Source organism: Pan paniscus, chromosome 20 (assembly GCF_029289425.2).
Source record: "Pan paniscus chromosome 20, NHGRI_mPanPan1-v2.0_pri, whole genome shotgun sequence".
Lineage (NCBI taxonomy): Eukaryota > Metazoa > Chordata > Mammalia > Primates > Hominidae > Pan > Pan paniscus.
The window spans coordinates 9588107-9873283 of NC_073269.2; the positions used below are offsets into that span (position 1 = coordinate 9588107).

General features: G+C 51.9%; 2 protein-coding genes, 2 long non-coding RNA genes and 1 pseudogene across 15 annotated transcripts; 4 read left to right on the top strand and 1 right to left on the bottom strand.

Moving 5' to 3' along the window:
• Positions 1–18154: 18154 nt before the first annotated feature.
• On the bottom strand, positions 18155–153174 carry PTPRS (protein tyrosine phosphatase receptor type S). 12 transcript variants are annotated; one of them, XM_034945935.3, is made up of 35 exons: positions 152951–153174; positions 98580–98764; positions 86727–86872; positions 85970–86111; positions 77582–77770; positions 70636–70746; positions 58379–58648; positions 56496–57077; positions 52807–52940; positions 51541–51685; positions 43959–44264; positions 42134–42327; positions 41959–41985; positions 38396–38513; positions 35360–35968; positions 34807–34904; positions 33680–33933; positions 32939–33032; positions 32620–32835; positions 31992–32149; positions 31473–31484; positions 31107–31219; positions 29403–29450; positions 28185–28282; positions 27976–28099; positions 27253–27428; positions 27053–27172; positions 24992–25146; positions 24620–24905; positions 24245–24423; positions 23334–23460; positions 23124–23249; positions 20879–21033; positions 20564–20699; positions 18155–19482 (listed from the first exon to the last, which is right to left on the bottom strand). In XM_034945935.3, the coding sequence occupies exons 2-35, from the start codon at positions 98668–98670 to the stop codon at positions 19414–19416; spliced, it is 5808 nt and encodes a 1935-aa protein (XP_034801826.2). In that variant the 5' UTR covers positions 98671–98764; positions 152951–153174; the 3' UTR covers positions 18155–19413. The 12 variants fall into 12 exon arrangements, with proteins under 12 accessions (XP_034801826.2, XP_054960012.2, XP_034801828.2 ...); XM_055104037.2 differs by lacking the exon at positions 152951–153174 and adding an exon at positions 105592–105740; XM_034945937.3 differs by lacking the exon at positions 41959–41985.
• Positions 89046–90970, top strand: LOC134729590 (large ribosomal subunit protein eL32-like; annotated as a pseudogene).
• On the top strand, positions 105827–107133 carry LOC134729593 (uncharacterized). Its single transcript, XR_010110814.1, has 2 exons — positions 105827–106098; positions 106599–107133. It is a non-coding gene; the product is annotated as an uncharacterized LOC134729593 (long non-coding RNA).
• A 30497-nt stretch (positions 153175–183671) lies between the features above and the next one.
• On the top strand, positions 183672–189185 carry LOC129394776 (uncharacterized). Its single transcript, XR_008622142.2, has 4 exons — positions 183672–184261; positions 185478–185737; positions 187135–187312; positions 188774–189185. It is a non-coding gene; the product is annotated as an uncharacterized LOC129394776 (long non-coding RNA).
• Positions 189186–264949: 75764 nt separating this feature from the next.
• Positions 264950–266613, top strand: ZNRF4 (zinc and ring finger 4). The gene has a single exon (XM_008972643.4). It carries the CDS (start codon positions 265276–265278, stop codon positions 266536–266538), a length of 1263 nt encoding a protein of 420 aa, XP_008970891.2. The 5' UTR covers positions 264950–265275; the 3' UTR covers positions 266539–266613.
• The last annotated feature ends 18564 nt before the right edge of the window (positions 266614–285177 follow it).

Below are 285177 nucleotides of genomic sequence, written 5' to 3' on the forward strand. Positions count from 1 at the left end.
CAGTCACCCAGGCTGGAGTGCAGTGGTGCAATCATAGCTCACTGCAACCTCCACCTCCTGGGCTCAAGCAATCCTTCCACCTCAGTCTCTGAAGTAGCTGGGACTACAAGGGTGCAACACTATGCCTGGCTAATTTTGTTTGTTATAGAGACAGGGGTCTCACTCTGTTGTCCAGGCTGATTTTGAATTCCTGGGTTCAAGCGATCCTCCCCTAGTGCTGGGATTACAGATGTGAGCCACCATACCCAGCCTCCAATGCACATCCTGATGAATTTTTACATTCATATTGTGAGGGGTGAGTGAACGGTGGGCTTTGGGTGGGGGGTCAGAAACTCCCCAGCACCCCTAGTTCACCCTCACAGGGCTGAGCTTACTTCTGCAGGCAGAGAAAATCCCCCAGGCGGACTTTGCTGTTTGCAATCAGCAGTCATTAATTAGTGCGTTTAGGTGAACACACGTGTTGTGATCAGGGCCTCTGCAGTATCCACTAATTTATTTTTATTTTATATTTTTTTGAGATGGAGTCTCGGTCTTGTTGCCCAGGCTGGAGTGCAAAGGCGCCATCTCAGCTCACTGCAACCTCCACCTCCTGAGTTCAAGCAATTCTCCTGCCTCAACCTCCCGAGTAGCTGGGATTACAGGCACTCTCCACCACGTCCAGCTAATTTTTGTATTTTTAGTGGAGATGGGGTTTCACCATGTTGGCCAGGCTAGTCTCGAACTCCTGACCTCAGGTGATCTGCCTACTTCAGCCTTCCAAAGTGTTGAGATTACAGGCGTGAGCCATGGCGCCCGGCCGTATCCACTAATTTAACAGTGACTGACTTATTTTCCAGGACGTCCCACTGTTCTCAGGACACGCCCCTCAATGTGGCCCTCACAGCTCATGCTGAGGTTTGAAGGTGCCCGTTCCAAAATTCACATGTTGGGACTTAATGGCCAATGTGATGGGTATTAACAGGTGGAGTGGGTAGGAGGTGATTGGGGCCTGAGGACACCTTCCTGGTGAATGAGATTAAGGCCCTCATAAAAGAAGCACCGAGAACGTTCGGTTCTTTTTGCCCTTCCACCCTGTGAGGACAAAGCGTTCTTCCTCTCCAGAGGACGCGGCAACCAGGTCCCGTCCTGAAGCAGACCGCAGCCGTCACGAGCGACTCACCTGCCGGCACCTTGATCTTGGACTACCTGACATGCAGAGCCGTAAGGAAATCAATTTCTGTTCTTTATAAATGACCCAGCCTGACACATTTTATTAGAGCCATGAAAATGGATTGAGACAATCCTCCATCTCTTGCCTCTGCCTCTCCGAATTTGTTTCATGCAATATTCCCCACCCCCAAATTCCTCAAATGTACCAAGCCCCCATCCATCTTGCCAGCCTTTCTCTGGGCTGCTTCCCAGAACCACTTTCATCCTTCCTTCAGGCCAGCTCCTTCCTATTCATCCTTTTGAATCTTGGCTTAAACGCCACCTCCTCCAGGAAGCCTCCTCTGCTTGCTACCTTCCGGTCCGAGCCCCTGTTCCAGATCCTCACATCTCCCTGGGCTCGCCTTTGGAGAACTTCTCATGGCCATATTTATAACCATGATTTGCAGGCAATTTAGGGCTTCTCTTATCTGCCTTGATTTGCTTAAGGCCAGGGGTTTGAGACCGGCCTAGGTAACATGGCAAGACCCTCCCCCGCAACCCACCCACCACCCCATCTCTTCCCACGGGGCAGAAAATCCAGCCTTGTATCCGAGACACTCAGGCTGGAGCCTGGTATACAGTAGGTGCTCAAGCAGAGAAACTCAGGAGGGGAGTGAAGCGGGGCCTAAATCACGTGGCTCAGCCCATTGCATATTTCCTGCTGTTTTCCACCTCCCCCGGGGGACCCACTGGCCCTCTACTCAGGACGCCAGGAATTGAAAGTAAGTGTTCCCTCCACAAGTTTCCCCCATCTACGTTCATCTTCCGCACGGGCTAATTTTATTAAAGTTCCCCAAAGAGAGAATTGTAAATTCATTAGCACGCATGTTAGACCAGACCCTCCTTGACACCGGGTAGAAAAAGATTAGGAGTCAGCTGGGCCCGATGATAATGAAACAGAAGATGCTAAAACATCATTCTTAATTAAACTGTAATGAGATAAGAAGTTGTCGCCGGCTTGTGGGCCTGGCTTGAGTCGCTCATGTTCCCATCGTAAATCTATGATTTATGGTTCTCCTCCCTCACAGATGTAATTAGTTTTTTCACCCTCTAAACAAAAAATCCTAAACATTACCTATATATGTGTATAAAAAGCCTGGACCACAATTGGAGGTTGTTTTTATCTAGCTGGAATAATTTCAATTAGGAAAAAAATAAATGCTGGAGGTTGAAAGAGGGAGAATTCAAGAGGAGGAGATGAAGGAAAGTTGGGGGGAAGTGCCCAGTTCCATCCTGGCCCAGACTCTTGGACTCTGCCCAGGTGGTGCTTCTGCCAGGATAGCCCTTGGTCATTTTAGGGATCTGTGGACATTTTTCACTGTGGAAACCTTCCCCAGATCCCTGCATCTCCCTGAGCCTCATAGCTGGTTTGTGGCAGGTTTTGTATCATGGTAGATCTCGCAGCTGCATGCTTCAAGAATATTTGGGGTCTAGGCTGGGTATGGTGGCTCACGCCTGTTATTCCAACACTTTGAGAGGCCAAAGCAGGAAATTTGCTTAAGGCCATGGGTTCGAGACCAGCCTGGTTAACATAGCGAGACCTCCATCTTAAAAAAAAAAAAAAAAAGGCCAGGCGCAGAGGCTCACACCCGTAATCCCAGCACTTTGGGAGGCCGAGGCGGGTGGATCACGACGTCAGGAGATCGAGACCATCCTGGCTAACACGGTGAAACCCCGTCTCTACTAAAAATACCAAAAATTAGCCGGGTGTGGTGGTGGGCACCTGTAGTCCCAGCTATTCAGAAGGCTGAGGCAGGAGAATGGCGTGAACCCGGCGGGTGGAGCCTGCAGTGAGCCGAGATTGCACCACTGCACTCCAGCCTGGGCGACAGAGTGAAACTCCGTCTCAAAAAAAAAAAAAACAAAAACAGCCAGTTGTGGTGGTGCATGCCTGTAGTCCCAGCTACTAGGGAGGCTGAGCTGGCAGAACTGCTTGAGCCTGGAAGTTCGAGGTTGCAGTGAGCTATGATGGCACCACGCACTCCAGCCTGGGCAACCGAGCAAGACCCTGTCTGCCTTCCTGGTGTCTACCTCTCTTCCCCAAGAGGAACCAGGTGACTGACTTTGGGGACTCCACAATCTCCGGGAGGGAAGCTGATGTTCATCAGATAACCACACACCAAAATGAGAGCTATGGTAGCTGGACAGGGTGGGAGGAGAGCTTTGGACGAAGGCCCAGAGGTGGGACAGCAAGGATGGGATGATGGGAAGCTGGGGAGTGAGGAGTTGGCCTTGGGAGGTCCTGGGAGGTTTAAAAGTCTGTTTTAAATTGAGATCATTTACATAGCATCAAAAGCACCGCTTTAAAGTGGACAATTCAGTGTTGTTTTAGCACAGAGCGTGCAACCATCACACTATGTAATTCCACAACGTTCCAGCACCCCAAAAAGAAGCCCTGGCTGGGCACGGTGGCTCACACCTGTAATCCCAGCACTTTGGGAGGCTGAGGCGGGTGGATCACCTGAGGTAAGGAGTTCCAGACCAGCCTGGCCCACATGGTAAAAGCCCATCTCTACTAAAGATGCAAAAAATTAGCTGGGCGTGGTGGGGGGTGCCTGTAATCCCAGCTACTCGGGAGGCTGAGGCAGGAGAATGGCTTGAACTCAGGAGGTGGAGGTTGCAGTGAGCCAAGATTGCACTATTGCACTCCAGTCTGGGTGACAGGCTGAGACTCTGTCTCAAAAAAAAAAAAAAAAAAAAAAGCCCATCCCTATCAACAGTCACTCTCCCTCCCCTCCCCAACCCTGTGGTCACCCACAAATCCCCTTCCTGTCTCTGTGGACTGGCCTGTCCCGGACATTTCATGGAAGTGAGATCATACACTGTGTGGCCTTTTGTGTCTGGTGCCACTCACTGAGTGTGAGGTCCTCAAGGTGCATCTGTGCTGTTTCCTGTGTCAGAGCCTCATTCCTTTTCATGGCTGAATAATATTCCATTTTATAGATAGACCCTGTTTTCTTTACCTATTCTTGTGTTGGATGTTCGGATTGGTTTCACATCGTGGCTGTTAAAAATCACGCTGCTATAAACATTCAAGTAGAAATTTTGGTGCCAACGTGGCCAGGCGTGGTGACTCACTTCTGTAATCCCAGCACTTTGGGAGGCTGAGGCAGGTGGATCACTTGAGGTCAGGAGTTTGAGACCAGCCTGGCCAACATGGTGAAACCTCATCTCTACTAAATACAAAAAAAATTAGCCAGGCATGGTGGCAGGTGCCTGTAATCCCAGCTACTTGGGAGGCTGAGGCAGGAGAATTGCTTGAACCCGGGAGGCAGAGGTTGCAGTCAGTTGAGATCACGCCACTGCACTCCAGCCTGGGTGACAGAGCGAGATTCCACATTCTACCACAGTGTAGCCGCATCATTTTACCTTCCGCCGGCTGTGGACAAGGACTCCCATATCTGCACACCCTTACCAGCGCTTGTGAGTACACGTTTTTCTGTTTGTGTTTGCTTTTCGCTTGGATTCTAGCTCTCACAGTGGGTGGGAAGGGTGGGGTCGTGCAACAGTTTGTTCACCGAAAGGGATCGCGCTTGCGGGCGGCTCAAACTGGAGTGATGGTGCCAGGGAGACCCGGGGACGGGATGCAATTTGCAAGTCCCCGTAGCTCTCTGTCATCTTCCTGCCCAGGGTCCTATTTGAGGGCTCCCATAGTGGGAGTGTTTCAGGAATGGGGTTCCGATCCAGACCCTGAGAGAGAGGGTTCTTGGATCTCACACAAGAAAGAAGTCAGGGCAATTCCATAAAGTGAAAGCAAGTTTATTAAGAAGTTAAAGGAGGCTGGGCGCAGTGGCTCACGCCTGTAATTCCAGCACTTTGGGAGGTCGAGGCGGGCGGATCACCTGAGGTCAGGAGTTCGAGACCAGCCTGGCCAACATGGCGAAACCCCTTTTCTACTAAAAATACGAAAATTAGCCGGGCATGTTGGCGCTCGTCTGTAATCCCAGCTACTCAGGAGGCTGAGGTGGGAGAATCGCTTAAACCCAGGAGGCAGAGCTGATAGTGAGCCAAGATCGTGCCACTGCACTCCAACCTGGGCGACAGACTGAGACTGTGTCTCAAAAGACAGTAAAGGAATGAAGAATGGCTACTCCATAGACAGAGCAGCCTTGAGGGCTGCTGATTGCCCATTTTTATGTTTTTTCTTGATGATATGCTAAACAAGGGGTGGATTATTCGTGCCTCCCCTTTTTAGACCATGTGGGTAACTTCCTGGCGTTGCCATGGCATCTGTAAACTGTCATGGTGCCGGAGGGAGTGTAGCAGTGAGGACACCCAGAGGTCACTCTCGTGGCCATCTTGGTTTTGGTGGGATTTGACCAGCTTCTTTACTGCCACCTGTTTTGTCAGCAAGGTCTTAGTGACCTGTATCTTATGCCAACCTCTTATCTCAATCTGTAAGTTAGAACATCTAACCTTTGGCCGGGTGCAGTGGCTGATGCCTGTAATCCCAGCCCTTTGGGGGGCCGAAGCAGGCGGATCACCTGAGGTCAGGAGTTCGAGACCAGCCTGACCAACATGGAAAAACCTTGTCTCTACTGAAAATACAAAACATTAGCTGGGCATGGTGGCGCATGCCTGTAATCCCAGATACTTAGGAGGCTGAGGCAGGACAATCGCTTGAACCTGGGAGTGGAGGTTGCAGTGAGCCGAGATGGCGCCATTGCACTCCAGCCTGGGTGACAAGAGTGAAACTCTATCTCAAAAAAAAAAAAAAAAAAAAAGAATGTCTAACCGTCTGGGAATGTCACCCAGTGGGTCTCAGCCTCATTTTACCCAACTCCTATTCAAGATGGAGTTGCTCTGGTTCACACGCCACTGACAGGAGGGAGGAGGGGTTTAAGCCGGCCCAGACATCTCAGAGCTGGGAAGCTTCAGCTGGGCCCCCAAACACAGCGAGGCTGCCTATTCAGGAGAGCCATTCAGCCGTTGCCCTGTTTGAAAAGGCCAAGCCTCTGTGTGCAAAGCCTCAAGGCAAAGTGGCTTCATGCCTTCCTTTGTGAGGTCCAGCTGCTGGCTCTTTGTCTGGGGGGCTGCGGGGGTAGGGACAGGCCTGCCCTGGCCTCTCCTGAAACCCTCCCAGCTGCAGCCACCCCTTTGTCTGCCCTGATTGAAATGCGAAGAGAAAATTAGAATTCCCTGGCCTTCTCTCCTCCTCTTTCTTCTGGACTTTAATGAATTCAGCCCTTACAGGCTGCGCAGGTGAAGAAAATGGCTTTGGAGATTTTTTGTTGTTGTTGAATTATTTTCATTTCCAGGACGATGTTCGCGTTCAACTTCATTCTGCAGAATGTTCCCCTAAAGTGGTCTGGGCTGCTGCTTCCTAATTTCTGGCTGGTCGGCCAGAGTTCCAATCAGACTTTTTGTTTTGAATCCACAAAGAGAGTTTCTAGAGCTTTATCTGTTCTAGGAGGCAGATAACCATAAAATTAAATATGAAAGAAACAAAATTATGGTAATAAAAGTTTGCCTGCCCAAGGACTTGAACTTTAAGCCAATTGTCCTAATCACAGTGGTTTATGCCTGTCATCCCAGCCCTTTGGGAGGCTGAGGCAGGAGGATCACTTGAGCCCAGGAGGTGGAGGCTGCAGTGAGGCGTGTTTGTGCCACTGTACTCCAGCCTGGGAAACAGAGTGAGATTCTGTCTCTAAAATAAGTTTTTTTTTTTTTTTTTTTTTGAGAGGGAGTTTCGCTCTTGTCACCCTGGCTGGAGTGCAATGGCACGACATCAGCTCACTGCAACCTCCACCTCCCGGGTTCAAGCGATTCTCCTGCCTCAGTCTCCCAAGTAGCTGGGATTACAGGCACCCACCATCATGCCTGGCTAATTTTTGTATTTTTAGTACAGACAGGGTTTCACCATGTTGGCCAGGCTGGTCTTGAACTCCTGACCTCAGTTGATCTGCCTGCCTCGGCTTCCCAAAGTGCTGGGATTATAGGCATGAGCCACCACGCCCGGGCTTTAAAATAAGTTTTAAAAATATAAACCGTTGGCCAAGCATGGTGGCTCATGCCTGTAATCTCAGCACTTTGGAAGGGCCGAGGCGGGAATATTGCTTGAGCCCAGGAGTTTGAGACCAGCCTGGGCAACACAGCAAGACCGCGTCTCTTTAAAAAATAAAATAAAATAAAAATTATATAAACTAACCTTCAGAGGAGATGGCGCCTTATCAACCTGTCTGGGCTTCCCACCACATTAATAAAACTGGGGTGGATGGTGGGACCAGTGAGTTTGTAGCCATCTACACTGTCTTCAAATGGCACACTCTTGTCGCTGGTCCTCACGTGAGCTGTGGCTTCCTCTAGACACAGCCTTGCCCTGCACTCCCCCTCCCCTAGGAAGATCTTGGAATCTTATTCACTGTGCACCTTGAGAAAGCCGTTCCTGATGCCCTCCCACCGATGTACCCACAACCACTCATGCCCCACCTGGTAGAGCTCTTGGCACCAAGAATTGAAATTGCTGAAGTTGTCTTCCCTGAGTCTCACTCAGCAACAAAACCCATGTAAGCAGGAAGTATGTCTGGTTCACTTTTTTTTTTTCCAAGACAAGGTCTCACTCTGTTGCCCAGTCTGGAGTGCAGTGGCACAATCTTGGCTCACTGCAGCCTCTGCCTCCTGGGTTCAAGTGATTCTGCTGCTTCAGCCTCCCGAGTAGCTGGGACTACAGGCGCCTGGCCTCATGCCTGGCTAATTTTTGTATTTTTTAGTAGAGATGGGGTTTCACCATGTTGGCCAGGGTGGCCTCAAACTACTGACCTCAGGTGATCCACCCACCTCGGCCTCCCAAAGTGCTCGGATTATAGGCGTGAGCCACTGTGCCTAGCCTCTTGTTCACTATTGAATTTCCATGGCCTTGTGGCTTGTTCAGGGTAGGGAAGACTCTAGGGCCAGGAGGTCCAGGTTCACATCCTGGCTCTGGTATTTCCTGGCTGTGTGACCTTGGGCAAGTTATTTAACCTCTCTGTGCCAGTTTACTAATCTACAAACTGGGGATGATATTATATCAGAGGGCTGTGAAGTACTACGGGCAGTCACTCAATAAATGGAAGCTGTTTTTCGTAAGATAGTGGCAGGACCCCGGGAAACAGCATAGTTAGCAAGATATAGCTCTGTCTCAGTCTTTCGTTTGTTTTTTGGGACCCAGGCTGGAGTGCAGTGGTGCAGTCATAGCTCACTGCAGCCTCGACCTCCTGGGCTCAGGAGATTCTCCTACTTCCCCAAATAGCTGGGACCACAGGCACATGCCACCACACCTGGCTAATTTTTTACAGAGACAGGGTCTTGCTATGTTGCCCAGGCTGGTCTCCAACTCCTGGGCTCAAGTGATCCTCCCACCTTGGCCTCCCAAAGTGCTGGGATTCCAGGCATGAGCCACCATGTCCGGCCTCTGTCTCATTCTTGTGGCTGCTTCTCTCTGCCCGTGGTAAGCTGAGTCTGTAACAGCAGAGATGGATGGAAGCATGTTCCTTTACGTTTTGTTTTATTTTTATTTATTTATTTTTTTGAGATGGAGTCTTGTTCTGTCGTCAGGCTGGAGTGCGGTGGCACTATCTCGGCTCACTGCAATCTCCGCCTCCTGGGTTCAAGTGATTCCCCTGCCTCAGCCTCCCAAGTAGCTGGGATTACAGGTGTGCACCACCAGGCCTGGCTAATTTTTGTATTTTTAGAAACGAGGTTTTGCCATGTTGGCCAGGCTGGTCTCTAGCTCCTGACCTCAAATGATCTGCCCATCTTGGCCTCCCAAAGTGCTGGGATTACAGGCCTGAGCCACTGTGCCTGGCTATGTTCCTTTATTTATTTTATTTATTTATTTATTTTCCGAGATGGAGTCTTACTCTGTCACCCAGGCTGGAGTGCAGAGGCGTAATCTCAGCTCACTGCAACTTCTGTCTCCTGGGTTCAAGTGATTCTCCTGTCTCAGCCTCCCGAGTAGCTGGGATTATAGGCGTCTGCCACCACGCCTGGCTGATTTTTGTATTCTTAGTAGAGACGGGGTTTCACCACGTTGGCCAGGCTGGCCTCGAACTCTTGACCTCGTGATCCACCTGCCTCGGCCTCTCAAAGTGTTGGGATTACAGGCATGAGCCACAGCACCCGGCCCTGTTCCTTTATTTTTTAAATTTGTTTTTAATGACACAATTACGATATAAAAGCATTTTCCATAATAGAAATGGTGCCGTAAAAACTGAAGTTTCGTTCACTCCTCTTTAATCCTATCTCACTGTGGCCTTCTGTGCTAATTTTATTTTATTCATTTTTTAAGAGACAGTGTTTTGCTATGTTGCTCAGGCTGTCCTTGAACTCCTGGGCTCAAGCGATCCTCTTGCCTCAGCCTCTCGAGTAGCTGGGACCACAAGTGTGCACCACCAAACCTGGCTAATTTTTAGATTTTTTTGTAGAGATGGGGCCCCGCATGTTTCCCCAGGCCGATCTGAAACTCCTGGGCTCAAGCAATACTCCCACCTCGGCCTCCCAAAGTACTAGGATTGCAGGCGTGAGCCACTACGCCCTGCCCCTTGCCTCAGTATTGAATTTAGTGGCCATGGTCTGAGTAAATCCAGCCCACCACTGGTTTTGTAAATAAAGTTTTATTGAAACACAGCCATGCCCATTCACTTTGTCTATGGCTTTTATACTTTACTGGCACAGGTGACCAGATGCAACAGAGACTTTTTGGCCTGCAGAGCTTAAAATATTTACCATCTGGTTCTTTACAGAAAAAGTTTGCCAACTTCTGTTCAAAAGCTTCAGCATTATCAAGTTAATGTCTCAAGTTGAGAAAATTCATTTCCTAGTTTGCTGAGTGTTTATTTTAAACATGCTTTTAAAAAAAATCAAATGCTGGCCTGGCACGGTGGTTCATGCCTGTAATCCCAGCACTTTTGGAGGCCGAGGCAGGAGGATCACTTGAGGCCAGGAGTTCGAGACCAGTCTGCCCAACATGGTGAAACCCTGTCTCTACTAAAAATACAAAAGTTAGCCAGGCATGTTGGCAGGCACCTTATAATCCCAGCTGCTTGGGAGGCTGAGGCAGGAGAATCTCTCGAATCTGGGAGGTGGAGGTTGCAGTGAGCTGAGATCACGCCACTGTACTCCAGCCTGGGGGACAGAGTGAAACTCTGTCTCAAAATAAATAAATAAAAAGAAATGTTGCCCCAAAGCATTTTAAAAATTGATTTATGGTATTTTTATTATGGAAAAATATTTCCAAATATTTGTTAGAATTTGTTACATTTTTATTATTTATTTTAATAAGTGATATAATGGGCTTGGCATGGTGGCTCACATCTGTAATCCCAGCATTCTGGGAGGCCGAGGCAGGGAGATCACTTGAGGTCAGGAGTTCAAGACCAGCATGGCAAATGTGGTGAAACTCCGTCTCTACTAAAAATACAAAAATTAGCTGGGAGTGGTGGTAAATGCCTGTAGTCCCAGCTACTTGGGAGGCCAAAGCGGGAGAATTGCTTGAACCCAGGAGGTGGAGGTTGCAGTGAGCCGAGATTGTGCCTCTCTGCACTCTGGCCTGAGCGACAGAGTGAGACTCCATCTAGGGGGGAAAAAAAAAAGATAAAATGAACACCATATACTTAACACCCAACCAAAAAAATCAAACACTACACTTTTTTTTTGTTTTTTGAGACGGAGTCTCGCTCTGTCACCCAGGCTGGAGTGCAGTGGCACGATCTTGGCTCACTCACTGCAAGCTCCGCCTCCTGGGTTCACGCCATTCTCCTGCCTCAGCCTCCCTAGTAGCTGGGACTACAGGCGCCCGCCACCATGCCCGCCAAATTTTTTTTGTATTTTTAGTAGAGACAGGGTTTCACTGTGTTAGCCAGGATGGTCTTGATCTCCTGACTTCGTGATCTGCCGGTCTCGGCCTCCCAAAGTGCAGGGATTACAGGCGTGAGCCACCGCATCCAGCCAACAATACACATTTTATTGCATTTACCTATGTACCGTTTGCTGAATACATTTTCCTTCCTCCTGCACAGAAGGAACAATTACCCTGAATTTGTTTAAAGGTGAGCTTTTCTCTTTTTTTTTTTTTTTTTTTTTTTGTTTTTTGGACACAGCATCTTGCATTGTCTCCCAGGCTGGAGTGCAGCGGCGTGATCTCAGCTCACCGCAACCTCTGCCTCCCCAGTTCAATCGCTTCTTGTGTCTCCCAAGTAGCTGGGATTACAGGCATGTACCCGCACACCCAGCTAATTTTTGTATTTTTAGTAGAGATGGGTTTTTACCATGTTGCCCAGGCTGGTATTGAACTCCTGAGCTCAGGTCATCTGCCTGCCTCGGCTCACCAAAGTGCTGGGATTACAGGCGTGAGCCACCACGCCCAGCCTCCTAAGACTTTTTAGCTTTTAGATTTTACATGTATTTTGAGTTACTATTTTGAGTTATTTTGATCTATTTTGAGTTACTTTTTGTATATGGTATGAAGTATATAGTTTCATACTTCGCATATAGATACCTAGTTGGTCCAGCAACATTTGTTGAAGAAGTTATTCTTTCCTTATTAAATGGTCTTGGTACCCTTGTCAAAAATCAGCTGGCCAAGACTGGGATCACACCTGCAATCCCAGCACTTTGGGAGGCCAAGGCAGGAGGATCACTTGAGGCCAGGAGTTCGAGACCAGACTTGGCAACATAGCAAGATCCTGTCTCTACAAAAAAAAATTAAAAACTAGCTGGGTGCTGCTGGGTGCGGTGGCTCATGCTTGTAATCCCAGCATTTTGGGAGGTTGAGGCAGGCAGATCATGAGGTCAGGAGTTCGAGACCAGCCTGACTAACATGGCGAAACCCCGTCTGTAGTAAAACTACAAACATCGGCCAGGTGTGGTGGTGCACAGCTGTAATCCTAGCTACTCAGGAGGCTGGAGCAGGAGAACTGCTTGAACCCAGGAGGCAGAGGTTGCAGAGAGCCCAGATCACATCCCTGCACTCCAGCCTGGGCGACAGAGTGAGACTCTGTCTCAAAATAATAATAATAAAAAAATAATAAAATAAATTAGCTGGGTATTAATTGGTGGTGGTGCATATAGCTACTAGGGAGGCTGATGTGGGAGGATTACTTGAGCTTAGGATTTGGCAGCTGCAGTGAACTCTGATTGCACCATTACACTCCAGCCTGGGCAACAGAGTGAGACCCTCCTTTTTTAAAAATGTCCATTAGCCATAGATGTGTGGGTTTATTTCTGGATTCTCAATTTTATTCCATTGATCTGTGTGTCTGTCCTTACCCCAGTACCACAGTGTTTTAATCATTGTAGCTTTGTAGTCAGTTCTGAAATGGAGAAATTTGGGTTTTCTAATGGTATTTTTTTCCTGCAAAATGATTTTGACTATTTGGATTCTCTTGCAATTCATTATGAATTTGTGGAGTGGCTTTTCCATTTTTGCAAAAAAGTCATTGGGATTTTGATGGGGATTGCATTGAATCATAGAGTACTTTAGGTAGTATTGCCATCTAGATGAGTTTTTATATCTTTGGGGCTTATAATGTTTCCCCCTAACTAATACGTGTTTGCTTTGTATGTTTTAAAATGTTCTGTGATGAAATTGCACTGTAACTTTTCTTCCTGAAATCTGCTTGTTTTGCTCAGAATATTTCTGAGATTTGTTCAGGTCATGGTGTATAGTTGTAATGGCTTCATATTCATTGCTGTATAGTATTCCATCGTGTGCCTGTATCATAATTTTTTTCTTTTTCTGAGATGAAGTCTCACTCTGTTGCCCAGGCTGGAGTGCAGTGGCACGATCTCAGCTCACTGCAACCTCCACCTCCCGGGTTCAAGCAATTCTCCTGCCTCAGCTTCCTGAGTAGCTGGCTTTACAGGCATCTGCCGCCATGCCCAGCTAATTTTTTGTATTTTTGGTAGAGACGGGGTTTCACCATGTTGGCCAGGCTGGTCTCGAACTCCTGACCTCAGGTGATCCGCCCACCTGGGCCTCCCAAATTGCTGGGATTATGGCGTGAGCCACCATGCCTGGCCTTTTTTTTTTTTTTTTCTTGAGACAGGGTCTCACTCTGTTGCCCAGGCTGGAGTACAGTGGCACAATCTTGGCTCACTACAACATCTGCCTCCTGGGCTCAAGCGATCCTCCTACCTCAGCCTCCTGAGTAGCTGAGATTACAGGCAGATACCACCACATTCAACTAATTTTAAAACATTTTTTGTAGTGATGAGTTCTCACTATATGCCCAGGCTGCTCTCCAACTATTGGGCTCAAGTAATCCGCCAGCCTCAGCCGCCGAAAGCACTGGGATTACAGGCATGAGCCACTGTGCCCAGACTTTCATAATTCTTTATACATTTTCCTGATGGCTATTTAGTTTGGTTCCAATATTTTAATGACAAATAATGCCACTCTCGACATATCTGTACATGTCCCCTTGGACATATCTGCAAGAGTCTCTGTCAGATGTATATCTAGGAATGGAATCGTTGACTGAAAAAGTTAGGTGCATCCTTAATTTACCAGATACTCTCAACTTGTCCTCCAAAAGCACCAATCTGTTCTCACTCAGAGTTTCTAAAGTCAAACTATCCTCGCATTCCATAAATCTGTCTGAGTCATAACATTGTATTCTTTTAATGAGATGTTAGATTTCCATTGCTGAAATTTTCTTGGCCTTTTTGCATCTAGGCACATAAGTGGAATGTGCTTTTTTCCTCCTTAGTTTTTCTTCGTACAGTTTAGGTACCATCTCTTTTTTCACCTCATAAGCTGACAGTTGACAAAATGTGCAAATCATCTCTTCCTTGCAGATTTGGCAAAACTCACTTGGAAAACTATCTGGGAAGGTGCCTTGTATGGGGCATAGATCTTTACTATCACTTCACTATTTTCTTTCTCTCTCTCTCTTTTTTTTTTTTTGAGAAAGGTCTCTCCATCACCCAGGCTAGAGTACAGTGGAATGATCACAGTTCACTGCAGCCTTGATTTCCTGGGCTCAGGTGATTTTTCCACTTCAGCCTGCAGAGTAGCTGGGACTACAGGTGTGTGCTACCATGCCTGGCTAATTTTTTGTATTTTTGGTAGAGATGGGGCTTTGCCATGTTGCCCAGGCTGATCTTGAACTCCTGGGCTCAAGTGATCTGCCCACCTCAGCCCCCAAAGTGCTGGGATTACAGGCATGCACCACCACACCCTGCTAATGTTTGTATTTTTGGTAGAGATGGGATTTCACAATGTTGGCCAGGCTGGTCTTGAACCCCTGACCTCAGGTGATCCACCTGCCCCAACCTCCCAAAGTGCTCGGATTATAGGTGTGAGCCACTGCACTCAGCTTCCCCATCTTTTTCTCTCTTCACTGTCTGTTCTTACAACTATCCTATGGAGGGAGAGAAGGGGATTTTTTGCATACCAGTTCTGCTACCGGTAGCCTCCACTGCCCCTGTCTGTTTCCTCCTTGGCTCTCCCAATACTCATCTTACCAAAAAAAAGAAAAGAAAAAAAGGCTTCATCTCTAAAGTGTTCTATCCCCACTTTTCTGATATTATTTGTACTTTCTCTTTTTTATTATCTTTGCCTAAGGTTTTTGGAGTTTTCAAAGAAAAGGTTTTTGATCTTGTCAATGCAAAAGAGCCATATCAAAATGCCCAATTAAGAGTTATTTCCAGGCTGGGTGCAGGGGCGCACGCCTGTAATCCCAGCACTTTGGGAGGCCAAGGCGGGTGGATTACCTGAGGTCAGGAGTTCACCACCAGTCTGACTAACATGGTGAAACCCCATCTCTACTAAATACAAAAAAAATAGCCGGGCATGGTGATGGGTGCCTGTAATCCAAACTACCTGGGAGGCTGAGACAGGAGAATCACTCTTACCTGGCAGGTAGAGGTTGCAGTGAGCCGAGATCCACCATTGCACCCCAGCCTGGGCAACAAGAGTGAAACTCTTGTCTCAAAAAAAAAAAAAAAAAGTTATTTCCATCTTTATCTTCATTTTTTTTTTATTTGGGTTTTTTTTTCTATTTGAGTTTATTTTCTAGTGATTTGATTGAAAACTTGGTTCATGAACTTTTTAAAGTTGACTTATTTTCAAAATTTCTTTTCTTATAAGTGTGTTAAAGAGGCCAGGCACAGTGGCTGGTGCCGGTAATCCCAGCACTTTGGGAGGCTGAGGTAGTAAGATTGTTTAAAGCCAGGAGTTCAAGACCAGCCTAAGCAACAAAGTGAGACCCTCCTACCTCAAAATAAAAAAAGGGTAAATGTGTTCAAGGCTATGAATTTTTCTCTGAGCACACCATTGGCTGCATCCCGCAGGTTATGCATCTCATGATGTACTATCTGAATTGTTCAATTTGAAAAACTTTGTAACTTTCACATTGATTTTTTTTTTTTTCCAGAGGCAGTGTTTCCCTATCTTCACCCCAAAGTGCTGGGATTATAGGCATGAGTCACTGCACCCGGATTACATTGATTTAACACATACCTTATTTAGAAATGTGTTTTAAGGCTGGGCACGGTGGCTAACACCTGTAATCCCAACACTTTGGTGGGAGGCCGAGGTGGGCAAATCACTTGAGGTCAGGAGTCCGAGACCAGCCTGGCCAACATGGTGAAACCCTGTAACCCTGTCTCTACTAAAAATACAAAAAAAAAAAAAAAATTAGCTGGGTGTGGTGGTGGGCGCCTGTAGTGCTACATACTCAGGAGGCTGAGGCAGGAGAATCGCTTGAACCTGGGAGATGGAGGTTGCAGTGAGCCGAGACTGAGCCACTCCAGCCTGGGCAACAGAGCGAGACTCTGTCCCCCACCTACCTCCCCGCCAAAAAAAAGTGTTTTAAAATTTCCCTCCCCCTTCCAGGGGAGGCTAATTACTCTTCAGAGCCAAGATCAGGATACCTTATCTAATATTTGTTTCTTGGAATTTGTGAAGATCTCTGTTAATTTTTTTTTTTTTTTTGAGATGAAGTCTTGCTCTGTCACCCGGGCTGGAGTGTAGAGGCGCGATCTCAGCTCATCGCAACCTCCTTCCTCCTGGGTTCAAGCGATTCTCCTGCCTCAGCCTACTGAGTAGCTGGGATTACAAGCGTGTGCCACCATACCCAGCTAATGTTTTGTATTTTTAGTAGAGACGGGGGGTTTCACCATGTTGGCCAAGCTGGTCTTGAACTCCTGACTTCAGGTAATCCTCCTGCCTTGGCCTCCCAAAGTGCTAAGATTACGGGCGTGAGCCACTGCACCCAGCCGATCTCTGTTAATTTTTACAAATGTTCCATGTGTGTTTGAGAATGTTAAGAGTAGGAGGGGATAATAGGGTTTGTTAAATATTTTTGGCCAAGCTTATTAATGATGTTAGTCACATCTATATTTTTTTGACTACTTGATCTGTTGCTTTTTTTTTTTTTGAGACGGAGTCTTGCTCTGTCCCCCAGGCTGGAGTACAGTGGTATGGTCTTGGCTCACTGCAACCTCTGCCTCCCAGGTTCAAGGGATTCTCCTGCCTCAGCCTCCCAAGTAGCTGAGAATACAGGCTCCTGCCACCATGCCCGGCTAATTTTTTGTATTTTTAGTAGAGACGGGGTTTCACCATGTTGGCCAGGATGGTCTCCATCTCCTGACCTCGTGATCTGCCCGCCTCAGCCTCCCAAAGTGCTGGGATTATAGGCGTGAGCCACCGCGCCCGGCCTTGATCTGTTGGTTTCTAAGAGACATAGTCCTATTCTTCCCTGAGCTGGGTCCCTGGTGTCACTAAGATCACCCCTTCTCATTCCTGGAACTTCCCTGAGGTCATAGGGGGCTCTTTCATCCTATCTCTGGCTCCTGTGGGTGGCTTCTATGCCCAAGCAAGTGACTCAGGCAAGGGTATAGATACAAAATGGCTCACTCTCCATCCCCAGGGATGTGATTCTGGCTCAGTGCATGGGTCTGCTCATTGAGTGGCCTAGGGGTGGAGAAGAAAGAGTGTCCCCAACCTGTTGCTTCCCTCCACGGACTCAGTTCTTCCCCAGGGCACTTCGAGAAGGCAGCATAGTGTGATGCTCAGGGCTGCGGGTGAGATGGGCTGGGGTACGAATCCCAGCTCCACCTCAAACTCATTGTGTGCCCCTCCCTGAGCCTCAGTTTCCTAATATGCAAATGGGGATTTTTTTTTTTTTTTTTTTTTTGGAGATGGGAGTCTCATTCTGTCGCCCAGGCTGGAGTGCAGTGGCCTGATCTCAGCTCACTGCAACCTCCGCCTCCTGGGTTCAAGTGATTCTCCTGCTCCAGCCTCCTGAGTAGCTCGGATTACAGGCACGTGCCACCATGCTTGGCTAATTTTTGTGTTTTTAGCAGAGACAGGGTTTTGCCATGTCGGCCAGGCTGGTCTCGAACTCCCGATCTCAGGTGATCCATCTGCCTCGGCCTCCCAACGTGTTGGGATTACAGGCGTGAGCCACCGCGCCTGGCCAAGGGGCTGGTAACTTCTATCTCAGAGTGTCTGGCCCATCGTGAATTCTCAGTCATGGTCACTTATTAGAATGAGAACACGAGGCAGCCCCTACAGGACCAGGGCTTGGGTTCAAATCTTGGCCTGGCCACTTCATCGGTGTTTTGAGTGAGTTTTTTTTTTTTTTTTTTTTTTGAGACAGTCTTACTCTGTCACCCAGGTTGGAGTGCAATGGCATGATCTCAGCTCACTGCAACCTCTAACTCCTGGGTTCAAGCGATTCTCCTGCCTCAGCCTCCTGAGTAACTGGGATTACAGGCGCCCGCCACTGCGCCTGGCTAATTTTTGTATTTTTAGTAGAGTTTCACCATGTTGGCCAGGCTGGTCTCAAACTCCTGACCTTGTGATCCACCCGCCTCCGCGGTGTGTGGTCTTGGACAAGCACCACCACCTCTCTGGGCCAACTCCTCCTCTGACTGTTCACACAAGGAAACGAGATCAGCTCTCCAGGACCCCACCGACCTCCACCCCAGGGATGAAACTGGACAGGCAGGGGCGCAACAAAGACTCCACAATGGGCCGGGGTCAGACGATCTTCCTTTAATACAAAGTCGATATATCTACATACACGGGGGTGGGAAAACCACCCGGCTGCTTCCGCTGGAATAAACAGTGTTGAAAGTAACCGCAGACCTGCCCTTGTACAAAGAGGAACAACTCGCTTGCTCAGGGTAGGCGGGTAGAGGGGGTCCTGTCCTTCTGGTTTTGCTCCCAAATTGCCCCATAGTCCCAGGGGGAAAGGGTCCCTGATGTGGGGCAGCACAGCCATACAGCCACTGTCCCCAAAGAAGTAGGATCCTCTCTGTCTCCTTGGGGGTGGGAGACGGGGAGACAGCTCAGGCTCTCAGAGGAGGCCCACTGTCATCTCTCTCCTTACAGCAGCGTCCCCCTCAACCGCACCCAACGCCACTGGGTCCGAGCTCCCCCATGACCTTACCCTCAGAACTGTATTTGATATGTCTGAAAATTTAATTTATAAAAATGAAACAAAAAGGGGGAAAAAAAAAGCCAAGAAAGAAAAAAGGACATCCCCTTCTTCTGTGAGCAAAGCACACTTTCTGATGGTAGGAAAAATTAAAAAAAAAAAAGCAAGCCACGGTACAGCCATGGGCCCGGCGTGCGCGTTTGCGAACGTAACTATCACACAAGGACGCTTTCTACAGTGAAAAAATAGACTGTCTTTGAACAGAATATGAATAAGCCAAAGTTAGTTGTTCTCTTTGAAAGTCATTGACTGGCGAGTCTTTTGTTTGTTTTTCTTAAAAAAAAAAAATGGAAAAAAAAATACACTATTTAAAAAAAACGAAATGTCACGGGATACAGTTACACTGAGAGTTTTAAAAGAAAGCTGGATTCTGGTCCCAGCCCAGTGTCCCCAGGCTGCAGAGCGGGGAGGAGCCCCCCGGGTCCCCCTACCACCGCTGGAGGAGGACGAGGGGTCCGTCTAGGGTCTGTGCCCCACCCTCCTCTGGTTCTGGGGAGCACTCCTATTTGCTCACCATCCCCCCACCCCCCACCCCGGAATCTGGTTTTGGAATTGGAAGGAAAGGAGGAATGTGCCAAGTATTTGAAGGCGGCGGCCGGTGCCAGGGAGGTCGCTGGGGCGGCCGGGGCCGGTGGGGGGCTCGAGGGGCTGCGTCGTCCTCGGAAATGGTGCAGAAACACAGCTGCTGCCGCTGCCACCTCCTGCCCTGCCCACTGGGGGTCCAGGCCTCAGGAGGTCCGCCCGGGAGGGGCAGAGGCATCCGGGGCCGGTGGTGTCGGGCCTGGGGGGGACCATGGCTTTAGGTTGCATAGTGGTCAAAGCTTCCGAGGTACTCCAGTGCCGCCTGGTAACAGAACTGGTACTCATCCTGGGGGAGCAGAGGTGACCTGTTAGTACCTCCCCTGCTCTAACGCCTCCCAGGGCTCCCTATCGCCCTCAGGAGCAGGCCAAGCTCCTCAGCCTTGTGCGTGTCTCTTGCAGAAGGTCTCTTTGGCCCCCACGGCCCTCCCACAATGAAGTGAGCTATGCCACACCTCTCTGCCTAACACAGCCAGGCTCTTCACCCGGAATGCCCTCTCCTCCCCTGTCTGCCTGGAGGCCCTATTCATCTTTTCTTTTTTATTTATTTTGAGACGGAGTCTCGCTGTGTTGCCCAGGCTGGAGTGCAGTGGTGCCATCTTGGCTCCCTGCAACCTCCGCCTCCCGGGTTCAAGTGATTCTCCTGCCTGAGCCTCCCAAGTAGCTGGGATGACAGGCGTGTACCACCATGCCCGGCTAATTGTGGTATTTTTAGTAGAGACAGGGTTTCGCCATGTTGGCCAGGCTGGTCTCAAACTCCTGACCTCAGGTGATCTGCCTGCCTTGGCCTCCCAAAGTGCTGGGATTACAGGCATGAGCCACCACACCCAGCCTCATTTCTATTTTTTTTGTAGAGATGGGGTCTTTCTGTGTTGCCCAGGATGGGCTCAAGCAATCCTCCCACCTCAGCCTCCCAAAGTGCTGGGATTACAGGTGTGAGCTGCCACGCCGGGTCCCCTCTACTCATCTTTTAAGACATGGCTGCTGTTCAGAACCCCCTCCACTGGAACATTCCCCTTGGAGCTAGGAGTCTGGGCCTCAGTTTCCCCATCTGTACATTGGTTGGACTTGAGGGTCAGTGGTTCTTGGCAGGGTCCAGGCTGAGCCACAGACTTGCTGTGACTTGGGGACTGCAATGAGCCCATCTCTGTCCACTCCAAGGGCCACTTCTCGGCTTTGACCTTCAGCTGACTGTTGTGTTAAAAGGGTTACTGGTCCCCTTCCAGTGCGGGAGGGGTCTGTGGACCATCTACCCACAGTGACCCAGAGAGTCCCAGGTGGCTGTACCCATCTCCCAGAGGAGGAAACTGGGGCTTAGGGGCAGTCGGGGCGTGAGGCCAGGCTGCCTCCCCTCCCTGTCCCATCTTTACCTCTGTCTGCACCATGGCCGGCCGCTGGGTTCGTAGCATCTTCACCGTCTGAAAGATGTCCACCACGCCTTCGTACCGCATCCGCTCCAGCACGATGCTAAGCGTGATGAAGACGCCCGTCCTGCCCACGCCGGCACTGGTGGCAGTAAAGTGAGCACAGCTATTCAGGGGCAGGTGCTGGACAGCCCTGATCTGACCACCCGATTCCCCGAGGACTCTAACAGCCCAGATGGGATAGCCTAAGCTTGGGGCTGTCCCCATCAGGCCTCAGTTTCCCCAGCAGGGCCAAAAGCTGGGACCCTTGAGGGAGCTCACCTGCAGTGGACAGAGATGGGGCCGTCCTGGCCAAACTGCTCCTTAGTCTTATGCACTTGGCCAATGAAGTCGATGAAGCCCTCCCCCGACTTTGGCACACCCTGTTCCGGCCAGTCTGTGAACTGGAACTGCCGGACAGTCCGGGACTGGCCATCCTAGAGTGCAGAGAGCCCAATCTTGTTATCAGTGTTATCAGCAGCGGCCATGGGGGTTTTTCTCCATCCTCCCTATCTTCATCCCCATTTTTTTGTTTGTTTGTTTGTTTGTTTGTTTTTGAGATGGAGTTTCACTCTTGTCGCCCAGGTTGGAGTGCAATGGCGTGATCTCGGCTCACTGCAACCTCCGCCTCCAGTGATTCAAGTAATTCTCCTGCCTCAGCCTCCCGATTAGCTGGGATTACAGGCATGAGGCACCAGGCCCGGCCCTCACCCCCATTTTGTACACTCTCTGCCATTCATTCACCCTGACAACTTACCGTCCTTCACAATGCAGTGGTACTGCTTTCCACAAGAGATGCTCCAACCTCATCCTCACCACTTCTTGCCACCCAGCTGTTCCTCTCCCCACATTTCCTGTATGACATCCAGCACCTCCATCCTCCATCCTTCGCCATCCCATAGTGCAACCAGCTCTGCCCTTCCCAGCTCCTATTCACCATGATCCTCTGTCATCTTCCACTCTGTGCCATTTCGGGGCCCTACAGCACAAGTCAACTCCATCACTGTCCATAGCTCATCAATGATGACTCATCTTCTACAACCCAATAGTGCCATCATCTTTCATCGTCCACCATCCAACACCATCATCTTCCATCATCCAATAACAGTGCCATTGCTACCACCCGCTGCTGGTAACTCATTACCTTCTGCCATCCCGAGTTCCACCCAACACCATCATCTTCCATCATCCACCACCATCCCCTCTTGGTAACTCATCCTTAACCATTCAGTGATGGCATCTTCCACTGACTGTCTTCATTCCCCACTACTCAACCATTCCTCTTTGCAGTCTCCTTTCCTACCACCCAGTGGTGCCATCCAACCACATCATTCTCTGCCATCTTCCATCCTTCACAACTCAATGGTGCCATTTTCCACCATCCATCACTAACAATTCATCACTCTCCACCATCCAAGGGTACCATCTTCCACTGACATTCTCCATTCCCCATCATCTGCCTTGTTCTAATCCCATCCTCCACCATCAAAATGGTGACATCCAAAATTGTTATCCTCTGCCACCATTTGCCATCCAGTGTACCATCTTTCCCTGATGTTTTACGTTTTCTAAAATCTCCTTTCCCAACCCCATCTTCCTCAATCTTGTACCACCCATTGGTTTATACCATTGACTACTGTTTACTGTCCTTTCTTAGTCATTGTATTTCCCATTGATTTTCTCCACCCCCTGCTGGCCAAACATTTGCCCTTCTCCAATTCTATCTTCCTCCATCCACCACTGATAAAGCATCACCCTTCACCGACCCAAACTACCACATTCCACTGACATTCTCCATCCTGTTATGCGAATGTTCTTCTCTCCAATTCCAGATTCCACCCCTCCAAGGGCACCATCTTGCACTGCTCACAGCACAATGCCCGGTGATTGCTGTTCATTCAGCAGCCTTCACCATCCTTTGGCATCATCTTGGCCAACATTCCCCATCCTCTATCATCCCCTCACTGCATTCTCTACCATCATCGATCTTCCACCACTAACTTTGATCCTTTGTCACCCAACAGGGCCACCTTCCACTATGAGTCTTCATCTGTTGCCACCTAATACCTGGCCTTTCTCCCTCCACCTGACACTGCAGTCCTTCATTGAGCCAACACCATCCATACTCATCTCTCCTCACCCAACGGTGCCAGTCCCCACCATCTGACTCTCCTTGTCCACGGTCTACCACCCATCACCCTCAACCCCTCAAGTCCCTTTCAGCCCTTTATCATCATCCTCCACAGGTGGCTGCTTCCGGAGGAAAGCCCCATTCACTTCCTTGAATATCATCCCCTGGGGCCATGTTCCCTAGTGAGTGGAGACACTACAGGATCAGCACAGAGATAAGACCCTCTCTTCCACCTCTGTGGCAGTAGAAGCAAGTGGCCAACTGGTCAGCTGACATTTCTCCTGATTCCCAATGCTTATCCCTAACCCTCGGCCTTTGTATCCATCACCAACCAGGGCAGCCCTTTCCAGACCACTAAGGCTCCAGCCCCTCCCGCCAATCTGTCTCTTCACTCACCCGGGCATCTGTGACCTTGAACTCTCGCAGAATATACTGAGGCATGTTGTATTCTGCCATCGGATCTACCACAAAGTACTGGTAGCGGGCAGAGCGCTCGGCCGGCCAGTACTGGTGACACTTCTCCTGTGGAGGAGATGGCGGCCGTGGTCAGCGCTGTCTGAGCCACAGTCTGGCCCTCGCCCTTCCCCGCTGTGGCCCCTAGCTCACCCGGCCCATCTCCCGCAGCTTGGTCAGCATCACCACGATCGTCGAATTGTTCTCCCACAGCATGCGCCAGAAGTCTTCCGTGGTCTCCGCCAGCGGCCCCTGTGTCGCGATGTAGGCCTTCTGCTGCCTGCAGGAGTTGGGGGTATGAGCCCAGGGCCGGCAGGGAGACCTGGTGTGGTACTCACCTGATGCTGCCCGGGAGGGTCAGGACCAAGCCAGTGACAGCTACACCTACCACCCCACTGCCTGCCAGGAATGGCTGCTGGGTGCACCACTTCCCCTCCTGGTGATCCCATTTTGCATGTCGGGAAACCACCAGTCTCATGACAAATTCAAATCCCTTGACAAAGCTGCGGGACTATCCACTAACCTCTCCTGATTTCTTCCCTCCATCTCCTTCAAGGGCCACTGCCCTACTTTCAGTTGCTTGCGTGGGCCAAGCTCTCAGCCCCGGGCCTTTGCACATGTGGCACCCTCTGCCAAGAACACCCTCCCCTCCTTTGCCAGGATTTCTCAATCTCAGTGCTATTGACATTTGGCGCTGGATTGTTCTCTGAGACAAGCTGTTCTGTGTACTGTAGGATGCTGAGCAGCATGCCTGGTCCCCACCCAGTCAGTACCAGTAGTAGTCATGAAAATAAGAAATATCCTCAGGGTGTCAGAATTACCCCAATTGAGAACCACTGATAGAACAGATGGAATCACATTATGGACAGCAGCCATCGGTTAAACACACACCCAAAGATTCACGGACAGCAGCCATCAGTTAAATATACATCTAAAGATGTGTATTTAAACAGCTCAGGGCTACCAGTATCTCCCCAGCTCTGTCTCCCACAAGACTGGAGGCCTCTTGAGAGCAGAGATGGGCTCCTTCTGGGGCCCTGAGGTGGGAAAGGCATGGCACCTACCTGTAGCCATCAATGAAGCTGGCGTTGATGTAGTCAGAGCCCTCCACACCCCGGATGGGTTGCAGACAGACCCGTGTGCTCTCATAGGGCATGATGTTCACCAGGCGGTTCTTGAACTTGTTACAAGGCAGATTGGCACTGATGAAGCGTGACGTGTGGGCCTTGGAGTTAGCCAGCCGCTGTGGGGAGGAGGAAGCCAGAGGCCACCATTAGGATGAGGAAGGCTATGCTTTCAGCCGGAGCACCAATGGTGGATAGGTAGGTAGGGGCACCCCGCCACCACCTTCTAGTCCCCATTGCTCGAGGCGGGCCTGATTTTCGGCTCTTTGGGCCTCCTCTCCACCCCGCCCACGGCAGCCTCCACCCCGCTGGCACCTTGAACTCGAGTTCCATGCCAGTGACGTGTTCACCAGGCTCCACCTGGGCCAGCTTCTGGATGTAGGCATAGAGGCTGCGTGCGGGCACTTCTGTGTTGCCACAGCCCACGGCCTCCAGCAGGGCCTCGTGGATGAAGCTGTACTGGTCCTCCGTCTGCACCATGTAGTTGCGCTGGGACCTCATGAGCGTCACGTGGCCATAGACATCGACTGTCTTCTCTGGCTTGATCCGCTCAAGCATGGCATCGATGACGATAAAGCAGCCTGTGCGGCCCACACCGGCACTGCGGGGACAGCCACGTGGCGTTCAGGGGCTGCTGGGCTGCGGGGACCGGGGGGAAGCGGATGGGGCAGAGTGGGGTGGACGTACCTGCAGTGAACCACGATGGGGCCGGCATCTGGCGGGTTGCAGGTCTTGACTCTCCGCAGGAAAGCCAGGAAGGGCGTTGGGTATTCGGGCACGCCATGGTCCGGCCACGCCGTAAACTGGAACTGGCGGACCTCGCGTTTCTCACTGGAGCCATTCTGGGGACCACAAGGATGTCACCTGTCACTCTGGCTCACCCTGCCACCCATGTGCTGAAGATGCCCAAGTGGCCGGGTGCGGTGGCTCACGCCTGTTATCCCAGCACTTTGGGAGGCCGAGGTGGGCGGATCACCTGAGGTCAGGAGTTCGAGACCAGCCTGACCAACATGGAGAAACCTCGTCTCGACTAAAAATACAAAATTAGCTGGGCATGGTGGCGCATGCCTGTAATCCCAGCTACTTGGGAGGCTGAGGCAGAAGAATTGCTTGAACTCGGGAGGTGGAGGTTGCAATGAGCTGAGATCGCGCCACTGTACTCCAGCCTGGGCGACAGAGTGAAACTCCATCTCAAAAAAAAAAACACCCATGTCTGCGCCTCCCAGTCACCATGTCCCTAAGTGCCTGACTTGGGCTCTAGCCGCCCCTGGACGTTTCCAAGTAGAGAGTCTTGCAGACGCCTCACACACAACGTGGCCAACTGTATCTGGCCTTCTCCCCAAACCTGCTCCCCCGTCTTAGCTGAAGGTGGCTGCAACCTTCTGGGCACTCTGGCCAAAGCTTGGGAGTCATCCTTAACTCTCCCCCCTCTCACATCCAACACCTCACCCAGGGCTGTTGGCTCTGTCTCCAAAGTCTATCCCAATCCACCTGCTCCAGGTTCTCCATGGAGGCCAACCTGGTCTAGACCTATCACCACCCTCTTTGCCCCAGACCTTGGCTCCCACCCAATCCCCCCAATCTATCTTCCCTGCAGCAGCCAGAGGGCACCTGAGTGCCTAAGTCAGATCTGGTCCCTCCTCTGCCCACAGTCTTCCATGGTTCCTGCCTCCCACAGGGTCAAAGCCAAAGTCTTCCCCAAGGCCCACAGGATCCTGCATGACCTGCCCTGTCCCCTCCCTGCCCTCCCCTCTGTTCCTGTAACACGCCAGGCACGGTCCTGCCCCAGGGCCTCTGCCCAGGCTGCACCCTCTTACCTGAAATGCTGTTCCCCCAAATCTCCCCATCATACCCTCTTCCAGGTCCCTGACACTGTTTTTCTCCTCCACTTTATTTTTCTCCTTTGACATGTAAGCTTTCTTGACATTTCATAGTTGTGGTCTGTGTCTTGTCTACTAGACTGTTAAATCCCCCAAGGGCAGAACGTTTTGTCTGTTTAGGTCCCTGTTGTGTGCTTGTGTCCAGGTTAGGGAGTGAGATATAACATGTGCTTAATGTGTGTGATTGAACCAAGAATTCTCACTCTTGTCCATGTACTTAGTTTTCTGGCACTTAAGTCAAGCAGGTGCCTGACGGTGAGATGACCTGGCTGGGTGTTGGGGATACATCATGGTGCCAGTAGCACCTCCCCTCCCCATCATGACAATAACAAATGTCTCCTGGATAGCAGAATTGTCCTAATTCAGAACTACAGATGGAGAAAAACAGATGGAACCGCACTATGGACAGCAGCCATCAGTTAAATACATATCTAAAAGATCTTCTCCATCCCAGTCCTGACTTTGCAGGGCTGCCAATATCTGTCCATCTCTGTCTGGAGACTCCTTGAAGGCAGGGCTGGGGCCCTGCTGAGGCCCCCATCATAGGCTCAAGCTGGGTGAGGCCAGAGGACAAGTGGGCAAAGAGGACCTGGGGCATGAGTAAAGGCAAGAGGAAATCAGGCTCATTGCTGAGTTGGGCTCTGCCGGCTTTGTCCTCCTGCCATGGGTGGAAACAAGCAGTGTCCTCTCTGAGCCTCAGTTTCCCCCTCCATGGAAGTGGGTTTCATGAGAATGTAGTCAGCCTGGGTAGACACGCTCCGCTTTCTCTCTGTCCCATGGGGAGCTCCCTGGGTAGAAGCTGGGGCCCTCTGCCTCCCTTCCAACACATTCCTCCACCCTCAGCCCCCAGCCCCAGCCTGGGCCCCACCTTGTGCAGAGAGAATGTCCTGACGCAGAATGTGGCCAGCTCGATGGTGTCTAGCAACGTGACCTGGATGAAGCCGTAGGTCTCCGTGCCTCTGTTGGGCCAATACTGATCACACTTGATCTGTATTGGGCAAGAGAACAGGTGTCAGCAGGGACAGGCTGGCTGGCAGGGGCTTGAGGGCCGTGGGGTCCAAGGCTCACCCGTGACTTCTCCTCCAGCCGCGTCATCATGACGATGGTCGCCGACCGCTGCTCCCACACCATACGCCAGAAGTCCCCAAAGGTCTCAGGCAGCGGCCCCTGCGTGGCAATGTACGCGTTCTGACGCCGGTAGCCGTCCACATAGTTGGCATTGATGTAATCACTGCCCACGATGCCTGCAGCCAGGGCGAGAGGCCAGGGATCTGTGGGGGCTGTCTTGCTAGTTTGGCTCTGTCTGGCCAACCACTTCCTGGAAGTTCACTCTGACTGCTCCCAGATTGTCCCCAAGGTGACCATGGGACGTGTACTTCACAGTTTCTCCCCCTCAGCGCTATCACCATTTGGGGCCAGATTGCCCTCTGTGGTGGGGCCATTCTGGGCAATGCAGGGTGCTGAGCAGCATCCCTGGCCTCCACTCACTCCATGCCAGCAACATTTCTTCAAGTTGTGACAACCAAAGATGTCCCTGGACATTGCCAAATGTCCCCTGGGCAGCAAAACTGCTCTGATTGGTCACAACTGATGCAGAAGGACAGATGAAGCCATGTTAGAGAGAGCAGCCATCAGTTAAATACATATCTAAAGATGCCCAGTGGCCTCCAGTTGGAGCTGGACCAGGTCTATGACCAGAATCAGGCCTCAGTGGCCCAAGGGGAGACATGGGATCTAGCACTTTCCATGCAGTGGGGAAGGGCAGGTTAAGACCGGGGATCTCCGAACTACCTTCAATGGGCTGGAGGATGACACGGGAGTGGTCATAGGCGATGACGTTGGCATAGCGGTTCTTCGGCTTGTTCACTTCCAGGTTGGAATGTTCCCATGTGAACTGCTGTCCAGGGTCGATGGACTACAGAGGAAGGGGAGGGCGCGGGTGTCAGGGTAGGTGCCTGTGAGGCCGAGGTGATGAGGGTGGGAGGCGGGGGCGGGCTCACCTCATACTCCTGGGAGAGCTTGAGGCTGTCGTTGGCCTTGAGCCGCTCCGTGTGCTCCGCCATGTCTGCGATGGGGATTGGCGGGTGGCTAAGCATGCCTACAGGGTGGAGCAGACCCCGCCGGGGTTGGTCACTTGGGGGGCCAGCCGGGGACTCGGGGGAGGGGGGTGATCTACGTGTGAGTCTGCGATGGGTGAGCTGTGGTTAGAAGGGCATGGCCGGGGTGGGGCTTGGCAGGAGGGGAAGACTCAGGGTGGCTCATGAAGGGGCTGGGACTCCAGGCCTAGGGGACTCTAAAGGCAGCAGGTTTGAGGCCCGCTGCTCCGTGCAGAGGCTGACACCCCTGGAGGGGCCTGGATCACAGCATTGGCCCATCCTGTTTCCTTCCAACCAAGCTGGGGGTGCAGGGGCTGGCAGAAGGGTCACCCCGGAGGATGTCAAGCTCCCAGTGCCTCGAGCCAAGAAGCAAGTGTGTTGGACAGAAATTAAATTGCAGACGCAGCCGGCTGTGCTTTGGAAATACTGTCCTTGGGTGGGCGACTGACACCCCTTTCTGTCCCTCTGGGATCAGAGGCACGAAATCCGCTTCCAGGTAGAGGCGACAGACTAGGGAGGGGAAACAGTATGTGTGCGTGTACGTGAGAGGAGTGAGGGGTCCCCATCTGTCCCTGCGCTTGCTTAGGGCAGGAGCAGGTGCAAGAAGGCCCTGGCCTGAGAGCTCCTATCCTTTCAAGCCCCCCAGGATGGCTGCCGAAGGTGCTGGGTGTGGGCTCGGTTCTCCCTTCCCGATATCTGGGTCTGCGGAACCCTGACCTCTCCTGGGACCTGTGCACCGGATGTTCAGCTCTCAGGTGGTTTCCAGACCAGCTGGTAACATTTAATGTTCTGAGCCTTCCATGTGTCCCTAGCTGCCCTGGGTGCCCCCCAAGAGCTCACATCTAAGGGGCCTGCCTGTCCCGTGGGCACGTCCTGGGTACATACGTGCCTCACCCACGTCCCTGACACACACATACACACCACACACACAGCAGTCACACACAGCCACCTGAGGGCCCAATGGACCAACCCCCTGCCCTCTTCCAGGAGCCAGCACAGGACAGGTGGGCAAAGGCCGGTGACGGGTGGGCGCGTGGACAGAGACAGGAGACAGGATGGAGAAACCAAAGAGGAAATGAACGGGGGGGCGAAAGGAAGCCAAAAACAGACACAGGAACTAACTTTCAAAGTGAAACCCCGGCTCCCTGAGGGGGCTCCTGAGGCCTGAATCTGCAAACAGCAAACAATAAATAAATGAAAACATGCAGGGGGTAGGGGGGGGTCCCACCTCTGCCTCCCCCACCCCTCACTGGCTGGTGGATGCAAAGGGCAGAGCAACGTGGACAACGGGGGGGTACGTACAGCCACCTGGGCCCCCACCTGAGGACTCACGATAGCTGCTAATTGTGTACCCCTCTGGCTGGACACCAGTCAATCCTGGTCTTGACCCGTCACTCTGGAAGGACTCCAAAGTGCTAGGTTCTTCTGTCTACAGATCCCCTCCCCCAGACCAGCCTGGCCTTGGGTCCCCTCTGTTGAGGTCAGCAGAGGGCATTCTGAGGAAGGAGGATGCAGGATGGTGAAGGAGAAGCTGGGGGAGCAGGGAAAGGACATATGGGCCCATGCCATGAGCTTCAAGGAGGACAGCAACCATCAGTTAAATGCACATGTTGAAAATCCTTATTTGGATGGAAACAGAACAGACATAAGCTAGTCCAGAGACAGAAATGAGATGGGAGCACATCAGCGGTGAATTGTGAGACTCTGCATGATCCCTTCAGGAGACTGCAGCCATCAGTTACATGCACATTTAAAATTCTCATTTGACTGAAAAACCAAAGCAACACAAATCAGTACAGAGGAAAGAAAGGGAAGAGAATACACGAGGGGTGATACATGAGGCCCTGCATGATCCCTTTATGAGGACAGCAGCCATCAGTTAAATACTAATGGTCAAACTCCTCATTTGGATGAAAACAGAAGTGACACAAGCCAGTCCAGAGACAAAAAAAAAGAAAGTACATCAGGAATGGCACGTGAGGCTGTGCATGAGGCTTTAAGGAGGACTAAAGACATCAGTGAAATACAAATGTTTAAAATCTTCATTTGGTTGGAAAATAGAGTTGATATGAACCAGTTCAGAGATACGAAGTGGAGACCGGGTACAGTTGGAAGGACAGATGTAACTAGGCTGTGAACCCATAAGGAGAATAGCAGCCATGAGTAAAATGAAAAATTCCTTATTTGGTTAGAAGCAGCTGGCATGAGCCCATGAAGAGGGAGGAGATGGTGGAGTTTGTGAATCATACATGAAAATGATCAAGGATAAGGCCTTGATTCAGTTCTCCTGGACTGTCAGGTGACTTTAATCTACAGGGAACTATAAAGAGGCATGAACCCTGGCAGCCATGGTGGGAAGAGGTACAGGGCATTGGGCAAGTATAATTTCTGTACCTTGCTAGGGATATATCCCAAGGGAGCGTGGAAAATGGCTGACGGCAAACCTCAACTCCCACCACCGAGGAACATTAAAACCAGAGACATAAACAGAAGAATAGCTCTTTCTGCCCAAAGAAATGAGGGGTTTATTTGTGTTTTCTCCATTTTTTATTTTTAAACATCGTCTTTAGGCTCCTGAAGAGGACAGCAGCCATTGGTTAAATGTTAACTTAAAAAAAAAAGTCTCACTTGGTTGTAAGCAGAACCAACCTATGAGTTCCAAGCCCAGATCCATGTAGGGTTGGAGGTATTTGGGAATCAAGAATGTGGCTGCACCAAGCATAGTTCAGAGGGGGCCAATGAGGGGCCCCCAGGGTGGCAACTACTGCTTCTCCCCAGCTATCTCCCCTGTTGGTGGTATCCCTGGTAGCAGGGATAAGTACATACCTGGAGTCTGGAAGTTAATGCGTCTCATTTCCACAGGGTCCTTGGGGTGGTGAGGGGCGAGGTCGGCATTGTTCAGGAGGCATTTGGTGCGGGGTTCTGAGTCCTTGCGTTTACTTTAGGAGAAGCAAGCGGAACAGTCCAGTTAGTAGTGGCACATGTTCATGTGTGAACACAATTCAGGCCCCAGGAATGCATGGTAGGAAAAGGACCATGGACCCGTATGACTAGGGTTTCCAGGACCAAGTACAGATACGTGTACAAGCTGTGGGGGCAACCGGGCATCCCCTCTCCTGTGGGCACACTATCAGCCCATTCCCTGTCCTCTCCCTCTTGCCTGAAGCCTCCGGGGGGAGGGCTGGTTCTTACCTGTCGGGTTTGCTGTTCCCGAAAGCAGACACAGGTGAGAAGGGGGAAAAAAAAGAAGAAAGGTGAGGGTGTGCCGGCCATCAAGGGCTTGTTCTGTGACTCTCAGTGGCTTCCTTAACCTCTGTGAGCTTTGGTCTCCTCTGGAAAATGGCGCTCATATTTCCTGTTTGTCCCCCTGCCTATCGACACCACAAGGAGGCTTATCTCAGCCCTGGGATGTGCCCCATGGGGCCACTACAATTGCTATCCTCATTGAACTGGACACAGGCAGCCTCTACCCCAAATCTTGCTGAGTTGAAGATAGGGGTTAAGAGGAGAAGCCAAGCCACTGGCCTGCTTTGAGCCCTAGCTCTGCCATTCCCATGCTGTGTGACCTTGATCAAGTGGCTTAACCTCTCTGAACTTCGGTTTCCCCATGTGTACAACAGAGACCTTTAGTGATGATTCTCTGAGACAACTCCTCCCTCCTTTTCCAGGAAGCCCTCCCTGCTGTCAAGTCGGGGAGGACATGGGGCTTACTTCTTGTAGAGCAGGATAGCAATGACAATGCAGATTATGAAGACCACGGCCAGCACAGGCCCGATCACCCAGATAAGCCCCTCCTCGCCATCCACGATGGGCTGGGGGTCCGGGTTATCCAGCTGGAAGGGGTCTGAGAAGGGACTGGCTGCAAAGGTCTGCAGGGAAAGGGGGGGGTCTCCATCAGTGTCCACCCTCCTTGTAGTGGCCAGATGGGTCTTTCTCAAACATGAACCTATGTTTCTCCCCTGCTCTAGATCCTCCTATATTCCTAGAACCTTGACCCTGGTGGCCTATATGACCTGGTCCCTGCCAATCTTTGCTCTCCCCATTCCCTTCTCTGCTCCAGCCACTCTCCTTTCTGTACCTCCAGACCTTTGCACATGCAAATCCTGGGATGCTTTTTCTTTGTTGAACTCCTACTCACCCCTCAACGCCCCAGCTCCAAGGTCTCTTCCTCTAAGAAACCTTCGTTTCAGGATCCCTCCACTCCCAAGTCTTCCCCTCTGCCCAGCTCTGACCACAGGGAGCTGCCTGTGACTGACCGCAGAGGTCAGGGCCCTGGGGAATGGGGTCTGCCTCATTCAGAGGTGTGTCTGGATGTGGGCAGACACCATTCAGGACTTACAGGCTCGCTCTTCTGAAGCACGGCAAGCACGAAGAGAACATAGCGGTGGCCGGGCTCCAGGCCCCGGTTATCGAAGCCGCCATACTGCTTTTGGTCGCCGGGATGGAACGTGGGCGGCAGCACAGAGAAGCGAGCTGCGATATAGGGCCGGGGCACCTCCAGCTGACGCGAGTGCCGCAGGCTGCGCCTCTGTAGCCGTGAGATGTCCTGGATGAGCTGCGGGAACAGTCATGGGTGGCTCAGAGCTCAGCTGGGAGCAACAGAGCACGTGAAAGCTGGAATGTATCTGGGCCCTGCGGGTTGGGCCCCAGGCCCTCACCTCTTCCAGATCCATGTCCTCTGGGCTACCCAGCGGGGTCAGGAATTGGCCTCCACGAGACTTGCGCAGTGGCACCATCACAATGAAATAGCTCCTGTAGGGAGATGGGAAAGAGTCAGAGGGGCTGTCGATAGGGATGACCAAGCGATGCTACATGGGGGCAAATGGGGGAGGCCGTTTCTCTGAGTCTTCCCTTCTGTTCATACAATGAGACTATTCCCCCTATGCCCCATCCACAAACGCCACAGTTGCTGACTCAGGCCTCCAGGCCTTGGATCATGCTGTACTTTCTGCGTAGAAGGCTTACTTCATGTAATGCTCATTGTTAAACTCCTATACATCCTTCAAAGCTCCAGCTTCAATGCCCACATAACCTTGTAGCCCTTAAATCTTCTCTGCCTCTGAGGCAGAGTGCTCCTCTCCCCACTGGGGACTCTCAGCTTTGCCTCCCCACTAGTTGGGAAGCCCAGAACCAAATCCTTTCAGGGGCCCTAGTAATACCCAGTGGAGGGTCAGGCATATGGGGTATCAGGAAATGCTAGAAGAGCAGACACAGGACACATTTAGTGACAATGGCCCATGAGAAGCATTGAATCTTGGATGACCCCATGAACTAGGGCTGATAGGGTCCGTGTTTCATAGGCAAGGAAATTGAGGCACAGAGAGGGCACGTGGCTTGCCCCAGCCATATAGTAGGCTGATGGGGGTGACAAGGAACCCGGAGCATGGGGGTGAGCATACTGGACAGGCACGGGGCTCTGGCCGTCAGGAAGATACACCATGATGAAGCCGTCAGCATCAGGCTTGGGGGCGACGCTGGGCTTGCCGTTGAGCAGGTTGAAGGCAGTCCAGGCGGTGACCGTCTGCTGGAGGCCGCCCAGGCTGCTGCCACGATTGGTCAGCACAAAGTTGTAGAAGGTGTGGGGCTTGAGGTGCGTGATGAGCTTCTTGGTGGTACGGCCATCCACATCCAGTGTGAGCCCATTGTACTGGATCTGCGGACCAGGGCTAGCTCAGCAGGGCCTGGTGGGCTCATGCCCATGGATTGAGCCCCGGCTCCAGGATGAGTCCCCCACCCTGACTGAGCCCTGATCCCACTGAATCCTGCCCTAGGCAGAAATCTAACACTGACTGATCCCTGATCCCAGGCTGAGTCCCCACCTCTGACTGAGCCCCAACCTCACTGAACCCTGACCCCAGACTGTGCCTAAATTCCAGCTGAGCCCTGATCCTAGGTAGAAGCCCACTTTGACTGAGCCCTGATCCCATGCTGAATTCCCAGTCCTGACTGAGCCCCAATCCCACTGAACCCTGAACCCAGACTGATCCTGAATTCCAGCTGAGCGCTGACCCTAGGTGGAAACCCACCTCTGAGACCTGATCCTAGACTGATTCCTGATCTCAGACTGAACCTCAATCCCAGGCTGACCCCCGATCCCAGACTTGGCACCAACTCCAGACTAAACTCTGACCTCAGGCTAAGTACCAACTCTGAGTCCCAATCCTGACTATGCCTTAGTCCCAGCTAAGCCATGATCTAAGGCTGAGCCCCAACTCTGATTTCCAATATGGACTAAATCTTAATCCCAGACTGAACCTCAATCCCAGCTAAGCCACAATCCAAGGCTGAGCCCAACATTGATCCCCAATATTGACTGAACCTCAGTTCCAGCTGATCTCCAATCCTAGGCTGGGCCCCAAGTCTGATTCCCAGTATTGACTAAGCCTCAATCCTAGCTGAGACCCATCTCTGACTGAGCCCTGATCCCTCACTTCACACCAACTCCAAACTGAGCCTTAACCCCTGCTGAACTATGACCCCTGACCCTGCCTGCCTGCCTGCCTGCCTGCTGGCTGGGCAGTCGCACCTTGTAGGGTGTGGGTGAGTTGTAGTTGTCAGGAAACTCCCAGCTGAGCAGAACTGATGTCTTCATGATCATTTTCACCTTGAAGTTCTTGGGCGAGACTGCCGGGGAGGCAGCCGAGCAGGGAGAGAGAAGAGAGGCCCCATGAGTGCCTGGCACTGGGTGGCGTGAAGCGGGGTGGGGTGGGGCGGCCCAGGCACTCCCTGTTGTCCGCTGTGCCCATGCCCACGGCCTTCCTGCCTGGCCCTGGCCCGGCCCTGCCCTGTCCTGTCCCAAGTCCCTGCTTCGGGAGACGGCGCGGCTGCAGAGGCTGCAGAGAGAAGGTGGAGGAGGAGGAAGAGGGGGGAGGGGAGCAAGGGGAGGGGGCGGCGGTGGTGCCACCGAGGCACATCCCACCTTTGCCAACGCCGGAGCCTCGGGGTCCGGACTTGCCTTGAGTGACCACAAGGAAGCAGAAAAGTGACCACTTACCTGGGCAGGGGAGAGGGAGGGGGCTGGGGTGGGGGTGGGCGCGAGGCCCGGTCCGGCTCTGGTGCAGGGGTCGCCGCGCGCCTACCTTGGTCCCGCAGGAACGTCCGGTAGCGGACGGGGGGGCTGAAGGGGCCAGGGCCCCGGCGCGTGTGGGCTCGCACTTGGAGGTCATAGGCCGTGTCGGGCTTCAGGCCCTGCAGCGTGAGCACGTTCTCCGCGCCCGGCTCAGCCGCTGCCGGCAGCTCAGTCTCTCGGGCAGGGCCCAGGGCACCAGCCTCCCGCACGGCCACCGTGTATTTGACGATGGCCCCGTTGCGCTCGGCGGGCACAGGTGGCAGCCAGCGGAGAAGGACGGTCCCGGCCGAGGCGTTGCCGGCCGCCTCCAGAATCTGCGGGTGGCCACGGGGCGTGTCCTCCGGGATGCTCAGGACCTCGGCTGCCTCCTCGCCCAGGCCGCCGCGGCTCCGGGCCGCAAGCCGGAACACATACGTGGCCCCCTTATGCACGCCTGATGCCGTGTAGCGGTCCTCGGAGGGCGGGAACTCCAGGGTGGCCAGGGGCGTCGAGTCCTCGCGGCCAAACTGCAGGCGGTAGCCCAGCACCTGGTCCTCCACGGTGCCGGCCGGGGGCTCCCAGCGTGCCAGCAGGCTGCCCTCAGGGGTCTGCTGCACCGACAGGGTTGGGCGGCCCAGCACTGCGGGGATACGGGGCAGGTGTCAGGGTCCCAGCGCCATCCGCCGGCCCAGAGGCACAAGGTGGGGTTGTATTTTTAATTCTTTTCCTTCAATATAACATTTTTTTGAGTTGGGGGGTCTTACTCTGTTGCCCAGCCTGGAGTGCAATGGTGAGATCACGGCTCACTGCAGCCTTGAACTCCTGGGCTCAAGTGAGCTTCCTGCCTCGGCCTCCCAAAGTGCTAGGATTATAAGGCCACTGCACCCAGCTGCGGTTGTGATTTTTTTTTTTTTTTTGAGACAGAATCTTGCTCTGTTGCCCAGGCTGAAGTGCAGTAATCCCATCTCAGCTCACTACAAGCTCTGCCTCCCGGGCTCAAGGGATTCTCCTGCCTCAGCCACCCGAGCAGCTGGGATTACAGGTACACACCACCACGCCTGGGTAATTTTGTATTTTTAGTAGAGATGGGGTTTCGCCATATTGGCCAGGCTGGTCTTGAACTCCTGACCTCAGGTGATCCACCCGCCTCAGCCTCCCAAAGTGCTGGGATTACAGGCGTGAGCCACCGCGCCCAGCCTGGGGTTGTGATTTTTAAAAGTGGATCTCAAGGATGGGTGTGGTGGCTCACATCTGTAAGTAATCCCAGCACTTTGGGAGGCTGAGATGGGCAGATCATTTCAGGTCAGGAGTTCGAGACCAGCCTGGCCAACATGGTGAAACCCTGTCTCTACTAAAAATATAAAAATTAGCCGGGGGTGGTGGTGCACGCCTGTAATCCCAGCTACTCAGGAGGCTGTGGCAGGAAAATCACTTGAACCCAGGAGGCGGAGGTTGCAGGGAGCCGAGATTGTGCCACTGCACTCCAGCCTGGGCGACAGAGCAAGACTCCGTCTTAAAAATAAAAATAAAAGTAGGTCTCAAGAAAGCCTCACTTAAGAAGCAAAGACTTGAAGGAAGAAAGAGAGGGAACCACGAGAAGATCTGGGGGAATCGTGCTCCAAGAAGAGGGAACAGCCCATGCAAAGGTGTAGAGCCGGCACTGGGCTAGGGGCGCATAAAGCACAGCAAGGAAGTGAGGACTCAGAGAACCCCTCCTCCTTCCATTAATAAGGCAACCATCTCCTGCCTTGTTGATTTGGCCCTTGCTCAATGCAGGCACCTGACCAATACCCATGGGACATAAAGAAATCCAAAATCCGCCCCTGCTCTTTGTTTCGCACAGCCTGGGTAGTAATCAATGTGCCGAGAGAGGTTCTGGGATCAGGCAAAGAAGGGGGAAAGCTGGGCTGTATACATGAAAATGGACTTCTCTACTGCAGGACTTATCAGGGCCTTGAATGGACTGCTATGAATACCCAGGGTGGTGGGGAGAGCAGCGTATGCAGTGGTTTCTGCTTAGCAAACACAGCTCTAATACAATGTCCCTGAGAGAGGAGGGAAGTGCCCTGCTGGCTAGAAGAAGGGAGGGAGAGATCACAGGAGGCTGCTTGGAGGAGGTGGCGTTAGAGCTGGATGCTGGAGGACGCAGACAAGGTGCGTGAAGGGAATAGTGTGGACAAGGGCAGGGGCTGTGTCCAGCTGGGAGGCCTGAAAGGTGGGATACACAGTGGTGTGGATACAAGGGTCCCCGAGGAGAGGGTGGGTGTGGGGACTGGGATGAAGGCCACAGAAGTCGGTCGATTGTTCCTGAAACACCCGAGCTTGTTCCGCCCACCACCACCACCCCCCCGCCCCACCCCCCGAGTCTTTTTCTGGGCTGTGCCCTCCGCCCGGTGTACCCTCCCCTTACATCTTCACGGCAGCCTCTTTTTCTTAATTCAGCTCCATTTTGGCTGGAAAAAAAAGCCAGCCCCTTGGGGATGATGGAAGGGACAATGGAGGGGCTAGAAGGGGAAACTGAGGCAGGGCCACCAAGAGAAAGGTGGCTTCCTGGTGCAGTAGGGGAAGACAGGTGCACCACCCTGAAATAACAACCTAGCCGGGGCGATCAGAGCCTGGATGGGGGAAGCACAGGAGACTAGGGGGCCCAGAAGGATCAAGATTATGGGATGAGGCAATCAGGGAAGGCTTTCCAGGGCAGGTGTACCTTGAGCTGAGACCTAAAGGCAGAGGAGGAGCCAGCCAGCAGGGGAAGGGGTATCCTGGCAGAGGGCACAGCCCAAGTAAAGGTTGAGAGGGCAAAGGGGTCAGAGGTGGCTGTTAACTGTTTCTGTCTGGTGGGAGCCGGGGGGACAGGAAGTGAGTGACAAAGGAGGAGGCAGGGGCGGGGGGGCCAAGCTGGGCCCTGGACACCCACCTGAGCAGCCCTCACACCTTTGTCTCACTGTTCCGGCTGCCTGGTGCACCCTCTGCCTGCCCTTGTGAGCTCAAGGACTCTGGAGTCACGCTCTGGTGCCAGTGGGGGCAAAGGGGCTGTTGGTGGGTGGGGGGAGGGCGGGTTGCATACCTGCTCCCTTGGTCACAACCACCTTGGGTTTGCTGCGAGCGCCATCGCCCTTCATGGTGTAGGCGGCTACCGTGATGGAGTACGCGGTCTCAGGCTGCAGGTTTGTGATGACCATCTCCTGTGGGCACGGCTGGGGGTCAGCACCACGGCTGGGGCTGGGAGCAGCCCCACCCACCCCCACTCCCCGTGCTGAGATCAAGCAAGGAGGATGCAGGGCCCGGATCATGGGCGGAGACGTGCACACGAGCTCATGCAGAGACCACGACACGTGGCGTGGCCATGCTCAGAGGGTACATGCAACAACCCAGCCGGACGAGCCCACTGTCGCTTGCCAGGACCAACTCGGTCCTCTCTGCTCCGCTCCCCTCACTCCTGCCATCACCCCCGACAGTCTGTCCTCCCCACAGCAGCCAGAGGGCGCCTGTGAGCACTGGAGTCAGGGTCTGTCCCCACTCTCCCCACAGCCCTCCATGGCTCCCACCTCTCTTGGGGTCAAAGCCCAAGTCTTCCCTGTGGCTCACAAAGGGCTCTCCTTGCTGTTCCTCCAATGCACCAGGCACAGCCTGCCGCAGGCCCTTTGGCACTGGCCTTCCCCCCTGCCTCTACACCCACTGGTATGCTAGAGGTGCCCTGTACCAACTCATGAGAGCCGCTGGTTAAATTTTCAGGAATTTTGTGAGCCACTTATGAAACAGAGCTGTTATTAAAAATTAAACTGTATGAGGCTGGGCGCAGTGGCTGACGCCTGTAATCCCAACACTTTGGGAGGCCAAGGCGGGAGGATCACTTAAGGTCAGGAGTTCGAGACCAGCCTGGCCAACATGGTGAAACTTCGTCTCTACTAAAAAAAAAAAAAAAAGCAAAAAAGCCAGGCGTGGTGGCACATGCCTGTAGTCCCAGCTACTGGGGTGGCTGAGGCAGGAGGATCATTTGAACCCAGGAGGCGGAGGTTGCAGTGAGCCGACATCGTGGCACTGTACTCCAGCCTGGGTGACAGAGCAAGAGTGTCTCAAAAATAAATAAACTGTATAAACTTATAATCAACTAAGTTATATTGAAAGCAAAGGCAATAAATACAGCAAACCCACCCTTTCTAGTTATTTCACTAGGGTTACTGTTATCTCTATGGGTATCTGTATGGTTACTGCTTTGAGATCATCTTGTCTATTGCATCTGTAGAGTAGAAATACATGATTATGGGCTACTGGGCACCTCCCCGGTAGCTTGAAATTGACATGGTGGGAAGTATTTACACCATGGAAACGGTCAAATGCTACAAAACAGGACTGCCCCCCTCCTGCCCACCCAGAGAGCTGATTTTTACTTTTTTATCTTATTGAGACAGGGTCGCACCCTGTCGCCCAGGCTGGAGTGCAGGGTGTAATGATAGCTCACTGCAGCCTTGACCTCCTGAGCTCAAGTGATCCTCCCGCCTCAGCCTCCCAAGTAGCCGGGAATACAGACGTGCACCACCACATGCCTGGCTAATGATGTTTATATTTTTTGTAGAGATGGGATCTTGCCATGTTGCCCAGGCTGGTCTTAAACTTTGGGTTCAAGTGATCTGCCTGCCTCTGCCTCCCAAAGTGCTGGGATTACAGGCGTGAGCCACTGTGCCTGGCTGAGAGCTGATTTTTAAATGTTTATTTCACTGTCTAAACCCCATCCCCACCACAGCTGTAACAATTTTTTTTTTTTTGACATAGAGTTTTGCTCTTGTTGCCCAGGCTAGAGTGCAATGGCATGGTCTCAGCTCACTGCAACCTCTGCCTCCCCAGTTCAAGCAATTCTCCTGCCTCAGCCTCCCGAGTAGCTAGGATTACAGGCATGCGCCACCACGCCTGGTTTTGTATTTTTAGTAGAGACAGGGTTTCACCATGTCGGTCAGGTTGGTCTCGAACTCCTGACTTCAGCTGATCCACCCGTCTCGGCCTCCCAAAGTGCTGGGATTACAGGCGCGAGCCACCATGCCCTGCCGATGTGTGTTTTGTTCTGATTAACATCCCTCTCACGGAGTATTACTGTTAGGGAGGAGGGGCTCTTGTCACCACCTCATCCTCAGCATCTAGCACATAGTAGGTGCTCAATAAGTGAGTGCTCCTCCAATGAATGACAGCACAGAACACTCCCGGGCACGCGGACTTGAACAACACCTGTGCACACAATCACAGCATCATGTGCGCCCATGTCTGCAAGCACACACCCCCTCCCCCCCCCCCCACAAGCACAGGCCGGCATGCCTGGGAACTGTGGGGCAGACCCAGGCCAAGGGGATAAGGAGGGGTGACGGGGATGCACAAACAGGGTCTCCTGCCCCTGAGCCTCACAGTCCATCCCTCCCAGGGTCTCTGCGAGAAGAGCAGAGTTGAAGCCCAGATGGGAACATTCCCTCTAGATCCAGTGTGGGTGAGAGACGGGAGGCATCAGAGCATGTGGGACCAGTGCCTGTTTGTTTGTTTATTAGAGACAGGATCAGCCAGGACCAGTGGCTCATGCCTGTAATCCCAGCCACTCGGGAGGCTGAGACAGGAGAATTGTTTGAACCCAGGAGGTGGAGGTTGCAGTGAGCCGAGGTGGCGCCACTGTACTCCAGCCCAGGCAATAGAGTGAGACTCCGTCTGGAAAAAAAAAAAAAAAGACAGGGTCTCCCTCTGCTGACCAGGCTGGACTGCAGTGGTGCCATTTCGGCTCACTGCAACCTCCGCCTCCCAGGTTCAAACAATTCTCCTGCCTCAGCCTCCCGAGTAGCTGGAATTACAGGCGCCTGCCACCATACCAGGCTGTTTTGTATTATTAGTAGAGATGGGGTTTTGCCCTGTTGGCCAGGCTGGTCTTGAACTCCTGACTTCAGGTGATCCACCTGCCTCAACCTCCCAAAGTGCTGGGACTACAGGCATGAGCCACCACGCCCAGCCAAGGGACCAGTGCCAATTTAATGTCAGACCTGGGGTTCTCAGCAGAGGCTGGTACTCCCGTTTTAGGGGCAGAGAGGTAGTCCAGAGAGAGGTAGCAACTTGCCCCAAGTCACACAGCAATTCCTCTCTGGTTTAAAGCATTGTGGGGTTGTAACCAGGCTATCACAGACATCCTTCCCCACTCTGGCCCCGCTGACACCTCTCATCACTGGGGGGCCAGAATGAAGACGACAGCATATCCAGAGAGAGGCATTTCTAGGCCAGACAGGGCTGAATTGAGTGACATTAAAGGGTGAGGCTGGGTCTAACAGGAGAGGAGACATACTCAGAGGAGGAATGACTAAGGGCAGGAGAAGGACCCAGGAGGCTTAAGCCCCACCAATGGCAGGAGCCATCAGGGTGAGAGGATTCAGGGATGACCCTCAGCTCTGCCCCCTGGGGCGCACAGTGGTCGGAGTATCCCATTTCCCTGGTGCAAACACCGAGGCTGGGCGCTCCAAGAGGTAATGGGAGAGCGAGGGGCGCATGGCAGGGCCCAGAGGAGGAGACCGTTTTACTACTGATGATAAGGGGCGTGCAGGAGTCACAGCACAGCACGGCCCGCGGGAAGCGCACAGCAGTAGGTGGGTGGCCAGGGGCGCTACTTACATATTCGGCCGTGTCATCCGTCTCCCACTGAGCGCGGGAGGAGGCGGCAGGGGAGAGAGGAGGGAGGTGAGCGGGGAAGGCCAGAGATGGAGAAAGAGAAGCAGAGGTGGGGGGAGCGCAAGGGCCCGTCCCCGCCCGGAGCCCGTCCCCGGCCCCGCCCCGGCCCCCCGCCCACCTGGGCATCGGCCAGCATGACGTCCTTGATGCGCGGCGGCCCGCGGGCCTCGGCGCCCTCCATGCGCACGTAGTGGACCTGGTAGCCGCGGATCTGGCCGTGCTGCCGGCCGGGCGCGGGCGAGCGCCACAGCACGCGGATGGCCGTGGCGTTGAGCGCCTCCGCCTCCACCTTCCGCGGCGGCGCGCTGGGCACTGGCGGGCGGGAGGGGAGGGGAGGGGCGGGCGGAGCCGTTACCAGGGCGCCCGGCCCTGCCCCGGGCAGTGCCACTGTCCGATTCCAGGATGCCGAGTGGCTGCCGGTGAATAACTGGGCGCTCTTAGCGCTCACCACCGGGCGGGAGGACATGGCCTCCTTCACACCCCCCACAGCCCTGGGAGGGGACCCTGAAGGTGCGCCCCATGGATCCAGGCTGCCCCCCCCCCCCCGAGTCTAAACCACCTTCCCAGGGCCTCCAGACACCCTCTTCTTCACCCTACACTGCTTCCATCCTCATCATAACCCTGCAAGATAGGGTCTCCTGTCATTCTCATTTTACATTTGGGGAAATTGAATCCCAGAGAGTTGATTCTGTGATCACAGCCTTAGCAAGAGGCAAAGCCAGGATTTGCACCAGGCAGTCCAGCTGTATGTTCCTAAATACCCAAGCAGGCAGGTGGCCCACTTGGCACTCAGGATCTTTTTCACCCACCCCAGGGTTTGGCATAAAGAAGAGCTGCTTCATTTCTTCTCTGGGCTTAGGACATAATGGGGCTGTCCAACGAAACTTTCAGGCAAATGGCTCAGAAAACGAATCAGGCTCCCAGGACCAAGAGGCTGAAATATTTTTGAGACAGGTTCTCTTACTCTGTCACCTAGGCTGGAATGCAGTGGCAGGATCACGGCTCACTGCAGCTTTGAACTCCTGGGCTTAAGCGATCCTCCCACCTCAGCCTCCCAAGTAGCTGCAACTACAGGCCTGTGCCACCATGCTCAGCTAATATGTTTTTGTAGAGATGGGGTCTCACTCTGTCACCCAGGCTGGAGTGCAGGGGTATGATCACAGCTCACTGCAGCCTCGAACTGCTATGCCCAGCAATCCCCGCACCTCAGCGTCTTGAGTAGCTGAGACTACATGTGCATGCCACCATGCTTGGCTATGTTTTAAAAATGTTTTTGGAGGAATGGGGTCTCACTATGTTGCCTAGGCTGGTCTCAAACTCCGAGACTCATATGATCCTCCTGCCTTGGCCTCTCAGAGTGCTGGGATTACAGGCATGAGTCACTGTGCTTGGCCAAGAAGTTGCAATTTTATTGGGAAAGGTGTCTGTCATTTCTCTCCATGATCTAGGCTTCGACCACGTGACTCCAAGCTAGGACCACTGCCTTGCTTTCCACCTTCAAACGTGCTGCTAACTTGAAATGGGTGAGGACGGGAACATTTACACCATGGAAATTGGCCAATGCTACACAAACTGGTCTCCATCCACCCGGGGAGCTGGTTAACCATGATCAGCACATTGTTGTTGCAGGTGCTATTTGCCACTTCCTCCACCCCATTTCCAAAGGTTTCCACTGTTCCACCAAAATAGAGGGCAGCCAGCGAAACTGTCCAGGCACGAGGCTCTGGGAGCAGATGCTGCAGAGCTAAGCCTGCCCATGTCTAGAATCGCCAGTTCCAAAGTCAAGGAGCCCCGGATTTCTCGGGGAGGCTGCTTGCTTCCCGACTTCCTCCGAGTGAGGCTTCCGCCCTTTGACCACCAGCCCAGGTTTCCAGATGGAAGGCTTCGAGGCGGGGGCCGGGCTGGGGCCTGCGGGGGGTCCCGGGCCTGGGGCAGGTACTTACCATCCTCGTCGGTGCGGACGACCACGGGCGAGCTCTCGGGCCCTGGTCCCACCTCTGTGTGAGCGACAGTCGTGATGCGGTACTGGGTCCACTTCTCCAAGGCCTCCAGCAGGATCTGAGTGGTGGTCGGGGGGATGCCGTTCACCTCCTTGGGTTCCGGGTCCTCTGAGCCCAGCGGTCGGTAGCGGACGCTGTAGCCCACCAGGGCCCCGTTGTGCGTTTCCGGCGGCGGCGGGCGCCAACTTACCAAAATGGCCGTGGAGCGCACGCTGACACATTTAACGTCTTGAGGGGGGGCTGACGGTTCTATTGGAGGGGGGGAGAACGTGGGCGGGGTGGGGAAGGGAGGTGGGATGGGTGGGGAGGGGGGCGGGGAAACAAAAGATGGGAAAGAGAAAATAAAAAAGAAGATGATAACAAACAAAACAGAACCAAACCAAAGAGAAGTCGAACCCAAAAGAAGTGGGTGTCAACCAAAGGTGGGATGGGCGGGTGGATGGGCGGGCAGGTGGGATGGGGCTGGGAGGGCTGGCCAAGAACCCTGTGCTCACCAGGCTGCACCTACGTGGTGCACAGTAGGTCTTAGGCATTGGACAGCTACGGTCCCCATGCCAGAAACTGGGTGGGGGAATAGCAAGAGAAGCCCTTCTTATTAGGCACCTACTATGTGCTTGGCATCGTGCCAAGGGGAATAGCAACAGGAGCTCCATTTATTAGGCACCTACTTTGTGCCAGCACCAAGGGCTTCACAAAATAGTAAAAGCATCTATTTGTTGAACATCTACTATGTGCCAGGCACCATGCCAAAGGGAACGGCAACAGAAGCTCCATTTATTAGGTACCTACTATGTGCCAGCACCAAGGGCTTCACAAAATAATAGTAAAATATCTATTTACTGAACACCTACTATGTGCCAGGCACCATGCCAAGGGGAACAGCAATAGAAGCTCCATTTATTAAAGGCTTATGTGCCAGGTACTGTGCCAAGGGAAACAGCAACAGAAGCTCCATTTATTAGGCACCTATTATGTGCCAGGCACCATACCAAGGGGAATGGCAGCAGAAGCTCTGTTTATTAGGCACCTCCTATGTGCCAGCAACAAGGGCTTCACAAATAGTAAAGCATCTATTTACTCAACACCTACTATGTACCAGGCACCATGCCAAGGGGAACAGCAATAGAAGCTCCATTAAGCACTTATTATGCGCCAGGTACCGTGCCAAGGGGAAAAGCAACAGAAGCTCCATTTATTAGGCACCTACTATGTGCCACCATACCAAGGGGAATGGCAACAGAAGCTCCATTCATTAAGCACCTACTATGTGCCAGGCATCATGCCAAGGGGAATGGCAACAGAAGCTCCATTAGGCACCTACTATGTGCCAGGCACCATGCCAAGGGGAATAGCCATAGAAGCTCCAATTATTAGGCACCTACTAATAATTGTGGTAAGGCATTGTGCTAAGGACTCCATAGAATGATAGCAAAATAATCTATATGTCAAACACCTACTATGTGCCAGGCACTGTGGCAAGGGGAACAGCAACAGAGCTCTATTAAGCACCTACGATGTGCCAGCGCCAAGGGCTTCACAAAATAATAGTAAAAGCATCCATTTATTGAACACCTAGTATGTGCCTGGCGCCATGCCAAGGGGAGCGGCAACAGAAGCTCCATTTATTAAGCACCTACTATGTGCCAGGCACCATGCCAAGGGAAGCAGCAACAAAAGCTCCAATTATTAGGTACCTAGTATGTGCCAGGAACCATGCCAAGGGGAATGGCAACAGAAGCTCCAATTTTCAGGCACCTACTACGTGTCAAGCATTGTGCTAAGGCTTCATAGAATGGTAACAAAATAATCTATGTCGAACACCTATGTGCCAGGCACCGTGGCAAGGGGAACAGCAACAGAGCTCTATTAGACACCTACTATGTGCCAGCGCCAAGCACTTCACGAAATAATAGTAAAAGCATCTATTTATTGAACACCTACTATGTGCCAGGTACTATGCCAAGGGGAACGGCAACAGAAGCTCCATTAAGCACCTACTACGTGCCAGGTCCCATGCCAAAGGGAACAGCAATAGAAGCTCCATTTATTAACTACCTACTATGTGCCAGGCACTGTGCCAAGGGGAATGGCAACAGAAGCTCCATTAGGCACCTACTATGTGCCAGCACCAAAGGCTTCACAAAATAATAGAGCATCTATTTACTGAATATCTAGTATGTGCCACGCATCATGCTAAGGGGAACAGCAATAGAAGCTCCACTTATCAGGCACCTACTGTGTGTCAAGCATTGTGCCAAGGGCTTCATAGAATAATAGCATAAGAATCTCAGCCGGGCGCAGTGGCTCACGCCTGTAATCCCAGCACTTTGGGAGGCCGAGGTGGGTGGATCACGAGGTCAGGAGTTAGAGAGACCAGCCTAGCCAACATGGTGAAACTCCGTCTCTACTAAAAGATACAAAAAACTAGCCGGGCATGGCGTCGGGAGCCTGTAATCCCAGCTACTCGGGAGGCTGAGGCAGGAGAATCACTTGAACCTGGGAGGCGGAAGTTGCAGTGAGCCAAGATCGTGCCACTGTACTCCAGCCTGGGTAACAGGGCAAGACTCCATCTCCAAAAAAAAAAAAAAATCTATATGTCACACACTATGTGCCAAGCAACAGCAATAGAAGCCCCAATTATTAGCTACCTACCATGTGCCAGGCATCATGCCAAGGGCTTCATACAATAACAGCAAATGCACTTATTTACTGGCCACCTACTGTAGGTCAGGCATGGTGCCAAGGGCTTCATAATAATTTACGGAAAATATGGTAAAATTTTTCTTGTAGTAAAAGCATTTATTTACTGAACACTTGTGCTACCAGGGACCCAAAGCCCATCCCAAAAGCTTACTTCAACTAGGACCATCCAATTGGCCTCACTTGAAAATAATGCCCATGTCTTGAGCACCTACTGTGTGCCAGATAGAATGTCAAGGGCTTTATCAAGTAATAATAAAAGTGCCTGTTTATTGGACACCTACTGGTGTCAGGTACCAGGCTCAGGACTTCATAGCTCATATTGAGCACCTACTGTGTGCCAAAATCTTTAAAGATCACAGCACTTCTGTGTTCAGTCCCAACTATGCATCTGGCACCACACTACCTCTACTACTAACCTATCAACAGCAAGTCTCATTTATTGAACATCTACTATGGACTGGGTATGGTAATAGGTCTCTGAAGAGAAAAACAGCAGTTGTCATTTAAGCAGCACCTACTATGTGCCAGGCACTTTGCTAAAGGCTCTCTCAGAAAACAGTAGTAGTCCCTGCATATTAAGCCCCTACTGCGTGCCAGGCACTGTGCTAAGGGCTTTATCAGAAAACAGTTAATAGTCCCCATGTATTAAGCCCCTACTGTGCACCAGGCACTGTGTTAAAGGCTTCATCAGAAAACAGTAGTCACCACATATTAAGCACCTATTGTGTGCCAGGTGCTGTGCTGGGGCTTACTGAAAAACAGTAAGTTTCCACATATTAAGCACCTACTATGTGTCAGGCAACTCTACTAAGGGCCTTACGGAATGTTAATAGTTTTCATTTCTTTTTTTTTTTTTTTTTTTTTTTTGAGACAGTCTTGCTCTGTCGCCCAGGCTAGAATGCAGTGGCGCGATCTCGGCTCACTGCAAGCTCTGCTGCTCGGGTTCACGCCATTCTCCTGCCTCAGCCTCCCGAGTAGCTGGGACTACAGGCGCCCGCCACCACGCTCAGCTAATTTTTTGTATTTTTAGGGGAGACGGATTTTCACCATGTTGGCCAGGATAGTCTCGAACTCCTGACCTCGTGATCCGCCCACCTCGACCTCCCAAAGTGCTGGGATTACAGGCATGAGCCGCCGCGCCCGGCCAATAGTTTTCATTTCTTAAGCACCTACTGTGTGCCAAGCATCGTGCTAAGGGCTTTATTGGATAACTGTAACAGCACCTGGCACCGTGTGCCAAGCATTGCACTCAATACCTTATATAAAAATAGTAATAGTTCTTATTGAGCACCTACTGTTTGCACACACTGTGCCAAGGGCTTTGCAGATAATAAGTGAATGTTTTCAGTAAAAACTGTGTAACCAGCCCTATCCCACACCCTTTCAAACTGATAATGGTGCCCATCTGAGCACCTACTATGTGCCTCACACTTAGGCCACCTCTTTATAGCAAGTGCCACTTATTGAGCACTTACTGTATGTCAGCCATTGTGCCAAGAGGTTTGCAGAACAATAATTGTTGCCACCCATGTTTTGAGTACCTACTGTGCGCCTGGCACTAGGCTAAGCTTGTTATAAACTGCTAATAGCTTCCATTTACTGAGTGCCAACTAGGTGCCCAGCACTGTGCCAATCCGTATGTAGATTTAAAACAGTGGCTGCATTAGTGGGGCACCTACTGTGTGCCAGGCAGTATGTTAAGATCTTTGCTGAATAACACTGAGAGTTCCCGCATATTACAGGGAACTGTCTGGGTGTTAAAGGCTTATGAATCAGTAAGTCTCTGTGTGTTGCGTGCCTACTATGGCCAGACGCTGTGCTGAGGGCATTAGTGATAATAAGCTTCATTTTCTGCACGCCTACTGCAGGTGCAGCACCCTCAGCCCATGTTTCATGTATTATCTCATTTAACGCATGTATCATCTCATTTAATGCATGCATTATCTCATTTAATTCTCACAACCCCTCAGGTAGTCAGAACTGTCACTCCCCACCCGCCACCCCGCGTCAACGGTGGGGAAACCAGATTCCAAAGTCTGCCTGTTGGGCTTTCTACAGTCATTGGTTGTGTACCGACTGTGGCCAGACCCCACCCTGGAAGCTTTTCATTATTTTGTATAACGCCTCTCAATCTTGCCGAAAAACCAGAAGTGCAGCCCATTTTACAGGTGAGGAAACTGAGGCTCAGAAACAGCAAGCTACCTGTCCAGGGGCATGCAGTGATGAGGTGGCAGAGCCAGGATTGGAACCCAGACTTGGCCGTGATTCACAGGCTGGCTTGGTTTGAGGTTGGGAGCTCAGATCTCAGCCTTGTGCCGGTTGGGTATGGCGGAAGCCAGACTCTCCCAAGTGCCCACGATTTTAGAATCTACGTCCCCTGGAGGGAGGCCCAGAGAGATTACTGGCCTTGCTCGTGGCAAGAGCATTAGAAACCCTCACCATCAGAGCAGCTTGCTTGGTGGCTGAGCACATGTTTACTGAGTACTTACTATGGACACTATCCTGCTAGCATCTGGAACCCAGAGACGAATCCCGTCCTCAGAGACACTGGGCTACCAGAGACTGCAGAGGCCACCCCAACAGCTTACTTCAACTAGAGAGACCATCCGGCCTCACTTAAAGCAAAACATTAGAGGCCCCTCCTCCAAAACTAGACAAAGGGAACCCTTCCCCATTTCTTGACCAGCCACACCAACCAAAGGTGCCCGGGGGGTGCGGGGAATCAGGCAGGGAGCAGGGGAAAAAAAAAAAACAACAAAAAAAAACAACAATCAAGGAATGTGTCGGAAGGAATGGATTTGCTGAGAAAGGGGGAGAAAAAATAAAACCGAAACCATAATAAAATAAGAAACAACAGTGATGGTGATGATGATGAGAAAAACCATAATAAAAGAAAGAAAGACTCCTTCCAGAAAACGCCCAGTCTGGTTACCTACCTTCCACTCTTCAACTGCTAACTTAAAAGACTTTCTTACGAGAGAGGGAACGGCCGAGCGCTGAGCTACAAGGCCAGACCGAACTCTTGGTGGGTCTCAGGATGCCAGTGGCCCCGCAGCCCTGCTCCAGCCCCCAGCGTGCGCACGCTGAGGTTCCAGGCTGGAGGCAGGAAGGTGGCACAGTGTCTGGGGAGACCCACGGCTGAGTGGTCTGACCTGCACCTACCCTGTGTTCAGCCTAAGGAGCCCGCAGTCCCCAGGGGGATGGATACGCCTGGCCCTGAGTCTTTGCTGTCGGTTCTCCTTTGTTGCCCACCCGTCTCGGGGCAAGAAGCGGGGAGTCCCTTCTCCCCAACTCCCTGTCCTGGGCCGCCCCGGAGGTTCGCGTGGCTGGGCCGAAGCCGCTTTCTAGGTGACCATGTAGGTCACGTCCTTCACAATCCGGCCCAACCTGCATGACATCTCAGGAAGGGATGTGTGCAAAGACGTGGATGTGCGTGCGTGGGCAGCGTGGCATGGTGGTGGCACGTGGTTTGGGAGAGTTTCTGGGGCCGAATTCGGGCCGTGGACTGTCCGTTCAGCCCAGAGCGGCTGGGGCAGGCGGGGGGGGGCACGCGGGGTGGGCCGTTTTTGTGAACCTGCTCGAGACCAGCGTGTACTCACCTTCAGGACACCTCAGCCAGTCTCTCAGGTGGCTGCCCAAGCCACAGGCCACCCTCACTGACTCCACCTCACACAGACGCGCCCAGACGCCTTGGAGCCGCCAGGTGCTCGCTCGGCTTGGTTTGTGGGGAGCAGGAAAGAGGGAAGGGGGCCGGCGGGGGCAGGGGGGTTGTGTCTCCGAGGCGCCCCACCCCCCCGATCCCAGCGGCTCAGATGCCCCGGCTGGAGTTGATGTTAACCCTTCGACTGATCCGAGATGCCCCTGTGTACACACACCCAGGGCGGGCCTTGAAGGTTTGACCATCATGACTGATTCCGGAAGAAAGCCTGGGGTGGCTACGCCGTGACTGACTGGGTGAAGGGAGGGAAGAGGGGGAAGCAGGGGGAGGCCACGACAGAGAGACCACGCCGGTAGAGGCCACACCAGGGAAGGCCACGCTGGGCTGAGCGGAGCCAGGGAGGCAGGTGAGGTGGGGAGACGGCAGAAGGGGCCTGTCCAGCTCCGAGTTTAGAGAAGTCAGGGAGAGAGGGTGGCGGTGACCCACAGCCAACTGCCAGGTGAAGGGTGACTCGCTCCAAACAGGGACGCCGGGCCGGCACAGCAGAGAACTCCAGAGATTTGAGCCCCGAGTGGGGACCTGCATGCCCCCACGAAACCTGGCATCGGCTCCGATTCCACCCCCTCCCCACCCTCGGGAACTGGGACCTCGTCCTGGGGTCTTGAGAGCCAAGGCTCCCTGCCCGGGGGAGGAAGACCGACGGGGAAGGTGGGTTCGTCTCTGTGTCCTTTGCTCTGAGAATGATGGGGTGCGAGCCGTGACCACAACCTCACGGTACCCTCAAAATGCCTGGGAAATGGGCACAACGTGGCCTTTCAATCAGCCCCCACTCCAGGATGGAAAGAGGAGAAAGAAGGCGTGGTCCCAGAACCTCTCCTACACCAGGGCCAAGATCAGCCACTTCTCCTTGACCCCAAGTCTCAACCCGGGTCACCAGGCCCAGGGGCACAGACAACCCCATGCTGAGACCCTCGCTGTGCTGATGGGGATACTGAGGCACAGCGCGGGTAGATGGATCCGAGGTCGGGGAACAAAGCGGAGACAGGCCGGGAGGCGCCCCCCACCCACTGCAGCAGGCCCTGCCTGGGTCCGTCTGCCGAGGGGCTGTCTGCGGCCAGGCCGTGGTCCCCCCCGCAGAGAAGGGCGGCCCCGCGAGACACCTACTGGACTGCAGCGTGCGCTGCCGCACCACGGGGGTGAAGGCGCCCAGGCCCTGCGGCGAGCGGGCCGCCAGGCGGAAGGCGTACTCCGTGTTGGGCTTCAGGTCCTCCACCACGTAGGAAGTCGTCGGGTCGAAGGTCCTTCCCACCTGGGGTCAAGGCAGAGAGGGACAGAGAGGGATGGGGGAGAGAGAGAGAGAAACAGAGGGGAGAGAGAGAGAGAGACAGAAACAGAGGGGAGAGAGAGAGAGACAGAAACAGAGGGGGGAGAGAGAGAGACACACACAGAGAAATAGAGACAGGGGTGCGGCAGAGAGGGACAGAGGGATGGGGGAGAGAGAGGTAGAGACAGAGATACAGACAGAAAAAGAGGGTACAGAGAGAGACAGAGACGGAGAGAGACGGAGACAGAGAGAAACAGGGGAGAGAGTCAGAGGCAGAGGGACACAGAGACAGAGATAGAGACAGAGGGACACAGTGACAGAGATAGAGACAGAAACAAAGGAGAGAGACAGACACAGGGACAGAGATAAATGGGAGAGACAGAGATAGAGAGAGATACAGAGACAGACAGAAACAGGAGAGAGATACAGAGACAGAGGAATAGAGAAATTGAGTAGACAGATACAGAGATAGACACAGAGAGACAGAGAAATACAGACAGAGACAGAAACAGACAGAGATAGAGAAACAGGGGAGAGAGACAGAAACAGAGGAGAGAGAGATTGAGACAGGGACAGAGAAAGAGAGGAGAGAGAGACAGAAATAGAGATAGAGACAGAAATAGAGAGAGAGGAGAAAGAAACAGATACAGAGACAGAGAGACAGAAAGAGGCAGAGAGATAGAAACACAGAGACAGATGGAGACAGAAAAAAAAACACACAGAAAACAGAGACAGAAAGAGAAACAGAGACAGAGACATAAACAGACAGAAACAGACCCGGAGGGATGGAGAGTGAGCGTCAGAGGCACCGGTGAAGATAAGACACAGAGAGAAGCACAGATCAAGAGAGACGGGGACGCCGATGCATATGGAACCAGAGAGAGGCCGCCAGCAGCAGAGGAGAAAGACAAAGGAGATAAGACAGAGGAGAAAAAAGTAGGGGAAAGGCACAAAGGGACAGAGACGCAGGAGAACCGGAAGGGGTGAGGAAGAGCAGAATCCGCAGCACACATAGGGACAAAGAGGGGGAAGAGACAAGGCGGGCAGCGTCAGAGAGCGCCGGGGAGGAGCCCAGGGCAGGCCAGCCCGTCCCCGCGCTGCCTCACCTCCCGGCCATGGTCGCCTTCCCGGAAGAGGAGCTCGTACTTGATGATACTCTCCTGCCGCGGGGGGCTCCAGGACAGCGTGATGCCGGTCTCCGACCTGGCCTCGGCCCGCAGGTTCATGGGCTGGCCGGGCACTGTGGGGGTGCAGGGAGACAACTAGGAGTCGGGGAGCGTCCACCCCACAAAGGGGGCCCCACCTGCTGAGCGTCCCCACTAAAAGATGCCAGCTCTGGGTGCTTCTAGAATGTTCTTTTATTTTCCTGGGGACCTCGTCCCCATCCCATTGTCACCTGTCCACCTCTGTTCCTCCATCCTCTCTTCTTCCAAAGGAAAAGAACCCATTTAAAAATCCCCCTTTCGGCTGGGCGTGGTGGCTCACGCCTGTAATCCCAGCACTTTAGGAGGCCGAGGCAGGCTGATCATGAGGTCAGGAGATCGAGACCATCCTGGCTAACACGGTGAAACCTCGTCTCTACTAAAAATACAAAAAATTAGCCGAGCGCGGTGGCGGGCGCCTGTAGTCCCAGCTACTCGAGAGGCTGAGGCAGGAGAATGGTGCGAACCCAGGAGGCGGAGCTTGCAGTGAGCGGAGATCGCGCCACTGCACTCCAGCCTGGGCGACAGAGTGAGACTCTGTCTCAAAAATAAATTAAAAAAAAAAAAAATCCCCCTTTCATTTTTTTTTTTTTGAGATGGAGTCTCACTCTGTCACCCAGGCTGGAGTGCACTGGCACGATCTCGGCTCACTGCAACCTCCGCCTCCAGGGTTCAAGTGATTCACCTGCCTTAGCCTCCCAAGTAGCTGGGATTACAGGCACCCGCCACCACGCCCGGCTAACTTTTGTATTTTTAGTAGAGACGGGATTTCACCAATTGGCCAGGCTGGTCTCAAACTCCTGACCTCAACTGATCCTCCTGCCTCGGCCTCCCAAAGTGCTGGAATTACAGGCGCGAACCACCACACCTGGCCTAAAAATCTCACTTTCAAATCACCCCAGTGCCCTCGCTGGCTGCGAATTAGATGACAGAGAAATTAGCAGGGAGATATGTGTGCCTATTTTATTTCATTTTATTTTAGTTTTTGAAACGGGGTCTCACTGTGTCACCTAGGCTGGAGTGTAGTGGCGCGATCATAGCTCACTACAGCCTCCAACTCCTGGGCTCAGGTGATCCTCTCGCCTCAGCCTCCTAAGTAGCTGGGACCACAGGCACACACCACCACGCTCAGCTAATTTTAAAATTTTTTGTACACATGAGGTCTTGCTATGTTGCTCAGGCTGGTCTTGAACTCCTGGCTTCAGGCAAACCTCCTGCCTCAGCCTCCCAAAGTGTCAGGATTACAGGTGTGAGCCACAGTGCCTGGCAAAGGGTGCCTATTTTAACATTTGGATCTCCATTCTGTATCCGCTCACAGACACGGACAGAGTGCCAACCGTCCCGGCCCTTTGCTTCAGTGGGTGCCTGAGTCTGCCCAGACTTTAGGTTTTGAAAGCCTGAGCCCCAAAGGAAAGGGTCAAACACTCCCAGAGAGCTGGGGTCCCCCATGCCTAAATGCCTCTTCCAAGTCCTGCCACCTGAGCAGGGAGGGAGACTGGCCCATTGCCTTAGGGGTGAGGCAGTTTTCTTTTATTTTTGAGACAGAGTTTCGCTCTTGTTGCCCAGACTGGAGTGCAGTGGCACGATCTCAGCTCACCACAACCTCCGCTTCCTGGGTTCAAGTGATTCACCTGCCTCAGCCTCTTGAGTAGTTGGGATTATAGACACACGCTATCATGCCCGGCTAATTTTGTATTTTTGGTAGAGATGGGGTTTCACCATTATTGGCCAGGCTGGTCTTGAACTCCTGACCTCGTGATCCGCCTGCCTCTGCCTCCCAACGTGCTGGGATTACAGGCGTGGGCCACCACGCTGAGCCAGCAGTTTTCATTATTTCAGAAGCAGTGGCGCTGGTCCCTCTAATGAGAACAGATGAGGGAGGTTCTTAAACTCAAATGCCAACAGGGGCGAGGAGTTAACAGAGAAGAGGGAAGGAAGCACACATAGCCCCCCTTGTCTCCCACACAGCCACTGGGATCTACCTGGGTGTTTGATCTTAGCCCTATGGGCTTGTCAAATCAGATTTTTTTAAGGGAAGCCAAAAATTTGGCTAGGATAACTGTCCAATTTTATTTTTTTTGAGCAGGGTCTCGCTCTGTTGCCCAGGCTGGAGGGCAGTGGCGACATTTTGGCTCACCGCCTCCCGAGTTCAAGTGATTCTCCTGCCTCAGCCTCCTGAGTAGCTGGAACTATAGGCGTGTGCCACCACCACTGGCTAATTTTTGTATATATATATTTTTTTTAGTAGAGATGAGGTTTTGTCATGTTGGCCAGGCTGTTCTCAAACTCCTGACCTCAGGTGATCCACCCGCCTCAGCCTCCTAAAGTGCTGGGATCACAGGCATGAGCCACCACACCCAGCCCTCTCCGATTTTATTTTAATGTTTGTTTTTGTTTTAGAGACAAGGTCTTGCTTTGTTGCCCAGGCTGGAGTGTAGTGGTGCTATCATAGCTCACTGCAGCCTTAAACTCCTGGGCTCCAGTGATCCTCTCATCTCAGCCTTGAGTAGCTGGGACTACAGGTGTGCACCATCAAGCCTAGCTAATTTTTAATTTTTTTGTGTGTAGAGATGGGGTCTAGCTACATTGTCCAGGCTGGCCTCAATAAATCCTCCTATCTTGGCCTCCCAAAGTGCTGAGATTACAGTCATGAGCCACTACACTGGGTCCTATATATGTTTCTTAAGAAATGGGGTATTGCTATATTGTCCAGGCTGGACTGAAACTCCTGGGCTTAAGCCATCCTCCTGCGTCTGCCTCTTGAGTAGCTGGGACTACAGGCACATGCCACCAAGCCTGGCTAGCTCTCTGATTTTATTTTTTTTTTAATTTAATTTTTTTGAGATGGCGTTTCACTTGTCGCCCAGGCTGGATGCAATGGTGCGATCTTGGCTCATTGCAAACTCTGCCCAAGTTCAAGTGATTCTCCTGCCTCAGCCTCCAGAGTAGCTGGGATTACAGGCACCCGCCACCACGGCCGGCTATTTTTTTTTTTTTTTTGTAGTATTAACAGAAATGGGGTTTCACGGTGTTGGCCAGGCTGGTCTCAAACTCCTGACCTCAGGTAATCCACTCGCCTCTGACTCCCAAAATGCTGGGGTTACAGGTGTGAGCCACCGCCTCCGTCCTAGCTCCCCGATTTTAAATGCTAGCATGAAAATATATACATATATTTTTAAATTTTTTTTTTGAGGTGGAGTCTCACTCTCTCGCCCAGGCTGGAGTGCCGTGGCATGATCTCAGCTCACTGCAACCTCCACCTCCTGGGTTCAAGTGATTCTCCTGCCTCAGCCTCCTGAGTAGCTGGGATTACAAGCACAGGCCACCACGCCTGGCTAATTTTTAGTAGAGACGGGGTTTCACCATGTTGGCCATGCTGGTCTCGAACTCCTGACCTCAGGTGATCCGCCCGCCTTGGCCTCCCAAAGTGCTGAGATTACAGGCTTAAACCACCACACCCGGCCTAAATGCTAGCATGAAAATATCTTAAAGCACCGTGCATAACCCACAACCCGCTCTGCGGCTTCCAGGGAGCATGCAAAGAACCAAGCCGCACGGCCGGGGCCCCGAGTCCTGCCGACCCCACGCCTCACCTCCCTGCTGCGTCTTGACCTGGATGGGGTCCGAGAGGGGCCCGTCGCCGACGGAGGTGAAGGCGAGCACCCGCACGGTGTAGGTCTCGTCCTCCAGCAGGCTGCCCACGGTGGTCAGCAGGCTGTCGTCCACGTTGTGCTTCTGCCAGTTGCCCACGGGGTGCTCCGGTTCCATGGTGTAGTAGACGCGGTAGCCGCGGATCAGGCCGTTGGGCTCCACCGGCTCCTCCCACTGCACAATCATGGTGGTGGCGCTGAGCATCCGGGCTTGCACGTTTCGCGGCGCGCTGGCCGGGGCCTGCTCGCCTGTGCGGGTGACCACTGACTCGCTGGGGGGCCCCTGGCCGATGGAGTTGACAGCCGACACCCAGATCTCGTACTCCGAGTTGGGGCTCAGGCCGCCGATGCTGTAACGCGTGGTGGTGATGTCCTCTTTAATCTGATACGGCCCGTCTTGGCTCTTGGATTTATATTCGATGACGTAATAGGACACAGGATCTGGGTTGCCCGAGTCCCACGTGATGGTGATGCTGGTGGCTGTGTTCTCAGTCACCATGGGAGTCCCGGGAGCTTTGGGGAGAGCTGTGGGCAGGAGGCAGCTGTGTCACGCATTGGGCACACTGGTTGAGGACCTTGAAGGCTGTGTGACTTTTCACCATTCAGTCGCCTTCTCTGAGCCTTGATTTGCCCAGCAGTAATCATGGGCCTCATGACTCCTGTCATCATCTACAGCAAGGGGTAACAAACTATGGCCCAGGGTCCACCCAGTACCCATTTTCTTTTTTTTCTTTTTTCTTTGAGATGGAGTCTCACTCTGTCACCCACAGTGGCACGATCTCGGCTCACTGCAAGCTCCGTCTCCCGGGTTCATACCATTCTCCTGCCTCAGCCTCCCGAGTAGCTGGGACGACAGGTGCCTGCCACCACACTCAGCTAATTTTTTGTATTTTCAGTTGAAACGGGCTTTCACTGTGTTAGCCAGGATGGTCTCGATCTCCTGACCTCTGACCTCGTGATCCGCCCGCCTCGGCCTCCCGAAGTGCTGGGATTACAGGCGTGTGAGCCACCGCACCCGGGCTTTTTTTTCTTTTTTCTTTTTTTTTTTTTTAGACGGAGCCTTGCTCTGTCACCCAGGCTGGAGTGCAATGGCTCGATCTTGGCTCACTGCTACCTCCACCTCCCGGGTTCAAGTGATTCTCCTGCCTCAGCCTCCCGAGTAGCTGGGATTACAGATGTGCGCCACCACACCCAGCTAATTTTTTTTTTTTTGTATTTTCAGTAGAGACAGGGTTTCACCATGTTGGCCAGGCTGGTCTCAAACTCCTGACCTCAGGTGATCTGCCCGCCTAGGCCTCCCAAAGTGCTGGGATTACAGGTGTGAGCCACCGTGCCTGGCCCATTTTATTTATTTTTAAAGACAGGGTCTGGCTCTGTTGCCCAGGCTGGATTGCAGTAGTGCGATCATAGCTCACTGCAGCCTTGAACTCCTGGGCTCAAGCAGTCCTCCTGCCTCAGCCTCCTGAGTAGCTGGGACTAAAGGCATGCACCACTGCACTTGGCTAAATGTTTCATTTTTTTGTGGTAGAGAAGGGGCCTGGCTATGTTGCCCAGGCTGGTCTCAAAGTCCTGGGCTCAAGCAAACCTCCTGCCTTGGCCTCCCAAAGTGCTGGGATTACAGGAGTGAGTCACTGCGCCCGGCCAGGATCATTTATAACCAATAAATAATACCTGTTCAAAGAACAACCGTCCCCTTCCTAGCCATGAATGACTGAAGCCAAGAGGGTAACTCGGAGGTGCTCCCACGCTGCCTCCCACCTGTGCCTGAAGTCGGGGATCGACTCCAGCCTGCCCCTCCACCTACAAGCCCCATGGGCCCTGCTCACATTTCACCGTGATCTGAGCAACCGCCTCGATGACGCCCAGGCTGGACATGGCCACGCAGGTGTAGTTGGCCGAGTCCTTGACGTCTGTGAGTTCCAGCACGTTCCGACCCACGGGCATGTCATCCTCGGGGGTCAGGTCCTCGGCCCCCTGCATCCACTTCACGTATGGCATGGGCGAGCCCACGGCCACGCAGGTGATGTTCACGTTGCCCCCTGGCATGATCTCGTGGCTCATGGGCAGGATGGAGAAGCGCGGGGCCACGCGGCGGACTGGGGAGGGGGCGGCAGTGGCGGCGGGAGGGAGATGCGAGGGGTGAGGTGGGGTGAGGTTGGGAGGGGAAGACAGGATGCGGAGGAGAAAAAGAAAAGCAGAAAGGAAGAAAGAAAGAAGGAAAGAAAGAAAAAAAAGAAAAAAAAAGGAAAACCATTTAAATATAAACAGGGCTGGTTCTTTTCCCTCTGTTGATTTTTTTCCCCCCAAATGAAAAGAAAACAAAAGAACCAAATTAAAAAACCAAATTCCAACACAAAGAAACCAAAACTTCAAAGGAAGGTACTTCACAAACAATATATAGAGAGATATATCAATATATAATAGACATGAAGCATTATCTCATAGCAACAGGGTTTCATAGACCAGGGTGGCTGGTCACAGCACAGATACGAACACAAAAATTTATCAGCGGTTTCTCATCTTTGCAGACAGCAGTGGCTTCAGGGAGCAGGTGGCCTCCGATCACTCCTGAATGGGGGCATCCCCTTCGGGGAGCGCTGGAAGATTCTGGCTGCCAAGTTTCAGGATGTGGGTGGGTTAGGAGAGGGGGCAACTTCCAACCCTCCCTGGTTCTCTGGGGATGTGGCGGTCATAGGACAGTTGTTGAGGCCAGGAGACAGAGGGAGCCTGAGATGTCAGTCCCCCACTCCCCAGTGACTCGGGGCCCTGCCCACTTACCCGCCCCCTCCGACCGGGCCCTCCAGGAAAAGATGAGAAACTCTAATGAAATTTTTGTGGTTTTTGGGTATAGAAACCCTTCTAAAAGCTTCTGTCAGATCTGACAAGTTTCCATCAATAGATGCAGCTCTGAGTCACAAACATCATGCAAAATAGACTGAGAGAGAGAGAGAGAGAAAGAGAGAGCGAGCGAGAGACAGAGAGAGAAAGGAGGGAGGAACTGCAGGGGGAAGATCTGGATTTTGGGGATCTCTAGTGCACACTTATGTGACACCAGAGAGAGGAGATGAATGAATGGGGAGAAAGAGAGAAGAATAGAAAATAGGGACAGAGAGCGGGAGGGGCAGAGAAAGAAAGAAAGAAGGGGGAGGGCCCACTTCAATGCTGCATATTAATTCTAGCAGATGTGATCCAATGTGACATGCCACATTGTCACATCACAGCCCTGGCGGAATAATAGGATATTAATAATAATAATAATACTTAATAATAATAAACAAGGGAATGAACTTGAACGTTGAGAGAACAGGGACATGTTCTGTGCGTTTCTTAGCGGGGAAGTGGATGCAACCTTCTCTCAAAGACCGTGAAGGCAGCAGGATGCATTTCGGGGGCTCCGTTTTCGGAAGTCAGATGGGTTCCAGGACAGGGGGAAGGGGAGGAGGCTAGTGGGCACCTGAACTTGCAAAGAGCACTGCTGGCCCACAGGGGCTGTTTAACTGCTGTGGGAAGGACTCGGGTGAACCTAATAAATCCTTCTAGCGGGAAAAGGGTTTGTCCCTGGGTGACAGTCTCAGGTCCTAAAGAAGACACATGGGTGCATCCCCAGCTTTGGATGGGTGAAGGAGTCTTGTTTCAACTGCACAGATGACGGACTGGAGGCTCAGTTAGGATCCCCATCAACACCTGCCTCTGATTTTCATACAGGATTGGGGGGTGCAGCCTCAGGGGGTGGTCTCAGGGGGTCTGGTCTACGATGCTGAGGAGGTTCAAGGGGATAAAGGGAGGTGGCCCCAACTCCCTCCCTTCCAGCCTCGGTTCCTAGCTGGAAATCCCAACCCCTGCCTTCCTGAATCCGGGCGGGAGGCAAAGAGAAGGGGGGACGTCGGCAGGCGTGGGAGTGGGGTCTGGAAGCTGGCAGCCCTTCGGAAAAAGAAGCCCCACGAAAAGTCCGGAAGTCGCACTGGAGACAGGATGGAGGGAGTGGAGGGTACTGCTCCGGGGGAGGAGTCGGGGCATGGGGAGACAGAAGGGCCATGCACACAGAGTGGAGGTGAGGGGCGAGGTGCCGTGAGATGGGGGGGGGCGGGTGGCTTTCTGGTAGGGCTGGGTGGAGGGCGGGGGTGTGGGGGGAGAATGGGGTCCGGCCAGCCAGCGGACGCGGTCCAGGCCAGCCGCCGGCACCCACAGCGAGGCACAGGTAAGATGCCAAGGCTGAGTTGTCATGGAAACAGAACACAATGGGGAAATGAGCGTGGGGGGAGCTAATTATTCAAGGACAGAAAAACGGTATCGACGTCCAAAACAAAACCAGGAAGAACAAATGAAATAACAAAGCAAAAGCAATTTAAAAAAAGAAAGAGAGAATCTAAAAAACAAACAAACAAAAAAACTCCCTCCGAAACAAAACACAACACCCAAAAGCAAGAAGAAAAAAAAAAAAAAAATCATGGAATGGGTGTGGGGCTGAAAATCGGGGTCTGAAAGGAGGAGGACTGTGGCTTCCCCAGGGAGACGCCCTCCCCCTGGCAGAACACAGGATCCGGCCTCCCCATCCAGCACCCAAGAGCCTTGGCCACGGGTTTGGGGCGGCCACAGGGGTGGGAGCCTCGTGAACAAAAATCCTTCGGAACGAACCAACCCAGCCCGACTCAAATCTCTCACTCTAAAGCCCCTCTCAGTCCACTTCTCGACACCCTGCCTCTCTTAGGGCTGAGCAAGTTGGAGGTCCCAAAGCTGAAATCCCATAGCAAGGTGAACTCCTCAAGGTCTCTGAATCCCATAGTAAACCTCTCCAGGCAGACGTGGAGGAGCTGATGTGGCTGAATGAGCCCAGTGGCCTTGGGAAGGTCCCCCGTCCTCCTGGAGCCTCAGTTTCCTCATCTGTAAAATGGAGGGAATTGGGTATCCTGCCGAGAAAGGCATTAACCTGACTCCGGCAGTGCCTGGCACAGCAGGTGCTAAACTCAGGCATGGAGCTGGTGAAGTTACCTTTCAGCCTCCCAGGGGCTGGGACGATCAAACAGCTTCTCTACCTTAAGGGAGTTCAGGGGTGAATTATAAAAAGGAAATGGAGGCAGGCGCGGTGGCTCATGCCTGTAATCCCAGCACTTTGGGAGGCTGCGGCAGGTGGATCACCTGAGATCAAGAGTTGGAGACCAGCCTGGCCAACATGGCAAAATCCCATCTCTACTAAAAATACAAAAATTAGCCAGGTGTGGTGGCGGGCGCCTGTAATGCCAGTTACTCTGGAGGCCGAGGCAGAAGAACTGCTGGAACCCGGGAGGCAGAGGTTGCAGTGAACCGAGATCGTGCCACCACACTCCAGCCTGGGTGACAGAGCGAGACTCCATCTCCAAATAAATAAATAAATAAATAAACAAACAAACGAACAAAATGGAGACAGTAAGAATTTCTACTGAATTCCCATCTTACTTTCTTCCTTCTAACAATTTTGAGAGGCAAACGTCCTTATGCTCATTTTGCAGATGAGGGAACAGAGACTCAGAGAGGTGACAAGACTAGATGGAACTCACAGAAAGGAAGAAGTGTAGCCAGAGCTCAAAGCCAGGCCAGCCTGGTTCCTGCCTCTCAGAGAAAACAAGGCTTTTCTCACCATAGTGAGTAACGAGGACTACGGCCAAGTATCAATCCTTGGCATCTAGCTCTTTCAAACTTGTGTGTCCTGACCCACTGGGGACACCAAAGAGGAAAAAAGTACCCATCACCTATACCAAACTCCATGTAATGGCCAGTTGCCACTGGTTGAATAATATTCAGTAGCCATCATAATAAATGTCCAGAAGCCATCAGTAAAAGGCTTATACTCAAAGGAATTGTTGGAACGTCAAAGGGAGTAAGATCTAGCTTTAGGATCTAAAGGTTAAGTGCCAGGCCAATTTATCTATTCTGTAAGGGTCAACATCTTATCCAAAAGACCCTGTTCCTGTTTGATCTTATCTTAAAATATCTCTCCATAGGGATGTCATAATTTGCAAGGTACCTTTAACTTTTTTAAGAAGTAGAGACAAGGGGATACCTGTTGAATATGTAAAAGACTTGCAGTACGGGGTTAACTATAAATCAGTTAAATGTGGGAGGGCATTTATCAACAGCAGTAATTTTAGGGTTCACAATCCCCAACATGGCCGGCAACCATCAGTTAAATGGACCTGCCAATAAATTATAATGGCTCCTCTGACACCTAAGAAACTTGCCCACTTGCTTTCTCACCCGCCTCATTTGTTTCAAAGGGTGTGCTCTAGGAAGAGGGCTTGTTTGCCACGAGTTTAAGGGAGGATCATGCCCATTGGCACTAGGTGGCTCAGATCTCCCCCTCCCTGGGGGCCTTGTAAGGCCTCTGGGCATCCTCCCAGCTGGCAAGGGCGGGTGACTGACGCTGTGTTCTGCCCGGTTTGGTGCTGGCACCCACCCACGTCATCTTTCCACCCCCGGCTGCAAGCTTGAGGTGCAGGTTAGAGAGTAAGGTGGGCACGGTGCCCACGGGACGGAGAGGCTCCGCGGGACCCCCGCCCCCAATTACCGACCTGAATGGAGGGTCCAGGCAGGTTATAAGGGGACCACACCAGCCTTGGTCCTCAGCACGCTCCAGCTGGCTCTGGTTTCCAGCTCTTCTCGTCACCGAGTAGCCGGGGGGTCCCAGCGGGGGGGACCCGCTTGGGCGAGGGGGTCGGGAGGGTGGGCGGTGGGGTGGGGGGGTGGCAGGTTGTGGGGGGTGTCGCTTCAAACCCCGATTCACATGGAAAAACAACTCAAAAACCGTCAAAGCAACCAGGAGACGACCCCTCCCCCAGGCAGGAAGAGGCAGAAACACAAAAACCAAAAAAGGGGGTTGGGAGTGGGGGCGAGGGTAAAGGGGAGGAAGGAAACTCAAAAGTGAGGTGATCTGGTTGAAGCACTAGGTAGGGAACCCCGACAGTGTCAGACATCTCAACGATTCAGCAAGCCGCAGCTCCAAGGGGTGTGGGGGCGGGGGGGGGGGGGGGCTCTGCTGGGCATTTTGGGGTGGGAGAAGATTCTAGATACTTCTCCAAACTCCAAAATGAATATGCGGATGGAGAGGGCAGGGGAGAGATGCCAAGAAATTGTGCAGCCTCCGGGGGGTTTATTTAAGCTTAGATTACACCTGTCGGGGGGCAAGGGAGGGGTTGGAAACATTCCTAATTCCATAGCCCACTTCTTGTCCTTTCCTTTGAACTCCAGCCTGTAGCCCAAGGAGGGTGGGCACCGCCCCTCAGCCCACCTGCGTATTTTCTGCTACCCTTCTCCATCATTTTGCTGTGCCTCCTTCCCTCCCTCCCGCCTCTCCCCCCACCGCCAGCTCCCTCCGCCACTGAGGTAGCGTGCAAGGCCTGGAGGGACCTGGCTGGCTCCCTGGCCCACGGGCTGACCAGCGGCCTTGGCAAGTCATTGGTATTTTGAGCTGGACATTTGGATGCGCTCTAGATACTTTTTACTTTTTTTTTTTTTTTTTTTTTTTGGTACCCGCTCTCTCTTTCTCTCATTTCTTTTTGTTTTTCCCCCAGTTCTGGCCAATCCATGGACTTCCCTCACCACCCCCCCCCCCACCTCGCTGTGGCCGCCGGAGACACGGGGCTTTCCAAATGACAAGGTGTAATCTAATATTCCCCTCACAAATCCCCTCCCCCAACAGAGGAAACAGCGAATGCAGAGGGTGTGAGGCAGGCAGCAGGCGAGAGGTGTTCAGAGCTCAGTGTTCCTGCAGAGTGACCCCCTCCTCGCCGCCCACCCTGGCCAAATGGAGGGACGCCTGCCTTCCCACCCCTGGAGTCCCCTCTCCCCCATGTGATGAGGGTGGGATGAGAAGGTCTGGGATGAGAAGATCTGACACTGCCTGCCCCTAGGGTTAAGCCAGTGGCCTTAGGTAGGGAGGCGTGGCCAGGTATAGTAAGCACAAACTAGGGAGCTGGCCAACACACCTCAACGCGAGCCTTTCTGGGAATACAGGAGGTGAGGGGTGTTCCAGCCCACCATCTATGTCTGTCCCTGTTTTGGGGGGCCAAGAGGTAAGGGGAACACCTGGGGGTCACATCCATCAATTTCAGGGCTTGGGTATTGGAAATTTAATTTAAAAAACAATTTTTCCCCATAAATTTGCATACATGGATTGATCTGAAAAGGCCTGGGGACAGGTCACAAGTACTGAAAAAGAAGACCTGGGAATCGGGCAATCCAGGCCTTGCTGGTGTCACGCAGCAGGTACTGGTTTCTTAGCTTAGCACTTGAGACTCTGCGTTAAATTATGCCAGTCCCATCGGCCTCTTCCAAAACCTTGAAGATATCCTCAGTCCCTTCAAGGTAGAACACTGCTCAACTGGCAGGGCACGGCGGCTCACGCCTGCAATCCCAGCACTTTGGGAGGCTGAGGTGGGTGAATCACCTGAGGTCAGGAGTTTGAGACCAGCCTGGCCAACATGGTGAAACCCTGTCTCTACCAGAAATACAAAAATTATCCGAGCGTGGTGCCAGGTGCCTGTAATCCCAGCTACTCAGGGGACTGAGGCAGGAGAATCACTTGAACCCAGGAGGCGGACGTTGCAGTGAACCGAGATTGCGCCACTGTACTTCAGCCTGGGCAACAGAGTGAGACTCTGTCAAAAAAAAAAAAAAAAAAAAAAAAGGCTGAGTGTGGTGGCTCACACCTGTAATCCCAGCACTTTTGGAGGCCGAGGCAGGTAGATTACCTGAGGTCAGGAGACCAGCCTGGCCAACGTGGCAAAACCCTGTCTCTAATAAAAATACAAAAATTAGCCAGGCGTGGTGGAGGACAACTGTAATCCCAGCTACTTGGGAGGCTGAGACAGGAGAATCATTGAACCCAGGAGGAGGAGGTTGCAGTGAGCCGAGATCACGTCAATGCACTCCAGCCTGAGTGACAAGAGTGAAACTCCATCTCAAAAAAAAAAAAAAGTAAAAGAAAAAAAGAAAAAGAAAATTCCTCCTGATGTCTCCAGCTTTTTCCAAGTTCCCCTGGCATCAGAGGGTGGCAAACCATTTACATGGGTCCTGTGCACTATGTTTCAATAATGCTATGTTGCTAGACCAGGTAGTAAAGACACTACCTTTAGCCACTAACTCATACTCTAAAGGCTTAGAGTTTTAAAGAACCAGAAAAGAACATTCACAGTCAGGGAGAATATAATCTGATCATCTTCCCACCTTGTCAAAAGCCGGAGGAGGGAGAATTCAACTACAGCTGGGAGTGGAGCTGCCAGCTGTATTTTTAAAAATGGACACAATTTTGACTTAAGCCCTTTGGATCCCCGAGATAAATTTCAGGAGGAGAAGGGCAAGCCTGAATATTTTACCCCCTGTACCACCCAGAGTCAGCCAAAGCTGGAGATCTGTCAGTTTAGCAAATAAATAAGAGTGAGATTAGGGGTTGCATTTTTTCCCCTTTTTGCAATTAATTCCTGTGACTGGCTGCTCTGGCAACAATGTAAATACTTGTAGCTTTCAGAACATGCCAGGTGGCCCATCTCTTCTGGTGGGCTGGTACTTATCTGCAAGGGTAGCCTTGTACTTAATATGGGCCTTTGTTGTCCCTTTCTGTGGCCACAGAACTTCCTAGGAAATGACAGTGGGGAAAATGAGAGCTATGGCTCTGGGGAGTCCGCTGATCTCATGGGGATGGGGTTGGAGCCAGGAGAAAATGAGATCATGAGATGAGCTCAGGAAAGCACTAGCGAAAAATGAGGTCTGAGCAAATGAATTAGCTTCTGCCGTACAATTATTTTTAAAAGTTTCCCATATGCCATCTTATTCAAACAGTGGACATGTGAAGTACATAACAGGGAAACTAAGACCCACAAAGAAGGGAAGTGACTTGCCCAGATCATTTGCTTGAATCCTTTATTTACAACAATCCTACTGGGAATGCTTGTTACACAGAGCACTTAGTTCAATGAAATCCTTTCACCTACCCTGTGATCAAGGTTCATTTATGATCTCTACTGTTCAGATGAGGAAGTGGGGACTCCAAGTGGTCAAATGACTAGTTCAAGGTCACGTAGCCAGGGAGGGGCACAGACAAAACTGGAATCCAGGTCTGCCAGAGTCCAGAGCCTATGCTCTCATCACTTTCTGGGCTGTACTGCCCAGAAAGTCCAAGTGGTCTTCAGAGACCCTCTGTTCACAAAGTTCCAATGCACCAGCACCTAGCTTTGGTGGAGGGGCTGGGAGACCCCTTTCTGCCATCTTTTGGCACTGCTCTGAGGGTCAGCCTGGCAGCTCGCATGCTGGGTTAATAAGCAAATCTTACTGCATCTAAAGTCCTCTTGCCAACTTGGTCCAGGATTTAATAATTGGCAAGTTTGGAGAAGGTGAGTGAGGGACAAGAGGGGGAAAAGGTGATTCCAAAGTCTGGCTTCTGTCCTCAACATCGTCTAAACTGGGTAGTCAGCTGGGGTTGGTGGTTAAAAATCTACATGGATATTTTATTGGGGGGTGTTTTTTATTGGGGGTTGGAGTAAGACTCTCAAGGGTGTGCCTTTTCTTGGGGAGGGGAGCAGAAGATGGGGGTGTGCATCTCTGAAGATTTGCAAGAGTGAGAGACACACAGAGAGAAAGAGAGCTGAAAAAGAGAAAGAGAAGCAGAGGGAGAGTTGGGGAGGCAGAGAGAGCAGGGGAGAGGCTGTGTCCAAGGTTCCCCTGGGCTTTTTCCAGAATTCCACAGCTCTGATGCTCAGGTACTCAGAAAGTGACCATGCTGTGTTGCTGGACAAAAGACACCTGTGACCGGGCTCAGAGTCTGAGAGGGGATGGGGGAAGCAGCCAGTGCTGCCTGGGAGGCAGAGGCATAGTGTTCCAGGTCAGATAATTGGCCAAGTCTTTCTTCCAAAGTCTGTCAGGCTACATTTCCTAATGGGCACTTCTGGATTGGTACCCAGCCAGAATGCATACAGTCATCACAGCAGCTGCCATTTTGAGTGCCAATTACACACCGAGTATGCATGGTCCTGTGAAAATGGTGCTGTTATTGCCCTCTCCCCTCATTTAAAACTGACCATAATCCATGTTTGGATATGTCACTAAAATGAATAAGAACTCAAAATGCTAGTGCACATTCAGCAGTACTTCAAATGCCTGGGTTTGGGCTTATTTGGGAGCGCAGGAGGCAGTCTCATTCTGAGGTAGAAGGATGGGAACACGCCTGCTTAAGCTTCCTTCCAACATGGCTGCCTGGAGGCAGGGAGCTGAGTTACTACCTCTGGGGAAAGAGGAGCTGGCCAGTGAGGTCAGGAAAATTGGGCTGCTCTCTCCACACACCCCACCCATGTTCTGACCTCCTGCCATCTGTCTGTGCCACCTCCCTTGTGCCCTTGTGCCTAAGTGGTCACTTTCTGCCCTGGCATCCCAGCTGTGGGACCCCTTCTGCCCTCCTGGATGATAGCTGGGACAGGAACACTGGCTTTTAAATCACAATGCGTTTGGAGAACAACCACAGAACAGCTCAACCCAAGAAACCAAAACCAAATAGCACAGACACAAGACAGAACCAAAGACGAGTCACTTTGGGGGAGAAGAGGACCAGGTGAAGGGAATGGGAGGGGAAAAAAGAACCATTTGATTTTTTCCCCCCAAAACGAAACAAAACCAAAGAAAAAAAGAAAAAAGAAAAAAAAAAAAAGAAAAAGGAAAAAAGAAAACCAAAAGAGAAAAACGGAACAGAAGACGAGAAACACTCCAACAGAAGGCGTTGGGAATCACCAAACCAAACCAACAAGAGAGGCATGCAGAGAAATTTTTACATTCTCCCAGCATGCATCAGGCCCAAGTTACCATGACGACGAGGAGTGCAAAAAACTTAGCAACAACATTACCAACGGATGCAGAGGCGACCATAATGCAAGCATCGCATGTGTGCGGCCGGCCCTAGGCCGGGCTGGGCGCGGCTGAGATTTTCGTGTCTTTCTGGGTTTTGCTCTCGCTTGGCGGTTTTTTTTTTTTGTTTAGTTTGCTTTGTGCTTATGATTCATATTCCATCTTTTAAAATTGTTGTTCATTTTTCTATTTTTTTTCCGTGTGCGTGTCAGCGTGTGTCTGTGTGGTGTCTACATGTGTTTTGTGTGTGTGCGTGTCATTTTCAGAATGTAAAAATGTGGGTAAAGAAAGTAAAAAAGAAAAAAACACACCAACCTTCTCGAAGCTCTGAGGGATGTAAAGGGGGTTTGATGCGGAACACAATGACATGGGAAGAAGAGAAAAAATAGGGGAGATACAGAGAGTAAAAAGAGGACTTCCCAAGGCTAAAAGCTGCAATAGTTTGTTGTTTTTTCTTTAAACCAAAAAAAAAAAAATTAAAATTAAAAAATAAAAAGAACAGCAATGACCTTTTTGTCTTCTCTCCACTCTGCCCTCAACATACAAGATCTACTACATTTGCCTTTCTCCATTCTTTTCTAAGCTTGATTCTGGAGCATCTAAGACCCAGGCAAAGATGGGGAAACGGAACCTCACCCCCTCAACTGTCCCCAAGAGGATGGAGGCTCATGCTGGGGACCCCACCTCTGGGGGATGAGGACACAGAAGCCCCCCTCCCTTCTTGCACCCTCACTAAAGGCCCCACCCGGCTCCCTGCCCCACACCCGCTGTCCACACTCTTTTGAGCCCTGCTGGATTTACAAACCCCCATCCCAGGTGTTGGCAGAGAAATAAGCAGGTTAGGTGAAGACCAGTCAGTTGGAGTCACGAACGTATTACAACTCACCAGAGGTGCCGTGACAGCGGATCAGACGTGCCCCTACCCACCACCCGTCCATACACCCACATCCCCATCCCCTCCCCCTCCATGCGACCTCCTCCTCAGAGACAAAATGCAAAACCCCAGGTCCAGGACCAAGGAATCACTTCAGGGCCAGCGGGTGCTGTGGATGGTAGGGACGAAGGTGGTGAGTGAGGGTCTGTGGGTAAGGGATGAGCCACACGGCCTCCTGGATGGAGAACGACTAGGGCTTGGTACTTCGCATGGGGGAAACTGAGGCCCAGAGAAGGATGTGATTGAGTCAATTACACAGCGCTAACTGGGGCAGCCCTAGGGATTGAAGGGCGCCCTGGCATCCTGGCAGAAGCTGTTTCTACCACAAATCTGATCAGAAACAGCTACTAGGAGGTGAAAGGGAGGAGAGGAGGAAGGCTACAACTTCTGAAAACACCCAAGAGCCAACACGCGAGATAAGAGGAGGCCAACGGAGGCATCTGGGGGCAAGGGAGCCCCCTGGCACCTTTGAGGCAGCACCAAGGGACCCACAAGGAAGGAAGCTTCCTTGGGGCAGGGGAGCGGGGAGGTGCTGGGGCGAGGCCCCCACGCTGCTGGGCATGACTGAGTGGGAATTGGAAACTGAGAGTAACAAGCTTCGCTGGGTGCCGTGCCTGCCCCAGCTCGGTGCAACTACCGAGCCCCCCGGGTGCCTGTGCCCGCTGTGGCCCCAGCCTCCCATCGGCCTGGACTGCCCTTCTCCGAGAGTCATTAGGAAGAGGCAGAAGGCGCCGGGCTCTGGACCAGCTGGTGGGGGGTGGGAGGGGCAGCCTCGAAGACCCCTCCTCAACTTCTAGATTGAGGGCCCTGGATTAGGGGGGGCAGTGAAGCGGGGAGCTACGAGGCCACAAAGTTGGGAGAAGCAAAGCCAGCACACAGCACGGGAAGGCACGACACACCACAGAAGCCAACTCGGGTGGGCAGGCGGGTGGGGTGGGGCGGGGCAGAGGCCTGCAGGCTCCCCTGGCCCTGTAGGCCCAAGACTGACCCCCTCACCCTGCCCCACGCCTTCCTACCCCACCATCACTGCCTCCCCAGAGCCTGCTGCCCACGGGGCATCTCTCGCAAGGCACGAGGAAGGGAATTTAAGCTGCCCCCATTCTACAGGCAAGGAAACTAAGGCCCAGAGAGGGACGCCACCTCGGCCAAGGTCCCACCGCGACCGGGGAGGGGCCTTCCTGCTTGGGTGTGCAGGGGACGGGGGAGCCCGGAGGCGGTGAGCCCGAGGAGGGAGGGGGATGGGACGGGGCGGGTCCCTGCCTTTGACCTGGACACGGCGTTCCCTACCTCGCACGTAGAGGTTGGCAGGTGAGGAGTAGCGCACGCCGGCGCTGTTGGTGGCCACACACTCATATTTGCCCTGGTCGGTTTCCTCACTGCTTTCAATCTGCAGGGCTCCTGTGGGAAGACGGGAGAAAGCTCGGTCTGTTAGAGGGGGGCCCAGGAGTGAACAGGGAAAGCTCCCCCACCAGAGTGCTCTCTGGCCTGTCTCCTGTGCTGGCTGGGCCAGAGAGGCAGATAAGAGGTGAGAAAACCTGGAAGCCCTAGCTTGGCCAGGCCTTGTATAACCTCCACCCCTACATCTAGCCCCACCAGGGCCTGGACACACCAGATTCCCCAGCAAATTCTCCACTCACAGTGGAAAAGCAGCTGGTCATGAGACTGCTGCTTCATGACTGCCAAGTTGAATTACAAAGATGGAGAAGAGTGTGTTTGAGAAAGCACTAAGTGATGCTCTCCTGGCCAGAAGGAAAGAGTGGGTTGGCATTCACAACTCATAACCATCATTTGATAGATCCAGGGACCTGAGGGGGCCCACCACAAATCATGTGAAAATTCAGGGAGCTGGTGGTTGCTTTGTTTCATTAAGTGCCCGTGAGTAAATGAACATGGGTCTGGGTTCCTCAGTTGTGTTCGGAATCCTAGTCCTCAAAGTCCTCAACGCCCCTAAGTAAATGGAGACAGGGTTGTACTTCTTCAGGTGTGTTTGAAATTTCAGGATTAGGTTATACCCTGAGGCAGCTAAAGTAAAAAACGTTGACGCTGGTGTGTATCAAGTATGTTTGAAATCAAAGCCATGGATCCAAGCCTTCTGGCCTGAAACTGATTGAAGAGAAGTCAGAATTTCCCCAAGTATTTTAAGTCATCTAAATAAAAGTCTGAATTTACCTGCTTGTATTTAAAACCACAAGCCTGAAGTCAACATCCTGGTGCTCACGAGTAACTGAATGGACTTCTTCAAGTGTGTTTGAAATTATGGTCCTAGACCCAATTCTATGATGCTCATAGGTACACAGGATTAGATTAAATTTTCAAAAGTATTTGAAATCAGGGGTCTGATTGAAAGCCTCTTATACTCACAAGTAAAGTTGAGGCTAAAATGCCCCAAGCCTGGATCAAAGAATTTGTTGGTCATGAGTAAATAAAGATATAAAGAAGAGGGCAATTTTTCAAGCATATTTAAAATCACAGGCCCAAATCCAAGGTCTTGGTACTCATGAGTAGATGAAAATAGGACTGATTTCCCCTCAATACATTTGAAATCACAGACCCAAATCAAAGACTTCACTTTCCATGAACATATAAAAATGAATGAACCTTCTCAAGAATATCTGAAATCACAGGCCTTGATCAAACACTACTGTGCCCATGAGAAAATGAAAATGAGGCCAAGATTTCCCCAAAGATATCTGAAACCACATGCCTGAAACAAGTCCCTCATTTTCACAAGTAAATGAAGCTGAGTATATCTGAAATTATAGGCCTTGATAAAAACTTGAGTGCCCACAAATAAAAAATAAGGCAAAAGTTTCCACACGTATGTTTGAATCACAGGCCTGGACCCAAGTGCCTGTCGACCATGAGTAAATGAAGATGAGCGAATATCCCCAAATGTGTTTGAATCACAGGCTTCAATCAGAGCCTATGGCACCAGGGGTCCAAAAATCCAGACTGAGCTTTCCAGCCTTGTTTGTGACTATCCCACAGAAATGACACGGACCCACAGATTGGGGGATTCTCTCTGGAGGTCATGGATAAAGACTCCGCCCCCATAGAGCACTGCCTATTCTCCCTTGACCTCGAGGTTCTGGGAAGCAGGCAGTATCTCCATCGCTAAGGAGGCCCAGAGAGGGTCAGGAGACTGCTCTAGGTCACACAGCATTTGTAGCAAAGGTAGGGCTGGACACTGATTCTTCCCCAGGTTCCCACTCAGGCCTTCTCTTGGCTCTTCTCTGAGGCAGCAGTTGGGTGGGGGGTAAGGGATGGAGCAGACCGACCTGAGAGCACATGTCTCTATGTGTCCTTGGGTTAGAACCTCCAGATCAGAAAGGACTGTGGAGCTGGAAGGCCCACTTTGCATGTTCGTTTTGTTTCTTTTTTTTTTTTGAGGAGTCTCACTCTGTCACCCAGGCTGGAGTGCAGTGGCATGATCTTAGTGGCTCACTGCAACCTCTGCCTCCCAGGTTCAAGTGATTCTCCTGCCTCAGCCTCCTGAGTAGCTGGGATTACAGGCACCCACCACCATGCCCAGCTAATTTTTGTGTTTTTAGTAGAGATGGGGTTTGACCATGCTGCCCAGGCTGGTCTTGAACTCCTGACCTCAGGTGACTGACCTGCCTCGGCCTCCCACAGTGCTGGGATTACAGGCGTGAACCACCGCGCCCGGCCTACATGCTCATTTTAGAGGTGGCTAAACCACATGGGGCTCCCAGCACTCTGGGGGTCTTGCCAGGTAGGGTCCTTCCCAGAGGGGGAGAGAGCCCCCCCGCCTTCCACAGCCAGGTGACCTGAGGAGTCACCTCGGCCACATTCAGCCCCCTGGCCACAGACACAGACACAGACGCAGAGACCGGACTAACACTGGGTGGAACAAAGGTGGTGGCAGGGTGGACACGCATGGAAGGGGGCCTGGGGGCAGGCCCTGTGGAACCTGAGGGGCTGAGTGGGCAGCAAGAGCGAGCGTGAGTGGGTGGGTGAGTGAGGAGCCTCTTACCTCGAATCGGAGTGCTTTCTGTAAGGGAAGCAGAGAGAACCAGGTGAATGTCACAAGGCGGTCGTGGGGGGCCGGGGGGCCCCAGGGAAGCTGGGCTGGGCCGTAAGCCAGGCCTCTGCACTCTGCCCCAGGGAGGGGATCGAGCCAGCCCTGGGCATACGGACCCTGCGGGCTTTGCTGAGGAAGCTAGGAGAGGCCTCCTAGGAGCAGGGTGAGGTCTGAGGGCTTGTCAAAGCAGGAGGGTTTCCTGTAGAAGGCGGGAATCTCTGGGGGTGGAGGGATGGAGTCTAGAAGCCTCTCTGGATGGGTGAGGGGCGTCTCTATGCCCAGGGAAGGTCTGTCAGCCTGGCCCTTTGGTGGCCTTCCCTCTGGGCTGAGGGAGGGAGGTTCATCACCCCCCCTTCCTTCTTTCCTTCTTAGGGAGCCCAGCAAGAGACTGCTTTCAAGTCCAGACTAGGAGGGGACAAGGAGCAACAGGAATTATCTTGTTAGAGACAGGGAGGTGGGTGGGGTTAGTGCCCCAGTGCCGGGCATTAATACAGCCAAGGAAGGGTGTCACAGACAGGCCGAGTAGGAGGGACAGGGAGAGCCTGGCAGCCTTCTTACCAAGAGGAAAAGAGGAAAGACCTGTTTTATCTGGGCCTTGGAGGCAGGGATGGTTAACTGCAAAGCAGGAAAAGGCGGCTCGGGGCTGGAACGTTACCCCCTCTGCTCATGATCCAGGGAGAAGTTTTGGGCCCCCTTCTCTCTGCTGCTGATGGCCGATAACTTGATAACTCGGCTGGCTGGGGCCAAGAAGATCTCAAGACCTCGATCTGCCAGGAGTGGCCAGACACGTGAAAAAGCAGCTCCTTCTGCGTGGCCCAAACCTATTTTGCAGACGGGCCAACTGAGGCTCAGAGGGGAATCTCTGAGGTCCCATCATGCGGCAGGGGTGGGCACTGAGCCTAGCTCTCCAGCCTCCTGGGATGAGGAGCTTCTGGCCTGAACTTTTCGAAGTCCCTGAATTATCTTTCGAGGTGTTCTCGTGAGGCCACTCTGCACCCTTTAGAGGGGAGCAAACAGAAGTTTGCCTAAAGTTACACCCTGGAGAACTGGAATCCGAGTCAGCGGAAATCCAGGCTGGCCTTTGCTAGGACACTGGGATGACGATGGTGGAAGTCAGGGTTAAATAAAGTCTTTTCAGGCCGGGCGTGGTGGCTCACGCCTGTAATCCTAGCACTTTGGGAAGCCGAGGCAGGTGGATCACCTGAGGTCAGGAGTTTGGGGTACCAGCCTGGCCAACATGGTGAAACCCCGTCTCTACTAAAAATACAAAAATTAGCCGGGTGTGGTGGTGGGTGCCTGTAATCCCTGCTACTCAGGAGACTGAGGCAGGAGAATTGCTTGAATCGGGGACATGGAGGCTTTAGTGAGCCGAGATGGTGCCACTGCACTCCAGCCTGGGTGACAGATTAAGACTGTCTCAAAAAAAAGAAGTCTTTTCAAGTTGGCCAAATCACTCAGGGCTATTCTATCAAGTGGAAACAATGTATCCCTTAGCCATTAAAAGGTGTTCCGCCTCCCACCCTGAGAGAGATGAAGGGACTGATATCATAGGCTGATAGCAGTCACTCTCACTTTAGTATGAATTAGTCCCACAACTGATTTCAGGAGATTCAGGCTGAATGCTGAGAAAAGTGGATGAGAAGTGCCCAGTAGCAGCTAGGCTGGAAAAATCTCCACTCCACGCCCAGCCCCAGCCCCCAAACTTCTGTAATTAAATCCTTTTCCAGCAGGGCTAAGGCCAAGAAAAAAGTGCGGGAGGAAATGTTGTTAGGTGCGAAGTTCCATGAGCCCGAGGATGCCTCTGAACCCCCCTCAGCCTCCATTTTGAGGTCTGCCTGGCCTTGTCTCTTTTCCTCTTTTCCTTTGGGTGGACTTGTCTCTTTTCCTCTTTTCCTTTGGGTTTCTTTCTCTGCCGCACACTAGTGCCAGCTGGGGAGGGCTGAGGGGCCGGTCGCGGGGAGGAGGGAGAGGGCGTTAGTAAACATACCAGGCAGAGTGGGTCACAGTTACCATCACGGTGGCTGTTAGTTTGGTGAGAAGGGGGCAGAAGGGGCACAAAGGGGATGGGGCGTTAGTTGTTGACGTGGTGATGAAATCAGACTTACCAAAGGTTTCTGAACGTTTACAACAGGAGGATAAGAAAAGAGAACAGGAACGTTAACGGGTGGTTATGAAGAATCCTATGTCTTCATCGAGGAGGGGAGGGCGGGGGAGGGGAGGGTGGGGGAGGGGAGGGGGACGCTCAGAATAATAATAATAACATTTCTTATGGTTCCTAAAGTGGCTTATGTTCACTGAGCACCCAGCAGGCGCTAGACATTCCATCCTGGAGACGTCACCAGAACACAAGGAAATAGGCATGTTTTATGGGGAAACTGAGGCCACCGCTCCCCCGGCTTGCAGAGGCCTATGAGCTGCAAACATCCTCAGCCAGGCTGGGAGATAGGAGGCGATTTGTCCCCCCAGTGTGAGGTCTGAGTCTCTCCAAGGAAGACATTCTGGGCTCCACATCTGATCTTTTTGGGGCTTGGTTTTCACTAAGGAGGAGGAGCAGAAAGCGGAGAACAGGTAGGTAGGCTCTTTGGTGGGGGGCAAGGATGGGCAGTGAGTGAGGGGCGCTGGGGATGATTCAGGGAGGGACTGCTGCAAAGGGGGCTCCGTGGCGGGATCCTCGGAGGAAGGGGAGAGAGAAAGCAAAAAGAGGGGTGTGTGGAGGTGCAGGGTGATCTCAACAGTGACCTGAACGAAGGCAGGGCGTCAAGCCCAGCACAACTGAAAACAGTAAATCCGTGACACAGACAAACACGCATGTGCAGCCACACGTGTGCTCCCAATGTATGGAGACACATCCCCACCATGTGTGTCCCCACGCACGAGCACTAGGGAGGTGCAGGCTGAGAGGCGCGTGCGCGGATCACTGCCCTGTGTGCACAGGCACGGGAGTGACTGCAATGTGGGTGCATGTGTGGCCGAGATGCAGGCGGACGCTTTGCTCCGGGCGGGGGAAGGGAGGCCCGTGTGTGACAGCAGCCAGGCCTGCACACCTGTGCCCACACGCGGGAGGCAGGCCAGGCCGGCACAGGGAGCCCAGACATGCACACGTGGACATGTCGTGAAGCGGGGGGACAACACACACGCAGACACAGCCCCCCAGACAGATGGACCCGCAGATGGGCCATGTGGGTGCTTTGTGGAGACACAATGGTGGAACCACCCGTCTCCAAGGCTCTGTCCCAAGGTCTCCCTAGCCCAGCCAGGGCCTGAACAGACAGGCTGGACTGCCCGTCTGTGCCCCCTTACAGACCTGAAGCCCCGCCATCACCTCTCTTGTCTTTGTCCCATGATGTTCTTACTGCTCAGCCTTGGAGAGACTCTCTCCCTGTAGTTTTCTATGGCTCCCCATCACCTTACTTGTCACCTCTGGACACCTGCCATTGCCTTACACAGCTTCCACTACTCCTGCCTGTCTGGGCCCCACTGTATTCTCACTGGATGTGCCTAATGCTTCTGTAGAGGATGCTCTCTCTCTGCCACCTTCCATAGCTCCCTATTACATACCCATTGAAGCTGGTCTCCCCTTGTCACCCTCCATGGCTCACCGACACTTCTGCCTGTCTGTCTCCCATTGCTTGGGCACTGCCGATACCCACCATCCTTGGCGGCTTTCTTTCTTTTCAGAGATGAGCGTCTTGCTACATTGCCCATGCTGGTCTCAAACTCCTGTCCTCAAGCAAGCCTTCTGCCTTGGCCTCCCAAAGAGCTCGGATTACAGGCATAAGCCACTGTGCCCAGCCCCCTCAGTGGCTTCCTATCACCCACAACTGTCTGTGGGTGACAGATGTGATCTCACTGCCTGAGCATGGGAGACACTCTCCCCGCCCATGGCCCTACATAACTCCCCATCCTTGTGCATGTCTGCATCCATTATATCTTCATTGGCCAGGTGTTGAAGCACTATTGTTCTACCACCCTCTATAGCTCTCCAGTACTCATGCCCATCTGTGCCCCCTAATATCCTCAGTGTGCGGCTTTGAAGACATTTGCCCCCACTCCCCCAGAGCCAATGCCTGCCACGGCCACACACTGTCTCTGTCTGTCCTCCAGCAGTCCCCAGAACTTGGGGCCTGGAGATGCTCCCCGCCCCCTGCTGCCCTCCAAGGCTCCCACGTCCTGTCAGCCACCCTCACTCACCTGATCGCAGCTGTTTGATGCGTCCATTGCTGGCACTAGGATCCACAGGCAGGAAGTCCTTGAACCAGGTGATCTCAGGGTCAGGGTTGCCGCTGGCTGCACAGAGCATGGTGGCTGTCCGTGTCCGCTCCACCACCTTCAACTGTGGGCCCATGTCGATGTTGGGGAAGCCAGAGGGCAGCTGGTCCTCTGAGGGCAGAGACGTGAGAGAAATGGGCATGGTTCTGAGCACTGCACAGCCACTCCTGAGCCTGGGGCTCAGGGACTGCCTGGCCACGGGTCCAGCTCCTCCCTGGCTGCGTGACCTCAGCCCTGGGTGCCATCCTTTACAGCCAGTTCTCTCTCTTTTTTTGAGACAGGGTCTTGCTCTGTTGCCCAGGCTGGAGTACAGTGGCACGATCATAGCTCACTGCAGTCTCAACAACCTGGGCTCAAGTGATCCTCCTGCCTCAGCCTCCTGAGTAGCCGGGACTACAAGCATGCGCCACCACGCCTGGCTAATTTTTAAAATTTTTGTAGAGAGGGGGTCTCGCTGTGTTGTCCAGGCGGGTCTCAAACTCCTGGCCCCAAGCAATCCTCCCACTTCTGCCTCCCAAAGCACTGGGATTGCAGGCATGAGCCACTGCACCTGGTTGGGTCCCTCTTCTGTACAAGGGGGAGGCTCGTGTCAGGGAGCTGAGCCAGCTAGAATGATATTTCTCACTGTGGGGTGACTCTGCTGCCCTGGGAGACACTGGGCGATGTCTGGGGATATCTGAGGTTGTCACAACTTGGGGGTCAGGACTTGGGGGCGAGTGCTCCTGGAATGGACTGGGTGGGGCTGAGAGATGCTCTACACCCTGCTACATATAAGCACAAACCTGGTCCCAGGGTCCACAGTGCTGAGTGGGTTCATTTACAGCAGCCTGAGGACGCCTTTCTTTTTATCTTTTAAAAAATTTTTAAACAGAGAGATATATACATATAAATCAGCTGGACGCGGTGGCTCATGCCTATAATCCCAGCACTTTGGGAGGCCGAGACAGGTGGATCACTTAAGGCTAGGAGTTTAAGACCCAGCCTGGCCCACATGGTGAAACACTGTCTCTATTAAAAACAAAAATTAGCCGGGCATGATGGTGCATGCTTGTAATCCCAGCTACCTGGGAGACTGAGGCAGAAAAATCACTTGAACCCGGGAGACGGAGGTTGTGGTGAGCCAAGATCACGCCACTGCACTCTAGCCTGGGCGACAGAGTGAGACTCGGTCTCAAAAAAATCAAACTAAAAATAAAAATAAAATAAATAAAATATAGAGATAGGGTCTCACCATGTTGCCCAGATTGGTCTTGACCTCCTGGGCTCAAGGAATCCTCTCACCTTGACCTCCCAAAGCACTGGGATTACAGGCATTTTGCAGGTATGAGCCACTGTGCCTGGCCCAGAGGACACCGTTTTAATTTTTTTATTTTATTTTTTTTTTTGAGATGGAGTCTCACTTGTCGGCCAGGCTGGAAGGCAGTGGCATGCACTCCATGCCCGGCTAATTTTTGTACTTTTAGTAGAGAAGGGGTTTTGCCATGTTGGCCAGGCTGGTCTCGAACTCCTGACCTCATCATCCACCTGCCGTGGCCTCCCAAAGTGCCTGGATTACAGGTGTGAGCCACCGTGCCCACCTGCCTTTCTAAACATAAACCACACTGCTCCCCCGCTGTACGCCCTTCTGTGGTCCGGCCACCCTCAGAAGGAACCCCGCCTGCTTGCCCGCTGCTGGCCCCTGCCACCTTCCCTCCTCTTTTTCTCTCTGGCCCAGTCACCCTGCCCTCCACGGCTCTCAAAGTCATCAAGCCCCCTCCCTCGGGTCACCTGTTCTGTTCCCTCAGCCTGGAATCCCCGTTCCCACATCTGTCTACTGATCGGAACACCACCTGGGACTAGCTCCAACTCCCTTGCTCTAAATGCCCCCCACACTCCTCACTGTCCTCTCTGCAGCAGGGAACTCTATCGGTAACGGTGCATCTGCGTCACCACAGCGTCCGGAGCACCCAGCGCAGAACCGGGCATACAGTAGGAGCTCAATCAATGAACAAACAACTCAATCCTGGTTGAGCACTCAATCCTCCAGCACCAGGTGAGTGAGTGGCACCAGGTCTCCAGCACTCGGTATCCCTCTTGGGTGGTGAGGTTCTAGCTCCCCTCCATGGTAAATGGAGACCGGTGGTGATGTGGGGGCGGGGGGGGGAGCGGGGACAAGGAGGAGAAACTCAGGTCCCTGGAATCTCCTGGTCCCAGAGCACCGAGCGGTGGGAACATGCTTCTGGGCTGAGGTGATGAGGTGAGCCAGCTAAGTGACGGGCTGCCTGGCATCCAGGGTGCTCTACAAACCAAGATGGGCCGGCCGTGGGGGCTCACACCTGTAATCCCAGCACTTTGGGAGGCCGAGGCAGGTGGATCACCTGAGGTCAGGAGTTGGAGACCAGCCTGGCCAACATGGTGAAACCCCGTCTCTACTAAAAATACAGAAATTAGCCAGGCGTGGTGGCGGGCGCCTGTAATCCCAGTTCCTTGGGAGGCTGAGGCAGAAGAATCGCTTAAACCCAGGAGGTGGAGGTTGCAGTGAGCTGAGATCGTGCTACTGCACTCCAGCCTGGGCGACAGAGCAAGACTGTTTCAAAAAAAAAAAAAAAAGAGATTAGGAAACAGCCACGTAGGGCAGACTAACAACCGTGCCCCCCCCCCCGCCCCCCCCAACTCCACTCCAATGGACAAGTGACAAAAAAGTGACAAATCGCAGTGCTGTTAAGACCAAGAAATAGGCAGCTCCTCTGCATCTGGTAGGAATGCTGGAGTGGAGGGGGTAAAGGGCCGCAAAAACAGCCCTGTAGCTGTTTTTGTTAATAAAGTTTTATCAGCCGGGCACGGTGGGTCACGCCTATAATCCCAGCACTTTCAGAGGCCGAGGCAGGTGGATCACGAGGTCAGGAGATCGAGACCATCCTGGTGAACATGGTGAAACTCCGTCTCTACTAAACTACAAAAAAGATTAGCCGGGCTTGGTGGCGGGCACCTGTAGTCCCAGCTACTCGGGAGGCTGAGGCAGGAGAATGGCGTGAAGCCGGGAGGCGGACTTTGCGGTGAGCAGAGATCGCGCCACTGCACTCCAGCCTGGGCGACAGAGCAAGACTCCATCTCTAAATAAATAAATAAATAAATAGAATAAAGTTTTATTGGCACAGAGCCACGCCCATTCGTTTCTCAGCTTTTCCAACACAATGGCAGAGTTTGGGTTGTTGCTGCGACAGAGACCGTCCAGCCTGTAGAGCCAAAAATATTTACTTCCTGGTGCTCTGGAGAAAAAGTGTGCTGCTTCCTGGTGTAGACAATGTTTCTGTTTGTTTAAAGAATACACATGTATTTGCCTACAAAGGCCCAGATGTGACATGGGGCACAGGAGTGGGTGGCTGTGGACAGAGGTGGGCAGGAGGCCACCATCTTGGGAGGAAACTGAGCCCCAGGCAAGCAGCAGGAGGGCAGGAGGCCAAGATGGGGCAAGGGAGAGGTGGGCAGGATCCAGGGAGGGGAAGCCAGAATCAATCCCTGCCTCCCCAGGGTTACGAGAGAGCGGCAGTTCCAGCTCGGGGGTCACTGCTTGGATGGGAAAAGCCCCAGTGGAAAGCCCTGAGCACTAACAGCATCCCAGGCGCAGCGCAGGCAACGGAACCTGTGATCTCCTCCAAGCCTTTTCCATAGAGGGGGAAACGGAGGCACAGGCAGTCACACACTTGTCCCAGGTCATACAGCCAGCATGTAGCAAGGATTTGAACCCAGGCCTGGCTGAGCTCAGAAGAAGCTGAGCGGGACCGGCTGCAAAAGCCCTCCACTCAACCAGGTCTGAACCCATCGGGGCCCTGAAGGGGGCATGGCTGGATGCTGAGGCGGTTCAGGCCTCTTGTCCATCCTTCCTGGGCCAGGGACCTGGACGACCTTGAAAGTGGCTCTGATTGGCTACTGATGACATCATCGGAGATAAGGGCCAAAATGACTGGGCCTCACTCAATTGGTCTTGGTGCCCACAGCTGGGTCTGTCGGCATCCCCCTGTGTGTCTATGCATGCCCGTGTGCCTATGAGGGAACCCTGTATTTCATTCATGCGTGGGTACATGTGTGCCGCATGTATGTGCTCACGCTTGCCCCTGTGCCCACGTGTCCACGCGTGAGCAATTCCCGTGTGTATGTGGCCCCGCAGGGGTCCCCATAAGCGTGTGTGGACAGCAGCCAGCCAGGGTGCAGGGGGAGGTCTCTCTCGGCCGCCTGACGCTACCGAGAACACCTAATTAAACAAAAATGTACATCGCGAACCACACTCTGCCCAGTTCCTCGGAGTTTAATTAAAACAACAGTGCAGGAGGCGTGTGTGGGGTCCACAATCAGATGGCAGAGGAGGAAGGCAGGGAGTGGCCCTGGCAGTCCAGATGGTCCCCCACCAACTGCCAGGGACTGGCCGGAGGTGCCCGGAGCTCAGGGCTGGTGGCAAGGTGGGTGGGGTCGGGTCAGGGTATCCGAGGCCCCGGGCCCCAGCAGGAAGGATGAGCTCCCAGCCCAAGCAGGCCCTTCCAGGCAGCCGGAGAGGAGAGAGAAAAAGGGTGTGGGCTCGGCACGGTGGCTGACGCCTATAATCCCAGCACTTTGGGAGGCTGAGGAGGTGGATCACCTGAGGTCAGGAGTTCGAGACCAGTCTGACCAACATGGCGAAACACTGTGTCTACTAAAAATACAAAAATTAGCTGGGCGTGCTAGTGGGTGCCTGTAGTCCCAGCTACTCAGGAGGCTGAGCCAGGAGAATTGCCTGAACCCAGGAGGCGGAGGTTGCAGTGAGCCAAGATCACGCCATTGCACTCCAGCCTGGGCAACAAGAGCAAAACTCCGTCTCAAAAAAAAAAAGTGTGGATGGGCGCAGGGGGCATTTTTTTTCCCAGACTCCGGGGGACCGGGCAGTTGATGGCTTCACAGCTTGTCCTTTCAATACCCTGTGCTCAGAGTGCAGGCTGGCTTGGGGCAAGAGGAGGCAGGTTGCTCTGTCCGAGCCTGGGAAAGGTCAGGGCAAAATTATCTGCTAGGAAGAGCAGGGCGGGCCACGGTGGGCCTGACTCCGCCCCCGCTCCTTCCTCCATCCCCCAGCAGGATGGGCTCCAGGACCCACTCAAATGAAATTGTGGGGTCTCTTGTTAGAAAAGTATTAAGACTTTCCAGACCACAATAGCAGAGCTTTTATCTTTTCTTCCCCCTCCCCCCGCCCCCCTTTTAGAGACAGGGTCTTGCTCTGTCCCCCAGACTGGGGTGCAGTAGCATGATCATAGTCCACTGTAGCCTTGAACTCCGAGGCTCAGGCGATCCTTCTGCCTCAGCCTCCTAAGTACTTGGGACTATAGGCAGGCACCATTACGCCAGGCTAAGTTTTACATTTTTCTTTTTGTAGAGACTTGGACAGTGAGGCATGGGGTCTCTATGTTGCCCAGACTAGTCTCAAACTCCTGGGCTCAAGTGATCCTCTTGCCTTGGCCTCCCGAAGTGTTGGGATTACAGGTGTGAGCCACGGCACGTGGCCAGCAGCAGAGCTTTAAAAAGCACGGGGCCTTTCTTTTTTTTTCTTTTGAGATGGAGTCTCCCTCTCTCACCCAGGCTGGAGTACAGTGGTGCAATCTCAGCTCACTGCAGCCTCCACCTCCCGGGTTCAAGCAATCCTCCTACCTCAGCCTCCCAAGAATCCGGGAGCTAGGATGACAGGTGCACACCACCATGCCTGGCTAATTTTTGTATTTTTAGTAGATCTGGGGTTTCACCATGTTGGCCAGGCTGGTCTCAAACTCCTGACCTCAAGTCGTCCACTTGCCTTGGCCTCCCAAAGTGCTGGGATTACAGGCCAAAGCACAGGGCCTTTCTGAGGGAGGGATCCTGGATGACTGTACAGGTCACTCGCCTGTGATGCCAGTCCCAGTTTCATGGGACCAGAGTCTGAAATCGAGTACCCCTAGGGCCGCTGTGATAACCCCTCCCAGGGCTCCAAGCTGGTCACAGCTGGGCTGCCGTGGAGGACACTGGAATAGCCTCATCTTGGGAAGCCACATGCAGGAGTCACCTCCCAGCTAATGGCTGGCAGTGGCTCATATACATGACTGGGATGTCTCTGCAGGTGACAGGTGGAACCCACTCACCTGAGGGCTGCAGAAGGATTGGTAACACGCATCTTACTAAACCAGAATCGTAACAGTGATGAACGTAGTAACGGGGAAGTAGAATTGACCAAATATGGCATTGTGCTAATCTCGCTCCCTGTATCACTCACTCATCTGGTTCACGGAATTACCCCTTGTGGTGAGAACCATTATTACCCGATTTTTTTTTTCCTGAGACGGAGTCTTGCCCTGGTCGCCCAGGCTGGAGTGCAATGGCGTGATCTCGGCTCACTGCAACCTCCACCTCCCAGGTTCAAACGATTCTCTCCTGCCTCAGCCTCCGGAGTAGCTGGGATTACAGGTGCCCACCATCACGTTCAGCTAATTTTTGTATTTTTAGTACAGACAGGGTTTCACCATGTTGGCCAGGCTGGTCTCGAACTCCTGACCTCGAGATCTGCCCGCCTTGGCCTCCCAAAGTGCTGGGATTACTGGCGTGAGCTACCGCACCCAGCCATTTCATTTTTATTCATTCATTCATTCATTCATTTATTTTGAGACAGAGTTTCGCTCTTGTCGCCCAGGCTGGAGTGCAATGGTGTGATCTCAGCTCACTGCAACCTCCGCCTCTTGGGTTCAAGCAATTCTCCTGCCTCAGCCTCCTGAGCAGCTGGGATTACAGGTGCACGTCACCTCACCCAGCTAATTTTTGTATTTTTAGTAGAGACGGGGTTTTACCATGTTGGCCAGGCTGGTCTTGAACTCCTTGACCTCAGGTGATTCACCCGCCTCGGCCTCCCAAAGTGCTGGGATTACAGATGTTTGAGTCCCTGCACTCAGCCCGACTTTAGAAATGAGAATATTGCAGCTCAGAGAAGTTCATTAACTTGCCCTAGGTCACACAGCAACCAAGTGGCAGCCAGGACTTGAGCTCCACAGGCTGGGCCCAGTGCTAAGACCAAACTGCAGTGGAGAAGGCAGCACAGAGTGGTTGGGCAAGGGTTTGTAGGCGGCTGTTTGAAATGATGCTGAACGAAAATTTGTTCACAAAATTGCTTCCTCATTATAAAACAGCATCACTTAGACAGCCCCCTATAAACCCCTTGCGACTTGTTCAAGAAATGCATTTAGGCTGCATGCAGTGGCTTATGCCTGTAATCCCAGCACTTTGGGAGGCTGAGGCGGGCGGATCACTTGAGGTCAGGAGTTTGAGACCACCCTGGCCAACATGGTGAAACCCTGTCTCTACTAAAAATACAAAAATTAGCTGGGCATGGTGGCATGTGCCTGTAATCCCAGCTACTCGGGAGGCTGAGGCAGGAGAATCGCTTGAACCTGGGAGGCAGGGGTTGCAGTGAGCTGAGATAATGCCACTGTACTCCGGCCAGCGCAACAAAGCAAGACTGTCTCAAAAAAAAAAAAAAAAAAAAAAGAATTGCACCTAAACAAGACCAGCAAGCAGCACTGCAGGCCCGTGTGAATGTCTGGGGAAGTGGGACAGCAGTTTCTGCCTACCTAGCATCCGTTCATCCTTTATTTTTTGTAGAGATGGGGTCTCGCTATGTTGCCCAGTCTGGTCTCACATGTGATCCTCCCACCTCAGCCTCCCAAAGTGCTGGGATTGCAGGTGTGAGCCACCATGCCCAACCCTGTTTATCTTTATTCCTTTGGGGGAACCACACTCACTCTTGGCTCCAGGTAGGAGTCTAGCCAATCAGAGTGTTTGTTCCTCCTGAGCCACAGTGATTAGTTCAGGGAAGGGAATGGGATCCAAGTTCATTGGCAGTGGGGGAAGTCTCACTAAGGATATCATCAATACAGAAGGAAACAAAGCCAAGAGACAGAGAGTGAGCGCTGAGAAAATTCAATGAGCCCCTGGATCCAGCTGAACCTGAAGCCAACCACTCCATGGAATTTTAATTCTGCACATCAATTACCTTTCTCGCTTGAACCCATCTGAGTTGGATCAGCCTCTTGTCATCAGAAGCACATGATGAAGATTATAAATTAGGATGATTCTAGTCTCTCAATTCTTTTCTTTCTTGCAAAGGCACAATAAATCCCCACCAGTAGGCGCTGGGCCCTGAGACTGTTACTGGTTGGATAAGGGAGATCAAGGTCCTCCCAAAAAACACAAAGCAGGAGGGTTTGGGGTAACTTTCATGTATTCCTTTCGTGCTTGTCCCCAAAGCCCAGGGCCCGGTTTATCCTCCGCCCGCCCTGGGGAGCCCAATACCTCGGAGGACAGTGAGCTTGGCATGGACTGTGATCTCCCCAACCGAGTTCTGGGCCACACACTCGTACACGTTTTCATCCCGCGGTGTCCTCAGCGGCTGGATCCTCAGCACTGCCCCTGCACTCTCATCAAACTCAATCGTCTGCCACGGGCAGGGGAAAAAAGAACAGAGTGAGGCTGGGGTCCCAGGAAGGTTCCTGTCTAGGCTGGGCTAGGCTGGGCTGTAGAGGAATGGCAGTCAGCCCCATGATCCTGGGGGTGACTGGGAGAAGAGCTGGAGGCTGAATGTGCATGTGTGTCAGTGTCCAGTATAAATGCGCCACAGACAGGGACCAGATTTGGGTACATATAAGAACAGGGTGTTGTGTGCATGTGTGAGGGTGACAAATGCCTGCAAGCCCACATGACAGGCATGCAAAGGCATGTGAAGACATGTGGAATGTGTCAATGTGCACGTGTGATCATGTGCGTGTATTGAGAGTTGTAAAGTTCCTTCTGTGTGCAGTGGTGCTGTGTACACTGCGCTGTGAAGAAGACTCAGAGAGGGCAGGGCTTTGCTTGAGGCCACACAGCATGGAGCTGGTAGAGCAAGTAAGGCGGGCAGGGCCCCGGCTGGAGGCTGCACAGCCACGCTTGCTTGGCCACAGATGATGCTCCACCTGGGGAACGTGTCCACGAAGTCCACTGTGGCTGAGGTGCTGTGGCGCTGCCTTGGGGGAACGTTGACCCCAGGCTACCTCCCCCCACCCCAACTCACCTCAAAGCGCTGAGAGTTGACCTTCTTGCCCTTCTTGTTCCAGGTCACTCGTGGCTTGGGGTCACCCGTGGCCTGACACACGAAAGAGGCCACGCCCCCCGACACGCCGATCTGGTCCTTGGGTTCTTTGATAAACCTGGGGGGCTCTGGGGATACAGTGGAAAGAAGGGGGGGTGCTGATGGGTCCAGGCATCTGGCTAGGATACCAAGGAGCCACGAAAACCTGCATTCCATGCCCTGCCCATGGAAGTGCCATGTGGCCAATGAAGAGAGGAGGAGGAAAGCAAGGATGACAACAAACACCCTCCCACCTCGCCCCCCGCCACGGCACCCACGGGCACCCAGGTGCCCACATATCCCCACTTCCACCTGCAACAGCCACACCTGCTCACACACAGTAGATACAACCTCACCTGGGCACACCTGCTCAGACACAGTGGATACAACCTCACCTGGGCACACCTGCTCAGACACAGTGCCACTGGGAAAGATGGAAGGGGAGACCTGTGAGATGCTGGGGTCCCTAAATTCAGCACCTGAACCCCCCTCCATGGTGACCAGCCAAACCCTGGAGGGCCCTGAAAGCACTTGCCAGAATAACTTGGTCTAATTTCCTGGTGAGACATGTGGGGAAACTGAGGCACCCAGCATGGGGGCGGGGGGTGACCATGGGACATGAGGTCAGAGCCAGCATTTGAACCCAGAGCTCCAGCTTCTTGGGAGGCATCCAGGAGGTGGCTGGACACGAGGGGTCAGTGCCCAGGAGAGTGCTCTGAGCTGGAGGCAGGAGCTCAGAAAGGGGAAGTAATATTTAATATTTAACCTCTCCAACAGCATGGAGGGGCAGTGCCATCCTGATCGTCATTTTCTTTTCTTTTTTTTTTTTCCAGACAGTGTCTCACTCTGTCGCCCAGGCTGGAGTACAGTGGTGTGATCTCGGCTCACTGCAACTTCTGCCTCTCAGGTTCAAGCGATTCTCCTGCCTCAGCCTCCCGAGTAGCTGGGACTACAGGTGCCCACCACCATGCCCGGCTAACTTTTTGTATTTTTAGTAGAGATGGGGCTTTACCATGTTAACCAGGATGGTCTCGGTCTCCTGACCTCATGATCTGCCTGCCTTCGCCTCCCAAAGTGCTGGGATTACAGGCATGAGCCGCTGCACCCAGCCTTCTTTTCTTTTTCTTTTCTTTTTTTTTTCCTGAGAGATAGGGATTCACTCTGTCACCCAGGCTGGAGTGCAGTGGCACGGTCTTGGCTCACTGCAGCCTAGACCTCCCAGGCTCAAGCAATCCTCCCACCTTGGCCTCCCAGGTAGCTGGGACTACAGGTGAAGGCCATCACATCTGTAACCCCAGCACTGTGGGAGGCTGAGGCCGGAGGATCACCTGAGGTCAGGAGTTCGAGACCAGCCTGACCAACATGGTGAAACCCCGTCTCTACTAAGGAAACAAACATTAGCCAGACATAGTGGTGGGCACCTGTAATCCCAACTACTTGGCAGGCTGAGGCAGAAGAATTGCTTGAACCTGGGAGATGGAGGCTGCAGTGAGCCAAGATCATGGCACCACACTTCAACCTGGGCGACAGAGTGAGACTCCGTCTCAAAAAAAAAAAAAAAAAAAAAACCAGCCTGGGGTCTCACTATGTTGCCCAGGCTGGTCTGGAACTCCTGGCCTCAAGTGATCCTCCCACCTTGGCCTCCCAAGTAGCTATGTTGTCCAGCCTGGTCTCAAACTCCTAGCCTCGAGCAATCCTCCCACTTCAGCCTCCCAAGCTGCTGGATTTATAGGCATGAACCACCATACCCAGCTCTGCTATCCCCATTTTACATGTGAGGAAACTGAGACACAAACCAGGCAAGGGACTTATTTTGGCTGGACATGCACAGCCAAAGCTGAACATGCTCCTTTGAACCAGCCTGGCTTTCACATCCACATTCTTCACCCTCCATGACGATCTGATGTATTCATTCAGTCTCTGCAATAAAGCCTGGAGTAGGAGAGTTTTTGTTTTTGTTTTTTTTTTGAGATGAAGTGTTGCTCTGTCACCAGGCCAGAGTGCAGTGGTGCCATCTCGGCTCAATGCAACCTCCGCCTCCCAGGTTCAAGTGATTCTCCTACTTCTACCTCCTGAGTAGCTGGGATTACAGGCACGCACCACCACGCCTGGCTAATTTTTGTATTTTTAGTAGAGATGGGGTTTCACCATGTTGGCCAGGGTGGTCTTGAACTCCTGACCTCAAGTGATCCACCTACCTTGGCCTCCCAAAGTGCTGGGATTACAGGTGTGAGCCACTGCGCCTGGCCTGGAGTACGTGTTTTTTTTGTTTTTGTTTTTTTTGAGACAGAATCTCACTCTGTTGCCCAGGCTGGAGTGCAGTGGTACGATCTCGGCTCACTTCAAGCTCCGCCTCCTGGGTTCACGCCATTCTCCTTCCTCAGCCTCCCAAGGAGCTGGGACTACAGATGCCCGCCACCATGTCCGGCTAATTTTTTTGTATTTTTAGTAGAGATGGGGGTTTCGCCGTGTTAGCCAGGATGGTCTCGATCTCCTGACCCGCCTGCCTCAGTCTCCCAAAGTGCTGGGATTACAGGCGTGAGCCACCACGCAGCTGAGTATGCCTGTTTTAACATCCTAGAGCAACCTCATCAAGCTGCACCTGGGACAGGCTACAGTATCTGTGGAGAATTCATTAACATTGTTTCCTTTTTATTGACTATTTTTACAGTAACCTTTGCATCTCCCAGAGGGACACTAGATTTCCGGTCACAGTACACAGTAATGTTACAATGTATCCCCTAAGATGAATGGAGCTACTGCTGAGTTTTGTGTTTTTTTGTTTTTTTTTTTTAAGAGACTGAGTCTCGCTCTGTCGCCCAGGCTGGAGTGCAGTGGCGCGATCCTGGCTCACGGCAAGCTCCGCCTCCTGGGTTCATGCCATTCTCCTGCCTCAGCCTCCCGAGTAGCTGGGACTACAGGTACCCGCAGCCACGCCCGGATAATTTTTTTATTTTTTTTTCCCGAGGGCTGCAACATACTTACAAGAGCCCTTAGGAAGCAGCCTATATATCCAATAAAAAGGAATTGATCAAGTGAATGCCAGGCTATCTACGCAGCGGAATACTACATAAGTATAAAAAGGGGGAAAAGGCCGGGTGCGGTGGCTCATGCCTGTAATCCCAGCACTTTGGGAGACTGAGGTGGGTGGATCACGAGGTCAGGAGATCGAGACCATCCTGGCTAACATGGTGAAAACCCCATCTCTACTAAAAATACAAAAAATTAGCTGGGCGAGGTGGCGGGCACCTGTAGTCCCAGCTACTCGGGAGGCTGAGGCAGGAGAATGGCGTGAACCCAGAAGGCGGAGCTTGAAGTGAGCCGAGATCGCGCCACCGCACTCCAGCCTGGGAGACAGAGTGAGACTCAGTCTCAAAAAAAAAAAAGAGGAAAAGCCTCTCTTCCTCGGCGCTGCCTAAGGAGGTGGCAGCCGTCTCCTCCTCAGCATCATGGCCGCCCTCAGACTCCTCATGAAGCCCAAGATCGTCAAAAAGAGGATCAAGGAGTTCATCCGGCACCAGTCAGACCAATATGTCAAAATTAAGCATAACTGGCGAAAAACCCAGAGGTATTGACAACAGGGTTCGCAGAAGGTTCAAGGGCCAGATCTTGATGCCCAAGGGCCAGATCTTGATGCCCAACAGTGGTTATGGGAGCAACAAAAAACAAAGCACATGCTGCCCAGTGGCTTCCGGAAGTTCCTGGTCCCCAACGTCAAGGAGCTGGAAGTGCTGATGTGCAACAAATCTCCCTGTGCTGAGATCGCTCACAGTGTTTCCTCCAAGAAACGCAAAACCATCGTGGAAAGGGCCGCCCAGCTGCCGTCAGAGTCACCAACCCCAATGCCAGGCTGCGCAGTGAAGAAAATGAGTAGACGGATCATGTGCATGTTTTGTGTTGAAATAAATGTAGAAACTGCCAAAAAAAAAAAAAAAAAAAAAAAAAGGGAGTGGGGGGTGGGGGAAAGGATGCTTTTTTGTTTCAGACAGGGACTCGCTCTTCTGCCCAGGCTGGAGTGCAGTGGCACGAACATACCTCACTGCAGCCTCAATCTCCCAGGCTCAAGCGATCCTCCCAACTCAGCCTCCTGAGTAACTGGGACTACAGTCACATGCCATCACGCCCAGCTAATTTTTGTACTGAGTTTTGCCATGTTGCCCAGGCTGGTCTCGAACTCCTGTCCTCAAGCGATCCTCTCACCTCGAGATGCTTTTTTATTACTTATTTATTTATTTATTTATTTCTGTGGCAGGGTCTCACTCCGTCACCCAGGCTCAAGTACAGGGCGCGATCTTGGCTCACTGCAACCTCCGCCTCCCAGGTTCAAGTGGACTCTTCTGCCTCAGCCGCCCAAGTAGCTGGGATTACAGGCACACATCACGCCCGGCTAATTTTTGTATTTTTAGTAGAGACAGGGTTTCCCCATGTTGGCCAGGCTGGTCTCAAACTCTTGGCCTCAGGTGATCCACCCACCTCAGCCTCCCAAAGTGCTGGGATTACAGGCGTGAGCCACCCTGCCCAGCCAGGATGCTTTTTAAAATAAACTACTAGGGTAGGAACAATAAGATATACTATTAAATGGAGGGGGTGTGTATAAGCAAGAGGTAATAAAGTGTAGCAAATGGTACCATTGTACGATTTTTAAAATGAAAAAAGGGGTTGGGCATGGTGGCTCATACCTGTAATCCCAGCACTTTGAGCGGCTGGGGCAGGCTCACTAGATCAGGAGTTTGAGGCCCGCCTGACCAACATGGTGAAACCCCGTCTCTTCTAAAAATACAAAAATTAGCCAGGCGTGGTAATGCATGCCTGTAATCCCAGCTACTCAGGAGGCTGAGGCAGGAGAATCGCTTGAACCCGGGAGGTGGAGGTTGCAGTGAGCTCAGACCGCACCACTGCACTCCAGCCTGGGCAACAGACCAAAACTCTGTCTCAAAAAAAAAAAAGAAAAAAGGGAAAGATTATATGTATGTGTAGAAACAGTGCTGCCTCCAGGGAGCTAAGTGGCTGGACACAGGGACAGAGATTTCCACTTTGGTACCTTTTTACATGTAGAACTAAAGACAAATTGAAGAAGTTATTTTTATTATTATTTTTTTTATTTTTTCTTCTTCTTCTTATTTTTTTTTACAGAGACAGGGTCTCACTCTCACCTAAGGCTGGAGTGCAGTGGTGCAATCATAGCTCACTGCAGCCTCAAACTCCCGGGCTCCAGGGATCCTCTGGTCTCAGTCTCCTGAGTAATTGGAACCACAGGCGCTTGCTACCACATGCGGCTAATTTTTAATCTTTTGCAGAGACAGGGTCTCGCTATGTTTCCCAGGCTGGTCTGGAACTCCTGGGCTCAAGTGAACCTCCCATCTCGGTCTCCCAAAGCTCTGGGATTTGCAGTGTGAGCCACCGTGCCCAGCTGAAGTTATCTATTTTTATTTTTATTTTTTTGAGACAGAGTCTCACTGTGTCACCCAGGCTGGAGTGCTGTGGCGTGATCTCGGCTCACTGCAAGCTTCACCTCCCGGATTCATGCCATTCTCCTGCCTCAGCCTCCGGAGTAGCTGGGACTATAGGCGCCCGCCACCATGCCTGGCTAATTTTTTTGCATTTTTAGTAGAGATGGGGTTTCACCGTGTTAGCCAGGATGGTCTCGATCTCCTGACCTCGTGATCCACCCACCTTGGCCTCCCAAAGTGCTGGGATTACAGGCGTGAGCCACCACACCCAGCCTGAAGTTATTTTAAAACATAAAATTGCTTAAATAAAAAAGTGAGCTGATTAAAGAAAAAATGGAGCAAAACTTTGTTTTAAGAAAAAGTTTGGGGTCTGAGGAGAGGCTGAGGTCTAACAACCCAAACTTGAGCAACGCTAGGACTTTGAGCCTCTACGACCAGCTAGAAAAGGGTAGAGTGAGTCCAGGGGCCACACAGGTTGACCAGAAAAGTTCTGGAAAGTTCCAGCTATTCAGAAGCCCAGAGAGGCCTTAAGAAGGCCCGAAGTTCCAAGTGTAGGTCCCTGTGGGCCCCAACGCCTACCCATCCATGGCTCAGGCTGGGCTTTAAACAAAACAGAGTTCCTGCCCCAGTGGCCTGACCAGCCTAACCTCCCTCACTCAAGGCTCTGCTCCTGTTGATATGACCGTATGTGTGTGCTTTGAGCATCTGTCCCAAAAGTCACTAGACCTGGCCGGGCGTGGTGGCTCATGCCTGTAATCCCAGCACTTTGGGAGGCTGAGGCGGATGGATTACCTGAGGTCAGGAGTTCAGGACCAGCCTTGGCCAACATGATGAAACCCCGTCTCTACTAAAAAAATACAAAAATCAGCCAGGCGTGGTGGCGGATGCCTGTAATCCCAGCTACTTGGGAGGCTGAGGCAGGAGAATCGTTTGAACCCAGGAGGCAGAGGGTGCAGTGGGCTGACATCGTGCCATTGCATTCCAGCCTGGGTGACAAAAGCAAAACTCTGTCTCCAAAACAAAACAAAACAAAAAAATCACTAGACCCACCATGTACAGGAATGCACAGCCTCCCTTAACTTTTTTGTTTGTTTGTTTTTTGAGATGGAGTCTCGCTCTGTTGCCCAGGCTGGAATGCAGTGGTGTAATCTTGGCTCATTGCAACCTCCGCCTCCCAGGTTCAAGTGGTTCTCCTAACTCAGCCTCCCAAGTAGCTGGGATTACAGGAACCCACCACAATGCCCAGCTGATTTTAGTATTTTTAGTAGAGAGGGGGTTTCAGCATGTTGGCCAGGCTGGTCGCGAACTCCTGACCTCAAATGATCCACCCACCTCAGCCTCCCAAAGTGCTGGGATTACAGGTATGAGGCGCCGCGCCTGGCCCCTCAACTCTTACTTATCCCTCTGTTGCAGCAACAGCCAATCCCACTGTACAGATTCAGGAATGTTAATGGGTTCACAGAGCTCAGAAGCTGGGCATGGTAGCTCACGCCTGTAATCCCAGCACTTTGGGAGGCCAAAGCGGGAGGATCAACTGAGGTCAGGAGTTCGAGACCAGCTTGAACAACATGGTGAAACCCCATCTCTACTAAAAATACAAAAATTAGCCCGGCATGGTGGCGCGTGCCTGTAATCCCAGCCACTTGGGAGGCTGAGGCAGGAGAATTGCTTGAATCCAGGAGGCAGAGGTTGCTGTGAGCTGAGATCACGCCATTGCACTCCAGCCTGGGGGACAGGGCAAGACTCTGTCTCAAAAAACAAACCACCACAAAAAAGATCACAGAGCTCAGAAATAACAGCACTGGAATTTGAACCCAGGTTTCTGCCTCCAAAGCCGACATCTTACTGTCCCTTCCACATCCAGAACTTGAGCCTGATTAGGGCAGATGTTTTGCTCCACATTGAGGCTGGGGCTGCCCCCTCCTTCTGGCCTCAGGAATGGTGACCCGGGGCCATGCGTCCTCAGCCAAGGACATGAGGAAAAGTCACTGTGGCCGGGTCAAGAATGTTACTTCTGGTAAAAATCCCTCCCTCTGGAGCTGCTGGGAGGAAGGGCAGAAGCTGGCTGAGGGTAGAGACGCATCCAGCTGCCTGTCTGACCTAGAGCCAGAACACACCCCTTGCCCCCTCCAATCCAGCGAGCAAGACCGGGCGGGTGGGTGCTACAATCAGCCACTGTCTGTGCTGTTCCTTCCTCCCAGGGCCCCGTCCTCCTCCTCTCATCTGGCAGCTTCAACCTCAGCTCGGCCAGCACCTCCCCTGGGGAGCCTTCTTGGATTACTGCAGGCCCGGTCAGGAGTCCCTTATGCCCCCACCGCAGCCTGGGCGTCCCCAGAACACTGGGCTGAAATACCTGCTTATGTGGCTCTCAGCACAGAGGTCAAGGGACAGCCTTGGTTCCCTGGGACCTCAGACTTCTTCTCGGTGTGTGGTGACCCTTGAGAAAACGGAGCTCCCAACATCACTGCCTGCTCTCGGATTTGGTGGGGTTCTACCTCTCGGAAGCACCCCCATCACTGCAGAGCAGATACCCTCTCGGTCTTCTCCAGGCAGCTTTGGGATCTGAGCCAGCCTGGAAGAGCTGTCCCTGCCCACTGAGTCCCCCGTTAGAAAATGTCTTGCGAATGCTTGCAATCTCTCCTTTGGACGAAGCTTCCCCACCTTTTTCTCAGCAAAGGGGCAGAGACACAGGAAGGACACCTCTGGGGCTTGAGGGCGCCGCGCCTGCAGCTCGAGAGGCACAAAGACACGCCATGTGCTAAGCTTTATGCCTGTGGCCAGGAGGAGCAAAACTGAGGCTCAGAAAGGTGAAGAGGCCTGGCGCAGTGGCTCACACCTATAATCCCAGCACTTTGGGAGGCTGAGGCAGGCAGATCACCTGAGGTCAAGAGTTCAAGACCAGCCTGGCCAACATGGCAAAACCCCATCTCTACCAAAAATACAAAAATTAGCCAGGCCTGATGGTGCACGCCTGTAATCCCAGCTACTTGGAGGCTGAGGCAGGAGAACTGCTTGAACCTGGGAGGCAGAAGCTGCAGTGGGAGCCGAGATCGAGCCTAGGCAACAGGGCAACAGAACAAGACTTCGTCTCAAAAAAAAAAAAAAAGAGAAGGGACCTGCCTTTGGTCACACGGCATGTGATGGGCAGAGACAGGATTCCAACCCAGGCCTACCTGGCTCCAGTGCCTTGAAAATCACGCAGGCTGGATAAATGGGGTTGGGGGTCTTTATTGACCACAAGTACCGTGGACGTCCCTGTCTCTTAGATGAAGAGACAGAAGTTCATGTGGTATTGCCAATATCAAAAAAGCTGGAAAGGGAACCCAGCCCTCTCTGGAGGCAACGCGCCTGAGCCTCCCGCTCCGTGGCCTGGCTTGGCCCCATCTCTGTTTTTCCATTTCAGATTCTGCAGACAAGAATCTAGTGCCAGAGCTGGTGACCCACCCACCCTGTCCCCTCCAACCCTGCCCGGGGCCAGCCCCACGGCATCCTGGGAAGGCCCCACTGGACCTGAAGTGGTTTCTAGAGCAGAAATTGTTCCCCTATGCCTGTAACCCCAGCACTTTCTCCTGTCACCCCAGCACTTTCGCCTGCCACCCCAGCACTTTCGCCTGTAATCCCAGCACTCTGGGAGACCGAGGTGGGCAGATCACCTGAGGTCAGGAGTTCGAGACCAGCCTGGCCAATGTGGTGAAACCCTATCTCTACTAAAAATACAAAAATTAGCAGGGCATGGTGGCGGGTGCCAGTAATCCCAGCTACTCGGGAGGCTGAGGCACGAGAATCACTTGAACCTGGGAGGCGGAGGTTGCAGTGAGCCGAGATCGCACCACTGTACTCCAGCCCGGGAGACAGGAGACTCCATCTCAAAAAAAAAAACAAAAGAAAAGAAGAACTGAAAGGGGTCAGTACTGAAGGCCAGACATCCCCAGTGCAGGGGAGACAGGCCAGGAAGGCTCAGGCCCTGAAGGCAGCCAGACAGATCACGGTGCAGCTACCTGGCTTCTGGTCCCTGAGGGAGTGTGGTCATTGGGAACTTGGCCTGTGGGACCAGGCAGCTCAGGTTCAAATGGCCACTTCTGGTTGGGCACAGTGGCTCACTCTTGTAATCCCAGCACTTTGGGAGGCTGAATTGGGAGGATCGCTTAAATCTAGGAGTTTGAGACCAGCCTGGGCAACATAGTAAAAACTCCATCTCTGTAAGAAATTTAAAAACTTAGCCAGGCCAGGCACTGGGACTCACGCCTGTAATCCCAGTACTTTGGGAGGCTGAGGTGGGAGGATCGCTTAAATCTAGGAGTTTGAGACCAGTCCGGGCAACACAGTAAGAACTCCATCTCTACAAGAAATTTAAAAAATCAGGCCGGCCGGGCTCAGTGGCTCATGCCTGTAATCCCAGCACTTTGGGAGGCCGAGGCAGGAGGATCATGAGGTCAGGAGATTGAGACCACCCTGGCTAACATGGTGAAACCCCGTCTCTACTAAAAATACAAAAAATTAGCCGGGTGTGGTGGCTGGCACCTGTAATCCCAGCTACTCGGGAGGCTGAGGCAGGAGAATAGCTTGAATCTGGGAGGCGGAGGTTGCAGTGAGCCGAGATTGCGCCACTGCACTCCAGCCTGGGTGGAGATTGCGCCACTGCACTCCAGCCTGGGTGACAGAGCGAGACTCCGTCACAAAAAATTAATTAAAATAAATAAATAAATAAATAAATAAAAATTAGCCAGGTCAGGCACAGTGGCTCATGCCTGCAATCCCAGCACTTTGGGAGGCCAAGGCGCTTCAGCCCATCTTTCTTTTTTTTCTGAGACAAGGTCTGGCTCTGTTGCCCAGGCTGAGTGCAGCGGTGCAATCAGTTTCCATAGCTGTACGACGGGGATGCTGATAACCGCATTCACCTCATCAGGGTGCGGTGGCTGATCTGAATGTATAGGGGCATTTACTAAAAAACAGCATGAGGCTGGATGCCGTGGCTGGCTCACACCTGTAATTCTAGCACTTTGGGAGGCAGAGGCAGGTGGACTGCTTGAGCTCAGAAGTTCGAGACCAGCCTGGGCAACACCGTGAAACCCCATCTCTACAAACAATTTTAAAAATTAGCCAGGCATGGTGGCCCACGCCTGTAGTCCCAGTACCTGGGAGGCTGAGGTGGGAGGATTGCTTGAGCCTGAGAAGTAGAGGTTGCAGTGAGCTGAGATGCTGCCACTGCACTCCAGCCTGGGTGACAGAGTGAGACCCCATCTCAAAAGGAAAAAACGACAATAAAAAAAGCAGCATGAAAATAAGAAAAAGCGCAAATGAATGAGGCAGGGGTGTATGTCTCCAGTTTGTTAACCAGCAGTAATACTTATGTTTGTGGTAACACAGGATTGCCGGCCTGCTATGTCCCTAGCAGCAGGCAGGGGCTTGTGACGTGTCCATATCACAAGAATGCTGGATGTGGATAATGATATGAGCTCTGTGACAGTGGGTAAGGGAGGCTGAGCCACTAGCCCGGGGTTGTGCAGCAGGTTGGCAGCAGAGCCAGGATTCAAACCCAGCCTGACTGCAGAACCCAGTCTCTTGCCCTACTGCCCTCATCCCCTATGTCCTCATGGGCCTGAGTGATGCCTTCTCCAGGTCCTTCATGGTGGGGTGAGTCTTGGCATTGGGCCCCAGATGGACCCACATCCTCTTCACATTACAGCCAGAAATGCTTCCTTGCCCATCTCTAAACTATACCAACCTCTTTCATCTGCAGGCCTTCCCGGGTGCTGTCATCCTGATGAGGAATGGCTTTTCTATCGGCGAACTCCTATACACCCACAAAACCCCAGTCCCGATGCCCTTTTTCCCAAGAAGCCTCCCCTGGCTCCGCCTGAGACAGTTTGTCTGCCTGTGTGTCTGCCACCAGGTGTAGGTACTGCCCACAGCAAGGGAAGGTGAACTCTGTGGCTCACTAAGCAGTGATCTCAAATAAGTCCTTGCCTCGTTTTCCCTCATTGGGAAACGTGGAAGGTAACAGAACCGGCACACTGGGTTTTGTCAGGCTCAAGGGAGAGGAAGCAGGTAAAATTAGTGCTTAGCATGGAGCCTGGGGCTGAGTTGATGCTGGGGAAACAGACGCCGTCATCATCATTACGGTTATTACTTTATGAATACCAGCATTATTATTTATCTCTGAATCTCTTAGGGCTCAGCACACAGTCCTCAGCATTCAGCCTCATTTGTGGAGCATAAAAGTTCCATTTGGCAAAATGGAGGGCCCCAGGGAGGAGGTGGGGAGTGTGCTCACACACACACAGCCATAAACGCACACAGGTAAACAAACACGCAGACCCCTGCACATCCCGTGCCGGCTTCTTACCTTCTGCTGCACAGCCTCCAACGAGCAGGACCACAAGGAGGCCCATGGGACCAACCACAGACACCATGCCAGGGCCCCAGGTGGGCGCCATGCTTGGCAGTGACCTCCAATCTCCGCCCTGGAGGGGGATGGCCCCCCGGTCCCTCACAGAGAGGCCTCGAGCCGAGCGTCAGATGGGGCAACGTCTGCAGAGACAATGGAGGGCTGTGAGAGGCGAGTGGGGAAATCCAGGAGACCTTCATGGAGGAGGCAGAGGGAGGGTCACATGGAGCAGGGGAGGGTCCTGCGGGGGCTGGTCATGGGACAATGGGGAAGGATCATGGGGTGATGGGATGGAATGAAAGTGCTGGGCCCTTGCTATAGAATTAAGGTGTCTCTCCCCCAAAAAATCATATGTTGAAACCTAGTCCCCACTATGATGGTAACAGGAGATGGAGTGTTTGGGAAGTGACTACGTCATGAGAGCAGAGACCTCATGAACGGGATTAATCTCCCAGAAAGCTCCCTTGCCCTTTCTGCCACGTGAGGACACAGGGAGAAGATGCCTTCCATGAACCAGAAGATAGCCCTCACCAGACACCAAATCTGTGTTGCCTTGATCTTGGACTTCCCAGCCTCTAGAACTGTGAGGTACCAATTTCTGTCATTTATAAGCCACTTGGTCTGTGGTATTTGGCTATAGCAGCCCAAATGGACTAAGACAGCCTCCAACCACCAGCTAAACCCCAACCCCAGCATGAGTCCCCAACGCAGGCTGGGCCCCTGACTCAGACCAAGCCCCACACCAGGACTGAGGGGTGCTGAGCCCCAGTTTTCTCCAACTCACAGGCTGCTTCTCAGGAAGGAGGGGACTCCAGACTATGCTGCTGTCTGGCTCTAAAACCTGATCCCCCAGGTTATAAGACGAATCTCTCCCACACATCTGCCTGTCCCTGCCCTGCTCTAAGACCTCCCATGGCTCCCGGAGCCCCCAGGGGAAGCCACTCTTGCTGACTTCACTGTTTCCTCTCGCTTGGAGGTACAGCCAGGCCAGCCAAGCTCAGTCCCACCTCCAAGCCTTTGCTTCTGCTGTGCCCTCTGCCTGGAATGCTGTCCCCACCACATGACAGGTCTCAGCTCAGCTGTCACTTCCTCAGGAAACCCTTCTCTGCCCCTCAAAGGTCAATTCCCCCTACATTCTACATCCCGGATCATCAGATATGACTAAAGGTTATCCTCCATGGTATTCACCCTGGTTCCCAAACTAAATGAAAAGATGTTAATCATTCAGCACGTTTCTCCCACAAGAACCTCAACTCCTCCAGGGCAGAAGGGTCCCTCGTCACATACCTTGAACCCTGGAATGGCCCCCTCCCCATCTCCCCAATCTCCACTCTGTCCAGAGCCAGGTCAGAGGGCCAGGGAGGGGAAGGGAGAGGCCCAAGGATAAGATCTCTGTTGCCTAGTCAGGCTGGCACCCATGCCAGCCCATGCCCTGGGCGGGTCCAGGCCGTGGCCACAGGAACTGGTGGCGCATAATAACGGGGCAGCCCCTGTGATTCTGACTCCCAAAATACCCAGCTGCGGTCACCTCGCCCAGCCCTGGGGCGGTCCCAGGGGAAGGATGGGCGGGTGGTGGCCAGGTCACAGCCTAGGGTGACGAACGGGATTCGGGGGGCCTCAGTGTACATAGTTAGGCCACAGGCATACAGTCAGACCAGGCACAGAGAATGATGCCTGCTAAATCACGCCACAGACATACACAGATGCACACAGTCAAACCACCGATACACACCGACACACAGTCAGACTGCAAGCGGTTGCGTATCTGCAAGAGACACAGAAACAAATGCATTTACACAGTCAGGCAGCAGAGACAGGCACACACACACACACACACACACAATCAGGCAAATAAAACTTGCACATAGTCAGACCACAAACACAGACAGGCCCAAAATCAGACCACAGACATACACCAAGCCAGAAAAGATACACATAAGGGGTCACGGTGGGGCAGGCAGTACACGTACACAGTTGGGTTACAGGGAACTGCAAACATGCAATTAGATCAGAGATACCTACAGGTGCACAAGCCGGTCAACGTCACACGCAGACACAGGTGCTGGCACACTGTCAGACTATAGATAGGCCAGTCAGTCAGCAGACCACAGGTGCATGTGCCAGCCAGCCAAATAGAGATATGCAAAGTCAGATTCCCTTCCTACACACATATGTGCACACAGCCAGGCTACACAGACACGCACACGCACAGTCAGACTCTAGGTACACCTTGCACACGACCAGTTGGGGACTGGGAAGATGAAGGAAATAAAGCCTAGAGCATAGTCCCTTACTCTGAGTCCCTGCCCTAGCCCTTTAAGAGCAAAAGTTGCCAACGAGGAAGGCGGTGGCCCCAGATGGAGAAAACAGCCTGTGGCCAGCTGGGGCTAGGGTGACCACAGCGGCTGGCCCTGCCCAGAAATGCACATCTGCTTGGCCACATGAGGGGGCGAGGTCAGTCCCAGACCACTTTGAGCAGCTGGGCAGGTCTGCAGAGAGCCTCTGGGGAAACTGAGGCAGCATAGCAAACCTGAAGCTCAGAGGGCATGGGTAGGAGTCACTTGCACAGAGAGCCCAGGTGGGGCACACGTATGGAGGGCCCCAGCCACAGCTGGCTCTCCCACATCCCACGAGGACCTCAGGGCAGCATCAGCCACCTTCTATACCGGGCAGCCCTAATTACACCCTGGCTCCCACGGCAGAAGCCATGTTGGGCCCACACCTCCCTGATGTCTGCGCGGGATGGGGCTGAGCCAGGCACAGACAGGCAGGGCCTGGCCATGGACTCCCCCCAGATCTGCCACTCCAGCCTGTCAGGGGCACGGATGAGGGGCTACAGTAACAGGGGCATTTGAGGCATGGATGATGTATCAGGAATAGGGTGGTGGGAGGGGCCCAGGGAGTGGGGTTCAGACACTACCAAAGACAAAACATTCCAGGGTCCCTTAGGTGCCAATCCTCCCTAGGAGAACCTCCCATGATGGGGATAGGACCCTGCACAGCCACAATCCTCCCACCAACTCCTGCTTCCACGAAAACCCCAGGCGTGAGGTCCTCTGCAAGGATTTGGGAGAGAAGATCCCTAGGTCCCACCAGCTCTGCCTTCAGAATCTGTCCCCAACCTGCCCACTTCTTACTCATTCTTCTGCCTCCACTTCTTCCAGCCCCATTGTCACCGACCTGGACAGATGTCGTCACCTCCACCCTGGTCTCCCAGCTCCCTCCCTTGTCCCTTGATCTGTTCCACTCACAGAAACCAGAAAGCATCTGCAAGCACCTGAGTCAGGGCCCATCCTTCCTCTGCCCACAGCCCTCCATGGCTCCCATCTGCCTCGGGGTCAAAGCCCAAGTCCTTCCTGAGGCCCACCAGGTCCTGCACGACCTGCCCTGTCCCCTCCGTGCCCTCCCCTCCTCCCTCTCTCCCCCTCCTCCCTCTGCTCCAGCCGCATGGGCCTCCTTGCTATTTCTCCAACACCCCAAGTGCAGTCCAGTCCTGCCCCCAGGCCTTTGCGTGGGCCATTCCTGGATTTAATATTGGCTGAGGACCAAAAGGTGAATGGGAATTGGGGGCAAGGGTGTCTCTGCACTAGGAACAGCATGAGGAAGAGCAAGGGGGCAGCACTGAGAGGTCCTAGGAGGGAGAGGGGGAGAGATGAGGACAGAGAGGTGCACACAGACTAGACCCACAGAGCAGCCAGGAGCCCTACATGGCCCTGGGCAGGGAGGAACATGGCCAGGTTGGTGCCAGGCCAACCCTCCACCATGTCCTCTTGCAAAAGGCAGCCTGGGCCACCAGCCTTGCCACTGCCAAGAAAGGGAAACTAAGTCAGGTGCAGTAATCTGCAAGCTCCCAGTAAATGATACGGCTGTTAGGAAAAGCATGGCAGCCCATGGTGGCCAGCGAGGCTGAGCCAGGGCTAGGGAGAAGGAGAGGGAGTGACCGCTGGACCCTGAACCCACGTGGGGCTCAGGGAGGGTCTCTGCCCGCCCCACCTGGCTCTCAGGGGCTGCACTGCCCACCACTAGCTCGCGGCAGCTGGTCAGAGGCAGGCGCTTGCCTTTTACGGATGAGGAAACTGAGGCTCACAGAAAAACAGGGACTCAGCCAAGGCCCCCAGCTGGGGTGGGACTCGGGTCTAGAGCCCACATTTAATCCTGTGACTGTGTCTTTCTCTGGCCACTGCGAGATCTCTGGACAACTCTCTCTGGGCCTGGTAGAGCCCGCTGTCCGCCTCTGGGGGCTCCCCCGCGGTGCTAATGGGGGGCGAGTGGGCACTCATTCCAACCAGGCGCCGGGGCATGGGTCACGCGATCTGGGAGCCGGCTTTGTGTGCCCACGCGGTCCAGGAAGCATAAAGGGGTGATTATGACCCAGGCCGGGCAGCAAACAGGCTGTGTCACCCGCACGAGGCGGGGGCTCCTCGGGCCAGAGGAGGCTCCCGGTGCCTCTCCCAGCCCCGGCTCCGGCTGCAGAGTCCACCCTGCCCTGTCCTGGGGCAGGAGTCTGGGGGCCTAATCCTAACCCTCAGGGGCCATCCCATGGCACCAGGGCAGGAGAAGCTGAGGCTGATTATGCCAGCAGTGGGACTCAGGGGAAAGACCCCTGACCCTGCACAACCTCTCCACCTTCACATCCACCCCCCACCCACACCTCTCCCGTGCCACTGCCTGGAACGTCATTTCCAGGACTGGACCCTGGCCTCCAGCCTCCCTGGACACCTGGGTCACTCCCACATCCACTCAAGCAGGGACAGGCAGCGAGGGCCCCCCTGGGCAGCAAGCCCAGGCTCTGTGGCCACTGGTGGGCTCAAGTCAGCTCTGGCCAAGCCACTGTCCCTCCCAGGGCGCCATTATCTCCCTATCAGGAAACGGGCTCAGGGAGGGGCTGGGTGGGGCTGGCCCTTCCCGGAACTGAAGTCCGGGGACCTGGCTTTAATTGACTATTGATTTGTATTGGGACGACGTGAAGGCTCAGGGCATTGTCCCCAGGGCTCCTGGTGGCCAGGAGTGGATGGGTGGGGCAGACAGGGAACCAGGCCCAGCCCTGGAGAGGGAAATCATTAAAGTCCACTGGGTGCCCCTGGGGTGCTGAGCCCCATTAAATGTTCTCTGTGTTTTCTGCCGTTTAACGGATTAGGAAACCCAGGCTCACCAAGGGTCCTGCATGGAGGAGGGGGCTGGGCTGGGTTAGGATTTGAGGCCAGAGCCCGGCTCTCAGTCGAGCCCAGGGTCCACATCCTCCGGGCGCCCAGGCTGCCAAAATTGCCCCGTCAGTGTGTCCCCCATGCTGGCTTCATGGAACAACTTGAGACGCCAAGATCTGGGGGTACCCCTGCTTCTGCTCACACACCCACGGGGGCTCCCAGCTCCTGTGCTCGCTGTTCTGGGCCCTTCTTGATGTGACTGCATCCATCGTCTTCCCTACCCCCTCTTCCCGAAAGGTCCTGCAGTTCTCAGAATACGCTGCCTCAGGTCTCTGAGCCTCTTCGCATGCAGGTCCCCCACCTGGCACACCCTTCCCCAGCTGGCCCATGGTCAGTTCATTCTGTAAGCTGCAGCCACGAGATGCCTCCACTCCAAGCTGAGCCCCGTTTCTCCTCTGCTCTAAAACCCTCCATGGCTCCCATCAACACGTATTAAAACTCAGACTGCTACCTCAGCCTCCAGAGCTGCCAGCCCGGCCTCTGCTGACCTCATCATGCCACAACCCCCCATGCCAGGCTTCCCTTGCCACCTTGATCCCCCCACTTGTGGCCCCTGGCTCCCACAGGGGTATTTACACACACTGTTCCTTCCACCCAGCACACCCTTTCACATCCTCATCAAATCTCAGCCCTCATACTTGTCCTCAGGTCTCAGCTGAGCTGTCACCTCCTCCAGGAAGCCCTCCTGGATGCCCCAGGGTGGATCAAGACCCATTCTGAGCTACCCCATCACAGCTGTGCTCCCACTGTGGGTCTGTCAACCCCCTGGATGGAAGCCCTTTTCCCAACCCAGGAACGTGGCAAAGCCCCTGCATGCACTGGATGCCTGCTGCATAACCAGCTCCACCTGGCACTTTATCCACAGCATCCCTGGCGTCACCTGGGTTTCAGAGGTAGAAACTGAGACCATAGACAGAGACCACCCCAGGCAATGGAGGCCGAGACGGGGACAGCCTCGCATCCACCCTAGGGGATCTGGCAGAGACTTAAAGGGTGGGGGTGAGGCTCTGGAAGGAACAGACAGCTGAGGCCAGCCTGGGTTCTGCAGGAAGCCCCTTGGGGAGGGTCACCAAACTCTGTCAGCTCAGGACTCGGGTCCTGGAACGGCTTAGAGCCCAGGGACGGGAATGGGTAAAGGAAAGGTACGAGCTGCCCTGACCGTCTCAGAAGACAACACCACAGGCCCCTCCCTGAGGCCAAGCCCCCCAGTTTCTTAAAGCCCCCCAACAAAGCACAGAGGCAACGTGGGGTCCACAGGCCCGAGAGGAGCGGAAACAAATGGATGGAGGTAAACTTCCTGCGATTTTCGGGGGTAGCTAAGAGCAGGGATTCCTGCCATGCACCCCCCACCGCTACCTGCCCCCTCTGCGGTCCTGTTGCCTCCTCCGCCTTCTGCGAAGTCCCCAATCAGAGCTCCCCCGGGCTGGCAGCGAAGGCTGCCCCGCGCCTGGCTCCGCCCCCGGGAGGTGGGGGAGGAGAGGGGGTGGGGGGAGGAGGTCGGGCCGGGGGCCAGGCGGGGGAGGGGACCCTGCGGAGCATAACGGTCTGGAGTTTTCCAAAGTGCAAGCGACGGGCCTGAATGGGGGGGCGCCAGGCAGCAGCAGGCCCAAGCTGGCCCTGGAGGGCGGCCGGCACGGTCAGGCCCGCGCTGGGCTGTGGGGACCCCCGTGTCCCCCAGCCTCGGAGCCTGGAGGGGGCGCGACAAGAGGGACAAAGCCCGGCGCGGCCCGGGCCTCGGGGTGGAAGGGGGTCCCGGGCGCACTCACCCCGCGGCTCGGAGATCGGGCCCGGGCCCCGCGAGGCCTCCACAGGGCCCGCCGCAGCCGGTCCCCGCGTCCCTTGGTCCGCCCGGAGCGCGGCGCGCAGCGAAGACTCGGGAGAGGCCTCGGCCTGGGGAGCTCGGCCTGGGGGCGGGGCAAGGGGCGGGGCTGTAGGGGGCGGGGTTGCAGTGGGCGGGGCTGCAGGGGACGGGCCCCGAGGAGGGGGATTGGGGGGCAGGGCGGGGCCCCGGCCGGAAGTGGGGCGGGGGGACCAGAGGGGAGCCCCATCTGGAAGCGCGGAGAGCCTCCGCAGGGGTCCATGAAACATTGAGCGAAGGGGCGCCCCAGGGAGGGCATGACCCAAGACCCCTCCCTCCCGAAGACTGGTCTCACGGGGAGCCTCTACCCTGCTCCCCGCTTCCCCAGCTCTGATCGTAGCCATGGCAACGCATGAGGAGGCTGGATGCCGGACAGGGCAGCGGAGGGCTCCCCAAACACACCCAACTACAGGAGGTCGGAGAAGGGGCAGAGTTCCCCTCCCAGTTTGGGTGGGACCGGAGGCACAGTGGTGGGGGGGGGGGCGTCCCCTCTTCCCCCTCCTAGACCAGAGGGTGGGGGAGAGGCGCGGGCGCAGAGGCTTCCCTCCCGCTGGGGGTCCAGGGGAATGAATGGGGGGACACCGTGGCAGAGGCCCCCACCCTCGCCACAAGCCTGAGGAGGGGGCGGAGAGCACAGGGCCAGATTGGAAACAGATGGGGCCTCCGTGCCAGGCCCGCGACACCGGAGCAGAGGGAGAGGAGGAGGGAGAGGGAGGGGCAGACCTGTCCGGGCGGCCAATCCGAGCCAGCGTTGCGCCCGGGGTGCGGGTTTGAAAACTCCACCGGAGAGGCCCGGAATGCAGAAGCCCAGCGGGACCTGGGGGTCTGGGGACGGGGCAGGGGCAGGGGCCGGGATGGAGACCCAAGGGCTCCCGCGTCTGCTCCTATCCCTGGAAAAAACGCCTCTCTTCCCAGCATTCGCGCTGAGGACGAAGCCCGAACGCCAACGCCAACGGGATGTCCTGGGCGCTCAGCTGCCATCAGCTGTGATTCCTCAGGCCACCGGCCACGGCTCTAGGAGGCAGACCCCACCATCACCCCCATTCTGCAAAGAACGGAGCCGAGAAAGAGAGAGAAACGGCTGCCCACGGCCGGGAAGAGCAGGGATTGGAACCAGGGTTTGGGTCCAGAGGAGGAGCTCTCACCACAGCGCTGCTGGAGGCCTGGGGCCCCCGGAACTGAGGATATATCATGAATCATTTCAAGCCCCTTGGGTTTATCTAGGTACAGGGCCATCCTGAAGACAGACGCCCCACTCTCTAGAAGCCATTACTCAGTGGGGCAAAGGACGTGGGCTTTGATGGGAGACACACAGGCGGCTGTGAGAGCCCAGCAGAAACAATTCCGCTCCCACGGCTCCCGTCCATGCCCTCCCACTGCTACCTCAGTGGCTGGCTCCCATCTCCTTCAAACATCGAATAAATGCCTCCCTCACTGGGGGATACAACACTGCCCCTTTCCCTTACCATGCCTCAGTTTCCCTCCTCTGCAAAATGGAGCATGGAATCGCCCCGCCCCATCTCCAACAATAGGTGGCCTAGTCCACAAAGCACCATGCACACAGTAGGTGGTCTGTGAGTGTCTGCACACAGGCTCCCTGCCTGCCCCTTTGGCACACAGGAGGTGCTAAACACAGGATGCCGTGATGTCCCCCGTCCCACGCAGCCCCATCCTCGACGAGGTACACAGTAGGTGCTTCACGGAGGAGGCTGCCTGGTGCCCCAGCATCACCAAAGGCACACAGGAGGTTCCCTGTGTCAATGTAGGCGTAGGAGCAACCAGCGTGACCTCCCCAACTCGGCTGGGCACACAGTGGGCCCTCAGGAGCAGAGTAGGCACCTTGCTTGTATCTGTGGCAAGGCACGGGGCTCATACAGACTCGAGTTTGAATCCAGGGATGCCCCGTGTGTCAAGAAAGGACCCGTACCTCTCGGGCCGACAATTTCCCCATCTGCCACATAAGCCAAGCACTGAACAGGTGCTCAATGAATCCACACTGTCAGGAGGCTCAGGGCTGCATGACCTGCGGCGTACAGGCCTGGCTCTGGGCTGCCCAGGACTCGGGACAGCAGACAAGGGCTTGCCAGCCCCTTCCCAGCCAGTCCTGCCCTCTCTGGGCCTCTTGTCCATGTCTCTGTGGAGGCAGACTCTTGCCCCTATTCCACAGTGGTGACTGCAGTTGGCAGGGGACACAGCCGCCCCCGAGGGGCTGGGGGAGGTGGGCCAGGTGCCCTCCCCCTTGGCTGGGTGGCCCCATCAGCACAGAGCCCTACATGCGCCTAGTCCCCGGGTCTGCCTCTCCCACCAGACTGTGACCTCGGCAGGCAGAGCAGGATTTGTCTCGGTCACCCAGTGTCCCCAGCACCTAGCACAGGTCCACAGTACAAAGGAGGTTCTCAGCAAACATTTGCACAATCAGGCCCAGCCTCACCCAGGAGAGCCCCTCCGACCTTATTCTCCTCCAAAGGCCACACTGTGTGTGCCCTTGTCATAAAGCAGGCATCTTCACCTACCCTTTTTTCAAGACAGGGTCTCGCTCTGTTGCTCAGGCTGGAGTGCAGTGGCACCATCATGGCTCACTCTAGCCTCAACCTCCTGGGCTCAACCTCCTGGGCTCAAGTGATCCTCCCACCTCAGCCTCCTGAGTAGCTTGGACTACAGGCACGTGCCACCACGTCTGGCTAATTTTTGGATTTTTTTGTAGACATGGGATCTCCCCATGTTGCCCCGAATGGTCTCGAACTCCTAGACTCAAGTGAACCTCCTGCCTCAGCCTCTCAAAGTGCTGGGATCACAGACATGAGCCCGTAATAAGGTTAAGCCCAGCCTACCCTTTTCTAAACAAACCAGGCCCCAATTGTGCCAGGCCCCAATGCCAGGCACAATCCTAGACACACAGTGACCAAGACTGACAAAGATCCCTGCCCTCAGGGTGTGGATGCTCTAATGAGGGTGACACATGAGAAACAAAAGAAATCAAATCCACTGTGGGTCAGATGGTGGTAAGGGCCCTGAGGATGATTGGGTTCAGGGTTGTAGGATGAGGAGGGAGGATCGCCTGAGGCCAGGAGTTTGAGACCAGCCTAGGCAATATAGCCCATCATCTCTACAAAAACTTTTAAAAATTAGCTGGGCCTGGTGGCGCATGACCGTGGTTCCAGCTACTTGGGAGGCTGAGGGCAGGAGCATCGCTTGAGGCCAGGAAGTTGAGGCTGCAGTGAGCTAGGATGGTGCCACTGCAGTCCAGCCTGGGCGACAGAGCGAGACCCTATCTCTAAAAAACTGTAAAATAAAATAAACACAGGATAGGAGAGAGGGGAGGTGACATGCGAACGAAGACCAGAAGAAGGTGAGAGAAAGTGAAAGAGGATTCCAGGCAGAGAGCTCAGCCCATGCAAAGGCCCCGGGGCAGCACTGCACCTGGCGTGTTGGAGGAATGGCGAGGAGGCCAGTGTTGCTGGAGCAGAGTGAGGAAGGGGAGACAAAGAGGAGAGGAGGGGAGGGGAGGGGAGGGAGGGGAGGGAAGGAATGGGGACAAGATGAGCACAGCTTCAGAGGCCTCCAGGAGGAATTGGGCTTTGACCCTGAGGAAGGTGGGAGCCATGGAGGGCTGTGGGTAGAGGAAGGCCCTGACTCAGGTACTCACAGACATGCTCAGCTGCTGTGGGGAGGGCAGACTGTGGGGGATGACTAGGCTGGGGCTGGACTGGGTAGAGGATGGGGGAGAAGGGCACATTCTAGGCAGACCCAATAGAATTTTCTAAACGGCTCATTTGGGGATGTACAGAAAAGAGGGGACTCAAGGATGACTTCTGGGTTTTTGGCCTGAGCACCCTAAAGGTTAAGGGTGGCCACCTCCAGGAAGCCCTCCCTGATTGCCCCGCCTACCCCGTGCCTTTGGGGGCTGACCCCCAGAGCCCCTCCAAAAACGTTCCATTGATATGTCCTCTGTATACACCCAGGAGGCGGCTGCCCTTGGGGAGGAACACGGGGCTGGATCACGTCAGCTCCCACAGCTGGGACGTTGGGGGGTAATTTTTTTCAAAATAACTTTTCTTCTAATTATAAAATAGGCGCGTGCAGCAGAAAATTAGGTAAAATCAGCATAAAGAAGAAAATAAAAGTTACCCACAATCCATCCCTCGCCTAGAGAGAAACTGTTTCATGCGGCCGTTCTCATTCATTCTTTCCCTGTACGTGTGCTGAGCACCTACTGTGTGTTGTGCTGAGGACACAGGGGTAAGCATGATGGAACCAGCACTCCTGCCCCTGTGGGGGGGCACAGACAAGTTGCAGGGGGGATGGACACCCACAGAAAAACAAACACTGTCAATAACATAAGGCCAGGCAGTGCTAAGAGATGCCAAAAATAATTAAATAAACCACACTGCAAGGCTGCAAAAACTGGGGGGTCCCTGGGGGAGCCTCTTAGAAGTGGTGATAATTGCATTTACACCTGGAGGAAGAGAGCAAATCAGACACACAAACACCTATGACAACAGAGTTGCAGGCAGGAGGAACAGCAAATACGATGGCCCTGAGGCTAACCATTTCCTTCCAGTCTTTCTTTTCTTTTCTTTTCTTTTTTTTTTTTGAGACAGAGTCTCGTTCCGTCGCCCAGGCTGGAGTGCAGTGGCACGATCTCGGCTCACTGCAACCTCTGCCTCCCGGGTTCACACAATTCTCCTGCCTCAGCCTCCTGAGTAGCTGGGATTACAGGCGCACACCACCACGCCCGGCTAATTTTTTGGGTATTTTTAGTAGAGACAGGGTTTCACTATGTTGGCCAGACTGGTCTCGAACTCCTGACCTCATGATCCGCCCGCCTCGGCCTCCCAAAGTGTTGGGATTACAGGCGTGAGCCACCGCGCCCGGCCTCCTTCCAGTCTTTCTTCTATGCATACGAATGGGTGCTTTTCTTTTGTTCGATGGGGATCACCATTAGCAGACCATGTTCCAGTGTCCAGGTCACAGAATTTAATCAATTCCCACTTGTTTATCCCATTATGTCCCTTATAAACAACACTGTGAGGGACATCCTTAGACACAGCTGTGTCCCTTCGTCTCCTGAAGAAACTTCCAAAGCAGGGGTGACTGCATTGGGATGTTCTCAAGCCTTTAAACCTTCCCTGATGGGGAACCCTCAGATAAAACCATACCCTTGACCGGGGCAGGACCCCCTCCCCCAGCCTGTCTGTCCCACCTCCTTCATATTTGGCACCAAAACCCCCAGACATTTCATTTAGGTACAAACTCTGTACTCTTGGCTGTGAGAGCCAGAGAGAAACTGGTTGGGCAGCTTCCTCTCGGCTTCCCTGCCCTGGTCTTGCCCATGCCCAAGGCTCCCGCCTCCTACCTAGCACAGCATTCATGACCCGGGGCATGGGCGGGTGCCAACCAGCCAGGAGCCTGCCTCACCCATGTTCACATCACAGCCCTGGCGCCGGGTCTACCCGCCAGCCGCACTGCAGCGGGCATGATGCCCACCACAGGCACGCCCCAGCTCCATGTCTGCCTTTTTCACCTGTCCGCCCCCGCAGGCCAGGCTACCTTCCCCTTCCTGGAAAATCTGTGACACCTTCAGGCGTGGCTGGATCCAGCAAAGCCATTCCTCCCATGTCTTCCCCAACTCTGCTGATAGCAGCTCTGTCCTTCCAGGGGCTCAGGCTAGAACCTGGAAGCTGGCCCTCACTGCTTTTCCTCCCTCACCCCATATGGTGTTGGTCTGGAAATACTCTCACGTTTCTCTCCTAAATTTCTACTCACTTTGTCCATCTTTCTCCATATTCCCTTCCCAACCCATCCAGCCTGATCATTGCCTGCTCGGACCAGCACAGTCACCTCTGCCCTGGTCCCCAGCCTCCCACCCTCGCCCTCCAGTCTGTCCTCCCCACAGCACCCACTACATGGTGCCAGTGTGCACCTGAGTCAGGTCCCGTCCCTCCTCTGCCCACAGCCCTCCATGGCTCCCACCTCCCTCAGGGTCAAAGCCCAAGTCCTCCTGGTGGCCCACAAGGCCCTGCATGACCTGCCCCATCTCCTCCCTGCCCTCCATTCCTCCCTCTCTCCCCCTCACTCTGCTCCAGCTACATGGGCCTCCTCGCTGTTCCTCTAGCACCCCAAGTGCAGTCCTGCCTCAGGGCCTTTGCACGGGCTATGCCTCTGCCTGGAGCACTGTTCCTCTACATTTTCTTGTCACTTTTCTTCTCACCCTTCCACTCTCCCTCAAGGATCACCTCCTCAGAAATGCCCTGGCTGACCACCTGGCTCAAGCAGCACCCATCACCCATTACCCATTATTTTACTGTCACCTGAAATTCTCTGTCTTTACTCACTGTCTGGGTCTGAGTTATCAAATACAAGAACCACTAGCGGCTGGGTGTGGTGGCTCACGCCTGTAATCCCAGCACATTGGGAGGCCAAGATGGGTGGATCATCTGAGGTCAGGATTTTGAGACCAACCTGGCCAACAGGGTGAAACCCCATCTCTACTAAAAATACAAAAATTACCCGGGCATGGTGGTGCGCACCTGTAATCCCAACTACTCAGGAGGCTGAGGCAGGAGAATCGCTTGAACCTGGGAGGCGGAGGTTGCAGTGAGCTGAGATCGCGCCATTGCACTCCAGCCTGGGCAACAAGAGCGAAACTCTGCTTCAAAATAAAAATAAAAGAAAAGAAAAGAAAAAGAAAAAGGACCACTAGCCACATGTGACTCATTAAACTTAAATGAAGAAAAATTAAATAGGCCGGGTGCCATGGCTCCCACCTGTAATGCCAGCACTTTGGGAGGCCAAAGTGGGTGGATTGCTTGATGCCAGGAGTTTGAGACCAGCCTGGACAACATGGCAAAACCCCATCTCTACTAAAAACACAAAAATTAGCTGAGTGTGGTGGTGCACACCTGTAGCCGTAGCTACGTGGGAGGCTGAGGCATGAGAATCGCTAGAACCCAGGAGGTGGGCACTGCAGTGACCTGAGATCATGCCACAGCACTACAGCCTGGGCAACGGAGTGAGACTCCATCTCAAAAAAAAAAAGAAAAAGAAAAATTAAATAAAATTTAAAATTCTGCTCCTCAAGTCACACCGGCCACATTTCCAGTGTGGCTCATGGTCAGAGTACTGAAACCCACATAGCACACTTCCATCACTGCAGAAAGTTCTGTGGCCAGCTCTGCCAGGGAGAAAGGGGCCAGGTCAGTCTTGGTCACTGCCAGGGTCGAGTACAGAGTATATGCTCAATAAACGCTTTCTAAATGAAGAAGTGGGGCGGGTGTGGTGGCTTACACCTGTAATCCCAACAACACTTCGGGAGGCCGAGGTGGACAGATGACTTGAGCCTGGGTTTTTGAGACCAGCCTGGGCAACATAGTGAGACCCCATCTCACCAAAAAATACCAAAATTAGCCGGGCATGGTGGTGCATGCCTGTAATCCCAGCTACTTGGGAGGCTGAGGCAGGATTGCTTGAGCCCAAGAGGCAGAGGTTGCAGTAAGCTGAAATTGTGCCACTGCACTCCAGCCTGGGTGATAGAACAAGACTCCGTCTCAAAAAAAAAAAAAAAAGAAAAGAAAGAAAAAGCGGTAAAATATATATAACAAAAAAAAATTCCATAAAAAATATAGATATGAAAGAGTGAAGACATCAATGGCTCAGAGGCCTTGCAGAGACTAGAGGTGCTGGCCAATAGCACAGAGGTCAGCAGGTGCCATCTGCAGCCACAGTACCCTGGCCACTCTCACTCCCTGGGCAGCCACGTTAGGGTATCCAAACTCTACATTTCCAACATAGTGACATGGAAAGCCAGAAAGCAAAAGCCACACTGCTGGGCTTTGAACCTGGATCTCCCTGCCTGGCCAGCAAAACATCCTCTGGGAGCTCTTGCTCCAGCCCCAAGGGCAGAAACTTGGAAAAGGCTTCCAGGCCACAGCCAGAGTCAGCTCTGCAGTGCCAACATGCTGAATCAGCCAAAAGTGGAGGACGGGGGAGGGACAGAATGGCCGGTCCCCCTGCCAGGCCCCATTGCCAGCCTGGGCCCCTGCCAGGCCCACCGTCTCCCACCTTGAGCCAGCGTCAAGTGTATTAAAGTTGTTGCTGTTTGTTTTTTTTTTTTTTTTTTGAGACAGAGTCTCGCTCTGTCACCCAGGCTGGAGTACAGTGGCACGATCTCGGCTCCCTGCACCCTCTGCCTCCCAGGTTCAATCGATTCTCCTGCCTCAGCCTCCCGATTAGCTGGGATTACAGGTGCCCACCATGCTTGGCTATTTTTTGTATTTTTAGTAGAGACAGGGTTTCACCATATTGGTCAGGCTGGTCTTGAACTCCTGACCTCAGGTGATCCACTCGCCTCAGCCTCCCAAAGTGCCGGGATTACATGCATGAGCCTCCACACCTGGCTGTAAATGCATTTAATGGATCTGGCCACATCCTCTCTGCAAGATGCCTGCTGGTCTCTCATTCAAGCACATCCTCCCCCTCTGCACCCACCAGTCCCCAGGAAGGGTGATCACGGTCTCCCCCCAATCCTCCCCTCCTTGCTCATGACTCTGCCATGTCCCAATACCCCCCATTAATTGGATGATGGATGGAGTCTCACTCTGTCGCTCAGGCTGGAGTGTAGCACGGCAATCTCAGCTCACTGCAACCTCCGCTTCCTGGGTTCAAGTGATTCTCCCACTTCAGCCTCCTGAGTAGCTGGGGTTACAGGTACATGCCACCACACCTGGCTAATTTCTGTATTTTTAGTAGAGACGGGGTTTCACCATGTTGGCAAGGCTGGTCTTGAACTCCTGACCTCAAATGATCCGCCTTGCCTTGGCCCTCCAAAGTGCTAGGATTACAGGTGTGAGCCACCACACTTGGCCCCCGATTTAATCATTCATGTAGGCTGGGCATGGCCAGCCTTGGGAGGCCAAGGCAGGAGGATCGTTTGAGCCAGAACTTAAGATCAACCTGGGCAACAAAGAGAGACCCCCGTCTCTAAAAAAAATTAAAAATTAGCTGGGCATGGCAGTACATGTCTGTACTCCCAACTACTTGGGAGGCTGAGGCAGGAGGATTGCTTGTGACCAGGAGTTTGAGGTTGCAGGTGAGCTAAGATCCCGCCACTAAACACCAGCTTGGGTGACAGAGGGAGGCCCTGTCTAGAAACAACAACTTTCGTGCCACTGTCTCCCGTCTTTTCCTTAAACCAATTTACTTAAGAAACTAATTCAACAGTATCGCATATCTCTAAGGAAGACCCAAAAGATTCTGCCCTGCCTTGAAAGTCACCAGAAACATTGTTACAATGAAAATAGTACCCAGTTATCCCATGGCCGCTGGATACTGTTGCGAACACCAGCAGCCGGATGGGATTTTGTTACAAAGAGATTGGCAGGTGTTAGTGTCTCAGATCACCCTGAATCTCCCTGGGCTTTCTTCCCTGACGTGTTAGGAGCTGAAAGGGAGTCATTGCTGGTGTGTGCAGCTCTGGGCTGCCGGATGCCTCCTCCAGAGGCCACCCCCAAACAGCCCCATGCCTAGGGGTACATTCCTGACTTCAAAAACCATGGCTCGGCCAGGCGTGGTGGCTCACGCCTGTAATCCCAGCACTTTGGGAGGTTGAGGCGGGCGGATCACGAGGTCAGGAGATCGAGACGATCCTGGCTAACACAGTGAAACCCCATCTCTACTAAAAAAAAAAAAAAAAAAAAAAAATTAGCCAGGTGTGGTGGCAGGCGCCTGTAGTCCCAGCTACTCAGGAGGCTGAGGCAGGAGAATGGTGTGAACCCGGGAGGCAGAGCTTGCAGTGAGCCGAGATGGCGCCACTGCACTCCAGCCTGGGCGACAGAGAGAGACCCCGTCTCAAAAACAAAAACAAAAAAAGACAAAAAAAACCCCAAAAAACCGTGGCTCACAGGAGGCAGGAAGCCCAAGTTCTCTTCCCAAGGGAGCTGTGTGGGCCTGAACCAGTCCTCACCACTCTCTGGGACTCAGTTTCCCCATCTAAGCACCAGGGAAAATGGGCTTTTGGTGCCCGGGGCTGATTTTTGTGGGTTTGAAGTCTGTAAAGATCAAGGAAACCGAGGCACAAACCAGGGAGGTCCCCAAGGCAGGGCTTGGTGTAAGCTCCTAATTCCTCCTGGTCCCCGTGCACAAGGGTGGGATCTGGTTTTGGTCACAGCTGAAACTCCAGCACCTACTGTGTGCTAGAGCTGTCTTGGGTGCTGGGGACACAGTAGAGATCAAGGCAGATAACCTCTCAGGGCTTCTGTTCTGGGGAGACAGCGACAGACGGGGATAGAGGACAGGGGCAGAGGACACAGCACGTGTAAAGGCCCCGAGGTGGGAACGAACACACTAAGTTCTGGAAAAAGAGAGGGGGACTGGTGCAGAGAGGGGGGCTGGTCCAGAGAGTGGGCAGAGTGAGTGAGCAGGGGCAGGATTTGAGGGGTAATAGGAGTGAGGACCGCGGTGGCTCACACCTGTAATCCCAGCACTTTGGGGGACCAAGGCAGGTGGATCACTTGAGGTCAGTAGTTCAAGACCAGCCTGGCCAACATGGTGAAACCCTGTCTCTACTAAAAATACAAAAAATTAGCTGGGTGTGGTGGTATGCGCCTGTAATCCCAGCTACTCAGGAGGCTGAGACAGGAGAATCGCTTGAACCCAGGATACGGAGGTTACTGTGAGCCAAGATCACACCACTGCACTCCAGCCTGGGTGACAGAGTGAGACTCTGTCTCAAAAAATAATAATAACAATAAAATAAACAGAAGCGCGGAGGGCTATGGCCCTCCATGCCATGTCAGCATTTGAGGAATGAAAAACTGTCACACCCCAGTAATGATTCGTCTCTCAGCATCCCGCCAGCATTTATAAGGCACCTACTGTATACCAGGCTCTGGGCTGAGCACTAAGGACACAAGATGACTGTGGGAGGCAGACAGGGGGCCCTGGAAGTTAAAGGCCAGGTCTTGGCCAGGCGTGGTAGCTCACACCTGTAATCCCAACACATTGGGAGGCCGAGGCAGGCAGATCACAAGGTCAGGAGTTTGAGACCAGCCTGGCCAACATGGTGAAACCCCCCCATCTCTACTAAAAAAATAAGAAATAAAAAAAAAAAAAATAGCCAGGCGTGGTGGCATGTGCCTGTAATCCCAGCTACTTGGGAAGCTGAGGCAGGAGGATCGCTTGAATCTGGGAGGTAGAGGTTGCGAGCCGAGATGACACCATTGCACTCCAGCCTGGGAGAAAAGAAACTCTGTCTCAAAAAGATAAAATAAAAATACAAAAATTAGCCAGGCATGGTGGTGCACGCCTGTAGTCCCAGCTACTCAGGAGGCTAAGGTGAGAGAATCACTTGAACCCGGGAGGTGGAAGTTGCGGTGAGCTGCGATCATGCCACTGCTCTCCAGTCTGGGTGATAGGGGGAGACTCCGTTTCTAAAAACAAAAAACAAACAAAAAGAGATCAGGGCTGTAATGGGGGATGTCGCAAGGCTTCCAGGAAGAGGTGATGTCTAAGATGAGAAGGATGGGAGAAATCGCGCTGGGCTGGGGCAGGGAGGTTGGGGAGCGGGAAGGGTGTCCCAGGTAGAAGGAACAGCGTATGCCAAGGTCTGGAGGCAAGAGAGGTGTGGAAGAGGAAACCTAACTAGCCCTGAACAAAACAGAAAAGGAGAGGGTGGGGACCCTGGGCCAGGTCCCATCCCACGGGAGAGGCAACTGAGGGACATGGGGGGCTGCTGAGGGGGGGTGGGGTGGCAGAACTTCCCACTACCCCCCCCCAGAGCTCAGGTGGGGGCATGACCTCTCTAGGTGGCTCCCCAAGCTCTCAGGTCCTGGGTAGGAGAAGGTGGTCTCTCTGAACAGGTGTTAGGATCTACACCCAACCCCATCTCCCCAAGACATAAAAACCCCTATCAAGCACTTAGCAGGGGCAAAGCACTCAGAACTGAGCTGGGCATACAGCAGGTGCTCAGTGAGCACACCGCCTATTATTCCAGGCTTTTCCCACCATCCAGGCACACTTACTAAATTCTCCTCAGAACTGCTATTATTTGCCGAGCATGGTGGCTCATGCCTGTGATCCCTGCACTTTGGGAGGCTGAGGAAGGAGGACCACTTGAGGCCAGGAGTTGAAGACCAACTTGGGCAACACAGCGAGACCCTGTCTCTACAAAAAAATACAAAAATTAGCCAGGCAGGGTGAGGCATGCCTGTGGTTGTAGCTACTCAGGAGGCTGAAGCAGGAGGATGACTTGAGCCTTGGAGGTCGAGGCTGCAGTGAGCTATAATAGTGCCACTGCACTCCAGCCTGGGTGACAGAGAATGAGACCCTATCTCAAAAAAAAAAAAAAAAAAAATCCTTGTGCCTAGAAGCTGGACACGGTGGCTCATGCCTCTAATCCCGGCACTTTGGGAGGCTCAAGTGGTAGGACAGCTTGAGCCCAGGAGTTTGAGGCTGCAGTGAGTGATGATCCTGCCACTGCACTCCAGCCTGGGTGACAGAGGGAGACTCCGTCTCTAAAAAATAAATAAATATATATATATATATATATGTTTTTTTTTAAAGGCAAATTCCAATTAGCCGGGCGTGGTGGCGGGCGCCTGTGGTCCCAGCTGCTTGGGAGGCTGAGGCAGGAGAATGGCGTGAACCGAACCCGGAAGGCGGAGGTTGCAGTAAGCCGAGATCGCGCCACTGCACTCCAGCCTGGGTGACAGAGCAAGACTCCGTCTCAAAAAAAAAAAAAAAAAAAAAAAGGGCGAATTCCTCATGCCTGGAACAGAGAGAACCAGCAACACAGTAGGTACAAATACTTGGGGAAGGGAGGGAGTCCCTCTAATGCTCCCCTAGAAGCAACCTCTGCCATTACCATCTATCTTTGTGTCTTTTTCTCATGTAGTTATTGATCAAAGGTAACTCTAGAATACAGGGTGATTTTTTTTTTTTTTTTTTTTTGAGACAGAGTCTCACTCTGTCACCCAGGCTGGAGTACAGCGGCACAATCTCAGCTCACTGCAACCTCAGCTTCCTGGGTTCCAGTGATTCTCCTGCCTCAGCCTCCCGAGTAGCTGGGATCACAGGCGTGCGCCACCACGCCCGGCTAATTTTTGTATTTTTAGTAGAGACGGGGTTTCACCATGTTGGCCAGGCTGGTCTCATGCTCCTGACCTCAAGTGATACACTGGCCTCGGCCTCCCAAAGTGCCGGGATTACAGGCATGAGCTACCACACCTGGCCCAGGGTGATTTTTTTTTTGTATGTGAAAATGATATTCTGTTTGAATCATGGCTGTTCCTCACATGACTTGTAACTACGGAGCACACTCAGCCCAGGCCTCTTCTTGCCTGTGGTAGGATCTTCCACGGCAAGGCTGTGCCTTGGGCGTGTATCACCCAATTCCCTGTGGACACTTCGGTTGCCTCCATTTTTTCCCAAACTCACCCAATGCCATGGCGAATCTCCATGCTGACATCTCCCAGGTCCCCTTGGGGAAGCATTTTTGTCTCTCACTGGTGTCCAGTGAAGGGCAGCTGGGGTGGAAGGTCAGGTTACAGCTTGTTCTAAACAAGCAGGTTCCCCTCCTACACAGTCGGAAATGAGTAGGTCCTAATAGTCCCCGAGGAGACAATTGGCTATTATCTTCCCAAGTTAAGTTTATACATTCCCTTTAGGCCTGATAACACCACCTCTAGAAATCTACCCAGCAGACACTTTCCCGTGAAATGACACGGCAAAAGGCTTGAAGCAACCTAAATGTCTATTGATAGGAGATTGGTTAAGTAAAGAACAGTACAAGGCGGCCAGGCAGAGTGGCTCACGCCTGCAATCCCAGCACTTTGGGAGGCTGAGATAGGAAGATCACCTGAGGTCAAGAATTCGAGACCAGCCTGGCCAACATGGCAAAACTCTGTCTCTACTAAAAATACAAAAAAATTAGCCAGGTGTGGTGGCCGGCACCTGTAATCCCAGCAACTCGGGATGCTGAGGCAGGAGAATTGCTTGAACTCAGGAGGCAGAGGCTATAGTGAGCTGAGATCATGCCATTGCACTCTAGCCTGGCCAATAAAAGCGAAACTCCATCTCAAAAACATAAATACATAAATGAATGAATGAATAAATAAATAAATAAAAATAACAGTACAAGGGGTCAAATAATGATCGAAGAGATTAGTTCTCTTAGTGTTATGAGATCAGTATCTCTTAGTGTTATGAGATCAGTATCACAGCTGTGAAAAGGAATGAGAATACCAGATGTACAATTAAAAAATTACTTTTAAGATACTATATTTTTAAGTGGGGGGGGGGGAAAACAAGGTACAGAACAGCATGTAAAAGATGCTGCCATTTGGTTAAACAAGGGAATATAAATCCAGCCGCCTACTAAATGTTCACAGAAGATTTCTAGATAAACTGCGCTCTTCAAAACCGTAGCCACGAGCCGTATGTGGCTGTTTAAATTTAAACGGAATAAAATGGAATAAAATTTAAAATTCAGTTCCTCGGTTGCACTGGACACATTTCAAACGCTCAATAGCCACATTCGGCTCAGGGCGACTGTACCACGGTGCGTAGATGGAGACTATTTTTATCATCGCCACATCGGGGGCCAAATCCGGCCCACCGTTTGTTTTTATAAATAAAGCTTTATTGGCACATAGCCACGCCCACCAGTTTACGTGTTTGTCTATGGCTGCTTTCACGCTCCAATGGCGGGGTTGAGTAGTAGACAGAGATCATCCGGCCGGCAAGGCTGGAAAGATTTACAAGGTGGTCCTTTATGGAAAAACTCTACTGACCCTGTTCTGGGAAGAGACTGCTACTGGGGAAAGAGAGAGGGGAGGGGATCTGGAGATTCTCCACCATGCATTTTTCTCTGCATCCTCAATTGTATCTCATGTGTACGCATTCTCTGGCCAGAACAACATATTAAAAATAAAAGACGTGGTGTCACAGAGATGCCGATTTCTTCTCCTGCCAGCCACGCCCGGAGGGCCTGGTTCCCCTCGACGCTGCCACCCTGGATAATACCACACTTCAAACAGTTTTGCTAAATGGATGGGTGAGAAATGATATCTTGTTTTAATTTGCATCTCCTGGGCAGGAGATGGGAACTCTTCAACTATGGATAAATGCCCGTCTAATCATCCATCGTCCCCCCAGACTCCTTAAGGGCAAGGATTGTCTGCATCAGTCACTATAGTGTCCCCAGTCCCAGCATGGGGCCAAGCAAACAGCTGAAGCCCAGTACATCCAGACGGAAGAGAGGGAATCAGGCCCAGGGCAGCAGCCACAGTGCAAGGCCTGGGCTAGTTGTGGCTGGTGGTGAGCATCGAGTGCCAAGCCAAGCTTCACCGACGCAGTCACAGGGGCAGACTCCATGGGGCAGAGGTGGCTGCCAGCCCCTCGGGGAACCTGCAGACTCACGTTCAGCAGTGGGGGAAGAGAGCAGGGTGGGCAGGGACCTAGCAGCCTTGGGGGTAGGGGAACTGTGGGCTCCAGGCGGGGAGAGAGATTATATATTCATCAGAATCTTAAACAAAAGCCCCGCAGCCGCCTGTCAGCCAGGCTATGGCTTTTATGGTAATCAGCAATGAATTACCCACAATGCCTGGCCAAGCGCAAGTGGTTCTTGGCCCGGATCCTAAACTAATTTTTGTATGTTCGTGTGTATATAATTTTGCTCACTCCCTCCCGTTCCTCTCCCTTCATTAGCAGGAGCACGGGTGGGGTACGGGGCAGGGAGGCAAAAGGAACCCTGGGTGTAGAAGTGGAGGATGCTCACCAAGACCCCCTGGCCCTACAGCCTGCCTGGCACTAGGCCCTGGGCTCAGAGTGTGTGGAGGTGGGAGGTGAGTGCCAAGTGGGAACTGAGGGGAGCCTGGAAACCACCAAAAACTGGAGCTGGCAGCTCCGGGGGTGGAGAGAGAAGAAGGGAGAAAGGGGGGTTTGGCTGGTTCTGATGGTGAGCAGTGTGCAGGCCCCTTAGTGGGGTTGAGCCTGTACCACGTGCTGTGTGGCCTTGGGCAAGTGCCTTAACCTCTCTGGGCTTCAGCCCCCTGGTCTGCAAATTAGACCTCCCTTACTGTTCTAACCTCTAGCCCCATCCAGCCCCAAGTGTGTAGCCCACAGCCCCTCCCAGGGCCCTGTCTATGCAGGCCACTCTCTAAGTGCTTGACGCATATTAACTCGTTTTGTTGTGCCAGTTATTTATCTCAGATGGGGAAACTGAGGCTGAGGATAGGATGTGCCTTGCCCAGGGCCACTGGCTTGCTTGTAGCACCTGAAAACCCCCTATGGGCTAAGTCAGGAGCTGCCAACTCCATGTCTCCAGGGAGAACCAGCCCACCACTTCCTGGGAACCTCCGCAGGCGTCCTGCTAATGGGGGCGTTTCCATGCCTGTCTCTCTCACCATCTTCGCCACCTCAGCTCATCTTCTCCGTCTTTACCGATGTTCAGGACAGAGGCCTAGGAGTCGTTCTTGACTCATCTCACCCTACCCTGCAGCCAACCACTTGGAGAAGCCAGCCAACCCTTCTGCAAAATCCTTCTAGAATACAACCCCTCCTCCGCCCCTGCCTGGTCCACCCCCATCATCCCTGGCCTGGATCTGTGCCGTCCCCTCTGCTCTGGTCCCCCAGCGTCTGCACTCATCCCCAACAGTCTGTCCTTTCTGCAACAGCCAGGGGTCGCCTGTGAACACGTCGGTCAGGGTTGGTTCCTCCTTTGTCCATAGCCCTCCCTGGCTCCCACCTCCCTCAGAGCAAACGCCCAAGTCCTCCTGGTGCCCCACAAGGGCCTGCACAACCTGCCCTGTCCTCTCCCTGCTCTCCCCTCCCCTCCTCCCCCTCCTCACTCTGCTCCAGCCACACGGGCCTCCTCGTTGTTCCTCCAACATGCCAGGTGCGGTCCTGCCTCAGGGCCTTTGCACGGGCTGTGCCCTCTGCCTGGAACACCCTCCCCTCAGATGTCAGCAAACATCATTATCTTATTCCTGCTGGTCTTACTGAAATGTCACCTCTTCTGTGAGGCCTGTCTTGATTCTGTAGCTAAAACAGCCCCTCCCTGCCACCAACCAATTCCTCTAGCTTTTTTCTTTTCTTTTCTTTTTTTTGAGATGGAGTCTTACTCTATCACCCAGGCTGGACTGCAGTGGCGCAATCTCGGCTCACTACAACCTCCGCTTCCCCCGTTCAAGCAATTCTCCTGCCTCAGCCTACCGAGTAGCTGGGATTACAGGCGCCCACCACCATACCCAGCTAATTTTTGTATTTTTAGTAGAGACAGGGTTTCACCATGTTGGCCAGGCTGGTTTCAAACTCCTGACCTCAAGTGATCTGCCCACCTCGGCCTCCCAAAGTGCTAAAATTGCAGGCATGAGCCACTGCGCCTGGCCAACTTTATTTTTCTTAAAGGCATGGCATACAGTCAATCCTTAACACATATTTAATCTATTGGCTTTATGGCTTTTGTTTTTTGGGTGTTTCTTGTTTTTTGTTTTTTGAGGCAGGGTCTCACTCTGTCACCTAGGCCGGAGTGCAGTGATGCAATCTCAGGTCACTGCAGCCTTGAACTCCTCAGCTCAAGTGATCCTCCCACCTCAGCCTCCTGAGTAGCTGGGACTATAGGCTTGTACCACCACACCCGGCTAATTTTTGTATTTTTATTTATTATTATTATTATTATTATGAAACCAAGTCTCACTTTGTCTCCAGACTGGCGTGCAGTGGCGTGATCTCACTGCAACCTCTGCCTCCCTGGTTCAAGCGATTCCCCTGCCTCAGCCTCCCAAGTAGCTGGGACTACAGGTGCACGCCACCACGCCCGGCTAATTTTTTTTATTTAAGTAGAGACGGGGTTTTACCATGTTGGCCAGGATGGTCTCGATCTCCTGACCTCGTGATCCACCTGACTCGGCCTCACGAAGTGCTGGGATTACAGGCATGAGCCACTGTGCCCAGCCTTTTGTATTTTTAGTACAGATGAGATTTCACCATGTTGGCCAGGCTGGTCTCGAGCTCCTGACCTCAGGCGATCTGCCCGTCTTGGCCTCCTAAAGTGCTGGGATTATAGGCTGAGCCACTGCGCCCGGCCCCTATTTGTTTATTGTCCTTCTGATGCATTCCATGAGGGAAGGGTTTTTCCCTCTGTCTTCTCTGTCACTCTGTTCCCAACACCTGACCCTGCGAGGATCAGGGCCTGGTATACAGAAGGTGCTCAATAAGTATCCAGTGATGGAGCTCTAGGCCCCCAGCAGGGTCCTGGGCCCAGAAAGGACACGACGGTTGTTTTCTGAACACACAGAAGCTTTCCTTGGGGTCTGAAGGAAAATTTTAGACCTGAAACCATCCCCTGGGTGGAGGCTGGGGGTGGGGATATAAGTATCTTGGGAGCAGCCAAGGAAAGAAAAAGAACATTCCTGTCTCATCAAAGCTGTTCAGGGGAGACCCGAGCTCCCTGGCTGGTGGCTGGGGTGGAGATGGCAGATGCTCTCTGCAGGGTAACTGGGCGAGAGGGAGTGAATATTGAAATGTGCATCCCTTGGCCGGGTGCGGTGGCTCACGCCTGTAATCCCAGCACTTTGGGAGGCTGAGGTGGGTGGATCACGAGGTCAGGAGATCGAGACCATCCTGGCTAACATGGTGAAACCCCGTCTCTACTAAAAATACAAAAAATTAGCCGGGCGGGGTGGCAGGCGCCTGTAGTCCCAGCTACTGGGGAGGCTGAGGCAGGAGAATGGCGTGAACCCGGGAGGCGGAGCTTGCAGTGAGCCGAGATCATGCGCCACTGCATTCCAGCCTGGGAGACACAGCGAGACTCCGTCTCAAAAAAAAAAAAAAAAAGAAAGAAAGAAATACTCATCCCCCATGACATCTCCTGGTTGTGCGTGAGGCCTGCGTGTGAACGAGCCCTGCAACACATCTCACAGGAAAGCAAGAGAGACAAATGGGCATGTCCGTCAGGAGGGGCTGGGCATGTAGATGGCATACTACGCAGCCCTGAAAAAGAATGCATAGTACGCAGCCCTGAAAAAGACGTCCCTGGCTGTGTGCGTCCTGGTACTGTCAGTGAAAGCGCATGGCAGGGACAGCGGGCATCGGATGTGTGGGACGAGAAGGTGAGCACAATATGCCAATATTTGCAAATGCTAAAATAATAGCAGCAGGGCCAGGCATGGTGGCTCACACCCGTATCCCAGTGCTTTGGGAGGTTGAGGCAGGAGGATTGCTTGAGCCCAGGAGTTCGAGACCAGCCTGGCCAACATAATGAGACCTTATCTCTACAAAAAAATACAAAAATTAGCCAGACATGGTGGCGCATGCCTGTAGTCCCAGCCACTTGAGAGCCAAGGCAGGAGGACTGCTTGAGCCTAGGAGATAGAGGCGGCAGTGAGCTATGATCACACCACTGCACTTCAGTCTGGGCGACAGAGCAAGACCCTGTCTCTAAAAAAATTAAAAATAAAAATAAAATAATAGCAATAGTAACAATAACTGCTAATATTTATAGGTCACATACTGCGTGCCAGGCATGGTTCAAAGTCTTTTACACATAATATCTCATTGAATTCGAATTGTCTCCATTTTACAGATGAGGCAACTGAGCATCGGAGAGGTCAAGACACTTGTCCAAGGTCACACAGCATGGCGGCAGCAGAGGGGGGACATGAGTCCAGGCTGCTGAGCCCCAAAACCTGGCCTAGGATTTATTTATTTATTTAGACAGAGTCTCACTCTGTCGCCCAGGCTGGAGTGCAGAGGCACGATCTCGGCTGACTGCAACCTCCACCTCCTGAGTTCAAGCGATTCTCCTGCCTCAGCCTCCCAAGTAGCTGGAATAACAGGCGCACGCCACCAACTCCAGCTAATTTTTTGTATTTTTAGCAGAGACAGGGTTTCACCATGTTGGCCAGGCTGGTCTCAAACTCCTGGCCTCAGGTGATCCGCCCGACTCAGCCTCCCAAAGTGCTGGGATGACAGGCATGAGCCACCGTGCCCGGTCCTGGCCTGGGATTTAGTGACAACGCTCGCTGACAGCCTACGCCTGATCGCTGGTAAAAACAGCAGACGCCTAATAAGTGCCCTGGAGATGCTCAAGGGCAAAGTGAGCAGAGACAGGGGTGTGCCCAGGAGGAAATGGTGAGACTTAAGAGAGTGGTCCATTGCACAGGGATGGGTTGGACAATGCTCACTGGGGAATCCACGCAGTCAGCACACACGCATAGGAAACCGGGTGCTGGGGAGCGAGGCGGCTGGCTCGTCGGAGAACAAATCACTGCCAGTCTCATTTCCTCCTGTGACAGAGATGGGCAGGCCTGGCCGGGGCCCACGGCTGGCACTGAGCCAGAGTCAGCGGGGACCTCCCTACCTGTCTCCGTGTGATGTGTTTATCAAGAGGACGGGAAATGTCAGACCATCGAGGGCAGGTGGCAGGCGGGGCTGGGGTGGGCGCTTCTTAGATGGAGTGGGGAGGGCCTGGCCCAAGGTCAAGGTGGCCCCTGGAGAGCCTTTTCTCCTTCCTGCCTCAGCGGAACCAACCCACCATTCAATCCATGCTTAAGAAGAAACCCTACGACGTGGTTCTAAGACCACAGGTTTGCTGGGCACGCCATGGCTCACACCTGTAATCCCAGCATTTTGGGAGCCTGAGGCAGGCGGACTGCTTGAGCCCAGCAGTTCAAGACCAGCCTGGGCAACACAGCAAGACTCTCTCTCTCTCCACAAAAAATAATAATAATAACAATAATAATAAATAAAAGTAAAAAAATTAGCCAGGCATGGTGGCGTGTGTCTGTAGTCCCAGCTACTCAGTGGGCTAAGGTGGAAGGATCGCTTGAGCCCAGGAGGTCGAGGCTGCAGTGAGCTACGATCACAGCCACTGCATTCCAGCCTGGGCAACAGAGCAAGATCCTGTCTCTATCAATCAATCAAGACCACAGGTTCAGCTGAGTTCAGTGCCAGTCTCTGCTCCTTGAACACTGTGTGACCTTAAGCATGTCATTTCCCTTCCATGAACCTCAGTAAGATAGGGTCGTGACCTCCCTGACTTGGATCAACCTTCTGAGTCATGCTGAGCAGCACGAACTTTGGATTCAAAGCAACCCAGAGTCTGCATCATGATTTGGCCTCCTCTTAGCTGTGCAGCCTCAGGTATAAATGGCTCAATCTCTCTGGATCTGCTTATCTGGTTTGAGCCCCTGGATCCAACTATGCCTGAAGGTGGTCCATTCTAATCTCAGCCTTTTTGGTTCAAGAGCCGATCAACTCCCCAGCTTTTCACTAATGTCAGTTTGATGTGGGTTTCTCCACCTTTCTTATTTATTTATTTTATTTAAAAAAAATTTTTTTTTTTTTTTTTTGAAACAGCATTTCACTATGTTGCCCAGGCTGGTCTTGAACTCCTGGGCTCATGCGATCCTCCTGCCTTGGCCTCCCAAAGTGCCTGGGATTACAGGCATGAATCACCACACCCAGCTGTTTGTCCACATTTCAAGTTGTTTCTCCACCTTTCAAGTCCACTGTGTGCCTGAGGACAGAGCCTTGTTAGTAGCCAGGGCAGAGAGCTGAAGATTCGAGACATCACAGGTTATCCCTGCTCAATAGGGGCTTCAGATCAGGGGCTTAGATCAGGGGCTTCAGATGAACCTCAAACCTCTGAGCCTTGGATCATTCAGAATGCGGTTGCTGGAAAGCAACACCCACATGGCGTCATTCAGATTTGGGACTGAGGACAGTTCCCACCAACTGAATATCTACCATGCTGCATTTAGTGAGCACCTACTATGCACTAGGCCCAGTGCAGGCCACAAAGTGACACAACTGATGCTTCACAAAGACCTTGTGTGGGAAGCTTTTGCCCATGCTGTTCCATCTGCCTAGAACACACTTCCCTCCCCTCACTGCCCAGTTAACTCCTTCTCTACCTTCACTTCTTAGATCAGCCACCGCCACCTCCTCCAGGAAGCCTTCCCTGACTTTTCCTCCCATCACTCACGCCCAGAGCCTCCCATTCTCTATTCCCCTCCCTTATCAATCTCCAGCAATTTCCATATTTTATTGCAAAAGTAGAAATAAAAAACCCTGCCACTTAAACTGGTCTGAATTTTCTTTTCATGGAGAATTTTTATTTGAAAAGGCTTTTTTTTTTTTTTTTTTTTTTTGAGACAGAATCTCACTCCATCACCCAGGCTGGAATGCAGTGACACAATCATGGCTCACCACAGCCTTGACCTCCTGGCCTCAAGCAATTCTCTTGCCTCAGCCTCCTGAGTAGCTGCGGCCACAGGTGTACACCATCATACTTGGCTAATTTTTAAAATTTTTTTCAGAGATGGGGTCTTGCTATGTTGCCCTGCCTGATCTGGAACTCCAGGCCCCAAGCGATCCTCCCACCTCAGCCTCCTGAGTAGCTGGGACAATAGGCAAATGCCATCACACCTGGCTAGTTTTTTGCAGAGATGGCGTCTTGCTATGTTGCCCCACCTGATCTGGAACTCCTGGACCCAAGCAATCCTCCCATTTCAGCCTTCTGAGGAGCTCGGAACACAGGCACATGCCATCACACCTAGCTAATTTTTTTTTTTAACTTTTTGCAGAGATGGGGTCTTGCTATGTTGCCCTGCCTGATCTGGAACTCCTGGCCCCAAGCGATCCTCCCACCTCAGCCTCCTCAGTAGCTGGGACCACAGGCACACACCATCACACCTGGCTAATTTTTAAAATTTTTTGTAGAGACAGGGTCTTGCTATACTACCCCACCTGATTTGGAACTCCTGGCCCCAAGCAATCCTCCAGCCTCGGCCTCCCAAAGTGCTGGGATTACAGATTAGCCACTGTGAGAAAGGGCTTTTTAATACTCTTTTGGACACAGGTTTTGAACACTTTTCTTTCCTGAACTACATACGTAAATGGAAAATGTAAGTCAAATAAATGGTTCATGTTTCCTGAAAAGTCCTGTGTCCCGAGTCCAGCTCTCCTGAATGCTTCTTGCCCCAGATTTGCTGATTGGGTTTTTTCTTTCTTTCTTTCTTTTTTCTTTTGAGATGGAGTCTCGCTCTGTCACCGAGGCTGGAGTGCGGTGCTGTGATCTTGGCTCACCGCAACCTCGGCCTCCCGGGTTCAAGCAATTCTCCTGCCTGAGCCTTCCAAGTAGTTGGGACCACAGACTCACGCCACCACGCCTGGCTAATTTTTTTATTTTTAGTAGAGAAGAGTTTTCACCATGTTGGCCAGGCCGGTCTCCAACTCCTGACCTCAAGTGATCCGCCTGCCTTGGCCTCCCAAAGTGCTGGGATTACAGGCATGAGCCACCGCGCCTGGCCTAATTAGAGGCGGGGTTTCACCATGTTGGCCAGGCTGGTCTCGAACTCCTGAGCTCAGGTGATCCACCTGCCTCAGTCTCCCAAAGTGCTGGGATTACAGGCATGAGCCACCACACCCGGCTGTGATTTGGGGTTCTGGCACCTGGCTGTGATTTGGGGTTCTGCACACATAGCACTGTTGCTTGCACTCCCAGGCACCGGGGACCTGGCATCTCCCACGGGCGGCTGCCCCACTGCCCCGGGATTTTCCTCCTAGACACGCTGAGACGTCTGTTCTGAGGGATCCACGAAGGATACCAACTATAGCTGGGGCTCCTGCTCACCCTCCCATGGCCCAAACATCAGGGTTTGTCAACTCACACTTTGAGGGCTGGAGTGGCCATGGCGGGACATTAGGAAGAACCACTCTACCCAAAACAATGCCTCATGCATAACAGGCACTGAGAAAATATTACTTGGGTAAACAAATAAATAGCTGAGCCTGGCCAGGCGCAGTGGCTCATGCCTATAATCTCGGCACTTTGGGAGGGAGAGGCGGGTGGATTACTTGAGGTCAAGAGTTTGAGACCAGCCCGGCCAACATGGGGAAACCCCATCTCCAGTAAAAATACAAAAATTAGCCAGGCGTGGTGGCACGCGCCTGTAATCCCAACTACTCGGGAGGCTGAGGCAGGAGAATCACTTGAACCTGGGAGGTGGAGGTTGCAGTGAGTCGAGATTGTGCCACTGCACTCCAGCCTGGGCAACAGAGCAAGACTCTGCCTCAAAAACAAAAAACACAAAACATTGCACAGGAAATGAGCAGTCAGAGAGGTTGGGCAATGACCGCAAAATCACACAGCTAGGGAAGAGGTGAGGGCAGGATTTGAATCCAGGACTAACAGAATCCTAGATTTTCCACTGGTCCAGGTGGCTACTGACAGCACAAATTTTCCTAAAATAGGACAGGGCAGGGCAGGGCCCAAGCAAACATCTCAAATAAGAGAACCCAAACTCACATAGATCTTTAAAGTAAGAGGGTGGGGTGCGTGGTCCACCTAGAAATTAGTAAGGGGCCAGGTGCAGTGGTTCATGCCTGTAATCCCAGCACTGAGGCTGAGACAGGTGGATCACCTGCACTCAGGAGTTCGGGACCACCCTGGCCAACACGGTGAAACCCCGTCTCCATTAAAAATATGAAAATTAGGCCAGGCGCAGTGGCTCATGCCTGCAATCCCAGCACTTTGGGATGCCGAGGCGGGCGGACCATGAGGTTAGGAGATCGAGACCATCCTGCTTCACATGGTGAAACCCCGTCTCTACTAAAAATACAAAAAATTAGCTGGGCATGGTGGCAGGTGCCTGTAGTCCCAGCTACTCAGGAGGCTGAGGCAGGAGAGTGATGTGAACCTAGGAGGTGGAGGTTGCAGTGAGCCGAGATCACGCCACTGCACTCCAGCCTGGGCAACAGAGCGAGACTCCGTCTCCAAAAAAAAAAAAAGAAAATTAGTCAAGTGTGGTGGCGCTTGCCTGTAGTCCCAGCTACTCTAGAGGCTGAGGCAGGAAAATCGCTTGAACCCAGGAAGCGGAGGTTGCAGTGAGCAAGATCGTGCCACTGCATTCCAGCCTGGGCAACAAGGTGAGACTTTCTCAAAAAAAAAAAAAAAGAAGAAGAAATGATGGAATGATGACCGTGAAATGCTGCGAGACGGAATGAGGACAGAACAGGCTGCACCCCAGCTAGGTCCAACAGCAAGGCAGTCTGGCCATGCTGTGTGACCCTGGGCAGGTGACTCGACTCTCTAGGCCTCAGTTTCCTCATCTGTAAAATGGGTGTAAAAGTCTCTCCCTCCCCTCACATGGCTGCTGTGAAGACTGAATCGAAAGGCACACAGAGCTGTTCACACCACCTGAGAAGCAGCTGATAGACTGCAGATATTATTATCTTGGTGGTGGTTGTTATTATTTTTTTATTTTGAAAGACAGGGTCTCGCTCTGTCACCCAGACTGGAGTACAATGGTGAGATCATAGCTCACTGCAGCCTCAAACTCCTGGGTTCAAGTGATCCTCCCATCTCAACCTCCCAAAGTGCTGGGATTACAGGCATGAGCCATTGGGCCCAGCTGATGTTATTTTTAAAAAAGTTTTTCCTGGCCTAGGCTGTCAGGGTGTCTAGCACCCTATTCCCCTTGAATTGCTAATTGAGAGGCCCACACTGCAATCTCTTGATCTGTTTGTATTCTCCATTTAACAGACAGTGAGTCCCTGGAGGGCAAGGGCCTGGCCTGCCCTCCCCTCCATATTTGTCCCTGAAATTCTGAGTTCTGGAAACTTCTAATGGAAGGATCGAAGAGAAAGCATCAGCTCAGCCTGGCCACTAACCCCAGACATGGAAAGAAAAAAAGGAGGGATACTCTACCTTCAAAAGCCATCCCAAGGCCGGGCGCAGTGGCTCACATCTGGGATCCCAGCACTTTGGGAAGCCAAGGTGGGCAGATCACCCGAGGTCAGGAGCTCGAGACCAGCCTGACCAATATGGCAAAACCACATCACTACTAAAAATTAAAAAATTAGCCATGCATGGTGGTGTGTGCCTGTAGTTCCAGCTACTTGGGAGGCTGAGGTAGAAGGATCACTTGAGCCCGGGAGGTGGAGGTTGCAGTGAGCTAAGACTGCACTGCACCACTGCAGTCCAGCCTGGATGACAGAGCCAAACCTTGTCTTTTTTTTTTTTTTTTTTTTTAAAAAAGCTATCCCAAATCGACTTGCTTCTTCTCCCCACCACCCACCTTTGCCTTCACTTGGTCCATCCCTGGCATCGACCATGAGTATCTGAGTCAGGTCCTGTCCCTCCTCTGCCCACAGCACTCCATAGCTCCCACCTCTCTGGGGCTCAAAGCCCAGGGTTCTCCCTGCAGCCCACAAGACCCTACATGACCTATCGCCTCCTCTCCCCTCCCCATCACTCACTGGGCTCCAGCCACACAGGCCTCCTCGCTGTTCCTCCAACACGCCAGGCGTGGTCCTGCCCCGGGGCCTTTGCACACGCTGTGCCGTCTGCCTGGAATGCTTTTACCCCACGTATCTACTTGGTTCCTCCTCACCTCCATCAGGGCTTTGCTCAAACATCACCTCCTCAACGAAGCCGTCCCTACAACCCCATTAAAAATGACAACCCTCATGCCTCCCTCCCGAGTCCCCTTTGTTCCTTTACTGCTTTCTCTCATCACCCCTGACATGCTATATATCGTATTTTGCCTATCATCTCTCTCCCTGATCCACAAAGCCATCCCCTTTATTCCTGCAGGGTCCCGGCACAGAGCCTGGTAGACAGGAGGCATCTGAGAAATCCCCCCAGATGATGGAAAGCGCAAAATCGGAGGCAGTGGCTGCGGCCAAAGCAGCCGCTGAGACCCCGGAGGCTGACGGCGGAAGCCTCCACGCCTACTCCAGCTGGGGCTTTCCTGTCCCTGTTGGCAAGCCAGGCCCCTGCCCTCTGCCATCCGGCGGCTCAACACCTGTTGTGACACAGCAGGAAGCAGGGGCGGCAGCCAGTGCCCGTGGCCTTGGCCGGACAGGTCCCTCCGGCAGGTTTAATCCCTGCCCCAGTGGGAGAGGGGGATACACAGACCTTGACGCCAAACACACAGGCTGACACAAGCACCGTCCACTTGGCTTATCCGGCTCCCGGGAAGTGGCCAGTGTGGGGACAGCCTGATAAACATCTAGCAAATAAATGGATTTTTTCCTTTTAAATTGAGACGGAGTTCGCTCTGTCACCCAGGCTGGAGTGCAGTGGTGTGATCTTGGCTCACTGCAAACTCTGCCTCAAACGATTCTCCTGCCTCAGCCTCCCAAGTAGCTGGGATTACAGGTGCACGCCACCATGCTGGGCTCATTTTTGTATCTTTTTAGTAAAGACGGGGTTTCGCCATGTTGATCAGGCTGGTCTTGAACTCCTGACCTCAGGCGATCTGCTCACCTCAGCCTCCCAAAGTGCTGGGATTACAGGCGTGAGCCACCACGTCCAGCCTGGATTTCTTTACAATCATCACACTGTCCTCATGCTGAGCCCAGCCCTGATTTGAGGGCTTCACCCTATGAACTCACTAGATCCTCCCAAGGGAGCCTGGACGGTTGAGGTTATCATTATCCTCATTTTCCAGATGAGGAAACTGAGGCCCAGAGAGGTGGAGTCATTGCTACTAAGGGTCAGAGCCATCTGGCCCTAGAATCTGGTTTTGGCCACTAATCAACACAGTCTCAATGAATGAGAAGAATAAAACAAGGGGCCGGTGCTGGCTCATGCCTGTAATCCCAGCACTGTGGGAGGCCGAGGCAGGAGGACCACTTCAGCCCAGGAGTTCGAGACCAGCCTGGACAACATAACAAGACCTTGTCTCTACAAAAAATTAAACAACAACAAAAAAATTAGCCAAGCATGGTGGTGTGCACCTATAGTCCCAGCTGCTCGGGGGGCTGAGGCAGGAGGGTCACCTGAGCCTGGGAGGTTGAGGCTGTAGTGAGCTATGATCATGCCACTGTACTCCAGCCTGGGCAACAGAGCAAGACCCTGTCTCAACAAAGAAAAATAAAAAGAACAAATCAAGGTAACAGGGAAATGTGAGTCACGTCTACGGAGCATTCCGACCTGGGGAAAAGGGCAGCGATGCTTCATCTCCCTGATGTCTCCCGACCCAGTGACATGGGCCCATTTTAGGGATGCGGAAAACTGAGTCCCTCAAGGGGGAAGCGATTTCCTGAAGGATCTACCGCCTAGAAGTGGCAGGCTCAGGGCTAATGCTAAATTCACTAAACCCTTACCCAGATCGACTACAGGGTCATTTTGTAGGGGCCTCAGTGCTGTAAGGAGTTTGGCTCGTGCCTCCTGAGTACCCACTGTGTGCCAGGCCCAGAGTGAAGAAGCCTCAGATGTCTCATTTCCAGACAGGTAAACTGAGACTGAGAAGTTCAGCTATTTGCCCAAGCCCTGAGATGTCCCCATTTTACAAACAGGTAAACTGAGGCTCAGAGAAAGAACCATTTATCCAAGCACCAAAACTGTCTCCATTTCCAGATGGGTAAACTGAGGCTGGGAAGTTCAGCTATTTGCCCAAGCCCTGAGATGTCCTCATTTTACAAACAGGTAAACCGAGGCTCGGAGAAATAGAACCATTTATCCAAGCCCCAAAACTGTCTTCATTTCCACATAGGTAAACTGAGGCTGAGTTCAGCTATTTGCCCAAACCCTGAGATGTCCCCATTTCACAAATAAACTGAGGCTCAGAGAAATTTAATCATTTATCCAAACCCTGAAATTGTCCCCATTTCAATTTGGGTAAACTGAGGCTCAGAGAGGTTTCAACAGTTGCCAGAGGTCACACAGCCGGCAAGAGGCAGCACTGAGCCTCAAATCTGAGGTTTCCTGACCTGACAGGGAACTGCAGGCCCCACGGTCCCCGCCTGAGCTGGCGTGAGCCTTCAGCGGAAGCCCTCCCCAGCTCTGCACAGCAGACACCCTCGCGGCCGTGCCTTGCTGGAGTATCCACAGTGACACACAGCCCTGTTGGTGGCTGGGCTTTTTCAGGCTTAAAAGGGAGGTAAAATCACCTAACACCAGCTATATTTTTAAAAACCCCACAGCACTCAGGAGGCTGGCCCGTCAGCGCAGCACCACGTCCGTGGGCAGGCAGAGGCCCCGGAACTCGAGGACGTGGCTATTTTAAAGGGGCTATTTCTGGAGGCTGAGGTGAGAATGCGGGGGTGGGAGGAAGCAGCAGCCGCGGGGACCGACTCGAGCCCGCCCCGACTGGCCGACTCCCGGGTTGGGGGTGGTTAAAAGCGAGAACGTGGAAGCCACCTGCTCCCCGCAAGCACTGCCTCCAGCCCGCAGAAAGACCTCAGGCGGCCGGGCGCGGTGCTCACGCCTGTCATCCCAGCACTTTAGGAGGCTGAGGCAGGCGGATCACCTGAGGCAGGGAGTTCGAGATCAGCCTGACCAACATGGTGAAACCCTGCCTCTACTAAAAATACAAAATTAGCCGGGCATGGTGGCGCACGCCTGTAATCCTAGCTATTCGAGAGGCTGAGGCAGGAGAATCGCTTGAACCCGGGAGGTGGAGGTTGCAGTGAGCCGAGATCGTACCATTGCACTCTAGCCTGGGCAACAAGAGCAAAACTCTGTCTCAAAAAAAAAAAAAAAGAAAAAAGAAAAGAAAAAGAAAAAACAGACCTCATGCATTCCAGAGCCTCATTTCTTCCCCTGGGAAGGAAGAGCTGCTTAGGCAAAATGTATGCCTGGAGCCCTACTGTGTGCAGATGCTGCCATGGACATGGTAGAGGAGGAGAGAAGCAGATAATGAGTATGAAGCATTCAAGGCTGGGAGAGGTGGCTCACGCCTCTAATCCTGGCACTTTGGGAGGCCGAGGCGGGCAGATCATTTGAGGTCAGGAGTTTGAGACCAGCCTGACCAACATGGCAAAACCCCATTTCTACTAAAAATACAAAAAAGTTAGCTGGGCATGGTGGCACATGCCTGTAATCCCAGCTACTCAGGAGGCTGAGGCAGGAGAATTGCTTCAATCCGGGAGGCAGAGGTTGCATGAACCAAGATCGCACCACTGCACTCCCGCCTGGGTGACAGAGTGAAACCCCATCTCAAAAAAACAAACAAAAAAGCATTCGACAGAGAGATGGTGGCAAGGGCTTTGAGTCAAAGAGAGCAGAAGGGGGAAGATAGGAAACTAGGTGGCGGGGCAGGCTGCAAGTTTAAATAGGGTGATCGGGGAAGCCTCATTTAAAAGTGACCTGAGACGTGAAGGAAGTCAGGGAGGTTGCTGTTTGGGGTAAAGCATTCCAGGCAGAGGGCACAGACTGTGCAAAGGCCCTGGGGTGGGACCATGCCTGGTGTATTGGAGGAACAGCGAGGAGGCCCGTGTGGCTGGAGCAGAGTGAGGACGGGGAGAGAGGAAGGAGGGGACAGCAGGGAAAGGATGGAGCAGGTTGTGCAAGGCCTGGTGGGCTACAGGGAGGACTTGGGGTTTTCCCCCAAGAGGTGAGAGCCATAGAGGGCTATAGGCAGAGGAGGGATGGGACCTGACTCAAGAACTGAAAGACGTCATTGTGGGAAGACAGACTGTGGGAATGAGGGCTGGGGTCACACCAGAGCAGAGGTGACCGTGTTGGTCCAGGTGATGATGGGAGCTGGACCAGGTGGAGGCAGAGGATAGAACAAAAATGAAAAAATGAAGTCTACGTGCAGTGGCTCATGCCTGTAATCCCAGCACTTTGGGAGGCCAAGGTGGGTGGATTGCTTAAGCTCAGAAGTTCAAGACCAGCCTGGCCAACATGGTGAAACTCCATCTCTACAAAAAATACAAAAATCAGCCAGCATGGTGGCACGCGCCTGTCATTCCAGCTACTTGGGAGGCTGAGGCAGGAGAATCGCTGGAACCCGAGAGACAGAGGCTGTGGTGAGCCAAGATTATGCCACTGCACTCCAGCCTGGGAGACAGAGCGAAACCCTGCCTCAAAAAAAAAAAGAAAAGAAAGAAAGAAAGAGAAACAGAAAGAAAAAAAGGGAAAGCAAGCTGGCCTGTGTACAGTACTCAGCGCACGGCCCGGCACACAGCAAGTGCTCAGCATACATTGGCTTGTATTATTTTTAGGGTCTTAGGCTCTGTACTCTGAACCTGAAACCCGCTTCCCCTGGCAGGAACCTGGGGAGACCCAGGAGAAGACAGTGACCCCTGTGCCTGGGAGCATTTTGTGTATGGAAGGGGACACAGTTTTCACTCTCATGTCCCTATTGGCCTGTCCCAGGCTGGAGGCAGCTGATCAGACCAGGGCCAGATCTGATGGTTGCGATGGAGGAGGAGAGGAGAAGGAGGTAGTGACCCACAGGTTAAAGGGGGGAGGCCCCCAGGTGTGTCAGGATGCAGCCCTGCCACAAAGCGTGGGGTCAGCCCAATCCTAACTCAACTCTACTTGCTGTGTGACCCTGCACAAGTCACATCCCCTCTCTGAGCCTCGGTTTCCTTATCTGCGAAAGTGGGGCAGTGGTTGCAGGCTTCTCACAGGGCTGTGCAGATTCAACAGGACCATGAGGCACTCAGCTAGAGGTGGGATCCGTGTCAGCACCCATCACGCTTGGTCATTCACCATCATCCCCATCCTCACACTGTTTGCAAAACTTCGAGTCTGGGGTCTCTGGAGCACAGGGACAAGAAGAGCCACATCCCCAGAAGGTGTCCCAAGGTTCATGTCCTGCCACCGTTTGGATCCAGTTGAATTGCAAATGCCAGAAAAAGCACAAACAAAGAATGATTTCTCTTTTCACCTAAGGGAAGCTGCCAGGTTGGCCATTCAGGGTTATTTTCCCCTCCCCGACAATCACTGGGGCCCAGGCCCCTTCCATCTCTTTGATCCCCCATTCTTATCTATGACACCTGCCTCATGGTCCAAAATGGCTGCCTGAGCACCTGCCATCATCTCCATATTCCAGCTGACAGGTAGAGAGGAGCATGTGCCACTTCTCTTGAAAGGCATTTCCAGAAAATCCTGCTTATTTACGCCATGGGTCAGCATTGAATCATATGGCACAGACAGCTGCAAGGTGCATTGAGAAATGTTTTCTTTCCCCCAGGTGGCCATAAGCCCAGATAAAAATTGTAAAGTTCAACTGCTACGGAGTGGGGGGATATGAGGGGATATTGGGACATCCCGCCACAATATCCCATGTGGGCCATGGGGCCAGGTCTTAGGTCTCAAACCAGTGCATCTGAGACATTTTAACCTGGAAAGAGAAGAGAGATGTCATCGGGGCCGGCCCCCTGCCTCCACACCACGACGGTTTCACTCATCCCAACATCCACCTCCCAAAAGACTCCAAGGTCAGAAGCAGTGGCCACGACCCAAGCACAGGCTCTGCCCAAGGCGTCCCCAAGGACAGGCCCCCACCGGCAATCTGTGCTCCCCAAGCACTGGGGCTGAGCCACCAAGCACCCCCGTTCAGCCTCCTTCCTGCCTGCCGAGGACACCGGCCAATTCATCTCCTTCTCCTCAGTAAACAACTGTCAGGGAAAATAAATAGTTTTTAATAGGCTCATTAATTGAATTCAGGGAGAAATCACCTTCTCCCCAGGCCATGGGGAAGCAACGCTCAGTTCAAGAAATTCAGGCCGAAGGCAGAAGGGGCTCAGCCTCCCAGAAAGTCCAGGAGATGCCCCAAACAGTTCTAGTCACATTCAATAACACTGGGACAGGCATGGTGGCTCATGCCTGTAATCCCAGCACCTGGGGAGGCTGGGGCAGGCAGATCACTTGAGGTCAGGAGTTCGAAACCAGCCTGGCCAACATGGCGAAACCCTGTCACTACCAAAAATACAAAAATTAGCCGTATGTGGTGATGCACGCCTGTAATCCCAGCATCTCGGGAGGCTGAGGCAGGAGAATCGCTTGAACCCGGGAGGTGGGGGTTGCAGTGAGCCGAGATCGGGCCATTGCACTCCAGCCTGGGCGACAGAGTGAGACTCCATCTCAAGAAAACAAAACAAAATACTGACTCAACCAGCAAGGGGGTCATTCTGTGCTGGGCTTAAGGCTAAAAGCCTCAGGTGGGTGCTAGGATGTCTTAAACACCTCGGGGGTGCTCAGGCTTCAGCTTTCAGCCTGGAACAGACAGAGGCAAAAGCAGCAAGAATTTAATGCCCTTGTTTTGCTCTCACCACATTTATTTTTAAGGTTGTACCTTCAAGGACATACCGGGTTTCCGTTCACAAGAGCAAGACAAAGTTTTCTCTTTTACATTTTAAAAGAGAATGGGTTTAAACAAAACGTGTCAAGTACTGGCTGGGCACGGTGGCTCGTGCCTGTAATCCCAGTGCTTTGCGAGGCTGAGGCGGGAGGATCGCCTGAGCCCAGGAGCTTGGGGCTGCAGTGAGCTATGATCGTGCCACTGCACTCCAGCCTGGGTGACAGAGTGAGATGCTGTCAAAAGAAAAAGAAAGGAAAAAAAAAGAAACGAAGAAAAGAAAGGAAGAGAAGAGAAAGAGAAAAGGAGGGAGAAGGAAGGAGAAAGAAGGGAAGAGAAGGAGGGAGGGAGGGAGAAAAGAAGGAAAGAAAGAACGAGAGAGAAAAAAAGAAAAAGGAAGGAAGGAAGGAAAGAAGGAATGAAGCAAGCAAGCAAGCAAGCTAGCTAGTCCTTAGGCGATGGGGCGGCAAAGTCCAAAGACCCTGCAGAGTGACCTCGGCACAGACCTAGAGAGTCAGAACTGACCCTCCACACCTGCTGAGGGTTCTGTCCACATTGACGTGACTCAGTTTCCCCACTGAGGCTGAGGTGGTCCAAGGGTAGCCCCGCTCGCACTCCCAGCCCAGCTCCTGCCAGCGTGGCAGCCTGCCCTGCAACTCGGTCTGCCCAGGGCTTGCCGTAGGTGCCCGCCAATCTGCTCTCCGCACTGCAGTGGGCACACACTCCAAGCGCAACTCAATACCCAGGACACAGCGACTCCCCAGTGCCCCCAAGCCCCATATGCAGGTCCGGCGACCTTGCTTCCAGAGGGCACTGATCATCAAGCTGTATTTTATGATATCTTAGCCAGTTTGGGGCTTACTCCAAGCGTGTTTAGCATAGATCCTTCCAATACCAAGACCCTTCTACCCAAGAGACAGCCTCACCCCCATTTTGCAGACGAGAAAACTGAGGCCCTGGAGGGTGAAACCACTGCCCCAGGGTCACACTGAACAAGCAGCTCAGACATGATTCAAACTTGCACCATTCAAATGCTAAACCCGATCCCCCAAAGATCCCCTGGCCCATTCCTGGTGAGCTCCTCAGTAACTTCTCCACCTGTCTGGCCAGACACACAGGGTGCCCAACATCCATCAGGCCTGGCTCAGTTCTTTTTGTTTTTAGAGACAGGGTCTCGCTCTGTTACCCAGAGTGCAATGGGGCATGATCATAGCTCACTGCAGCCTCAAACTCCTGGGCTCAAGCAATCCTCCCACCTCAGCCTCCTGAGTAGCTGGGATTACAGGTGCACACCACCACACTCGGCTAATTTTTTTACTTTTTATAGAGATGGGGTCTTCCTATGTTGCCCAGGTTGGACTCGATCTCCTAGCCTCAAGCAATCCTCCCATCTCAGCCTCCCTAAGTATTGGGATTACAGCCATGAGTCACTATGCCCGGGTACTGGTTGACTCTTAAAATCATCTGGCCCAACCACTGCACACTTTCTGGGGGTCCCCAGACCCTTTGGGCCTCTCACCTTCTCCCCAGGAGACAAGAAATCTCACAGACTGTTTTAGAGTTCCCTGACCTCCTGACACTGGTCCTCAGACCCCTGGCTTGAAGCCAATTACTCAGAGACATCACCCTCAAAGCCATTCCTTACCACTTCTTTTGTTTTTTTTTTTGTTTTTGTTTTGAGACAGAGTCTCACTCTATTGCCCAGGCTGGAGTGCAATGGCACAATCTTGGCTCACTGCAACCTCTGCCTCCCGGGTTCAAGTGATTCTCCTGACTTAACCTCCTGAGTAGCTGGGATCACTGGCACACACCACCATGGCCAGCTGTATTTTTAGTAGAGACTGGGTTTCACCATGTTGGCCAGGCTGGTCTCAAACTCCTGACCTCAGGTGATCCACCAGTCGCGGCCTCCCAAAGCGCTGGGATTACAGGCGTGCACCACCACAGCTGGCTGTATTTTTAGTAGAAAAGGGGTTTCACCATGTTGGTCAGGCTGGTCTCGAACTCCTGACCTCAGGTGATCCACCTGCCTCAGCCTCCCAAAGTGTTGGGATTATAGGCGTGAACCACCGCGCCCGGCCCTTACCACTTCTTGCCAGACACTATGGATATTCATCAGCTCAGAGAGGGTGAGCAAGTAGCTGAGAGCACACAGCATTTCCACTGGGAACCCAGTCTCCTGGCCTCCCTGCCCAAGGGCAGAGTGAGCTGAGCTATAATCCCAGCACTTTGGGAGGCTGAGACAGGTGGATCACCTGAGGACAGGAGTTCAAGACCAGCCTGGCCAACATGGTGAAACTCAGGCTCTACTAAAAATACAGCCAGCCGTGGTGGTGCGTACCAGTAATCCCAGCTACTCAGGAGGTTGAGGTCACTGTGGCTGCCTCTCCCTGCAACATCACCCACTCCGAGTACTCTCAGAGCAGGACCAGGGGGCTCTTGCTGTGAGCTGCCGAGGCGGGGCTTTCCCCATCATTACCTGCCTGATCGAGGTCATTAGACGTGGCAATGATGGTACACGCAGGCCAGGCGGCAGCTCCCAGGACCCAGATGGGCTGATCTGGAGGGGCGGGTGAGGTGTGGCGGAGCTTAGGTCCTAAAGGGGTTGCAGACAGAGCGATATCGTGAGGGAAAACAAAACGGGGTGCGGGAGGCAATGGCGGGGTAGGGGTGGCCTGGCCAGAAACAGAGCTCCTGGCAGAGCAAAGACAAAGGCCTGGAGGTGGAAACAGGAGAAGGATAGGTCTACATGGAGTGGAACGGACAAAGGGGAGGGGAAGAGGAGGAGAGATGAGGCCAGCGGCCCACAGAGAGGAGTCTGAGGGTGCCATCCAGAGAGGCAAAGTGACTTCCCCAAAGTCACACAGCTCGTAAGGGGCAAAAACACATCCCGGCCGATAACATCTTTGCTCCCAACCACTGTGGGAAGTGGCCTCTGGCTACATCGTAGCTAATAATCCAGCTACAGAATTGCAGCCCCCAGTGCAAAATGAAACCGTGGGGTTTTCCTTGTTTAAAAATTATTAAGGCCGGGCACAGTGGCTCACGCCTGGAATCCTAGCACTTTGGGAGGCTGAGGCGGGCAGACCACGAGGTCAGGAGATCGAGACCATCCTGGCTTAACACAGTGAAACTCTGTCTCTACTGAAAATACAAAAAATTAGCCGGGTGTAGTGGTGGGCACCTGTAGTCCCAGCTATTGGGGAGGCTGAGGCAGGAGAATGGCGTGAACCCGGGAGGTGGAGCTGGCAGTGAGCTGAGATCACGCCACTGCACTCCAGCCTGGGCAACAGAGCGAGACTCCATCTCTTAAAAAAAAAAAAAAAATTATTAAGAATTTCCAGGTCGGGCATGGTGGCTCACGCCTGGGATCCCAGCACTTTGAGAGGCCGAGGTGTGTGGATCACCTGATCTCAGGAGTTCAACACCAGTCGGGCCAACATGCTGAAACTCTGTCTCTACCAAAAATACAAAAACTAGCCACCCAGCATGGTGGCACATGCCTGTAATCCCAGCTACTTGGAAGGCTGAGGCAGAATCTCTTGACCCCAGGAGGTGGAGGTTGCCGTGAGCCGAGATCGCGCCATTGCACTCCAGCCTGGGTGACAGAGCAAGACCCCGTCTCAAAAAAAAAAAAAAAAAATTAAGAATTTCCAGACGGCATCAACAGAGCATCCATCTAAATGCAGCCCCTTCTGATCGTGGGCCCCCGAGTGACTGCAGGGCCCCCGTGAAGCTGGGCCTGGGTGCAGCCTCCAGGAGTGTAGAAACGACATCCTGTCCGGAAACAACACCTCTGTAAACCTGAGAAAGGGCTTGTCATTCCCAGTTCTCACCCCTCCTTTGTGCCTCAGTTTCCCCATCCGCAAGACAAGGGGACACCTGCCACCTCTCAGGGCAGTTCTGAGGAGGAAATGAGAAAACACAGGGCCAGGCACACTGGTACTGGCGGCGGAGCATTAGCGGCCCCCACCACGGGGGACTTTCCACCCGCTTGGGTTAGTTCTCCTCTGTTGCAGCTGTTTGGAGAATGTGGGTTTGAGGTTCCAACCTCATCACCCCTAACGGTTCACGAAGCTGGGGGGAGAGAGGGGAGACTCATCCAGCTCCTCCTGTGCACCTTGGGCTCCTGGCCCCGTTATCAATGTGACACCACTGAATTCCCAGTGATGCAGCAGGCAAGACTCGTCCCCATTTCACAGATGAGAAAACTGAGGCTCAGGGGAAGGAAATAATGAGGTCATCTCACACAGCCAGGGAGGGTCTTTGTCAGGATCCGAACCTGGGGCGTTCAGACCCCCAATGCCCTTCCCCAGCAGGGCCGGAGTCTGGGCTCCCAGGGCGCCAGATGGGGCCAAGAGAAAAAGTCCTGGGACCTGGCAGCCTCTCTGCACCCTGCTGATATCTGGGAGGTGAAGCCAGCACTGTTGCCGGAAACCCCGGCAGTTCACACTCTCTAGAATTCATCCGACAGGGGCAATTACCCACTTCCAATAATCAATGGGGCGGTGGAACCAGGACAGATGTGCAGAGGGAACCCATTAGCAATCTAAGTGTTCTGGCCCCGCGAGACGTCAGGGAGCGTGTGGGGTGGACGCTCAGGGACAAAGGCACCATCTGCCTGATTTCTCTCGCTGTCTTGGGTCTTGAGCATAAGTCAGGGCTTCTTTTTAAAAAAAAAAAAAAAAAAAAAAAAAAAAAGAGAAGGCCTTGCTCTGTTGCCCAGGCTGGAGTGGAGTGATGCAATCATAGCTCACTGCAGCCTCAAACTCTTAGGCTCAAGCAATCCTCCCACCTTAGCCTCCCCAGTAGCTGGGACCATACGTGTGCACCCCAACCCTCGGCTGATTTTTTTTTTAGTTTTTTGTAGAGATGAGGTCTCACTGTGTTGCCCAGTCTGATCTTGAACTCCTAGGCTCAAGCAATCCTCCCGCTTTAACCTCCCAAAGTGTTGGGATTACGGACGTGAGCCACCATGCCTGGCAAAATCAGGGTTTCTAAACCTCAGCACAGTGGACATGAGGGTGGGGTCATTATCTGGGATGGGGTCATCCTGGCCATTACACGGAGATGAGCAGCATCTCTGGCTTCCACCTACTCCATACCAGCAGCACCCCCCTGGACATGACACCCAAAAATGTCCCCAGACGTTGCCAAGTGTGCCCAGGGGAGCAAAAGTGACCCCGGTTGAGAACCACAGCAGTACACTCAATGAGTAATACTGGTAACCCGGGTGCTCCAGCCCCGAGAGCAAACGACTGCGCTACAGAAAGAACGAGGGATGGAGAAGCAGGTCCTGCCGCCAGTAGATAATTCACAGCCCTGCCCCGCGGGACAGCCGGCTTCCTTCTACGCAGCATTTAATTTAAGTCAAGTTTATCATTATGACCAATATTAATATAATCAGAGCCAACGTTTATCGAGCGCAGACGCTGGCCCAGGCCCTGTTCTCAGCACTCTCTGTAAGCTATCACACTGGTGCCTCTAAAGAACCGCAGAGGTGGCTGGGAGTCTTAAACCCATTTCACAGGCCTGGAAACTGAGGCCCGCGGACGGCAATGGAGGTGTCAGAAGTCACGCAACTTTTAATTGTTGGGGAAGGGGTCAAAGTCCACGGTGGCCCCAGATTTCTGTACTGTGCCATGTTAAGATGTTTGAACCCAAGGATGTTAAAATAGGGCAATTTTTTTTTTTTTTTTTTTTTAGACAGAGTCTCACTCTATCGCCCAGGCTGGAGCGCAAGTGGCATGATCTCAGCTCACTGCAACCTCCGCTTCCCAGGTTCAAGCGATTCTCCTGTCTCAGCCTCCCAAGTAGCTGCGATTACAGGTATGCACCACCATGCCCAGATTATTTTTGTATTTTTAGTACAGGCGGGGTTTCACCATGTTGGCCAGGCTGGTCTCAAACTTCTGACCTTAGGTGATCTGCCCACCTTGGTCTCCCAAAGTGCTGGGATTACAGGCGTGAGCCATCATGCCCAGCCAAAATTGGGCAATTTTACTTAAAATCTAGATTTCTGCTTTTCCTTGGAAAAACCAACAGATCTGGCCCTGGAGCCATTCAGGGCTTCCTTGGAGGTTGAAGGAGCCTTTTCGGCCCACACGACCCGCTGGAGTGGAGACTCCAGCCCTGACAGGCGTTATGGCTTGAGAATCACACACCCGCCATGGCTTCCTGCCTCGGTTTCTCCCTTTGGACTGGTGAAAGGGGTCCCTGTCCATCCTCCTGTGCAAGGCCCAGCAGCATGCAGGCAGGCATGGCTGTGTGGTCTTGGGCAAGTTGCTCTCCCTCTCTGGGCCTTGGCCTGACAGATGTTCCAAGAAGCATTTCCAACGTTCCAGGTTTTCTGTTGATCCTGATGTTGGCAGCCCAGCTCTGGGGGCTTTCAGAGAACTCTGACTGCACATCTAAAAAATGCAATTTGTTAGACGCGGTGGCTCACGCCTGTAATCCCAGCACTTTGGGAGGCCAAGGCAGGCAGATCACTTGAGGTCAGGAGTTTGAGACCAGCCTGGCCAACGGGGTAAAACCCCATCTCTACCAAAAATACAGAAATTAGCCAGATGTGGTGGCGGGTGCCTGTAATCCCAGCTACTCAGGAGGCTGAGGCAGGAGAACCACTTGAACCCGGGAGGCGGAGATTGCAGTGAGCTGAGATCACGCCGTTGCACTCCAGCCTGGCGACAGAGCAAGACTGTCTCAAATAAATAAAATAAAATAAAAAATAAATAAAAAATGCCAATTCGCCAGGTGTGGTGGCTCACACCTAGAATCCCAGCATTTTCCGAGGCCAAGGCAGGCAGATAGCTTGAACCCAGGAGTCCGAGACCAGCCTGAGCAATATGGTGAAACCCATCTCTACAAAAAAAAATAAATAAATTAAAAATAATAATAATAATAATAATACAAAAGTCAGCTGAGCATGCTGGTGGATGCCTATAGTCCCCAGCTACTTGGGAGGCTGAGGTGGGAGGATTGCTTGAGCCCAGGAGTTAAGACACTGCAGTGAGCCATTATGGCATCACTGCACTCCAGCCTGAGCAACAGTGTGAGTCCTGTCACACTCACACACACACACACACACACACACACACACACACACAATGCGATTCGAACTCCTTGGGGTGGGGGGTCCTGTGTGGTCTTCCCCAGCTAAAGTCAACTCTTCTCTTCTTGTTTCCGCCCCCCTCACCTCCAGCCACAAAGCAGTAGGTGCCACTCTCAGTCTCTGTCCTTGGCGCCCCCCACACCTGTTCATCTGTCTCCACTCATGATAGAGGCAATGTCAAAGCACCCATTTTACAGATCAGGAAACTGAGGCACAGAACAGCTTTATTACTAGCCCAAGCCCCACAGCTGCTTAGATTCCGGCTTCCAAGTTCCTCAGCAGCAGGTTTCCAGCAATCCTGATGGAATGAATGAATTAATTAATGAACTGGTGAATATTCGAATGAATGCATGCATGCTCGCTCGCACACCATGCTTGTCAACCGATCACTTTCCTGAGTGCCCATCAAATGACTGCTGTCAAAGCCCCAAATCCCCCCCAAACGCCCCGCTTTGGTGATCACTCGGGCCCACCAGGGGCTCTGGAAGTTGGGAGCCACATGTGGAGTCTCTGGAGTGCCCGGAGCTCCCAAGGCAGCCACGTGTCCTCCCTGTCCACCATCCGGGCCCCCTGTGGTTCAGCTCCCGCCAGTCGCCCAGTCCTGCCGCAGAAGTGGGGCGGCCTTGATTAAGCAGCCAGCGAAGGGGAACGCCCCAGTTTGCAGTGGCTGAGTCATCCTGACATCTCCCTGGTGCTGGACCCCACAGGGGGGCTGAGGGCGGGGGTGGACACTGGAGAGCCCCTCTTGGGCAGGTCCTTCAACATATCAGTGTAGCTCCCATGTTGTCAAAAAGAATAACAAAAACAGAATAGAGGTGGCAGCTACATTCTAGGTGCCGTTCTGAATCTGTGCTTACACACGTTAACTCATTTCTTCCTCCTAACAATCCCTCAAGGTGGGCACTGTTACTCTTCTCCATAGACAGATGAGGAAGACGGAAGCACAGAGAGGCTGAGCAACTTGCCCCAGGTCACACAGCCAACAAGTCGGCAGAGCCGGGATTTGAACCCCGTGCAGCCTCAGTCCAGCATCCTTGCTCTTAACCTCTGAGAAAAGGCAGTCAAGAGCCCTGGGGTGTGTGTGTGCGGAGGGTGTCTCTGTAGAGATTCAGGTGGCCCCCCCAGCAGATGGACTGCTGTCCAAACAAACATCCCTGACAATCAGGCAGAGCTCCTTCCAGGCATTAGGAATCCAGGTTGTGGCAGCCAACAGCTTGTGGGCTGTGTGAAGTGACCTCAGGCCAGTGAAGGCCCCTCCCTGTGCCTCAGTTTCCCTCTCTGCCAAATAGGGCTCAGATCACAGCAACTCCGCTGACAGGGGACGGCAGGTTGGAGGAGACGAGGATGCTACTGACTTGCTTACTTAGCAGAGGGCCTGGCATGGGGCGCCAACTCTAAATAGTCGGAGCAGCTGTTATTATCCCCCCGACATCCCCTCATTTGCTGATCACGGGGGTTAATTATAAGCGGCATTAAATTATACACACACAGACGCGCCAACCTCGCTTCCCCAGAACCCCTGAATTTCCGCTAACTCTCAATTACCCACGTGACAGCGCGACGATGGGCCATCCTCCCAGCCTCTCTCCCCACAGCCTGCCTCATCCGAGGGTCCCAGGCTTCCAGAGCCGTGGCTTCTCTGCCCGCCGGATACCCGTCTGGGTGTCCAGGAGCAGAAGGAAGGATGCATGCGACTGACAGCGGACGCGTTGAGAGCCAGGGGAGGCGTGTTACCCACAGCATCTCATGTCAAGGCTCGCCGCGACGCAGACTGCGACTGTACTGATCTTAGAGATGAGAGAACACAGAGAGGTCAGGCAACCCGCCCTAGTTTGCACAGCTCAAGTGGGGCGGGTGGCTCAAGTCAGGGCTCTGACCTGGAACCCAGAGGGGTAACCTCATTCTGTAAGTGAGGAAGCTCCTGCACGGAGAACTGAAAGGGAAGAGGGGAAGTCATCCAGGAAGGAAGGCAGGCAGGCAGGCAGGTGAGATCTGGGAGAAAAAGGGGAATTTTCAGTTCTCCAGGTAGGGGGAACAGGAGACAGCTGGCCCTTCCTATAAGGGGCTTATGGCAAAGATCAAAAACAACTTAAAAGGAGCAAGGCCACCCAGATAACATAAAGAGTACGAGATGAAATCTGTCCCCATGAAACAGGACATTTGTGATCCAGCCCCAGTTACGGCGATGGGGACGGGAGGAGGGAGTCCCCATGATCCAAAAATCCAAGCTCTGAACCCCCAACCAGGGTGGGATCCGCGGGAATCAGAAGGAAACAGGAAGCCGCACAGAAACCTGGGTTTATTTTCAGATGTGGAATATCCCCTCGGCCTCCGCGGGGCGCAGAGGGTGCCTTGATTCCGGGGAACAGAAGAGGGGATTCCACGGCTAGCCCAGAATAGCACCAGCCCCCAGGTCCAGTCTGGCCAGGCCACGATGTTGGGGGACCGGCAGCTCCATGGAGGAGGAGGAAAAAAAAAAAAAGAGAGAGACAAATATAAAGCGATGTGAAAGTGGAGGGCCTGTCCGTGAATCACTCCTACCTGTTAATTTTCGCCTTTGGAGAAGTGTAAGCCAATTGATTTTTCAAATTCCCCACACACAACCCCCTCCCCAGCGCCTCTCAAATATCAGCCAGAGACAAGACAGAAATGGTACGTCGGGTTTTTTTTTTCTTCCCTTTTTGGTTGAGAGTCTTTTCTTTCCTTAAAGGAAAAGGTGGAGTGGGGGGAAACCACACACTCCACACTCTTGAACCTCAGGGTTAGAGAGACCCAGGTGTCACCTGTTTCCTAGACATTTTGGGGCTGCCACTCTCTGCGTGAGACAACAGCCACCCTTTCCCTCGATCACATCCCCTACACTTCACTTCCTCTCTCCGTGTCCCCCTTCCTCAATTCAGAATGTCACCTGGTGATAAGATGACATGCATTTGAGCCTCAATCCCCTTCCAGCATCCCCTCTCCTCTGCCCCGCAAGCCACAAGCTGGCAGCTTTCCGATTCCAGAGCAAGGTAAGGTGTGAAGATGACAAAATTCACAGTTTAAAAAGCCCTTGAAACCTTCAAGCCCCCGATACGTGCCTTTGTCCGTGAATCCACGGTGAATTTTTGGTTTTTTTGTTTTGTTTTGTATCAGCTTGCCACACGAATCCTGCGAGGAACAGCAGTTATGTCTTAATCTCCTCTCCTCCTGTCCCCACCGGAGGCTGAGCCACTCTGCCTGGTGAGTGGTTGGAGGGTGGGGCGGCGGCGGGTGGGCGGGGGGGGGGGGGGGTCTCTCTTCAAATTCCCCTCCCTGGGCATCTTTTGCCACAGGGAAGGACGGAAGAAGGGCAACCTGCACAGGCTTTGCCCGAGAAGGGTTCTCGCCCTCCTTGCAAATTCTAAGAGGACACCCACCCATTGGAAGGTGAGCCAGGAGCCTACCCTGGATGCAGAGGAGAGCTGGGGAGTGCCCCTTTCTGGGACCCCTGTCTCCTTCCGCACGAGACCCTCCCAGAAGGGGGCTACAGCGGTCAGCACTGCGCCCGCCAAACCTAAAGCTCATCTCAAGATCTTCCCGTGGCTCCGACCGACTCTGCAAATGGAGCTTAATGGGTAGCAGGGGGAAGGAATTGCTCTCAGCCGAAAAACATTAAGCTTTGTCAATTATCCCCCAAACCCGCTGGGTTTATAAATATCCCTTTTTATTTTTAGGGTTTTCCCTCCCGCTCGCCCCCATCCCGAACTCTCTCCACGCCCCGCTTCTTCCCCCACGCACACGGCGGCTGCACCGTCACAGAAAGCAGGTGAACGCGGGGCCACGGGGCGCTCGGGTAGAAATGCCACGTCGCGCCACCAAGTCACACCGTCCCTGCCCGTCCCTCTCCGGCCATCCCACTAACTATTGTATTGGGGCCATGCAGCCGCTGGAATAATCAGCGAAGCCACAGGTCTCCCCATCTTGGCAAGTGGAGGTGTGCGCTGCCCTCAGACATCTGTGAACCGCTGTTCAACGCCAACCCCGAAGGCAGAAGGGGAAACCAAGTCACCTCCCAGAAAGACATTTGATGAGCAGAAATAGATTTGCCTCCAGACTGGTACCAGGTCTGGGGAAACCCAGGCACAGCCCCAGGCTCTATGCGACCCAAAGAAGAAAAAAATGGGTGCACAGTGATGGCTCCAGGTCTCCCCACCCAGATGCTACCACGAAATCCCTGGCATCCACGAAGCTTCCTCCTGTTCCATGGTGGAAATTGGGGGAAAATGGACTTGTGTCTCCAAGCAGGGTCCATGGACACTGGACGATGCCTGAAATCCCCTGGGAGGCAGGGAAAAAAGGCGCACTGAACGCTCAACCGGGGTATAAGGAGTGATTTTTTTTTCTCTGCTGGCAGTAGGCAGGAACCTGGGGTTTGAATGTCCCCTTCTCTGTCGCCACCTCACGCAGACTTCAGAGGCTCTTCAAGGTTTCCTGGAGAGGGGGAAATCGTCCCCGGAGCTGACCTGCCAACCAGTAGCACCCTCCAGCGCCACAGCCGGGCCACACCAAAATGACCTGTCACCCATCTCCCGCGGGGAGTGGGGAGCGGGCCAGTCCACCGCCTCTTGGGACGGCATCTCTGGACGGCCACTGACAGTACCAGTCTCTGTCACCCCCTGGGGGGTTAGGGGCAATGTCATCGGCCAGGGTGGCAGAAATAGAAAAGTGCGTGAGCTCACCAGGCAGCCTGGGTCTCCCGCGACGTTTTGTTTGCCTGAGCCCAATTAGAACAACTCTCAGGATGATGGAGTGTGGCGGGCGGTGGCCCCCAGGGGGCTGGGAGGCCTAGCCCCCATGCAGAAGTGCACCGTCATGATGAGGGTGTCCCCCGGGCCTGGGGAACAGGGCAGGACCCTGCTTCCCGGAGGGAAAGAATGAAGACTCCGCCAGCCTGCCAGCCAGAAAGAGATGTCCCATGGAAGGCTTTGTGGAGGGCAGCGGGGGGGTAGGGGAGGGATGCCCAGGTGGGGACTCAGTCAGGCCCAAGCTGGGGGCTGTGGGATTTGAGGGCGGGAAGCAGCCGCCCCCAGCCCCAGCTGCCTGCCTTCCACCGCCAAAATATCAGCTGGCAAAGAAAGAAGAGCAGAGGGACAGAAGGCAGGCGCGATTGGCAGGGGGAGGGGGCACAAAGGAAGGGACCCTGGGAGGGGGAGGGGACTTATGCAAATGGCAGATTCGACCAAGTCCCTGGGCCATTAATAAACGCTCCAGCAGCTGCCGCTGGTATCGCAGGAGCAGAGGCGCGGGATGGCTTCCTTCTCCCGGGCGAAAGGCGGCAGAAAGAGGGAAGAAGGGCACCCCAGACAAAGAGGCGCCGTCACCCTCTGCACCCCAAGGACAGCAGCGATAGGGGGGCACCCAGAGGAGGCCAGAATCCCAGCAGCCAAAGTCCGGGTGGTGGCGGACGGGAGCCCGGAGCGTGTGGGTCCCTGTCCTTGGGACCCTAGGGGTCTCTTCCTGCCTCCTCCGGCTTCTAGGTATCATCCCTGCTGCTCAGCCGGGACTCCGACACCTCGGACACCCGCTTCACTAGCCGCGGCTGCCGGGATGTGTTTTTAGGGTCTCGGCCAGAGGCAGGAGGACCCCATGCTCAGAAGGGGGCTCCCCTAGATTGTGACGGGGGGGGACAGGGGAATCCCAGCTGAGCCCAGAAGGGGGAGGCAAGGCACCCCCAATGAGGCTCTGGGAGGTTTGTTAATTTGGGGGAATGAGGTCCCAGGAGGTGGCTGGATTTGAGGAAGGGTTGCAGAGGAAGGGGCGTTCTTGGAAGCTGCATATTTAGGGACCCACGAGAAGACGATTTGAGACTGGGGAAAGAGGGTCAACCGAAGAAGGAGGTCCCAGATTTGGGGCGGGGGGTGTGGTTGAAAAAAAGATTCCCAGTTTGTGGGAAAGGTTCCCTGATTTGAGGATTCTAGAGAGAAAGCGGCCGAAGGGGAGTTCCCCAATTTGGGAACGGGGGGAATTGGGAAATGTCCAGGATTTGTAGGGGGAGGTCCGAAGGGGAGGATCTTAATTTTAGGAGAGATTCCCATCAAGAGAGATGAACTTGGCCGCAGCCTGGCCGAACCCTCGCACCCACGGCGCGGGCACTCTAACCTGGGGGGCTCCCCTCAGGGCACGCCCCGCGCCCCCTTTAACCCGGTGCCGACGGCCCCGCCCCCCGGGATGACGTCACCTCCCCTCCCCCCGCAGCCCCCGGGGGCTCCCGGGGCGTGCGGAACCCGCGGGGCTGGCGGTTCCAGGGGCGGCTTCCCCACTCTCGGGATCCCCACGGGGCCCCCAGCGCGGAGGGGAGACTGGGGTGCTGGGCGTGCGCGTCTGCCTGCCAGAGCCCCTGGGGCTGGGGGCTGAGGCTCGCCCCTGGGTGGGGAGGCTGGAAGGGGGCGCCGGGGCCGCAGAAGGGTGGGGCAATGCCCGAGTGCCGGAGGGGCGACCTCCCATAAGGCAACGACAGAGCCCGGAGTGTTCCAGGGGAGACGGCGTAGACTCGGGGGTCTCCAGGGGAGGGGGACCCGGAGAGGGAAGGCGGCGGGCGCAGCAGCCCTGGAGCCACCCTGCCTGGAGCCACTCGTCCCGGCTCCTCTCCGCTCCGGGGCGCCCGCACGCCCCCCATCCCCCGGCACAGCGCCCCCTGCCTCCAGGACCCGCCCGGGGACCCGGGCCGGGCGCCGCCGGGGCCGGCAACCGCTCCGCACACACGCGCGCCCCCCTCCGCGCCTCTGCCCCGCCCGCAGCCCGGGGTGGTGCAGCCGGCGGCGCTGGGCAGCTTCCAACGCCGCGCTCCGGGCGCTTCCAGCCCAGCCCCCTCCCACGCCGCGGACGAAGCCCCCCAGCACCCCCTGCCGAGCGCCCCCAGCGCGGCCCCGGCCCAGTCCCTCGGGGCATTGTCCGGGCGCAGCTACCGGGGCGCAGCGGCTGGGCGTGCAACTGGCTGCAGCCGAGCATCCTCCGAGCACAATGGCCGTGCAGGCTTCCCCGGCACAAAGCCGGCGCGCTGCCCACTCGGCTGCCTCCGAGACCCCCCTTGGAGCGCCTGCATTTTTTTTTCCTCTAATCCACGATTTTTTTTTTTTTTTTTTTTTTGGCTTTACCTGGAGGCTGGCTGGGCTGGGCTCCCCCGGCTCTGCCCCGCTTCACATCCTGGCTGTTGCATGGGATCCGAGCGGAGCCCGAGCGCCAGCGGCTCGCGGCGTGCGCGCGCCGGCCGGGCTGCCGGGCGGGCGGCGCGAGGACACTCACTGCGGCTCGCGCTCCCCTAGCTCCGGCTCGCGCGCCCCCCCAGCCGGTGACGTCATCCCTTCCGCCAGCGCCGCCGCCGCCGCCGCCGGGTCGGGGGCAGGGCCGGCCCGTGCGCGTCACTGCGCAGCCGCGCGGCCGCCACGCCCCCCCCGGCCAATGGGACGGCGCAGCGCGGTCACGTGGCCCCGGGGTGTTTAAAGGGCCGCGGGAGCACGTGGGGAGCGGGGCTTCGCGGGACACGTGGGCGGCTGCGGTGGTGGTGATGGTGGCGGCGGCGGCGGGAAGGGCCCCTGGGGCTACTGTCCGTGCGGGAGCCCCAGCGTCCTGGGTGCAAAGGGCATGGCACTTTCTGTGCGCTGCCCTAAACTGTGCCAGGGCTCCCCAGTACCCTTGGAATAAAATCCCGCCTCCTCTCTGCAGCTCGCCGTTTCACATTAGCGCCCACTACCCTGTCCCCTCCCCCCCACCATGTCAATGATCCAGAAAAACCAGCTGCTCCTTCTTTGCTTTTTAAGAGATGGGGTCTGCCACCTGGGCCTCAGTACAGTGGTATGATCATAGCTCACTGCAGCTTCAAACTCCTGGGCTCAGGTGATCCTCCCGCCTCAGCCTCCTGAGTAGTTGGGCTCAGGTGATCCTCCCGCCTCAGCCAGCTTCTTACAGTTCCTCTAACTTGAGCATCCAAGATCTTCCCCTTCTCATCTTTCCAATTTCTGCTCAAATAAGCAGCGCCTGGGAGAAGCCCTCCCTGACAACAGCTACCAGCCACGCCCCACTCCACTCTATCCCATTATCCCGGTTTGTTGTTGTTGTTGTTTGTTTGGTTTTGAGTCGGAGTCTCACTCTGTCGCCCAGGCTGGAATGCAGTGGCGTGATCGCGGCTCGCTGTAACCTCCGCCTCCTGGATTCAAGCTATTCTCCTGTCTCAGCCTCCGGAGTAGCTGGAATTACAGGCGTGCTGTCACCACGCCTGGCGAATTTTTGTATTTTTGTTAGAGACAGTGTTTCACCATGTTGGCCAGGCTGGTCTTGAACTCCTGACCTTAGTGATCCGTCCACCTTGGCCTCCCAAAGTGCTGGGATTACAGGCGTGAGCCACCGCGCCTGGTCCCATTATCCCGTTTTTATTCTAGTTACACTACAGTGTGGCTCCAGAGATCCCTATGTGTAGGCTGAACACATGAATGAATGGATGATGGAGCACTTCTTATAGAGTAAGCACTTTACACAGGTCTCACCTAATTACCATCCCCTGCTTCCCTGTAGTCAGGACGAGCCACAGTTGGAACCCAGCTAAAACACTGACTTGCTGTGTGAGGCCCTGAGCCTCACTTTCCCCATCTGTAGAGTGGATTTGCCTCTGGATCTCAGCTCTCATCTGTAAAATGGGGCAAGGTAGCCCCTACTCCTAAGGAGGGTGTGATGACGAATTGCTATAATGTGGCAGCCTGGCTGCCACTGGTGCCTGAAGATGGAATAATAAGAAAAAAGAGGCCGGGCCCGGTGACTCATGCCTGTAATCCCAGCACTTTGGGAAGCCAAGGTGGGCAGATCACTTGTCAGGAGTTCGAGACCAGGCTGGCCAACATGGCGAAACCCCATCTCTACTAAAAATACAAAAATTAGCCGAGCGTGGTGGCAGGTGCCTGTAGTCTCAGCTAGTTGGGAGGCTGAGGCAGGAGAAACTCTTGAACCCGGGAGGCAGAGGTTGCGGTGAACCAATATCACACCACTGCACACTCTAGCCTGGGCGACAGAGTGAGACTCTCAAAAATAAGGAAAAAAAAAAACAGAGCGGAAGTAAAAAATAAAAGGGGGATATTGACAAAGGTAAGGGGGTTGGAGGGCTCACAGCCACCAAGCAAGATTGCACATCAGTCCTTGTGTTTTGATCATGTCGAAAGCATTTATTTCCTCAAGGCACATATTTGGAGAAGGCCTGGTGCCCAACAGAGGAACTCAACTTTAGAATTGGGTTTTTTTTTCCTCCAAAATTGTTGATTCATTCATTCCGGGCCAAAGATGCAGATAAACAAAAAGCATTAACCCGGGGAACAAAACGATAAGGCGGAAGTCATAAACAGGAGAAAAGAGAGGAGATAATGAATAATTTAACAAGGAACCTAATTTAAGCTTGGAGTTTCCCAGCGGCCAGTGCAGCAGCCACGTTTGCAGAGCCTACTTTGTTTTTCTTCCTGGCGGGGTGACCCTGATCTGACCGTTTACAATCTGGCCTCAGTTTTCTCATCCAAGCAATGGGAACACGATCCCATCTTGAAGGATCAAATGGGGTGGTCTGTGCACAAATGCTTAGCGTGGTTTCTCACGCACAGTGGGTGCTGAAGCCTTGGAGAATTGGTGGAGACACAGTAAAATGAGATGGCTGATCGTGGAGGGGCTGATCATGGCACGAACCCCAGCCCAGTGACCTGTTTGGGAGGTGACCTCGAACAAGTGGCCGCAACACTGTAAGCCTAGCTGTCCCCATCTGGAAAAGGGGGACAACCACTAGTACCTCTGAGGGATTTTGTGAGCAGTCAAAGAAAACAGATTAAATACATCAAAAACAGAATTAAAATACATTGTAGCAGCTGGGCGCGGTGGCTTACGCCAGTAATCCCAGCACTTTGAGAGGCCAGGGCGGGTGGATCACCTGAGGTCAGGAGTTCGAGACCAGCCTGGCCAACATGGCAAAAACCCTGTCTCTACTAAAAATACAAAAATTAGCCAGGTGTGATGGTGCATGCCTGTAGTCCCAGCTACTCATGAGGCTGAGGCAGGAGAATTGCTTGAACCTGGGAGGCGGAGGTTGCAGTGAGCTGAGATCACGCCACTGCACTCCAGCCTGGGCAACAGAGTGAGACTCCCTCTCAAACAAAAAAATACATTGGCCAGGTGCGGTGGCTCACGCCTGTAATCCCAGCACTTTGGGAGGCCAAGGCAGGTGGATTGCCTGAGCTCAGGAGTTTGAGACCAGCCTGGCTAACATGGTGAAACCCCATCTCTACTAAAAATACAGAAATTAGCTGGGCGTGGTGGTGCGTGCCTGTAGTCCCAGTTACTCAGAAGGCAGGAGAATCGCTTCTACCCGGGAGGCAGATGTTGTAAGTGAGCTGAGCGCCACTGCACTCCAGCCTGGCAACAGAGTGAGACTTGTCTCAAAAAAAAAAAAATACATTCTAGCATGTGCTTGGGAAACCCATCCGTTCAGGCCATGCATCCAGCCCCCCTCCCAGGTTGTTTGAAGTGCTGTGGACAACAGAAGTAAACAAAACAGTCTTTAAAATCCCTGGAGTTGGCCAGGCACTTTGGCCCAGCACTTTAGGAGGCTGAGGCGGGAGGATGGCTTGAGCCCAGGTATTTGGGACTAGCCTGGGCAACATAGGGAGACCCTGTCTCTACAAAAAGTTTTAGAAGTTAGCTGGGCATGGTGGTGCACATCTGTGATCCCAGCTACCTGGGAGGTTGAGGTAGGACGATCGCTTGGATGTGAGAGTTTGAGACTGCAGTGAACTCTAAGCATGCCACTGCACTCCAGCCTGGGCGACAGAGCAAAAATTCCTGGAGTCAACAGTGCTGGGAGGAGATAGGAAATATCTTACTTAGAGTAAAAGCTTAAGATCTTCCCACAGCTCACCAAGCTCTGCATAACCTACCCCCTTCCCCGCCCTCTCTCACCCTCGCTCACTCTGCTCCCGCCACTCGGGCCTCCTTGCTGTGCCTCCAACACACCAGGTAAGGTCCTGCCACTGAGCCTTTGCACTGTCTGTTCCCTCTGACCAGGATGCTGTTCCTCCTGCTTTTCTCAAGGCCAATTGTTCCTCCTTGCTCTTCGAGTCTCTGGGAGACCCTCCCAGACCATCTCACTGAGGTGACCACATGATCATCTTTACTTCAGTATCAGATTATTTATCATGATTTGGAATGATTTTATATTTTGGCCGGTTTGTGTGTTTCCTGTGTGTCTCCCTACTCTAGCTGTGCCTCAGTTTGCCTGTCTGTAAATGGGGATAATAATAATCGTGGTCCCTGCCGGGCGTGGTGGCTCACGCCTGTAATCCCAGCACTTTGGGAGGCCGAGGCGGGCGGATCAGGAGGTCAGGAGATCAAGACCATCCTGGCTAACATGGTGAAACCCCGTCTCTACTAAAAATACAAAAAATTAGCGGGCGAGGTGGCAGGTGCCTGTAGTCCCAGCTACTCGGGAGGCTGAGGCAGGAGAATGGCGTGAACCCGGAAGGTGGAGCTTGCAGTGAACTGAGATCACACCACTGCACTCCTGCCTGGGCGACAGAGCAAGAGTCCGTCTCAAAAAATTAAAAAATAAAAAAATAATAATATTGGTCCCTTAGGGCTGTCTGGAAGGTGAAATGAATCACACTATGTCAACAACCTGCCACCAGGTGCAGACTCAAAAAAGGATTTCTGGTAAGTGTGGTCACTGTAGGCTGGGCGCGGTGGCCCACGCCTGTCATCCCAGCACTTTGGGAGGCCGAGGTGGGCAGATCACCTGAGGCCAGGACTTCGAGACCAGCCTGGCCAACATGGCGAAACCCTGTGTCTACTAAAAATACAAAAAAATTAGCCAGGCGTGGTGGCGGGTGCCTATAATCCCAGCTACTTGGGAGGCTGGGGCAGAAGAATCGCTTGAACCCGGTGGGCGGAGGTTGCAGTAAGCCGAGATCGCACCATCGCACTCCAGCCTGGGCAATAAGAAACAAACTCCGTCTAAAGAAAAAAAAAAAAAAATGTGGTCACTGTAAATGAGAAAACTATGGTTCCCTAGCCAGAAACAAAAGATGATCCTACAAGTCGATACAACAAGAACAGAAAATTATAAAATTCTTTTTTTTTTTTTTCCCCGAGACAGGGCCTCACTCTGTTACCCAGGCTGGAGTGCAATGGCACAATCACAGCTCACTGCAGTCTCAACCTCTTGGGGCTCAAGTGATCCTCCCAGCTCAGCTACCCAGGTAGCTGGGACGAAAGGCACAGACCACTACACCTGGCTAATTTTTAAATTTTTTGTAGGGACAGGCTCTCCCTGTGTTACCCAGCCTGGTCTCGAACTCCTGGGCTTAAATGACCCTCCCACCTCCCCCTCCCAAAGTCCTGGGATTATAGGTGTGAGCCACTGCGTGCAGCCAAGCCAAGAACAGAACATTCTAGTCTGATGCTGTTGCAGCCTCTGGACAGCTCCAGGAAATTGACACGTGTTACAAAGGTGTTAAAGACGCAATAGCACCAAGCTAAGCCTTCCTGCAGGCCAAGGCTTGAAGAGAACAAAGGAGAGAATGTTGTCCCCAGGGGCATGCCTCAACCCTCCAAGTTCCACACTGTGAAAAACACTCAGACTGGGAGGTAGGACATGGTGGGTTCTGGGTCTCTTTCCTGTCTGCTGATCGTGGTGACTGGCACGCACACTGAGGGTGTGAGTCATTGTTGGGTGAAAAGTTCAGTCAATGAACATTTGCTGCTTCTTCAGGAGCGTTGTGAGGGAGGGGGGCTCTTCCCACTCTCCCACCCTCCTCTTCCTTTTCTGCCAGACCAGCCTCTGCCTAGGAGCCTCCCAGAACCTGGTAATTAGCTCCATTGTGGTTTTGTTGAGATAACTCCAGGGGAACCATCAGCCGCCCATCACTGTGTACAAGCAGGACCCTTCATACCAAGTTCAGGATTGTCTGCAAAGAACTCAGCCTTAAATTCCTGCCAGTCAGGTCCAAAACATCTCCCCTAAACTTTCCCTATGCCAGAGATTCCACTATCGTTGCACGTTACTTCAAATTAAATGTTGTTCTCTCTGCTCCTCTCTCTGTCTCTTTCTCCTCACAAATTCGCTTCAAACGCCAAAGGGAAGAGGAGCAGATAGGAACATCCTATTTGCTGCACACCTGCTCTGTGCTGGGCTCCATGTGGGGTTCACTTGGGGGTCCCGTGATTTAGCTGATTTGGTAAGCATTGGAGGATTTGAGGAGGCATGGGTTAGTAAAACACTCAACAACTAGGCATAGAATGAAGCTTTCTCAACCTAGTAAAAGGCATCTACAGTCAGTATCATTCTTTATGGTGAAAGACTGGATGTTTTCCCCCTAAGATTAGGAACAAGATGAGAATGCTCCCTCCCACCACTTCTATTCAACATTGTACTGAAGCCTATAACCAGGCAACTAGGTGAGAAAATAACAGAAAAGGCATTCATATTGGAAAGGAAGAAATTAAACTATCTCTATTTGCACATGACATCATTTTGCATGTAGAAAATCCTAAGGGATCCACTAAAGACCTATAAAACCAGTAAATGAATTCATCAAGGTGGCAAGATATGAAATCAATACACAAAAATCCATTGTATTTCCTATGCAGTGGCAATGAACAAACGAAATGAAATTAAGAAACCAATTCCATTTACAATTGATGAAAAAGAATAAAATACTTAGGAATATATTTCCAAAAGAAGTGCAAAGCTTATACTATAAAAAATAACAAAAGGTTGAAAGATTAAATTAAAGAAGACTTAACTAAATGGAAAGACATCCCATGCTCATGGATTGGAAGAATAATATTGTTAAGATGTCTATACTCCCCAAATTGATCTAAAGATTAAACCCAATCCCTATCAAAATTTCAGTTAGCTTCTTTGCAGAAATTGGCAAGCTGATCCTAAAATTCATGTGAAAATGTTCGAGGAACTTAGAACAGCCAAAACAATCTTGAAAAAGAACAAAGTTGGAGGACTCGGACTTCCCAATTTCAAAACTTACTACAACCTACTGTAACCAGGACAATGATGTACTGGCATAAGAATAGACATTCAGATCAATGGGATAGAATTTAAAGTGCAGAAAAAACCCTCATATCTATGGTCAATTGATTTCCATCAAGTTGTCAATTCAGTGGGGAAAGAATAGTCTTTTCAACAAGTGGGGCCAGGACAATTTCATATTCACATGCTAAAGAATGAAGTTGAATCCCCACCTCACACCATATACAAAAATCAACTCAACATGGATGATAGACCTAAATGGAAGAGCTTAAACTATAAAACTCTTAGGAAAAAATGCAGAGGAATAAATCTTAATGATCTTGAATTAGGCAATGGATTCTTTTGAGGTTTCTTTCCAGGTGATTAAAATATTCTAAAATTAAAATGTTAAAAATGTTCTAAAATAAAATAAAAATGTTTAAAAATGTTCTAAAATGTGGACGATTGGTGATGATGATGTCCCTTATACAAAGGGGAAATTTGGACACAGAGACAGACCCATATAGAGGGGAGATGATGTGAAGAAGAGACACAGGGAGAAGGCGGCCATCTGCAAGCCAAGGAGTGAGACCTCGGAAGTAACACATCCTGGCTGGGTGTGGTGGCTCATGCCTGTAATCCCAGCCCTTTGGGAGACCGAGGCGGGTGGATCACCTGAGGTAAGGAGTTTGAAACCAGCTTGGCCAACATGGAGAAACCCCATCTCTACTAAAAAAATACAAAAAATTAGCCAGGTGTGGGTAGTGGCAGGCACCTGTAATCCCAGCTACTCAGGAGGCTGAGGCAGGAGAATCGCTTGATCCTGGGAGGCAGAGGTTGCAGTGAGCCGAGATCATGTTATTGCACTCCAGCCTGGGCAGCAAGAGTGAAACTCCATCTCCAAAAAAAAAAATTGTTTTTGCCATGTTGGCCAAGCTGGTCTTGAACTTCTGACCTCAGGTGATCCACCCACCTGGGCCTCTCAAAGTGCTGGGATTATAGGCATGAGCCACCACGCCTGCCCAGGATTGGTTACTTCTGAGACCTCACTCCTTGGCTTGCAGATGGCCGCCTTCTCCTTGTATCTCTTCTTCACATCATTTCCCCTATATGTGGGTCTGTCTGTGTGTCCAAATTTCCCCTTTTTATAAGGACACCCATCATATTGGATCGGGACCCACCCTAATGCCCTCATTTTAACTTTACTTCTGTGAAGACCCTATTTCCAAATAAGGTCACATTCTGAGGTCCTAGGGGTTAGGACTTCAACATCTCTTTTGGGGGAACGCAGTTCAACCCCATAAAAGACCCTTTCCCTGACAGTGGCTTCACTGATACCCCTCAAGGACTTTACCTACTCCTGGACAAGGAGCTTGACATCCCCATGACATATGACAAGAGATGCTAGACCCTAGCCCATAAATCATGAGCACCCTTTGTTGATTGCAATAAGATCCAGGTTTTGGGAGAGGCAAGGGGATGCCATGCAGCCAGCCTCCCAGCTCTGGGGCCTGGCTGGCACATGAAAAGATCAAGGGCTTTATTCTCCCACTCTCCCTGGGGGACGCAATGACAAATTCAGATCAGGCCTCCGTTGTCTCCTGCCAGCTGGCGGTGCAGACAGGGCCTCTTGGTTCATCCCTTCTCAAGGAGAAAGGCTTGGATTCTCCACCAGGTGGGGTCTGTGCTGGGTATTGTGTGTAGAGTCAGAGGGACATGCCTGGCAGTGTCATCTGGACCCCTGCCACAAGCCTCACCAAGCCAAGGACCTTCCAGTGCCATCAGTGTGGGCCCTGAGTGTGGTACTTGAAACTTTGAGAGGCTACAACTTATTTATTATTGTTTTTTAAGACAGTCTCACTCTGTCACTCAGGCTGGAGTGTAGTTGCATGATCATAGCTCACTGCAGCCTCAAACTCCTATACTCAAACAATCCTCCCACCTCAGTCTCCAAGTAGCTGGGATTACAGGTGTGCACCAGCCCACCCATCTCATTTCTGGTTTTTTTTTTTTTTTTTTTTTTTTTTTTGAGATGGAGTCTCGTTCTGTCAACAGGCTGGAGTGCAGTGGCACGATCTCGGCTCACTGCAACCTCTGCCTCCCGAGTTCAAGTGATTCTCCTGCCTTGGCCTCCCAAGTAGCTGGGACTACAGGTGCATGCCACCACGCCCAGCTAATTTTTGTATTTTTAGTAGAGACAAGGTTTCACCCTGTTGGCCAGAATGGTGTCAATCTCTTGACCTAATGATCCGCTCACTTCGGGCTCCCAAAATGCATTTTTGTATTTTGTTTGTAGCAATGGGGGTTTCACCATGTTGCCCAGATTGATCTGGAACTCCTGGGCTCAAGCGATCCTGACACCTCAGCCTCCTGAGTCGCTGGGACTATAGACATGTGCCACTATGCCCAGATAATTAAAAAAAAAAATTTTTTTTTTTGTAAACATGGGGTCTCATTGTGTTGCCCAGGCTGGTCTTGAACTCCTGGTCTCAAGTGGTCCTCCCTCCTCGGCCTCCTGGAGCCCTGGGATTATGGATGTGAGCCACCACACTGGCCTCACAAAGTGATTTTAAGTTCTACGCACTGAGCATGAAACACTATGGTATCGTCGCCTGCCAGAATTACTCACGTCTAAGAACAGATGATTCCCCTTGAGCTTGTTAATGTCCCTAGGATTTGTTAATATCATGGTTGGGTCTTTATTGTTTTTCTTTGTAACTTTTTTGTCTTCCTTATTCATTTGACTTGTTACATTGTTACTTGCGCTCGTGTTTTAATTCCACTGGTACTTGCATCCAGCGCTGGACACGTGACCTGAAGTTTCTTTAAACTGGGCGCGGTGGCTCACGCCTGTAATCCCAGCAATTTGGGAGGCCAAGGTGGGTGGATTGCCTGAACTCAGGAGTTCAAGACCAGCCTGGCTAACATGGTGAAATCCCATCTCTACTAAAAATACAAAAATTAGCCGGGTGTGGTGGCACATGCCTGTAATCCCAGCTAACTGGGAGGCTGAGGCAGGAGAATCACATGAACCTGGGAGGTGGAGGTTGCAGTGAGCTGAGATCATGCCACTGCACTCCAGCCTTCAACACTTCGACAGAGGAGACTCCATCTTAAAAAAAAAAAGAAAAAAAAGAAAAAAAAAAAGAGAGAGAGAGAGAAGAAGAAGAAGAAGAGGCATTTAGGCCAGGTGTGGCAGCTCATACCTATAATCCCAGCACTTTGGGAGGCCGAGGCAGGCAGATCACCTGAGGTCAGGAGTTTGAGACCAGCCTGGCCAACACAGTGAAACCTCATCTGTACTAAAAATACAAAAATTAGCCGGGCGTGGTAATGCCCACCTTTAATCCCAGCTACTCCAGAAGCTGAGGCAGCAGAATCGCTTGAGCCCAGGAGGCGGAGATTGCACCACTGCACTCCAGCCTGGGCGAAAGAGTGAGACCCTGTCTCAATAAATAAATAAAAAATCAAATGAGACATTTAGTTACTGTGTTAGTCCATTCTCACATTGCTAAAAGGAAATACCCAAGGCTGGGTAATTTATAAAGAAAAGAGCTTTAATTGACTCACGGTTCCACACGGCTGGGAAGGCCTCAGAAAACTTACAATCATGGTGGAAAGCACCTCTCCATAGGGTGGCAGGAGAGAGACTGAGAGAGGGAGAAACTTGCCAAACATTTATAAAACCATCAGATCTCGTGAGAACTCACTCACTATCAGGAGAACAGCTGGGGAAACCGTCCCCGTGATCCAATCACTTCCCACCAGGTGCCTCCCACGACAAATTGGGATTGTGGGGATTACAATTCAAGATGAGGTCAGGTAATGGATCACACCTGTCATCCCAGCACTTTGGGAGGCTAAGGCAGATGGATCACCTGAGGTCAGGAGTTCAAGATCAGCCTGGCCAATATGGTGAAACCCCCGTCTCTACCAAAAAAAAAAAAAAAAAAAAATTAGCTGGGCATGCTGGCGTGCACCTGTGGTCCCAGCTACTGGAGAGGCTGAGGTGGGAGAATTGCTTGAATCCAGGAGGTAGAGGTTGCAGTGAGCCATGATCATGCCACTGAACTCCAGCCTGAGTGATGAAGTGAGACCCTGTATCAACATACACACACACACACACACACACACACATACACACACATATACACAATTCAAGATGAGATTTGTGTGGGGACATGGCCAAAGCATATTAGTTACCTAAAAGCAAACAAGTGGATGTAAATAAAATATTAAGTAACTGATGGTATGCACAGCACAGGAGGAAGTTTTTTGAGGAGGACTAAAGTGAGGACAGGTTGAATCACCTCCTTGAAATGTGCTGACACCCAGGCAGCATGGGCTTTCATAGACCCATTTTACAGTGGAAGAAACTGAGGCTTGGGGTGGTGGAGTCACTGGCCCAGGGACATGTTTGGAACACAGGTCAGCCCTACTACAGAAGCTGTGCTCTTTCCTTCCCTGGCGGTCCTGCCTCTGGATGTTTTCTCGAACTGTTCCAACCAGCTGGCTTTTCCTCTGCCCATCTCTGCCACTTTTTGCCCCTGCCACCTCCAGGAAGCCCTCCTGACTCTTCCAGCCCATTGCCCCTGGGTCTTTCATCACTATGACAGCTGGGCTGGGGTCTGGCACAGGCAGGGGCTTATCCACCTGTCCCACAGAAGAGAGCACACCATGGAGCTGGCTGGATACCTGTTGAGCTTGTGAGACCTTGCATTGGTGTGAAAAGGGTTAACTCACTTCATTTGCATACTGTGCCCAGATTCGTCTTGGGAATACACTGCAGCATAATTGAAGAGAGGAAGGGGAGTTGCAGGTACCCTGGAGGGGTGGATGAAGGGGAAAGGGCTTATTCTGGGCAAAACTAGAGGATCCTGAGCTGGGGAAGGGGAAAGGATGTAAGGCACAGATCACCCTAACTGATGTGGGGCCACTTAGAATGATATTCTTCTTCCCATAGCACACCAACTTTTTTTTTTCTGCATATTTTCCATATTTTTCCCTGAGACTATAATAAGGTTAATCTTGGTTTACATAGATCGGACACATAGCACATCCTTCTGAAAGTTGAGCAAACAGCAATCTTAATGGGCAATTCAACCCACTCCGTGTTAACCACTATGCAGACCAGCGTGTAAGTCAATCAATAAATATCCATGAGCGGCTTCTAGTTGAGTTTAATCACATGCAGCTCTTAGAGCAGCACATGGCACATAGCAGGCACTTAATAGATGTCACAATTTTTTTGGTTTGTTTTTAAGACGGAGTCTCGCTATTTCACCCAGGCTGGAGTGCAGTGGCGCGATCTTGGCTCCCTGCAACCTCTGCCTCCCGGGTTCAAGCGACTGTCCTGCCTCAGCCTCCCGAGTAGTTGGGACTACAGGGCCGCACCACCATGCCTGGTTAATTTTTCTATTTTTAGTAGAGATGAGGTTTTGCCATGTTGGCCAGGCTCGTCTCGAAGTCCTGACCTCAGGTGATCTGCCGGCCTTGGCCTCCTAAAGTGTTGGGATTACAAGCGTGAGCCACCGTGCCTGGCCGATATTGTTATTTCACACCTTCAGAGGAGACAGCAGGCGTGGATGTGAACTTAACCCTCCCGCTGCCACCCTTGCTGGCTCCCACCCACCCTGGCCCACAGGGAACGGCTTGGACCAGGAGGCTGAGACCATGAGACGGCGAGTGGGATCGTCCTGGCAGCGGAGATGTTGCTCAGGATAAAACGGGAAGGGCTAAATAAATCTGCTCGAGATGTGTCCCAATTACCCGCTCAAACTCCTCTGCCTGTGCCTGGCACTCTGGGGCCCTGGAGAGGGGAGTTTTTCTGATGCCCTAGAGGCTCGGGGCAGCTGCAGCATTTCAGCAGGGACCCCCAGCCTGTGGTCCCTGTCCTTGTCCCCCAATATTGTCATAACTTTTTTTCTGGGAGCGAGGGAACAGAAAGAAACCCAAATATTGGGATGTTTCTGAGCTGGGAAGGCCCCGACATAGAACAACAGAACCTTCCATTGGATGACCACCTGTTACGTGCTGAGAGCCAAGACCTTCCCGGGCAGCTGGGCAGCAAAAATCCACGCTATGAGATCAGACTGATTATTTTTGTTCCCTTTTTGCAGCTGAGCAAACTGAGGCTCAGAGAGGGAAGGGTGGTACTGACCCTCCAATAGCTTGGGAGAGGCAGGGCTGGGCTTCCGGCCTTAGGTCTGACTCCGGCTCATTCCTTAATTCATGTATGCAGCCAACGGATATTTATTGAGCAACTCCCAAGTGCCAGGTACTGTTCTAGGCACCAGGAAAAAGCAGGGAACAAAATAGGGCAATATCTAGAGCCCTCACGTGCTGACTTTTTTAATGGGGGAGATGAACCAGATTTAAAAAAAAAATGTACCACGGGTCAGATGGGACATACCAGAGAGGAACATGGAACAGGAAACAGGAAGGGTTGGGGGTGTCATTATACATAGGTGGTCACAGAAAGCCTCACTGTGATGGGTTTTTTGTTTATTATTATTATTTTTTTTTTTCGAGACATCATCTCACTCTGTCACCCAGGCTGGAGTGCAGTGGCACAATCTCAGCTCACTACAACCTCCACCTCCCGGGTTCAAGCAATTCTCCTGCCTCAGCCTCCTGAGTAGCTGGGATTCCAGGCGTGCACCACCACACTGGCTAATTTTTGTATTTTTAGTAGAGACGGGGTTTCACCATGTTGGCCAGGCTGGTCTTGAACTCATGGCCTCAAGCGATCTGCCTGCCTTGCCTCCCAAACTGCTGGGATTACAGGCATGAGCCATTGCACCCGGCCCATCACTGTGATGTTTGAACAGAGGCCAGGATGAAGTGGGAGAAGAGCTTTCCAGGCAGCTGGCACAGCCCATGCAAAGGCCCTGGGGCAGGACTGTGCCTGGCGTGTTGGAGGATCAGCAAGGAGGCCCACGTAGCTGGAGCAGAGTGAGGAGTGGGAAAGAGGGAGTAGAAAAGGCAGTAACAGGGCAGGGTGTGCAGGGCCTTCTTGGCCACAGGAAGACTTGGGTTTTTCCCCTGAGGGAGGCGGGAGCCATGGAGGGTCATAGGCAGAGGAGGGGCAGGACCTGATTCAGATGCTCACAGGTGCCCTCTGGCTGCTGTTGCGGGGAGGACAGACTGTGAGGAGGCAAGGTGGGACTCAAGGGACCAGGGTGGAGATGACTGCACTGGCCCAGGTGTGCAATGCTGGGGCTGGATCCAGTGAGAGGCTGAGGGAGTGGGAGAAGTGGCCGGTCTGGGGACGGACAGAGACAGAGTGACCCTGAGCCAAGCTTCTGACCCGCTTGCAGGCTTTCTGGGGCCTGGACAACCTGCAGGCACCAATGAGGGCCACATGCTCATCATTAACCCAGATGATGGGGGTTCAGGGGGCTGCTGCCTGATCAGGATTTGACCCACGGGTGTGCACCAATCAGAGTTAGTACACAGAACTCCCAAGTCTCCTGGCCTCTCCAGCTGCTACCCCCAGGCCCTGTGCAGCAAGGTCGAGGAGGACACACCCCCACCCACAGACCGGGCCGCCTGTGCCCCCAGTGACTCTGTGTATTGGCTCCTGTTCTACCATTTTGCATAGCTGTGCATTCCCCTGAGCACTTTAGCAGGAGCCCCCAGAGGGCGGAGCAGGAGGCACCGGTGACATCATTCTCAGGGCCAGCCACTCCCAGTGTGCCCCAGACCTGATCAAGATCCAAAGACGACCAGAGTTCCCAGATGACACTGGGGCTGCAGGTGGCGCCTGAAATCGCATTTCACGAGCGCAGCCTCTGTTCCAGGCACTGTTCCAGGGGCTTTGCAATGACCCCTGCCCTCGCAGTCCTAGGTCTGTGCTGTTACTGCCACATTTTATGGGCGAGACACAGAAGGCCTGAGCACCAGCCCATGCGTGCACAACACAGCCAGGATTGGAAACTGTCTCTGGGCAAAGGCTGTCCCTAGGTCTCTGGTGGGAGCCCGCTCTGCCCTCAAATCAAGGGAAAGGTGAGGGGCCTGAGAGGTCAGTAATCAGTGGATTTCTCAGAGCAGAGATCCCTTCCCAATACGAACTAGACTTGCATACTTCCAGTGATGGGACCCTCACTCCCTGTACAGGAGAGGTGCCTTGGTTTTGGACAATGCTGAGGTTAGACAATGTTTCCTTTCAGCCACCTGGGCTCCCTCTCCTTCTTTTAATCTCCCTCCTTTGACCCTGCTCCTCCTCTTCGGAAGCTGCGCAGAAAAAAATCGCCCTCTCCCCTCCTTTCCCCTCTTCTCCGTCCTTCCTCTCTCTTTCTTTCCTCTCCCTCCACACCTTTCTCTTCTTCCTCCCCCCATCTCCCTTTCTCCTTCCTGTCCCTTTTTCCTCTCTCTTCTCCTCTCCATTCTCCCACCCCTTCCTCCCCTCCTCTCCTCTCCTCTTCCTCCATGAAATATTTTCAGCTGTTCCTCTGAGCATCAGAACTTGATAGAAAAGATGATTCCCTGAATTTGGAGTCAGACACTTCACTACCTCAAAACTCTGTAGCCCTGGGCAAGTCATATCATCTCTTTGAGCCTCCATTTCCTCATCTGTTAAAAAAAAAAAAAAAGTGATATTCCCTGTTTTGGTTTCCCCTGTAGCCTCAGTGACTAGCTCAGGGCCTGGGACACAGTAGTTGCTCAATAAGTGTTTGCCAAATGAATGAATGTTGGCACCCTTTCTTTTTCCTTTCACTTCTGGGCCCATTGATTACTCCTTGTATGCCCCAAATCCAACCCTGCTCAAGAGAGGGCTCGGCTGGACCTTGTGACCAGTGTGGAACTGAAAAATTAGACAAAGTCTGCCTCCTGGCTTTCTTCCTCGTTGAACAATTTGCATTTAAATCATGAACTGTAATAGTTAGTTATGTCATTAGCTGCTTAACATGTCTTCCCACGCATTCTGTGTGCCAAGAGGGCAGGGCGGGGAGTTTTATTCACATTGTTCATGCTTGTAGTTCCAGCACCTTGGACAGCACCTGTCACACATTAGGTGCTCAATAAATTCCTGTGTGGTGGCTGAGGGGTGGGGTGGGGGGATGAACAGAGCATGCTATAACCTTTTCTGCTTCCTTTTTCCTTATGCTCCAATCTATGAAGTTTTCTGAATCAAACACACTCCTCTTAGTGAGGTTCCAGGCAGAGAACGTGGCATGATCACCTCCCTTTTTTTGTGCTCCATACTCCTGTTAATGCAATCAGCACTTTTCTCCCTTTTTCTGCTTTTCTTCTTCAGGAGAGGAAAATGTTAAAAATGTGATGATGCAGTCGGAAGTGTTTTAAGCCTTCAGACAATTCAGACTTGAGAATCAAGTGATGGAGGAAGAGCTAAAAAAAAAATACATTCTCGTTTATTAGGAGGAGAAAGAAAGTGCCATCTCAATAAGATCAAGGCTCGTTAATGCTGGAATATAAAGATAGACACTTCCTGTCCTCGACAGGCAAACTTCACCCACAGCTGTGAGCGCCAGGCCCTCAAGAGTGGCTGGGGCAGGACGGCTACAAAGAGAATTTGATTGCTCCGGAGTTGAAGCCCAACGTGTTCGAGGAGTCATGCCAAGATTCAGTGAAGGTCACACAGGATGCGAGCTGCTGTGGGGAGGGGTTGTCCTTGGGACTCTCCTAGGACACGGGAAGGCTCCACCCCCATGAGAAGACGATTCATCTTCCTAGTCTGTTACATGCAAAGGTCTCGTCTGAGCCAAGTCTTGCACAGATGTCCCTTTTCCCGGGGAAGGAAGTTTCTAGCAAACACCCAGGTACTCACTGCATGACCTTGGGCACATGTCACCCTCTCGCTGGGCCTCAGTTTCCCCATCTGCCAAATGTAGAGAATATTTTAATACTTAACACGCTAACAGTAGCTATGATGGGTTGCTGTTATTATTAACTGTTCTTACTCTTTTTATTGTTGCTTCCATAATACCCCTGCCAGGGTGTTTGTCCAGCCAGTGAGGATTTTCTTGACCCTCTGTCCCTTTGACACATCACTAGCTACCTCACTCACTGTGTGACCCCACCCTCTGGTCTCAACAGATTGGACCCGTGTGGCTATCACCACCCAGGTTATACAAACAGGCCGAGCCAATATGATTCTTTCTTTCTTTTCCTTCCTTTTTTTTTCTTTCTTTCTTTCTTTCCTTCTTTCTTCTTCTCTTTCTCTCTCTTCTCTTTCTCTCCTTCCTTCCTCCCTCCCTCCCTTCCTTCTTTGTTTTTTGCTTTTTGTTGTTGTTGTTGTTTGTTTGTTTTTGAGACAGAATTTCGCTCTTCTCATCCAGGCTGGAGTGCAATGGCACAATCTCGGCTCATTGCAATCTCTGCCTCCTGGGTTCAAGCGATTCTCCTGCCTCAGCCTCCCCAGTAGCTGGGATTTCAGGCAACTGCCACCACGCCAGGTAAATTTTTTGTATTTTTAGTAGAGATGGGGTTTCACCATGTTGGCCAGGCTGGTCTGAACTCCTGACCTCGGGTGATCCACCTGCTTCGGCCTCCCAAAGTGCTGGGATTACAGGCATGAGCCACCACGCCCGGCCCCAGAGGAATTTTTTAACAGGGAAGGGATTCCATGTCTGGCTTTAAAAGGTCGATCTAGCACATGAAGGAGCAACGTTTCCTGAAAAGTGAAAAGTCAGCCTATATTTATCCAGTGACCCCGATGGCACAACCAGCTCATTGATGAGAAATATTTAATAGCTGTTTGGGGCTGCGTTGAGAAGGGTTCTGAGCCTGTGGCTCAGTTCTGCAGGGAAAGGAGTGCTGCAATTTATTAGTGATGCCTGGGCCTTGACTCCCTGGGAAAGATTTCTGTTATTGATTAGTGATGCCTGCCATGGACCATTGAATGGACCCTGGTGGTCTGTTTGTTATACATTTGCCTTCCCCGGGTTAAGTAGCTGCTGCTTCTCAGAGAAAATCCTCCACACCCTCCTACAGAGGACAGTAGGATGGCTCCAGACTCAGACAGTCAGGGGTTCCAGTCTTGGCTGGACTGCTTTCTCGCTGTGTGACTTTGGGCATGTGGCTTCTCATCTCTGTGCTTCATGTTTTCTCCTCTGCAAAGAGGGAACAGAAATCTCACCCACACAGAGTTCTTTTGCAAATAGTTTTAAGTATCCGGCATGCCGTAGGGTTCTGCTGAGGTTGATATTGGCCTCTCCAGGGCCCCCTCACTGTGGCCCAGGGTCTGAAGCTAAATCAGTTTTATTTCCAGCTCCAGCTCCAAGGTGGGTTCCAACTCTGCCCTTGAGACCTGGCAGACACCCTCAGCTGCATCTTGCACCTGGGGTTTGTTCCCAGTGCTGCCACAGACATGCTCCCACTGGGTGGTGGCGTGCGTGAAACAAGATGGACACAGGGACCGTTTGGCTTGGAACTCTCCTGGGGAGGAGGTCCCCACACCTGGCGTCCACTCACCTCCCGGCAAGGGTGATTCTTGCCAGCCTGAGTGGGGACTGTTTCGTGCCTGGCTGCTTCCAGCACTTGGCCTGATGTCCCGCCATCAACATTTATGTCTGCAGGTGGCTGGAACCACTCTGCCTTCTTTGTGAATTGGCATGGACTGGAGGGACTTTGGGGAGCTGAGGGAGAAGTGGACGGTTCAGCAGCATCTTGCTGGTGCCTGACCGAGAGGTGACTTCGGAGACTTTTCTCCAAAGACTTTTCTCTTTGGAGAACAATAAAAATACAGAGTGGCCTGGGCGCGGTGGCTCACGCCTGTAATCCCAGCACTTTGGGGTATCGAGGTGGGTGGATCACAAGGTCAGGAGTTTAAGACCAACCTGGCCAATGTGGTGAAACCCCGTCTCTACTAAAAATACAAAAATTAGCCGGGCATGGTGGTGCACACCTGTGATCGTAGCTACTCAGGAGGCTGAGGCAGGAGAATTACTTGAACCCAGGAGGTGGAGGTTGCAGTGAGCCAAGATCGCGCCACTGCACTCCAGCCTCGGCGGCAGAGCAAGACTGTCTCAGAAAAAAAAAAAAAAAAAAGTACAGAGTGAGGCAGGGTTCACTCAGCCTCGGGACCAGGGGGGAGATGTGCTCCTCCCAGACACCCCGGCCCCTTCCTGGCCCCCTGACTTTACTCCCACACCCCACTCGGACTTTGTACCCTCCACTCAGCAGCCAGAAGAAGATTTAAAAACACGAACGTGGCTGGACGCGGTGGCTCACACCTGTAATCCCAGCACTCTGGGAGGCCGAGGTGGGCAGATCACCTGAGGTCAGGAGTTCAAGACCAGCCTGGCCAACATGGTGAAACCCCGTCTCTACTAAAAATACAAAAAATTAGCTGGGCGTGGCGGTGGGTGCCTGTAATTCCAGCTACTCGGGAGGCTGGAGCAGGAGAATCGCTTGAACCCAGGAGGTGGAGGTTGCGGTAAGCCAAGATTGCGCGACTGCAACCCAGCCTGGGTGACAGAGTGAGATTCTGTCTCAAAAACAAACAAACAAACAAACAACAACAACAACAACAAAACTGGAATCAGGTCAGGCCACCCCTTCTCCAGACCCTTCCATGGGCCTCCTCCAGTGCTCTCTCCATAAAGTTCATATTCCTCCCCAGACCCCCTGCCCATCTCTGAGCCTCAGTTTGTTCATCTGTCAAATGGGTCTATGAGCCATCAGACTGTGAGCCCACAATTGGCCATCTTGTTCCTTGCTGTATCCCCAGCACCTAGAACAGCACCAGACACACAGCAGGTGCCTAATAAATGAATGGAGGAATAAGCAAGCAAACCAATCAGCAAATTCATTCACACTTACAGGCTCAGCTGTGTCCTTCCGTGGCCTCAGTGACTCCTGCCTGGTCCACCTCTGGCTGCCTCTCTGAGCTCTGTCTTTCTGGGATTGATGAGTTGGGTCTAAGCAGAGGCCCAGGGTACAGATGTCTCTGTGGCCTCTGTGTCCCCCACCTGTGTCCCCGCAGCTCCCGGGCTGCAGCCTGGGAGGGAAGACAGATGGGCTCATAATGTCCAATGAATCATAGCCACCGCATCCCAGCCTGGACACATGCCCAGCCCACTCATCCGCGGGTCTGTGACATGTAAGAGTTGGTGCTACTCTTCCCCTGTGTGTGCCAGACCCTGTGTGGCCACCTGGGTTGGTGTCATCCAGGGGAAATAACAGCCTTTGTTCTCCCCGCCCCACCTGACCCGTTTTCTCCTCTCTGCCACAAAAGTCAACATTCTGGACAAGCGTGGGAGGAAGTAGTGCTTCCACGTTTCGCAGGAGGACTAACATTAATTAAGCACTTAATATGTAACGGGCACCATTTGGAGCCCTTTATTACAATTTCCACGTTTAATCCTCCAACAATCCTATTACCAGCCCCATTTTACAGATGGGAAAACTGAGGCACAAGTGACTTGCCCAAGGCGCAGAGCCACCAAGAGTGCTTATGGCAGTATTGTCTCCAATAGCAAAAATGGAAACAACCTAGATGTCCACCCATGGGGAATGATTAAAATACTCTGTTTTTTTGTTTTGTTTTGTTTTGTTTTTTGAGATGGAGTCTAGCTCTGTCCCCCAGGCTGGAGCGCAGTGGTGCGATCTCGGCTCACTGCAAGCTCCGCCTCCCGGGTTCTCGCCATTCTCCTGCCTCAGCCTCCCAAGTAGCTGGAACTACAGGCCCCCACCACCACGCCCGGCTAATTTTTGTGTTTTTGTAGAGACGGGGTTTCACCGTGTTAGCCAGGATGGTCTCCATCTCCTGACCTCATGATTTGCCCGTCTCAGCCTCCCAAAGTGCTGGGATTACAGGCGTGAGCCACTGTGCCCAGCCAATACGCTGATTTTAATTAAAACATTAACCGGGTGTAGTGGCACACACCTGTAGTCCTGGTGACTCGAGAGGCTGAGGCATGAGGATCACTTGAGCCCAGGAGTTGGAGGGTACAGTGAGCTATGATCACACCACTGCACTCCAGCCTGGGCAACAGAGCCAGATCCTGTCTCTAAACAAGAAAACAACAACAACAACAAAATTAGACCAGGTGTGGTGGCTCACACCTGTTATCCTACCACTTTGGGAAGCTGAGGTGGGGGGGGTTGTTTGAGGCCAGGAGTTTGAGACCAGCCTGGGCAACATAGCAAGACCCCATCTTTAAAACAAATTTAAAGAAAATTAGCCAAGCACTGTGGCACACACCTGTGGTCCCAGCTACTCGGGAGGCTGAGGCGGGGGGAATCACTTGAGCCTGGCGAGTGGAGGTTGTAGTGAGCAGAGAGTGACAAAGAAAGACCCTGTCTCAAAGCAAAAAGACAGAGAGAGGAAGAAAAAATTTAAAACCCAGTCTGGTTCCATAGAATACCCAAAAGAATTGCAAACAAGTGTTCAAACAAAAACTAGTACACACATATTCATAACAGCTTGATTCGCAATTTTCAGAAGCTGGAAACAACCTAACAGTCCGTCAACGGATGGATGAATAAGCAAAAGCGGTCCATGCATGCCGTGGAATATATTCAGCCGTGAAAAGGAATGAAGTTCTGGCCGGGTGTGGTGGCTCACGCCTATAATCCCAGCACTTTGGGAGGCCGAGGCAGGCAGATGACTTGAGGTCAGGAGTTTGAGACCAGCCTGGCCAACATGGCGAAACCCTGTCTCTACTAAAAATACTAAAATTAGCCAGGCACGGTGGTGCATGCCTGTAATCCCAGCTACTTGGGAGGCTGAGGCAGGAGAATCGCTTGAACCCGGGAGGCAGAGGTTGCAATGAACCAAAATGGTGCCACTGCACTCCAGCCTGGGTGGAAGAGTGAGACTGTCTCAAAAAAAAAAAAAAGAAGAAGAAGTTCTGATCCACACTGCAGTGTGGGTGAACCTTGGGAAGGTTATGCTCAGTGAGAGGAGCCAGACACAAAAGAACAGAGACTATATGATTCCAGTTATTGAAAATGTCTAGAATAGGCAAATTAATCAAGACAGACAGCAGTGTAGAGGCTCGGGAGAGGAAAGCGGGAAGGTATTGCTTCATGGGTACAGAGTTTGGGTTGATAAAAATGTTTTGGAAGTAGATGGTGGTGATATTGAACAATATTGTGAATGCACTTTAATGCCACTGAACATTTTTATTCTTATTTTATTTTATTTTATTTATTTATTACTTTTTGGGATAGAGTCTCACTCTGCTGCCCAGGCTGGAGGGCAGTGGCGTGATCTCAGCTCACTGCAACCTCTGTCTCCCGGATTCAAGCGATTCTCCTGCTTCAGCCTCCTGAGTAGCTGGGATTACAGGTGCTCACCACCACGCCTGGCTAATTTTTTTGTATTTTTGGTGGAGGCGGGGCTTCACCATGTTGGCCACCATACCTGGCCCCACTGAATATTTTTAAATGAATAAAGTAATAAAGTTTCTATTATGTGTGTAATTTACCACCATAAAAAATTAATAGTCTGGGCCAGACGCGGTGGCTCAAGCCTGTAATCCCAGCACTTTGGGAAGCCGAGGCAGGCGGATCACCTGAGGTCAGGAGTTCGAGAGCAGCCTAGCCAACATGGTGAAATCCTGTCTCTACTAATAATACAAAAGTTAGCCAGACATGGTGGTGGGCGCCTGTAATCCCAGCTACTCGGGAGGCTGAGGCAGGAGAATCACTTGAATCCGGGAGGCAGAGGTTGCAGTGAGCAGAGATCGCACAATTGCACTCCAGCCTGGGCAACAAGAGCTAAACTGTCTCAAAAAATAAGAAATAAATAAATAATAGTCTGCCTTATTCCCTCAGTGGAATACTACGCAGCTGTATAAGAATTGGGAGTCATTTTGTTGTGTTTTGAGAGAGGATCTCACTCTGTTGCCCAGGCTGGAATGCAGTGGCGCAATCGTGGCTCCCTGCAGCCTTGACTTCCTGGGCTCAAGCTCTCCTCTCACCTCCACCTCCTGAGTAGCTGGGACTACAGGTGCACCACCATGCCTGGCTAATTTTTTATTTTTATTTTTAGTAGAGATGGGGGGGATCTCGCTATGTTGTCCAGAGTGGCCTCGAACCCCTGGCCTCAAGTGATCCTCCAGCCTCGGCCTCCCAACGTTCTGGGATGACAGGTGTGAGCCAGTGTGCTCAGCAGAAGTGAGAATCTTCGTGTACTGAAAAGAAATGATCTCGAAGGTGTCTTGTTAAGTCAGGAAGGTGCAGAACAGCTTGTGGGTACACATGCGTGTGTGTGAAAAAAGCAAGTAGGCAAGAAAAATATACACACAAGTGCTTGTGTGTACACACCCTGTCCCTGGAAGGGAGACAGGGGACATAGGATAACAACGGCTACCTCTGGGGATGGTTACTGGGTGATCAGGGCCAGGACAGGGAGGGGAATTTTCCCCCCCATACCAAAGGCAAAAAAAATGATAGTAAAATCCAGCTCTGGGCCAGGCGCGGTGGCCCACGCCTGTAATCCCAGTACTTTGGGAGGCCAAGGTGGGAGGATCCCCTGAGGTCAGGAGTTCACCACCAGCCTGGCCAACATGATAAAACCCTATCTCGACCACAAATATAAACAAATTAGCTGGGTGTGGTGGCGCATGCCTGTGATGCCAGCTACTTGGGAGGCTGAGGCAGGAGAATCGCTTGAACCTGGGAGGCAGAGGTTGCAGTGAGCCGAGATCGCACCAATGCACTCCAGCCTGGGTGACAGAGTGAGACTCTGTCTCAAAATAAATAAATAAATAAATAAAATTAAAAAGCCAGCTCTGCCTTGAACAAGCTGTGTGACCTCAGGCAGGTCACTTCACCTCTCTGTGCCTTAGTGTCCTTATCTACAAAGCAAGCATGATGAATACCAGCTCAGAAGGATGAGGATGAGGCTGTACTGCATTAATACTAATAGGGTGCTGGAAGTAGGGTTTGGCATAACACAGGTGCCATCTAAGCATTTCTCTTGAGTTGGGTACTCTTTTCTGCCTTTATCTATCCAAACAAAGAAATGTCTAAGACTCAAGTTTTTGAATGCAGAACGAAGGGTGTATGGAGAGTGTTTAGCTCCTGGTGCCCAGCCCATGTTTGGCATCTGCAGCCTCTGGGCTGGTGAGCTCACCCCTTCTCTTCTCCACTTCTTCCCCGGACCATCCCCAGTAACCCAGCCTCAGAGCAAGTGATGCAACCTGGGGAAACCGAGTCCCTCTGGCCACGGGTGCTCCCACCACACCTTGCCTGCATGGAAGATGGAGGGCCTCCTAGCATTTTGTTCTCAGGGGATGTGGAACGAGGATGGGAAGTGCCTCCCAGTCACCTTAATTAGCATCTCAGAGGAGCTGGTTGCCATGACATCGGGAGGAAGTTGCTGGCCGGGGCGGAGCCTGGCCCAGGTTGCCCCAGGAGGAACCGCATTTCTCTCCACCCACCAGTGGCTGGCCTGGCCAAGTCCCTCAGCTCTGGACTCAGGCTAAGCTGGGTTTCCATCCAAGCTTTACTTCTCACCATCTGAGACTTTTCCTCTTCTGGGAAGTAGAAACTAATTTAAAAAAGTCTTCCTAGGAATATTGGGAGAATTTAATGGGATATAAAATGCCCAGTGCTGGGTTCGGAGACTTAACTATTGTTATTATTTCCTTTGGAGAAAGTGGTTTTAAATATGACCCCCAAACTTTTCTTCTTTCTCTTTCTCTCTCTTTCTTTCTTTCTTTTTTTTTTTTTTTGAGACGGAGTCTCGCTCTGTCGCCCAGGCTGGAGTGCAGTGGCGCGATCTCGGCTCACTGCAAGCTCCGCCTCCCGGGTTCACGCCATTCTCCTGCCTCAGCCTCCCAAGTAGCTGGAACTACAGGCGCCTGCCACCACACCCAGCTAATATTTTGTATTTTTACTAGAGACCGAGTTTCAACGTGTTAGCCAGGATGGTCTCGATCTCCTGACCTCGTGATCCGCCCGCCTCGGCCTCCCAAAGTGCTGGGATTACAGGCGTGAGCCACCGCGCCCGGCCTCTTTCTTTGTTTCCTCCTTTCTTCCTTCCTTTTTTCTCTTTCTTTCTTTCTTTCTTTCTTTCTTTCTTTCTTTCTTCCTTCTTTCCTTCCTTCCTTCTTTCTTTCCTTCTTTCTCTCTCTCTTTCTTTTCTTTCTTTCTCGCTCTCTCTTTCTTCTTTCTTTATTTCTTCTTTTTTTTCTTGCTCCATCATGCAAGCTGGTGTGCAGTGGTGCGATCTCTGCTCACTGCAACCTCCGCCTCCTGGGTTCAAGTGATTCTCCTGCCTCAGCCTCCTGAGTAACTGGGATTACAGGAGGGCACTACCACGCCTGGCTAATTATTTTTGTATTTTTTTTTAGTAGAGTCTGGGTTTCACCATGCTGGCCAGGCTGGTCTTGAGCTCCTGACCTCAGGTGATCCACCCACCTCGGCCTCCCAAAGTGCTGGGATTACAGTTGTGAGCCACTGCGCCTGGCCCCCAAACCTTTTCTATGCGTAGAAAGATATTCCAAGAACGCACTTCACAACGTTACTAGTGGTTACGTCTAGGGGCTGGCGATATTAATAATAACTGACACATTTCATCCCCCCAATGACTCTGAGATTGGAGTGGTTGTGCCCATTGTATAGATAGGGAAACTGAGGCTCAGAGAGGGGATGCAGCCTGTCGACAGTAACTGGGATTTGAAGCCAGGTGGCCAACTCCCTGACACTCCAGACCACCACAGGACTGTGGATTACTCCTTTCTTTTCTTTTCTTTTCTTTTTCTTTTTTGTTAATAGAGATGGGGTTTCACTATACTGCCCAGGCTGGGGTGTAGTGGTGCAATCATAGCTCACTGCAGACGCAAACTCCTGGGTTCAAGCGATCCTCTCTCCTCAGCCTCCTGAGTAGCTGAGACTATAGGTGCACAGAACCATGCCTGGAGAATTTTTAAAGTTTTTGTAGATATGAGGTCTCACTGCATTGCCCAGGCTGGTCTCAAACTCCTGGCTTCAAGGGATCCTCTCGCCTCGGCACCTCGACAAACTGATATTACAGGCATGAGCCACTATGACTGGTCTGAATGACTCATTTCTAAGTTCATTGGTTGGTGGGGGGGTGGGTCCAGTCCACAAATACTTCCCAACCTGAGGATAAGGAGGCCACCCTCTAAGCAGCATCTGGGGGCCAGCCTATGAAGCAAGCACGTCTATATAACCTCCCCTCTCCACCCCTCCTCTCAAGGGAGGAAGCTGGGGGTGCTGAGGCCCAGAGAGAGGCTCTGCCTTAGGTTATGCAGCAAGCCTCCTCTGCAGTGGTCTCTACCTCTCCATCTATCCATCTCTGTCCAGGTCTCCAGGGAGGGTATGAGAAGTAGAAATAAGATGTAGTGATTTAAAAAAAATAAAAGCAAGATTGATGCTGCTGCTAAAGGATCTTCTGATTCAGGAGACATCAGAGAGCAGCATTTTGGGTGCAAGGGGAGGTTGGGTCCTCCAACCTTGCTCCAGGGCCAGATAAGCCCCCCTGGAGGGACTTTTTTCAGCTGGTGTGAATGTTGTGGGCCCTGAGACTTGGACCCCATAAGAGTCCCTCAGAGAAAGGCTGTGTTGGCAGGAGCTCTGCCCCATTCGAGCACAACCACAGCCTGGGAGAGCAAGGGACAGCCTGACAGGCTCTGGTCCGTTCAACCAACTCAAGTTAGTGATGATGCTGGCAAGGCCATGTGTTGGCAGTAGGGGGAAGGAGGCTCAGGAAGAAACCAAGGAGGCAAACTGGGTAGTACCTTGAGGATCTCAAGAGAATGGCCAGAGGGGCAGGTGGATGTGGCAGCACAAACCTGGAGATAGAACAGAGCATAGGGTGTAGAATGTGTAGACACTGAAGGGATGGGTGGGAGAATGGATGTGTTAGAATTATTGGATGGATGGATGGATGGAGACATAAATGGTTGGGTGGATGGGTTACAGATGGGTGATGAGTGCTGCCTCCTGGCTTCAGCTGCTATGGGTGGATGATAGATGATAGACGGGAGAATGGATGATGGATGGATGGATGAGTGATTGATCAATGAATGGGTAAGTAGGTAGATATGTGAATCAGCCAGTGGGTGAATGGGTTATAGATGGATGATAGATCATGGGTGAGTGATGGATGGATGAATGAGTAAGTGGATGAGTGACTGGTGGATGGATTATGGATGGATAATAGATCATGGATGGGTGATGGATGGATGACGGATGGATGGATAGGTAGGTGGATGAGTGGTTGGGTGGGTGGGTTATGGATGGATGATAGATGATAGATGGATGAATGGATGAATGAGGGATGGATGGTTGGATAGATGGGTAGGTGGGTGAATGGTTGGATGGATGGGTTATGGAAGGATGATTGGCGATGTATGGATGAATGAGTAGATAAATGAATGAATGGATGGATGGGTTACGGATGAGTATAGATCATGGATGGGTGATAGATGAATATATGGATGAATGGATGGATTGATTCGTGGTTGGGTGGATGGGTTATGGTTGGATGATAGATGGTGGATAGACGGATGGATGAATGAATGATGGATCAATGAATGGGTAGGTAGGTATACAGATGGATGAAAGCATGGGTGAATGGATGAATGGATTGGTGGATAGATAAATGGGTAGCACTACTAACTGTAATGGCAACAGCCCAGTGATACCAGTTCTGCCTTACAAAGAAGAATATGTACTGAGCACATGACTTCACTAAATCCTCAGACTGACTGAGTGTGGGGTTGGCTGTGGCCCTGATGCTTTCACTCTACACTCGGGGTATCCGAGCTCTGATAACTGAATCCCTTCCTTAAAATCTTGGCGTTGTGGCCAGACACGGTGGCTCACGCCTGTAATCCCAGCACTTTGGGAGGCCGAGGCGGGCGGATCACGAGGTCAGGAGATCGAGACCATCCTGGCTAACACGGTGAAACCCCATCTCTACTAAAAATATGAAAACATTAGCGGGGCGTGGTGGCGGGCGCCTGTAGTCCCAGCTACTTGGGAGGCTGAGGCAGGAGAATGGCGTGAACCTGGGAGGCAGAGCTTGCAGTGAGCCGAGATCGCGCCACTGCACTCCAGCCTGGACAACAGAGCTAGACTCCGTCTCAAAAATAAATAAATAAATAAATAAATCTCAGTGGTGGGCTCTTCCCAGTACTATTCTAAGATTTCCCTTGTCCAGGTGGCTTCCCAGTGTCCAAATCCAGTGATCACTTCTCAGCACCCATCCTCCTCATGCTCCTAGCAACATCTGCCCTGGGTGGTCCCTCCTCCTGGGAGCATCATCTTCACATGGCCCCCAGGGTCCCCACATTTGCCTGCATTCACCCTCCTCTCTGTTGGACTCTTCTCAGTCTCTCTGCAAGCTTCTCTCTGCAAGCTTCTCTCTTCTGCTCAGCTGCTAAACACAGGGTAGTCCTTGGGCATAGTCTCTCTCCCCTCTTCTCATTCATCCCCATGGACATGAACACATTCTAACACCATGGACTAACACCATGGACACGAATACATTCTAACACCACGGATAGTAAAAGCCAGCTCTGGGCCAGGCGCGGTGGCCCACGCCTGTAATCCCAGTACCACGGACTGTCAGATTTATGCCTTCAGAAGGCATCTCTTCTGGGAACATCAGACTCTTATATCCAAATGGCCCGTCTGCATCTACATGTAGGTGCCCAAAAGGCAGCTCAAACTTAACAGGCCAAAGCCAAACCTTGGTCATCACCCCTCCCCATCCTGTGGCTCCTACCCCATCCTCTATCATCCATCCATAATATATCTACCCAACCATTCATTCATCCACTCATTCAACCATCCATTCATCCACTCATCCATCCATCCATACACCCATCCATCATCCATCTATTCATCCACCCATCCCCATCCATCCATTTATCCATCCATTATCTGTTATCCATCCATGACCCATTAACCCAACCACTCACCCACCCACCCACCTATATATTCATCCATCCATCCATCCATCCATCCATCCATCCGTCACCCATTTATTCATCTATCCATCCATTCACTCATCCATCCATCACTTATTATCCATAACCAATCCACCCAACCACTCACTCATCCATCCATCCACCCATCCATCCATAATTTATTCATTCATTCATCATCTATATCCATCTATAACACATCAACCCACTCACTTATCCATCCATCCATAATTCATTCATTCATCATCTATTATCCATCCGTAACAAGTCCACCCACCCACTCTTCCATCCATCCATCCATCCATCCATCCATCCTTATTCATCCATTTTCATCCTCCCCAAACTCATACTGATAGGTTGCACCTCTAACCTCCAAGGGGCTCAAGCCAGAAACCCTGGAATCAATCTCAAGTCACCTCTTTTCCTCACATTTCACCATCAGTCCTTTAGAAAATCTTGTTGGCTCTGCCTTCAAATCTATTCACCACCTGCCTACTTCTCGCCCCTCTTTTACATCCCCAGGTCCAGCCCCATCATTGCCTGCCTGGACCAGTACAGTTGCTTCTGCCCTGGTCCTCACCTCCCCTGCTCACTAACCCATCAGACCGTTCCCCCCTCAGCAGCCAGAGGGCGCCTGTGAGCACCTGAGTCAGGTCCTGTCCCTCTTCTGCCCACAGCCCTCCATGGCTGTCACCTCCCTCAGGGTCAAAAAGCAAGTCCTCTCTGCGGCCCACAAGGCTCTGCGTGACCTGCCTTGACACCTCGCCTCCCTCCCCTCCTCCGTCTCTTTCCCTTGCTCACTGTGCTCCAGCCACAGGGTTTTCCTCAATGTTTCTCCAACACACCAGGTGGGGTCCTGCCTCAGGGCTTCCGCGTGGGCTGTGCCTTCTATCTCCCTCCCCCGCCTCCACCTCCTTTGGTCTCTATTGAAATTGCGCTTCTCACAGAGACCTCCCCTGGCCACTTCCCCACATTTATCTCCGTCAGAGTCTGTTCTCCTTTACTGCTTGTTTCCGGCCCACCCCACCCCCCGCCCCCCACCCTTAGCTCTTACCACCATCTGACCCCCTGTATATTTTACTTGTGTGTGTGGTTTTCTTGTTTTTGTTTTTGTTTTTGAGACGGAGTCTTGCTCTGTCGCCCAGGCTGGAGTGCAGTGGCGCGATCTCGGCTCACTGCAAGCTCCGCCTCCCAGGTTCACACCATTCTCCTGCCTCAGCCTCCCAAGTAGCTGGGACTACAGGCGCCCGCCACCACGCCCGGCTAATTTTTTGCATTTTTAGTAGAGACGGGGTTTCACCGCGTTGGCCAGGATGGTCTCAATCTCCGGACCCCGTGATCCACCCGCCTCAGCCTCCCCAAGTGCTGGGATTACAAGTGTGAGCCACAGTGCCCGGCCACTTGTGTATTTTTGTTTTTTAGACAGAGTCTCCTCCTGTTGCCCAGGCTGAAGTGCAGTGGTGTCATCATAGCTCACTGCAGCCTCATACTCCTGGGCTCCAGCGATCCTCCCTCCTCAGCCTCCTAAGTACCTGGAACTATAGGCACACCACCATGCCCTGCTAATTTTTTTTTCAGAGATGGGATCTTGCTATGTTGCCCAGGCTGGTCTCAAACTCCTGGGCTCAAGTGATGCTCCTGTATCAGCCTCCCAAAGCATTGAGATCACATGAATGAGCAGCTGTGCCCCACCTACTTGTGTGGGGGGGTTTTCTTTGTTAACATGTAACATCAGCTCTTCAAAACAGAGATCTTCATTCTGTCAAATTTGCTATTTCCTCTCAGTACCTAGAACAGTGTCTGACTCAGTTAATAGGTGTTGAATAATTAAATATTTAAAGTAAGCCCCAACCCATTCGTTGAGCACCCACTATTGCCAGATGCTGAAAAGCTTGTCCAGAAAAAGAGAAAGTGGCTAAACCCATGCAGAGACCACACCCCAAACCAGTTCAGAATGGCGGATCACCTCCAAAATGTGGCAACAAGAAAGGAAGTCTGCCGGTTGCAGTGGCTCATGCCTGTAATCCCTGCGCTTTGGGAGGATGACACAGGAGGATCACTTGAGTCCAGGAGTTTGAGACCAGCCTGACCAACATAGCAAGACCCCATCTCTAAAAAAATTTTTAAAAATTAGCTGGGCATGGTGGTGCATACCTGTAATCCCAGCTGCTCGGGAGGCTGAGGTTAGAGGATCACTTGGGCCCAGGAGGTTGAGGCTGGAATGAGCTATGATCATACCACTACACTCCAGCCTAGGTGACAGAGTTAGACTCTGTTTCCAAAAAAAAATCCCAAAAAACAAAAAAAGGAAGTCCTTTCCGTCTGGGCTTTCCTTGCCTCCTACTCTGAGCCACTAGTTTCTTCAGGCATCCTGAAGCGTGGACTTGCCTCCCGTTTGCTGCACGCGGGCCCCCATCCCTGGCTCTGCTCTTTCTCTCACACCCTCAGTTCGCTAGTTTGAGGAAATTTTTCTTCCGAGAACGTTCACGCAAGCCTTTCGCACCCTGGGCCAGCGACACGTGAGCCTAGAAAAAAGCTTAAAGGTCAATGTCTATAATTGAATTTTCCTCTATATAAAAATAGCATCTTTGTAATCGTTTAAATGGCTCTGAGGGAGGGAGAGAGGGAGCGAGAGAGAGAATGAGGGAGAGGATGAGAGGCACCGAGGGATGCTGTGTCTCCCAGCCAGCAGGTGCATGTGCGAGGGCATTTGTATGGATACGCGTGTGTGTACATGTGTCTATGTTTGTGTGTGCATGCACCTGTGCACATGAGCTCACGTTTGTGTGAATTGTGAGTATGCATATGTGCATTTCATGTGCATGTGTGCACACATGAGCATGTGCATGCATGTTCAAGTTTTGTGTGTGCATGTGTGCCTGTGTGCATGTGTGCCTGCCATTGTTCACGTGCATCTATGTGCACACATGTCTCTCTGTGTGTATGTCTGCCTACATGCATGAGCATGTGAGTGTGCATCTGTGTGTGCAGGCATGTTCAATGCATGTGTGCACACATGTCTCTGTGTACACATGTGCCTAAGTGCGAGTGTGTGTATGTATACACATATGAGTCCATGTGTCCATGTTTGGGTGTGCATGTATATTTATGTTTGTGTTAATTGTGTGTGCATGCATTTTTGAATATGCATGTGTGCACATGTGCTTATGTGCATCTGTGTGCATGTGTGGGTTTGCATGTATGTACATGTTTATGTGCTTGTGTGTCTCTTGTGTGTGCAGGTCTGCCTACATGCATGAGTGTGTGAGTGTGTATCTGTGTGTGCAGGCATGTTCAATGCATTGTGCACACATGTCTCTGTGTGCACATGTGCCTAAGTGCAAGCATATGCATGTATACACATGTGTGTCCATGTGTCCATGCTTGTGTGTGCACGTATGTTCATGTTTGTGTGAAGTGTGTGTGCATGCATTTGTGAATATGCATATGTGTGCATGTGTGCACATGTGCTTATGTGCATGTGTGTGCCAGTTTGCATGTATGTGCATGTTCCTGTGCACATGCATTCACATGTGATGATGTGCGCACATGTCTCATGCGTGCATGTGTGTGCATGTATGTTCGTATGAATGTGTGCACTCATGAGCATGTGCCACATGTCTCTGTGTGCATGTGTGCATGTATGCCTACCTGCATGTAGGCACCCGTGTGTGTGCATGAGTGTGTGCACAGGTTTGTTTTGTACACACTGTCTGGGACCTGCCTTAAGCTTCAGGTGTCCATTCCCCATTCCACCAGAGCGGCTCCCTGCACTTGGAAAATGAACAGGATCTGGTCTCAAGCCTTCCTGAGCTCCAACCAGCCCTGCCTGAGCGACCTTGGGTGTATCATCCGTCCTGCTGAGCCTCACATTTTCCGCATGTAAACTGGTGTGTGGGGTGAGCACAGCCACAGAGAGCTCCTCTGGCTGAGTGCCGAGTCTGTGAGGAACCAGAGCCGGGGGCTCAGCTGCAGTTGGAGCTCGACCTGGATGAATGGATGGCACATGGAGGATGCTGGTGAGTGACGCAAGGAGGGGTGAGTGAGGTGGGTGTGGGCTTCTTCTCTGGGCCTCAGTTTCCCCTCCTTACCCTGAAGAGTTGGACTCAAGCCTCTCTTGATCCTTCTAGTGAAAAGATCCCACACTTGGCTGTATCGGGGTTCCTCCTTCTGTCCCTCATTCTCAAATCCCCCCACCTCATTCTTGAGTGTGGCCTGGGAGTGAATTGGAAAGGCTCTCTCTGGGCCTCAGTTTCCACAGCCATAATAGAGAAAAGTCACTTAGATGGGTCCAGAGGACCATACCCCTCTAACATTCAGTAATGTCCTCATGGAAATACATTTCCTCCCTACTAACTTTCAACAGAGGAAAGTTTATCATCATCTGCCCTTGCCTTTTTGTTTCTGTTTTTGTTTTTTTGAGACAGGGTCTCGCTCTGTTGCCCAGGCTGGAGTGCAGTGATGAGATGTGAGCTCATTGCAACCTCTGCCTCCTGGGTTAAGTGATCCTCCCACCTTTGCCTCCCAAGCAGCTGGGATTACAGGCATGCACCACTACACTCATCTAATATTTGTATTTTTAGTACAGATGGGATTTCAGCATGTTGGTCAGGCAGGTCTTGAACTCCTGACCTCAAAGTGATCCACCCCCCTTTGCCTCCCAAAGTGCTGGGATTACAGGTGTGAGCCACCGCGCCTGACTGGACTGCTTTTCTCCCAAGAGATCCACTTGAGTCCTCCCTTCTCCTCTTCAAATCTTTGCTCAAATGTCACCTCCTCAGAGAAGCCCTCCCTGACTACCCCAGCTAAAGAAGCCATGTCTCCACCACTGTCTACACCCTCACCCTACATTATTTTTCTTCATAGCCCTTTCAAAACCATTCATTATCTTCTACCTCGATGAGTGACCATGCCTCATCAACTCGAAGGCAGCCATTTTTGCCTGTCTTTCTGTTGCAAATTCCAAAGCCTAGAACAGAACTTGGCACACAGTAGGTGCTCAAAAATACTTGTTGAATGAATGAATTAATTAATTAATAATGGAAGGGAGGAGGCTATGACTGCCCATTCACAGATATGGACACAGTGGTTCGGGAAAGGAACGTCACTCAGTCCAAGTCCCACAATGGTCAGTGGCAAAAGTAGGGTTCAAGCCCAGCTGGCTTGTCCCTCCTGTTCTTCCTCCCACTCATGCCCCAGGTCTGAGGGGCTGCCGCGCTGCTGCTAGCAACCTGGCTTCGACCTCCAACCATTGATCCACCAGAGGCTGCTCTGTGGGATGCACTTCCTGATTTAGCTAAAACACCCTGCGCTGGCTACAGCGGGGTGATCGATGGCCCTGCAGTCAGCTCAGGCACCCCCAATGCAGACACATACATTTGAGGCCTCTCTCTAGCCCTTGCCCCTGCAATTCCAGGCTGAAGTGGTCCTGCTGGCGGGAAGTGGATGGAGCACATGTCGTGTGGTTCTAGATGGCGGTGGCCACATCTCCTGGGCACCTGTATTCTGCCAAGAGGAAGGGGAAAAGTTACTGCGGTCAAGGAAATGGAAAATCAAAACCAGAACAAGATCTTGCTTCACATTGATCAGATTGGGTAAATGAGGGGGAAAATGGATGAGATTAACTATTGATGAGGGTGAGGGAAATGGGACTCATGGACAGCTAGTGAGCCAAGGAACGGTGGGTGGCTTCGCAGCATCAAATAAAACTGCGATGCAGCAACTCTACCCAGATCTCTAACCCAGAGAAGATCTACATGCGTGTGCAAAGACGCCTGTTGGCTAATGTGCCCTACAGAGTCATGGTGGATAAACTGTTGAAGGTGCATCTTATGGAAACATATGCAGCTGTTAAAAAGAAAGAGGGCCCTTGCATGGAGGCTCATGCCTTGTAATCCCAGTGCTTCAGGAGGCTGAGGTGAGAGGATGGGTTAAGGCCAGGAGTTTGAGACCAGCCTAGGCAACATAGTGAGACTCCATCTCTGCTGGAAAAAAAAAACAAAAAACTTTAAAAATTAGCCAGGCATGGTGGTGTGCACCTGTAGTCCCAGCTACTTGGGAGACTGATGCATGAGGATTGCTTGAGCCTAGGAGTTGAAAGTTACAGTGAGCTATGATTGCACCACTGTACTCCAGCCTGGGTGACAGAGTGGGACCCTGTCTGAAAACAGAAGAACAAGAGGAAGAGGAAGAAAAAGAAGAAGGAGAAGGAGAAGGAGAAGGAGAGGGAGAGGGAGAGGGAGAAGGAGAGGAAGAGGAAGAAGAAGGAGAGGGAGAGGGAGAAGGAGAGGAAGAGGAAGAAGGAGAAGGAGAAGAAGAAGGAGAGGGAGGAGGAGGAGCAGAGAAGAAGGAGAGGAAGAAGAAGGAGGAGGAGGAGGAGGAGGAAGAAGAAGGAGGCTGATCCATGTATCCTGTCCTGGCAAGGGCTTTTTAGAGACAAGTACCAGAGGTCACCTAGGCTGGAATGCATTGGTGTGATCTTGGCTCACTGCAGCCTCAAACTCCTGGACTCAAGTGATCCTCCCACCTCAGCCTCATGAGTAGCTGGAACTACCAGTGAACACCACCAGGCCTGGCTAATTTTTTTTTTTTTTTTTTTTGACAGAGTCTCGCTCTGTCGCCCAGGTTGGAGTGCAGTGGTAGCAGCTGGGACTACAGGTGCGTGCCACCATGCCCGGCTAATTTTTTGCATTTTTAGTAGAAACAGGGTTTCACCATGTTAGCCAGGATGGTCTCAATCTCCTGACCTCGTGATATGCCTGCTTCGGCCTCCCAAAGTGCTGGGATTACAGGCGTGAGCCACCACGCCCAGCTCGGGCCTGGCTAATTTTTTATAGGGACAAGGTCTTACTATGTTGCCCAGGCTGATCTCGAACTCCTGGGCCCAAGCAATCCTCCCACCTCGGCCTCCCAAAATGTTAGGATGTCAGGCAAGAGTCACTGCACCTGGGCAGAATCACCAGTTCTCTGATGCCCATGTCTGCACTCCTACTCTGTCTGTCCTCATTTGTTCATTTATTCACTCAACAACCGTTGTGTGCATGGCCCCATTCTAGACACTGAAGACTCAGCAGAGATCAAGAGAGACAATATTTCCTGTACTCCTGGAACTCATGGAAGCTGGAGAGAGACAGAATTTGCAAGTAAGCAAAATAAATCGATCATTTCATTGTTGTTGTTGTTGTTGAGATGGAATCTCACTCTGTCGCCCAGGCTAGAGGGCAGTGGCGCGGTCTTGGTTCACTGCAACCTCCACCTCCCAGGTTCAAGCGATTCTCCTGCCTCAGCCTCCTGAGTAGCTGGGACTACAGGCGTGCACAACCACGCCCGGCTAACTTTTGTGTTTTTAGTAGAGATGGGGTTTCACCACATTGGCCAGGCTGGTCTTGAACTCCTGATCTCAAGTGATCCGCCCACCTTGGCCTCCCAAAGTACTGAGATTACAGGCATGAGCCACTGCACCCAGCCAAAAATGATCATTTCAGACAGTGATAACTGATGAACAGAAGTGAAACTGGGTGAGGTGGAAAAAAGTGATAGGTTGGAGGGATGCAGTTTTAGCTGGGGTGGTCAGGGAGGGCCTGTCTGAGGAGGTGACATTTGAGATGAGACCTGAATGATGAGAAGGAGCCAGCTGTGAGAACATGTGGAGGAAGGGTGTTCCAAGCAGAGGGAACAGTCTGTGCAAAGGCCCTGAGGCAGGACAGTGCCTGGGGCATTGGAGGAACAGTGACGAGGCCTGTGTGGCTGGAGCAGAGTGAGGAAGGGGAGAGAGGGAGAAGGGGAGGGCAGGGAAGGGGCAGGAGGACAGGTCATGCAGGGCCTTGTGGGTTGCAAAAAGGACTTGGGGCCAGGCACGGTGGTTCACGCCTGTAATTCTAGTACCTTGGGAGGCCAAGGTGGGTGGATCTCTTGAGATCAGGAGTTCAAGATCAGCCTGACCAACATGGTGAAACTCTGTCTCTACTAAAAATACAAAAATTAGCTGGGTGTGGTGGTGGGCACCTATAGTCCCAGCTACTCCTGAGGCTGAGGCAGGAGAATCGCTTGAACCCAGGAGGCGGAGGTTGCAGTGAGCCGAGATTGTGCCACTGCACTCCAGCCTGGGTGACAGAGCGAGACTCCATGTCAGAAAAAAAAAAAAAAAGGGACTTGGGCTTTGACCCTGAGGAAGGTGGGAGCTATGGGGGGGCTGCGGACAGAGGAGGGACAGGCCCTGACTCAGGTGCTCACAGGCACCCTCTGGTGGCTGCAATGGGGAGGACAGACTGCGGCAGGTAAGGGTGGGAGCTGGGGAATCAGGACTGAGGCAACTGCACGAGTCCAGGTGGGCAGTGATGGGGGCTGGACCTGGTGGAGACCACAGAAGGAGGAAGAGGATGAGGTTATACACATTCCACCTCACCTCCCTCCACCATGAGTGGCTCATCTGCAGGGCAGTGGCATGTCCCCCGCACCACCAGCACCACAAGCTCATGAATCCCCAGAGTCACTGCAGCTGCAAAACTCTTAGCTAGGAGTGCCCTCAGAGGCCCAGAGATGTCCAGTGTCACCCGCAGGTCGCCCGGCGAACTGGATACGAGCCAGAACTTGTGCCCTTGGTGCCACCTCCCCTCTGGCTCAGCTGTGCTCTGCCATCTCTTCCAGGGACAAAGATTAGGAGTTTGTTTACTGATACTATTTTTATTGATCTTTTTTTAAAACAAGTGCTCAGCAAAAAAGATGCACTTAGCCAAACTGCTCCTATGATATCTGTGGGAATTCCTCTAAGCTGTCCCAGGCATGGGGACTATTGGGTGGGAAAAGCACAGAACTTGATCTCTTCAGATTTCTTTTTAATTTATTATTATTATTATTATTATTATTATTATTATTATTATTATTTTTGAGACGGAGTTTTGCTCTTGTTGCCCAGGCTGGAGTGCAGTGGTGCCATCTCAGCTCACTGCAACCTCCAGCTCCTGGGTTCAAGCGATTCTCCTGCCTCAGCCTCCCGAGTAGCTGGGATTACAGGAGCCCATCACCACTCCCAGGTAATTTTTTGTATTTTTAGTAGAGACGGGGTTTCATCATGTTGGCCAGACTGGTCTCTAACTCCTGACCTCAGGTGATCCACCTGCCTCAGCCTCCCAAAGTGCTGGGATTATAGGCGTGAATTACTGTGTGTGGCCCAGGTATTTTTTAAATTTTATTTTAAGTTCCAGGATATATGTGCAGGTTTGTTACATAGGTAAATGTGTGCCATGGTGGTTTGCTGCACCTATCAACCCATCATCTAGGTATTAAGCCCTGCATGCATTAACTATTTATCCTGATGCTCTCCCTCCCCCGATTCCCCCAACAGGCCTCAGGGTGTGTTGCTCCCCTCCCTGTGTCCATGTGTTCTCATTTTTCAGCTTCCACTTATAAGTGAGAACATGCAGTGTTTGGTTTTCTGTTCCTGTGTTAGTTTGCTGAGGGTGATGGCTTCCAGCTCCATCTATGTCCCTGCAAAGGACATGATCTCGTTCCTTTTTATGGCTGCATAGTATTCCATGGTGTATATGTACCACATTTTCTTTATCCAGTCTATCATTGATGGGCATTTGGGTTGATTCCATGTCTTTGCTATTGTGAATAGTGCTGCAAAGAATGTACATATGCATGTATCCTTATAATAGAATGATTTATATTCCTTTGGGTATATACCCAGTAATAGGATTGCTTGGTCAAATAGTATTTCCGATTCTAGATCTTTGAGGAATTGCCACACTGTCTTCCTCAATGGTTGAACGAATTTACATTCCTGCCAACAATGTGAAAGCGTTCCTATTTCTCCACAGCATCACCAGCATCTGATGTTTCTCGACTTTTTAATAATCGCTATTCTGACTGGCGTGAGATGGTATCTCACTGTGTGTGTGTTTTTTTGTTTGTTTGTTTTAGACGGAGTCTCACTCTGTCACCAGGCTGGAGTGCAGTGGTACGATCTCGGCTCACTGCAACCTCCAACTGGTTTTGATCTCCTGACCTCGTGATCTGCCCGCCTCAGCCTCCCAAAGTGCTGGGATTACAGGCGTGAGCCACCGCACCTGGCCTTGCATTGTGGTTTTGATTAGATCTCTCCAGATTTTGTTTCCAGCTGTCATATAGGGTGATCAGCTCATCCAGGTTTGCCCAGGACTTTCCTGTTTTTAGCACCAAAATTCCCTCATCCTAGAGAACTCAGCTGCAAACCGATGGTTGGTTATGTTACGATCACAAGGAAACCATGTGAGATACTGAGTAGGTGGGATGGGGGGTCCTCAGATAGAGTTGGTAACAGTTTGTCTCTCATCCGGTTATGCAAAGAGTCATCGTGATAATGCATGTCCTGGTATATAGTAAGCAATTAATAAATGCTGGCTTTTGGAGGTTGAGGCTGCAGTGAGCTATGATTTTGTCACTGTGCTCCAGCCTGGGTGACACAGGGAGACCCTATCTCTTAAAAAGATTTTTTTTATTAAAAAAAATGGTGGCTCTTGCAAGGCAGGTGAGATGTTGAAGGCTTGTCATAAGGGCACCTATTTGTCGGAGGGAGTGTTTCAAGCCCCTTCTAAAAAGCAAAAAGTAGGTTGGGTGCGGTGGCTCATGCCTGTAATCCCAGTACTTTGGGAGGCCAAGGTGGGCAGAATATTTGAGCCCAGGAGTTCGACTCCAGCCTAAGCAACATGGTGAAACCCTGTCTCTACCAAAAATACAAAAATTAGTCAGGCATGGTGGCGCATGCCTGTAATCCCAGCTACTTGGGAGGCTGAGGCAGGAGGATTGCTTGGACCCAGGAGGCGGAGGTTGCAGCGAGCCGAGATCGCACCAGTGGGCTGCAACCTGGGTGACAGAGCGAGACCCGGTCTAAAAAATAAAAATAAAAAATAAAAGCAAAAAGTGACCTTGGACAGTCCTGCTCAGGATAGAGGAATGACACTCACGCTAAGACCCAGTGTGTTTTCCTAATGTAATATGCAAGTCCTCTCTCGCTCTATAACATTCCATAGCTCCCACTGCCCTCTAGAGTAAATCCAACCCTCTCCCTTACAGACCCCAATAACCTGTGTGACTTTGTCCTACAACTCCGGAATTACCCTTAGCACCCACCCATATTCCCACCTCCAGACCTTTGAATGCAGTTTTCTCTACTGAGATACCCTTCCCTGCTTACCTGGAGGACTCATACAGAGCCCAAAAGCAGCCCTTTCCCTCCAGAAGTTGCTCCCACCAATAAACAACTATTCCTGGAGCACCTACTTCAGGGATCAGCAAACAACGGCCCTGTGGGCCAAATCTGTCCCCCTACTTGTTTTTGTAAATAAAGTTTTATTGGCACACAGCCATGTCCATTCATTAACCTGTTGTCTATGGCTGCTTTCTTGCTAATATGGCAGAGTTGAATAGTTGGGATGGAAACCATATGGCCTGCAAAATAAAAAATATTTACAGCCAGGTGCAGTAGCTCACACCTGTAATCCCAACAGTTTGGGAGGTTCGGGTGGGGGGACTGCTTGAGCCCGAGTTCAAGACCAACCTGGGCAACATAAAAAGACCCCATCTCTACAAATAATAGTAATAATAATAATAATAATAATAAATTAGCCCAGCATGTTGGCATGCATCTGTAGTCCAGCTACCCTGGAGGCTGACGTGGGGGGATCGCTTCAGCCTGAGAGGTTGAGATGACAGTGAGTCATGATCACTCCACTCCACCCCAGCCTGGGTGACAGTGAGATCCTGTCTCAAAAAAAAATTTTTTTTTAAACAATCTGGCCCTTTTCAGAAAAAATTTACTGACCTCTGACCTACTAGGTGCCTGGCCCTGTGCTCAGGACATCCAGGACACAATGGTGAAGGAGACAGACACAGCTCTGTATTCACAGGACTCATGGTTTAGTGGGGAAGACAGATGAAAAATAAAATTCATAGCTAGCCCACAAAATCAGATGAACGTGAAGTATGGCTACTTTATTTTATTTATTTATTTATTTATTTATTTATTTATTTTTTGAGACAGACTGTTGCTCTTGTTGCCTAGGCTGGAGTACAATGGCATGATCTCAGCTCACTGCAACCTCTGCCTCCTGGGTTCAAGCAATTCTTCTGCCTCAGCCTCCAAGTAGCTGGGATTACAGGCACCCGCCACCACTCCCAGCCAATTTTTTTTTGTATTTTAATAGAGACGGGGTTTCACCATGCTGGCCAGGCTGGTCTCGAACTCCTGACCTCAGGTGATCCACCTGCCTCAGCCTCCCAAAGTGATGGGATTACAGGCATGAGCCACCGCACCCAGCCAGCCACTTTATTTTCTATAATTTAACTTAATTTCAGATTCCGAGACCTTCATCCTTCCAGTATCTGTTTCTCTCAGGAGTTCACTAACTGAGACAGAGAGTAGAACATTGGTGACTGGAGACTGGGGGAGGGGGCGGAGAGTGTTTCATGGGGACAGAGTTTCAGTTTGGGAATATGAGAAAGTTTAGGAGATGGGTGGTGGTGATGGTTACAGGACAATCTGAATGTGCTTAACACCACTGGGTGGCACGCTGAAAGATGGGTAAAGTGGCAAATCTCATTTTATGTATATTTTACCACAATAAAAGAAAAAAGACCTGGGGGGAAGAAACAAGTGACCAACTGAGAGAAGATTATTGCCAAAACCATAACAAAGGATGTGAATATATAAAGAGCTCTTACAAATCAACAAGAAAAAATTAAAAATGGGCAAAACACATGAACAGGCAATTCTTTTTTTTTTTTTTTTTTTGAGACGGAGTCTCGCTCTGTCGCCCAGGCTGGAGTGCAGTAGTGCGATCTTGGCTTACTGCAACCTCTGCCTCCCAGGTTCACGTCATTCTCCTGCCTCAGCCTCCCAAGTAGCTGGGACTACAGGCACCCGCCACCACACTCGGCTATTTTTTTGTATTTTTAGTACAGACGAGGTTTCACTGTGTTAGCCAGAATGGTCTCGATCTCCTGACCTCATGATCCACCCACCTCGGCCTCCCAAAGTGCTGGGATGACAGGCGTGAGCCACCGCGCCCGGCCACAGCGAGATACTTTTAAAATGCATTAGACTGGGAAAAAAATCAGTTTGCCCATAGGCAGTGTTGAGAAGTCATGAGATGTGGATTCAATGTGGATGCTGAACAAACATCTTGCATGTATTGAATCCCAAACTGAACATCTTCCCTAGGCTTCTCCGTTTGAGTAAATGGCACCCATTGTCTAAGCTCAAAACCTGGAGTTGTCTGTGCATCCTTCCTTTGCCTCCACTGCCAAAATATATTCTAGCCCCCTTCCTCTCTCTTTCCTCACTGCTACTGCACAGGTCCAAGCCTTCATCATTTGTCATCCATCCTAGTCTCCTATTCCACTTCTGCCCACTATGATCTATTTTCCCCATGGCCATCCTCAGTCCAAACCCTGCAATAGCTCCTGCTGTTAGCACAAAAGTATCCATTTCTTGCCACAGGCAAGATCCTTCAGGATCTACTTCATTCCCTCCATGTTAGCCTCCCGCTTCCCACTTTCCCCACCTGTCCTCTCCTCTCCAGCACTCAGATTTCCTCACTGCACTCTTATTATAATTATTATTAAGGTTTGTTTATTTAGTTATTATACTGGTAAAATGTACATAACATAAAATTTACCATTTTCACCACTTTTAACTATATCATTCAATGGAGTTAAGTACACTCACAATGTTGCGTAGCCATCACCACTATTTCCAGAACTTATCATCATTCCAAGCAGAAACTCTGTACCCGTTTAGCAATAACTCTCCATTCTCTTTTCCCCTCAACCTCGAGTAACTTCTCTTCTATTTTCTGTTTCTATGACTTTCTGTTGCTATGACTTTTTTTTTTTTTTTTTTTTTTCTGAGGCAGAGTCTTGCTCTGTCACCCAGGCTGGAGTGCAGTGGCACGATCTCAGCTCACTGCAAGCTCTGCCTCCTGGGTTCACGCCATTTTTCTGCCTCAGCCTCCTGAGTAGCTGGGACTACAGGCGCCGCCACCACACCCGGCTATTTTTTTGTATTTTTAGTAGAGACGGGATTTCACCATGTTAGCCAGGATGGTCTCGATCTCCTGACCTTGTGATCTGCCCACCTCAGGCTCCCAAAGTGCTGGGATTACAGGCGTGAGCCACCGCTAATTACTCCAGGTACATCTTATAAATAGAATCATACAATATTTGTCCTTTTGTGTCTAGTTTCTCTCCCTTCCTTTCCTTCCTTCCTTCTTTCCCTCCCTCCTCCTCCTCCTTCTTCTTTTTCCTCCTCCTCTTCTTCTTCTTCCTCTGTTTCTGTCGCTTTCTCTCTTTCTTCCTTTCCTTTCCTTTGTTTCTCTCTCTCTCTCTTTTCCTTCTTTTTTACTTGAGATGGGGTCTCACTCTGTCACCCAGGCTAGAGTGCAGTGGCGTGATCATAGCTCACTGCAGCCAGCCTCCCAAGTAGCTGGGACTACAGGTGTGCACCACCACACCCAGCTAATGTTTTAATTTTTTGTAGAGATGGGGTTTTGCCATGCTGCCCAGGCTGGTGTTGAACTCCTGGGCTTAAACGATCCTCCCACCTTGGCTTCCCAAAGTGCTGGGATTACAGGCTGTAGCCACTGCGCCAGGCTAGCTTATTTTACTTAGCATGATATCCTCGAGGTTTGCCCATGTGTGGCATGTGTCAGAATCCCCTTCTATTTTAAGGCTGAATAATATCCCATTGTATGGATGGACCACATTGTGTTTATTCATTCACCCATCCATGAACATGGGCTGCTTCCACCTTTTGGCTGTTGGGAATCGTGCTCGTATGAACATGGGTGTGCGAGTGTCTGTTAGAGTCTCTCTTTTTAGCCGGGTGCAGTGGCTCATGCCTGTAATCCCAGCACTCTGGGAGGCCAAGGCAGGCAGATCACGAGGTCAAGAGATCGAGACCATCCTGGCCAACATGGTGAAACCCCGTCTCTACTAAAAATACAAAAAATTAGTTGGGAGTGGTGGCGGGTGCCTGTAGTCCCAGCTACTCGGGAGGCTGAGGCAGGAGGATCGATTGAACCCAGGAGGCAGAGATTGCAGTGAGCCAAGATCAAGATCATGCCACTGCACGCCAGCCTGGTGAAAGAGCAAGACTCTGTCTCAAAAACAAACAAACAAACAAAAAAAAAAAAACCAAAAAACAGTCTCTCTTTTCAATGCTTTAGGGCACGAATCCTCAGGGGTTTTTTGTTGTTTGTTTGTTTTTTGAGATGAAGTTCTACTCTGTTGGCCAGGCTGGAGTGCAATGGCGTGATCTCTACCCACTGCAACCTCCACCTCTTCGGTTCAAGCAACTCTCCTTTCTCAGCTTCCTGTGTAGCTGGGACTACAGGCGCACACCACCACACCTGGCTAGTTTTTTTTTTTTTTGTAATTTCAGTAGAGATGAGGTTTCACCATATTGGCCAGGCTGGTCTCAAACTCCTGACCTCAGATGATCTACCCACCTCGGCCTCCCAAAGTGCTGGAATTACAGACGTGAGTCTCCACACCTGGCCCCTCACTGTCCTTTGAACATACCAGGCATGGCCCCTGCCGCAGGGCCTTTGCTCTGGCTGTGCCCTCTATCTGGAATGCTCTCTTCCAGATCTTTCCATAGATGGCTCCTTCTTATCTAACCGTGGTACCATCATGCTGACCCAGCCATCGCTCTCCACCAAGATACTGGACGCCTGTCACCGTAAGATACTGGACGCCTGCCACCATGGACAGGACACATCATCACCTCCCTACCCAGAGAAATTTCACTCTAGCCTGGCTGGGACAACCTCTATCATTCCAAGCCCCTCTGCATGCCCTTGAATCCTGCCTTTGGACCTGCTGCAGATGCCAGACACAGCCAAGGGGAAATCATAAGGAACACATCAATCAGGGTGGATGACAATAACAAAAACAATAATTACACTAATGTCAACAGCAATTATAAAACAAGGCGGTGGGACGGGCATGGTGGCTCACGCCTGTAATCCCAGCACTATGGGAGGCTGAGGCGGGCGGATCACAAGGTCAGGAGTTTGACCTTGTGTCAGGCCTGGCCAACATGGTGAGATCCCGTCTCTACTAAAAATACAAAAAATTACCTGGGCATGGTGGCGGGCACCTGTAATCCCAGCTACTTGGGAGGCTGAGGCAAGAGAATCACTTGAACCCAGGAGAAGGAGGTTGCAGAGAGCTGAGATTGTGCCACTGCACTCCAGCGTGATAGACAGAGCCAGACTCTGTTTCAAAAAAAAAAAAAAAACATAAGGCCGTGCACAGTGGCTCATGCTATAATCCCAGCACTTTGGGAGGCCAAGGTGGGCAGATCCCTTGAGCTCAAGAGTTCAAGACCAGCCTGGGCAACATGGTGAAACCCTATCTCCACAAAAAACAGAAAAAGTAGCTGAGTATGGTGGTGCACTCCTGTAATCCCAGATACTCAGGACGCTGAGGCGGGAGGATTGCTTGAGTCTGGAGGCAGAGGTTGCAGTGAGCAAAGATCATGCCACTGCACTCTAACCTGGGTGTCAGACCAAGACTCCGTCAAAAAAAAAAGAAGAAAGAAAGAGAGAGAGAGAAAGGCAGGAAGGAAGGAAGGAAGGAAGGAAGGAAGGAAGGAAACAGACCAGGCACGGTGGCTCATGCCTGTAATCCCACCACTCTGGGAGGCCAAGGTGGGTGGATCACCTGAGGCCAGGAGTTCGAGACCAGCCTGACCAATGTGAAGAAACCCCATCTCTACTAAAAATACAAAACTAGCCGGGCGTGGTGGCACATGCCTGTAATCCCAGCTACTAGGGAGGCTGAGGCAGGAGAATCGCTTGAACCTGGGAGGCGGAGGTTGTGGTGAGCCAAGATTGCACCATTGCACTCCAACCTAGGCAACAAGAGTGAAACTCCATCTCAAAAAAAAAGAAAGAAAAAAAACAATTATAAAATAGCCACCGTGCATCACCTTTCTACCTTGTGCTGGGCATGGTGCTAGGTGCCTTATGTGTGACATCTTATTGAATCTGGAGAGATGAGGATTATCGGTGCACCATTTACAAATGAGGAAACTGAGGCTCAGCCAGAGGAAAGCACCTGCCTAAACTGGCAATACCAGGACTCGAACCCAGGTCAGTCTGCTCCATACCTACCAGGCAAGTGCTCCTAGCTCAAGTCCCCAGGGAATACAATTAAGCACAAATCCACATAGGGTGGGTTGTAAAGGCTGGAATGGGGCAGGTGCATCCCATTGGCTTCCTCTGATTTGTCCACAGCAGCGAGTAATTAGGTTTTTTTGTTTTTCTTTTTACTTTTTTTTGAGACTGGGTCACCCAGGCTGGAGTGCAATGGTGTAATCTTGGCTCACTGCAACCTCCGCCTCCCAGGTTCAAGCGATTCTCCTGCCTCAGCCTCCCAAGTAGCTGAGACTACAGGCGCCCACCACTACGCCCAACTAATTTTCGTATTTTTTAGTAGAGATGAGGTTTCACCATGTTGGCCAGGCTGGTCTTGAACTCCTGACCTCAGGTGATCAGCCCGCTCAGCCTCCCAAATGCTGGGATTACAGGCGTGAGCCACTGAGCCCAGCCTAATTAGCTTCTTATTCCATCTCCTCCTTGGTTTCCATATCCGCCATGCAGGCGCCACACACATCCCCATTTTACAGATGAGAAGAATGAGGTTCAGCACGGAGAAATCTCTCGTTTGAGGTCTCCTAGGAGGATTCATGTCCGGACAGCCAAACTCTAGTCCCCAAGGCGGCACCACCTGGCCCTGTGCCTGGCTGCTCGGTGGCATTTTGCTTTATTATTTCCCAGGCGCCCTGTTAATCGTCCGCACCAAGCGATTAGCACGTCATTTATATATGGCCTGGTGTCTAATTGTCCAGACCGTGGAGCTGGTGGCTCAAAACCTCCCTTCCTAATTGTCTTCCCTGCACAATTAGTACCTTGTTATATACAGCTCTGTGGTCTTCTGCACTTCTGCAGTCTACCGGCCTCGCTTCTAATTGTCCAGGCTCTGTAATTAATGCCTCAGGATAGGGCTTCCTTTCTTCTCTATGCAGTTACAGCCATACTTATTCCTGCAGTAGGGCTGGGGCAGTGTCCAAGGGAGGAAAATGCAGCCCCTGACTCCAGGGAGGTCATTGTCAAGTGCGGAAGATGACAGGCCAAAAACACATGATGCCTGGGAGCTACAAATCCTGGTTGTAGAGTGGGGCACTGACCAAAGGTGCCCTCTGCTGGGAGAGAGGTAATGGAAGCTGGGCTTTGCAGGATGTATAGGAGTTTGTGAGGTGGAAAAGCATTCCAAGAAAAGGGAACAGCATATGCAAAGGTTCAGATGTTGGAAAGAGCTAAGTGTTTGAGTGGGTAAAACACAGTAATAAAGTCTGGCTGGAGTGTAGAACTGTAACAGGGGTAAATTTAGGGAGAAAGAAGGCATAGAAAGGGCTTTGAACACTACATTGAGGGGCTCTGATCTTATCTTCTGGGAATCTATGATGGGATTTAAGCAGGAAGAGAGACTTGATCATGGAAAATTTTTTAAAAAACAAACAATCAGGCCGGGCACAGCGGCTCAAGCCTGTAATCCCAGTACTTTGGGAGGCTGAGATGGGCAGATTGCTTGAGCCCAGGAGTTTTGACACCAGCCTGAGCAACATGGTGAAATCTTGTCTCTACAAAAAATAGAAAAATTAGCCAGGTGTGGTGGTGTACGTACACCTGCGGTCCCACCTACTCAGGAGGCTGAGGTGGGAGGATCGCTTGAGCCTGGGAGGCGGAGGTTGCAGTGACCTGTGATCGTGCCACTTTTTGAAACCCTGTCTCAGAAAAGAAAGAAAAAGAAAGAAAGAAGGAAAGGAAAGGAAGAAGGAAGGAAGGAAAGAAGGAAAGAAGGAAAATAAAAGAAAGAAGGAAGAAAGAAAGAAAGAAAGAAAGAAAGAAAGAAAGAAAGAAAGAAAGAAAAATTAGCTAGGCGTGGTGGCACACACCTGTAGCCCCAGCTACTCTGGAGGCTGAGGTGGGTGGATCACCTGAGCCTGGGGAGGTTGAGACTGAAGTGAGCCGTGATTGCACCACTGCACTACAGCTTAGGTGACAGAGTGAGACCCTGTCTTGGAAAAGGAAGGGAAGGGGAGGGGAGGCGAGGGGAGGGGAGGGGAGGCGAGGGGAGGGGAGGGGAGATGAGGGGAGGGGAGGGGAGGGGAGGCTAGGGGAGGGGAGGGGAAGCGAGGGGAGGCGAGGGGAGGGGAAGTGGGGAGGGGAGGGGAGTCGGGGAGGGGAGGAGAGTTGGGGAGGGGAGGGGAGGCAAGGGGAGGGGAGGGGAAGGGAGGGGAGGGGAGGCAAGGGGAGGGGAGGGGAAGGGAGGGGAGGGGAGGCAAGGGGAGGGGAGGGGAAGGGAGGGAAGGGAAGGGAAAAGAGAAAGGACAAGGGCTCACCCTGGTTGCTGTAGGAAGGGTAAATTGGAAGAGGAGAGAACAGAGGTCATGAGACCAGGGAGGAGGTGATCCCTGTTGTCTAGAGCTGAATGTAAAGTGGACTGAAGGGATCAGAGGCCATGAAAATGGAAAGGAGCAGATGGATGATAGGAATGGGCAGAATGTGGGTACTGACCATTGATGGGTGACAATGAGGGAGGAGAGGCAGCTCACGCCCAGGTCTTTGAGCAAATGAGCCTCATTCTAGCAAACGTTGTCTTCTGATTTGGAGCACAGAAACCAGCTCAGGTTTAGGGTCACAGGTGTGAGAGCCATCCCTAAAACTGCAGGAATAAATGCGTCTGCCTAGAGAAAGATACAACAGGGACCTGTGAGCAAGAAACCAACATTTGGGCCAGCGCGATGGCTCACACCTGTAATCCCAGCACTTTGGGGGAGGCCGAGGTGGGTGGATCACCTGAGGTCAGGAGTTCGAGACCAGCCTGGCCAACAGGGCAAAACCCCATCTCTGCTAAAAATATTAAAAATTAGCCGGGTGTGGTGGCACGCACCTGTAATCCCAGCTACTCAGGAGGCTGAGAATCACTTGAACCCAGGAAGTGGAGGTTGCGGTGAGCTGAAATTGTGCCACTGCACTCCAGCCTGGGTGACAGAGTCAGACTCTGTCTCAAAATAAAAAGAAAGAAAAAAAAAAAAAGAAACCAACATTTGTTGTGACAAGCCAATAAGATTCAGAATGATTTGTTATGTGGCATTAACACAGTGCTCGCTGACTGCTACAAGTCTCCGTCAACTGATGGAGAGTTCCCCAAGGCCAGGCTCCTTTTGACAGATGAGAAAATGGAGGCCAGGGACATACTCAACACTTTTCATCCCGTCTGGACCAGAACCATCTACACATCTCTGAAATCTCCAGCTAGGCAGGAATCCGGACTCCCATAGCTGCTCTGTGAATTAAGAAACTCAAGGGGTTCCAATAGGTTCTGTGGTAAATTGCCCATGAAAGTACCAGAGAAAACCTAGCTCGGAGGGGAGAAGATCTGTGATGATATATCTACAGGAAGGAAAAAAAAAAAAAAAAAAGATTTGGGAGCTCAGCAGCGGAATGTTCTATAAGAACCTTTTAAAAGCAAACACAGGAGACACGAGCAGTTTTTAAAATGACAGACAATACAAAGGAAGATAATATATTTAAAACCTATATCAGTTGTTAACAGACCATAAAAATACAGCTACATTAATCTGAGCTGTCTGTCATGGGCTCTCAGAGCAGCTGTGTGATTTTATAGTTTCGCTCCTGCCAGTTTTCTTGACAGTTTCACAAATACATCTCAATTTATTTGGATAAGGACAATAGAAAAATATTGCTCTTGTTTTTTCATTCATTCTTTCTTTCTTCTCCCTCTTTTTCCTCTGCCACCCTCCAAACAGCTGGGAGATCTTACGGGGCTGGCCGTAAGGGCTGGTGGGGAGGGGGTCTCTTTTATTTTTATTTTCATTCTTTTATCCCATTGGGAGAAAAGTTTCTGTGGGGGTTTACCTTCCCCACTGAGTCTCAGGCTTGTGGGGAAATAGCCGGATTGGCAGCAATTGCTGCTGTGTGTCTGTGGCCCAGTGTCTCACCTTCTCTGAGGTTTGTTAGCAAAGAGTCTACACACACCTGCTCCTGATTTCAGTTTCTTTTTTTTTTTTTTTTTTTTTATGAGATGGAGTTTTGCTCTTGTTGCCCAGGCTGGAGTGCAATGGTGTGATCTCGGCTCACTGCAACCTCCACCTCCTGGGTTCAAGCGATTCCCCTGCCTCAGCCTCCCGAGTAGCCAGGATTACAGGCACCCACCACCATGCCTGGCTAATTTTTTTGTATTTTTAGTAGAGACGGGGTTTCACATGTTGGCCAGGCTGGGCTCGAACTCCTGACCTCAGGTGATCTGCCCGCCTCGGCCTCCCAAAGTGCTGGGATTACAGGTGTGAGCCACTGTGCCCAGCCCTGATCTGAGTTTCTGTCTTCACAGAGAGGCCTCATCGCCAAGTTCTGCCCTCCTTAGTCATAGCAAAATCCATACCCTTTAGAATCCTCCATGTCCCCCCTACCCCACCCTGTCTTCCCTGCCCTCCCCTCCTCTCCATCTCCCCATTACTCACTCTGCTGCAGCCACACAGACCTCCCCGCTGTTCCTCCAGCACTCCAGGCACGGTCCTGCCCAAGGGCTTTGGCACGTGTGGTGCCCTCCATCTGAAAGTCCTCCAGCCATCTCCAGGGCTGCTTTCTTTTCTGTTTCTTTCTTCCTTTTTTTTTTTTTTTTGAGATGGAGTCTCCCTCTGTTGCTCAGGCTGGAGTGCAGTGGTACGATCTCTGCTCACAGCAACCTCCGCCTCCTGGGTTCAAGCGATTCTCCTGCCTCAGCCTCCTGAGTCGCTGGGATTACAGGTGCCCATCACCACGCCTGACTAATTTTGTGTTTGTATTTTTAGAAGAGATGGGGTTTCACCATGTTGGTCAGGCTGCTCTCGAACTCCTGACCTCATGATCCGCCCACCGCGGCCTCCCAAAGTGCTGGGATTACAGGCATGAGCCACTGCACCTGGCCCTCCTTTCTGTTTCATCTGTCAGCTCAAAAGACCACCACCTCCTCAAAGAGCCACCCTGCTGCAACCACCCTGGGCTAACGAAGCCTCCTGGGTCCCTCCATTCATATCACATCATCTTCTGTGTCTGTCCCAGCACTTCACTAGTTGAAAATAGCTTAGGCCAGGCGTGGGGGCTCACGCTTATAATCTCAGCGCTTTGGAAGGCTGGGGTAGGAGGATTGCTTGAGCCCAGGAGTTCAAGACCAGCCTGGGCAACATATTGAGACTTCATCTCCACAAAAAATTAAAAAATTAGCCAGATGTAATGGTACACACCTGTAGTCCCAGCTACTGAGGAGGCTGAGGTGGGAGGATCCCTTGAGCCCAGGAGGTTGAGGCTGCAGTGAGCTGTGATTGCACCACTGCACTACAGCCTGGGTGACAGAGCATGACTCTGTCTCAAAAACAGAAAAGAAAAGAGGCCAGGTGTGGTGGCTCACGCCTGTAATCTCAGCATTTTGGGAGGCCAAGGTGGGCAGATCACTTGAGATGAGGAGTTTGAGACGAGCCTGGCCAACAGGTGAAACCTCATCTCTACTAAAAATACAAAAATTAGCCGGGCGTGGTGGCAGGCGCCTGTAATCCCAATTACTCAGGACGCTGAGGCAGGAGACTAGCTTGAATCTGGGAGGCGGAAGTTGCAGTGAGCTAAGATCACCACTACACTTCAGCTCTGGGCAATAGAGCAAGACTCTGTTCCAAAAAAAGAAAAAAGAAAATAAATTAGCTTATTCATTTGTCTGACCCTCACACCAGACTGAGCCCTATAAACTCAGAGGTTTTTTTTTTCTTCTTGGCTTCTTGTGTTTACTGGTACACAGCAGGTGCTCAATACATGCTTGTGACGGGAAGAATTCAAGGGGAAGTGAAAGTGAACAGGACTCTCCTAGCGAGGGGCATGGCTGGGGTACGGGTTTGGAGGTGGGGACTTGTGATGGGAACTTGAGAACTCCAAGCGTCTGAAGTGGGAGCCCAGCCTTCTCCCGTTCTATGGTTAAGTTTTAAGTTTCCATGTCTCACCACTCAAGCATCACAGATCCCATCTCCAGCACCGTGTTGGCCACTCTGGGAACTGCTGCCTGTCCCCACGTGGCCCCCTCCCCGTGACAGCCTTCTGGCCCGGGACCACGGGTGCCTCCTTTGCTCCAGCCCTGCCTTCCTGCCTCTCCATCGGAGGCATCCCAGACGATGCTGCTGCCACAGATGAAACTCACTTGATGCTGGGGAAGGCCCGGCACAGATGTCCCCAGAATGGAACATCTGGGCTGCATGTTGCTGGCAGCTGGTGGGAACCAGGACGCTGCGAAGTGCAGCCACATCTCTGGGAGGCTGGGTGGCCCTGAGCCGCCTCCTGGTCCTGCCATCTGTCTGCGGCCAAAGATTCCCTGACGGTTTCTCTGGGTTAAGGAGGAAAGGACCCAGAACTGACTGTCATTTCTAATTTCTCCATCTCCCTCCCTCCCCACTTCCTTCCATCATCGAGACCTGGGGCTGTCACTCTTAATTATACCCTGGATCCAAGCATATTGCTCCAGCTCACTCCCACTGCCCTGCCCGAGCCAGACCAGCACCATCATTTGCCTGAACTAGTGCAATAGCACCTATTGGTTAGGTCTCAGCTACTTCCCTGACCTGGCCTCCTCTTGCTGTTCCTGCCTCACTAACTCTGTTCCAGCCATGCTGGTCTCTCTGCTGTTGTTTGAACATGCCAGGTATGCGGAAGCCTCAGAGGCTTCGCACTGGCTGTTCCCTCTGCCTAGAATGATCTGCACCCCAGATCTCCCCATGGCTTGCTCCTCCTCATCCTCCAAATCTCTGTTCAAATATCACCTCCTCCAAGAAGCCCGCCTGATTTCCCTTGCACATTCAATCTCCATGGCCTCTCTGACCCCAACTTCTCCCTCTCTGCTCCAGCTGCACGGGCCTCCTTGCTGTTCCTTTGACACACCAGGCACAGTCCTGTCCCAGGGCCTTTGCCTGGGCTGTGCCCTCTGCCCAGAACCCTCCTCTCTTTTGCCTGGGAAATTTCTGCTTATCTTCTTAGCCCCAGCTGCAATGTCCATCCCCCAGCTCCTCTCCCCAGACTCCCCCAGATCCCAAGGGCCTGGGTGTGTCTGTGTCTGGCTGTGTCTCCACAGCAGCCTGGAACCCCCTAGGGGCCCCTTTGTACACAGCTGGTCACACAATGGCCATCTTAAACCATTTCCTGACCTGAATTCACTTTTCCTTTTCAGATGCCTCTCAGCCTGAGTTTCCTTCCAGAATTTCCATGAACCAGGGGGTTGGCTGCAGTGTCTGTTTGAAAGATGTGGCTGGGGGTATGAAGGGTCTGCCTTGAAGCTGAGTTTACATGGCAGGCTCACCTTTTCAACTTGGATGGTCAGTTTCCTTGGTGTGGCTTTGGGGTTCCTGATGAAGGTTTTAAAGGGGTCGAAAGCCCCCCAAACCATCCCCTTGGCAGTGCCCATCTCCCCCTCTGGCTACCCAGGGTCTCATCCCTCTCTGGGTATCTCCTTCGTGGTCCCTGTTTCCTGCTCCCATCCCCCAGTGCAGACGTCACTTAAGGGGGTATTGAACTACATGGTCAGAGGCAAAGACAAGCCTGGTGGCTAACACTGATCCTGGAGCCACGTGGCCTGGGTTCAGGTCCCAGGCTGCTGCTTTTGTTCATAGTTCGTGATCTTGATGTCTCTGGGTCTCAGTTTCCCTATCTCTAAAATTGAGATAATGGAGGCCAGACACGCTGGCTCACACCCATGATCCCAGCACTTCGGGAGGCTGAGGCAGGAGGGTCACTTGAGCCCAGGAGTTCAAGACTAGCCTGGGCAATATAGTGAGATCCCTATCTCTATGAAAAAAAACATTTTTAAAAAAATTAGCTGGGTGCAGTGATACATGCCTGTGGTCCCAGCTACTCGGGAGGCTGAGGTGAGAGGATCGCTGAGTCTAGGGGGAAGAGGTTTAAGGCAGCAGTGAGCTATGATTGAAGGACTGCACTCCAGCCTGGGCAACAGAGTGAGACCTTGTCTCTAAAATAAATAAATACATAAATAAAATGGGCATAATGGTACCTTCCTGTTCACTTTATGTTAAAGGATTAAATGAGTTCATACGTGTGTGTACCTAAAACAGGGGGTTGCAAACCACTGAATTATCAGCTGCTGCTATTCTTACTATTTTTAATTTTTCCAATCTCCCAGGGCTCAACTCCAGCCACGCTGTCCTCTGCTCCTGGGTACAGGGTCTCGGCCCCTCAGCTCCTACTCTGAAGCAGCCACGGCTGCTGGAAGAAGGTTCTGGAAGAAAGGGGAGGGGCTGCCTGGCGGCTGCTCTCCGTGCCACATTTGCAGAGTGAGCCGAATGTATTTACTTAGAACAGAGGTTTTTGTTGTGGACTTTGGGGAGTTTGGCGGGGCGGGGGTGGGGGTGGGGAGAGGCTGAAGGTCCTCCCACCAAGAGAGCCCCTCTGACGGACTAGAGCCGCTCCAGCATCGCCAGGGACGAAGGAATTAAAGATCAAGACCCCATTCCAGACATCCCACTTCGCGTTGGGTGGCGGGGACCTTGAAGAAACCCCTAGAAGTGACCCCCGGGGTGACCTTTGCCTGTAGCCTCGCTCAGCCAATGAGGAAGCCCACTGTGGGTGCTTGGAAACCGTTTCCATGACACCCAGGAGCCGCCGGTCCCTGGAAGGGCCTGGTCTGAGGGTGAGGGGCTGGAATGGGGGGCGGGGGGCGAGAGGCTTGCTCGGTAACCATGGCAACGCCAGCAGCTGCGGGAGGCAGGCCCAGCTGGCACGGAGGCGCCTGCCCCTCTTCCCTCCCCACCGTCCCGGCTCTCCTTCTGGCACAAACAGGAAGGCTGAGACCCAGGGACACCTGTCATCCGCTCCAGGTTGCCCTCCCGGAATGAGAACTGCACCCTATAGAGTGTTAACACTGGGCTCCGGTGGAAAAAGGCCGGGTCTTAGGAAGCAAAGCAATGGGGCCGGGCGCATGGCGGCTCACACCTGTCATCCCAGCGCTTTTGGAGACCAAGGCGGGAGGATCGCTTGAGGCCCGGAGTTCAAGACCAGCCTGGGTAACATAATGAGATCCCATCTCTACTAAAAATATATTTTTAAAAAATTTAGCCAGTCGTGGTATCAGGCGCCTGTAATCCCAGCTTCTTGGGAGGCTGAGGCATAAGAATCACTTGAACCTGGGAGGCGGAGGTTGCAGTGAGCTGAGATTGTGCCACTGCATTCCAGCCTGGGACACAGAGCGAGACTCTGTCTCAAAAGAAAAAAAGAAAGCAATGGGGCCAGGCCTGGTGCGTCATGCCTGTCATCAGAGAGGGGGGCGGGGGGAGGAAGGGAGGAAGGGAGGAAGGAGAAAATAAAAAAGACAAGACAAGACAAGAAAAGGTCTGGAAGTCTTGACAGGGAAAATCTGGAGGGCTTCCTGATGGAGGTGAGCGTGTCCCAAGCTTCCTCAGCCAGCACCAGGGTGAGGGTGGCCACCACATCAGTGCCCCACCTGTTCCAAGATTTATTTAACATTTTCTTCCCAACTGAATCATGTCCTCGCTAGTGAGTGTATTTAAAAACAGCAGCTCTGCTTCCCTGAAAATGGAGAGCCGGTTGCACCTGCCACAAACAGAAGGTGGGTGGTAAAACTCACATGACAGAAACAAAACGCAGTTATTTCATTCTAGTGAGGTGTCGCTGCCTGCCCGAGGCTGGGAGCCTGCAGCCTGTGATTGCTTTGCCTAAAAAGAGGATTCGCGAGGGCTAGGAAAGGGTTAAACTCCCCTGATTACCCAGCAGAGACCCTGTCCTTTAAATCATCAGAAGGAAGGAAAGAGGACTGGAAAGGGGCTGGCTGTCTCACCCTGCCAGCTAATGCTATTTAGAAACTTGTTGGGGGACGATGTGAAATCACTCTGGGCCCTACTAGTGAGGGGAATCCTGACCTACAGAATAAGGATTTGGTTAGGAGGAGAGGAAAGGGGTTCCAGGAGCAGGGTACAGTATAAGCAAAGGCTAGGAGGAAGGACTGAAGAGAAGACGTGCTGCTGGGAGAGATTTTCTCCTATGTTTTCCAACAAGGGAGGTGTTGGGGGAAAGCCGATGAACAATGAGGTCTGAGTGAGCGGGGACCTGAGGCACCATCTGGGGCTGTCTGGGAGGCGGAAGTATTATCTGGGAGGTAGAGGAAGAAGGGGAGGGAAAGAGCAGCAAGAGAAGGAGCCAGTATGGGGGACATTGGTGAGCAGGTGACTGGCATGGGCACCCGGAACTTGATCCTGCTGGGTACTACCGTATGAGGCGTGATTCAGAGGTGTCCCAGCAGAGGGGCGAGGGAGCTGGGGTATTTATCCTCCAACACCAGCCAATCCTTGTCTGAGGGCTGCTCCTAGGGGCCAGTCCCTGGCACACGTGGGTCCAGTGCAGTCCTGAGGACAGAGAATGCCAGTGGGTAGAGGGAGGCAGGTGCTGGCAGCTGGGACCCATCTGGGGACATGGGCAGGGTACCTGTGGCATCTGCCTCATCCCCTTTTACAGACGCATCCCCAAGGTCACTCGGCAATGTGAGGATTTGAACCCAGGCCTGTGACATCAGGTTCCCTGCTGTTTCCACATCACCACAGTGGCTGAATCTACTCCCTTGAGAAGTGTCTGAAAACGAAGGGTTCCAGGCTCAGATAAGTTTAGGAAGGTACCTCCTTCCTCCCCAACCTTGGAGACTCAGATTTGTATAGTAAAGGCTCTGACAAGTCCTGCAGATAAAGGACACCTGTTGAACAGTTTCCCAGGTGAGCAGAAACATAGGCTCTTTTTTTTCCTTCTTTTTTGAGACAGGGTCTGGCTCTGTCATCCAGGCTGGAGTACAGTAGTGTGATCATGGCTCGCTGCAGCCTCCACCTTCTGGGCTCAAGTGATCCTCCCATCTCAGCCTCCCAAGTAACTGGGATTACAGGGACGCACCACCATGACCGGCTAATTTTTGTATTTTTTAGTAGAGATGGGGTTTCACTCTGTTGGCCTGGCTGGTCTCAAACTCCTGACCTCAAGTGATCGGCCTGCCTCGGCCTCCCTCCCAAAGTGCTGGGATTACAGGCATGAGCCACCATGCCCAGCCTGGGCCCAGTGTCTTTTCTACCCTCTTCACAGCTAGAATATAGTGCCTGGCATGTGACAGATGTCCTGTAAGCTCAATTTCCTCAATGGATAAATGAATGAATGAGTGAGTGCAGATCCTCATACCCACCTTCTGGATAAGGAAGCTGAGGCACGGAGAGGTTAAGTTGCCTGGATGAAGAGCTGGGCTTTAGCCACCTGACACCCCAGAACGAAGGTTTTTAGTCCTGATACTGAGCTCCCCAAGAGAGCCAGAGCGTAGGGAGTGAGAAGGGGAGTAGCAGTGAAGGAGTTAACTGCTCCCCCACTGGATTCATCAGGCCTTGGGTCACTTTGTGCCCGAATTCAAGAATTCACGTAGAGTTTCCCTCTCCCCTGGCTCACCCCGCCTCCAGGGGGAAGCATATTCGTTTCCATGGCAACCATGTTGTCGGCTGTCCGACTAGGTCTGAGTGACAGCTACTGGGGCCAGATGAAGTCACTCGCCACCCACACTGGAGACAGAGGAGCCGGCCCAGAAGTGCCAACACCAGAGACAGGCTTGAGGGGTTTACCTCGTTTGCCAGCAAGGTGGGGAGCTGGTCAGGGCGGGGGAAAATCTCCCTGCTGGCCAACATCCCACCATGATAACTCCGTGCCTTGGTGTCTTAAAGACTCTGCTGGCTCCGGGGCTTCCGAGAGAGCTTAGATCTTAGCTGTGTCTGCCTGAGTACCCTGAAGGAGAGATTGCATCTGATCTATTTTATAACACCCACTCCCAGCACTGAACCTGGTACACAGTAGGTGCCTAATAAATGCTTAGGACGCAAGGGAGGGAGGAATGGAGGGAGGGAGGAAGAGATGATCAGCCAAAACACTTTAATTCTTACCTAACACTCAAGTTATCTTCCAACATTCCACTTATCAGGCAGGCTTCTCTTATCAGTTAACCTTTTAGTTATCAGCCTACACTTTAGTTGTCAGCTAACACCTAAGTTATCAGCTAACACTTTACTTATCAGCTAACACCTCAGCTATCATCTTTGTCAGAAAATTTCAGGACAAGCTGAAAAATGGAGAACTGAGCCTCAGAAAGCAGGATTCTTGCTTTCAAATCCCTCCTCTTCTTCCCGCCTCCACCCCACTGACCCCCACGAGGCAGAAGGAACTGATTATGGCCAACATGGAAGGATTGGAGACAGGGAAGGGCAGGTTCTGGGACCAGAGAGAATTCCAAAGTGAAAAATGCATGCTCAGTTCTTAAGGAAGGATTTTTCAACACCTGTGGAACTGTCCAAAGCCTGAATGGATTGCCCTAAGTGGTAGTGAGGTCCCCGTCACAGGAGGTAACCAAGACAATCTGTAAAACCATGCCAGGAAAATGATGCAGGAATTGGAGTAGGGGGATCCTGAGACTCCTTTCTTTCTGACTCTATGATTGGGTGGCAGTTCTAAGACTCTACACCTGGGATTCAGCAGCCATTCACAAGCTTCCACGATGCCACAGGTCTACGCCGTCATTCTAAGATCTCTCGATTAGTCCTAGGATTGACCAGTTTTGAAAACATTTATTGCCCACATGCTGTGAGCCAGGCCCTCTTCTAGGAGCTGGACACCAAAACATAAAATGGGCCAGGCACAGTGGCTCATACCTGTAATTCCAGCACTTTGGGAGGCCAAGGTGGGTGGATCACTTGAGGTCAGGAGTTCGAGACCAGCCTGACCAACATGGTGAAACCCCGTCCCTACTAAAAAATAAAAATTAAAAAATGCAAAAATTAGCTAGGCGTGGTGGCATGCATCTGTTATCCCAGCTACTCGGGAGGCTGAGGCAGGAAAATCGCTTGAACCTGGGAGGCAGAGGCTGCAGTGAGCCAAGATGGCACCATTGCACTCCAGCCTGGGTGACAGACCAAGACTGCATCTCAAAATAAAAGAAACAGTTACAGTGATGGGTTATTCCATCCAGTGCCATGGGCAGAGAGCAAGCAGAGGAGGAGGGGCTCTGGGAGTGACTACAGGAGAAGGATTCTTTTTGTTTTTGTTTTTTTTGAGATGGAGTCTCGCTCTGTCGCCCAGGCTAGAGTGCAGCGGTGCAATCTCAGCTCACTGCCAGCTCCGCCTCCCTGGTTCATGCCATTCTCCTGCCTCAGCCTCCCAAGTAGCTGGGACTACAGGCACCCGCCACCACGCCCGGCTAATTTTTTGTATTTTTAGTAGAGACGGGGTTTCACCGTGTTAGCCAGGATGATCTCGATCCTCTGACCTCATGATCTACCTGCCTCGGCCTCCCAAAGTGCAGGGATTACAGGCATGAGCCACCGCTCCTGGCCAGGAGACTCTATAGGTGATCCAGACACTTGTGCTGAGACCTGAAGTTGATGGAGCCATGTAACCAAAGGGTGTTCCTGGCTGAGGGGAAATCGCCAGGGCAAAAACCCCCGAGGCAGGAACATGCTGGGCATGCTTACAAAACAGCAAAGAGGCCAGGTCTGGTGGTTTATGCCTGTAATCCCAGCACTTTGGGAGGCCAAGGCAGGAGGATCACTTGAGGCCAGGAGTTTGAGACCAGCATGGTCAACATAGTGAGACTCTCTCTCAACAACAACAACAAAAAAATTTAGGCCAGGCGTGATGGCTCATGCCTATAATCCCAGCACTTTGAGAGGCTGAGGTGCGTGGATCCCCTGAGGTCAGGAGTTCAGGACCAGCCTGGCCAACATGGTGAAACCCAATCTCTACTAAAAATACAAAAAAAAAAAAATTGGCAGGGCGTGGTGGCGGGTACCTGTAATGCCAGCTACTTGGGAGGTGGAGGCATGAGAATTGTTTGAACCCGGGAGGCGGAGGTTGCAGTGAGCCAAAATCACACCACTGCACTCCAGCCTGGGGAACAGAGTGAGACTCTATCTCAAATAAATAAATAGATACTTTTTTTTTTTTAATTAGCCAGACCTGGTAGTGCACTCCAAGGCTGATGTGGGAGGATCACTTGAGCCCAGGAAGTCGAGGCTGCAGTGAGCTATGATCACGCCACTGTACTCCAGCCTGGGTGACAGAGCGAGACCCTGTCTCAAAAAACAAGACAAAAACAAAAACAGCAAGGAGACAGTAGAGGGGGATTGGAGGGTGTGACTGAGGAGGGGCCATCTGAGTTGAGAAGGAGCCAGAAGTGCAAAGCGCCAGGAGTTTCCAAGCAGAGAGGACAGCACGTACCAAGGACCAGTGGTGGGAATGAGCTTGGAGACATGGACACACAGAATCAGAGACAGACCGAAACAAAGAGACAGAGACAGGCGCTCAGAGAGACCCTAACAGAGACAGACAGACAAAGAGACAAGGGTCTCTCATTGGCCGGCATTATGGGTTACATCGTGTCTCCCCCAAAAAACCTATATGCTGAAGTCCTCACCCCTCAGAACTTCCGAATGTACTGGAGGTGGTACAGATGTAACTGGAGTAGGGTGGGCTCTAATCTAATACGACTGATGACCTTATAAAAGGGGACAATGTGGTTCATGCCTGTAATCCCAGCACTTTGGGAGGCTGAGGCGGGGGGATCACTTGAGGCCCACATGGCGAGAACCTGGGTAGCCTCCGCCATCAAGGAACTGAGTATTGTTGATAACCATGTGAATGTGGAAGCAAATCCTACCCCGTTGAGCCTTCAGATGAGACCCTCTTGCTGGCCAACACCTCGTGACAGCCTGAAGTACAGGACCCAGTCAAGCTATACCCAGATTCCTGATCTGCAGAAACTGAGATCATAAGTGAGTGTTGTTTTAAGCCACTAAGTTTTGGGGTAGTTTTTTACTCAGCAATAGCTAACCAATACAAACAATCAGTTGCCTGAGGTCACACAACAGAAATTAGCAGAGTCAGGCTGGTTGCCGTGGCTCAGGCCTGTAATCCCAGCACTTTGGGAGGCCAAGGTAGGCGGATCACCTGAAGTCAGGAGTTTGAGACCAGCCTGGCCAACATGGGAAAACCCTGTCTCTACTAAAAATACAAAAATTAGCCAGGCTTGGTCGCACATGCCTGTAGTGCCAGCTACTCAGGAGGCTGAGGCAGGAGAATCACTTGAACCTAGGAGGTGGAGGTTGCAGGGAGCCAAGATCACATTGCTGCACTCCAACCTGGATGACAGAGTAAGACTCTGTCTCAAAAAAGAAAGAAAGAAAGAAAGAAAGAGAGAAAGAAAGAAAAGAAAGAAAGAAAGAAAGAGGAAAAGAAAAGAAAGAAGGGAGGGAGGGAGAGAGAGAGAGAGAAGAGCGCAACCAAGAGAGAGCGCAACCATTCTCCCTCACAGGGAAGACTGCTGGCTGCTGCAAAGGATGAGTGACAAGGCCAAACCCTGGGGTTTCCTTTCCTCTCCTGGCACCAGGGATGTGTCGCTGTCCGTGGTACTGAACGGTGCTGGTAGGAGCGGCTTAAGGGAGGGTGGAGCATCTCCTGTTCCCTGCTAGCAGCTCCTTGGTAGGGAGCCTGCACTGTCCACATGCAGGGCTGCGAAATTCGGGGCTTTCGGGAACTTGCATGGTTCTTTCACAGAACCACCTCCCTGGCTCCGAGCTTGGTGACTTCTGCTAGCGTGAGCCTCTCCTTCTGGGGAGGCTGGCCTCCCAAATCCCACCTGGCCCCAAACCCTACCTACCCACGTGAGAATTCAGGGGATCCTGGGTTGTTGGGGTAACAGACCCAATCAGTTCTCTGTCTCTCTGTCTCCTTGTCTCTGTCTTTGCATCTGTCTTTGTCTCTGCCTCTCTCTCTATTCTCTTTCTGATTTTTTATTTTTCTCTGTGGCTTTCTTTCTCTACCCATCTCTGTGTCTTCCTATCTCTGTGTGTATCTGTCTCCCTGTCTCTATCTCTGTCTTGCCTCTCTGTCTTTATTCCTGTCTTTGTCTCTCTGTCTCTGTGTCTCTTTGTTTCTGCCTGTCTCTCTATTCTTTCTATTTGTCTCTGTGTCTCTGCCCACCTCTGTCTCTCTGTCTCTATCTCTGTCTTTGTCTCTGCCCATCTCTCTATTCTCTTTCTCTCTATTTGTCTCTGTCTGTGTCTCTCTCCACCTCTGTACCTCTCTGTCTCTGTCTGTCTCTGCCTGCCTGTCTTTCTATGTCTCTTTCCGTCTCTCTGTGTGTGTCTCTGTCTCTTCCTCTCTTTCTGGCTTTCTTTGAGTCTCTGCATTTCTTTCCAGTTCTCTCTCTTGCTCTCCACCACTCTAAAAGCCACAAACCCTTCTGGCTGACCTGCAACGGGCCCAACTTTCTCCAGCCACCTGAGGAGAGGGAAAACGAAGCAAAGACCCCAGCCACTCACCCAGCCTGCATTCACCACTTATAAGCGACAGGGTTTTGGGGCATAAACGGCCCTTGAGGCTAACTCCTGCCCCAGTCCGCCTCTGCCTCCCATCATCCCTTGTCGCCATCTACACAGTGACATGATTGATAGGCGATCTCTCACTGCCTCTGATTCCCAAGGGCCGCTCCCCGCTCCACACCTAAAAACAAACCTCATTAGCCCCCAAACACCTGGAAGCAGGGAACATGAGGGGTGTGAATAATTTATTTTGTGAGTCATTTTAATATTTTATAATAATTACGAGGAGTCATTTGGTATTGTGTAGCTGTTTGAGTGTCATTAAGACAGAGCCAAGGCTGGGCGCGGTGGCTCATGCCTGTAATCCCAACACTTTGGGAGGCCGAGGTGGGTGCATCACTTGAGGTCAGGAGATCCAGACCAGCCTGGCTAACACGGTGAAATCTTTTCTCTACTAAAAACACAAAAAATTAGCCGGGTGTGGTGGCATGTGCCTGTAGTCCCAGCTATTCGGGAGACTGAGGCAAGAGAATCGCTTGAACCCGGGAGGCGGAGGTTGCAGTGACCTGAGATCATGCCACTGCACTCCAGCCTGGGTGACAGAGCGAGACTCCATCTCAAAAAAAAAAAAAAAAAAGAGCAAGGGATGGGCCCTGCCACCAGGGTATCTTGGAATCTATCGAGGTGAGCCATCTCCAAGGGGGCACGTGGCTGGGGGCCAGGCTGAAGGAAGAAGGCAGCCTCAAAGCATATTGAGGGTGGCCGGATGCCACTTAGTAATCGGTGAGCAGTGAATGGGCCAAGACTGCAGCTCTGTCTTAGTCCTGTTTCATTCACTCATTCATTCATTCATGCACTCATTCAAACTCTCCCCCGGGGTCCTTTATTACACTTGAATCAAGCTCAAACCCTCCACCGTGGCCTAAAAGACCCCCCCAGGCTGGGTGCAGTGACTCATGCCTGTAATCCCAACACTTTGGAAGGCTGAGATGGGAGGATCGCTTGAGCCCAGGAATTTGAGACCAGCCTGAGAATCATAGCAAGACCCCTGTCTCTACAAAAACTACAAAAATTAGCTGGGCGTGGTGGTGCATGCCTGTAGTTTCAGCTACCCGGGAGGCTGAGGTGAAAGGATCACTTGAGCCTGGGAGATCAAGGCTGCAGTGAGCCATGATTGCACCACTGTACTCCAGCCTGGGCAACAGAGCAAGACCTCATCTCTAAAAATAAATAAATAAATAAATAAAATTATGAAAAGAATAAAAGGGCCGAGCGTGTTGGTTGATGCCTGTAATCCCAGCACTCTGGGAGACCAAGGCAGGTGGATCACTTGAGCCCAGGAGTTCAAGACCAGCTAAGCAACATGGTGAACCCCACCTCTATCTAAAATACAAGAAATTAGCCAGGCGTGGTGGCACGTGCCTGTTGTTCCAGCTACTCGGGAGGCTGAGGTGGGAGGATCGCTTGAGACTGGGAGATGGAGGCTGCAGTGAGCTATGATCGCACTGCTGCACTCCAGCCTGGGTGGCAGAGCAAGACCTCATCTCTAAAAACAAATAAAATTATAAAAAATAAAAGACCCCCTTTCCCTTCAAAATCCAGCCCCTTCCAGCCTTCATCTCCTCTCCTGCGCCCCATTCTGCTCCAGCCACACTGGCCTCCTTGCCACTCCTCCAATGCACAAGCAACTTCCCACCCCTGAGCCTTTGCATTTGCAGCCCCCTCCTCCTAGCATGCCCTGCCCTGGACTCCTCCCGTGATGAGCTCCTTCTCATCCTTCAAGCCTCAGCTCACACATCGCCTCCCGGATCTCACAGTGGTAGGATTTAGAGAGGGGGCGTGGGGTAGGAGGGTGTGCTTGGCAGGGAGCTCCGTGTGGGCAAGGACTTGGTGCCAAGACGGTTGAGACTGAATCAGCTGAATATGAAGATGGGCAGGTGGAGAGGTGGGTGGGGCTGGGAAAACCGGGTTGAGGGAGAAGATGCCTGGAAGAAGAAGGAGAAAAAAAAAAAAAAGGCTAGGGGCTGGGTTCCAGAGAGCCTCAAAGATGAGGATGAATAATCTGGGCTCCATCCCGGAAGAAAGGACTTGAGAACCATTCCTTATTTCTTCATGGAGCTGGGTCACGCTCCACCTTCACTGCTCATTCCTCTGCATGGTGGATTCCGCATTGTCTCAAGTCCCTCCATGCTCATGAGCCCAATTCTAGCCAGTCACTTGGGCCATTTCTTCCCTCTAGAGAACCTCATTATGACCCACACTGATGTGGCAGAAAACGTCTGGCATCCATTAAAAAAATCCATGCCTCACTTCCCACAACGTAGAGTTACCCTGGGAAGTGGCTGCCCACCCATGGACTACATTTCCCAGATGCCCTTGCAGTAGGTATGATCATGTGACATGTTCTGACCAATGGGATGTGGGTGGAAAGGATAAGTATTATTCCCAAGTCAAATACGTCTTAGTTCCCCACAAATTACCATAAATGTAGTGACTTAAAACAACACAAAATTATTATCCTAGAGTTCTGGAGATCAGAATTCTAAAATGTGGAAGGTTGTGTTTGCTCTGAAGACTCTAGGGGAGAAGCTGTTCCCTGGTCTTTTCCAGGTTCTAGGGGCTGACCACATTTCTAGGTTCACAGTCTCACATCCCTCTGACCTCTGCTTCTGGCTTTGCTCTTTGATGCTCCTGCTTTCCTCTTATAAGGGCCCCTGTGATGACATTGGATTCACCTGGAATCTCCAAGAAAATCTCCCCATCTCAAGGTCTATAATTTAATCACACCTGCAAAATCTCTTTTGCCATATAAGGTAATAAATTCATAGTTGTGAGAGTTCTTTATGTATTCTAGGTACCTGTTCCTTATTAGATGTATGATTTACAAATATTTTCTTCCATCCTCTGGGTTGTCTATTCACTGTCTGGATGGTGTCCTTTGAAACACAGCATTTTTAAATTTTGATGAAGTCCTATTTATCTGGTATTTCTTTGGTTGTTTGCGCTCTTAGTGTCATGTCTAAGAAACTATTGCCAGTCCCAAGCTCATGAAACCCCTTTGTTTTTTTCCAAGAGTTTTATTGTTTTAACTCTTACATTTAAGTCTATGATGTATTTTGAGTTAAGTTTTGTGCTTGGTGTGAGGTAGGGATTCAACTTTACCCTTTTGCATGTGGATATCCAGTTGTCCTGAAATCATTTGTTGAAAAGATTATTTGTTTCTCCATTGGATTGTCTTGGCCCTTGTTGAAAAGCAATTGACCATAAATGTCAGAGTTTATTTCTGGATTTTCAATTTTCTACCGTGGATCTAAAAGTCTCTCATTGCGCCAGTACCCCATTGTTCTGCCTCCCGGGTTCACGCCATTCTCCTGCCTCACCCTCCCAAGTAGCTGGGACTACAGGCGCCCACCACCACACCCAGCTAATTTTTTGTATTTTTAGTAAAGACGGGGTTTCACCATGTTAGCCAGGATGGTCTGGATCTCCTGACCTTGTGATCCACCCACCTCAGCCTCCCAAAGTGCTGGGATTATAGGCATGAGCCACCGTGTCTGGTTGATATAAGGTTTCTAATCAGAAAGTGTAAGTCCTTCAACTTCATTATTTCATTTTAAGATTATTTTGGATGCTCTAAGTGCCTTGAATTTCCATATAAATTTTAGAATGATCAATTTCTTTAAAAAAGCTGAGATTTTAATAGGGATTGTTTTGAATCTACAGATCGGTTAAGGAGTATTAACAATATTACATTTTCTAATCCATGAATATGAGAGGTTTTTATTTAGGTCTTAAATTTCTTTAAACAATATTTTATAGTGCTCAGAGTATAAATTTTGCACTTTTCTGTTAAATTTACTCCTAAGTATTTTGTTCTTTTTGATGCTATCATAAAGATAATGATTTTCCTAATTTCACTTTCAGATTGTTCATTTCTAATATATACAAATGCAATTAACTTTGTTTTCTCCTTTTTTTAATTTTATTTTTCCAAATTTTTACACTTAAAAAAAAAATTGATTCTTGGCCTGGGAAGTCGAGGCTGCAGTGAGCTATGATCACATGATTGCACTCCAGCCTGGGCAACAGATCGAGACTCTGTCTCCAAAAAATAACATAACATAACATAACATAACATAACATAACATAACATAACATAACATAAAATAGTCCAGCAAAGTTGAAGGATACAAGACCACGACACAAAATTTGTTGCATTTGCTTGCTCAGATGATCTACAAAGGTAATTTTTTTAATTTTTAAGAATCAAGGCCAGGTGTGGTGGCTCACGCCTGTAATCCCAGCACTTTGGGAGGCCGAGGTGGGCAGATCATGAGGTCCAGAGATCGAGATCATCCTGGTCAACATGGCGAAACCCCATCTCTACTAAAAATACAAAAATTTGCCTTCCGGGTTCAAGCGATTCTCCTGCCTCAGCCTCCCAAGTAGCTGGTACTACAGGTGGGCACCATCATGCCTGGCTAATTTTTGTATTTTGAGTAGAGACGGGGTTTCGTCATGTTAGACAGGCTGTTCTTGACCTCCTAACCTCAAGTGATCCTCCCATCTCGGCCTCCCAAAGCGCTGGGAGGAGTCACTGTGCCCGGCCTTTTTTTTTCTCTCTTTCTGAGACGGAGTCTCGCTCTGTCGCCCAGGCTGGAGTGCAGTGGCGCGATCTCACTGCAAGCTCTGCCTCCTGGGGTTCAGGCCATTTTCCTGCCTCAGCCTCCCGAGTAGCTGGGAATACAGGCGCCTGCCAACACGCCCGGCTAATTTTTTGTATTTTTAGTAGACAGCAGGTTTCACTGTGTTAGCCAGGATGATCTCGATCTCCTGACCTCGTGATCCACCCACCTCGGCCTCCCAAAGTGCTGGAATTACAGTCGTGAGCCACCGCGCCCGGCCGTGCCTGGCCTTTTTTATGTTTTTATTTGAAATCCATAAATCCTCTTTGGCAAAGTGTTGTTCAAATCATCTGCCTGTTTTTTGGTGTGTTTTTTTTTCCTCTTCTGTTTCGAGACAGAGTCTCACTCTGTCACCCCTGGAGTACAGTGGTGTGAGGACAGCTCACTGTAACCTCAGCGTCTTGTGCTCAAGCAATTCTCCCACCTCAGCTTCCCCAGTAGCTGGAACGGCAGGCACGCCCCACTATGCCCAGCTAATTTTTTTTTTAAGAGGTCAGGTTTCACTATTTTGCCCTGGCTTGTCTTGAACTCCTGACCTCAAGCGATCCTCCCATCTCAGCCTCCCAAGTAGCTGGGACTTGAGGCGTTCACCACCACACCCAGCTAATTGATTAATTTTTTGTAGAGATGGAGTCTTCCTAGGTTCCCCTAGATGGTCTTGAACTCCTGGCCTCAAGCAATCCTCCCATCTCGGCCTTACAAAATGTTGAGATCACAGCTGTGAGCCACTGCACCAGATCACTTTTTAACTTTTTATTTATTGAAAAATGTACAATATGCAGTTGTAAAAATAATACAGAAAAACATGGCAGTAAATCGGGGTTTTTTTGGTTTTTTTTGTTTGTTTGTTTTTGTTTTTTGAGATGCGGTTTCGCTCTTGTTGCCCAGGCTGGAGTGTAATGGCATGATCTCGGCTCACTGCAACCTCTGCCTCCCAGATTCAAGTGATTCTCCTGCCTCAGCCTCCTGAGTAGTTGGGATTACAGGTGCTTGCCACCACGCCTGGCTAATTTTGTATTTTTAGTAGAGACGGGTGTTTCTCCATGTTGGTCAGGCTGGTCTCGAACTCCCGACTTCAGGTGATCCGCCTGTCTCGGCCTCCCAAAGTGCTGGAATTATAGGCATGAGCCACCATGCCCAGCTGGCAGTAAATCTTAATGACTTTGAATTAGGCACTTATATGATACCAAAAGCAGTAATAAAAGAAAAAACAGATTCATTGGATGACATCAAAATTAAAAACGTTTGTGTTGCCAGCTGATACCATCGAAAAAGTAAAAGTACAGTCTATAAATTGGGGAAAATAAACGTATGCAAATGTGAAAAGAACTCTCAAAACTCAAAAATAAAAACATTAATTAATAGCCCAATTTTTTTTTTAACGGAGTCTCACTCTGTCACCTAGGCTGGAAGGCTGGAGGGCAGTGGTGCGATCTTAGCTCACTGCAACCTCCCTCTCTTAGGTTCAAGCAGTTCTCCTGCCCCAGCCTCCCGAGTAACTGGGACTACAGGTGCCCGCCACCACACCCAGCTAACTTTTGTATTTCTAGTAGAGACGGGGTTTCACCATTTTGGCCAGGCTGGTGTCAAACTTCTGGCCTCAAGTGATCTGCCCACCTTGGCCTCCCAAAATGCTGGAATTACAGACGTGAGCCACCACGCCAAGCCTAATAACCCAATTTTTGAAATGGGCAAGTGATCTCAGTAAACGTTTCTCCAAAGACAATATACAAATGGCCAACGGTCACATGAAAAGATGCTCAACTTCATTAGTCACTAGGAAAATGCAAATCAAAACCACAATGAGATACCACTTTACACTCACTAGGTTTGCTAAAATTAAAAAGACAGACAATAGGCCTGGTGGGGTGGCTCACGCCTGTAATCCCAGCACTTTGGGAGGCCAAGATGGGCAGATGACTTGAGGTCAGGAGTTCGAGACCAGCCTGGCCAACATGGCGAAACCCTGTCTCCACCAAAAACACAGAAATTAGCCGGGCATGGTGGTGCACACCTGTAATCCCAACTACTCGGGAGGCTGAGGCAGGAGAATCACTTGAACCCAGGAGGCGGAGGTTGCAGTGAGCCGAGATTGTGCCACTTCACTCCAGCCTGGGCAACAGAGTGAGACTCCGTCTCAAAAAAAAAGTTAAAATAAAAAAATATGTGTATGCAAATCTTTTTTTCTTTTCTTTTTGAGACAGAGTCTTGCTCTGTCACCCAGGCTAGAGTGGAGTGATGTGATATCAGTTCCACCATGACCAGCTAATTTTTTGTATTTTTAGTAGAGGCAGGGTTTCACTGTGTTGGCCAGGTTGGTTTTGAACTCCAGACCTCAAGTGATCCGCCTGCTTCTGCCTCCCAAAGTGTTGTGATTATAGGCGTCAGCCGCCACGCCTGACCCCATGCAAAATCTTAAGGATAAATGTTGATAGCAGTATTATTGATAACAATTCAAAAAGTGAAAACAATCTGACTCTCCATCAACTGATGAACAGAAAAGCCAAACGTGGTCCGTCCACACAATGGAATGTATTTGGCCATGAAAAGGAATGAGGCCCTGGTATAGGTTACAACGTGGGTGAACCTTAAACACATCATGCTCTGTGAAAGAAACCAGACACAGGCCAGGCACGGTGGCTCACGCCTGGAATCCCAGCACTTTGGAAGGCTGAGGTGGGTGGATCAAGAGGTCAGGAGTTCAAGACCAGCCTGGCCAAGATGGTGAAACCCCCATCTCTACTAAAAATACAAAAATTAGCCGGGCATGGTGGCAGGTGCCTGTAATCCTAGCTACTCGGGAGGCTGAGGCAGGAAAATCGCTTGAACCTGGGAGGCGGAGGTTGCGGTGAGCCGAGATCGTGCCACTGCACTCCAGCCTGGGCAGAGCGAGACTCTTAAAAAAAAAAAAAAAAGAAAGAAAAGAAAGAAAGAAACCAGACACAAAGGCCACATATTGTATGATCTTGCTCATACGGAATTTCCAGAACGGGCAAATCCAGACATAGAAAGTAGACTCGTGATTCGTGGTGGCCAGGGGCTGGGGAAGAGATTGGGAGTGATTACTAATTTGGTTTCTTTTTTGTTTGTTTGTTTTGTTTTGTTTGTTTGGAGACAGAATCTCACTGTGTCGCCCAGGCTAGAGTGCTGTGACACGATCTCTGCTCACTGTAACCTCCGCTTCCTGGGTTCAAGCAATTATCCTGCCTCAGCCTCCAAAGTAGCTGGGATTAAAGAACCCGCCATCATGCCTGGCTAATTTTGTATTTTTAGTAGACACGGGGTTTTGCCATGTTGGCCAGGCTGGTCTTGAACTCCTGACCTCAGGTGATCTACCTGCCTCGTCCTCCCAAAGTGCTGTGATTACAGGCGTGAGCCACCACGTCTGGCCTAATTGGTTTCTTTCTTTCCCTTCCTTCCTTCTTTCCTTCCTTCCTTCCTTCCTTCCTTCCTTTCTTTCTCTCTTTCTTTCTTTCCTTCTTTCTTCTTTCTTTTTTACAGAGTCTCGCTCTGTCATCCAGGCTGGAGTGCAGTGGCACGATCTTGGCTCACGGCGACATCCGCCTCCCAGGTTCAAGTGATTCTCCTGCCTCAGCCTCCCGAATAGCTGGGACTACAGGTGCGTGCCACCACGCCCAGCTAATTTTTATATTTTTATTAAAGACAGGGTTTCACCATGTTGGCCAGGATGGTCTCGATCTCTTGACCTTATGATCTGCCCACCTTGGCCTCCCAAACTGCTGGAATTACAGGCGTGAGCCACTGTGCCCGGCCCTAATTGGTTTCTTTTAGGGTGACTAAAATATTCTAGGTCGGTCATGATAGCTCATGCCTGTAATTCCAGCACTTTGGGCGGCCAACGTGGGAAGATCACTTGGGGTCAAGAGTTCGAGACTAGACTAGCCAACATGGTGAAACCCTGTTTCACTAAAAATACAAAAATTAGCCGGGCGTGGTGGCAAGCGCCTGTAGTTACAGCCACTCGGGAGGCTGAATCGAGAGAATCACTTGAACCCGGGAGGCAGAGGTTGCAGTGAGCCAAGATCATGCCACTGCACTCCAGCCTGGGTGACAAGAGTGAGGCTCTGTCTCAATAAAGTATAACATAGAACATTCTAAGATTATATTGTAAAGATGGTTGCACATCATCTCAGCTCTGTGAATTTACTAAAAACCACTGAATTATATACTTCAAATGGGTGACTTGTATGATATGGGAATTATTTCAATAAAGATATTTTTAAAAAAAGTAAAAAATGAGTACAGAGAGATCTCTTGTGCCTTTAACCAGCTTCCCCCAATGGTGACATCTTACAATATCATAAACGGGAAATGAACATTAACATAATCCATCAACCTTATTCAGACTTTGCTGGTTTATGTGCACTCGTGTGTGTGTGTGTGTGTGTGTGTGTGTGTGTCCATGCAACATTTAGATGTGTAGTTTCACAATCAGGACACACAACACATTCCATTATGAGGATGTTCTGTGCTGCACTTTTTTTTACGTCACAGCCATCTCTCTCTTCCTCCTACCTGAAAACCACTTACCATTCTTCATCTTATAATTCTGTCATTTCAGGAAGCCTGTATCAGTGGAACTGCATGCTCTGTAACCTTCAGCTTTTGTTGTTGTTGTTATGTAATTCTTTTTAATTATGTGGGTACATCGTGGTGTATATATATTTATGGGGTACATGAGCTATTTTGGTGCAGGCATGCAATGTGTAATAATCACATCATGAAAAACTGGGCATTCATCCCCTGAAGCACTTATCTTTCATGTTAGGAGCAATCCAATTATACCTTTATAGTTATTTTATTTTGTTTTATTTAATTTTATTTTGAGATGGAGTCTCACTCTGTTGTCCAGGCTGGAGTGCAGTGGAGCAATCTGGGGTCACTGAAACCTTCTCCTTCCAGCTTCACACAATTCTCCTGCCTCGGCCTCCCAAGTAGCTGGGATTACAGGCGCCTGCCACCACGTCCAGCTTATTTTTGTATTTTTAGAAGAGACAGGGTTTCGCCATGTTGTCCAGGCTGCTCTTGAGCTCCTGGGCTCAAGCGATCCTCCCACCTCTGCCTCCCAAAGTGCTGGAATTACAGGTGGGAGCCACCCCGCCTGGCCTCTTTTTGTTATTTTAAAATGTACAATTAAGTTATTATTGACTGGCTGGGCACGGTGGCTCAAGCCTGTAATCCCAACACTTTGGGAAGTTGAGGTGGGAGGATCACTTGAGCCCAGGAGTTCAAGACCAGCCTGGATGACATGGCAAAACCCCTTCTCTACCAAAATAACTACAAAAATTAGCCAGGTTTGGTGGTGCATGCCTGTAGTCTCAGCTACTCGGGAGGCTGAGGTGGAAGGATCACTTGAGCCTGGGAGACAGAGGTTGCAATGAATGGAGATCACGCCACTGCATTCCAGCCTGGACAACAGAGTGAGATCCTGTCTCAAAAAAATACATATATTATTGACTATAGTCCCCGCATTGTGCTATCTTACTAGGTCTCTTATTCGTTCATCCTTTTTTTTTTTTTTTCGGACCTATGAACCATCCTTTGGACCTCACCACTCCACTCCTCTATAACCTTTGAAGACTGGCTCTTGTCATTTCAGCACAGCTCCCGTGAGAGCCAACCTAAGTTGCTGCGTTTCTCAATAGTTCCTTCCTGTTCATTGCTAAGTAGAATTCCACGGTCTGGATGGAGCACAATTTGTTTAACCGGTCACCTGTTGAGGGCCATTTAGGTTGTTTCCAGCATTTGGCCATTTTAGAAGGAAGCTGCTCTGAACATTCACTTCTGGGTTTTTTTGTTTGTTTTTTGTTTTTTGAGACAGAGTCTCCCTCTGTCACCCAGGCTGGAGTGCAGTGATGTGATCTCAGCTCACTGCAACCTCCGCCTCCCAGGTTCAAGCAATCCTCTGCCTCAGTGTCTGGAGTAGCTAGGACTACAGGCGCCCGCCACCACGCCCAGCTAATTTTTGTATTTTTAGTAGAGATGGGGTTTCATCATGTTAGCCAGGCTGGTCTCGAACTCCTGACCTCAAGTGATCTGTCCATCTCGGCTTCCCAAAGTGCTGGGATTACAGGCATGAGCCACTGCTCCTGGCCCCACTTCTGGGTTTTTATATGAACATAAGTTTTCATTTCCCTGGGATATAAATGCCCAAGAATGTAATTCCAGGGTCATATGGTAAGTGCATGCTTTGTTTTGTACAACAAAACAAAACACAGTACAGCAAACAGAACAAAATGAAATCCTGCCACACTCTTTTTCCACAGTGGCTATACCATTTTACATCTCTGCCAGCAACGTAGGACTGAGTGATCTATTTGGTCTTCATCCTTGCCAGCATTTGATGTGATCAACTTTTTTTTTTTAATTTAGCCATTTTGATGGGTACGTAGTGATACCTCGTTGTGGTTTGGATTTGCAGGTCCCTGGTGGCTAATAACGTTGAACATTCTTTCATGTACCCATTTGCCATCTGTATCTCCTCTTCAGTGAAATGTCAGTTTCCGTCTATGTCCATATTTTAATTGGGTTGTTTGTTGGTTTTTTGTTTTTTTTTCTGGAGATGGAGTCTCGCTCTGTTGCCCAGACTGGAGTGCAGTGGTGCTATCTCAGCTCACTGCAACCTCTGCCTCCCGGGTTCAAGCGATTCTCCTGACCTTAAGTGATCCGCCTGCCTCGGGCTCCCAAAGTGCTGGGATTACAGGCGTGAGCCACTGTGCCCAGCCTACACCTCTTTATATATTCTAGATACAAATTCTGTGTTGGCTATGTGATTTGCAAGTAGACTCTTCCAAACCATAGCTTGTCTTTTCACCCTTTCTAATGGTATAGTCTTTTGCATAGAGCAGAAATCATTAATTTGGATGAAGTGCAATTCATCAGTTTCTTCCTTTATGGCTCATTCTTGGGTGTCATCCCTAAGAACTCTTTGCTTAACCTCATGTCTTAAAGATTTTATTTTGTTTTGTTTTAAGGAGCAGAGAGTTCAATAGGCAAGAAGGAAGAAGAAAGAAGGAAGCAGCTCCCTATAGAGACACAGCAGGAGGGGGGCTCCAAAGCCAAGAGAGGAGACCCTATTGAAGATTTTTTTCTCATGTTTTCTTCTACATTTTACATGTAGACCTGTGTGATCCCTTTTTTTTTTTTTTTGAGACCGAGTCTCGCTCTGTCTCCCAGGCTGGAGTGCGGTGGTGTGATCTCAGCTCACTGCAACCTCCGCCTCCCGGGTTCAAGCGATTTTCCTGCCTCAGCCTCCTGAGTAGCTGGGATTACAGGCATGCATCACCACGCCTGGCTAATTTTTGTACTTTTAGTAGAGATGGGTTTTCACCATGCTGGCCAGGCTGGTCTTGAATTCCTGACCTCAAGTGATTCACCCACCTTGGCCTCCCGAAGTGCTGGGATTACAGGCCTGAGCCACCGTGCCTGGCCCCTGTGATCCGTTTTGAATTCCATTCTGAGTGTAAAAAATAGCAGAAGCGGGTTTGATTCGGGGGACCCTAGGGAGCCAATGAGGGTTCTTGAGTGAGAGAAGATACAGTTGGCAAGAAGAATCAGGTGAGTAGACTCAAGTAGCCCATGACAGCCTCGCTCTCAGCCTCAGTCTCCCCCCACCGGCAAACAAACTAACGAGACCAGAAGATCTCCAAAGTCCGCTGTCATCAAATGAGGCCACCTCCCTGGACGTTTGTCCCCATATTCCCTGCGCCTCTGGAGCAGACTCAGGTCAAACCCCAGCGCCTGCACAACGTGTGTGAGCCTCTGTGTCCCAGTGCTTTGATCTTAAGAGTGACTCAGTGGGACAGCGCCGAGAGCTTACTCGACCCCAAAAAACTGTGGCTCTTTTTTCTCTCAGATGGCAAAATCAGGTCATTTTTCAATTCCAGTCATTCTCCTTCATATATAAAATGTGCCAAGAACCACTTTCCCGAAAATCTAAATTGAAAGTAAATAGCACGGGGGACAATTCTCGGTGATAAAACCGCGGATTCTGGAGCTTCTTGGGATAATATTTATTCTCCCTTCTTGCTAATGGCTCCAGCCGCCTCCCCAGGTTATTAAAGTAATGCGTTTGCTTAACCTGACTGGGGCCGCATCCCACCCGGGGCTGATTGGACCCCGCGTGAAGCCCCCCGCCACCCCCCTCCACCGGACAATTATATTAACGGCTGCTGGTTTGCAATTACTATAAATCAGAAAGCGCGTCGGCCTGGGTTTGTTTTTCTTTATTGAAAATGTTTAAACCTCATGCATTGCAAATATCACCGCCTCAGACCGGGATTTAACTCTTTCCTTGAGACTTGGAGGTACAGCTCTGGAGGGCTTTGCTGGGGATGGTGCTAGGATAATCCCTGCTTTCTGAGATCAGGAAATTGAGGCTCAGAGAAGGAATGCCATTTGCCTGGGGTCACACAGCTGGTGGGTCACTGCACTGAAACGGCACTGAGTTTTTTGTTTGTTTTTTTCATGCCTGATGAAGTTACATTCCTTGTGGCAAATATTTTAAAATGTTGAGATCTGTTATCTCAGCAAAAACCACCCCCAGTGCTGCGGGGGTGGGTGGGTGTGTGGGTGGGATATATCCTTCCAGAGATTTTTTTTTTCTACGCATATATATTCTGGCATGCACCAAATGAATGCAGGTTTAATGAATTATGCCTTCCATAAGCACCGAGGTGTTTATTGAGCACCTACTGTGTGCTGGGTGCTGTTGTATGTGCTGGGGATACAGGAAGCAAAACAGGCTTATCTGCAGGTAGTTTCAAGCATAGGGGACAGCCAGGGCAAGGACCCTGAGGCTGGCTCTTGCCTGGCACACAAAGGGGTGAATAAGCACAGGCGTGGAGACTGCAAGGGGCAAAGGCAGGGAGGGTGAAAAGAGCATTCCGTGTGGAATCAGAGGGAGAGGAGAGGGCTTCATGGAGCTCTCCAAGGTAGAGTGCTGAGGTTTCCTGAGGATGTGGGTGGGAGGAAGAGGAGGCAGGGAGACCCCAAGATTCCGTCTGAGCAGCTACAAGGGCTGACCTCAGCTGAGATGGGGAGATGCAAGAAGAGCAGTTTAGGGGGTCCGGTGCAGCCCGACATGGCTGTGTTGAGTGTGAAATGCCCATCAAGGCCAAGTTTGGAGCTGGTGGAGGCCCAGACTGGAGACAGGATTGTGGGTATCAGTGGGTGTAGATGGGTTTAGAGCCCCGAGAGTTAATGAGGCCGACCTGGAAGGGTGTGGATAGAGGAGCAAAGAGGCCTGAGAACCCAGCCCTTGACCAGCAATGGACAGAGAGAGGGACAGAAGAGGGACCCAGAGAGGTAGAAGGAAAGGCCAGTGTTTCCAGGAGGGGCGGGGCACCAGCCGGTCAGACGCTGTCCAGAGGGACGAGGAATAGGATGGGGCGGGTCAACGCTGACTTCTGTCAGAGGCGTTTGAACCAGGACAACTCCATCTTGGATAGGGACTGGGTAAAATAAGGCTGAGACCTACTGGGTTGCATTCCCAGACAGTTAGGCATTCTAAGTCACAGGACGAGATAGCAGGTTGGCACAAGATACAGGTCATAAAGACCTTGCTGATAAAACAGCTTGCAGTAAAGAAGCCGGCTAAAACCCACCAAAACCAAGATGGCGACGAGAGTGACCTCTGGTGTTCCTCACTGCTACACTCCCATCAGCACCATGACAGTTTACAGATGCCACGGCAACGCCAGAAATTTACCCTCTATGGTCTAAAAAGGCCAGGCATGAATAATCCACCCCTTGTTTAGCATATCATCAAGAAAGAACCATAAAAATGGGCAACCGGCAGCCCTCAGGGCTGCTCTGACTATGGAGTAGCCATTCTTTTATTCCTTTACTTTCTTAATAAACTTGCTTTCACTTTATGGATTCACCTTGAATTCTTTCTTGTGCGAGATCCAAGAACCCTCCCTTGGGACCTGGATCAGGACCCCTTCGGGTAACACTTTGACAAGGGCAGCTTCAGTGGCGGAAGGTGTGAGAGGCCAGGCTGATTGGAGAAGGCTCAGGAGAAAGAAAGAGAACAGAAGTGCAGACAGTGAGTGTAGACAACTCGATCTCCAGGAGTTTGGCCATAAAAAGAGGCAAGGAGGTCGGGCGTGGTGGCTCACACCTGTAATCTCAGCACTTTGGGAGGCCAAGGTGGGTGGATCACCTGAGGTCAGGAGTTCAAGACCAGCCTGACCAACATGGTGAAACCCCGCCTCTACTAAAAAATACAAAAATTAGCTGGGCATGGTGGTGTGCGCCTGTAATCCCAGCTACTTGGGAGGCTGAGGCAGGGGAATTGCTTGAACCAGGAGGCAGAGTTTGCAGTGACCCAAGATCACGCCACTGCACTCCAACCTGGACAACAGAGCAAGACTCCATCTCAAAAAACAAACAAAGAGGCAAGGATATGGTTGGTCACCGGAGGGGGATGTGGAAGTTTACTTTTTCCCTATAAGATGGGACCTGCCCAGCAGAGCCAGAAGATGTTACCGAAGAGAAAGGGCCAAGTGCTGAAGCCAAATCCTTGGGTGGGGACACAGAGCCTGTGTTTATCCTGCCTCTATTGCCTACTCTGTAAAACAGGCATAAGAACAGTATCCAGGCCGGGTGTGGTGGCTCACACTGGTAATCTCAGCGCTTTGGGAGGCTGAGGCGGGCAGATCGCCTGAGGTCAGGAGTTCGAGACCAGCCTGGCCAACATGGCGAAAACCCGTCTCTACTAAAAATACAAAAACTAGCTGGGTGTGGTGGTGGGCACCTGTAATCCCAGCTACTTGGGAGGCTGAGACAGGAGAATCACTTGAACCCGGGAGGTGGAGGTTGCAGTGAGCCGAGACCGTACCTTTGTACTCCAGCCTGGGTAAAAAGAGCGAAACTCCATCTCAAAAAAAAAAAGAACAGTATCCATCACCCAGGCATGATCTAGGCACCCAGCAAAAGTCCAGGCTGATGACATGTCTCTCTCCCCTGGGGTTTGTCTATGAAGGGGTCACCCCCTGCTCCAGTTTGTGGCAGAATGCAGTTTCCCTCCTGACACCCACCCCCAAGGGAGATAGACAGTCTCCAGGAAAAACTCAGTGAGTTCCCCCTTTGAGAAAGGGCCCCACAAGTCAAAGTGCTTTTTCAAAAATAAATAGCCTGATTAGCATAAGGTATGCAAATGTATGCTAATGTGACAACTATTAAAAGATTTCAAATGTCATCGAGGGAAAACACACCGGGCCTGGCTGGAGGGGTGGGGGACGGGAGGAGAGGATGCAGCCAGGACTCTTGAGAAAGGTCGAGGGGCTCAACCCCAAGATCACCAGGATACACACTCGTACAGACACACACAAACTCACACTCACACCCGGGTCATTCCAGGGTGACCTTAAGTCCTCTCCTGGGCAGAATCCCCAAAGCTCTGTCTCCAGGTGTGAGTATTAAGCTCCTGGAAACCCCCCTCCAAATCTTTCCCCCAACACACTCTAAGTGCCTGAAAAACTGTCCAGGGTGACAATGCGTCTCATTCCACCGAGAGCACACAGATTTGTTCTGCAAATAATCTCTGGGAAAAGCAGTAACAGCATGGGTGACAGACCCCGGAGCCTTTCCTGAGAATAGGTTAAAACGGTAGTCTCATCCATGACAAAAAACAAACAAACAAACAAACTCCTAAGAACTGGTAAGAGATGGCTCCTATATCCATAATAAATCCTCCCTCACTTCAGGGGAAAATTTTCATCCATATCCACTTTGTTTTCTGAGGCTGACAGACAAAAATCAGACCCAGAATGGGGAGAGACTTTTCCCAGGGTCACACAGCTGTGTGTGTGACCAAAACTATCACCAAACTAATCACCAAAACTATTTGGTGTGTTGTTGTCGTTTAGAGACAGAGTCTTGCTCCATTGCCCAGGCTGCAGTGCGATGCTGCTCCCACAACTCACTGCAGCCTGAAACTTCTGGGCTCAAGCAATCTTCTTTGCGAGGATCTGGCCTGCAGACCCCAGCTTGCGCGATGGATGAATAATGTACCCAGACACTGATATTCAGTGAAAGAGCAGCTACGGGTCGAGCCACTCACAGACACCACGGAAGGTGCTGTAAAGAGTCAGCAGCCACAGCCCCAACTAGCTGGCCCTGAGGGCATTTATTTAGCACAGTTTTGTTTGTTTGTTTGTTTGAGAAGGAGTCTCGCTCTGTCGCTCAGGCTGGAGTGCAGTGGTGTGATCTCGGCTCACTACAAGCTCCACCTCCCGGGTTCACGCCATTCTCCTGCCTCAGCCTCCCAAGTAGCTGGGACTACAGGCGCCTGCCACCACGCCCGGCTAATTTTTTTTTTTTTTTTGTATTTTTAGTAGAGACGGGGTTTCACCATGTTAGCCAGGATGGTCTTGATCTCCTGACCTCGTGATCCTCCCGCCTCGGCCTCCCAAAGTGCTGGGATTACAGGTGTAAGCCACCACGCCCCCCGCCTTAGCACAGTTTTAACGACAAAGGCTTTGAGTCAACACACCTGTGGGTAATTAATCTGGTTGCTCCCACCCCGGGAGAGCCATCTTACCCATGAGTGATCAGTTAGTTTTAGAAACAAGCGCGTTAGACAAACTCCTCTACATTCCTACGCATCTATGCCCTGAGCTTTTAAGAGAACTCAGCTGCCTTCAGCCAAGACTTTTACTAAAGCTATGCAAACCTCTCGGCCTTCCAAGAAGGTCTGTGTTTATTTCCTCTAAAATCTTTTCCTCCACCCTGACTGAACCTCCACACCTCTTGCCTCAGCCTCCTGAGTAGCTGAGACTTACAGACATGTGCCACCACACCCAGGCTCATTATTTTTATTTTTGGAGAGATGGGGTCTTGCTATGCTCCACAGGCTAGTTTCCAACTCTTGGCCTCAAGTGATCCTCCCACCTTAGCGTCCCAAAGCACTGGGATTACAGACATGAGACACCATGCCTGGCCACCAAAACTCTTTGGTAAGACCAGAATTATTGAAATCATTTTCAGATGAGAAAACTGAAGATCAGAGATGTGAAATGATTTGCCCCAGCTCACACAGCAACTGTGAGGCAGGTCAGGTCAGCTGCTCAAACTTCAGCTGCCCAAATTTCAATCCATCTTACATCACCTTTCTACTACTTCTACTATTATTTCCTGAATATTTTTCTTCTAATGGACCCACTTCTTAAAACCTTAAATGTATTTAGAAGGAAATTGTTTATCATGACTGTAAATGAAAAGCCAGAATCACTGACCATAAGTAGAAACTAACTTAATGAGAATAAAATCATATTATTAATTTCTGATGAAAGATAGTTGCCTCTGAGCTCTGAGCTGGAGCCTGATCTCTCTCTTTGTCCAAAAAGGATATTTCACGTGTCCAAGAAGGTGTTAAAGACTGATTCACACCCAATTAAGACTTTCTTCTTGCAAAAGACATGCAAAGGAAGAGCTCTCTCCCTATAAGAGTCCGTGGTGTTAAGACTGTTTTATGCGTCACCTAAAACCGTCTCATGGCCACCAGGCTGGGCTCTATCTACCTGAAGGGCAGGAAGACTGTCCCGATACCTTAGAGTTCTAGAATTATGGCCAGGGATCTATTTGGGGGCTCATACTATCAGTGCCCACGGCCATTTCAGTGCAGCCCAAAGATGGAGAAGAGATGGCTTCACTGATAAATAGACTCACCTGTCCATCCACCTATCCATTCATCCACCTACCATCCATCCATTGACCCATCAATCCACCCACACATCCATCCATCCACCCACACATCCATCCATCCACCCACTCACCACCCCTCCACCCACCCACTCCACCCACACATCCATCCATCCACTCATCCATCCATCTGCCCATCCATCCATCCATCCACCATTCACCCATAACCCATCCACCATTCATCCACCCACCATCTGCCCAAACATCCATGCAACCATCCATCCATTTATCCACCCATCCACCACCCAATCAGCCATCCATGCATCTACTATCCACCTACCACCCATCCATCTACCCATCCATTCACCCAAACATCCATCCATCCACCCATCCATCTTCCCACTCAGCCAACCACTCACCTATTCAGTAAATATATATCCAGCAACTACTCTATGCCAGGCATTGTTCTAGAATAGGGATACATAGTGGTGACCAAGACATACGTGGTCACCAACCCCTTGAGGCTTCTGAACCAGTGAGGACACTCTCCATCCCTCGAGCAACAACATGAGGTGGATTAGAGAATTTTTCTCCATTTTTTTTAGTGACAAGGGTCGTCTTGGTAGATATTTGTGGGTATTCCCTGACCTTCATTCTTCTCTCCACCTGTAGGACGCAGAAGCAACCTGGTTTTGCCGCTGCCTGGCTGCTCTCCAAACCCATTTCCTCCTTCTTCAGGGCACACAGCAAGGTGTTTCCCAGCATTCCTTGCAGTTGGGGCAGCCATGTGACTTAATTGAGCCAGTGGAAGGTGGGCAGAAGTGATGTGGCCATGATTTACGTTCTGGCCCAGGCTCTTTCTGCAACCTACACTTTAAAGATGGAGGAGGTACAAGACAGCGGGGCCCGATCCCTGAGTTACTAGGTGGAAACAAAGGAACACCTGTTTGCTCTTTATATGAGCAACAAACTTCTGTTGGGTCATTGAGGCTTGCCAGTTTATAACGGCAGGGAGTGTTACCTTAACCAATGCACACGTTTCCTCTTTTCCAACCCTGAGAGGGAATTGGTTCCACCTCCGTCTCCAGCCAATCACTGAAGCCTATTCCTGCTGGCTTCCTGATTGGCTCAGCCTGGTCATGTGACTGAAGGATGCAGATGGCAATATTGGATGGGTTTCTAGGCATCATCGCTTGGAGGACCACTGGGGTTGCTGGAACCAGGACACAGAACTCGAGAACTGGGCTTCTAACATTCGCCACTGGGAAAGAAAAAAAGAAATTTATTATTTATTGTTACTATTATTTTAATATCCTGCAATTGAAACTGGCCTATTTCCTGGATGATCCAAATTTAGGAACTTTTTCCTGCAGCTTTAATCATCCTGAAGATGCCCTGACTTCTGTCTCCACCCAGACTTGGCCCCAGATCTCTCTCCAGTTCCTCCTGGATGCCTCCTCTTGGAGGTCCAGCAGGTACATCCTACCCAACTCCCAATGCATCCTTTTTATCCCCCTCCAGCACCTCCTCCTGTAACCCCCTCCCTGATGGCCCCACTCTTTTTCTGGAAAGTTGTGAACAAGCCTCTCTATCTCCCTTTCTTATCAACACCCGGCCCTGCCAATTTCACACTCACCAAGTCCTATTGATTTCAACATTACTGTCTCCATGGCAGCCCCACTCTGTACCCCTATCTGTGTTTTTCAATAGACACCATGAGCTCCTACAATAGCCTTCTTGATGGGCTCCTAGCATCCACACAGCAGCCAGGAGGATCGATCTTAAGTGTAAGTCTGACCCTTCCCCTCTCCCCTCCGTAACTCTCCATGGCTCCCCAGTGCCCTCAAGAGAAAGTCTGAACTTTATTTTCAAAATTCTTCATAGTCTAGCTACTTCATTCTTCCTTGCTCCACCCCTGCTTCTCCTTGTTCACCTAGCACCTGCTCATCTTTAGATGTCATCCCTCAGGGAAGCTTCACCTGACCCTGCTCTACAATGCTGAGAAAGGAGTCTTCCTGAGCTACCCCAGCTGCCTGAGCTTCCCTCATCACAGGCTGACACTCTACGCTGTAAATGCCTGGTTATGTGTCTTTGAATTCCTAGAGGGCAAGGGCTGGGTCTATTTCACCACTGTCTCCAGCCCCCCAGCACAGCACCCAGTGTGAGCTTAATAAATATTTTTGAATGAATGAATGGTGATAAGAAATCGAGGCTTTGCAAATGCTACTATGTGTAGCAGACGCTGTGGGCGTCCCTACTGCACCCACATTTCAGCACCTGCCAACAGCATCCTTCTGCAGTCACCTGGGTGAGGGCCAGGCTGGAAGTGACAGAAAATTGATGTCTCAGGAAGCAGCCCTTCACCAGTGATGGACAGGCGCTGGTGGATAAATATCCCACCTCTCTCATTCTCTTGGGAAGAACAAGTGCATGCTATACACCATGTCCCAAGGGTATCCAGTGGGACTGAGCCCAGTTGCTCAGGGCAGTCACCTGCTCATAAGTGTTGGTTCTTTCCTTCCTTGTCTCACTTCCCCACTCTCCTGGGGCTTCCTGGATCACTTCCCACATAAACAACTTACCCCCAAATCCTTGTTTCAGGAGCTACTTCTGGGGTATCCAACTTAAGACACTGTAGTGAAAATGAATCTATAATTTACTGGCTGCCGCTTCCAGGGAGAACTTTGATGTGTTTGGGAAAAAAAGAAAAACAATTGCCTCTTTCTCCCTGTCAGCTGTAGTCCTCACAGCCTCCATGCAAAGACTGCCATATTTGCAGTTATGTATTAATTGCTTTTATTTTTTTTTTCCCCTGAGAACGGGATGCTCTCCTGCAATATGTGTGTGAGAGAGAGAGTGTGTGTGTTTAATGACTTTCTCATTTGAGATCTGGCCGGATAGCTTTTTGAAGAAAGTCTACCCAGAGCCTGGAACATATAGAAAATTCTCCCAGCTTAATAGCACTCCCACCCGCCCATCCATCACAGACGCACTGTGGAATGAAAAACAAGCACATTGATTAGATCTATTTCTAATCGACAGCCTGAGATACTGTTTGAGGTCTGCCATTAGACGGAAGAAGTTGGTGTGGAAGTGGCTCTCTCTCTATTTCTCAAGGGCATGGGGTCTGGCGTGGGGGTTGAGGGGGACAGAAATAATCATGGTAGCATTTAGCAAGCATTTATTGAGTACCTACTGTGTGCCAGATCCTGCAATGGGTGCTGGTCATTGAGATAGACCCAGCTCCACCCTCCCAGTGGGGGAGATGTACAGGTCACTTGTGGCCCACAATCAGAACCATGATGAGGGAGATTCAGGCAGCTCTGGGGGCCCAGAGAAGGTGTCTGACCCAGCCTGGGAGATCAGGGAGGGCTTCCTGGAGGCAGGGACAGCTGAGCTGAAAGCTGAGGAGTCAACCAAATAAGAAATAGGGAAGAAGTTGGCTACCATGGCTGATGCCTGTAATCCCAACACTTTGGGAGGCCGAGGCAGGATGATCCCTCAAGCTCAGGAGTTTGAGACCAGCCTGGGCAACATAGCAAGACCCCATCTCTATTAAAAAAAGAAATAGGTGTAGTGGTGCACACCTGTGGTCCCAGCTACTCGGGAGGTTGAGGTGGGAGAATTGCTTGAGGCCAGGAAGTCGAGGCTGTAGCAAGCTATGATTGCACCACTGCACTCCAGCCTGGGTGACAGAGCAGGTCCCTGTCTCTAAAACAAACCAACAGGGTGGGCGCGGTGGCTCACGCCTGTCATCCCAGCAATTTGGGAGGCCAAGGTGGGAGGATCACCTGAGGTCAGGAGTTTGAGACCAGCCTGGCCAACATGGTGAAACCCTGTCTCTACTAAAAATACAAAAATTAGCCAGGCATGATGGCGGGTGCCTATAATCCCAGCTACTCGGGAGGCTGAGGCATGAGAAGTGCTTGAACCTGGGAAGCAGAGGTTGCAGTGAGCTGAGATTGCACCGTTGCACTGCAGCCCTGGGCAACAGAGCGAGACTCTGCTTCTAAATAAATAAATAAATAAACAAAACAAAACAAAACAAAACAAATGGGGAAGAGTGTTTTCAGGGAGGAAGAACAGCATGTGCGAAGGCCTGGGAGCAAGTGAAAGTTACTTCGTGTGGCTGCAGTATGGAGTGGGTGGGGAAGAGGAGGCGTAGGGGAGATGTGGAGGGAGAAGTTGGCAGTGCTTTGAGGCCCATGGGACAGGGTTTCCACTTTTCTGGGGACAATATGGAGCCACAGAAGGATTTAGAGCAGGAGAGTGAATGGCATTTGCTAAAAAAAAATCATTTTGACATAGAATGATCGTATGATTCAACAATTCCAAGCAGGGACTCCCGTAGATCCTTGTACATGCATGTTCACAGAGCACGATTCACTACAGCCAAAGGCGGAAACAACCTAGCGTCCACGGATGGATGAATGGATGAACACAGTGTGGTCCATCCAAACAGTGGAATATTGCTCAGCCTTAAAAGGAAAAGAAGTCATGGCTGGGTGCGGTGACACACACCTGTGATCCGAACACTTTGGGAGGCCGAGGTGGGAGGATCTCTTGAGCATGGAAATTTGAGACCAGCCTGGGCAACATAGTGAGGCCCTGTCTCTATAAAAAAATAAAATAATAAAAATAAAAATAAAAATAAAAAATTTATCCGGGCATGGTGGCGTGCACCTGTAGTCCTAGTTACTTAGGAGGTGGAGACTGGAGGATCGCTTGAGCCTGGGAGGTTGAGGCTGCAGTGAGCTATGATAGTGCCATTGCAATCCAGTCTGGGTGACAGAGTGAGACACTGTTTCAAAAAAAGAAAAAAGAAAGAAATGGGCTTGGCATTGTGGTTCATGCCTGTAATCCCACCATTTGGGGGGCCGAGGTGGGCAGATCACCTGAGGTCAGGAGTTCGAGACCAGCCTGGTCAAAATGATGTCTCTACTAAAAATAAAAAAAATTAGCTGGGCATGGTGGTGTGTGCCTGTAATCTCAGCTACTCGGGAGGCTGAGGCAGGAGAATCCCTTGAACCTGGGAGGCGGCGGTGTCGGTGAGCCGAGATCATGCCACTGCACTCCAGCGTGGGTGATAGAGTGAGACTCTGTCTCAAAAAAGAAAAGAGGCTGGGCGTGGTGGCTCACGCCTGTAATCCCAGCACTTTGGGAGGCTGAGGCAGGCAGATCACAAGGTCAGGAGATCGAGATGATCCTGGCTAACATGGTGAAACCCCGTCTCTACTAAAAATACAAAAAATTAGCCGGGCGGGACGGCGTGCACCTGTAGTCTCAGCTACTCGGGAAGCTGAGGCAGGAGAATGGCGTGAACCCGGGAGGCGGAGCTTGCAGTGAGCCGAGATTGCGCCACTGCACTCCAGCCTGGGTGACAGAGCGAGACTCCGTCTCAAAAACAAGAAAAAAAGAAAAGAAAAGGAGTTCTGACATATGCTACAAGGTGGATGAACCTTGAAAACATTATGCTCAATGAAAGAAGCCTACTGTCTACAGAAGGGCAAATACTGTATGATTCCACTTATATGAGATCCCTAGAGGAGGCAAATTCCTGGAGACAGGATGTAGAATCAAGGTTGCCAAGGGCAATGGGGAGTTATCGCTTAATGCTTACAGGGTTTCCTTTTGGGCTAATGAAAAATTTTTGGAAATAGTGGTGATGGTCGCACAACATTGTGAATGTACTTACTGCCACTGAATTGTACACTTCAAAATGGTTAAAATGGCTAGCCTGGGCAACATAACCAGAACCTGTCTCTACAAAAAAAAAAAAATTAAAATTTGGGCTGGGCACGGTTGCTCACACCTGTAATCCCATCACCTTGAAGGCTAAGGCAAGTGGATCAATTTGAGGCCGGAAGTTTGAGACCAGCCTGGCCAACATGGCGAAAACCCATTTCTGCTAAAAATACAAAAGATTTGCTGGGCGTGGCAGCGTATGCCTGTAATCCCAGCTACTTGGGAAGCTGAGGCACGAGAATCACTTGAACCCCTGAGGCGGAGGTTGCAGCGAGCCTAGACCGTGCTACTGCACTCCAGCCTATGCAACACAGCAAGACTCTGTCTCAAAAACAAAACAAAACAAAAAAATAGCTGGGAGTGGTGACACACACCTGTAATCCCAGCTACTCGGGAGGCTGAGGTGGGAGAATCACTTGAGTCCAGGAGTTCAAGGGTGCAGTGAGCTATGATTGTACCACTGCACTCCAGCCTGGGTGACAGAGCAAGACTGTCTCTGAGAAAAATAAACATAAAAGTGGTTAAGATGGTGAGTTTTATATTATGCATATTTTACCACAATTTTTTTTTTTAAAGAGAGAGAGAGAGAAAAATGAATAGGCCGGGTGCGGTGGCTCAGGCCTGTAATCCCAGCACTTTGGGAGGCCGAGGTGGGTGGATTGCTCAAGGTCAGGAGTTCGAGACCAGTCTGGCCAACATAGTAAAACCCCGTCTCTACTAAAAATACAAAAATTAGCCATGCACGGTGGCAGGTGCCTGTAATCCCAGCTACTCAGGACGCTGAGACAGGAGAATTGCTTGAACTTGGGAGGCAGAGGTTGCAGTGAGCTGAGATGACACCACTGCACTCCAGCCTGCGAGACAGAGCAAGACTCCATCTCAAGAAAAAATAAATAAATAAAAAAGGATGCAATCACTTTGGCTGCTGTAGGAGATCCAGGATAGAGTAAGTCCAGGAGGTGCTGGGGGTTCAGATCAGGATAAGGGCAAAGGCGAGGGTGAGAGGTGGGAGGTTGGGGGCGTGGTTGGGGTGTGGTTTGGGCATGGCTTGGAGGCGGGGCTAACGCCAGGGAGAGATGAGAGTGAAATGGAAGATGAAAGATAAAGCAGGCAGCTGAGTTCCTGCACCCATTCTCTCGACGCCTAAGCACTCCAATTCACCTGCAAGTCTTCGTGGCCTGACGTCTCCAAACCCGCCACCCTTTATGGCTCAGCCTGGGGTGGCCCCTAACAAGGAGTCCCAAATGGGGATTGATGCCACTTCTTCAGTACAAAGAAAGATTAAAGCGACACTGGGTAAAAACACTCCATCCCGGCCGGGCGCGGTGGCTCACGCCTGTAATCCCAGCATTTTGGGAGGCCGAGGCGGGTGGATCACCTGAGGTCAGGAGTTCAAGCCCAGCCTGGCTAACATGGTGAAACCCCATCTCTACTAAAAAATACAAAAAATTAGCTGGGCATGGTGGCGGCTACTCCAGAGGCTGAGGCAGGAGAATCGCTTGAATACAGGAGGCGGAGGTTGCAGTGAGCCGAGATCGTGCCACTGCACTCCAGTCTGGGCAACAGAGCGAGACTCTGTCTCAAAAAAATAAAAAATAAAAAACAACACTCCATCCGGCAGCCGTTCCTCCACGTGCATTCGCTTACAAGGTGCAGATGTAATACCTGCTTTTAAATTCAATTAAGTCAGAATCAGTTCTGCTCCTAGAATACATTACCCAGTTGGAGACAGCCGGGGGAAGAGGGGGAAAAAAAAAACCCACACACAAAACACAATGCAGACCTATTTAGAGATTTCCCTCTAAATGGATTTTAATTCTCTCGATTTATCAGAGGCCAGAGGAGCTGCTGACAGCCTGCATTTGGTGTCTGCAAACCCAGTTTCAGCCACAAGGAGGGGAGAGGAGGGATCGAGTTTATGTTGTCATTTTCCTCCAGTGCTGGAGGTCTGGGGTCGCCCAGAGATGGGATCAAATCCCAGCTTTGCCATTTACTGGCTGCATGACCTTCAGCCAAGCACCGCATCCTCTCAGAGCTTTGACCTACTCATCTGGAAAATGGAGATAATGACAGGGTTTATTTCAGAAGAGCCTTGTGAATGATGGCCTGGATTATCCAAGAGGATTCAGGTTAAATCCTCAGCACAAGGCTTGGCACATAGTGAACGCTCAGTAACGCAGGGATGATGGTGATGGTGATGAAGGTCGTCGTTGTTGGTTTTTTTGTTTGTTCGTTTTTTGAGACGGAGTCTCACTCCGTCACCTAGGCTGGAGTGCAGAGGCGCCATCTTGGCTCACTGCAACTTCGGCCTCCCAGGTTCAAGAGATTCTTGTGCCTCAGCCTCCCAAGCAGCTGGGATTACAGGGGTGCACCACCACACCTGGCTAATTTTTGTATTTTTGGTACAGATGGGGGTTTCACCATGTTGGCTAGGCTGGTCACAAACTCCTGACCTCAAGTGATCCACCTGCCTAGGCCTCCCAAAGTGCTGGGATTACAGGCAGGAACCACCACACCCAGCCCACTGTTGGTATTTTCTTCCAACCAGAGACCCAGCCCTGTGCTAGGTTACTGTAGGGAAAGAAAAAAGATGCATGAGGCTCAAGTCCTGCCTTTGGAGGCTGGGAGGCTTTGGGTAAGCAGGGAAGCAAGGGGTAGGATGGACACAGGCTCAGGACAGAGAAGGAGCCATCCTGAGGCTACACAGCTCAGAGCTGTCCCTTTGCAGGCCTGGGTCCTACTCGTACTGGGTTCAGACTCTACCATCTGATGTTGGGCGAGCACCCCACACTGGGCCTCAGTTGTACCATCTGTAGACGGGGAAGGAAAAGCGAAGTTTCTTGAGCCAAAAGGCTCATCTGTAGGGTCAGATCAGGGGGCGCTGGGACCCCCAGGAGGGTGTTTGTCTTCATAAGAGTCTAGCGAGGCCGCGGTGGCTCACGCCTGTAGTCCCAGCACTTTGGGAGGCCGAGGCAGGCGGAGGCCGAGGCAGGCGGAGGCCAAGGCAGACGGATCCCAAGGTCAGGAGATCAAGATCATCCTGGCCATCATGGTGAAACCCCGTCTCTACTAAAAATACAAAAAAAAAAAATTAGCTAGGCATGGTGGCGGGCGCCTGTAGTCCCAGCTACTCAGGAGGCTGAGGCAGGAGAATCGCTTGAACCCAGGAGGCAGAGGTTGCAGTAAGCCGAGATCACACCACTGCACTCCAGCCTGGCGACAGAGCGGGATACTCCGTCTCAAAAAAAAGAAAAAAAAAAAAAAAGGCCTAGTGAGGGGGATTTTCACACCAGAATCAGAATCAGAAAGGGTTTTAGGACAAAAAGGGTCCTGGCCTGTAATGTCCCCTGGGGAGCTCAGGGGGGCCATAGCTGGCTCTCCTAAAGGGTTGCTTCATCCACAGAAGGCCTCCCTTCATCCTGGGCCCACAGCCCTCATCTGTGCCTGCGGGCAACTGGGGAGGGTGGCAGGTGTCGAGGACACTCTAGTCCCAGGATCAGGGTTGGGAGGCAGAGGTCTGACGCCAGGGTTGGGAAGCTTAAAGAGAGGCGCAGTGGCTCATTCCTATAATCCCAGCACTTTGGGAGGCTGAGGCAGGTGGATCAATTGAGGTCAGGAGTTTGAGACCAGCCTGGGCAACATGGTGAAACCCAGTCTCTACTAAAAATACAAAAAATTAGCCAGCCATGGTAGAGCTTGCCTGTCATCCCAGCTACTCAGGAGTCTGAGGCAGGAGAATCACTTGAAACCGGGAGGCGGAGGTTGCAATGAGCCGAGATCGCACCACTGCACTCCAGCCTGGGCGTCAGAGCGAGACTCTGTCTCAAAAAAATAAAAAAGTACAGTTATCCTTGAGAGGGTCTAATTGCGAGGAGGCACCAAGGGAGCTTCTGAGGGTTGGAATGTTCTACGTCTTGCTGTGGTGGTAGCCAAGGGGCTCTATGTCCATGTCACGATTCCTCAAGCTACACACAAGATTTGAGCACTTTATAAGTTATACATCATTAAAAGAGAGGGAGGACTCAGAGAGGGGCAGAGACAGAGAGAAAGAGAGATGGAAACAGAGAAAAGAGGCCGGGTGCGGTGGCTCACGCCTGTAATCCCAGCACTTTGGGAGGCCGATGCGGGCAGATCACGAGGTCAGGAGATCGAGACCATCCAGGCTAACACGGTGAAACTCCGTCTCTACTAAAAATACAAAAAAAAATTAGCCAGGTGTGGTGACAGGCGCCTGCAGTCCCAGCTACTCAGGAGGCTGAGGCAGGAGAATGGCGTGAACCTGGGAGGCAGAGCTTGCAGTGAGCCGAGATCACATCACTGCACTCCAGCCTGGGCAAGACTCGTCTCAAAAAAAAAAAAAAAAGAAACAGAGAAAAGAGAGACAAAGAGATAAACAGAAATTGAGAGACATAGAGGAAACTGAAATATAGGAAGAGAGAGAGAGACAGAGGCAGAGAGACAGGAAGAGACAGAGAGAAGAAAAGAAGAAGGAAAAGAAGGAGTTTCAAAGCAGAAAGGTGGGGAGAAATGAGGAAATTGGGAAGAAGAACTGAGGACTGGAGAAGAGAAAGCCAAAGAAGAGGGGGGAAAAGGAGGAGAAAATAGCAAATGGCCCAAGAAGTGGCAGGAGAGAGTGGCTGGGGAGGCCAGGAAGCCAGGAGCTGTCATAGGCGAACATGTCCTTAATTGTAATTACATGGGAACATTTAGTTTGTAGATGCAGCAGAAATGAAAACGCTGTGCTTTGCCCATTCATCTAATGGCTGTTAGTCAATCACTCTTCAAAAAGAACCCCCCGCTTCTCCGCCCCGGGGGCTGTGGTTGCATGGGGGGCAGCCTGCGGGGAGCCGATCAGAGGAGATGGTTTTAAACTAATGATGTCCTCAGGGATACCGAGAGGGACAGTTCTGGGAAGAATAGAATTTCCCCACCAAAAACCCATGGCTGGTGAATTTCTGAGCCCTGCAAACAGCTACCAGCCCAGAAGTCAGCAGCTGGCGAGTGGGAGTTCTAATCTGCAAGGCTAGATTAGGGGAGATACAATGTATCCAAGAGAGATCAAGGTTCTTTAACTCACCCTAGGGGGTGGGGGAAGCCTTCCTAGAAGGGCTGACATCTAAACTGTCCTTAAATGTATACTTTGAGGCAGGCAAGCAAAAAATGAAGGAAGAAAGGCCTTCCAAAGAGAGAGAACAGCTTGTGCAAAGGTTGAGAAGGAATTACGCTTACAACCATGAGCGTGACTGGGTGGGAAGTGGGGCAGGGATGGGGATGGGGGTGTAGCTGGGGAAGTCAGCAGAGCCCAGACCACTTATAAGACATGCTGAGGAGATGGGACTTTGTCCTGAGGGCGATAGGGAGTCATGGAGGGTTCACAACAGGTGAACACAGTCCAGGATAATATTTTTTAAAAATTGGGGGCCATTCATATGATATTTCACTTACTCAAAAAGAGAGAGCTTCCTGGTCCTGGAGGCATGCAAAATAAGGTCACACTAACCACCTGGGGTACCCTGGGGGATTTCAATATCAGGTGGGGCTGAGGCTGGGACTGCAGAATTGGGGTTCTCAGGCAGGAGGGCGAGGTGCTGAGAGAGGTTTGATGTGTTACTAATCTCGCTTGGGGGGTACACTTGGCCCTCTGGCTTTGAGACAGTGAGGAGCAGGGGGTGTGGATGACTCAGGAGTACAGACGCCAGAGTGGGAGGTTTGAGTCAGCGCCTAGTGTATACCTCTCCCAGCCACTCTCAGCTGGAGGTGACTCACTCATTCATTTGGCCTTGAATGTAGAGGACTGGAGTAGGCAGTGGGGGAAGGAAAAGACCACCCAACTATCCCACTACTGTTCACCCCTCCTGCCACTGTGGGTCCAGTCCTGTGCAGGAACGACCGATCCACCTCCCCCACAACCCAATACTTCTAGAATGAAATCTGTTGGCTCCAAATAGACCTTGGTCTTGTCCTCTCCTCACTCCTCCTGTGGTTCCAGCCTTGATCTGGCACCATCGCTGCTTATCTGGATGAGCAGGGTCACCTCCATTCTGGTACCTGGCTCCCACCCCGCAGTCTCTCCTCCCCACAGCAAGCAGCCAGAGAGCTCCTATGAACCTCCTATGAGTCAGCGTCCATCCCTCCTCTACCCACAGCCCTCCATGGCTTCCATCTCCCTTGGGGTCAAAGCCCAAGTCCTTACGAAGTGCTTTTTAGCCCTGCACTACCTGCCCCATCCCTTCCCCACCCTCTGCTCCCCTCCTCCCTCTCTCCCCCTCCTCACTCTGCTCCAGCCACACAGGCCTCCTCGCTGTTCTGTCAGACTTAGCGCTGCCTCGGGACCTTTGCACGGGCTGGTTCCCTCCACCTGGAACTCTTCTCCCAGTTTTCCCCACAGCTTCTTTTTATTCTCCTTAAACATCACCTCCTCAGGAAAGCCCTCCTTGATTGCTGGTCTAAAGTAACATCCAACTCACTCTCCACCTCATGCCCTTGTTTTTATTTTCGTCATTTTTTTTTAGTTTGCTTGTATGGTCTTTTGAAATGACCCGCTGTATCTGTTTTTCCCCACCAGACCTCACCGTGGAGCCTGGGCCCAACTCGGTGGTGCCGTATCCCCAGCACCCCGTATGGGCAAGTGATTGTGCTTGTTCCTCGATTGAATGGATCTTCACAGCAGTCCTGGGATGTGGAGGCTTTTATCTACCCCATTTCACACAGGGGAAACTGAGGCTCAAAGACATGGAGCCCTCCCCCCCACCACTTGTGGGTGCTTCGAGGATGTCCGTGGACCATGTGCGCTCCCTGGAATTCTGTGGGAGGAATGCTGCGGTCTCGGGCAGCTCCACAAACGGAGGTGTGTTCTGAGTGGGGGTGGGTGCGTCTGTCCATGCTGCCTGGGGGACAGTGTGTGTGTGTGTGTGCGCGCGCGCGCGCGTGCGGGGAGGGGAGGGGGAGGGAAGGGGGGGAAGGGGTGATAAAAGAGCCCTTGGGAGGGGAGCTGCTAATTTCGCTGGGGGAAGGGGACCCTCTCATTCCCCTTCTGCTCTTCCCACCCCTCCCCCTCCCCCACCAAGATGCCCAGGCGAGGGGACCCTCCTGGGAGGGGGACGACACGGAGTAGGGGGCAGCGTGGAGTTGGGAGACAGGGAGTAGGGGCGACACTCTTCCAAAGACCCCCTCACAGCCCCGCAGATATTGCAAATTCCCCGTTTCCTGCACTCCCCCCTCGCTTCCCCTCCCCTCTCCTCCCCTTCCCCCCTTCCACAGGATCCTCCGGGGCTGGACCCTGCAACCCCTCCCGGGTCCCGGGAGCTCGCGCCCTGCTCCCGCCCACTGGACGCCCGCAGCCAATGGCCGCGCCGCTTGATGAGGTAATGCGCCCCCTCTGCGTCCCCATTGGCCAGCCTGGAGCCCATTCCCTTGTCCCCTGCAAGCAGTGGAGACCCTGCGGGGCGCGGGCAGGGTGTTCCCAGGGTGGCACCTGGGTACCTGCGTTCCCCCCATGCCCCTCTCTGTGAAACCCCCACTTGCCCCTCCCCCTCTTCGGGCCCAGTAGGGTCCAGGGGCTGGACTTGGGGGACTCCTGCCCCCAGCGACGCCCAGTTCCTCCCATAGGAGCAAAAAGGACAAAAGACTCCCCCATGCCTCCAGTAGTCAAAGACCCCCGAGCTGCCCATCCCAGACACTCGCGCAGGTATGGAGCGCCTACTGTATGCCAGCCCCGAGACTCATTGGGGATGCAGCGGTGGCGACATCAGCCCCGGGTCCCTGTCCCCACGGGGCTCCCAGGATAATGGGGAAGAGAGGCAGGCCACCAGCCACGTCTTCCCCCTCCTAGTCGGTGCTGCGGATGAAGGGTGAGGAGGGTAGGCAGAGGCAGGAGGGGACAGCCCCCTCTTTTTTTTTTTTTTTTTTGAGACGGAGTCTCGCTCTGTCCCCCAGGCTGGAGTGCAGTGGAGCAATCTCAGCTCACCACAACCTCCGCCTCCCAGGTTCACGCCATTCTCCTGCCTCAGCCTCCCGAGTAGCTGGGACTACAGGCACCTGCCACCACGCCCGGCTAATTTTTTGTATTTTTTAGAGACGGGGTTTCACCGTGTTAGCCAGGATGGTCTCGATCTCCTGACCTCGTGATCTACCCGCCTCGGCCTCCCAAAGTGCTGGGATTACAGGCATGAGCCACCGCGCCTGGCCAGGGACAGCCCCTCATAATGATCTTGTTCCCTTGTTTATTTACTGTGGCCTCTAGGAGACTTTGGGGGCCATATCTCCTCATCCACTGCTGTATTCATTCAGCAAATATGTCCTTAGTACCCCCTCCCCAGTCCACTGCCTCTTGTTTTGTATATTTCTTCTTTTTTCTCTCCCTTCTGTCCCCATAACCACTGGAATTGGCTTTTTTTTTTTTTTTTTTTGACAGGGTCTGTCACCCAGGCTGGGGTGCAGTTGTGTGATCTCAGCTCACTGCAGCCTCAACCTTCTAGGCTCAGGTGATCCTGCCACCTCAGCTTCCCAAGTAGCTGGGACTACAGGTGAATGCCACCACAGCCGGCTAATTTTTAAATTTTTTATAGAAATAAGGTCTCGCTATGTTTCCCAGGCTGGTCTCGAACTCCTGGCTTCAAACAATCCTCCTGCCTCGGCCTCCCAAAGTTCAGAATGGGCTTTAAAACAAAAAGCCTGTGTGTGTTCTTGAAACTGGTAAGGTTGTTTTGTCTGCCTGCGTTTGTTTTTTCTTTTCTTTTTTTTCTTTTTAGACGGAGTTTTGCTCTTGTTGCCCAGGCTGGAGTGCAATGGCACGATCTCGGCTCACCGCAACCTCTGCCTCCCGGGTTCAAATGATTCTCCTGCCTCAGCCTCCCGAGTATCTGGGATTACAGGCATGCACCACCACGCCTGGCTAATTTTGTATTTTTAGTAGAGATGGGGTTTCTCCATGTTGGTCAGGCAGATCCCAACCTCAGGTGATCTGCACGCCTTGGCCCTCCAAAGTGCTGGGATTACAAATGTGAGAAAGAAACGTGCCCGGCTGCGTTTCTTTTCTCTTAACTTTCTTATTGAGGTGAAACTTGGAAACCCCAAATGCAGAAATCTCAAGTGTACAAGCCAGGTGAATTTTGACCTAAACACACAGGGGTGCTTGTCACCAGCAGCCAGATGGAGATAAAGATTTAGGGCCCCCAACTAGTGGGAAGGGAGTAAGGTGAGTCTTGTAGCAGAACAAGGAATTCTCTTTTGTTTGTTTTTGATACAGCGTCTCATTCTGTTGTTCAGGCTGGAGTACAGTGGCATGATCTCAGTTCACTGTAACCTCCACCTCCCAGGCTTAAGCGATTCTCCTGCCTCAGCCTCCCGAATAGCTGGGATTATGGGCACCTGCCACCATGCCCGGCTAATTTTTGTATTTTTAGTAGAAACAGGATTTCACCATGTTGGCCAGGCTAATCTCAAACTCCTGACCTCAGGTGATCTGCCCGCCTTGGCCTCCCAAAATGCTGGGATTACAGGCGTGAGCCACTGCACCTGGCCGGAATTCTCTCTTTGTTAGCAAGATTGATGTTGTGTTCATGCTGGATTTTTTTTTTTTTTTTTTGACAGGGTCTTACTCTGTCTCCCAAGCTGGAGTGCAGTGGCATGAGCTCAGCTCACTGCAACCTCCACCTCCAGGGTTCAAACGATTCTTCTGCATCAGCTTCCCAAGTAGCTGGGATTACAGGCATCCACCACCACGCCTGGCTAATTTTTGCATTTTTAGTAGCGACAGTGTTTCATCATGTTGGCCAGGCTGGTCTGGAACTCCTGACCTCAGGTCAGGATCTGCCCACCTCAGCCTCCCAAAGTGCTGGGATTACAGGCGTGAGCCACTGTGCCCGGCTCATCCCAGACTTTTTTCTTTTCTGCAACTTTTAAGTTCAGGGATACATGTGCAGGTTTGCAACATAGGTAAGCATGTGCCGTGGTAGTTTGCCGCTAGGTATTAAACCCAGCATCCATTAGCTATTCTTCCTAATGCTCTCCTTCCCTCCCTCTTCCAACAGGCCCCAGTGTGTGTTGTTCCCCTCCCTGTATCCATGTATTATCATTATTCAGCTCCCACTGTTAAGTGAGAATGTGCAGTGTTTGGTTTTTTGTTCCTGCGTTAGTTTGCTGAGGATAATGGCCACCAACACCATCCATGACCATGCAAAGGACATGATCTCGTTCCTTTTTATGGCTGCATAGTATTCCATGGTGTGTGTATATGTACCACATTTTCTTAATCCAGTCTATCATTGATGGGCCATCTGGATATTTTATTTGCATTAATTTTGATTTAAAAAAAATATTGCAGTCAGCTGTGCACAGTGGCTCATGCCTATAATCCTATCATTTTGGGAGGCTGAGGCAGGAGGATCGCTTGAGCCCACAAGTTAGAGGCCAACCTGAACAACATAGCAAGACCCCATCTCTACAAAAAATGAAATAAATTAGCCAGGCATGGTGGCGCATGCCTGTGATCTCAGCTATTCAGGAAGCTGAGGTGGGAGGATCACTTGAGCCCAGGAGATGCAGCCTGCAGTGAGCCGTGGTTGTGCCACTGCACTCCAGCCTGGGCAATAGAACAAGACCCGATCTGTTTAAAAAAAAAAAAAAAAAAGAGCGAGGCGGGTGGATCGTTTGGGGTCAGGAGTTCGAAACCAGCCTGGCCAACATGGTGAAACTCCATCTCTACTAAAAATACAAAAATTAGCCAGTCATGGTGGCACACACCAGTAATCCCAGCTACTTGGGAAGCTGAGGCAGGAGAATTGCTTGAACCCGGGAGGCCGAGGTTGCGGTTAGCCAAGATCGTGCCACTGCACTCCAGCCTGAGTGACAGAGCAAGACTCCACCAAAAAATAAATTAATTTAAAAAAATAAAGAAGAGAGAGAGAGAGAAGGAGGGAAGGGAGGGAGGGAGGGAGGGAGAGAAAAAGAAAGGAATGAAAGGAAAGAAAGAGAAGGAAGGAAGAGAAAAAGAAAGAACAAAAGAAAAGGAAAGAAAGAAAGAGAAAAAGAAGAAAGAAAGAAAGAAAGCAGAAAAAAAAGAAAAAAGAAAAGAAAAGAAAAAGGTCGGGCACAGTGGCTCAGGCCTGTAATCCCAGCACTTTGGGAGGCCAAGGCAGTGGATCACCTGAGGTCAGGAGTTTGAGACCAGCCAGAACAATATGACAAAACTCCGTCTCTACTAAAAATGCAAAAATTAGCTGAGCATGGTGGCGTGCGCCTGTAATCCCAGCTACTCAGGAGGCTGAGGCAGGAAAATTGCTTGAACTCAGGAGGTGAAGGTTGCAGTGAGCTGAGATCACACCACTGTACTCCAGCCTGGGTGACAGAGCGAGACTCCATCTCAAAAAGAAAAGAGGAGAGAAGAGAATTGAAGAAAAGACAATTGAAGAGACAAAAATTGAAGAGATGAGAATTAAGAGAAGAGAAAGAGAGAGAAGAGAAGAAGAGAAGAGAAGATGCAGTCAGAGGCTATTTAGCTTGATTGCTGAGTTTTTGTTGCTGTTGTTGAGTTTTTTGGTCCTCCCTTAAAGTTTGCTCCTGAGGAGAATCCCTCCACCACCTCACCCTAGCCCTGCCCTGGGGAAGAGCATTCTAGCACCCAAAAGATCTCTCAGACCCCTGTCATGAACTGCCCCTCTCCTCCCAGGTGCATCTTCCTACTCTCCATCACCACTGTTTCCTTTGCCTATTTTTAAAACTGATGTTTTGAATCTGGCATCTTCCGCTCAGCATAGTTGCATTGGAGATTCGTCCAAGCTGGTGCGTGTCTCCATAGTCCAACCCTTTTTATTGCTGAGTCGTATTCCAGCGCCTGGGTGGACCGCAGTCTGTTTACCGAGCCCCGAGCCACCAGCGGATAGGCATTTGGGTTTGTATCCTGTGTTTGGCTGTCACGAAGAAAGCTGCTACGAACATCCTCGCACATGTCTCCGGGTGGACATATGCTTCTGTTTCTCTCGGGGAAACACCTAGCAGTGGGTGCCTGGGTCGTATGGTAGGTGTCTGTTTAACTTTTTAAGGAACTGCCAAACCGTTTCCTAGAGTGGCTGTACCATTTTGCATTCCCTCCAGCAGTGGAGGAGCGCACCCGTGAGTGCGTATTTTTGGCATTCTTTTTTTTTTTTTTTTTTTTTTAGACGGAGTCTTGCTCTGTCGCCCAGGCTGGAGTACAGTGGCACGATCTCGGCTCACTGCAAGCTCCGCCTCCCGGGTTCACACCATTCTCCTGCCTCAGCCTCCCGAGTAGCTGAGACTACAGGCACCCGCCACCACGCCTGGCTAATTTTTTGTATTTTTTAGTACAGATGGGGTTTCATCGTGTTAACCAGGATGGTCTCGATCTCCTGACTTCGTGATCCACCCTCCTTGGCCTCCCAAAGTGCTGGGATTACAGGCATGAGCCACCGCGCCCGGCCTTTCTTGGCATTCTTGTATCTTCCCTTTGGATCAGCTTTATGGAGGTGTAATTTAAGGATACAGTTCGATGAACTTTGACAAATGTATACACCTGTGTGGCCACTACCTCCTTCCAGATGTACAACATTTTTGTCACCCCAGGAAGCTCCCTCAGGACATGTATTGTTATTTTATTTATTTGTTTATTTATTTATTTATTTTGGGGATGGAGTCTTGCTCTGTCGCCCAGGCTGGAGGACAGTGGCACAGTCTCGGCTCACTGCAACCTCCACCTCCTGGGTTCAAGCGATTCTCCTGCCTCAGCCCTCTGAGTAGCTGGGATTACAGGCATGTGCCACCACATCCGGCTAATTTTTTTTGTATTTTTAATAGAGACTCTGTCTGGGAGACAGAGTGAAACTCCATCTGTTGGCCAGGCTGGTTTCAAACTTCTGACCTCAAGTGATCCACCCCGCTCAGCCTCCCAAAGTGCTGGGATTACAGGCGTGAGCCACCACGCCTGGCCTGACCTTTGGATATTAATGCCTTTTATTTATGCCATTAACTATGAATATTGCCATTCTTTTTTTCTTTTCTTTTGTTTTCTTTTTTTTTTTTTTGAGACGGAGTCTTACTCTGGCGCCCAGGCTGGAGTGCAGTGGCGCAATCTCGGCTCACTGCAAGCTCCGCCTCCCGGATTCACACCATTCTCCTGCCTCAGCATCCCGAGTAGCTGGGACTACAGGCGCCCACCACCACGCCTGGCTAATTTTTTGTATTTTTTAGTAGAGACGGGGTTTCACCATGTTAGTCAGGATGGTCTCGATCTCCTGACCTCGTGATCTGCCTGCCTCGGCCTCCCAAAGTGCTGGGATTACAGGCGTGAGCCACCGCGCCCAGCCGAATATTCCCATCCTTGACAGCGTTTGATGGGGATGGGGATGAGTTACCCCGGGCCCTGCTGGGAGTGTTAAATAATCTATGCTGAGTGCATCTTATCAGCATCCTAAAATCTGGAACATTCTAGAGTTCTGAAATGCATCTGGCCCAAGGGTTTCAGGTGAGCTCAATTATTATTTATCGGGCCTACTGTGTGCATAAATTCTTTTTTTTTTTTTTTTTGAGACAGGGTCACTCTGTTGCCCAGGCTGGAGTGCAGTGGTGCAATCTCGGCTCACTGCAACCTCCACCTCCCAGGCTCAAGCAATTCTCATCCCTCAGCCTCCCAAGTAGCTGGAATTATAGACTTGTGCCACCATGCCCAGCTAACTTTTGTATTTTTTTTTTTAGTAGAGACGGGGTTTCACCATGTTGCCCAGGCTGGGCTTGAACTTCTGGCCTCAAGTGATCTGCCCTCTTCAGATTCCCGAAGTGCTGAGATTACAGGCATGAGCCACCACGCCCAGTCAAATTCTTCTAAGCACTGGTGATTAGAACAGACCTGGCCCTTACAGGTTCACAGTCCAGCGAGGGAAGAAGGACACAGGGCATCATGTTTACAGCACTGGGTGTTTACAGCATCAGGGCCATGATGGGGGAGTCACAGGCACGGTGGGGCCCAGAGGGAGCACCTGACTCAGACTGGGGCATCAGGGAGGCTTCCTGGAGGAAGTGATGCCTGAGCAAAGACCTGAAGGATAAGAAAGGGGTAGCGATGAGGTCAGGAGTTTGAGACCAGCCTGATCCACAAGGTGAAACCCTGTCTCTATTAAAAATACAAAAATTAGCTGGGTGTGGTGGCGGGCACCTGTAATCTCAGCTACTCAGGAGGCTGAGGAGGGAGGATCACTTGAACCTGGGAGGCAGAGGTTGTAGTGAGCTGAGATCACGCCACTGCACTCCAGCCTGGGTGACAAAGTGAGACTCCATCAGAAAGAAGGAAAAGGAGGGGAAGGGAGAGGAGAGAAGGGGAGAGGAGGGGAGGGGAGGGGCTCCAGGCAGCAAGTATAGCTTGTGCAAAGGCCCTGAGGTGCTTGGAGGGCCTGACATCTGCCCCTCGGGGCTTCAAGTTATCCTGGTAGGTGGAAGAACACAGATGTCCACATTGGCTTTGTAACCTACCTGGTGAGGCCCAGAGCCCTCCTCTGACCCCAGGGCTCGATTGAGTCTTTGCAGCCAGGGGGTATCCAGGGGGCAATCACTTATCTCGTCTCCCCTGAGGTTTGCTGGGGGCTTGACCCTGCAGCCATCAGGATCCCCTCCCTCAAACTTCACCCTCATCCTTGATGCTGGGGTGGGGGCAGGGGAGACAGGTCGGGGAGGTCTCACTCCAGACAGCCACACTCCCTGGGCCTTGGCAGCTGGCTCATCTGAGGCTGAAGAATTTGCTCTTTGAAAAAGGCTTCGCTCTGTGGAAATCTGACATCTTTGTGGATCAATTGTCCCTTTCTTCTGCTTCCCAGGCTTGAAACTCTGTTCTTTCCCTCCCCCAGTCCCCTCCATATAATTTATCAGCCATTCCAACACCTCTGCCTGCAGAGTCTATCCCAGATCCACCCACTTCTCCCCGCTCCTGTGTCTCCCTCTTGGTCCAGCCCCATCACTGCCCTCCCGGAGCAGGTGAGGCACCTCCACCCTGGCCCCTGCCACCCCCATCCCCACAGTCCTCTCTGAAGCAGCAAGAGGGCGCAGGCGAGAACCTGAATCAGGTCCCGTCCCTCCTCTGCCTATAGCCCTCCATGGCTCCCATCTTCCTCTGGGTCAAAGCCCAAGTCCTCACTGAAGCCCACAAGGCCCTGCATGACCTACCCTGTCCCTGCCCTGCCCTCCCCTCCTCCCTGTCTCCCCCTTGCTCCCTCTGCTGCAGCCACATGGGCCTCCCGGCTGTTCCTCCAATACACCAAGTGCAGTCCTACCTCAGGGCCTTTACATGGGCTGAAATGCTCTTCCCCCAGCTGCAATAACTTCGTTTACTTCTTTTCCTTCTAAAACATGTTGGCCAGGTGTGGTGGCTCATGCCTGTAATCCCAGCACTTTGGGAGGCCGAGGCAGGTGGATCACTTGAGACCAGGAGTTTGAGACCAGCCTGGCCAACATGGCAAAACCCCCGTCTCTACTAAAAACACAAAAAATTAGACGGGCGTGGTGGCATGGGCCTGTAATCCCAGCTACTCAGGAGGCTGAGGCAGGAGAATTGCTTGAACTCAGGAGGCAGGGGTTGCAGTGAGCTGAGTTTATGCCACTGTGCTCCAGCCTGGGCAACAGAGCGAGACTCCATCAAAAAAAAAAAAAAAAAGAAAGAAAGAAAAAAAGGAAGGAAGGAAGGAAAACATTATGTCAAGGATGTGAGTTTCAAGAAGGCAGTGACTCCAGCACCATGCCTGGCACATAGTAGGTGCTCAATAAAGATTCCTTCTACAATGGAAGGATTAGTCATGAACCCTCAGGAAAAAAAAAATAGCTTTGTGTTCCCAAGTCCTGCCTGGAAGCATTTGGCTGTGGACGCCAATAGAGATATTAGGGGGAGAAAAAAAAAAGGGTCCAAATTTTGGTTGCCTCCTCCTGCCTTTAATTATTTTGTCGACAAGGCTCACAATTCAGTAAGTCAAGGTGGCATTTGAGAGGGACGGTTCCCTTTAGCGTAGCTGACAGCTAATTTGTGGGAAGTTTAATTACAGGCAGCATTAATTAACTGGCAAAGTGCTGGGCAAGGAAGGCAGCCATCTGTTCCTAAAAACGTGCTCCCCTCCTGGGCCTGGCTGGGAGGCCGTGAGGGGTGGGCTAGAAAGAAGACAGGGTGAAGAGGCGGGGACAGAGGAGGAGGGAGGACGGAGGACCAGGTGATGAATCACGGCCTTCTTCACACTGTCAGGGCTGAGATCTTTGGCAGCCAGCCTCCTCCAGTGGCCTCTGGGAGTGGCAGTAACAGTTTCTGGGAATCTGTCTCTCATTGGTTGTATCACGAGGAGCAGAGGGTGTGGGACAGAGGAGGTGAAGAGCCCACTATTCTTAGCCCATATTAGAGAGGGTTGGCACCTACCAAAGGAGGTTGGGAGAAGGAACTGGGACAGAGCCAGGGGTGAAGGACACACTGAGCAGTCTTGGCCTAAGAGGGACAGATCACTCCGTCCCTGTTCCACAATGAGCTCCTTCATTCTGACCATTCTTCATGGGGATGGTACAGAAATAGCAACAGCCTCTGGAGGTGGGTGCTTTTTTTTTTTCTTTTATAAAGACAGAGTCTCGCTCTGTCACCCAGGCTGGAGTGCAATGGTGCAATCATAGCTCACTACAGCCTCAACTCCCCGGGCTCAAGCAACAATCCTCTGGCCTCAGCCTCCCAAGTAGCTGGGACTACAGGTGCACGTCACCACACCCGGCTAATTGTTAAATTATTCGTAGAGATGAGGGTCTCTCTGTGTTGCCCAGGCTGGTCTCAAACTCCCGGGTTCAAGTGTTTCTCCCACCTCAGCGTCCCAAAACCGAGATTACCAAGCCGAGTTTGGGATTATAGGCACGACCCCCTGACTTACAGAGATAGGCTTTTGAAATTGAATCTTAGCTTTGTCCCTGCTGTTTGCCCTGGGGCAAGTCACTTAACCTCTCTGGGTTCAGTTTCCTCATCTGGAAAATGGGTTAGATTAGAACAGAACCTATTGCTATTTGTCTGTCTTTTTTTTTTTTTTTTTTTTTTTTTTTGACACAGAACTTCACTTTGTTGCCCAGGCTGGAGTGCAGTGGCACAATCTCAGCTCACTGCAACCTCCGCCTCCCGGGTTCATGCAAGTCTCATGTCTCAGCCTCCTAAGTAACTGGGATTACAGGCGCCTGCTGCCACACCCTGCTGATTTTTTGTATTTTAGTAGAGACGGGGTTTCACCATGTTGCCCAGGCTGATCTCGTACTCCTGAGCTCAGGCAGTCTGCCCATCTCAGCCTCCCAAAGTGCTAGGATTACAGGCGTGAGCCACCATGCCCGGCCTGTCATTTGTCTTTCTAGAATAATTGAGCCCAAGTATTTTCAGGCTACTGAAGAGATCTCTGTTATTACGAGAACTGTGTATGTGTATTCAAAGGTGCAAAGTGTTCAATAAGATTGAGAACTCCTGTGCCTTCTGCAACTCTGGGCCCTCGCATATGCTGTTCCTTCCACCTGGAACACCCTTCCCACCCCTGCCCAGTGGCTTCGGTTTTACTTATGAGCCTTGATGTGGAAGCCTCCTCCCTGGAAAGCCTTCCTGGGCCCTCCAGGCTGGGGCAAGTGCCTCTCTGGTTGCCCGCAGGATCTGCGTGTCCTCCATCACAGCCCTAATCACCCTGCCCCCGCCTGGTCACACTCCGACTTCCCCACTGGACTGGAAGCCCCAGGCAGGCAGGGACTGGGTGCCCAGCACAGGCCTGAAGAAGTAGGTAGTCAGCGCTTGTGTGGACAAACAGCGAGAGCTATGACCCATACATTGCAAGGTAGAGGCCAGTGGAATTCCAAGTCAGAGCCGTTTAAAAATGGGCCAGGCCAGGTGCAGTGGCTCACACCTGTAATTCCAGCACTTTGGGAGGCCGAGGCAGGAGGAACACTTGAGGTTAGGAGTTCAAGACCAGCCTGGCCAAGATGGTGAAACCCTGTCTCTACTAAATACACAAAAAATTAGCCGGGCAAGATGGCGGGTGCCTGTAATCCCAGCTACTTGGGAGGCTGAGGCAAGAGAATCACTTGAACCTGGGAGGTGGAGGTTGTAGTGAGCCGAGATGGCGCCACTGCACTCCAGCCTGGGTGACAGAGCGAGACTCTGTGTCAAAAAATTAAAAAAAAAAAAGATAGAACTGCTGTTCTTGAACATTTCAAGCCAAGCCACTAGGAGGGACCCCTCAGAGCTCTGATATCCTCACACAGTCAGGGCAGTCCTGGGGTCGGGGAGTCCTCAGAAATAAGTTCAAATCCTGGCTCTACCACTGCTCTGCTGTGCAACCTTGGCAAGTCGCTTTCCCTCTCTGGGCTCGGTTTTCTCAGCTGTCATTCCGATGTGCCTCGTTTCTGGTCCCTCCACATCTCAGCCGAGGGCTCTGCCTCCAGAACTGGCCCACTTTCACCCCTCCACGCCCACCCATCGGCTCCTGCCTGGATCAAGACCGTCACTTCCTCCCTCTCCACACCTCTCCACCCGTCACTGTCCGCATCAAACGAAGCCTTTAAAAGCATTAATCAGCTCCCGGTGGCAAAAGGCTTGAACTGCCACTTCACCAAAGAAGACACACAGATGGCAAAAAAAAAAAAAAAAAAAAAAAAAAAAAAAAAAAAAAAGCACGTGCAAAGATGCTCAATGCCATTAGTCATTGGAGAAATGCAAATCCAAACCACAGTGAGATATCACTTCACACTTGCTAAAATGGCTAAAATTCTTTCAGCTGACAATACCAAGAGCGGGTGAGGATGGCGAGCATCCGAAGCTCTCCTACGCTGCCCATGGGAAGGCAAAACGGTGCAACCCCTTAACTCCTTATGAAGTTAGACATACATGCACCAAACCCCCCACAGCAATCCCACTCCAGGGAACTCCCCCAAGAGAGATGGAAACACACGTCCGTGCAAAAACCCATACCTGGCAGTTTCTAACAGCTCTATTCCTAATCTCCCCAAACTGGAAGCGATCCAGCAGGTGTGTTTGCATAAACAAAGCGGGTCACCTCCACGCAGCGGAGTGCTATTCGGCAGTCATAAGGAAACAGCACCCGAGACACGCAACAACGTGGGTGATACTCAAATGCATTCTGCAGAGCGAAAGACGCCAGACACAAAAGGCCGCCCGCTGTATGCTCCCATTTATAATGATGTTCTGGAAATTGCTCTGGGAACCCCTGGGTGTGTCTTCTCCTCCAGGAAAAGGCTAGGGGCAGAGACTAGGGTGTGTGTGTGTTTGTTGGGGGGGGCGGGGGGAGGTGGAGGTGGGAGTTGGTTGGGACGGAGTCTTGCTCTGTTGCCCAGGCTTGAGTGCAGTGGCGTGATCTCGGCTCACTGCAACCTCCGTCTCCTGGGTTCAAGCGATTCTCCTGCCTCAGCCTCCCGAGTAGCTGGGATTACAGGCACCTGCCACCACGCCCAGCTAATTTTTGTATTTTTAGTAGAGTGGGGTTTCACCATATTGGCCAGGCTGGTCTTGAACTCCTGACCTCAGGTGATCCACCTGCCTTGACCTCCCAGAGTGCTGGGAGTACAGGCATGAGCCACCGCGCCCAGCCTGTTTTTTGTTTGTTGAGACAGGGTCTTGCTCTGTTGCCCAGGCTGGAGTGCAATGGTGTGATTGTGGCTCACTGCAGCCTCAACCTTCTGGGCTCAAGCAGTCCTCCTGCCTCAGCCTCTCAGGTAGCTATGACCACAGGTGCACACCATCATGCCTGGTTTTTTGTTGTTGTTGTTTTTGTTTTGTTTTGTTTTTGTTTTGTTTTTGTAGAGACGGGTCTCACCATGTTGCCCGGGCTGGTTTCAAACTCCTGGACTCAAGCGATCCTCCCACCTCAGCCTCTCAAAGTGCTGGGGTTACAGGCGTGAGCCACCATGCCTGGCCAAGACAGGTTTTGTCCACTGAAGCATTCCTGGTAGAGGACAAAGGGACATAAGGAAACATTTTAGGGAGATGGGACTGTTCTGTATCTTGATAGTGGTGGGGTTACGTGCTCGTGCATTTGTCAAAACTCGTAGACCTGTAGACTAAACATTAATGACCACTTCTCCTCTGCTCCCAGACACAGTCTCCTCTGGCTACACTGCCGTCTTTGACGTTTCCTGCCTGAGGACCTCTGCATTTGCTGTTCCCTCTGCGTGGAATGCTGTTCCCCACATCTCCCTTCATGTCTTTCTGTGGTTGAATCTTTCCAATCTATTTTTTTTTTTTTTTTGAGTTGGAGTTTTGCTCTGTCGCCAGGCTGGAGTGCAATGGCGCAATCTCAGCTCACTGCAACCTCCACCCACCTCTCAGGTTCAAGCGATTCTTCTGCCTCAGCCTCCCAAGTAGCTGAGAACACAGGTACATGCCACCATATCTGGCTAATTTTTTGTATTTTTAGTAGAGACGGGGTTTCACCATATTAGCCAGGCAGGTCTCGAACTCCTGACCTCGTGATCCACCCACCTCGGCCTCCCAAAGTGCTGGGATTACAGGCGTGAGCCATCACGCCTGGCCAAATCATTCCCATCTTTTAGGTCTCTGCACATATGTCACCTCCTCAGGGAGGCCCTCCCTGATCACTCCTAACTAAATTCACCACCCCCCTCCATAACCTGCTATTCCATCACCCTGTTCCACTAAAAAACAAAAACAAAAACAAAAAAATTGCAATTCATTAGATAATAAACTCCCTGAGAGTGGGGTCTCTCTTGGTCACAGCAGTGTCCCCAGCACAGCACTAGCGGATAGCAGGTGCTCATTAAATATGGATCAAGAGGCAGGAGTTTGAGATCAGCCTGGGCAACATGACAAAACCCACTACAAAAATTAGCCAGGCATAGTGGTGCATGCCTGTAATCCCAGCTGATTAGGAGGCTGAGGTAGGAGAATAGCTTGAACCCGGGAGGTGGAGGTTGTGGTGAGCCGAGACTGCGCCACTGCACTCCAGGCTGGGCAACAGAGCAAGACCTTGTCTCAAAAAAAAAAAAAAAAAAAAAAGAGACAGTCGAGTGAAAGAGCAAAGCACACAGGGCTCTGTGAACCCGGGTTTGAATTCAGGCTTGGCCCCTGGTATGCTGTGTGGCTTCAGGTAAATCGTATCACCTCTCTGTTCCTCATCTGGAAGGTGGAATTAACATGTCTCTCTTGCAGGAGTGTGGGGAGGTTTAATCCAGCAGGCACCAGCCCTGAGCTCCCTGAGTCCTCCTGTGGGCAAAAGCCCCAGTCCTCATTTGCAGATGCCCTGGAACCTACCTAGCCTCGCCCAGCCAGGGTGCAGCCTCAGGGAATGCTTGCTGAATGGCAGAATAGACAAATCAGTGACAACACAAGCAAATGCCTTTTCCTGGTAATTAAGTTAACTTGGTAATTAAGTCCTCAAACATCCCAGCCCTCCCTCATCTTAGCCCTAAGGACTTATTTTGCAATTCTCCAAAATGCTCAGAATCAACTACACTGCCCGTCCCTTCGCGCGGACTGTGAACCAGGCATCGCCTGGTGTGCTCTTTCCCCCAACTTCCACTTTTCTTGCCAAGTTCCTACTTGTCCTTCAAGTCCACTTGAAATCTCCCCTCCTCCAGGAAGCCTGCCCTGAACCCCATTATCTGGGCTCCCTCAGCCCTGGCTGTCTGGGTCCATCTCTTACCCAAGCCTGGGGCTCCTTGAGGGCTGGGCAGGGGCTGGAGAACTCTTGGAGTCCGCAGTGTTTCCCAGTGCAGATGTGGGCACCCAGTGGGGAACCCCAAATACTCAGTGAGTGCATTCATGGGGCCAGGGTTCAAATCCCAGCTCAGTCACTTTGCGGCTTTGTAGTCCTAGTGAGTCTGGTCCCCTGTCACAGACTCAGTTTCCCCCCTCTGGAAGATGGGGTGTCCACAGGAACCTGGCCCTGGATGCAGGGGGTCAGTGGAGTTTCCCGCAAGGCACGGTCACATGCTGCAGGCTGCATTGCTCAGTGGCAGTGCTGGTGGCTCCTGCCATCCCCGAGTGCCCCCCTCCTCTGGGGCTCAGTTTCCCCATTTGGCCACACTCCCCCTTAGACAAACACAGACGGGGCGCCACCTGGCTGGGCAGGAGGGGGCCTCGGCAGCTTCTCACGAAGAACAGCAGCCAAGGTGGGGGCTGGCAGGGCTGGCACAGGCCGGCCTCGTTAAGCTGCCAGTCCTTGGCACCACTCTGCTTTCGTGGAGGCGTCTGGAGAAGGGCCCAGGCCTGGCTGTTGGGGGACTGAGGAAGCTGGGATGAAGCTGAGACCCTTTTTCAGAGGGGGCAGGCCCTGAGTGATGGCAAGGAGTTCTATGTTCACTTATTAAGCATCTACTGGATGCCAGACCAGGCTACTCAGGCAGGGCGTTTGCCTGTGCTGTTCTAGCTGCCAGGATCGCGTTTCCTGTTCATAGCACTATCCACTGCTCATTCTGATCTCAGTCTAGAAGACACCACCTCCAGGAAGCCTTCTAGATTCTCTAGAATAAGCCAGGTGCGGCTGGGCACGGTGGCTCATGCCTGTAATCCCAGCACTTTGGGAGGCCGATGCGGGCGGATCACGAGGTCAGGAGATCGAGACCATCCTGGCTAATGCAGTGAAACCCCGTCTCTACTAAAAATACAAAAAATTAGCCGGGCATGGTGGTGGGCGCCTGTAGTCCCAGCTACTCGGGAGGCTGAGGCAGGAGAATGCCGTGAACCTGGGAGGCAGAGCTTGCAGGGAGCTGAGATGGCGCCACTGCACTCCAACCTGGGCCACACAGCAAGACTCTGTCTCAAAAAAAAAAAAAAAAAAAGAATAAGCCAGGTGCCTCCCTTTGGGTTGGCACGGTGCCTGAGTTTTCCCCATCACAGTTTGATCACTCAATATTTTATTTTTAGAGGTGGGGTCTTGCTCTGTGGCCCACTGCTGGAGTGCCATGGCATGATCAGAGCTCACTGCAGCCTCAAACTCCCAGGCTCAAGCGATGTTCCTGCTTCAGCCTCCCGAGTAGCTGTGATCACCTAATATTATAACTGGGCTGTGGGCAGGTCACTTAGGCCATCAACAAATGCAAACAGAGCACTTCGTATGTGGTAGGCACTATGCTTAGCACCGTCCATGCTCAGCGAACCCCGCAGTGCAGGTGCTGATGCTGCCTCCTCTTTACAGAAGGGGCAACTGAGGCTCACAGTGGCTGAATGGTGGAGTGAAGCCACATGGCCTGGAGTCTGGTGCACAGAAGGGCCCGGGAAAAGCTCATTTCCATCCCCAGGGACAGTGAGCTCACTCACCACTGAAGGAGGCCTAAGCTGGAGGTGTGGGGATTCATTCATTCAACAAATATGTATTGGGCAGCCATTGAAGGCCAGGTTACTCAAGTGTGTCCGAGTGACAGGTGGTGTTGGACGCCTCCAACATCTGTTGTCTTGTCCTCCATAGTAATAGAAGCCCTGGTTTTCAGCTGCACAGTTGGTCATTCAGAATAAAGACTACATTTCCCAGCAAGCTTTCTGCCAGGCATGGCCACGTGACTAATTCTGGCCAATGCAGTGTGAGCAGAAGTGGTGCCTGGGATTTCCAAGAAGTGTCCTTAAAGGGACAGGGTGAGCTCTTCCTCACTCTTTCCTCCTCATTGCCTGGGAGGCAGATGTGATGGCTGGAGCTCACGCACCTGCCTTGTCCCACAAGGAGGAGGCCACTTACTGAGGATATGGTGGATGGAAGGAGTCTGGGCTGCAGGCACCCCAGCATCTCCATGCCATCCCAGGACTGACTACTCACATTCCACATTCAGAAGCAAATCAGCCCTGTACACCTACATCGCTGTGGTTGGGTCTTGCTTACCACAGCCAACCCGAGCCTGACCGCTACATTTGTCCCTCTCTGCTTCTGTTTTTCCACTCTTGCCTCCTCTCATGCCTGCTGGACTGAAAAACCTGCCTCTGCTTGGTAGCACTGGGCTGCAAGGGCCATCCACAGTGGCCAAGGCAGTGGCCTCTAGATAGTGTGGCCTCCGTCTGTGGCAGTAGACAGAGCAGGGGCAGGAGTGCCACCAGGGGCCGGGCATGGTGGCTCACAAATGTAACCCCAGCACTTTGGGAGGCTGAGACTGGCAGATCACTTGAGGTCAGGAGTTCGAGACAAGCTTGGGCAACCTAGCAAAACCCCGTCTCTATTAAGATACAAAAATTAGCCGGGCATGGCAGCATGTGCTCGTGGCCTCAACTGATCTGCCTGCCTCGGGCTCCTAAAGTGCTAGGATTATGGACATGAGCCACCGTGCCCGGCCTTTTCTCCCTTTCTTAGAAGGAAAAGATCTGCAAAGATCTTATTTCCAAATAAGGTCCATTCACAGGGGTTGGTCAGAACCAGGGGTTAGGGGTTCAACATCTCCATCTGGGGCCCACCCGCTACCTGGTATAAGAGATTTGTGTGGGAGGTGATCTCAGAAGCTGTGGGAGGGGAGAGAAGTGGGTGGGGAAGGGAAGGAGACAGTAGCGGGCTCATTGACAAGACAGTACTGGGTTCATTGACTTATGGAGCTCATTCGACTGGGGACCTCTAGGAGATATGGTAGAACATACTTCGATTTGTCCCATAAGAGGGACGAGGGAGTGGGGGCATTTATCTACCACTTCCCATCTGTCACTGTCTGAGGGCTGCTCTGAGAGGTATTAGGCCAACACAGAAAACCTAAGGACTAAGTAGTCAGCCTGGCAAAGTGAAGTTGAGGAGCAAGAATTCTGTTCCAGGCAGAGGGAACAGCATTTGCAAAATTCTAGAGGTGAACAAAGCAAGATGCCTCTGGGACATTGCAAATCATCCAGGCTTCAGAGATCGGCAGGCGCCCAACCACAGGGGTGCATGTAGGCCACAGAGAAGAGTGTGGGCTTTATCTGGAGGGCAATGGGGAGCCATGGGAGAGTTTAGAGCATGGGAAAGACTATGTTACAGGTCTGGAAGCTGAGGCCCAGAGAGGCTAAGGAATTTAGCTGATGTCATACAGCTTATGAATGGCAGAGACAGAAATCCGACTTGAGTGGGCTGCAGACAGATTGAGGGTGTGAAATTTGGGGGATGGGGACTGGGGAGGAGGTGAGGCTGATGCCCAGGGCTGAAGCTCAGGCAGGGGGCACAGTTGGAGACCCAGCTGGAGAGGCAATGCTATAGGGAGAGAGAATGAAGCTGGTGCAAGCCTGGAGGCCAACCTGGAGGTGCGGACTTGGGACCACTGACCCCCACCAGCCCCACCCTGACCCTGGCACTTCACTCTCCCTCCAAATCAAGTCCAGGTGGGCTCTGAGGATATATGGACTCAGACCTGAGTCCGGATAAAAGAGCCAGCTACGGAGAGAAAGGGCTTTCCAGGCAGGAGGCCCAGCCCATGCAAAGGCCCTGGGGCAGGATCCTGCCTGGTGTGTTGGAGGAACAGCAAGGAGATCTGTGTGGCTGGAGCAGAGTGAGGGATGGTGACAGGGGGTCAGGAATTTGGGTTTTAAGCACTGATCTCAGTGTAGGGGGGCATGGCTTGAACAAGTCTGGGTCACTCTTGGAGTCTCAGACAAGGGTAACATTGAACCTTCTACAGTGTGTTGCTAGGAACCTCCAGAAGCTGATGCTGGTAGAGTCTTAGCACAGTGAGGGCTGAATCTGCACTGCTGGGGGCCAGCAGCCCTTTTGAGGCATCCCTGGGCCTCCCTGGGTCCAAAGATTCCCTGAGCCTTCAAGAAGTTATCTCAAAGCTTGCCCGGGTACCGGCAAATCACAGACCTAGGAATGATCCATTGGCCACAGGCCCAGGCAGCTGGCAGCTCCTGGGACAGAATGTACCAGGGTGATGTCACAGAAGCTGGGGGCATCTAGAACCCTGGCGACTCCTGGTCTCCATGTCATCTGCCAGAAAGGCTACCTGCGCCAGCACCTCCTGAGACCGGCCTTCAAAGACACGATGCGTGCTGCTCTGCCGTCTGGAGCACTTAATGCCTAGAGCCAGCAGGGTTACAGTGGCCGCGTCACTGCCTCTGAGCCACGCGGTCATTCCAACTCAACTGCCCTCGCGTCCTGGCCACAGGCCCCCTGGGAGACCCCGGAGGTGCCCAAAGGCCTCATGCCTGCCGCCTCCAGTGGGACCTAGCAGCACACAGCCTGCGAAGCGGGTGACCATGGGGTGGCCACGGCCGGGCCGAGCCCTGGTGGCAGTCAAAGCCTTGCTGGTCTTGTCGCTGCTCCAGGTGCCCGCGCAGGCGGTGGTACGGGCCATGCTGGAAGACAACTCGAGCTCGGTGGACTTTGCGGATCTGCCGGCGCTGTTCGGCGTCCCCCTGGCCCCCGAGGGCATACGGGGCTACCTGATGGAGGTCAAGCCAGCCAACGCGTGCCATCCCATCGAGGCCCCGCGACTGGGCAACCGCTCTCTGGGCGCCATCGCGCTGATCCACCGCTACAACTGCACCTTCGACCTCAAGGTGCTGAACGCCCAGCGCGCCGGCTTCGAGGCGGCCATCATTCACAACGTCCACTCCGACGACCTCGTGAGCATGACCCACGTCTACGAGGACTTGAGGGGCCAGATCGCCATCCCCTCGGTGTTCGTGAGCGAGGCCGCCTCGCAGGACCCGCGGGTCATCCCGGGCTGCGACAAGTCGGCCCACGTGCCGCTCCTGCCCGACGACCCGCCGTGCCACGGCCTGGACTGTCACCCCGTGCTGACCGTGTCCTGGGTGCTGGGCTGTACCCTGGCCCTGGTCGTATCAGCCTTCTTCGTCCTGAACCGCCTGTGGCTCTGGGCCCAGGCCTGCTGCAGCCACAGACGGCCGGTGAAGACGTCTACCTGCCAGAAGGCCCAGGTCGGCACCTTCACGTGGCACAACGACCTGTGTGCCATCTGCCTGGATGAGTACAAGGAGGGCGACCAACTCAAGATCCTGCCCTGCTCCCACACCTACCACCGCAAATGCATTGACCCCTGGTTCTCCCAAGCCCCCCGGCGCTCCTGCCCCGTGTGCAAACAGTCGGTGGCCGCCACAGAAGACAGCTTTGACTCCACCACCGACAGCTTCAGGGACGAGGACCCCTCCCTACCGGGCCACCGGCCCCGCATCTGGGCCATTCAAGTCCAGCTACGCTCCCGGAGGCTGGAGCTGCTGGGCCGCGCCAGTCCCCGCTGCCACTGCAGCACCACGTCCCTGGAGGTAGAGGTTACCACTGTCTCCTCAGCCCCTCCTGAGGCCCCTGGTCAGTAAAGATCTAGGGCAGGGAGGGGGGTGCAATGAGGAATGTTTCTGGTCTGAAAAGAATAAAGTGGGTTTGAAAGCGGATTCTCAGCCTCGCTGCTGTTGGGTCACCTGCCTCTGACTGGGGTTGGGGGACACCCATCCCCATCAAGCCTAAGGCCAATGCCCGTTTCTGCGGGCGGGTGAGCGAGGGGTGGTGAGGGCTGGGGGGCCTTTTTGGGGCGGCTGTGACCGTGGTGCCGGAGTGGCTTTGAGACGGGGCGTCTGTGCTTTGGTTCCAGTCCCGGGCACACGGGTCGCTCATCCTGGATGGCCTTATTCTTCATTCACATTTTTTCTTTTAAAATAAACGTTTTATTTTGGAACTGGTTTAGATTTCCAGAAAAGTTGCAAAGGTGCCATAGAGTTCTCCAACCCCTTTTACTCCGTTTCCTCTTATGTCTCATGGGATCCCAGGTGTGATGGGATGGGAGGCCGAGGTGGGAGGTTTGCTCAAGGTTAGAGGTTTGAGACCAGCCTGGGCAACATAACAAGACCCCACCTCTACAAAAAAATTTTTTTAGGCCGGGCGTAGTGGCTCACGCCTGTAATCCCAGCACTTTAAGAAGCCAAGGCGGGCGGATCATGAGGTCAGGAGATCAAGACCATCCTGGCCAACATGGTGAAACCCTGTCTCTACTAAAAACTACAAAAATGAGCTGGGCGTGGTGGTGCGTGCCTGTAGTCCCAACTGCTCGCTACTCAGGAGGCTGAGGCAGAATTGCTTGAACCCAGGAGGTGGAGGTTGCAGTGAGTTGAGATCACGCCACTGCACTCCAGCCTAGCGACAGTGAGGCTCCGTCTCAAAAAAGAAAAAAAAAATTCATTAGCCAAGTGTGGTGATACATGCCTGTAGTTCCAGCTACTTGGGAAGCTGAGGTGGGAGGATTGCTGGAGCCTGGGAGGTGAGCTATGATCACACCACTGCACTTCAGCTCGGACAACAGAGTGAGACCCTGTCTCAAAAAAAAAAAAAAAAAGCAAGGAGGCAAGGGAGTTTTCTGGGCAGTGAGGGGGCTGTTTGACCATGCTCCAACGAGAAATAGCTATTAGGTGAGGTCATAGGAGCAAAAGGGTCAAGGTCGCCTCTGAGACATTCCCTGGAACAGTGTGAATGTGAGAGTCACGTGCAAGATTCCGACTGAAGCCCAAGCAACCTCCAGAGTGCGCCCACTCTGTGCCAGACACGGTTCCAGGCACACAGTCACAGCAGTGAACAAAACAGGGGAAAGTCCCTGCTCTCCAAGGACTGCTATTCCAGGGTGGGGGATAGATACAAAGTATATAATTAAATAAATGAGCAGGGAGATGTCAGCAGGAGATAAATCTTGGGGCTAAAACACAAGGGGGTCATGAGATGGAGAGAGCTTGGCGGGTGGTCAGGGAGGTCAGGGAGGAAACATTAGAACTGAGACTCAGGGCCGGGCACAGTGGCTCACGCCTGCACTCCCAGCACTTTGGGAGTCTGAGGTTAGCAAATCGCTTGAGTCTAGGAGTTCGAGACCAGCCTGGGCAACATAGTGAAACTCCATCTCTCCAAAAAATACAAAAATTAGCGGGGTATGGTGGTGCACACCTATAGTCCCAGCTACTCAGGAGGCTGAGACAGGAGGATCACTTGAGCCCAGGAGCTCAAAGCTGCAGTGAGCTATGATTGCACCACTGCACTCCAACCTGGGTGACAGAGTGAGACCCTGTCTCAACAAAAACAAAAACAAAACAAAAAAAACACAAACTGAGACTGAAAGGGGAGGAAGGAGGCGTTGGTGCAGGAAGGATATTCCAGGCAGAGTGTACAGCCCATGCAAAGGCCCTGCGACAGGACTGCACCTGACATGTTGGAGGAACAGCCAGAAGCCCATATGGCAGCAGCAGAGTGAGTCAGAGGGGAGAGGGAGGAGCGTGGGAAGGGGATAGGGCAGGTCGTGCAGGCCCTCGTAGAGCTTAGTAAGAAACAGATTTTGGGCCAGGTGTGGTGGCTCATGCCTGTAATCCCAGTACTTTGGGAGGCCGAGGCAGGCAGATCACGAGGTCAGGAGATCAGGATTATCCTGGCCAACATGGTGAAACCCCATCTGTATTAAAAATACAAAAAATTAGCCAGGCGTGGTAGCATGCACCTGTAACCCCGGCTACTCGGGAGGCTGAGGCAGGAGAATCGCTTGAACCTGGGAGGCGGAGGTTGCAGTGAGCTGAGATCGCGCCACTGCACTCCAGCCTGGGGACACAGAGACACTCCGTCTCAAAAAAAAAAAAAAGAAAAAAGAAACGGATTTGTTCTAGGGTGCTGACTAAAACCACTGGAGGGTCTGGGATCAGTGGCTCATGCCTGTAATCCCAGCACTTTGGGAGGCCGAGGTGGGTGGATCACCTGAGGTCAGGAGTTCAAGACCAGCCTGGTCAACATGGCGACACCCCATTTCTACTAAAAATACAAACATTAGCTAGGCATGGTAGTGCGTGCCTGTAATCCCAGCTACTTGGGAGGCTGAGGCAGAGAATCACTTGAATCTGGGAGGCAGAAGTTACAGTGAGCCAAGATCACGCCACTGCACTCCAGCCTGGGTGACCGAGGGAGACTCTGTCTCAGTAAAACAAAGGAAAGAAAAGAAAAGAAGAGACACAGAGACAAAGACACAAGGAAGACAGCCACGTGACAACGAAGGTAGAGATTGGAATGATGCAGCCACAAACTTGTTACCTCCTCTTTTTATGAAGACACCAGTCATACTGGATTAGGGTCCATCTTAATGACCTCATCTTAACTTGATTACGTCTGCAAAGATCCTATTTCCAAATACGGTCGCATTCCCAGATATCAGAGGTCAGGACTTCAACATATTTTTTGAGAGGATGCAATTCAACCCATAACATAGGGGTGAGAGGGAAGGAGGCCCAGCTTTGGGGAATTGCCAGACCTGGATTTGAAGCTGGCTTTGCTGTTTCTGGCTTTCTTTGAGATGATGGGCATGGCCATTTCTCTCTCTGATCTCTACTTTATGGATATGGAAAATGGACATCCTAACAGCACGTACCTCATATTGTTCCTGGGAGATTTTAAAGAGGTACTTCATGCAAATACAATTTTTTTTTTTTTTTTGAGACTGAGCCTCGTCGCCCAGGGTGGAGTGCAGTGGCATGATCTTGGCTCACTGCAACCTCCACCTCCCAAGTTCAAATGATTCTTCTGCCTCAGCCTCCCAAGTAGCTGGGATTACAGGCATGTACCACCACACCTGGTTAATTTTTGTGTTTTTGGTAGAGACGTGGTTTCACCATATTTGCTAGGCTGGTCTCGAACTCCTGACCTCAAGTGATCCTCCCGCCATGGCCTCCAAAAATGCGAGGATTACAGGTGTGAGCCACTGCGCCCAGCCGGCAAATACAAAATTTAATGTGCTTCCTCCACCTCTTTGATTGCCACAGTGCTGGGTCTCACTTCCACACCTTTGCACAGGCAGTTTTCTCTGCCCAGAGTGCCCTCCACATGCCTCGCTCAGCCTAGCTCAACATTACCATTCCTTCAGTCCTTTGCACACATCTACAAAAAGGATCCCAAATACGAGAGTCAAGAGTCCTGGGTTTAGGCCAGGCACGGTGGCTCACACCTGTAATCCTAGCACTTTGGGAAGCCACGGCAGGAAGATTTCTTGAGCCCAGGAGTTCAAGACCAGCCTGGGCAACATAGCGAGATCCCATCTCTACAAATACATTTTTAAAAATTAGCCAGGCCTGGTAGTGCCTGACTGTAGTCCCAGCCACTTGGGAGGCTGAGGCAGGAGGATCACCTGAGCCCAGGAGGTCAAGGCTGCAGTGAGCTATGATCACACCACTGCATTCCAGCTTAGCTTGGGTGACACAGACAATCTCAAAAAAAAAAAAATTTCCCAGGTTCAAATTCCCAGCCCTGCTACTTACTGTGAAGCCCCCTGAGAATGCCACTACCCCCTCAGAGTCTTGACTTGCTCCTCTGTAAATGAGGATAACAGTGCTAGCTACCTATGGCAGACATGTATTTGGGGCCAGCAGCATAGTGCAGCTGTGGGAAACTACCTGTCTTCCATTCTGAGTACACGTGGCTGCAAGGAGTGGGGAGAAGAGACCTTCTTCCAGATTCTGGGTAGTCACATGACCCAGGCCTAGCCAATGAAAGGATTGCACCCTCTAAGCCACAGTGATTGGTTCAGGATGGGACATGTGATCCAAGCTGGGCCAATGAGAGCCAGCCCTGGGATTTGTCCAAGAAGGATCAAAAAGAAGACTCTTCTGGAGAGGCACTGGTGCACGTCTGTAATCCCAGCACTTTGGGAGGCCGAGGTGGCTGGAACACTTGACATCAGGAGTCCAAGACCAGGCTGGGCAACATGGTGAAACCCTCATCTCTACTAAAAATACAAAAATTAGCTGGGCGTGGTGGTGGACGCCTGTAATCCCAGCTACCTAGGAGGCTAAGGCAAGATAATCACTTCAACCCAGGAGGTGGAGGTTGCAGTGAGCCGAGGTGCCCATCACTTACTTCTCCTCTGCATTAGTTCATTCTCACGCTGCTATGAAGAAATACCTGAGACTGGGTAATTTATAAGGGAAAGAGGTTTAATTGACTCACAGTTCTGCATGGCTGGGGAGGCCTCAGGAAACTTATAATCATGGCAGAAGGGGAAACAAACATGTCCTTCTTCACATGGTGGCAGGAGAGAGAAGTGAAGAGGAGGAAGCTCCTTATAAAACCAGCTGATCTCATGAGAACTCACTCACTCTCACAAGAACAGCATGGGGGAAATGCCCCCATGATCTAATCACATCCTACGAGGTCCCTTGCCCAACATGTGGGGATTACAATTCAGATTACAATTCAAGATGAGATTTGGGTGGGGACACAGAGCCAGCCAGACCATATCACCCCCTCAGCATCTCAGCTTCCTCAGCTGTCAAATGACAGTGACTCAAGGCAGAGACCACATACGTTTTCTGCACACAGTTGCTCATGAGCCCTCCTATCACCATTTGAGCTTGGGGGATGTGATGTTCCCTGTTTCTCCCAGGAGGAAGCTGGCATACAGACAGGGGACCACCCCTGCCCAAGTGCCACAGCTAAGGAGAAGCTGCACCAGGCCTCAGCATCCGCCCTTCCCCATGCCCGGCTCCCCAAACCTCCTGCCTCACTGGCTGTGTCCCAGCTTGGCCCCTGCCAGGCCAGATGTCCGGCTGCAAATTAAACAGACTTGCTGTCCGAAATCAGACTGCTTCTTTTGTCTTTTCTCCTGTCCTGCTCCAAGGTCTCAGGTTTTATGCCAGGATAGTTAAACTCTCAGAGACAGAAAACATTGCTGGGAAGGAAGATCTGTCTGTACAGGGTGATATGTCTTGGGTTGGCACACGCTACACTGCCTTGTCCAGCAGCCCACATTCTGCCTGGGGCTCCTGGTGACTGGGGGTTGGAAGAAGAGAGAGAAACCCATGGGTGGAACACATTGGTGGGGATCAGACATTATTGCACTGTACCTTTTCATGGACAGGCAGAGAAATGTAGCCCAGAGAGAGGCGGGCCCAGCGCATGCTCACCCAGTGTGTTGGGGCCAAAGACAAGATTCAAATTCATGTCACCTGACTCTGGTGGGCTGGCATTTCCCTAAGTCTTGTCTGGGTAGCTCATGAGTCAACAAATAATTGGTGTGGCCAGGCCAATTGAGTGAGACCCAGCATGGTGTCTCACTCCTGTAATCCCAGCACTTTGGGAGGCTGAGGCAAGAGGATCACTTGAGCCCAGAAGTTTGAGACCAGCCTGGGCAACATATCTAGACTGTGTCTCTAGCAAAAAAAAAAACAAACAAAAAAATTAACCAGGTGTGGTGGTGCATGCCTGTAGTACAAGCTACTTGGGAGGCTGAGATGGGAGGGTCACTTGAGCCCAGGAGTTCGAGGCTGCAGTGAGCTGAGATTGTGCCACTGCACTCCAGCCTGAGCAACAGAATGAGAACCTATCTCAAAAACACCACCACCAAAAAAAAACCCCAAAAAACAAAAATAAAAGCCAGACACACAGCCTTGGGGACCTGTCCTCGCACACCACTCCACTCCCACTACTCCCACACTCTGCACTGGGTTTAGATTTTCTTCACTGGGGTGTTTTGCTGATCAGCTTTTAATTTTACTATAGTGAAATCGATCAATTCGTTTTCTTTTAGGGTTCTTGCTCCCTGTGTCCAAAGAAACCTTTGCCTACCCTGAAGCCACAAAAATATTGTTTTTATTCTCCTCTAAAATTTTTGTAATTCAAGCTTTCATGTTTCATCTATGATGCATCTTGAATTGATTTTTGTGTATGGTGTGAGGTAAGGGTTAGGGTTCTTTATTTCCCCACACAGGTAGCCAGTTGTTCCAGAGGCTTTTGTTGAAAATACTTGCCTTTTGTCATTGGATCATCTAAAAGCAAATGACCATGTATGTATATGTTGTGGGGGGGGGATGTCTTTTTCTGTGTTGTCTATTCTGTTTCATGGATCTATTTTTAAATCCTTATGCCAATACCCTTGCCTTGTTTACTGTAGCTTTATTAGACATAGACTTCCTTTCTTCTTTTCCTTCTCCTTCTTTCTTCTTCTTCTTCTTCTTCTTCTTCTTCTTCTTCCTCTTCCTCTTATTCTTCTTCCTCTTCTTCTTCTCTAGACGGAGTCTTGCTCTGTTGCCCAGGCCAGAGTGCAATGACACAATCACAGCTCACTGCAACCTTGACCTCCTGGGCTCAAGTGATCCTCCCACCTCAGCCTCCCAAGTAGCTGGGACTACAAGCATGTGCCAAAACGACTGGATAATTTATTTATTTCTTGTAGTGATGGGATCTTGCTATGTTGCCCAGACTGGTCTCAAACTCCTGGCCTCAAGCAATCCTCCTGCCTCGACCTCCCAAATTGCTGGGATTGCAGGCATGAGCCACTGTGCCCAGCCTGGACATAGATTTCAAAGAGCAAGATCCATGTGGTATCAGCTCCATATACAGGCTTCCAGCAGGACCAAGGGAGCTGTTGGGAGATGGAAGCACTGGTGTTTTCTCCAGGGATTCATCCATGGATGAGCATTCCTCTAAAGTAGCATCTCATAGCATCTTTGCTCCTAGAACACACTTCATTCTTGAGCTGACACCCAATCATACTTCCTGAGCACCTGGGATTTGTTGATTGGTGTCATCTCATTTGTTTATTCATCACAAATTTGCTAAGCACCTTCTACGTGCCAGAGCCTGTGTTGGGCACTGGGACAAAAAACTGACCACAACAAACCCAGCCCCCACTTTCACGAATTCTGTCCAGTGGAGGAGGCAAATATTGAACTATGTTTGAACAACTGAACAAGAATATTTCAAACAGTGGTGAGTCCCAGGAGAGAAATAAGAAGGAGATAAGATAAAGTATGTGAGAGGCAGGATCAATCGAAGGATGCTAGAATTACTGGGTGAAAGTTGAGGGAGAAAGAGGATATTTGCCCAGTCTCAAAGTAACTCTCTCATGATATTTATTCACTGGAAAAGAATAAAGATAACTTTCTGGGGGGAAATCTAGCTGGTACCACCTTAGCCAAGGGATCAAAATTAATGCCCCCAGCAACAAGACACATTGACAGTGTGTGCCTCCTGATCTGATGTTCTGAGGGGACCACAGCACCATCTCAGTGGGATCTGGGCAGAAATGCAGAATCTCCATCTAATCATGATTAGACACTAGAAAAGCCTGAATTGAGTGACCTTCTGTAAAACACCTGGCCAGTGCTCTTCAAAAGAGTCAAGGTTGACTGGGCATGGTGGCTCATGCCTGTAATCCTAGCACTTTCGGAGGCCAAGGCAGGAGGATTGCTTGAGACCAAGAGTTGGAGGCCAGCCTGGGCAACATAGTGAGACATCATCTCTACAAAAAAAATTAAAATTAGCTGGGCGTGGCCGGGCGCGGTGGCTCACACTTGTAATCCCAGCACTTTGGGAGGCCAAGGCGGGTGGATCACGAGTTCAGGAGATCAAGACCATCCTGGCTAACATGGTGAAACTCTGTCTCTACTAAAAAAACACAAAAAAGTTAGCCGGGTGTGGTGGCATGCACCTGTAGCCCCAGCTACTCTGGAGGCTGAGGCAGGAGAATGGCTTGAACCTGGGAGGCGGAGATTGCAGTGAGCTGAGATTGCACCACTGCACTCCAGCCCAGGTGACAGAGCGAGACTCTGTCTCAACAAAAAATTAATTAATTAATTAAATAAAATTAGCTGGGTGTGGTGGTCCATGCTTGTAGACCCAGCTACTCGGGAGGCTGAGGCCGGAGGATCACTTGAAGCCAGAAGTTGGAGGCTGCAGTGAGTTATGATTACACCACTGCACTCCAGCCTGGGCAACAGAGCGAGACCCTATCTCTAACAAAAAGAGAGAGAGAAGGAGTCAGTGGCCAGCAGACAGGGTGGTTGGGAACATCCTGTGTGAGTAGGAGGAATTTAAACTGAAGCGTGGAGAGTAAGGAGACAGGATGGGAGAAGATCGGAGTTGCAGAGGGTGGAAACAACATGAGCACATGTCCCGTGGCAGGAGGGGTTGGTGTGTCAGAAGAGGAGAAGAGAGTGTGGCTGGTGTGGACGGCAGGAGTGAAGAGGTAATGGGGCTGATGATGAAGGGCCTTGTCAGCCACGATGAACAGTTTGCATTTTCTTGCCTGTGCAATTCAGAGCCTGTTCTATTTGAGTTCCCCCAAAGCAGCCCCCCAGACGAGGATTTCAGGACAAGTGGTGTATGTGGGAGATAATCCCAGGAAGCCCTAGGAAGCATGTGGGAAGGTCCAAGAGGGAAGAGAAGCAGCAAACAGGGGTGCTTTTGTGAGCCAGGGGCAGGTGGAGTTCAGTCCCACTGGGGACCTTGGGGAGCCTGTGTTGACTGTGAAACTCAGAATTGCCCCACCTGGCCAGGTGCGGTGGCTCACATCTGTAATTCCAGCACTTTGGGAGGCCAGGGAAGGCAGATCCCTTGAGGTCAGGAGTTCGAAACCAGCCTGGCCAACATGGTAAAACTCCATCTCTACTAAAAATACAAAAATTAGCCAGGAGTGGTGGCGGGTGCCTGTAATCCCAGCTACTCAGGAGGCTGAAGCAGGAGAATCGCTTGAACCTGGGAGGCAGAGGTTGCAGTGGGCCGAGATAGCACCATTGCACTCTAGCCTGGGCGACAGGGTGAGACTCCGTCTCAAAAAAACAAAAACAAACAAACAAACAAAAAGAATTGCCCCACCCCAAGGACAAGGGATTTATGCAAAAGCCAGTGCACCATCGGTTGGGGGTTGCTGGGAGGAGTAGTGTGAATTCTGTGATACTTCCAGCCCACCACGGGCAATGTCAGAGCAGGCTTGGACAGACAGACAGAGTTGGAATCCCAGCCTGCACTTCCAGGAAACAGGGAGGACCCCAGGGATCTGAGCAGGAGGCCAATGGCGTCATGTCCAGAGTCCACAGAGCTTCACTGACCAATACGGGAGCTGCCGGCTACATGTGAATATTTAAAGTCATTCAAATGAAATAAAATTTAAAATGCAGGTCCTCACTCACACTGGCCACATTGCAAGCACCCTATAGCTGCATGGGGGTGGCTGTGTTGGCTGGCGTGGGTCTAGAACATTCCACGCATCCCAGAAAGTACTAATAAACAGCCCTGTGCTAGACAATGTTGATCAAGAGAGTGATACAATCCTATTTTGGCTCTAAGAAGATCTCTCTCTTGAGAGAAAACAGCTAGTTGGGAGTGAGGGTGGAAGTTAGAAACCCGGAAAAGTGTCTGGGGCAGGTGTCCGGGCTGGAGGTGATAAAAGCTCAGACCAGTGCAGTAGTAGTAGGGGTGGGGCAAAGCCATTTGGAAGAAGCATCAACAGAAAGTCCTGCCCATTCAGACGTGAGGGGTAAGGGGAGAGGAGAAAGAGAAGGGGAAACCTGGACTCTGATGTGAGTGACAGGTGGAGATGGTCACCCAAGAGGAGAAGCAGATTTGGGGCAGATACTGAGCTGCTTCTGGGCCTTGCTGGGTCTGAGGGGTCAGAGGGAACTCCAGGAGGACGTGCAGTTGGCAGCTGGACTCTGATGGCGGAGATCTGGGCAGACATGAGAATCTGGGCCCACAGGGTATTTTGGCCACAGGCCCAGCTGGCAACCGCTGGGCTGTGATGTAACTTGTCAGGCGGAAGCCGAGCCCCGTCCCCAGGCTCAGAGGCACAGCTTGCCTAAATGCTAACAAGTTTTGCCTCCAAATGGTGGTGGGGTGTGCGTGTGTGTATGTGTGTGTTTAATTCTGGAATGAATTTAATTCTAATTCCGCCGACTTTGGGGATGGGAAACAGCTGTCTTAATGAGTTAACAGTGGGTTTAAAATAGCAAGCATCTGTTCGCTGTCTGAGCCAGCACCCGCTGAGGCCACTCCCAGGCTGCAGGGCTCAGTTTTGGGGGGGCCCTGGTTGCAGCTCTGGAGATAGTAGGGAACAGGGGGCTGGCAGTCCTGAGACCCCAGTGCCAGGCGAGTGTCCTGCCCCCTCCTGGGATTTCTGGTGCCTCGTTTGTGAAAACCGGGGCTGTTGAACCACCGTGCTTGAGCCAGAACCTGCGCAGGGGGCTATGAGCACCATGAGTGGGCCAGGCTGCTGCTGCGGGGGTGGCAGGTGGTAAGCCCGTCCCCACCCTCCTCAGATGCTTCCTGGCTGAGTGGCCAGAAATGCCTGTGCCTCAGTTTTCCCATCTGTGAATGGAGATGGTGTTAAGAAGTTTAGAGACATTAAGACATGTAAAGTGTGTGCTTATGACCGTGCCAGGCAGACAGTCAACACTGTGGAAATATGTAAAGAGTGTCTAAAAAGCAAATACAGGCTGGGTGCGGTGGCTCACGCCTGTAATCCTAGCACTTTGGGAACTGAGGCGGGAGGATTGCCTGAGCCCGGGAGTTCAAGACCAGCCTGGGCAACACAGTGAGACCCTGTCTCTAAAAAAAATTAAAAATTTAGCCAGTTGTGGCAGCACACACCTGTAGTCCCAGCTACTTGGGAGGCTGAGCTGGGAGGACATCTTGAGCCCGGGAGTTTGAGGCTGCAGTGAGCCGTGACCATGCCACTGCACTCCAGCCCAGGTGACAGAGCGAGACACTGTTTCAAAACAAACAAACAAACAAACAAACAAGACTGGGCACAGTGATGCATGCCTGTAATCCCAACACTTTGGGAGGCCGAGGCAGGAGGATCACTTGAGCTCAGGAGTTCAAGAACAGCCTGGGCAACATAGCAAGATCTCATCTCTACAAAAAATTTTAAAATTAGCTGGGCAGGCCGGGCGCGGTGGCTCATGCCTGTAATCCCAGCACTTTGGGAGGCCAAGACAGGTAGGTCACCTGAGGTTAGGAGTTCAACACCAGCCTGACAAACATGGCAAAACCCCATCTCTACTAAAAATACAAAAAGTAGCCAGGCGTGGTGGCACATGCCTGTAGTCCCAGCTACTCAGGAGGCTGAGTCAGGAGAATCGTTTGAACCCCGGAGGCAGAGGTTGCAGTGAGCCAAGATGGCACCATTGTACTCCAGCCTGGGAACACAGCAAGACAGTGTCTCAAAAAAAAAAAAAACCAACTAGCTGGGCATGGTGGCACATGCCTGTGTTCCCAGCTACTTGAACCACACAAGGCTGAGGTGGGAGGATTGCTTGAGGCCAGGAGTTCAAGGCTGCAGTGAGCTATGATTGTGCCACTGCACTTCAGCCTGGGCAACCAAGTGAGACCCTTTCTCAAAAAAAAAAAAAAAAAAAAAACAGGCCGGGCGCGGTGGCTCACTCCTGTAATCTCAGCACTTTGGGAGGCCCGAGGCGGGTGGACCAGGAGATCAGGAGATTGAGACCATCCTGGCTAACACGGTGAAACCCCGTCTCTACTAAAAATACAAAAAATTAGCTGGGCGTGGTGGCGGGCACCTGTAGTCCCAGCTACTTAGGAGGCTGAGGCAGGAGAACGGCTTGAACCCAGGAGGCAGAGGTTGCAGTAAGCCAAGATAGCGCCACTGCACTCCAGCCTGGGCAACAGAGCGAGACTCCATCTCAAAAAAAAAAAAGAAAGTAAGCACAGCATCCATCGCTTAATGATGGGGATACTCTCTGAGAAATGGGTGATCAGGTGATTTTGTCCTGTGTGAACATCACAGAATGTGCTTACACACTTCTGGATGGTAGAGCCTTCTGCACACCTACGCCATATGGTATGCTTGAGAGCCTAGTGCTCTCAAGCTATAAACCTGCAGAGCATGAGACTGCATTGAACACCGCAGGCAACTGTAACACAATGGTAAGTACTGTGTCTCTAAACATATCTAAGGGCTGCGCGTAGTGGCTCACATCTATAATTCCAGCACTTTGGGAGGCCTAGGTGGGCAGATCACCTGAGATTGGGAGTTTGAGACCAGCCTAGCCAACACAGTGAAACTGTCTCTACTAAAACTACGAAAATTAGTCGGGCGTGGTGGTGCACGCCTGTAATCCCAGCTATTTGAGAGGCTGAGGCAGGAGAATCGCTTGAACCCGGGAGGCGGAGTTTGTAGAGAGCTGAGATGGTGCCACTGCACTCCAGCCTGGGTGACAGAACGAGACTCTGTCTCAAAAAAAAAAGAGAGAGAGAGAGAAGCTGAAGGTGTCCAGGTGCCCACAAATGCATCCAGCCTAGTGCTCACCTGCCTGAGGGGGTCTGGGGAAGGGGGGAGCCTTTGCCCCAGCAGAAGGAAGGAGTTGGTGTCCACGGCTGCACCTTCGCAAGGGGGCTGGCTGTGTAGGGAGGAAGTTGTCGGTGATAGGGGGTCTGAGTCCACGACTCAGCTCTTGGAGAATCCTGGAGACCCCCGTATCATTAGAGAAAGTGGCCAGCACCCTCTCCTTTCTCAAAAGATTAACAGACACTCAGCTGTTCATTTGATAGTGTGGGGGTTTACAGCCCAGTCTTGGGATCAGAGAGACCCGGGTCCAGTTCAGCCTCTGAAACTTCTTGACTGTGTGACCTTGGGTGAGTGTGTTTACCTCTCTGGACTTGGACAGTCCTGGGTTCAAGTCCCTGCTCATCAGCCACATGATCTGTCCTCAGTTTCCCCTTCTGAAAAGTGAAATGCCCATAGTCACTGAGCTGTCTAAAGCATAAAACAAGATAGCCCACCCCAGCCCTCCAGATGTGCTGTCATTGTGTTTATTATTTATTTATTCATTGATTGAGATGGAGTCTCGCTCTGTTGCCCAGGCTGGAGGGCAGTGACGCCATCTTGGCTCACTGCAACCTCCACCTCCCAGGTTCAAGCGATTCTCCTGCCTCAGCCTCCAGAGTAGCTGGGATTACAGGTGCCCGCCACTGCACCCAGAGAATTTTTGTATTTTTAGTAGAGGCAGGGTTTCACCATGTTGGCCAGGCTGATCTCAAACTCCTGACCTCAGGTGATCCGTCCACCTCCGCCTCCCGGAGTGCTGGGATTACAGGCCTGGACCATCGCGCCTGGCCTATCATTGTGTTTAAAGTGCACAGCTCCTAATTGCTGAAAAAGTCAAACACACACTTCCCCTATGACCCAGCCACGCCTCTCCTAGGTATTTATTTACCCAAGAGAAATGATGCCTACATCCACACCAAGACTCGTACAGACTTGTTCAGAGCAGCTTTATGCATACCAGCCCCAAACCGGAAACAATCCAAATGTTTATCCACAAGTAAATAGATAAGCAAACAGTGGTCCATTCAGACCACAGGATTCTCTTTGGCCATAAAAAGGAACAGGGCACTGATTGACCCAACAGCAGGGCTGAGCCTGGAAATCAGTAATGCTGAGGAATAAAAGTCAGACGTAAAAAGAGTACGCATTGGTGACATCCAGAAAATGCAGACTCATTTATAGGAACCCTAAGCAGACCAGTGGGTGCCTGGAAAGGGTTGGGGACAGGAAGGAGGGGAAGGAGGGGGAGGGGTTACAAAGGGAGTAATGTATTCATTTTGTTGGTGATGGACGTGTTCACTGTTTCCATTATGCAGATGGCTTTATGGATATATGTGTCTAGATAATCCATTCCCCGCAAATGACTCCTGGCTGCCTGGCCACAACCGTCCTGTGCCTCATTTTCCTCATCTGTAAGCAGAGATGTTGTTAAAAAGTTTAGAGGCTGCCAGGTGCGGTGGCTCACACCTGTAATCTCAGCACTTTGGGAGGCTGAGGCAGGCAAATCACCAGAGGTCAGGAGTTCGAGACCAACCTGGCCAACATGGCGAAATCCCATCTCTACTAAAAGTACAAAAATTAGTCAGGCATGGTGGCGGGCACCTGTAATCCCAGCTACTCGGGAGGCTGAGGCTGGAGAATCGCTTGAACCTGGAGAATCGCTTGAACCTGGGAGGCAGAGGTTGCAGTGAGCCGAGATCGTGCCACTGCACTCCAGCCTGGGTGACAAGAGGGAGACTCCATCTCAAAAAAAAAAAAAAAAATGTTTAGAGGCCACGCCTGTAATCCCAGCACTTTGGGAGGCTGAGGTGAGAGGGTCACTTGAGGTCAGAAGTTCCACACCAGCCTGGGCAACGCAACAAAAAACACTATCGCTACAAAAAAACACAAAAATTTAATTAGCCAGGCATGGTGATGTGCACCTGTGGGCCTAGCTACTCAAGAGGCTGAGGTACGAGGATCACTTAAGCCCAGGAAGTCCAGGCTGCAGCGAGCCGTGATCGCGCCACAGCACTCCAGCCTGGACAACAGACTAACACCCTGTCTCAAAAAAAAAATTTAAAAAAAACCTCACTTTAACTATTTGCAGTTTATCAAGTGCCAGTTATACCTCAGTAAAACTATAAACACACAATACAAGCTCTTCCTCCACAAATACCTAGCCTGGCACCCATCATGCATGGGGTACCCACTGGATTGGGGACTTCATGACCTTAATGGAGACAGGGACCAGTGTGGGGTGGAGGAGAACTTAGGAGAAGCTCCCCCTTCCTTTTTTTTTTTTTTTTTTAATTGAGACAGAGTCTCACTCTGTCACCCAGGCCGGAGTGCAGCGGCGCGATCTTGGCTCATGGCAACATCCGCCTCCCAAGTTCAAGCAATTCTCCCGCCTCAGCCTCCCAAGTAGCTGGGATTACAGGCACACACTGCCACGCCCGGCTTTTTTTTTTTTTTTTTTTTTTTTTTGAGACGGAGTCTTGCTCTGTCACCCATGCTGGAGTGCAGTGGTGTGATCTTGGCTCACTGCAACCTCTGCCTCCCAGGTTCAAGCGATTCTCTTGCCTCAGCCTCCCGAGTAGCTAGGATTATAGGCGCACACCACCACGCCCAGCCAATTTTTTGTATTTTTAGTAGGGACAGGGTTTCACCATGTTGGCCAAGGTGGTCTTGAACTCCTGACCTCAAGTGATCTGCCTGCCTTGGGCTCCCAAAGTGCTGGGATTACAGGTGTGAGCCACTGCACCCAGGCAGCTCCCACTTCTCGAATCACCCTCCCCCACATCTATACCCCACTACCCCGATCCCTGGGAAAAGGAATCTGGGCCCCGACAGCCTTCGCCTCTCCCAGGCCACAACAAGTAATTTCTGAACGTTGTTCACTCTGCCAACAAGGCACAAGATTAATTATGGCCATAACACACCAGGCGCCGCCTAAATCTTTCATAGATCCATGCGCGCACTCACACACGCCTGCACACGCTCACACACAGCCTGCGGCTGGCTCTCTCATTCCTCTGGATTTTGCATTTCTTTGAAAGATGCTGCAGGTGGACACGAGGGGAGATGCCTCCTCTCCCTCCTTGTCTCTTTCACCTGCCTGAGCGGATCTTGGGGAGGAAGGGAGCTTTCGCCCCAGCGAGAGGAAGGAGTCAGTGTCCACGGGGGCATCTTTGCAAGGGGGTTGGCTGTGTAGGGAGGAAGTTATCAGTGATAGGGGGTCTGGGACCATGACCCGGCTCTTGGGGTAAACCTGGAGATCCCTGTGTCATTAGGGAAGGTGGCCAGCACCCTCTCCTTTCCCAAAAGATGAACAGACACTCATCTATTCATTTGACAGTGTGAGGGTTTACAGACCAGTCTTGGGACCAGAGAGACCAGGTCCCATTCAGCCTCTGAAACTTCTTGACTATGTTGTGTGACCTTGGGTGAATGTTTTTAACCTCTCTGGGCCTCAATTTTCTCATCTGCAAAATGGGGGTAATAATATTAATAGTATCCTATGTCGTGGGGTTGCTGTGAGGCCTAAAGCAGATCTAAATTCCTTAGAAAGTTCTCAGTGTAGGGCCAGGTATACAGTAGGGGTTCAATCAATTAGCTATCATGAGAGTTTTTTGTTTGTTTTTGACACGTAGTTTTGCTCTTGTCGCCCAGGCTGGAGTGCAGTGGCATGATCTCGGCTCACTGCAACCTCCACCTCCTGGGTTCAAGCAATTCTCCTGCCTCAGCCTCCTGAGTGACTGGGATTACCGGCATGTGCCACCACGCCCAGCTAATTTTTGTATTTTTAGTAGAGACAGGGTTTTGCCATGTTGTCCAGGCTGGTCTTGAATTCCTGACCTCAGGTGATCCACTGCCTTGGCCTCCCAAAGTGCTGGGATTACAGGCGTGAGCCACCATGCCCAGCCAGGTTGGGGTTTAAGCATTGGGCCCTGAGCTCAAGAAAGGTCACCTCCTGTGCTCAGATCTTATTTCTTATTTTTTCATCCTTGCATTTTATATATGGAGGCTCAAAGCCATGAAAGGGCTTAGTGAGGGACTCATACCAGGATGTGGCCAAAGGAATTCCGAGATGCCTCAGTGATCTTGAGACCTCTTCTGTTTGCCAGTGAGGAAACTGAGGCCCAGAGAGGGGCAGAGTTTACTCTCAGGCCTCTACTTCCCGGCTCAGTCCTGGGTCTCTTGAACTCCAGATATTCCCAGTCACATCCCTGCCTGTCCTTGGTACTGCAGCCGCAGAAGCCGCCTGCCTGCAATTTACCAAATGTGACAGCGTCTTGGCCCCAGCAGTGCAGCCCGAGCCAGTGGCATCTGCGGGGCTGTCACCTCCCATGCCAGGTCTGAGTGATGGTTGGAGGGGGTGAGAGACAAACACTTACTGTGTGCCCGAGCCCAGCTGGCTGGGTGCTTCTGCAGACTTGGCAGATGACTGAAGACACTCAGTGACCCCAAGGACAAGTGGCACGGGACCCCATTAGGCAGATGTGGAAACTGAGGCTCCAGGATGGATGGAAACACTGCAGGATTCCTTCCCGCTGGTGGGCCCTGGACTGGGAGCTGCAGACTTAGCTGTGAGCAAAACAGACCTGGCCCCTACCCTCCTGGGCTCTCATGGCATGGGGAAGATGAGCCCTGAGCATTAACATTATAAATAGTTATTAGTGGCTCACACCTGCAATCCCAGCACTTTGGGAGGCCGAGGTGGGCAGATCACCTGAGGTCAGGAGCTCAAGACCAGCCTGGCCAACATGGCGAAACCTCGTCTCTACTAAAAATACAAAAATTACCCGGGCGTGGTGGTGCGCGCCTGTAATCCCAGCTACTCGGGAGGGTGAGGCAGAAGAATCACTTGAACTCGGGAGGCAGATGTTGCAGTGAGCCGATATTGTGCCACTGCACTCCAGCCTGGGTGACAGAGCAAGATTCTGTCTCAAAAAAAAAAGCTATGCAGTCTGCTGGGTAATGAATCCTATGAAAATTAAAGCAAGAAGGGGCATGGGGTGCCAGAGATTCCATGGAAGAGAGTGACAGTTAGAAACTAAGGTAGGCAAGGTGTCAGGGAGGCCTCACTGAGCAGGTGACATCTCAGCAGATACTTGAAAGAGGCAGGGAGGGAGCCGTGTGGTGGCTGGAGAAGAGTGTTGGAAACAGAGGGCACAGCCCGTGCAAAGACCCTATGGCAGAACCACGCCTGGCGTGTTGGAGGAACAGCGAGGAGGCCCATGTGGCTGGAGCAGAGTGAGGAAGGCGAGACACGGAGGGAGGGAGGGGAGGGGAGGGAGGGGACGGGCCAAGTCATGCAGGGCTTTGCGGGCTGCAGAGAGGACTTGGGCTTTGACTCTGAGGGAGGCGGGAGCCATGGAGGGCTGTAGGCAGAGGAGGGACGGAACCTGATTCAGGTGTCCACAGAGTGAAGGTGGAGGAGGGTGGGCCACTTTAGCCCAGGTAGTCTGGGACGGCTACTCTAAAGAGGTGACCTTGGAGTTCCAGTTGAGTGAGGAGCAGCCTTGAGACGCTCTAGGGCAAGAAAGGGCATTCCAGGCTGGGTTGCTTCTAGAAAGCTTGGCCTATTTGAAGAATGCCAGGCAGACAGTGTGGCTGGAGTGAGCTGGGAGGAGAGCAGGGGAGAAGGACCTGATTGTGGGTTCTGGACCCCCCAGAACACTGAAGACAACAGTGAGAGCTTTCATTATTATTTCTATTATTATTATTTTGTAGAAATGGGGTCTTGCTATGTTGCCCAGGCTGGTCTCGATCTCCTGGCCTCAAGCGATCCTCCCACCTCAGCCTCCTGAGTAGCTGGGACCTCAGGCACATGCCATCACACCCAGCTAATTTTTTTTAAAATTTTTTGCAGAGATCGGATCTCGCTATGTTGCCCAGGCTGGTC

Excerpts from the sequence above, each read along its gene's own strand:
- PTPRS (XM_034945935.3), bottom strand. The coding sequence starts at position 98,670 with ATGGCGCCCACCTGGGGCCCTGGCATGGTGTCTGTGGTTGGTCCCATG. Across the intron at positions 52,941-56,495 it reads GGTCAAGACGCAGCAGGGAG|TGCCCGGCCAGCCCATGAAC; the intron begins GTGAGGCGTGGG and ends GCACCCCCACAG. Across the intron at positions 19,483-20,563 it reads CGGCCATGGTGCAGACAGAG|GATGAGTACCAGTTCTGTTA; the intron begins GTAAAGATGGGA and ends CTGCTCCCCCAG.
- ZNRF4 (XM_008972643.4), top strand. The coding sequence starts at position 265,276 with ATGCCTAGAGCCAGCAGGGTTACAGTGGCCGCGTCACTGCCTCTGAGC.